Source organism: Neolamprologus multifasciatus, chromosome 17 (genome assembly GCF_963576455.1).
Source record: "Neolamprologus multifasciatus chromosome 17, fNeoMul1.2, whole genome shotgun sequence".
NCBI classification, from domain to species: Eukaryota; Metazoa; Chordata; class Actinopteri; order Cichliformes; family Cichlidae; genus Neolamprologus; species Neolamprologus multifasciatus.
Window position 1 is genome coordinate 22,631,338 of NC_140455.1, and position 244,818 is coordinate 22,876,155.

The 244,818-nt window shown below is 40.2% G+C and overlaps 1 protein-coding gene across 6 annotated transcripts; it reads right to left on the reverse strand.

Moving 5' to 3' along the window:
• Positions 1-2,214: 2,214 nt before the first annotated feature.
• Positions 2,215-214,514, reverse strand: syt1a (synaptotagmin Ia). 6 transcript variants are annotated; one of them, XM_085138838.1, is made up of 11 exons: positions 214,151-214,514; positions 159,852-159,899; positions 114,930-115,010; positions 62,553-62,690; positions 44,293-44,465; positions 40,335-40,460; positions 29,884-30,051; positions 27,858-28,025; positions 24,254-24,371; positions 9,365-9,498; positions 2,215-6,360 (listed from the first exon to the last, which is right to left on the reverse strand). In XM_085138838.1, exons 4-11 carry the CDS (start codon positions 62,659-62,661, stop codon positions 6,154-6,156), a joined length of 1,203 nt encoding a protein of 400 aa, XP_084994964.1. In that variant the 5' UTR covers positions 62,662-62,690; positions 114,930-115,010; positions 159,852-159,899; positions 214,151-214,514; the 3' UTR covers positions 2,215-6,153. The 6 variants fall into 6 exon arrangements, with proteins under 6 accessions (XP_084994964.1, XP_084994959.1, XP_084994963.1 ...); XM_085138833.1 differs by having other exon boundaries at positions 62,487-62,690; positions 214,151-214,510; XM_085138837.1 differs by having other exon boundaries at positions 40,335-40,451; positions 62,487-62,690; positions 214,151-214,509.
• Positions 214,515-244,818: the final 30,304 nt, after the last annotated feature.

Consider the following 244,818-nt stretch of genomic DNA (forward strand, 5'->3'; position numbering starts at 1 on the left):
CTGCTGCTTTGAGGTCAAGCATGCATCCTACAAACACTAATCTTTCCATGTGTTGCCCCACTTCAGGCACACAAAAATCAGCCAATATTAGGATGGATTAAGAAATTTCTATATGATGCAGTAAAATTGCAGATATGATGATCTTGATGATGATTTTAACTAACTGATTTTAAGTAGAGCCATGAACATGAATGTTACGCTTAAGCATTATTTACAAGCATAACAAGCTTTACAGTGCTGTGAAAAAAGAATTTTCTATTACCCCCCTCCCCTCCTTTTTTTTTTTTTTTTGCATATTTGTAATTCTTATATGTTTGAATTCATTAACCATTTTTTTATGTTAGAGAAAGATACCCAGAGGGAATACAAAATGTAATTTTTGATTTCATTTATTGAGGGAAACAAAGCTTCTAAACCTACCTGGCCCTGTGTGAAAAAGTAATTGCCCCTCTTCTTGAATCATGAAGAGACAGTGATTATCCACAGCTTTTGGAAAACTGAATTTAATTTCACTAGCCACACTCAGGCCTGATTACTGCCAGACCTGTTGAATCAACAAATATCTTAAATAAAACCTGTGTGACAAAGTGAAACAGACTACATGACACCAAAACACATCCTGTCACAATCTAAAAACAGTTGAGAAACAAAGACATTTCTAAGGTTTTGGGACTCCAGTGAATCACGGTGAGAGCTGTTATTGACAAAAAGCGAAACTCAGAACAGTGGTGAACCTTCCCCAAATTACTCCAAGAGCTCACAAAAGACCCCAGAACAACATTACAGAACTGCAGGCCTCACTTGTCTCAGTTAAGGTCAGAGTCCACGATTCAACAATAAGACAGAAAAAATGGCATCCATGGGAGAGTTCCAAGATGAAACCCACTGCTGATCAAAAGGTACATAAAGGCTCATCTCATAGTTGCCCAAAAAAAAAAAAACATCTTGATGATCTGGGAGAGTTTTGGAAAAATATTCTGTGGACTGACGAGAAAACGGAACTTTTTGAAAGGTCTGAGTCCTGTTACATCTGCTCTAAAACTAACACAGAAGAACATCACAGCAACAGTCAGACATGGCGGTGGTAGTGTGATGGTCTGGGGCTGCTTTGATGCTGTAATTGATGAAACCATGAATTTTGATCTCTACCAGAAAATCCTGAAGGAGAATGTCCGACCATCAGTTTGTGTTCTCAAGTTGAAACACACTTTGGTTATGCAGCAGGACAACAATTTGAAAAACACCAGCAAGTCGACCTCTGAATGTCTCAGAGGCTGGAAAACCCTCTGTGATTGAATTAAAACAATTCTGCAGAGAAGAGTGGACCAAAATTCCTCCTCAGTGATCTGAAAGACTCATTGCCAGTTATCACAAACACTTGATTGCAGTTCTTTCTGCCAAGGATGGTGCAACTAGTTTTTAGGGTTAGGGAGCAATTGCTTTTCCACACAGGGAGGAAAATTAAAGGTAATAATATATTTAATCTAATAATACAACCCCAAAACTAGTGAGTGTTTGGGCTTGACTATTTCACTCAGTGTGACACGGTTTCAATAAAAAGCTGCAATAATCTGCCAGATGATGGCAAAAGGCAGGTTAACCTGAACCTGGCTGTTTCGCAGTTTCAATTTAAAATGACAGCACCGTGCTACAGTAAAAACTTCATGGGACATGTTTTACTCTCAACATCCAAATGAGCTTTATTTTACAGCAGCAGCAGTAGCAGCAGCCTGAGATCTATAAATCTCCGCTCCCCAGCATTCATTACCATCCGAGCATCACATCGATGTGACATCATATTTTAGTGGAGGACAAACTCTTGTCCCCATTATGTGGCTCTGCTGCACATAAGTAAATATTCACTAATAGAAATTGATCTGTACCCGAGGCAAAATGAAAGAAAGAAAGAAAGAAAGAATCTTTTCTTTTTGGTTTTTTTTTTTTACATCTGTGCTGGTACACAGTGGTGTTCCCCTGCGTGTCCTTCAGATGGCAGTAGTGACCTTTTTTAACAGGCTGCTGTGTCTGATTCAAAGTGCCATCATTAAAATAGGAATTTGTCATGCACGTCAAGCATGCAGACGCTTTTCTTTCTGAAGTGAACACAGTTTCTTGCATGAGCAGTGAGTCACACTCGTGGCAATCAATACCAACAGTGTCGTGACAGTTGTGCTCCGCTGCGTGCATCCCGAACGAAAACACGACATGAAAGGCTTCTGTATCAACAGGAAATAAAACATTTTTATTGATCATTTGTGTATATGAAGTTATATAACAACAGTCAGAAAGCTCCACAGAGTGAATCACTACACAAAGTGAAACAAAACTGGAAAACACCTCATCAAAAAATGAAGGTATACACAGCAAATATAACCGTCAGCAGGCTCGCCGTCACTGCGAGCGATATGGCAGGAAAAAACACCCCGAACAGTTCTACAAGATTACAGAGAAAATTTCCACACACAAAATACTCAAGCAGGCAGTTGATATACACAAAGGCAACTAGGATCTTTCTACAGCATCAGATTCTAATACTTTACACAGCTTTGTTTTTGAAAGGTCAGTGTGGCTTTTTGTCGGTGTCACTGGAGAGATTCTTCAGTTCCTTGTCACACAGAAGAGAGCTTGAATTTAGGGTGTGGGTGGTGATTACGCGTGCGCACTTTTTTTTGGTGGGGAATCGCAGTAACAGGAGCATTGCGCTGCAGCGCAGGTAATGGCTTTTGCTTTGTAGTTTCCTCCACACGCCTCACAATCCGATGGGTTTTGCAATGCTGCCCATTTACTGAATTCCCTGATACGTTCGTGCACTTGTGATATTTTCACATAATTCGGTTTGATTTACTCTCAGCTTTGACTGGATCATTCCTTTGGTGCAACCTCTCTGCATTAGTATTCATGTCAAATTGCTTGGGCCATTTTTGCAAAGAGTCCACCTTTTACTTTAATATATTTTTCTGTTATTTATATCTGAAGCTGTACTGGAATTCATGGACCTATATATGGAAAACATGTCAAATAAAAGTTCCCCCAGCTGAAGAGGGATTGGGAATACAGCTGTATTAAAGTATGCTCAGTGATATTGGAATGCTATCACAGGGGAGGTTGTTTGATTGTTTTTACCCCATAGGATTATGAAATGAATCCATAATAGCTGAAAAAATATTAAAAATATGTTCTTTTAAACAACAAAAAGTGCAAGGTACATCTAATTAATTAAAGTAATCTACACCAACACGGTCCTCACTGTACATTCAGAGTTTTCATCTCAAATAGAAAATGGGTTTTGAATCAACAGGGGAGATAAAAATAAAAATACATAAATAAAATAACTGTAATGAAAATGGATTAACGATGATGAGATATAGCATCTGGATAAAAGAACGATATTTTGCAGCTGAATAATCATTCAGGTCACTTTATATTTATTCTAGATATACATTTTCTTTGACACGATTATGTAAATATATACACGGCATTTTTAAGGGGATATCTAAATGCAGAATCTTGTTTGGTATTTAACGAAGACTCCCTGAAACTTCTGATGCTGGAACTGTGTGCAAGAAGAGAAAATGAACCTGCGGAAAAGGGAGGGAACCCTAAACAGAGGTCAGCAGGTGTCAAGCTCCAAACTATAAGCTGAATCTAAGTGTGCTGTGTCCTAACCATTTCACTGGAAAGGAGAAAACATCTCTCTGGACTCGATTCATCCTCGAAGGGTTATAATCTCTTTTCTCGGGCAACGCCACCCACGTTAACACTATGGGATGAACATACAAGTATTGCACAGTGCTCAACAAAATGCTGTGTGAAGCAACCCGCTCGCACTCGGACAAAAGCCTCCTTTTTTTCTTTTCTTTTTTTTGGCTGCGTGAAGTCAGGCGACGCCACGCGCTCTCTCTCTCGTCCTCTCTTTGCGTGTAGAAGGAAAAAATGGCATTAAACGCTACGACATCACTACAGAACAGACTGGATTCGCTACCTACTGATAAGTCTACATCTCTAAGCACACAAGGCAGTCACAGTGATACACAAAGCAGTCCTCAGAAGACTCCTATGGAATGACAAGTAGCTTTTTCATAATAGTGCTATCAACTACACAATAACATTGAAAACATTTAGAAAGTCCTCCTGAAGCTAGCATCGAGTATATGCAAGAGGTTCCTCCAAGATAAGAGACTTCATGGTTTTCATGGATTACAACTTACTCCTTTCCTAATTGGACCCGTAGTAAAGGACATAATGAACTAATAGCCTAAGCAGACCATTAACTTTTACGGTTATTTCGTGCTCCCCTGGTGTAGTCCTGTGCCAACAAGAAAACAAAACTGATGTCATTGCTGTTGGCTGAAATGTGATTTGTCATCATTGCTTTCTTTCTTTTTTCCTGTTTTTTTTTGTTGTTGTTTTGTATTTAATTAATCCAATCAAGCAGGAGGCTCTCTGGCTCCGCCCCCTGCCCCTCCCCTCCTGTAGGTGTCCTGAAATAAAGCCGGCCAACAATCATCCAAAAATGGTTTCTAAAGAAGTCAACAAGCTAGTTCAAAGACATCCAGTGCAAAATAGCAGCCACATAAAAGTTAAAATTGGCAGTAAAACATGGCTAGCTCTATTGTCACTGTGAGAAGGCAACGCAAAGCAAAGACTGCGATTCAGGGCACCACTGCAGCCAAAGACATTGTTCCCAATAAACCAAAGCTACAACCACTAGCAAGTGGGAGTGTGCATGAAGAGAGGGTCTCTACATAAAGTCACCTCCCCGTAAATGGCAGTGTTTAGACTAAACTCGCTTCACCTCTGTCAATGTCACATTGACACAAAGTTTAAACATTACTCTTGATTTCTTTTTTTTTTGTCCTCTCCTCTGATTGAAGGCAAGGGGATCCTATCAGAAGAGCCTCCCCTGGTGTCAGTAGATCCCCCCCCCTCCCTCCCATCCCAGCGTTTAGTAAAGATTGTAAAAAAAAACATGCACTTTACTAAAAATAGTCAAGACGCTGAATTAATCTAAAAAATAGTCCTCTTAAAACCAGAGCCCAGAGTGCAACCCCCCCCCCCCTTTTTTTTTTTTTAAACTCCCTCACAAATGCCGGACCCCAGCCTAAACGCGATACACCTCCAGCAACGACAAGGCTGTTTAAAGTAAGCAGTTAACAAAATATTGTTAAACGAGTTTAAGGACACAATGGCTACAGCTTGGTGCTTTTTTCCACATGGGGGTTGTTTCTAAAGGGGTGTTTCTTGGAGGCAATCACTTCCATTGTTGGAAAAGAAAACTAACCTTTAACTTGAGGACCTATTTCAGATGGAACTGCCAAACAAGGAAAAAATGAAATGCTAAGTGGTAACAAGTGTGCCTCAAGCTAAAACATGTAGGTCCTCGGATTGAGAAATAGGTACAAAAAGTCATAAGAAATCATGTGCTTGTATAATTTCCAGCAGCATAATTTATCCTACAGAACCATAGTAGTTAATGGCCTTGTATTTTGGAGTTTTGTGTGGATATATTCATCCGTTTGTCTTTTCTGTAATGATCCTTTGCTTAACTTAAAGTCCTTTACAATGTGAATATATTTCCACTAGCATCTTGCAGGTTGGAATTCTTTTTTTTCTGGAATGCAATAAGGTAATAAGGTAGAATTTTTAAATCCTGGGATATATAATATTGGCTTTCCTCTATATCTGCATTTACATAATTTAAAATAGAACATCTTATTAAAAACATCAAGATATACACAGATTAGGAAACGGGTAACAACATACAAACACATAAACTAGAAATCATTTATGTCTGCATACTTATATATACAACTGTGGTACAATAAATTCTTTCAGTCATGCGCTATCTATACAGATCATATTGCTTAAAAGAAGGGGGCATTTGGTCTGGGCGGTTAAGGGCTTGGAGATGGAATCAAAAACTGCTGAATCAAAGCGAGAACCTGATAGAAAAAAGCAGAGAACAGATGTTGCAGGACACTTCAACAATTAGGACTGTGTGTGAACTTAGGAGTGATGAATCTGGGAGAGGTCGACGGGCGGGGGAGGGGGTAAAGTGGGACAGGGAGTTACATGGATGGACCCATATATCACTGAGGTATTTACACATACTGGCTAAAGAGTACTACAAGGCAGGTACTGAAAGAGCCCTGCCTATTTCTTGACGGACAGCTGAGCATCCACCTCCTCCTCAGGCTTCAGCACGTGCCACTGGGCGATGGGTCTCCTGGGGTTGGCCAGCATGTCGGACCAGTGGCGCAGCTCCGTCCCCGAGCTGTTGAGGCCCACAAAGACCTTGCCGATAGCATCGTTCTTGCCGATCTTGTCATAGTCCAGAACAGTTATAACAACTTGCACTTTCTGCAGAGGGGGAAAGAGAGGAAGAAAGAATGAGACAAAAAAAGAGTGTAAACGCCATCTACTAATGTTTGCTTCAATTAATGTCTTTTTTCGTTAGCCAAAATTAACATTCATTAGATCTATACCTTGTTAAACAAGCTAATGAGTCATTATCACTGACCAGCAACCCTCCAGTTTTACCTTCTCATCATTCTGCCTTCTATGCATGATTTCCATTCTGGACTCAGTTGCTATGTCTAAGTCTAATTTAGTGATTAAGTGATTAATAAAAGAGGATAACAACAGGTCATTAAAAGAAGGTGGGGCTTTAGAACATGGCTGTTTGCTACTGAAAAGTTGCTATCGTACAAACTTTACAAACCAACAGCTGTTGTCGTGGAGTGCTGCTGCCATTTTTCTTATACAGTCTATGGTTTTGTCTTAGAATTGAAAGGCCCGAGTCTTGTTAGGCAAACACGATTTAAAGGTCAGTTTTTAATTCTGTGCTTTTTATTTGTTTCAAAAATTGATTCACATTCATTTTCTAATAACTTTTAGCTTCAACTTCAAAACTTCAAAAACACCAAATACAATCTGAAGAAAGACAATTACATGTCATATAATGTGTTATGATCAGGGACAAAGATTTTGATGCTTCTTTACTGATATGATCATCTCTGTGAGGTTTTCTCTTGTGCTTTGTGTTTTTGAGCAGTACTTTACATATTTGACTTCTGATACAGTAGGTGTTTCTTGTTCTTTGTGGTAGGGTAGATTAATGTACGTATTAGAGTATTAAGCGCCAACAGTTCCTCATTATTTCTCTAAATGGTATAGTAATGCAGGGAATGAGGTGCTCCTTGAGACATTAGTGTTGATTAACAGTAACAAACACTCCCGATCAAGCTTGGCTTATATTCAGTGCCAAGCACAGCAAAATGTGTGATTACTCAGAGGTCTGAGACTCAGCTTCACTGTGTGTTTATTCAAAGGGACGCTGCAAAGAGGAGTGACCCGGGCGTCAATCTCTTGCAGAGAATATGAATTAGTGCACAAAGCGTCCTGATTAAGTTTCGATCCACTGGCAGACTGAGATGGAACTACCGCCACCTGCATGAGCTCTGAGCCGCTGTTCTAAAAGAGCATGTCTAATACGCCATGTAATGAAATACTGAATAAGGCTCCCAGATGGCCAGTTGGGGTTAGTGGGTTTTTAAAGGGACACTTCAGCTTTAAATTGGTCATTAAAACACGGCTTTCTTTAAAGGAAAATTAGCAGACCTTCGTGTTATTCATCACTGACCAGCAAGTACTGTTTTTTCTTGCTGTGACTGATTTGCCAATAATAATCATATTAGTGACAACCATTTAAACAACAGCTCAGCAGTTTTCGAAACAAGCTTAATAGCTTTCATGGAATGAAATAGGAAGATTGAATACAAGAAAAAAAATAATGTCATGAACATTTATAACATTTATTTGTCTTTTAATTCACTTTACCATCTCCAGCTGTTCAGAAGCCAGAATTTGAAATATATTTTTATACGTTTTTTCTTTTCCAGTTTAACACAAACACATAAGTGACTGTTTTTTCCCCTATTTGTGCAGTTCTATGCTCAAGTCAAATATAGAAAGGTTAAAAAAACTGCACTTAATTTGCAAACAAGCTAGAGTTTGATGTCAAATGGGCTCATAAGGAGAGCATGTGTACATCTCAAATGGTGTCTGGACAGCTAATTGCGTGTGGGCTAAGGACGCTGCGAAATAACACGAGTCAATAACTAACCTTCTGTTTTTGTTACAAGATAGTCCAATTAAAGCACTGCTTGTAATTCCCACGCAATCTCTGAGACAATTAAAATCTATCGATTATTTACTTAGAAAGTCCCTGGGTCAGGTTGGCGTCAAAGCGGAGCCAACACTTTGCCTCTGCTGATAAAACTCCTTAATTTGCAGACTTCTATATGTCTGTGTAATTTAAGAATTGTGCTTGAGAACTTGATTAGCAAATTAAACTGTACTGGTGGAAACAGAACGTGTCTAATTAAGAGTCTTCTCAGTTCTGAGTGTCTTCATTTAAAATCAGATGCAATACAGCCAGAGGCCTAAAGAGCTGTCAGTGATGCCAGGCTTCTTTAAACAGATCATTAGTTTAGCATTTAGCTCTTAGATAGCTGGACTTTAACTGTTTTTCTACGATCGAATTAAGTCTTTTAAGTGCGTTTAATTCTCTTGTTGCTTTTACTGCTCAATAAATCTAATCAATGACAATGTTTGCGTTTGACCAATTATTTAATAATCAACCTGGTTCTTGTTGATGAGATGAGAAATGTAAATTTAGCCAACATACTGGCATCAGCAGCACTAAATAAGGCCATGTTTGGATGGGGTTGATTGGGATCAGCGGTGTTTAAATTAAATCTGAGGCACGCTGTACCAAACCTGTGATTTTTGAAATGTGTCAGCCTTAATCAATTTGACTTAATTACTGTATTGCCTGAAGAGATAATCTTGTTTGTTGCTATCCCTTTCTGGCAGAGGTTATTTATCCTTTATCCTTTTTTTTTCCCATAATGTCCTGGAAAAGCATCTGTGCTTCTTTTTCTTCTCGAATCACAGCTACAGCATCTATTTTTCTATTGCTCTAATTATTGCAGCATACTCGGTTAAATGTAAATAATGATGCTGATGAATGCTAATCATTGTGCTATATGCTACAAACAGCACCAAGATCCATGCTACGGGCAAGAACAAAGTGCAGACAATCACATCCATAGAGCAATTGGCTTGTCAAATTGCAAAACTCAGCTGATTTTAAGTGAAGCGCCTCTCATTATTCTGTTATGATGAAAAGCCTCTAAACTGATCATTTGGTAAATGAGCTCCCACTTAACAATGGCTTATATGCAACCAAATGTTTGCTGGTTTTTATAGTTCAGTTGTACCCAATGATATAGCACTCTGCCCCGTAGAAAGCATGATTTCAGAGTTTTGCGAATGTTTTGCAAACAGATGAAAAATGTACCTGGATTTGTTCAAATGGGACTTCAAAGCTAAAGGACTCGTTATAGTAAGGGTTGAGGGTGTTCTTCTTGATTGTCGTCTTCTTCTTCTTCAGCCTCTTACCATTTTGCATCAGGTGGATTTTCACATATGGATCTAAAAAAAAGAAAAAGTTATGTTACAAATTGTTCTCAAGATTAGAATCCAGTCATGATCGCTTCAGTCAAAGAACATTGTTATTTCTTCTGCAGCAATTTATATTTGGCAATGCGACTCAGTTCTGGGACTTCCCCATCCTTCCATGTGCACAAAAAGTCCAAGTTTTAGAGAACAACATAGAAGGGAGAAGGCAACGATGTCAACAGACTTGACATTGATTAAATCTGAAACAGAAGTGGGTTGCAAAGCAGCTTGCAGTGGCTACATGGATTCTTGCTTTATAGCCACCTGTTGACTCCATGGGCCAGATTCACAAATGCATTGTACCAGCAGAAACTGGGTTTTAGCGTAAGAAAAAAAAGTGCTCTCAGTGACAAGACTACATGTGAGAGATGGGAACTCAGGTGGTGGGAACTAAATCACATGCACAAACTGATTTACTGATGTTCGAAATGCACATTTTAATGCAAATTTCATCAATATTTAACACTGAAAAATGTCCTATTTTTTGTGCTTAAATTGTGAAATAAACGAATTGCTTCTAAACAGCACAGCTTTTGAGTTTGGGTCCAGTGAGCTGGACTGGATTTCGCAAACTTAGAGAACTCTTACATAATGTTTAGCCCATTCTATCTTCTTGTTACATCTGATTTTATTCATGATTTCCAGGTCCAAATGCTCCTTCGGTTCACAAGAATGAACACATGCTGAGGCGCCACTGACAGTGAAAAGGAATCCAATTTATCTCAGCTTCAATAAAACAATCAGTGTAGCTATTCTCCCAGCTGTTAACAACCTCAGCAAACTTTAGCAAAGTTGGCGATCATCAAAGGTTTGATTGTTTATATCTAACTATGCATGCTGTTCTGACTTATTTATAGAAAAAAAAACCACATACAGCATTGTATAACTTTGGAATCATAAACAGGAAACTAAAAAGTAAACAATGACATTTGGAGCACTGATAAAGTTGAGCTAGTTGGCCCATAATGATCTGCTATCTTGTAGCTAGCTAATGAGCTATGGTAAATCTAATGTAGACATGTTAGCATAGGGAAAATTCTTAATAAATGGTCTTATTGGCAGCTATGAAACATTTTTTTATTGTAGACTTAATGTCCACACTGAATCTTCGTCAGACCAAGAGTGATTCTTTTGTAAAGGATTCGGGAGACAGACACTATCTCTACTTTTAAGATTAGGCTTAAAACTTTCCTTTTTGCTAAAGCATATAGTTAGGGCTGGACCAGGTGACCTTGAATCCTCCCTTAGTTATGCTGCAATAGACGTAGGCTGCCGGGGATTCCCATGATGCATTGAGTTTTTCCTTTCCAGTCACCTTTCTCATTCACTATATGTTAATAGACCTCTCTGCATTGAATCATATCTGTTCTTAATCTCTGTCTCTCTTCCACAGCATGTCTTTATCTTGTTTTCCTTCTCCCACCCCAACCGGTCGCAGCAGATGGCCCCGCCCCTCCCTGAGCCTGGTTCTGCAGGAGGTTTCTTCCTGTTAAAAGGGAGTTTTTCCTTCCCACTGTCGCCAAAGTGCTTGCTCATAGGGGGTCATATGATTGTTGGGCTTTTCTCTGTATCTACTGTACAATATAAAGCGCCTTGAGGTGACCTTTGTTGTGATTTGGCACTATATAAATAAAATTGAATTGAATTGAATTGAATTAAAGCTTTAATCTTTGTGACATCCAGGACACCATGAGCCCATAGGCTGTTTGTGTACACTGTAGCCGGAGGCCTTAAAAACAACAAAAAAGTTAAAAGCCAGCAAAATGCCCTGCAGAGCTCAGGGTGATCATTGTTTGTGTGCTTGTTATTATGAGACATCCCTTTAAAATAAATCTAGTCATTTGATCCATTCAGAATACAAAAATACTGATATAGTTCACCATCAGAGTCCAATGTGTTTATATCACTCAGTTAACCTTCCCCTTTCAAGAGCCCCATTGTCATCTGTCCAAATGCCACCTCAAGTGGCACCCAAATGGTCTGCTTTGCCCGTCCTCATCTGGCAATCAGGTGGAGTGTGTGTCTGAAAATATCAAACCACCCACCGCTTTCATTTATGATGTGATGCCACTTGTCCTAATTTGTTTATGTTCTCCACATAGCTATTAAGACCAAACTGGAAAAGAGGAGAGTTTGTATCTTTCTTTGGGCATGTGCTGCAACTGACACGATGGCAGGAAGCCTTTTGAATTGTCAGATAAGTATCAGGGTTTTTTGGTTTAACTGACAGATTAAAAGGACAGAATGAGGCTCCTGAATTCAACATTAAAGAGCTTCATGAGCCCAAACTACGAGCAGCCAAAGACTGCAATCACTTCCATTGTAATGGAATATGGTTTCAATGGTTATATAATATGGTTCAAATATGGTTAGTATTTAATCTTTCTGTACAGGTTAGCCTAGGTAAGTTCAGAAAAAAATAGAAACATAGAGAAATGCAGTCATTTACACCTCTTAGGGCAACAATCTGTTCAGTAATACTCTGATAGCAGCAAGTCAGCAAGTCAGCTGTTGAAGGTACCCAAAAACATTCTGCACTTACTGTTAGAAATAATGCTATATTACATCACGCTGTATGCAGTGACCAGCCAGATTTTTGTAATTACGGCATTTACCAACAAAGCCATTTAAATATATAATTGGGGCTGTATGGGTTTACTTAAATCTCCATCCATCCATCCATTTTCTTCCGCTTATCCGGGGCCGGGTCGCGGGGGCAGCAGCCCAAGCAGAGAAGCCCAGACCTCCCTCTCCCCAGCCACCTCCACCAGATTGTCCGGGGGAACACGAAGGCGTTCCCAGGCCAGCCGAGAGATATAATCTCTCCAGCGTGTCCTGGGTCTGCCGCGGGGCCTCCTCCCGGTGGGACATGCCCAGAACACCTCACCCAGGAGGCATCCTTGTCAGATGCCCGAACCACCTCAACTGGCTCCTTTCGATGTGGAGGAGCAGCGGCTCTACTCTGAGCCCCTCTCGAATTTCCGCCGCTTGTATCCGCAATCTCGTTCTTTCGGTCACTACCCACAGCTCGTGACCATAGGTTAGGGTAGGGATGTAGATTGACCGGTAAATTGAGAGCTTTGCTTTTACACTTAGCTCTCTCTTCACCACAACAGAGCGGTACAGCGTCCGCATCGCTGTGGCTGCTGCACCAATCCGTCTGGCGATCTCCCGCTCCCTTCTCCCGTCACTCGCGAACAAAACCCTGAGATACTTAAACTCCTCCACTTGGGGCAGGAACTCGTCCCTGACCCGGAGTGGGCACTCCACCCTTTTCCGGCTGAAGACCATGGCCTCAGATTTGGAGGTGCTGATCCTCATTCCCACCGCTCCACAAATAGGTTTTAAGAAAGCCTTAAAACAAGCTCATGACACCAATAAAAAGTGGCTGGCATCTTCTGTAATGGAAACCTTGTGAAATTTGACACCCAGTTGTTTCCAAGGAACCTGTGAGGTGATTTTTTTGTTGTTGTTATTAAGAAGGCAGGCTTAGCGCTACGGGAATAAAAAAAAAAGCTGGTATAAACTTTTTCAAAAGCAGTCGCTGCAAGCAAACATTTGGGTTTATTCTTTTTTGAAGGAATAAACTCTGAAAGTACTCCGACTTTCATCTCCAAAGCCTCTTTTTTTTTTTTTTACAGCCTTTTGAAACTAATAAGTTTTGCTGAGGGGTGTCTACTAAACGCTGGTGAAGAAACTCACTGAAATCTTCTGCTTTTCTCCCTGACCTTTGTAAATGCTCTCAGTCTCATGTTTCAAATCTTATTGAATACAACTTGAAGTTAAATGTACATTTTATTGTTCTTCAGACTGGGTCTACTTTGTAAACTGACCAGTTGCTATCCTCTAAGAGCGCTGTGTCAATCAGTTGCTCATTGGAGGCTGTACAACACCAACTGGAAAACTGGTAAAACAATCCATAAATGTATAAGTTCATAGGCCGCATCTAATTACATCTGTAGTTCTTATCATTAAATTAATATGTTGCTTACACACACTGTGAGACAATTTTTCTGTTGGGTATCCTGAAAACAACCTGCTAGGAGCACTTTGGCAATGCAGCATTAATTAACATGGAAATGTCAGGTAAACCTTTCACAGTTTGTGTTAATCACAAATTCACTCCTGAAGTTACACGATTATGCCACTAAGCTCACCTAAATTAATATCTTGAGCTGTATCGCCTAGAATGCCAAGTTGATGTTAGTGCAGCAGATGGGGGAGGGGTCACATGAGATACTGAAATCAAAGATTTTTATATTTTTTCCTTTACAGAGATAGTTTTTATCATTTTCCTTAAGAAATCAATAACTATTCCTTTACTTTCATTTGTTTTTTTAACTGAATGGATTTCATGCTTTAGGATTTTAGTGAAATTCTCATGATGTTTTAAACATTTATGCAAAACGTCAACAAATCTCAAACTTTTTCTTGCAGCTACAGACGAATTACAGTGAAAAGGTTAGATTTGTGTGTTAACTTACTGCTACTGTTCGTGACGTGAAAAATGTAGAGCAGATTGTTGAAAATTGTGGTTACACATGGGAAGGCGGCTTAATGACGTTAAATGTTCTCCGATCTCGGCGCACGAGGAGGGGGAAAAAAAAAGACCACTTAGAGTCATTTATCACTTAAGACAACAGGCTCCTTGAAAAACACATGAAAAACAAATAAGCACGATAATCTCTGAGATGCAAATGAGGCAGGCTTTTGCTTGAGGATAACAACATCATCCTCCAGCTACTGAACCCTAGAGCTGTGCATTGGCATGAATAAGTAGTAAGAGCCTGAACTGGAGCCTATAATTAGTTGTTGAAACACCACTTGATCTGATAATCTGGATTCATCTCTGGGTCCCATATGCACAAAGTCTTTATAATGCTTTAGGATTTCTCATGAGAGAGCAGCCCTAAAAAAAGCAAAAATTAAAAGAAAAAAAAAAAGTTAAAACTTTATGATTTTTCACAGTAGCACGAACTGAACACGCTTAGCTCTCTTAATCTTTTATCCAATTTAGGGGGATGAGGATCTGACTGTCCATGGCAGCTGACATGAATATAGAGAGAAAACAGCGCAAACAGAGTGAGAGGGAGAAAAGCAGCAGAATAAATAGATGGCAGAGACATGAGTGAAATGGTAACAGGCTTCTAATGGAGTGGGTGTCCATTATTACTCCCCTGCTGAGAAGAGCTGGAGTGCCGGGATGAGAAAAACAGCGAGGGAGGGCTGTGCGCAGGAAATAAATACTGCTTCCAACGTATCTCATAAAGAGGATACACAGCCTCCATATATCTCAAACAACAGTATATGTCCCTTTGAATATTCTTATGAATGAAATCAGAGCTTCACTAACAGAACTAACACAACAAAGCTTCAGGTTGCTACAAGTAACTTGGCAGAACTGCCATTTTGATCCCTTTAGATTTTCTGTGGAAGTTCCTTTTTCTCCCTTTTCTTACCCCAACTCAGCTTCAGTACACAGACTCCTCTGTTATTAAGTTCACAGGTCCAAAGAAGGTCAAAGATAAAAGCTTAGTAATGGCATAGACCGTGTAGAATGAATATAAGTGAGATGTCAGATTCCAGAGTTCAAAATCCATCTCTAGTTGACTTTTCGATCTTTCCAGCTCACTCATAATAACCTTCTAAAATGGGTCTTATATATATAGACTTGATTGCTATATACACTGTGCTTAGCTACCCGAGCCAAAAGCCACTTTCTTCCAAAGCTGATCATCGTTCTTATATTGCAGGAAACAGAAAGTCTTGGTAGATAAGCGTTATAAGAAAAAACAAAAACCTATTGTTTTTGTCAGAGAAAGATTGACGATGCTATTTCATATAATGACGGCTCCATTTGATCACTGTGACATTAACTACTGTTTTATGCCTAGAGTTCTTCTTATGTAGCACAACCTGCTTTATGGCTCATACTATTCTTATTGACTGTTAGCGAACAGTCAATAATACTATCTAATATTGCATACAGCTGTGTATATTAAAATAATGGTACTACAGTGGCTGCGTGTAACTCTTATATTGGTAACTGTGGCTGAAAAGACACCACACAACAGCTGAATGGGATTATGCAAGATAACCCTTTCTCAAAAAAGAAAACACCTGTGGTGCCTCTGCAATCTAGGTGCACTTATCTCTCCAGCCAGCAGATGAGAGTTTGGCATTATTGAGTTTTGGGAGGCTCGTCGTACCTCCTATCAAGCCCATTTTACCACCTCCTCCCGGACGGATGTAATCTCTCCCATTTTATGGATGAATGGCAGTGCTTGTGATGCAAGAGCGGTTACTCACATGTGTGTACAGCACAGTGGCTCGTCTTTGCTACCCTTAGGGGTTACTCATTGGAGTCCTGGATGTCGGCCACAGTTTTATGAGGCGATGCGCTATCAGCCGTCCGTACATTTCCCACAGGAGGCGAGATGCAGGTTTATGGATAGGCAGGGAGCTCTGAGTCACATCAGCTTTAGAGTTAAGTAGCGCTACTAAAGAGGTCTTATTTTAAAAGTGGTTACTTACACATAGGATTTCAAGCTGTGAATAATTACCATCTGTGACTCATTTTGAATATTCTAGTCATCAAACCTGCAGAGATATAAAACGCACAATTCGCTCAGATGTTTCCTTTATCTTTGGGTTTGGCTGCTAAGGGTTCTGGCAGAGTTGTGCCAAATGAACACCAATACAAGCAGGGTTAAATATAGCCTGGCTGTCATCTTAGCTTTCCTCCCATCATTTTGGATTTTCCATGGTGGGTGCACCCAGGGGTGACTGTCGGTTTAGTTTTACACACTCAGCTCAGTGGTGAATCACACACGTTTCACGCATACACAAGTGTTTACAGTGAAACTGCTCTCTGGGGCGCAGGCCCACGTAAAACCACCTCCATGAAATCTGATGGAAGTCTTTTTACGATGTTGATTTTGTATTCTACTCCCTATGGAGGCTCAAAAGTGCCAAAAAAATATAATAACTGCAATTGAATGCATTAGAATTACAATAAAAAGGTAGGCTTTAATTATAGCATACAATGTAACAAATGATTATTTACCTGCTGTTTCATTTGTTGACCTTTGGATTTATTATTTTTATTTATTTACTTCACATTTCATTTTCTATTTAATTCTGTTTATTAATTTACTTATTTTTAGTTTTTGATTTATGGTGCTGTGGAAAAACTGCAGTAGACATTTATTGTGTAGGACCAGTCTCTATCAAAGACCCACGCTGCTTCTATAATGTTAAAGTGTAAGTTTTGGTGAAGCCAATCCATAACTGTTCTAGTTCTTGTATACCGTAATTGTCGGGCTATAAGCCGCTACTTTTTGCACAAGCTTTGAACCATGCGGCTTTTAGTCAGGTGCGGCTTTTCTATGGATTGTCCATGATTTTTCTGATATCGTAAGACGGTTTGTTTTGTTTGTTCCACTGTTGTACGGCACTAAGTTGCCTGGCAGAAGGGCATGTGATCAGATACACAGTATCGGGGTTCAAGAGTGGTATGTTGGTCACATGTCCATCTGCCAGGCAACATAGTGCCGTACAAGTAGCGCGAAAAACAAACTTCAAAGTAGCGCTACGAATTCAGCAGGGGGGCGTGGATGATCAGTGGCGATAAACTTGCAAAAAGCAAGTTATGCTCAACTCCACTGGTGGAATCTGACAGCGTGGAAAAGTGTGAAAACATCCATGATCACCAACGGATTTCGAAGGGCTGGACTCATTCTGAGGGTGTTCGACTCTGACACTGACAACGAGGATTTGTTTGGTTTTGAAAGTGACAACGAAGGAAAGAAGCTGAGAGTGGATGACGTAGCCATCCTGAGCCTGTTCGTATCCGACACTGGAGAGGAGGACTTTGGTGGTTTTAGTGCGCAGGAAGATGGTGGTGAATGACTGACTTTTCTTCTTGTTAAAGCCGTGTCACTGCACCTGAGCCTAAAAGGTAGTCCGAATCTATTTTTCTGGTGTGCTGTAGGTTATTGTTATGTACTACATTTGTTACTTATTTATGAAGCACAGTACATGTTTGGTACTTGTAATTACCGCTACTTGTGCATATACCTAAAAAGTTATGCAAATATGTACCCGTGACTTGTTTTTCAAAATATTAATAAAAGGGGTGTGTCTCCAAACAGCCATCTCTTTGCTGACAATTCCCTTTGTGCATATTCTCTTACATATGATAAGTCAACATTGAAACACTTGCGGCTTTTAGTCAGGTGCGGCTAATATATGTACAAAACAGGATTTTCCCCTGATTTTAGCTTGTGCGGCTAATATTCAGGTGCGCTTTGTAGTCCGGGAAATACGGTAATTTGGCATGCCTTGGCCTTTTCTCCCTGCTTCCCTTCCTTAAGAATGGCTTCTTGACAGCCACCCTTCCACTGAGACCATTTCTGATGAGACTTCAGTGAACAGTAGATGGATAAACTGAAGGGATCCTGTGTCAGGTCTTTGCTGGATTTTTTTCTGTTTCTTAAGGAGATGATTTTCAGGTACTGCTCATCTGGTGTAGATAGTTATTTTGGATTGCCATTTCTTCTGTTGTCCTCTACTTTCCCATATTCTTTAAGGACAAACAGCAGATATGCCAAGTTTTTATCTTTTTATGGTTGAATGCTTCATAGGTCAATTTTAAGTGACTGAAAATGGTCAGGTACAAACACTGGACTGACAATGAGCAAAAAAGCAACCAGCGCCCCCCAAAAAACTTCAGAAAGCCTGCAGATCTGTTGCTTGAGACTACTTTGAAAATTTACACGAAACTCTGACTTACTGGATAAAAAATATAAAGACATGAGGGGGAAGTTCAAGACTTTTTCCCTTTTCATTATCCCAATCTTTACTTTTCCGCACAACTTTTTTTTGTATTTTTAAATATTATTTATCCGCTTAATGCAAATAAGGGGGTCATCATTCAAAGTGTATAACTGGTCTACTTTGGGGCTGTTGTAAGACCGAAGCCGCTCAGCAGTCAGGAAATGGTTCTTTAAGTAACAAAATACAGATAAAAGTGAATTAGATATTAGACCTGCATTTATATTAAGCCTTTTTAATGCCTTTAATGCCAAATCACTGTCCGATTTACTTCTTACTTTTCCTTTTTTTAATTTGGAAATGGCAAAATTCATAATGTAAAAGCTTGGAAATACACTGTAACTTTTCTAGCTATTATTTCTTACATCTATAGACACAAAACATAATAAATTCTGCCTTCTCTAATCCCTTTCAAATTGCCTTCTTCTCTCAGGCCTCGTACATCATCCTAATGATCCCTCATGCCCACTACCTTGCTGAGATGACGGGAACCTTAGTCTGACCAGCCAGAGGAGCAAAACAAATAAACCTCTCCAACCCGAGAGGCTTGATAGTGCGCTGGAGCACCAGGTTGGGGCAGTGCGGCTTCATTACCGCTGACATGGTGCCTGTGTGCTTTGATAACCTCCCCCATTGCTGGCCATTACCTGGTTATATGCCACCTCACAGCCGCCTGGGATGTCTTTGAAGATACAAAGAGAGAGGACGAAACATTTTAACTGCCACTACTTCTATAAGCCCGCCGGTACTTATACTGAGTTGCTTCCAAACACTTAGCCTTTGTGTTCCCACCTCCGAGTCTGACTCACCTTTCATTTCCCTTGGAGACACTACAGTAATGTAAAAAGCTGTATTTTAAGATTTAAACAGAGTAATTTTCACAAAATAAAATGATATGTGCAGGAAATCGAAAGAGATGTTGGTGATTCAGTTAGAAGCTTTCAAAACTTTAAAATGCATCACAAGTTTCAGAGTTGTTTAAATCCTGACTGCCTGCAACTAAACGTAACGGATCTATTGTAACCATACATTGTGGGGTCGGTTAAAGTGGAAAGAGGAGTAACCTGTCTGTGACGAGGATTATTTTGAGACGACAGCTAAAGAACATGGTGCCTCGCTGCATGTTAAGCAGGAGCAATTCTGAGAGGCGCCAGAAGTCGAGCGCACTTTTAAAACTATTACTTCAAAAGTTTGTTTTTCTAAGAAACGCAGCACGGCGGTAGATTTGGGGCATGCTTCATGAGGAGCAAATCAAAAGAATTATTTCTGATTATACATTGGTTAATGATAATTCCCACATCTTCCTCTGTGAGCCATAATTAGGCATGGTAAACAGGATGACAATAGAAAAGAAGGCTGATCCCAGGCCATCAATTACTTGTCCTCCTCCTTAAGTTCTGGCTGAGCCACTCTGTGGATGGAGGCTAATTATTGTTATTAGAGACCTGCCTATTATTTCATCCATCTGCTGCACATTTAAGTCCATTCTGGGAGCAGAAAAGCAGACACTACAAACAAAAAAACAAAGCCCAAACTGCAATTTAGAGTATATTCTGGTTGTATGTAATTACAAACATGCACTGTGCCATTACAGTATGCTAATAATTCACCCTGAAACCCACAGATGAGTGCACACAGATGAAACATGCTCCAATTAAACATGACATATGGTATGTGGTGTCAAACTGTCTGGCTTTCCTGGCATTTCCCTTCACTGTAAGAGGAAACCTGGCCTTCAAATTGGAAAGATTTCACACCATTCTAATACTGGCTGGTCCGTGTGGCTGATGGCTCAAAATGTTGACAATCCCACGATGCAAATGGGCACAGGTGAGTGCTAATGCCAATATCACAAAATTGCAGCGGGGGTGTTTTGTTTTTTGTTTTTTACCAGCCAAATGGCTGCTCGCACTGGTCTGACAGATGAAAGGGAGCTCGGCGCCATTAATGTGCACACTCTTACTGTACCGCAGGTTGTTTGGGGTTATATGGATAGACTGGATAGACAAACAGAAAGCAAGTGGACCCGGGTGCTGGTGATGGCAGCTGAAAGAGTCGGAGCAGCTATTTAAAAATGTAAAAAGAAGCCACTGAAGAAAGTCAGAGGAAAAGCAGGAGGGAAAGATTCAGCTTATTGTGTGATTTCTTATTTTATGGTGTCTGTATGAGGACTGATATGATCAAAAAAATAGATAGCGCCAGGTCCAGAATAATGAAACTGTGTTTGTTTACTGCATCGGGGGAATGGATCCATGAAAACCTTCTGTCATTATTAAAATGCTCCTTATATTGGTGGATATTAGTTAAGTTGTCATGTATGTCATAAAAACACTAGGTTGCATAACACAAATGGGTCTAATAATGTCAGACTGCACCATATCAGTTATAAATAGCTTAAATTATAGTCTGATGACTGTAGATGGTGAAGCTGGTGATGCTGTGGGAATGTGCTGAATTCTGATGAAGCCTATCTTTGCTCAACAAAGCTCTAAATGGGACTTTGATATTGTTCTATCTACATCAACCATCAATCTTTTTAAATTATTCATGCTTTTACTGAGCTTTGATCATATTACAGAACACACTGCATTTCATAGTTTCGAGCATGTTTTCCTCACAAATGTCAATTTTTATCTGTAAGTGATCGCACAGTGAAAAAAGCCATCTCGGGTTGGGAGTACAGTCAGGTACACAAGTATTTGGACACCATTCTTTTTCTGTTCACTGCCAAAGTTGATATTAAATCAAACAATTATGATGTGATGTTGTGGTGCAGACTTTAGGCTTTAATTTAAGGGGGTCAATAAAACTATAGCACTTAAACCAAATAAAACCATGTTTATGCAGAGTCCCCTATTTCATTCAAGTCTGTAGTTCATAGAAAAAAGACCAGTAATGCCAGTGAGTGTGTGTTGAATCCCAGTTACTGTAAAAATAATTAATTAACAGTAGTTTCAGATTTACGTCTAATTGAGAAGTGTACCCTGATCATAATATGTTACAAATAATACTTAACTGCACCCCGAAAAATAAGAACTTACTAATAATATTTTTAAAAGGAACCCCAAAATTGCAAAGCCTCTCATTTTATTTATTCATTTTTGCACACTGATACCCATACATCAGTGAAAGTACACTACTGCATGTGGTTTAGGCACAATCTATGTTTATCCATCACACAATACAGGTTTTAGTCAAGACATCTTCTTTCTAAAACACTCAATCAAACCCAGTGAGAGTCATGAAGAATTATCTTTGGAATAACATGGAGTTCTGATGGTCTTAGTAAAAAGTAGCCAAAGATTAAATCAACATCCACACAGGATTCGCAGCAACCTGGCAGCCAGAAACCACACAGAGTCAATGACATTCAACGACTTCAAGTGATGACAGGCGAAATAACCACTGGTGACACAAAGTGGACGGGAGTTGAACTTTTCAAAGCTCCGAGACAAGCAATTGAAGAGTCTCTAGACAAAAGGGAAGAATATCGTCGACTGACGTAAGACTGGATAGTAAACACATTTGAGGATTACCCGAGCAACAGACAATCTGCTATGGACCAACCGTCAGCTGCAAAGTGATGTGTAACTAGCAAATTGATTCCAGTGTGGATGTTTCTAAACTTCTAAACTGTGGTAAGTTCTTCTAGATCGTTCAGCAATCATTCAAACTTCCTGCCAGCTATCTTGAAAAACTGGTATTATTTTAAAGGCAAAGGATGGTCACATTTATGGCATGTTACATCAAGTTAACTGATTAATAAAACCTGTCCATGACTTTATTGTGCAGCTCTTCTCCTGCACTTTAAAGTCTCATCTTTACCATTTGCAGCATGGCATGTCTGGTTTCAGAGCTGAAATGTGAAAGCAGATGCCTCTGCTATGCAACTCTGCCCACATTGCTAAATTGCCCCCAAAGGAAATATATAGTTTTACAAAATGAGATTGTGTTGTTCCACTTCATAGTGAGAAAGACATTAAAACTTTAATATTGGTCTTTATGTCCAAACGCACAGTGGATTTCAGTGTCATGGGACTCTATTAAAGATCAGTCATGTTTTTTTAGTCCCTAGATGAAACATCTGTCCTCTCTGGCTGAAAGAGACACAAAACAAGTCTGTCTGTTTTTGTGCCGTTTGTTTATGTTCCAGTCAGCTGTGGGTGGAGGACTTCCATCCCTCTCATTCAGTTACCATGACATCAGATCCTCTATTCAGACTTGACTGTATTGTGATAAATGTCAACTATTGATCTTAATCCTGTAGAGTTGGAGCTATACCACAGCAGGACAATGTTTCATTCTTTCAAGCCGTGGAATTTTTTTCATACATACTCTTTTATTCCATGCATTCATTAAGAGGAAAGGCACTGTCTTTATGAGCGTGTTACACTCAGTACTGTATTACTGTATGTGTTCTTCAATGCGTATTAGACAACTTTTTTTTTAAACATATTTTGCGAACCTACAGTTGCAGGGTTACACATGAATATTGGTAATATATTAATAAAAACATTCAAAACCAAAGGAGCAAGTGTGCAAATCAAGTCATGCCTTTTACTACGTAGTAAACAGAGCTGCAGCATGTCAAATACAATGTGTCAGATCAAAGTGCATCTCTGAGTCATAGCGATCAATTTTACAACAATGGCAGTCATTTTTCATTGCAAATGTCTGAAGAGATTGTAGCATAACTTGAAAACTGAGACCATCCATGACTCCCTCAGTTGCCTCTAACAGCATGATGAGTAACACTGACAATATGTGAAACACTTGGACTGAATTTTGAGAGATAATCCATAAGATGTTAGAGGAACTGTTAATATTGCAGAACATTAGCATTACAAGGATATTAAATTCATGGAGCGATTGCTTAATTTGTGGCATCAAATCCAACCCTCTTCGGGCTAATGTAGAAACTAAATTGGTCGTTTTCATATGAGTTTATCAGCTAATGTTAGCATTGCCAGAATAAGTCCTTCTGGACGCAAGTCTCACACACTGGATCGAATCTGGATCGTTCTTTAAAGATCCTGTCTAAATGATGGAGCCATAACTTTAATATCGGTGATCCCTGGGTCATTTAAAGCCACTACAGTAGACTCACAAGCCAAATCAAATATAAAACACTCAAAATAAGATTTTACTAAAATGTTATTCTCCTACGGCACGCTAGCACAGTTTCACAACATGATTAGCTAATCAGCTGCAGCTGCTTACTCTTTAGGGGTGAGATAACAGCCATTTTTAGCATTTTTCTTTGGATTTCTCTACTGAATCATGTCAGTGCCATTACTCTACCTTATAAGTTATCACTGATTACAGTTAGCTGGCTAATCATATCTTGTTTGCTAATGTTATCACTAGCAAAATCAATCTCAGTAGAAATGCTAGCTGGCTGATGTAATCCATGATACTGAGTTATGCATAATGTCAGACAGGACTGATTTAACCATCAGTAAATCATATAATGGCACAATGCAAAGACGTGTAATGAATATTTGATTTCTATATTTATAGCTAACGCATGGCAATAGCTATAAGATTAGCTACACATGCTTCTAGCATTGATATCTTTGTGGGATCCAAGTCAACTCTGTTGTCATTGCACTGTGAGTTATGTGAGCTATAGAAAGATGACAGCATCATTATGGGTGCCATTAACTGTGTTTCTTTTGCTACAATATAAGCAGTTTATCAGGGATATTTAGAGACATTCAAAAGATCTTTTTCACAATCAGGTATCTGTCTGTGTGCTGAAAAGAGGAAGAAAAGCTTGCGATGTTGTAGGAGAGGTGAAGTGAGTGCTGCAGTTTGTGTGTCATTACAGACAAAGGCCCTGTCAGAGGAAAAACCAGTTGGCATATGTGCACACCCTTTCAATTCTCCTCACCTGACAAGCCTCCAACATCCATTTTCTTGAGGTTTTTGGCCTCAAGGATGACCACGGTCAGCTTGCCAGCAGTGGGGACATATCGCAGAGAGAAGCAGATATCACCCAGTTTTTCTTGCTGTTGGAAAAACAGAGACATTGCAGAGTTGAGAAAAACAGCTACTTGATACAAATTTACTCCATCACATGTTCACACCATGTGAGGTTACATCAGAGAGAAAGTTGCTCATAAATTGCCCTGCAAAATGTGATGCTCAATGTCGCAAACATGTTTACTTGATTCTGCTCTCCACGAGCAGAAAGGGAAGCTTTTAACGTGCAAAGCTGCAAGTAGCAGGGTGTCTGCGCTAAAAGTCTAATGGTATTAAAGGTTAATGTACAGGATGCTGACACACCGAGTCATAAAGCTGGTTATAGTAATTACAGTCTAAATCATGATGGAGAAAGATATTTGCTTTAAGTGCACAGATTGGAAGCACTGTAGACTAAATCTAGGAGGGCTGGCACAGAAGACTCTGTGATCAGTGTGAAACTGATCCATTATCAGAAATCCTAACACAGAGCAGTGTCCGTCTGCATCAGTGTAATTAGAGTTTCTGATCTGAATAACATAAGGTGGAGAATATTAGTAGTGCTAAATCTACAAGCTGGCACAATCTACTGAAAAATTACTGCTAATGAAGCAGGGCACCTTTTAAGCATTCATATTTACAGGATAAAACTGTGCAGAACATATGGAGATCACAATAAAAAACCCCAAAATTAAAAACATTTGGAGATACTAGTTTTTCATACAAATTTGCCTTAATAAGTGGAGCATTTTCCAGTGTATTGTACTCCACTGATCAAGACAAGCTGTTAACAATGTAATCATTATGTGAGCCAGCTGTCTGCTGCCCTGACAAATAATTTCAAAATATAGGAAAGAAAAATTAGGACAAAAACACTCTTCGATTACAGTGTAATTTGTCTAAACAGAGAAACTCAGCTGTCGCAGTGTTATGCTTGAACTTGATTTCTTTAATGAAAGTCAAAATAGTTGGAATAAAAAACAAAAAGAAGACAAGAAAGTGTGAAAAGAAGAGGAGGATGCATTTAAGTTACAAAGCACACGAATCAAATCGAAAATAATTTTTTTTTGCTAGGTGGCAAACAGAAATGCAGCATGTCAAATGTAATGTTTCAGATCAAAGTGTATCTCTGAGTCACAGCTTCAGAGTCAAAGCAATCAATTGTATAACAAGCGTCCTGAAGGTTTTCAATCGTCTGCCATGGATTTGATTCCTTGTTTGCAGGAAAGCCCTGCACTGCACTTCACTGCTTCAAGCAAAGCACCATTACGACACAGGCTCATTATCTGAGACTGAAAAGAGATCAGTTCATATTCTCTCCATATCCTTAATAACACCTGAAGCAGACACAACCAATAACTCCTGCTTGGGCCGCACCTGTTTTACATCTGGTCATTTCGAAAAGAGGTTATAAATCAAAGGCAATCCAGATCCGAATATTGACTCTTCATCTTCCATCAACTTCCAATCAAGGTCTATTTCCTCATGTAGAATAGGAGTGCTGAAAATGGCTGCAGTGTGTTTTATATTGCAATGGACCCCCCCCCCCCCCCCCCTGCATTTCATTTGTCATCCACTCCCCTGACTTGTAGCTGCTTTAAAAACCACAGACTAAATAGTCTTACTTTGATGATGGGAGTCGCGTTTTAATGAACGCAAATACATTCTCCTCTTGAGGCTAGTAAAAGAAGCAGTGACAGTTAATTATGCCTGTCAAGAGCAGTGACCGAGCTCTTTAATATTTCCTTTGAACTGTAAAAGGTCAGCCGCTGCTTCTTCAATGGAAAGGGCATTTTAGGGACTCTGATACTTCATATTTGACCTTAAAAATAAAGAGGATTGTGCTACTTGTGTATAGGTGAAGAAGAAGATTTTTACCTGAAAGCAGCTTTCTTTTCTCTCTTTTTTGAATATGCTTTCAGTGCCTTCTTTGCATTACAGATACTTAAATGAGACTTATTATATTTTCCCCTTTTTTGTCACCAATCACTTCGCTAAGTACACCTCTTCAACAGCTCATTCACACAACTATCTAATCAGCCAATCACATGAAAGCCACTCATATGCATTTAGGCATGTAGATGTGGTCAAAATAACCTGCTGAAGTTCACTCTGAGCATCAGAATGATGAAGAAAGGTGATTTAAGTGTTTTTGAACATGGTTGTTGGTACCACATAGACTAGGCTGAGTATTTCAGAAACTTCGGATCTACTGGGAACTCCAGCTTACAGAGAATGGTCAGAAAAACATCCATGAGCGGTAGTTCTCTGGGACAAAATGTAGAAGAGAATACCTAGATTGCTTCAAACTGAAGGGAACAGTAACTGAAATTAACTACTTCCTACAACCAAGGTATGTAGAAGAACATCTCTGAATGCACAGGACATCTAAGCTCAAAGCAGAGGGGCTACAGCAGCAGAAGAAACACACCCATCAGCTACAGGAAACTCATGCTACAATGCACACAGGCTCACCAAACTCAGAGACTAAAATATTGGAAATACATTGCCTGGTCTGATGTCTCTCAATTTCTTATGCAACATTTTCATGTTTGGGTTAGAATGTGGGGTCAACGAAAACATGGATTCCTCTAGCCTTATATCAGCAGGTCAGGTGTAATAGTTTCTTGCCATACTTTGGACCTTTTGGTACCAACTGAGCATTGTTTGAACACCAAAACACAGAAGCCTACACAATTATTACTGCACCACCAATCCCTTTATGGCCACAGTGCACACCAAAGTGTACGTATGCTTCTTGAACATGCTGGTAAGTTCGGTGTACTCAAATGGCCTTCATAGTCACCAGATCTCAAATCTACAGCAACTGCGTGATACTATTAAGCCAATATGGTTCAAAATGTGTGAGGAATGTTTCGAGCACCTTGTTGAATCTGTGCCATACAGAATAAAGTCACCCGGGGCCCAGGGTTGAAAATCCTTCAGTATCATTTCTTTGACCAGCATTAACCATCTTACAATCATTAATCAATGTTTAACTAAGAATAAGGATTACCAAGCATCACTTCAGTGTATAAGCCTGTCAGGTAAAGCTGCGCACAAGCTCACAAAAGAAAGTAACATGATGCCCTTCAGTTTGAAAAACACCACCAACCTATTCTGCACCGTTATAATTAACCTTTAAATCAACCCGCCGTAATGCTAAAAATAGGCTTGGCAACACATGCTATATGCCATGACATTTACCATGAAAATTGAATCTCCTGGATTGGTGGCTGGGAAGTTACACGTCTGTTAATTGAAGGGGAAGTGCGGACATATGATTAAGTGACATTTCCAGAGGAGATGGATTACACCGTCGACCGCACCGCATTTGCAGTACAAGTTTAAACGGTTTGCTGAGCAAAATAAAATAATGCTTCTGATATCACTTATGCCCTTTTCATTAAAACTGCAGCTGCTAGATGTACAAATCTGTGCCTCGGCATGAGACAGATGTCACAAAGTGATTTCAAATTGAGTTTATTTCTCATTTTATGAGGTGCAATTGCAAATTTTGGCAGACGTCTTACCTCCTCCTTCTCAGCGCTCTGCAGATCCCGCCACTCCTCTGTTATGTGGCTGAAGTCCACCTTGTTCATGGGCACCTTGATGTCGCCAATGGCATCATGCTTGGAGAAGCGGTCAAAATCGTACACCGTCATCACCAGTGTCTTCCCGCCAAGCTCTACATACGGGACCTGAAGTAGAAAGAGGCAAAGCATTTATGGCTCACCCAGGTGAGGTTGATTATATCTATTCAACAATGTAAAAAGCCCAGAATCTGACATTATTTTGGGATTATACAATTCTTAAGCTTATAGTTGACTAGTTTTAGCAGAAATCTATTTTTCTTTCTTTTTTTGTAGCCTACAAGTTGCTCAGACGACTCTTTTTCAAACCAATGTGACCACATTGGTTTGAAAGAGAGTGAAAGAGAAAAGAGAAAAAAAAAGCTTTGGCATGATCTTGTATGAAGTTTAATTTTTAGATCATTGGTATGTTGTCACAAGCTCATGTGCTCAAATCTTTTCAATTGATTCGTTCTTCCTGCAGATGGGCAGTAGTGGGGAAAACCCATCTGTATAACCCCGATGTTGACAAACTCAATGCACAAATGAGTAATAGGCAGTGGTTGTGCTTTCAATTTGGCTAGATTTATATCTAATGAAAGGACAAAGTTACAAGAACCAAAATATACAGGCTGTGACCAGAGCATTCAGGTATGCAGTCTTTTTGAGCCTGTTTGAATTTGCAATAAAAATTATTTAAGGGCAGGGCAGAGAACGGAGTGAATATAGTGACAAAGCAGTTTAGCATGAGCATAAGGGGATGACTGTCATGACTCTCGAGTCCAATGTTAAAGTTGTTGCTGTATTTTTGTTGGCCAGCAGGGGGCGACTCTTCCGGTTTTAAAATTAAGGAAGTTGTGAAGAAATTAGAACTCCTCACTTAATTTTTGACCCTATTAAACGCTTTCCTTGTAACTTTATGGTATCAGTCACTAATTTTAAGTCAAATTCAATGGAACATGAACATTTTTTTATTATAGCTAAATTTAGGGAAAAAAGGCTAAAAATTGAGCTTCACGTTAATTTGCTACAGTTTTTGGTATTTTGTTTCTTCATTGTGCGGCTATCAGCTGAAGTCGGCTCTTCAGTTTTACATTTTACTTAAACCAAAACTAGCATGCTAATGACATAACAGAGATGCCTGTCTAACCAAGACAGCAAACACAGGGCAAATATGGTCAAGCCTGGTCTAAAAGAAGAGGGTGACAGTTAAAATGTTCTTCTCAATGCTTCAAAACAGTCACCAGTTTGTCTTTGTTTATATGCAATCTATGACATTTAAAAAATCTTTGAATGAAGAAGGCTATTATTTATTGTTAACCAAATAAAAATGAAAAGCATCTAACTATATCCTGATAAATTGCTGAATTATATGAAAAACAACTGACATATGACTGGATAGCGAGAGGAGTATCTTTTAATAAGACTGTCCTTGACCTTATCTCCCATAAACATCTCTTCTTTTTGACGACATCACTACTTCTTATAATCTCATTTCCTGTTTGTTTCCCCCCACGATGCATCAGAGATTCTGATTTAAGCACTACAAAAACACACACAAATAAATTCTGCATAGATATCACATCACATTATGCTTAACTTACACCAAACACCTGCGCTCTCCGCTCTTGGTTGAATAACAAAACTTTCCCCACTACTGAGCAGGAGCCACACATCCATTACAGCCGAGGCAAGGCCAGGGTGTGGCGGTGCATCTGCCTGTGTTAATCCCAATCACATTGAGCCTCAGTGTGTGTGTGTGAGTGTAACTGTGCGTGTGAGAGATATTCTGTCAGGAGCTTGTTAATGTGCCAGCTGGTTGCTGTCTCCACACCTTCCCAGCATTCAAGCCTGCATGCAAATTGGATTGTCAGTGGAAGCAAAAGATCTCCAGCAACAACAACAAAAAAAAAGCGTTTGTGATGCGCAGATGTTTCTTAAAATTCAGTGGAAGCAGATTAAATGTTGCTTTTATTGTAAGGTGCACCTTGAAGGTGAACTGCTCATTGAAGACGGGGTTGAGGGTCTTCCTGTGGACCTTGGTCTCAAATTTCTTCTTCTTGTCAGGCAGCAGGTAGACCTTTACGTATGGGTCAGATGTGCCACCCATGTCCATAGCAGGCAGCTCGGCCGCCTGAATGATCCCCACCATGAGCTGAGAAGGAAAAGGGGACAAGCAGAATCGTGAGCGAAGACCTTTCAGTGCTCATAGATCCAAATCATCATTACTTCCCCTGTCTTCCCACCAACATCCTTATAAAGAAATCATATCTTGGTTAAATTGCCTGTTCTTTGCTCTAAGATCTAGAGAAAATGTGATTTTCTATCCTTATCTTTTAATATCACCAGCATCCATTGCTTTATAATGGTGTCCTGAAGATGATTCAAATCTGAAGAGTTCTTAAAGGTCAGCAGGTGTCAGACTTGGAATAAGCGGACTGTTTTTCTTCACATACGGCTGATAATTGATAACCACAATGGGGGGCATGGGAGGCTGATTGACCTGCCAGTCAGAGCCTCTACTCAAAGGCCTCTCCAGAGGCCCAGCTAGTCAGTCAATCAACTTCCTATCAGGCACCCATCAAGCGGCAATCTGGAAGCCGACCAGGGCACTCAGCCATGGAGCTCTACAGCTGTCAGGAGCTGCATCGGTGTACTACGTGGTGCTACCACTGACGCAGTGGCAAATAAACAGTGACCTCCAGCCCAATCAGCATTAACCACCAGCATGATTTCGTTTTTGTTTTTTTTTTCTGTATAATATGCTCTACGATTTCTGACAGCAGACTCAGAGCAAAAGCTGAGTTATATTTACATGTGTGGAGACATTGAGATGGAAAACAATGAAGGAATTACTTCAAATCTAAATACATCCTGGAAAGAAGCACACTAAATCTTTAAATATAAACCTCAAAACTGGGTTTGTTGCTAAATGTTATACTTATTTAATAACTTTAATAACTTACAGTGGGGCAAAAAAGTATTTAGTCAGCCACCGATTGTGCAAGTTCCCCCACTTAAAATGATGACAGAGGTCAGTAATTTGCACCAGAGGTACACTTCAACTGTGAGAGACAGAATGTGAAAAAAAAAATCCATGAATTCACATGGTAGGATTTGTAAAGAATTTATTCGTAAATCAGGGTGGAAAATAAGTATTTGGTCAATAACAAAAATACAACTCAATACTTTGTAACATAACCTTTGTTGGCAATAACAGAGGTCAAACGTTTACTATAGGTCTTTACCAGGTTTGCACACACAGTAGCTGGTATTTTGGCCCATTCCTCTATGCAGATCTTCTCAAGAGCAGTGATGTTTTGGGGCTGTCGCCGAGCAACACGGACTTTCAACTCCCGCCACAGATTTTCTATGGGGTTGAGGTCTGGAGACTGGCTAGGCCACTCCAGGACTTTCAAATGCTTCTTACGGAGCCACTCCTTTGTTGCCCGGGCGGTGTGTTTTGGATCATTGTCATGTTGGAAGACCCAGCCTCGTTTCATCTTCAAAGTTCTCACTGATGGAAGGAGGTTTTGGCTCAAAATCTCACGATACTTGGCCCCGTTCATTCTGTCCTTAACACGGATCAGTCGTCCTGTCCCCTTGGCAGAAAAACAGCCCCATAGCATGATGTTTCCACCCCCATGCTTCACAGTAGGTATGGTGTTCTTGGGATGCAACTCAGTATTCTTCTTCCTCCAAACACGACGAGTTGAGTTTATACCAAAAAGTTCTACTTTGGTTTCATCTGACCACATGACATTCTCCCAATCCTCTGCTGTATCATCCATGTGCTCTCTGGCAAACTTCAGACGGGCCTGGACATGCACTGGCTTCAGCAGCGGAACACGTCTGGCACTGCGGGATTTGATTCCCTGCCGTTGTAGTGTGTTACTGATGGTGACCTTTGTTACTTTGGTCCCAGCTCTCTGCAGGTCATTCACCAGGTCCCCCCGTGTGGTTCTGGGATCTTTGCTCACCGTTCTCATGATCATTTTGACCCCACGGGATGAGATCTTGCGTGGAGCCCCAGATCGAGGGAGATTATCAGTGGTCTTGTATGTCTTCCATTTTCTGATGATTGCTCCCACAGTTGATTTTTTCACACCAAGCTGCTTGCCTATTGTAGATTCACTCTTCCCAGTCTGGTGCAGGTCTACAATTCTTTTCCTGGTGTCCTTCGAAAGCTCTTTGGTCTTGGCCATGGCAGAGTTTGGAGTCTGACTGGTTGAGGCTGTGGACAGGTGTCTTTTATACAGATGATGAGGTCAAACAGGTGCCATTCATACAGGTAACGAGTGGGGGACAGAAAAGCTTCTTACAGAAGACGTTACAGGTCTGTGAGAGCCAGGGATTTTCCTTGTTTGAGGTGACCAAATACTTATTTTCCACCCTGATTTACGAATAAATTCTTTACAAATCCTACCATGTGAATTCATGGATTTTTTTTTCACATTCTGTCTCTCACAGTTGAAGTGTACCTCTGGTGCAAATTACTGACCTCTGTCATCATTTTAAGTGGGGGAACTTGCACAATCGGTGGCTGACTAAATACTTTTTTGCCCCACTGTAATTACGCAAGTTGCACATTTTACATATTTTTTATATACAGATAGATAGATAGATAGATGCCCTTTTGTCTTTTGGTTACATCAAACCTTTCATCTAGATTTTATGTTTTATGTAATCACATGTATTTAGTCAAGCATGAACTTCCATCACAGGTGAAATATAGATAGGCTTTGATAAATGATTAATTGATTTTGAAGACATGTTTCCAGAAGTGCACACCCCTTTGATTTTCCTTCCTAAGCCACAGATTGATGTCTTCTTGGGCTTGAATCAGCCACATTACATAGCATAACACTGAAATTTGTTCACTTTTGAATTGTTTAAAAGATTTGGAAAAGTTTAGCAGCTCTGAAACACTTTTCTAACAGCTGTAACAACAAAGTGTTTTGAATGTCCTACACCTCTGATGCCCTCCTCCAATGCAGAACTCATATTTTAAGTTAGAAGAGCTAATTTCTCAGTCACTTTAATGGCTCATCACACTGGGGTAAGAATACATTAGCAACCTCCTTGTATCTTGGAAAAATCACTGGGTAACCAGTGATTGATTTAAAAAAAAAAACATTTCTTTGCTGTTGGAGACAGATTGCAAGAAGTTACAGTCACCAGCTCGTCACCCAGAGGTTGAGCGTGTAACACCATCATAAAACGACAGCACAGGTTGCCTGTTGGGAGTTAACCTATCTCCCAACAATCAGACTCAAACAGACTGGCGAAGATTAACAGATAACTGATGTCTTATTTATATATGAGACTAATTACAGCTTTGCAATTAATCCAGATTATACTTGTCTGTGACATGTCTTTTGGCAATAGGGGGGACTTGACTCAACTGGTTGCTAATTGGTTGTATTCTGATTATATTCCTATGTAAAAAGAAGCCGAACGCCTCTGTGCAGTTACATTGCAGTCCTGTGACAACTACGCCACTATTTCTGAATTTGTTTTTCAAATCCATAAAGTTCTGGCTAGACTCTGAATGCAAGCAGTTAAAATGAATTTCCGTGCATGCAGACAGTCACAGATTTTTCACTTTTCTCAGAACATAAATGGGCCGGCTCATACATCAAGTGAGGATGTGCAGGTCTAATGTATGTCACAGATGCAAAAATATACTTTAGCTTTAAAAACTGTCTGCTTGCCTCCACACATTATGTATGTATAACTTGATGAGAATTAACTAACTATAACTAATGATACTATTTCTCTATTTCTGCCTTAAAAACAGCTTTTACTCTACAAAATGTTTACATACCCAACAGTACAATGAGCTAAAAAGCTTCACTCTTATTTGTATTTAACGTTCTAGATACAATATTTATTCATTGATAATTCAATAAAACATGATTATTGCACAGGTTTAGGTCAGAATGACATCTGTACCATTACTTGGTCCATATTTGCATAAGGACGGTAGTAAGAGTCAAAAAGGTTAAAGCACAAATACTCACATTAACAGACATTTTACATGACAGCAGCAAACATTAAACAAATACACTGTGGAAAGTTTGGGACTGCTTTGATTGCTGTTCACCAGGTTATGCACAACATTTTCATGACATTTCCAAAAACACACCAGTTATTACTGTGACTTGGCGTCATTTACCTTAACCTAAATGGAACCATGTTGTGCACTGTAGTGCTGTGAAGCAGCACTTGGATTTTAAGTGTAGCAATTTATCCTCCCGCGCTGTCCTGCTGATTTCCACCCATCCATCAGCACAGTCAGTGGGAGACACAGCATGTCACACCATCTTTACTGGGAGAGGCACCGACGCTCGAGAAGAGATACGAGCGGGACGTGGCTGGAAATGTTGATGGGCACTTTGCTGCTTCTGCTAATTGTACCTTTTCCAATCCTGTATGACACTCCATGTCTACAGAACAGACTGACAAGAGTTGTTTTTATTTATAAAGCTCATTAAAAATCCCACTGTTTAAAACTACACCTCGAAGACAGCTACTCTGGCGTTGAAGTGATGTCTTTAAATATTTGTTTTCCCCGACTAACAAGGTATAATTAATAGTAAAAGCACTTTAAATATAGAAAAGCAGAAAATCTTGCATTATCTCTTTTGTGTCTGTAATCATGTATGCATACTACAGTTAGTGTTCTAGTTTTAAAAGGGTAAATAAAAAGTGAATCATTAATAAACAATGTTATTTTCCTTGTGGCTTTCAAGAAACATAAATACATGTCATTAGCATGCTATCACAGGAGGTTTCTTCCTGTTAAAAGGGAGATTTTCCTTCCCACTGTCGCCAAAGTGCTTGCTCATAGGGGTCATATGATTGTTGGGTTTTTCTCTTTATGTATTGTAAGGTCTACCTTACAATATAAAGCTCATTGAGGCGACTGTTGTTGTGATTTGGTGCTGTATAAATAAAATTGAATTGAATTGAATTTATGGAGAAATTTCAGAAGTTAATGGACATTTCTGGTAAATATACATTTCTCTGTATGTAGACGACAACCGATTTTCAATTTTTCCCAATATATCACAATTAATGGTGTATTAGTATGATTCCCACCAAACTGATAGCAGACTCGTGTCACTAAATCTCATTGCCGTTTTATCACCTTCTTGATGCCCCAAAGTTGCTTTGAAAACAGCAGCTGACTGTGAGTGGCTGCAGGACCTGTAAAATTCATTGCATATGGTTGTTTTCCCTAGCTTCACTGTAGCATAACAATTCTGTTTTCTCTTTGTTTACCATGCACCAACTTGCTGCACTTCTCTCAAACTTGACATTTAGATCATATGGACAAATACAGCTAACCGAGTCGCTACTTCAGGCTAGCACCAATAGCAAGTCAACCCCATCATTATAGACTTTCAGATTAAAGAAGCAAACTTAACAGCAATAAAAAACATGTTTACAGCCCAGTACAACAACAGCTGAGGTGTGTCTGGATAGTTTCTCCCTTCATAACAACTGTACAACAACTGTAAGGCTTAAAGCTTTGAGTTGTCGCCTTTTTGATTGACTGCTTTGACTGCCTCTTCAGATGCTATAACAGTCACAATTGTGTGGTGTCTCTTCAAGACAACCTAAATTAAGGGTTAGTGATGTCACAAGGATGCACCACTGCCCTCTGTTAGAGTATGGGAGAAGCGTGCTTGCATGTGAACACGTGGCCTGAGATGGACCTTAAAATTTCACCTCAATAACTCAAGGTAGAGTTACGGGTTGCAGAAACACTGCAGTTCATTTATGATAAGACAGCAGCCGTTCACCCAGGCCTTGTAAGGTTGGTGAAGAGAGTGTGTATTAAAGTACAAGCACTATAGAATTTCCAATACCAGTGTGGTCGTTGTTTTTGACTGTCCTGCTAAGTGTTTCTGCCGCCTCCTCTCAATACAACCCACGTTACTATGCACAGTAGTGAATTGCTGTTAAACCTACACTAATTTAAATCATTACATTATACATTTGGTTTTTTGGTTAGTGGTGCCTTTTGGAACATTATCTAAAAATAATTTAGCAGTTACCTCTGTGCATTGTTCCAATACAGTTTTTAAAAACAGCTTGGTAACCAAGCCTGCTAACAATTATGGCTCCAAAACACCAGCCTGATGACAGCCAAAATTTAAACATCTGACTAACCATTACACCTCTGTGATAAAGCAAAATAACAGTGGCTATGTGTTTGCACATCTGTGTGGGCTTTTCTATTTAACTATGGGACTCTAGCCCTCTCACAGCAAACGGCTGCTGGTATTAACCCCCTTTTGTTTATATGTTACTCTTCAGTCCAGTGAGCAGATGACCAGAATGGGCACTGGATGGTGATTCAGCTCTTGGCACCTTATCTTCGGAGGGTTTTGTCCCAGTGCATAATGCCTGTGCTGGGACTCCACACACATGCAAACACTTCCAAAGAAGCCCGAGACGGATTTGCCGTCCTGAAAACTAGTCCGCTAATGTGCAGTGGCTTTGTGTGTTATTTTGGAAATGAACTGCCTGGGGGGTATTCTGAAATAAATAATAAAAACCCAATAATATGAACGATTTCCTAACTGGACACAATGCCGTATGCCTGCTCTTGACCTGCAAAGAAGAGCAATGAATATGGTAATGATGTTGAAAGTAGGAATGACATTCTAATTCTCTCCCTGCTGTGCTTAGAGGGCTCTTTGTGGTTCATTTGCTGTGTATTTGCCTCATGTAGCCGTGCCGCCTCTCCCTAAATGATCTGGATCTTTTACAAAACCTTTCGTCTCATTAGTGTATAAACCCAGTGTCATCAACACCAGGGGCAGCAGCCATTTGTGGTGGTTAACAGACAGAAACAAAGCTGAGATTCTTTTTGCCACAAGGACTTGACATTAATCTGCAAGTCTTATCCCACTCAGCCTGATCTCCTTGCCTCGGTTTTGTACACAGACACACCAGTGATTCCTTCTTTTTCTTGGCAGGGTGGAACATTTACTGACAGAGTTTTAGGTCACTGGGGGACATTTGAAACACATACAATTAATTAGTTATTAGCGCTTACGGCGGTATCTTAAAGGAGAAGCAGATTTTTGAATATCTGTGACAAATTAGTCAGAGTTGTCTGTGAAGCTTACTGATGACATTTTGTTTCCGGAGGCAAACAACTCCACTGACACGGGACATTTGGGGTTCATAAACATGGCAACAGCATTGCTCACAATCCAATAAACTGACTGGCTGGTAGTAGTAGTGCGTCCCCCCAAACATAAGGCCCAGGGGCCACTGGAACAATTGTTGTTGTTTTAAGGGCATACATTATTTATTTGTAAAAATTTGTATTTTTATGTTTTAATGCTTTTCCTACTGATAAACACTTTATCAGTGTTTATTCTTTTTCTCTACAGACTTTTCTGTGAATCGACAAAAAAACACCCTTTCAAGTTAATCCCAAATATTTGTGCTCTAAGATTTATTTCATTTTCTACTGACACATTTCTTTATTATGCAGATGACATACTGCTGAAATTAGACTTCTTTCCTTATGTTGAGATATCTCAGGATTAAATGTGTGGTCAAATGTCTCTACATGGACAGAAATGAGACTTTAACTGGTCCTGCTTAAGATGATAGTAGGCTGTATGTGGTTTGACATCCCTGCTGCACATCTTTGACTCGTTATACCCAAGGCTCCAGCAGAATACAAATCTGACTGTGAAGCTAAAAAACAAAGTGAATATCATTCACTATTTAAAGCCTTTTGCCACACAAAAGGTTGATACTGGACTAAGGTGCAAAGGCCTCAAGGAAAACCTACATACTTCATGGGTAGCTTGGCAGCTAGTGTAGATATCCCCCCTGTTCACTTATCCATGCAGGGGGTGTATAAAGCAAACTCATGATAGGAGGATTGTCGTGCCTGCTGTTAGAAGTGTGCTGAATTTTTACTTACCTCCATAACAACTGTACTTATATTTCTAATTTTCATATGTATCTCCTGAAAGATTTTCTCCTGCAGAAAGGACCCTCTTCTTTCACTAACTTCATAAGTGTTACGAGAGATTATGCTCGAGTATATAAAACTTCAGTTTTAACATATTGCCACAGATATCACCACCACACCAGCCCTCTGCATGCCCTCCTTCACTACATCCATGACCCTGCCTGGAAGCTATAGCGACAAAATGATAATGGCTTAAAAATATAGCATCAATCCACGATATGATGCAAACTGTGTTTTTTCCCTATGTGACATTGGAGGTGACAATTACTACCTTCATACTTATTTCTAACCAAGACTGCCAGATGCGTTTGGGGGTGGGGATTGCCCCACCTTCACTTTACACCATTGTTCTACATTTTCTAATAAGCGATCCAATTTTCAATTATTCATGTCCACTCAGTTCAGTGCAGACATTATGAAGTCTTTTTGTGTTGTGTTGACTGTTTTTTTTTCCACTCCAAGGGCCCCTGAAATTTAACCGACTTTAATCGCCAGTCTGTCGCAGGGCTGATAAGCGGAAGCGAATGAATGAATAGATTTTTTATGCTATTAATTCAAGCAGGTCCAATAGGAACAAATTCACTGAGAGCAGTTTTGATTTTTTCTAAAATTTTACGTAATAAATTTTGTATTCAGTGATCTTAAAGTAATAAAAGAGTGGTTTTTTGTCTTGTTTTTTTGTCATTTTTGCACAAATAGATGCACTTTTGTATGAATGCTTTTACACGTTAGCATGTCACTTTTAAGAATCTGTAACTTCCCATTTCTTTATGTACATATGCGTACATAAAGAACAATGTACATATAAAAACAATCTATACATTAGAAAATTGATGTATCTCTTGATTGAAACCCCTGAGGATCACCACCTTTGTTCTTGTTCCCTGTTTTATCTGAACTCTGTGCAATAACTCTGTTTTCTGTAAATTGTGTTTATTTATTTATTTTGCACAATTAAGGGTATTTGTGTGGTAATTTGCATGATTCTGTCTGATTCTGTCTTTCTCTTCCCAACTGTGAAGAGAAAGATGGTGGTGGTGGCTTGTAGGTAGGTGGACCCATCTTTCTATGGCAAGGTTACTTTTTAAAATCCCTGCTTTCAGCCTCTTCAGACGGTAATTTTGATTTTACTTTTTGAACCCCCACCACCCACCCACTTATCAAATGAAACTGCTGCCTGCGTAACTACAAACTATCCCAAAACTAGATGCTTCTTGTGTTTGCTTTTAAAAGCAATATGCCAGTAATAACAGGAATTTCACACACAGCATTTAGCCAATAACCCATACCAGTTCTCCCAGGGCAGTTTTTTGGTACTCATTTTGATTGCCTGGCAAAAAAATAAATAATACAAACTCCTGAAGGCCACTGTGCCTCTGCACTGTGTCCCTAGTGGGGCTAAAAGTGGGTCAGATAAACTGCCGCCTCCCCTCAGGTTTTTAGCTCTGCCTGTTGTGAGTTTCACCGGCAGTGAGTCGAGCCCAGCTTTTCTCAGGTCACCGTCACAAAATGTGAAAACTGTCATCCATTCATTACGCTTGAGCTCCAGTGTGGAGCTTATTACCTGTGTAATCAAGAACCTCATAGAGACCTGTCAGCGCCTCCCGCTACATGACAGATCAACTCTGTGAAAAGCAATATTGTCCACATAATATCCCTCTTTTATGAAATGACTGCTTCTCTAACAGAAATAAGGGGCTGGTTGACTGAACACAAATAGCATCTGCACAACATAATTGTATTAGCACCATTACTGTCTTTTGTAATCTGTGAATTGATGAATATTTCACAATTTTAACACAAACAATTGTTGAATACAAACCTGAGAGAGACGTAAGATCTGGGCGAGCATTTTTTGTGAAAAAGGTAGAGGTTCCAACACCGGCGTGTAGAGGAGCATTGTGTGTTACCAGCTAATCTCTGGCTGTCAGTTCTGCTTAAAATGGGGAGTTAGCTAGCCCAGTGAGGGACAGTGTGTTCATGCACCGCATCTATTATCTGTCACACAACATCTGGCACCAGGAAGTTGATGTGCTTCCTCATTCTGCTTTTTAAAACTCAGTCGCTGGGAAAAAATACAAAAATAAAGCAGATGGATATCTGCAGGGGCTGTATTCAATCAAGTAGAAAGAAAGAAACAAATACAGAGACAAACTAAATCCCAATAGTATACTGTATCTTTACCGGGCTCGATGGCAAATGCACAAACTCGACCACCATGATATATCCCTGTGAGATTGCTCTCAAGCTTCGATGATCAAGCAACTATGAGAGGAAAATGTTGTGCAAAACCTGGTTTGGGTCCTGTTTATTCTCTGGAGAGATGCAAACTTGGACCTCAGAGGCTGGGTGTGGCCATACTTACAATGAAGGATCTTTCTCAACAACGACACACACTGAGGGAGATTTGGAGAACAGATCCTTACCGTATTCTCTGTGAAATTGTAATCCAGGGAGTACTGTAATTTGCCCAGTTTCTGGTCCTCCTTGGGCTCTGCCTCTTTCTCCGTTTCAGTCAGCCCTGTCTCCGCATCCTCCTCATCCTTCAAGGCCTGAAGGAGACACCCACCAAGAGTCAGTGTCGCCTGTTTGCCGCTGGTGCTAGCACCCTGCCAGCCATTCCCCGCCCAGGTCCTGCCACCGGACCTACTCCTGTAAAAGCTCCCACTTGTTTTATGGTATACAAGGGAGAGGGGAGGGGGGAGGGAGCAAGCACTAAAACACCATAGCAGTTAACACCAGGACATGCTGTGTGATGCACTAAAACCCCGGGCCTGGTCCCCCGATGGTGCTTTTCTATCAATCTCTGGGTTTTTCAGTCTGAAGGGGGGGAAAGATCAAATGATGGCGCCAGAAATGAGAATGGCCAGGCATTAGTGGAAGAAGAAGAAGGGTGGAGAGAAATTAGAGAGAGATGATGAAAAGAGGCAGACAGAGAGAAAGAAAGAGATGCCTCTAGAAAAGATCATAGTAAGACAATTCCCTTGATGTTATTTCAGGCAGATCAAGTCTCTGGCAAAAACACATATCAACTGGGAACTGTCCGAAGTGGCAGAGAGTGAGAAGTGAAGTTGCCCTTTCCTAGACTGACACTGAGGTGAGGATAGCAGGTGGTGGCTCTGGTGATAGTGAAGGGGGTGTGGGGGGTGGAGGAGTTTGTTATAAGAACAACATGCGATTGAAGAGGCAAAGACTAGGTCTCAAGGTCATTCATTCAGCATCAAAAGTTGCCTTCCAAGAAGTCTCTTTCACTAGGCATGCAGAGCATTCTCTGTTGTACAAAACAGTGCTCTTATGTGAGTCCCCATTCCCAAAGTTTGGTTACATCCTCAAACATACAATCGCATTGTCATCATAGCCCTAAAGGTTGAATGTTACCCCCTACGCCGATGGTAGCTAGAAGCATCATGCCAGCGGTGGGTGGGTAGATGTTGGTTAAAGGGGTTGTAATGTACCTCCCTGCTCCAGTTTGTCAAGTTGTGAAAGCAAAAGGCTGAACAACACTGATTGGTTTTAAAATTTGCCACTGAGCCACCTGGTCTCTGTCTTTGGTGAGCAAATCCAGTTGGGGCCTTTTTTTTTCTTTCTTTTTTTTAAAGACAGAAAAAGAGAAGCGGGTAAAATGATTGAGGAAATAATATTCCCTAATTTAACGAAAGTGTTTCCTTTAAACCAACTTGTATGCGACTTTGCTACACCTGGGTTGACAGATGTGGTTGCAGATGCTGTGAAGCTTCCTTTTCATCACTAAGCTTCAAAAGAGCTTTTACTTGTAGAGCCTCTCAATCATTCTAGTTTGCTTGCCACCATTCGTTTGAAATGCAAATGAAAGATTCAAAAGGCAGGAGACTTTAGCTTGGCACGAGGATCAGTGTGGTTCAACCTTATCAATGCGCACCCAGTGTTTCTTTCATACATATATATGTGCATATGCAGCTTGTACACACATATATGCAGTCGATATACATGTACTGTATGCATAGTTACATATATTTGGTTCTATGGGAGTAGTAGTTGTTTTCAAGAGGCTACAAAAAAAACGTCAGAGCAGCAGGCTTAAGAAGATCCAACAGCAATTAGGAACCTACCGCCAGTGAACATCCCGAACAGTCATCAGACACAACACAGATAAGGAGGACATAGAAGGAAGAAACACAAATTAAAACAACCACACACAGGAGTTAACACACCAGAGTCTGGGCACACCAGGAGAAATGACCGCCTGCCTCGAAAGTGGCAGATTCACCAATCTCAGAGATTAGCTATTAGGGTGTCCAGTAACTGATGTCTTTTATTTTGATTAAAGCCTCTTTAGTTATAATTTTAAAAGCTGGATGGTGCAAAGACGGGAAGACTATTGGACATTAATGAAAACTCTTGTAATCTAACATGCTGCAGCGCTGCGTTGGATTGAATGACCTTGGTGGTTAATAAAGTTTTCCGCACTTCACTATTATCTAAGAAAATAAAAGACTCCTTAACATTTAAGTTATAATTAGCCCTTTTCAAAAAAGAAGTCAGTCAAATGAACTAAGAAAATAATGTCAGTGGTTTCCGTCTACGTGGGTCCGACAGCAAGGGTGTTGCAGCAAATTAAACACACTGTGTGCACAAATCCACCGAGGATGGCAGTGTAACGACACTCTGCTGGTGCAATTAGTGTGCTAACTCCATTTCAAGTGTCAGCGTGTCACCATTTTCTGTGCAGTTGAAAAGTAAGAGTTTCGACATTTGTGTATCATTTGGTGACGTCATTTCTCTGGGTGGATACCACTTCATTACACAGCAAACGTTACTCACACTCTTCAACAAGTGAGCAGGTCCTCATATGACCAAAACCATAAAAAATATTCAAAGAATGAATGAAAAGCACAAAAATTATAAGCAGGAGAAACAAAAGAGACTGAAAGGTTCTCTTAAATCTGAAGCCACCTTAAGTGACTTTAATTTCCTTTAGTAAAAAAAAAAAAAAAAAAAAAAAAAAGGCTGAATGCAACTCTTTGGCTGCAATAAACACATGACACACAGAAAATATATGTGGTACAGTAGCAGCTCTTGCACCAAAAAATGCAACTTACTGAGAGCTATTCACTGTTATTAGTCACGTAACTGCTGCACAGTCCTGGATGGCAAAACACTGGAAAATCCAAAGAACTGCAGCATAAAATGTCTATATTCCATTAGTTTCAAGCCACAAATAGTTGCTAAAAACAGTGGCAATGGTTTAAATCTATCGTAAGGAGAGTCCATTTCCTTAGACTGCCGTGTTTAGATTTTTGATGTAGAGGGGCAAACTGTTCTGCTGTTCGAAGGCTGGTTTATACTCAGTTGTGAACACAGCTGGAGACGCAACGGGTAGTCATTACTACCTTAACTGTTTTACTTCTTTCGAGTCAGCTTAAAGGCTGTTTACTTAGGCACAGGTGTAGCTGTTAAATACTTCTCAGGTAAATTCACACGAATTTATGTAACAGGGCCCTGGTGGACTTGCTGGACGTAAAAAAAAATAGCTTGAGAGGTGAAAAACACTGTGTCATTGTAGAGTCTTTACCTCACGATATAAAGCACCGTGAGCTCTCCGATGTTGTCATTATTATTATTATTATTGAAAGAATAGAATTGAATTTATTGCTTCATTGGCAAAACAATAGTGAGTGTTACTAAACCAGGTCATAATATATACACGTAATCCCTATGGCCTCCGTTTCAGACAGTTTTCTTCTACTCTTAGCTCTGTATAGTGCTAAAGACAGGAAGGGGATGTCAGGAACACATCCCTAACTGTGAACATTGGTTAAAGAAGGATTATTCTTAAATGTAAATCATGCCAAGCTATGGTAGTAGAGCTCAAGATTAAAATATATCACTGGAAATTTAGCGTACTATGTTTAAAAGGCACAACCTGCTGGACAAGAAGGATTGAATGTGGTTGGAATCCGTGTTATACTGTTAGCTTTTCTAGCCACTGTAAACAAACTGAGTCACTCCTGCATCCAATTAAAAAAAATAACAACTTATATTTGGGTGGAAACAGCTAGAAGACAGCAGGGAAAAAAGTTTTGTTTTGCCATCCAGGTGGGCGTTACTATGATACTATGATGTTACGTGGAAACTATGTATATAGTTGAAAATGTTCTCCTAACAAATCAATTTGGTGAACTAATTCGTAATCATACAGAATCAGATTTCCTAAAATTGTAAGAAAAATATATATATATTTTTTAAACACAGCAAAAAACATGAAACAGTAAACATTACTGGATTTATTCGTTTCAAACAGGATTTATGAATCAAATATTTTGGCATTAAGCTTCCTATTCAATTAGGATTGTAGGGATGGTAATTTTTCAGAATTTTAATAACAAAAGTTAAAAAAGTCGTTACCTCGGTTTTGGCCCCATCTATGACGTCCTTCATGTTGATGGCATTTTTGCCCTTGTCTTTGCCCTTCTTTTTGTTTTTCTTCTTGAATATCCATTTTTTGCAGACACAGAAGCAGCAAGCTAACACCAGGATGATGGCCACAAAGGCAATCGAGACGATGGCCCACGATGGCACTGTGAGAAGGACAAACAACAAAGAGATGTTCAGAAGTAGGAGTGAATCTTGGAGGCAAGTGAAAAACATTTCAGTGAACACTCTGAACCAAAGACCTGAAAAGTAGAGATTGTACCAAATTACAGGTGAGATAAAAGCAGGAAAAGCGTGTGTGACTACAGAGTTGGTACAACAGATGAGCACTAAGTCCATCAAAAAGTGTCAAGACTCCTAAAGATCGGACCTGACTGAACGGCTTCAGCCAATTTAGTGGAAGTAACAGATGTTGGCATTTTCCACTTGCCATTTAAACAAAAGATTCTCAGACAGCTGACACTTTCACGGTAATCACCGGCAACACAGAACTTGCTTTGGAGCGAGAGCTGTGGTGAATTGGCAGGGTGTGCCGGAGAGGCATTAGCAGAGGTGTGACCATGACAATCCCCTGATGCAGTAAAACCAAACGGGTTCCAGGGGTGGCGAGGGGTTTGCTTTCACATTGTTCTCATGCTCTAAGCTTTCATATTACCTTCAAAAAATTTAATTAATCTTTTGTGTTTGGATTTAAGGCTTTGGGTTTCTTTTAAATTTTTCCCAGAAACACTGCAGGTTTAGACAGAAACTTTCCTCCAAGGGAAACCTGCTGAGCCTAATCTCAGCAGTTACATTAAACCTGAACATTTTTAAGATGAAAGGCTGGAGAATAGCTTTTTGGACCAGGCTGTCTTCCTTTTTAATTTAAAGTTGTTTAAATTTAGTTTAATATAGCATTTTTCTAAGTCTATTCCACTGTGAAAACAGTATAATAGTCCATCAATGGTTCCATTGACCATAATGTTTGTACCAGCAGGAATAATAAAGTTTATTTTATTACATATGCCATTGCTTGCTTGATTCTTTTTTTGCACAATTTGGGATTTTTATCCTGATATTAGATTGAGACATTGAGAAAAGTTTATCCGAATCAAATTCTTAATTGTAATTTAGAGACACAAACAGGGCTGACGACACACCAGAGGAACGTCTTATTTACTGCCTCTGTGCTGAATTAAATAAAACAATAACAGCTCAGTGTTAGTGTTAATTGTTTTAAGAAGTAAATTAACTTTAAACCAGAAGCTGATCCATAAAGTTAAAGCAGTTGTTCATCCTCCCACAGGTAACCTCTACTGTAACATCTGTTTATGTAAACGTGCTACCTAAAATGTCCCTATAGAAATAACACATTGAATAGGAATAATTCTCAATTTTGCTGCTTTTGTTTTTCATATTTTTTATATAGTTGATGCTGCTTTGAATCTTGTTAGTGTGAAAATACAAAAACATAACAAAAAGTAGCCAATTAGTGTAAAAAACATGATGATTTTCCACGTTTTTGAGTCAGCAACCACCACTGTTCTGTTCAGATCAAATGTTAGCACTAGACAAAAACAAAAACAGCATGATAATATTACATGCATCATAAAAAAAGTAGTGAAGTAAAAACACTGTTTTGGAGAAGAAAGACAAAAGACCAAGAAATGCTATTTTTTGTATCTAATCACTGAGATTTAACGTCGTTTATGAGGCTGTTTCCACCACTTGAGCCGCTCTGATCCTCAGTGGTGCTTCTGGATGGTTCATCAAGACTATTTTGAAAGTTTCATGTTGGGCAAAGTATTTAAAATAATACTTTTATGTCACACTTCCATGAGCACTTCTTGGCAGTTACTAGTTTAATCACTAATTAGTGATTAAATATCGCCTAGATCTGATTATGGCAGCAGAATTAGAGTAAAATAACAAAAGAAAACCCGCAGGAGAAACAACAGAAACTTAATTAATTTAGTGCCACCTAATGAACTTTATGCAAGTTAAAAGTTTGGAATCGAGAGTTTCGAGTTTGTCCTTACTGCCCTTAAAACTCCCTTTGAAAAAGTGATTTCTTCACAGCACACTTGCAGCTACTGTTGTTCAGTTATGATAAAAACTGTTCCTAACACGACAAAAAACAAAACAAAATGCACTTTCACTGAGGTGACATACGAGTTGTTACTTTTCACTCCACCATATGCTACTGGCCTGCACTATAAGCCTGACTGGAGAAATTGGACAAGCAGCAATCAACACTGTCACACTGTCAGACACTCGGCTCAACAGCACAGTGACAGCCAGCTGCAAACACGTTGACACCTATCTCAACTATAGCCAGCAGTCAGCTGGCGCTGCCTGGTGCGGACACACAGGGATACAGTGTACACCACACAAACATAACGATTGAAGGAGAAGTGGGCGGGTTTTAAGCACCGGAGGGACAGCAGCCCAGATGCAATGAAAATAATGAGAGGCCTCACAACAGACTTCCCTGTTCAGCTGTCACAATCACTGCTCCTTGACTCTACTCAGCAGATACCAAACACCTGGCAGCCCACTCCTCATTTTAACACTGAGCAATAACAAACTGTTTAAGGAGCATATTTTCTGTGTTAATTCAGGCCGGCCACAAAGCCAAGCTCAGCTGCAATCAGGACAGATGGGCTCTTTACAACAAATGTAGTTGCTACACATCTGTAAGCTGCTTTGCAACCCACTCCCACTTAACCTCTGACCTAAGTCATATCTGTTGTCACTGATGCCCGCTCTGTTCTTGCTGCTGTTCTCCATACCTTAAGCGTTCAACACCACCAAGAGGTCACAAAACCCATCCATACAACCAAATATAAGAAAGGAATTTGGGGGGGGGCGCACCAGACAGATATAATACTTGCCATTCTCTTAAATCCTACAAAATAATAGATAACATCAGTCAGCCCTTTGAAGACTTTATCTGGAAAAACTTCAGAATGACCCATCAAAACGGAAAAGCCTATTACAAACTCTCTCTGGGGTTTTGCTCACCAACATTCAGCTGCAGTTCCTTTGCTGAGGTCCAAGGGGGAGGGGGGGAGAAAGGGAGAGAGGAGGGAAAGAAATCGATTCTTTTGACAAAATCAATAAGCACTCTCCTCCAAGGAAAAACGGTGAGTGATGCTCTAAAATAACTTTGGGATCTACAGCTTTGGCCTTGCCTTGGAGCAGCGTGGTAATAGAGGTGAAACTGGATAGGCCTCGTTTACAATGAGCCAAATAAAACCAGGAGTATTTCCTTTACAAACTTGACACCGTGCACAGAATAAACTCTTGAGCCGGGAAGTGTTCGCTTTCTCACTCAAGACACACAAGGATGTTTTTCTATTGGGAATTTGTCAGTCTTGTTATATTTATGAAGCAAGAAGATTCAAAGGAATTAATTACACATCACTCGTGAAGAGAGCATACTCTGAAAACCACACCCAGTTGAGGGGCCCACAATACCCAACTATGGGCAGTAACCATGGGTGAGCTGGCCGACTGGGAGGAGTGGGATACTTCCCCGTGACCTGGGGGGTAGCATTGTGGCACGCTGTGAAGAATCAATGGATCGCACAGAATCCACGCATCACGCACAGCTCACTTGGCCACAGACTGTGTCCTCTCACTGTGGTCTCCACACAAGTGCACAAGCTAAAGACATCTCTCCCTCTCTGTAAGGAAAGTAACGCGAAGCAGGAAATATCAGAGACGTTGATAAGATAAAAAGAAATGATGAAAGCGGGAGGGAGAGAATGAAAATTAGTGCAAGTTACGAGTTTAAAATAGGAGCTAAAACACTGTTTGGCTGTTCCACATTCTTGCAGCTCATGACTCTTTCAGTGAACATGTCCATGAATTTTTCTGGCTGGTAAGTGTGAACTCGCTGTATCTTAGTCACTGTTTAAAAAGTCTAGTTTATTTCTATTGCTCCTCTCTCTTTATATATGTGTATGTGCAATGACTGGTGTGAGTTTAAATGGTGCATCCACAACCACTGCAAACGTAATGTTGTTATATATACATATGCATATAATATCCCAACAATTTATCTTTTTTGTATTGCTTATGCACAGTTAGGGTACTTTCCTCTTCCTTATAATGTTATTAGTGTAATTTACAAAAATGTGACTAATAGCCCAGCCCCAATTATTGTTTGAATCGACCCCTTAAGCCTTTATCTTTACCCTAACCATATCAGGGGATTACTTTATCTTCTTAGTATATTGATCATAGCATTTGTATGTATATACCAATCACACAGCAATCATCCTGCGTTCACTTTTCTCTTAACTGTACTATATTAAGGGCTTAAAGTGTAAGTAACTTAAGCCATTTGGCACTACTCAATGGTAAAAAGTGCACATTGTAGCATTTTTAATCTAGTGAGTGCTGTTTAATAATTCTCCGATTACACCTGAATAAATGATTTGTTTACCCCTAAAAATTTAACATTCATATTACATTTCTTCCAAAACACACCTTTGTAATGACTGCCTAATTGGAAAAGCTGGACCAGCGGCATTTATGTTTCATGATATGCTGCATGATTAAATCTCAAGAGAAATACAGTACAGTGCAACGGTTTTGAGCAATACTTTGCCTCCAAGGAGCCAGATTTTCCTGTAATTTTTAAAAGTGGTCTTGAGGAATAGTTCTCCACGCTTTCTTAAGTTCAGACTGAATTTCTTGTTTTCATTCAGTTCCTTGTACTTTACCTTTGTCAAAAGAAAGGTTTTTGTGTGTTTTGTTTGGTTGTTAAGACCCTTAAATGATTCATAGATCATTGTTAAGCTTAAAAAAGCCACCTAACTAAAGGGATGAACCAGTGTTGTGTATACATGTAACAGACACAGACAAGAAACTGGAAGAAGATATGCCAAATTAATGGAACTGGGCTGAAAAAAAGTGGCAACAGATCCAGATAAATTTCTGCTTCAAACTATAATCAGTGAACAATAAAACATCATCAGTCATGGACTGGTCTCCCCGGACCCTGGAACAACGCTATCCAAGCAGTGTGGGATCATCTTAATAGAGAATGGACAAAAAAGGCATCCAACATCCCAAGAAGAGCTTTGAATGTCTTTTGAGAAGCCTTCATAATGTGATTATGCCAAATATTGACTTTCAAACTGGTTAGAATTGTACACACTCACTATTTGCCTTATATACTGTATTTCTATGTATGCTTGCAGATGTTTCAATAAATCACTGCACCTATTTCCCCCTTTTTTAAGCAAAATATAAAGAAATTAAACATCTTTTGCACAGTACTATAAATTGTACCTTTATAGCAGGAGTGTGGGAACTCCAGGCCTAATGGCCCGGTGTCCTGCAGGTTTTAGATTTGTCCTTGATCCAACACAGCTCATTTAAATGGCTAAATGACCACCTCAACATTTCTCAAAGTTCTCCAGAAGTTTGGTAATGAACTAATCATTTGATTCAGGTGTGTTGACCCAGGGTGATATCTAAAACCTGCAGGACACCGACCCTTGAGGCCTGGAGTTTCCCACCCATGCTCTTATTCTTATGAGAATATATAGTGGCATTTTTTAGCATCTGAACAGGTACTTCTAGCTTCTATGTATGAATGCAAACAGGAAGTAAGCTAAGGAGACAGTATTGTAATGGAAGTGTCAGAGATGTGACAAGTCTGTATTACAAGCTGGCAGATCACAACGATAACAATAACTAAAACTAAAAATGTGGATTTTTCCCCAAACGGAAGCAAGACATCCAATCTTTTTCCCCCCCAATTCCAAATGCTTATTGTCATTCTGGCATTTCATCGACACTCAAAATGCCTGATGGAATGTCATTTAGGCGCTAACAGTCCAATCAACGCATGAAACCAGCCCTTATCTTATTCATCAAGCATGCGTCTTCCAGTGAAAGGCACTTCTGTGTTCCTTAATTAAAGGAACCTGAGTCCCAGAAAGCAATAAAAGCATTTCCTAATTAACTACATTGTGTGAGTGTCTTTTCTCAAGAGAGAAATAGAGCGAGAAAGTGAAAGGGAGAGAGCAAGAGGGAGTGTTGCCAGCACACGCACTTCAACACTTCAACTCCCAACACTTATCTCTCGTTCCGCCATGCGACATGGCATGGAAAATGGAGTTTCTCTAATGGGTGGGTTGTGCATGATGAGATCCATGTTTGCTGTTCCTGAAGGCTGAAATCACTTTTCTGCTCCGTCAACAGAACAGCATGCCGGTAAAGCAGAGCCCTAAACAGTGAGACACCTTCAAAGTACTTTAGACACTGAGTCATGTAGTTCATCTTTGTACATCTGCCTTCACATCTCTAATCATTAACCAGATGAAAATGAAGATATGCAGATTGTGAATTTTGTTACATTTTTGAGATTTGTTTAATACAATCAAAGGGCTCTGAGTGACAGATCTACATCCTGCTAGAAGAGTGAAACATAATCTGGTACAAAACTTGAGCTCAAAATATTCTGATGATTTCTCTGACACATTACCATGCTGGGTTTTAAGAAGATATTATTAGAGATCATTTTTTCGCAGTGAAATGAAGTCAAAGAGCAATAACCTCAACATAAAAGGAAAAACTCATGCTTCACTGGCTGACATTTACACACACTGTAGGTGTTCTAAAACTGACTCCATAGAAAGGAGTATAAACTACAGCAGGACTGTGAGTCATTCTTGACAGTATGTGGTGGTTTGCTACAGTGAATAGCAACAATAGAGCCTCATGAGAAAAGAAAAATGCATATCAACTTTCTGTAAATGCCTTTAGCTAATGCATTCTAACTGTATGTTTTAGGGCTTGAGTGCTTTTTCTTATTTTCTTTCATGTGCATTTGCATATACTGTAAACATAGCCACAGTTTCAAATGTAAATGTCAGCGTATGCACAAGTAATTCCTGTAAGTCAAAACTTCCAGACAGGCTCTGTATGATATCGGTTAAAATGAATGTCCCCAGTTTGGTCACACTGGCACAGAAGCCCCACCCACCTTCTGTTCAAACCTGTTGCTTATGAAGGAGAGCCAATTAGAAGAAAAGCGACTAAAAGGAGCAGAAGAAGCAGAAGAAGCAGTCTGCATATGAACTGAGGAACTGTGCCGTCCAGTGTGTGATTTTGAATCATGAAAAACTATTGTAGTCAGTCTACAGATAAAGACAATTTAAGGTTAATGGACTGATTCTTAAATATTTTTTTCTATGCTGCCTGTGCATTCAAGGCACAGGATCTCCTTTAATGTTGTGTTTCAATAGTGCTAGTCCTATCAGAGCCATGGCTACAAAAAGTAAATGTACGTTTTGAAAGTGACACAAAAGCATATCAAACTAAAGAAGTTGTTCAAAATAAAAAAATAGAAAAAAACAAAACAAAACAACAAGAAAAAACAGGGGAGAGAAACAAAGGCAGACAAATAACAAATCAGTATTTAAAAAGCACTTTTCACAGATGTGTAGTTTTAAACCACTGCACAATCAAAATAAAAATGAGCAGTAATCACAACAAAATAATATAAAATTAAAATGCAGTCAATAGCAATACAAAACTATCATCACAAATCTCAACAAAAGCTTCGTTAAAAAGAAACAGTAATGTAAAATATATTTTTGATGAGAGTCAAAGCTAAGAAAAGAATCAAATATTACACCAAGATCATGAATGCTTTATATAACAGATGAACAGAAGGAAGCAAACGTTTGATATTTGGATCTAGTTCAGGAGGAGCGATAATCGTCATCTCAGTCTTGTTGGAATTTAACACAAGATAATTATTGGATAAACAGTCATCTAGGTTGGACAGATGGTGAGGTCTAAAACTATTATACAGTCGATCATCATCGGCATAAAAATGATAAGAAATGTTATTAAAAGATCAAGTGCTACCAAGTGAAGGAAGAATGTAGAAAGAAAATAATACAGGACCTAGGACTAAAACTTGCAGAACCCCACAGGTTATGAAAGTAGGGTCCATAGACTATGTGCTATTTGTATGTATGAGGAACTGTAAGGAGGCAAAGTATAGGCTGAGACCATTAGGCCGAAGTAAACACTCAAGTCAGTGCTTGTGATTACACCAGAAGTTCTCCACATCACCTAAAAATATGCAATATTTTTTGGAGTCCACATCAAGGTCCACAGAGCAGATGAGAATGATGGGAAGTTATATTATGTTAAATCAGTTAAATTATGGAGCATCCAGTCAATTTCCAAAATAATATTGTGAAGACTAAACTAAAGGAGGGAACAAAACCTCATCAGAGATACTACATTAAAATCCAGTAATGTTACTAAACCAGTGGATTCTCCATGGAGAAACAAAGAACCCAACGACATACAAAAAAATTAATTAACAAAATAAAATAGGAAGTGACTAGAGACTAACATGAGTGGAAGACAGATACAAGGAAGAAGGCACAGCGGTGAACAGAAGACAAAGAAAAAACATCAGAAACACAGGAACAGAAACTACAGACACTGACCATGAAAGTTTGAGAATAATTAAAAATTATTAAGAATTATTATTTATTACAACTTGTTTTGTTTTTCAAATTATAGATGCCATTTATATATGCAATACATTAATACACGGCTTATTACCAAAATTTTGTTTACGCTCATCTTTTGTTTGAAATTCTTAAGTTCATGCACATGATCTGCTGTATGTACAGAAAATAAATCCATAAATATAAATACATTCATTAGATTAGACTATGCAATTTTGGGAGAATTTACAGTGGGACTGTTGCTACTGGCAGGCTCGGTCTGCAGTTTTTCTTTGGTGCAGCTAAAAAGTTAAAGGTAAAGAGGCTGACTAACAAAGTTGAAGAAAGATGGCTCATAAACACAAGTGTACAGTACTGTACCTGCAATAGCAGCTATCATGTACCTAATGGAATTGATCTAAATGATAGTGAGAATTTCTGTCATACAACTGTTCTTATTGAAAGTTCAGTCACCCTCACGTTTCCTTTGCTGTAGTAAAGATGTTTGCTATGATGTCTCTGTTCTGACTCATTCTATAATTAAAAGGGCTTCTGTTGAATTCATCTCTTTGGTCCTTGGAAATACAAAGCACTTTACATTAGAGAGAGAAGCTTCACAAATGTACAGAGCTGGAGCGATAGATTTAAAAGGGTGGGGTGTGTATGCCAGTTTTATATTGCATCTGTGTTATAGCCACACTAATCCAATAAGACAGGACCCTGTTGGTCAATTAACCTTGGTATTATATCTTGTTATACCTACGAGTCCATGCCCTTTTCCCCGCTGTGGCTCGTTTAAGGAAACAATACATCTGCAGCAGGGAGCATCATCCAGCGTTCTGCAACAATGACTCCCTATGCAATAGGTGGAAGCTGATTAAAATGAACCCTGCACTCAGAGTACCTTTATATGCGATTTAATATAAAATCAGCAAGTCTACATCTTTGTAATTTGGTCAAATTAGGAAATGCTTTTCTTTCCTGCCTTTTATTCAGTTTTCTACAAGAAAATTCTGATCCACTAACATAAAACAAGCATTGATGGGTGCCAGACTCTATCATTGTTTACTCTTCAGAATTATTTGATGACTCTAGATGTCTTTGGCTTTCCTTATTTCTGCCAAACCCCAGAACAAGCTGAACCCCACCAGTTGGCAGGATTGGTCCCTCAGGTATCTTATGAAACTATTTTTGAAGGTTGTCATATTGTCAGCACATATCCTGATATCAAAGATATAGCGAAGCCATATGCTTACATTCGCCAGCACACACAATAACACGATAAGCCCAGGCACGAGAGTGAGAGTCGCATATCAGCTTACATAATGAAACAGGAGCTACTTTGCTAAACAGGTCAGAAAACAGTTGAAACAACAAATCTGTTTCACCATTTGAGGGAAGAACAGATGAAATCAGGAACAATCAGAACAAGAGGGAAGACATGCTAGCTGCTTTTGATGTGATGAAGGTGGTGATGAATCACATTTTCTTTAACATCCAATGGATTGCAGGGTGCATGTGCCCTGTTTTCCTGGTGAACACCTGGCACCAGGATGCACTATGGGAAGACGTCAAGCCAGCAGAGGCGGTACGACACTCTGGGCAATATTTTTCTCGGAAACCTTGGGTCCTTCCATCCACGTGGATGTTACTTTGACGTGTACCACCTACCTAAGCTGTTTCACAGACCACGGACACCTTTTCATGGAAAGGTTATTCACTCATGGGTGGGGTGTTCTTTGTGCCCTTCCACAAAGCAAAATGGTTCAGGAATTGTTTGAGAAGCACAACAAGGAGTTTGAGGTGTTGACTTGGGCACCAAAGATCTCAATCCAATCAAGCATCTGTGGGATGTGCTGGACAAACACGTTTGGTCTATGGAGACCCAACTTACAGGACTTAAAGCATCTGTTGCTAACATCTTGATGCTAGATACCACAGCACAACTTCAAATGTCTAGTGGAGCCTTTACGGGTCAGGACTGCTTTGGCAGCAAAAGAAAGACCAACACAATATTAGGCAAGTGGTCTTGATGTGACACCTGATCAATTCAGATTTTGTTAGGATTCAGTAACTTCGAGAACATGTCCAATGCTATTAATTCTGTATTATATTCTCATCAAAATGGCATTGGAGCTGTGGTTACTGAGTGCTACTAAAATAAAAAAATCACCATTTGAGTGAGGGTTTGTGAATGTTTAATTGTCTTTCATAACAACAAAGTTTCAGCACAGTGACTCATAAAATACATTTGAGCTCTAAATGTTGCCCTCATCACTACCTTGATCTCTCGGGGTAATGATGCAGAAACTTTCTCAGATATGTGCATATGTGAGAATACAAAGAATCTATTTCCCAGACAGCTGATGTTCTCAGAGAAAGAGGCTGCTGGTGGTTGAGCACTGATCAGGCTGTCGTTGGACCAGTCCCTGATGGTGTCTCGTGATGGGCAAACTTTTGTAAAGCAAGGGCAGAGAGTAGGCAGCGAGGATTGTTGCCAGAGCAGTAGGGAGGCAGAGATGAATAGCTCCGCTGATCCCCCACCGTAATCCCCTTTAATAAACTCTGCTGTCTGTTGAATGTGAGCCGCCACGGAGTCAAAGAAGTTGAGACAGTTTAAAACATTTTCTTTAGCCTCCTATCAGATTACAGCATCATGTATTTCAGTCTTGTAGTCTTTTAGCTGCAGCCATGAGCTTTATGACACTTTTCTCTATTAGGCTCAAACATAGAGACAAAGTTGTGCTATCACAGAAGGCTTTTAGTCAAAGAGTCAGCTCAAGAGAGTGCACAAGCTCTTCAGTTCAACACAGTTGTATTTACACAGCGCCTATTTACAGCATCAGTCACCTTAAGTTACTTTTTACTGAAAAATAAAGACACTAAAATATTATATTATTCTTATGGGAACCAGGGAAATGTTAAATAAGACATCTTGATTTTTTTGTACCTGCTTAAGATTGTTCCCATTTTGTCCTGATTGATGTTGTGAGCTGATTGTTCTGTCACATTTGGAGTACTGCCCAATTATTTGATCATGTGCTGCTGAAAACATCTACAAAAAACATCATCTTGTGTAGCACAAGCAGCCAGGGTAGTTCAAATGGATGCTAATGTTTTGAATATGCATAAACAGCGATTCTGGGTTACTGCGAATGATAAGTAATGGGAAGTCCTCTGCTGTTCATGAGCACTGTTTAGGTGAAAGTTACACTTGGCCTTTGGAAACAGTTCAGCCATGAACAATAATAATAATATCAAAATCTAATAATAGAATCCTAATAACTAAACATGTAAATCCCTTCTTAAGTTGGCAGTCCATTTAACCCCGTAATACCAAGTGTATCATACTTAAAACGCGAGTCCCCCCCCCCCCCCAGATTTCTACATCATCACTGTGATTTTTTAAAATCGTTAACGTCTCATACGACATGTCAGTGCTGCTTCTGTCCTGCATTGCTGTGTGTGTTTCAATGCCCCCACCAACCACCTGTAAGCTCCAGGGAAATACTTAGTTACCACCAGTGTTGGTCAAGTTACTTGAAAAAAGTAATCAGTAGCTAATTACTGATTACTTCCCCCAAAAAGTAATCCCGTTACTTTACTGATTACTTATTTTCAAAAGTAATTAATTACTTAGTTACTTTTAAAAAACACGATTTACAACCTGAATAGGTGATAAAGCGATAGATCTTTCAGCCCAATTCTACTTTTTCTGCATAATCCATCATAGTCAAAGGAGCTTGCAAAGAAAAGCGTCTGGACTTCTTTAAGTTACTTGAAGACGTTTCACCTCTCATCCGAGAAGCTTCTTCAGTTCTAAGGTCAAATGGTGGAGAGTCCCAGATATAAACCTAGTGGGAGTGTCCCCCCACAGAGGGACAAAAGGACCCCCTGATGATCCTCTAATCGCCTGAGCCAAGGTGTGGAACTGGGTGTGGGTCCCAATCAGCCAGAGTTTCGGGTGAGTTCATTGTGAAACCTGGCCCCACCTTATCATGCGAATTCCTGAGGTCAGATGGCCCCGGATGTGAGTGGGCGTTAAGGCGTCTGGGAAGGGATCTCAAAACTGGATTATAGATGGCAGAGAGTTGGTGTCGTAAACCACCGCCTCTGTTCAAAGATGGTCGCTCACAGTGGACATAGATGGCTTCTTTCACTCCTCTTTCAAACCATCTGTCCTCTCTGTCCAAAATGTGAACATTGGCATCCTCGAAAGAGTGTCCTTTATCCTTAAGATGCAGATGGACAGCTGAGTCTTGTCCTGTGGAGGTGGCTCTTCTGTGTTGTGCCATGCGCTTGTGAAGTGGCTGTTTGGTCTCTCCAATGTAGAGGTCTGGGCATTCCTCGCTGCACTGTACGGCATACACCACATTGTTAAGTCTGTGTTTTGGCGTTTTGTCTTTCGGGTGAACCAGTTTTTGTCTGAGTGTGTTGCTGGGTCTGAAGTACACCGGGATGTCATGCTTGGAGAAAACCCTCCTGAGTTTCTCTGATACACCGGCTACATAGGGGATGACAATGTTGTTGCGTCTGTCCTTCTTATCCTCCCTCGCTGGTGTCTGATCTTCTTTTCTGTGCCTCTTTGCTGACTTTAAGAATGCCCATTTAGGATAGCCGCACGTTTTGAGTGCTTCCTTTACATGTGTGTGTTCCTTCTTTTTCCCTTCAGGCTTAGAGGGAACATGTTCTGCCCGGTGGTGTAGGGTCCTAATTACTCCAAGTTTGTGTTCCAGAGGGTGATGGGAGTCAAACAGGAGGTACTGGTCCGTGTGTGTGGGCTTCCGGTAAACTTCGATGTTGAGGTTGCTATTCTCTTCAATGTGCACAGCGCAGTACAGGAAAGGCAAACAGTCATCCTTTGTGTCTTCCCTGGTGAACTTGATGTTTTTATCCACAGCGTTGATGTGCGCAGTGAAGGATTCCACTTCTTGTGTCTTGATCTTGACCCAGGTGTCGTCTACATATCTGTACCAGTGGCTGGGCACTCTTCCTTTGAAAGAGAGGTGAAACGTCTTCAAGTAACTTAAAGAAGTCCAGACGCTTTTCTTTGCAAGCTCCTTTGACTACGATGACCTGGATGACTGAGAACCTTCACAGACATAATCCATCATACAAAATGTAATCAAATGGAAAAGTCTCTTTTTAAAACTTATTTTATTAGTTTTAATCTTTTAACTTCATGCATCAAGCAAAAATGTAATTAAATGTAACATTCTCTGACTGGAATGTCAGAGAATACATTAAATTCAATACAAATACATTAAATTCTACCATTATTAAGAAAAAGCACGTACCAACTTTTTCAAATGTTTGTTAAAAAAGAGCAATAATCAATATTTAAAACTAACTGACATTTTAAACATTCAGTTTACCTCCACTAGTTCCAATTTTCTGATGCATTAATATACAAAAAAATATGTTTCACAAGTGTATTTCCAAGATTTTTAAGCCCGTCCTCAACATAAGAATCTCCCTCTGGGCTATCACGGTCAGTTTTAACACCCTTACATTCATGTGTGTTCTTAGATTTGTGTCTGACGTCTTTAGAACAGAGAGTGTGTTTACTCTAGGCTTGGATTGCTCACAAGTATCAACATCATTTTTGAACGACTCAGTGTCATGTATTTACTCAAGTAATGCCATGGCGGAGGTTTATCCAGGATAACGCTGTCACTGTGTGAGCACTAAGCAACACCCAACTTTTGGGCCTTAACACAAAGGCCAATTGTGTGGTGGTGGCGGCGGCCTGACGAATGGGTACACTTGCACATCAGTCTGGATGAAAGGGAAAGGGGGCGGGCTTGTCAATAGGGGTTGAAAAAGGCATTGATAAACAATACATATGTCTTCTTCATTTATTGAATTTAAGTGTAAAATAAACAGCTAATAATAAAAAAGATGAAAAAGTAATTAAGCTACTTGATTCAAAAAAAAAAAAATACCAGCAGCAGGTAAAGTTTAATCAGATGTTTGCCACTCTACTTTATTATTCATTTGTCATGGTATTTAGTATGTTTATCCAGGAAAAATAAACGTTGTGGCAGGATTTGAATCTTTTCTTGGTTTTACATTGTATTTTATTGCTTCTTCTTCTTCTTCTTCTTATCAAACAAAACAACCAATCTGAAGACAGACTACAGAGTTAGCAGATTAATTAAGTAACAATAAATACATTGAAACAATATTATCTTAAAACATGCTGTAAATATCTTTTAAGAAAATTGCTTAAATTCACAAACATTTACAAAGATTTTGCTTAAAGAGATGGGCCAAGACAATATTGTTGCCACAGAGAATTCAACATCTTCGGCCAGTGAGACCATTATTACCACGTGACCACCTTTATTAAAAGCATGCAGGTCTTACACTGGGCTATAATCCCCAAAGAAGATCTTCTGAAGCCACAGTACTGAGGCTGTGCTGAGCACGCAGCAAGCCGGCTTTCTCCAGACAGTATCGATATTCCACAGAGAGAGAAAAATACCCTCACTGCTTTTGACTGAGGGGATGAGGTGAGAAAAAGCAGCAGTAAGACCCTGGTCTGATTTTGGTGAACTTTTCATTTTGCCTGAGGTAAACCAAAGTTGGTATAATTTACTTCTTCAAAGTACAAAATTTAAAAATGATATGAATACGAGTTATCTGCTCCACAACCTAATGAGACATGAGGAAGCTGTCAGGCTTCAGTTGTGTTGGAACTGCAGTGGGTTTCGGTGACAGACGTTTAAAGCCGAGCCAGGGGAGATATAAACCTCAGCCAATTGCAACACTGAATATCGTTGATCCCAATCATTCACCCACCGCACCACAAATGTGTTTTCATTTTGCATCAGCGTCTTGTTTAAGCCCACATGGAGCTAAATCCTCTGTAGTTTTAGCCATGAGAAATATTTGAATATAAATTATAGCTTTTATTATTTTTTCACACAAATATGCTGCCTTTAACAAATAAATGTTCCTCCGTAGAAGGTGACATTTTTCATGCACTATTAAATCTCTGCAATGTGGGAATATGACTACTCCCGTTTGTGTCGGTGGTGACGAAGCAGGGCTTCTCTTCTAAAGAACAGGATATTACTTCCACATGAGCCCGTGGATATGTCTATATATAGATTTCTTCTGAATGCAAACACAATCAGAGAATGAAACACAATGATAACTGCTTCCCTAAAACTTTATGCTCCAAAATTTTCCAGGAAAAAATGAAAAAGAAAACACATTTAAATGTAAAAGAAGAGGTTTGGTGATAAAAGAAGAAGAGAAGGAGGTATTACATAGAAAGAAATAGAGTTCTGACTGAATGCTCTACTGAGGCAGAAAAGCAGAAACTCTAACCGCAAATAATAAAGGCTGCTACGCATAATTTGGTGATGCATCGTGTCAAACGCTTGAATTATTGTTGCCAGATGTTTATTCCACTCTTCAAATTTGATTACGCCTTTCTACTTTTTGGGCAATTCAGTGTTAAATGTTAAATGCTGTTGTTAGTAATTTGACTCAGAAGCGCCACAAAAACAAATGAATAAGTAAATAATCAGACCGCCTGGTTCACTTGAAGTTGTCGTCAAGGTCATCGGTGACACTGGCTGCTTTTTGTGCGTCACCAGCAAATGCTCACTCACAACCACTGCTGAATCACTTTTTAGTCATGCTTACAGCACAGTCTTACTGAATGCACTCAGATGTTTGTATTTTAAACAATAAAAGTCATTATAGGTGCGAAAACAGAATTTTACTTTTTGTGTTTTATACTATATTATTGATACAGATTGCCGTTAGGACAATTTGTTACTTCTTATGGCATCTGTCATTTCTGACAGAAATTGCGCATCGCATGTAGGAGTCAGTAATTCTAACAGTAGGAGTATTTGAGTAATCTATCCATTAAATCCAGTGCTTTAAGATACATTTAGTGTCACAACACAGAACTTCGTTTTTCGCTGATTGACGGTTGTTTAATTGCCCATTTAAAATCTTGTGTTATAGTTGAAAAATATTTCCAAAAAGAAAACTTTCACTGACGTTTGCAACGTCATGAGGTGCGACCATCTGCTTGATGTCCTTAATGAACATCTGCTGAAATTTCCAACAGGTGGAAGCCTGTTTACAACATTTCTTTTTTTTTTTGTTTTGTTTTTGGACATCCTTTTAGTAGTTACAACAGAACTGCTGAAATGATCTACCATGCTGTACAAAATGCAAACTAAGGTAAGGTTGTACTTGCAACCTTACACTTGTTTTAGTGGTGGGTTTTCAGGCTTTTCTAGTTAAGGTTTATTCTTATTTACAGGTAGGTGTTTTAGTGATATCACTGGCAAGTAATAGTAATCTATGAGGATGACCTCTGGAGTACCTCAGGGGTCTGTCCTCAGACCTTTTCTGTTCTGTTTGTACCTGTTAGCCCTGAAGCATGACATCCACAGTGATACTGTGAGTTTTCACTCGTATGTGGATGACAGAAAGTATCTCTTTGACAGTCCTGAACTTAATGCACTGAACGACTGAATCCAAGATTTTAAATGGTTGGTGCCACAGAATTTCCTGCAGATAAATGTGGATAAGATGATGATAATCGTTATGTGGCTTGATGCATTTATCAGACTCACTACAACAGACCCGAGGTCCTCATCTTTAATGTTGGGTCAATATTTTAAAAAAACAAACAAAAGAAAACTCAGCATCATTTGTGATAACGACTTCAGCCTGAATAAGCAGGTCAATTCAGTTGCTCAGTCTTGGAAACTTTGATTCATAATTTTATACAAAAGAACGTTTACCTCTTTTAAAGATATATGCATGTATATTTTGATGAGCTTGCTGTCATCTTTCAAGTCCATCTTAAAGACATGCGGACGGTTGTGGCTCAAGAGGGTAGAGTGGGCTGTCTATCAACTGAAAGGTTGCGAGTTCGACGACTGACTCCTCCATACTACATGTTGAAGTGTCCTTGAGGAAGATGCTTAACCCTGAGATGCTCCTGATGCGTCCATCACAGTGTGAGTCAATGAATATTAGGTTGAAAAGGGGGAAAAACACTTATATGAATATGTGTAAATTAGTGAATGAGGCTTTGAGTGTTTAAACTTGAGTAAAAAAAATTGCTATGCAAATACTATTTACATATTTTTACAATTAGTCCTTTTCTGTCCCTCTACTTTGAGTTATTTCTATGTTATCATTTTTTTTGTGATCATTTTTATTTAAGTTAAATATATATTTGCTTTTAATAAAGTTGTTTTCCATTTTAAATTTCAAACATTCCTCACTTTAATCTCCAGTGTTCCTATAGCTCATTTTAATCTCTTTTTAATGTTGAGAAACATTGTAACTCTGATTTTGAAAGTTGCTATATAAATAAAGTTTATATTTATTATTATATGACACAAATGGCGCCTTTGCATGTCTGCAAACCCCTCGTACAAAATCAGAAGTTTAAGGTTTGTATTAAAATGACATTGTGATGTATGACATCAGAAAGGTTCCAAGAAACCCCAAGAAATGTAGCAGTTATCACCAATAACACCTTATAAAAGCATCTTATAAGGGCTAAGACTGTTTTAAAATGGGTAATTCTGTATAATTAACACCAGAAACCAGAGATATATTAAATAAAACAACACAAAATACACTTGATGCTTTAGCTCTCAAGTTGTCCCACTGCCAGACTGGAGAAAAGAAAGACACACTCACATGGAATTTTGTTCAGCTCATTCATGAACTTGTCCTTCAGCTTGGAGAAGGCTTCATCCTTCTCACCTGTGCCCGGGCCGGCCATGTTGGTGGTGTTGGAGCCAGCCGTGGAGGAGGAGGCTGTGGTGGGCGCGGGGGCGGCCGCCGCCAGTGCTTCCCTTCGACTTTCATTCATTGTGGCGATGCTGGGCAGCCAGGCAGATGCTGGACACGAGGAGAAAAAGAAAGAGGAAGCAGAATCAGTTAGATTTTTTTCTCTTTTGCTGCTGTGACAGATGCATGTCAGAGGCAGTGTGCACGCCTTGTCAGATGACTGAGTTGACGCAGATCGTGTGAGCAGCTGCCGGCTCAGCCTGAGTAAACATCAGCTGGGGTCCAGGATGAATTGGCCAGCAGTCTGAATTCAGAACAAAGCCACTCAGTCACTGCTTAAACCCCAGATTAACATCACAGAGCGAAGATAAAATTATTATTTATTACTCTCATGCGGTAAAGACTGTGAATCTCAGCTCTGCTGGCCCCATCAGAAACTGTGCTTTCACAGGAAAACTGGAAATGTGCTACGAGTTCAATCTTACACCAAGCTCTTTGTACACAACAGGTGTATTTACTTTACACACAGGTGTTTTGCGAACGGACAGAAGGCAGCGCTGTGTCTCTAAGGTTAACTGCAGCTTTGTGTGTGTGTGCAAATCCATGTACTTGCACATGTGCTGTGTAACTTCTGAACAACAGCTGGCACATGTATTAATAAGACACTAAAAACTCTACGATATTATAAATACCACAATTATAACATCGAAGTGCTGAACCTGCCACTCTTTTTGCTCGTCTAAATAACATTTAAAATGGGAGTTGCAAAAATTCAACTGCACATAATATACAAAGACACCCAACAACAATAAAACAAACATGCCTTCCCCATCATATTCTTTGACTTAGCGACAAAAGACAAAAGACTGAGCGAGTGCAGTAGAAACATTCATTATGGGAAGCCTCCCAGGAGCCAAGGCTGACTGCAGCACAACTAAGGGATGGCTCATGGCCACCTGATCCAAAGTCAGCTGTATGCTTTGTCAAACTTTGTTTTACGTAGGAATAATGGCTCTTCAGCATACTGGTGTCATTTATAATGAATAATAAAATGTGTAAGAAAAGTAATGAAATGTGTCTTGTTTGTTTAACATGGCTTTTTTGTCCACTTTATTTGAGTTGTACCACTAATCTGCTGAACATCTTTCTCAGACAACATCAGACTTATATATTGGTATATTTGACAAAACTGAATGGGCAGAGTTTGTGCAAAGCTGATTTGACACGGCAAAAAGTAATGTTTAAAGATGCTGCGATAAACAAATGAAATATTTCGAAAGTGTTCCTTTTGATAATCAGGATTACTGAATTTTCTGAAACAAAGGGAAAAGAAACCCGAATAAAGCAAAATAGATAAACAGAAAAAAGTGGTATCTGCCACTTAACAACCAAGAATTTCACAATTAGTGGATCCCTGAATAAAAAACTGGTTTGATAGGCATAATCTCAAACAGGAATGTTCGTTTTACTACATAAGTGATTGTTAGTGTGTGTGCACATCTTTGTTTTTCTGGTGATGTGTTGTATCCTGATGGGAACTATTTATTGTCTGCTCCCACAGTGCAGGTTGTAATTTGGCTTTGTCACCAAAGCACTCCATGAGGATAATGGCATACTAAAGAAAACCACTCCACAGAAAAGATTGATGGCCTTATTTTCGTTCTTTGCCACAGTCACTGCTTGTTATGCTCACATTTTCCATTTACAGTGCTGTTTCATATAAGGGCACTGCACTAGTTCTGACAGACAGGCTGTTAAAGGTTTCGATGTAACTGAAAAAATCTCAATGTAAGCATTCAGTATTGTCTTTAATGATATTCATCTCTTAAACTGAAAGAGCTGAAAACAGAACTTGGTGCCAATTCACCCTAATGCAATCTTTACAACAGCGACAGAAAGAAAGCTTTAGCAAAGTGATTTCCAAGTTATTATTTTACAAATGTATAAAATTTGGTTTATAAAGGCAGGTAGGACGTTTGCATTTAAATTGCGGATGCAAAGTGTCTTCTAAGTATTTGTCATTTTCTGAGGGAGTAACTAAATTTTGCCACTTTAAGCTTCATTTGGGTGTGAGTAAGAAGAAAGGAACCTGTTTCATTACTTTGGGATTATTTAAGCAGTTGATCTGCTTCACTATCACATCCTGATAAGAGAAACCTATTATCTACTGATTCTCTTCTTTTTCTTAACTCTGAGTGTAGTTGGAAGGGCAGGATTGATTATTTCCCACTCTGTGTTTTTTTGAGTTTTCACAAGTCTGGCTTCACTGTTTTAAAATCTACTTTACTACTGCTACTATTGAGACCGACAGTAGTGACAACCACCTTTTTTTTGGTAATAAAGTACAGTCATCTAAACAAAATCATCCAGCCATCAAATACACCAAGTATCATTCTTGTGGAATAAATAACTTGCAGTTAAGATGCAATCTGTTGCCTGACAACTGGAACCAAGAGGCAATGAGGCTTTAAATGTGGGTGAATATTTTATCTCAGTTTGCAAACAGTGGAGCTCTCATTTCAGTCCAAAAGCTATCAAATGTACTTTTCTTTTCTTTTAATAAAATTCTCAGTGCCGTCAGACGAGTTTCTTAACTGAAGCTGAGTCTTCATTTTGAGTGTTTCACTCTGTTCAACTGCAAGTTGAATCAAATATCTTATCGGTCAATTGTGTGGGAGAAACCCAAAGCATTTAACTTTGGGGTCCTGCAGACACCCAAACCAAGCAAGACAGGCTTTTCACACACACAATCATCCCAGGGGGTTGCAGAGAATGGCCCTAAAGAAAAAAGGAAAAAAAAAAGAAAACATCTAGTAGGTGGCAGAAACACCATGTTCGTGCCAGAGGTCAGTAAAGAACGACCAGGCTAGTTTGAGCTGATTGAAAGGAAACGGTAGCTCACATAACCACTTGCTACAAGCATGGACCACAGGAAAAGCAACTCTAAACACACAACACAGATGAAACAGATGGCCTACAGCAGTAAGACGACACCGGGTGTCTGTCCAGTCACCTAAAAATAGGAAACTGGGGCTACAGTATGCACAGGCTCACCAAAATTAGATGTCAGGAGATGTGAAATATCCAAGCTGTTGTCTTAAATCTTGCTTTCTGCCAGAACAGGGTAAAGGGAAAGCGCAGGTTCTGATTAACAACAAGAAATTCACAAATTTATCGAGCCAGGAATCAAAGCTGCTTTAAATCCATTTGTACCAGCTGCCACAGCCTAAGACTATGTCTTTCTCCTTTTGATCGTTGTGCACCATTGTCTAGCTCAGTAAGACAACTCATGTCAGAAAGCTCAGATTAGTTTCTTAAACATAACATAGTTATTAGTTCATAATGCTCAAGTTGCCTCCGCAGTCACTAGATCACAATCCTTTGGGATGTTGTAGAAAAGGTTTGCAACAGAAGGACGTTTCCCACAAATCCTCAGCAACCGTCAAATGCTATCATGCAAATACAGAAGCAAAAGCTTGCTGAACCTAAGCCGCAAAGAAGCGAGGCAGTTCGGCGTGAGGTGTAACTAATAAAGTGAGTGTTGACTCTAAATACATTTAACCTGTCTGATGTTTCAAGAGGATAAAGACTATGTATAGGGCCGGTATAAGATAAACAAAGATTATCCTGAACTGAGATGCAAAGTGACGTTAGTCCAAGAATAAAACCGTAGAGCTAGAAATGAGCACGAAAAGTCGCTCTGGATTTTCTGAGAGTGGAATGCAATTTGTTTTTCTTTATTAGAAGATGTATATATCTAATACAAACCAGTCAGTTGGCAGAAATCTGACTAAAAGCAGTCAACAAGTCAACAATGACCTGAACAATGACCTGTCATTAAACCAGCATACTGCTTTCAAACGGGGTTACATAGTAGGTGTGAGAGAATAAAAAAATCAGAAGGCTACGCTCCTATTTCTGACAAGAACAAAAACACATCATCAAAAATAAGAAACTGTATAAGGAATTAGTCAGAGTAAATAACTACTCACTAGCAGCTAACACATACTGCCAGACGGTCCAAATAGCACTTGCTACTATAGCACTGTTCCCCAGCTTCTGAACTCCAGTGCTGATGAGTGATTGGAGTTGGCTCCTAAGGAGAAAAGGAGGGTAGCACCTGAGTCAGGGAGAGAGAGCAGTAAGGCAGAGCCTTACACAGTATGCCTGCAAGGGCCCTAAGACTAAAATCTACTTTTATTTTAAAACCACTAAATCTGCCACTAAGGAAATGAAGCGGAGAACAATGAAAGCTCAGGCAGCGGCAAGCCCCATGGTGGCCAGCTTGTTTGGCCAGTAGCGCCGCAACCAGCTGGGACAATTAACATCAGAGCAACCGTCGTTCAGCAGGCTGAGCTGATTGGTAGTAAGAATCCAATACGCCGTTGGTTTGGCACAGAGGTAGAGTCTGTGAGTGAGACGACGGGTGTTTGAAACATTCTTGGAAAAATAAACTAGGGGAAAAAATACCTGCTGACTACTACAGTGCTTTGGGCTCACCCAGGATTACAACTGGTGGTGTTCACCAAAAGTAGCCAATGAGGGATCTTATTATGGGGCTAGCTTGCCAGAAGTATTGGGATGGGTTGCTGTTCAAAGTAAGGAGAGATATGAGGGAATAGCAAAGAAGGTCTGCCTTTTGGGGGATAGTAAAAATAAAAAACAGGGCAAGTGTCACTGATTACAGGGCTCTGTCCTGAAATACAACTGTTATATAGTGAAATAACAGGGCATCTGATTGCATAAAGTATCTCTGACCAATTATATAATAGATTTTTTTTGTTTTGTTTATAATGGGGTGAGTGCTGCTGATAACAGTGGTTAGGTAGATATGCTAACAGGAGTGAGTGGCTGATAACAGAAAGGTTTTTGGCTGCTAACTGAACATTGATAAAAAATGTTCTGTTGTTTATTTAAAAAAATAAACTTATATTGAGCTTGTAAGCTAACAGCCACTGTTTGTCACATCCCGTCTGCAGTGATTGTTTGTCAGGGGTTTTAAATTAATAGCCTCCATGTTTGTATTGGATTTTTATACTTTAAAGTCTTCAAAATAGCTGTGGCTAGAAGTCCTGCGTATATTGCAAGGGTTATTTGAAGGTTTAAACATGTAGATATTGTGCTTGTAAAGGAATTAACACCAAGTTCACCTAAACAGGGTGGGTGTCTGAACTGTTCTTTTCATCAGTCCCTGAAGTTTGAATTGTACTGCCTTTTCCACCACTAGGTCCACATCCTCAATTAAGTTAAACAACCTTTATTGAAGGATTAGGGTGGATGGAGTAAGTAAAGAGGAAATAGTGTAATTCGAAGAAGGCCAATGGGAACATGGATTTTAGTGTGTGTGTGTAACAATATTTGAAACGGAGAGTGAGGCAAAAAATCTCAGGCTGATCATCTTTTGTTTTCTGAGTAGATGGTTCATTAAAAAGGAAGAAATTCAGATCAAATTGTCTGGCCCACTTGAGATCAAATTAGGTATGTGCCCATGAACTAAAATGAGTTCAACACCTCTGCTCTACATTTAAGTAATAGCTAGAGATGGTTGCTATTTATTTTCACCTCGTCTTCTTTGATAAAACAGCAGGTACTTGAATTTGCTTCAATTGTATTTCAAAGTCATCAAGTGGATCTTTTAGGGTTTAATCTTCAAACGCGATGTTGACAACTCTGTCAACAGGTGGCATAAGAGCAATGGCTGCAAGGCTAACACACCTTTAATTGGGTCTGGTTGGTTTAATTAAGCTCAAACCCCCTTTATTCTCAATGAATATGAATAAAAAAGCACCTGTACTTTGTTAGCGCGGTGTTGCGTTCACAATAACTACATGTTTGCCAGCTGCTGGTTCCCAACACACTGCAAAAAGCATGATATCACTGCACTCTCCAGCTCTGTTTTTAACACTTGACTAACACGTCTTTAACAGCATCTTTCTCTATCATCAGATATTTTTGAGAGGTGTCATGAGGCCAGCTGCTGCAGAAAAAAAAACAAAAAATAGAGTGACTAGTAAAAGATAATCTGCAATCAAAGCAAGAACAAGATTCATATCAGATCTTTTAATTTCAGTAAAATGTGACAATGAGCCTTAAAAAGACCCTCAAAACAAAACAAAAAACCAGCCATTGGTTACCTCCGCCCTCTCAACGTCCCCCTTGGTTACACGCCGCCTACACATGTCCATGTTCGCTCAGCCTCCCTTTGGTCTCTCTTTGAAATGTTGCAAGGTGAATGTGGGGGCTGATCCGCTGAGATGCCTGCTTGGCAATGACACAGATACTTCAACGCAGGCGAGGACTTTTAGGGAGAACAATGACGAGTGCGTGTGGGAGGCTTCTATCGAAAAAGACCTGACCATGGCCTGAGAAGAACATAGGCTTCCACTCAGTGTTTCTAAGTGAGCTCTATGGCTCATGTGTGAGACAGCAAAACATGCATGATGTACCACCATGATTGTACAGGGATGTGTAATTCAGGGAGATTTACTTTAGTCCTTTGTCAGCCGTGGAATATATAATAACCATAAAAAGCTGTAAAAGTGCCACGTAGATCACTTTTACCTTAACCTTGTAGCTTCATTCAGAGATCCCCGCTACAGTGTCAGAGAGAGCCATTTCAGGCATCAGCCTTTGACATAACTCAAAATATATTTGTTGCACTGCAGCCAACAGGAATCGTTAGCACTGATTCTGGTAAAGAGTAACTACGCTACTGAAGTTTTAGTTTAGTTAGCCTCTGTCTACTGCAACTTCCAACGAAATCTCTGGATTTGAAAAAGTGAAAAGGCAACACAGGTTTGAAAAGAAAGATAATTAAGAAAAGGGGATTCTAAACAATCCTGTTTCTCTGTGAACTCCATGAGACATTCGTAATTTTGTTATCTGTAGGATCGAATAAGCAGACGTCTTGCTAAGGGGTGTTTTTGACTTTTTATTTTGACAAATTTTATGGTGTTCATAATTTATTGCAACAACAGGAGGAAATTAAGGGGGAAGGCTTGGGTAGAGTGGAGGGAGTACCCTCCTCAGTGCATCATTGTCAATATAGATTATCTTGATTTCTTTTACTTTGCAAAGGTGAACTTCAGTAAATCCATGGGTGAAATACTGTTGGCATGCAAAGTTGGCAGATCCTGAGTTAAATTTGTTCAACTCAAAGAAGATTTATTTAGACGACTACCAGTGATAAGTGTGGGTATTGTTGATTGACATTGACTGGGTATTAAAGACATTAGCGGGATACCTAGCGACCAACTGTCAGCGACGAATCAATGCAAGATGAGCAAATCTCTTCTTGTGTGGACAAGGCTTTACGCTTCTGATTATAAAGGCAGGAGGTCTGCCATAATTAAAACCTTTTGAACTTGCCGAGTTTCCAAACTTTTTGGTCAAAGACAGTTTTGTTTGGTATTGATTTCTGATTTCTCACGTACCCCCCTCTGGGTCCCCCTTTTCCCCACTCCATTTTAAAAATTCTAGCCTAAGTAAGTATTCAACTCAATAAATAAATGACTTGTAAAACATAATTGCCTAGTAGCTCCACAAAGTGGTGTTTTCCCCCCTTTTTGTTGTGTTGAGCTAGATTGACCCATTGCTTGTGAGTGGTAGTTCCTCAGAGACCTGACATTGTATCTCAGCGCTGAGTACACCGGAGGAAATCTCCCTTTCGGTGTCAAATCTCTTGCTAGCTCTTCTTCAACACCACCACAAGTCCGGCATCATTTATTTTGAAATATTATTCCCACCTGAGGATTAAAAAAACCCTTCATAATCTGATCTTTTTGTCTAGATTCATAACAAAAATCATTCTAAATAGATGATATTTAGCGCATCTAGTAAGTAATTCCTATGAAGTCCAACCTAGCAGGAGTGCTGCTGCAAATTTTAGGGAAAAGTAGCAAGAGTGCTCATTCAGACATGAAGCTGAACATTCAAATGTCATCAGATTCATGAAAAGAGGTGTACGCCTGACAGGGTCCTTTTCTTAGGTAATAATAATTACCCTGAGGTATTTGGCAGACAGTAGGTGCAAATTTTTATGTAAATGATGCCATTATAATTAATTAGAAACCTTTCAAATATTCAGAAAGAGACACGCATCCGAATGAAATAACGCTCCAAGCTTTGATTTTACACGATTTTCTGTCGGCTCTTGTGAGAGTGATGCTTCTCAGTCCAAAATGTCACATGAAAAGTTGACCAAATACGAGCAGTGCGTGTGGAGGACCACCCATGGCGTCTGTTATGCCTCTAACATCAGCCCTCACATCGCGAGCAGAAGTGAAACATTAATTCAGCTCATATTTGTGTCTTAATGACTTCCTGCCCATTCAAGCATAAGATGACAACTTCCGTATTATCTCCAGTGCTTCACAGCAGGAGGTCCAAGCGAAACCCAGTCTCATTTAGAGTGGAAACGAGCTTATTTATCTTTACAGAGAACCAGAGAGTGTTGACCTTTTTCCTTCTCAGAGGGCTGTCATCGCGATGTAATCAAACTGTAGCTCCATTTCAACGCAAAGTTGATGTCCGTCCCGTCGCTATTACATCTCGCTCGGTAAACAGCATTAAATTAATGTTCATGTTTTTGATCAAAATGGCTGTACTTTCCTTTTACAGTCACACTGCAGCTTGTCCTTTCCAACCCAGTGATGACGTGTAAATCTTTCCATCCTGTAAGCTGTGGTGAAAGCAAGCCGAAAGAGCTAATTCAAATTCAAGGAGAGAAAAAAGAAACACTTAGGAGATACTACCGTAGCAATTGCTCTAACCTTTTCTCAACTTTATCTGTCACTCCCACCAGGACACAATACGTTGCTTGTTTTTTTTCTTCTTCTTTTTTTTTTTGACTCAGCCATCTCTTTAGAGGTGTACCGCTCAGGTGTAAAACCCCAACCCAATTACAGGGCCGCCAGATGGACCAGCAGGTCCCCAACCACAGTTGTGATGCTGGCACACTGCTCCCTCCTATCACCTCTCTCTCTCTCTCCTTTGCTAACTGGGTCAGCTCCCTTACTCCCCAACTTCCTCTATCATCCCTGCCATCTTCTTCATCATGCGTTCATGTTCTCCTTCTTCTCTTAAAGCCTGCACTAATGGATTCCTGCCTCCTTAAGATGGATTATAATAAACAATTAACATAACATAACATAAAAAAAAGATCAAAGGCAAAATGAAGATGATGGAACGGATTACTAACAAACACAGTGACTACAGAGATGTTTGCGAGCCCTTCTTGAGAAGATTTGGGCAGCATGTTGGTGTCATGTGGAATGGTCTGCTCCCCACTGGGTCTAGCTTTGGCAAGTTTCCTCACTGTGCTGGGTGTTACAGCTCATGCTGTTTAAGGGAAGTGAAAAACCAGCCAAACTCAGGTCTAATGGTGCCATCTGATTCGATATTATTCACAGTTCACACAGAAAAGTACAGAACAGTACAGAGAGCACGGCGCACAGTCTTTTTGTCGATATTATGATTCAGTCCTCAAAGTAAATTGTCTGAGAATCGGCAGATATTGATGTGCCTGTTGCTCTATGACAGCATAATTTATATAAATTTAATACGTGAGTGCAGAAATGATTGCTGTTGTCTTGATAAATACAATACGTGCATTATGTAACTTATAATACAGAATTAACAAGCCTCACATCTCAACCTGAATGTTTTTTAAACTAAAGAATGGGTCATACAGGCCTAGAGGTTTGTGATCAACCCCCGCAAGCCAGGGAAAAATGTGTATTGTTGGTCGGCAAATGGTTTTTGTCGCTGGGTAATATCAGTTGCAAAGAGGCATGTGAGTGCTATTCCTCCTTGCGATTGCTTTGATCAGTTAGTTAGAAGTGCTATGTTCTCTGTAAACGCTGAATCCTCACCAAGCAGAAAATGTGTAACCCAAACTGGAAATGGAGATCATTCGCCTTCAAAGTAAAAGCCCCACCTTTTGTCGTGTGTTGGTTGTAGCAATAAGACAGCCTTTACTTTGACTGCAGACACTTTCTCAAGTTTCACTCGTGTTGGTGAGTATTTGCGCACAAGTTGGCATCTTCAGGCAAACTACAGGCGACCACAGCTATCTGCTAGCAACCAAAGGAGTCACAACACTACAGCAAGTCATTAACATTTTCTATTAGGAGAACATTTTTGTAGTTTGTAGCCAATAGCAGCAGCCAATAATTTGCTCTTATTTAACATAAACTTTACATCAGCTAAATACTCGAAGCCTTTATGATGAAGATTTGAAAAGCTTTTCGAAAAATATCTTCCTTTTCATAATCATATATTATATTTCTTTAGTTTCTTGGTACAAATGGAGGTATAAATATAATAAAAGAAAAACAAAATAAACAAACTGTTTGCATAATCATTATTTTAAACATTGTAATCGGCTCTGAATTTCACAATCACAGAGACTGCACAACTTTTAATTTGGATTTATTTTATAACAATGTTAATGAAATCATATTATATGGCTTCACTAAGCGTGGCAGTCTTAGTCATTTACCAGTGAACGGTTGTTTGGAGGTTTCAAACCAGTCACAGATTTGATTAAAAAGCATGGGAATTCCTGCTGTTCAAAGCAATCCTCAGGACGACACTCAGCGACTGCTTTACAGATCTGAATAAACTAATAATCATAGCAAGGACACTTGTTTTGATCCAAAGGGAGTGCCAACTGTGTAATTACAATAAATGACACAGGGGAAAAAAAATCAAATTAAAGCTTGTGTTTGCATGCATAATAAATTGCTGCATCAACCAATTAAGACCATTATTTTGAGCTGGGGAGATATTTAGCAAATTAAGTTTTTAAGCAATTCAAAGCTTTAAAGTAGGGATGCATGATTGTGAAATTGTAAGGTTGATAACAATGGTTAAACTAATTTTGCCAATGGCGATACTGATGGTTGTTTCACTTAGTTTTGTGGTTCATTTAGGCCTTCAACACACTTCAAATGGACACGGATTCAGTTTGCGATTTGAATTGCAGATAGAAGGATGCAAAACTGATGGGAAAGGAAAGCCATTAGTGCCACTAGTGAAGGTCTTCTTGTGTCAATAGGACTGTAGCAACAAGAAGGACATGGAGAATGTCGGCAAACGGATCCGTACAGCCTTGCTTCAAAGATTAAATTTTATGATCCTGCTGTTATGACTCATTATTGAATGAATTAATTTTTTTCTCTTGACATCAGTATTATTTAGCATTTAGCAATGCAAGGTCTCGAATTAGTCATCAATGCCATGTTGGTAAATGGCTGTAAGGCTTGAAAGTATTTTTAAAGAATAGTTAAAACTTTACCTTGGTTACTTAAGTAACCTTGCTCAGGGCGAAGACAAACTACTTTTCATAAAAATATATCAATAACTTCTTAAAAGCAAAAAGAAAGTGCTACACTTTACTTCTAAAGTTTCTTCAGTCATATAAGAGATATTTTGTTTATTAAAGTCTGAAACTTTGTTTATAAAATCGATATATCGATGATGTCCAACACGTGGCAAAATGAAATCTTGATTTTTATTTATTTTTATTTAACAGGCATAATGACTAAAATGAGACTCTGTGCAATTCAGAAATGCGTCACTACATTTTCTTCAGTTCAGCACACTCTGCGGCACATGTAGCAGAGCAGCATGCAGTCGACAGAAGTTACTTAACCACTGTCTTCACTGTAGATTGTTTCCTTGTTTCTGCAATATATATATATTGGGAAGTTATCCACGCCCACAGCTGTCTTACTGATAAACATCATGTACTCATGCTCAACACTTCTCTTTGATAATGCTAGCAAAGCAGCTAGCCAGCTGCGTTATTAATGCTACAGCCACAATGTTGAAAACAGCAGTTGATGACAACCAAAATCATTGTGTCCCTGTGCAATTATGATGTAATCTAGTTGCCTTTGAAATGTTTGCTTCAAAAACACAGATTCACATTAAACAGAAATTTGGATAAACAACTTACATTCAGAGAATATCCAGAACCTCGTAGCTTTAGAAACAGAAATGAATCCACGAGATGGTTTACTGCAAAATCACATAGGTGTTCGGCAACCTTGCTTTGATGCAGAATATAACCAGGATATAACCAGGTGGCTCAGATTGATTGCAAGGTGTCAGCAATCTGTTTGTGTTTATAAATTCGTCAGCAATTATTTGCAAACCTTCTCCAATCTGTCTGAGAGTTACTGCAGTTAGTCCAAGTCATAACACAGCAGACTGAAAGCTAGAAATAAATGAACAATAATCCCGTCTTTTCCTGTGACAGCCTCCATACCACTTCTTCTCAGTTCTCTTATTACATTAGCTTGCTAGAGACTTGGGTAGTTACTATTGGCCACTGTATAAATACTGGAATTGTAACTCTTTTTACTTAAAATGGCGATCAGCTCTTCTGCTTATATCTGCTGCTGCCTGGTCAGTATATTTGGTCGGTATTTCTTAAACGGTTCCTTATTGACAACCAGCCAGTTCAATTCACAGTTAAGGAAGAAAGACCTTCGGGACATTATAACCAGGAGCTGGCTTGCTTTTTGCATATAAATGTTTCTACTCAGTCTATTCATTCCAGTAGAAAATTAACATTTCATGCATACAATTTCAAAGTCTCAAACTCCCACTGTGCTGCCTATTTCTCTCAGTCTATATTCACTCGCCATCAAAGAAAATCACAAAGAAAAATCAAGGGCTGTAAAAAAAAAAAAGTGTCATTACTGTTTCACAAGAACAAAAAAAAATCCCTCAGTCTTATGGAGTGGCAATAACACGTCAAATATCAAAGTACTTCAGCCAATAAACAACCAAGAACTTAAAAATTAAAACTTAAGAAGCAGCACCACACTGATATTTGCATGTACAAAAACCTAGCAGCCCACCTTAACATTGGTAAAGTGGATAAGTTAGTGAACTGGCACGTTAATTACTGGCTGTCAGTCAAGTATCCACTACCATCTGCCAGGTGCTCATTTATTATAGGATAGTATTTCCAGACAGTCACACATATGCACACTGGGTGGGAGGGGTCTTTTCTGTATATAATCGGTCATGTAAATGATTGTCGGGTGAGCTGCCTGCAGTGAGCAGAGATAAGATGAGGTTGAGAAGGCCCGGTGGCCACATCCCCTTGTCCAGGGCAGCCTCTTTACTCACCTGAAGCCAATCTCAGGGGGTAATGGAACTGGAAAAAGTTATTAACCCTGCTTTGCAGCCAGGGTTGGACAGCTCTATTAAGCCAGTGCACAAAGATTTCCCCATTTTCAATTACTGCCTCCAAAGCGCTAAAGGAAAGTTAGAAAAAGCAGCCTTGTTGTCTGCAAAAGAGAAGGACTCTGGGGTCCCAGATCTGAGCAGCTCTTATCATTTGCTCTTGTTCTTTATGTTGTGAACGTACGGCACACTCCCTGAGTTGTTGGACGATATGTTCGGTCTACTTATATGACAAACATTGCAACGAGGTACACTCCTGGTAAATGGGTCTGCCAGCCAGGGGCTAAATGAGAGGCCTGGGACTTAAGAGCAGAGTAACGGGTTGTAAAACCCAGAAGGATGTTGGATTTAGGTCCTGATACCAGACTAGAATTATGGTCCACTGATTTAAATCAAGGCTCAGCCAATTAAAAATGCAAACAGTAATTTTACAAAAGCCTTCAAACTAATCAAAGAGATTATGGTGCCCATTAATAGAGGAGAGTTCTTTTCAGATTTAAAAAAATGTCTGTTGTGGTTAAATGTCCTTCACCTGCAAAGATCTGCTGCTTTTACCTGCAACACGTTGGAATTACAGGCGAATGCTATGGAGACACAATGTGATTACATGAACTTTTTAATTTGCTTTAACTTTCATTTACAAGACAGTACTTGATTAACTCCAATCTGCTGGGCTGCTAAAAGGTTTGATAAACTCGAACAACCACGTCCACCGAGTAACTGACTGGAAGAGCTTGCATACACTCCTCGATTAATAAATGGTGTCTGAAGTAGTGACAGTAAAAGTTTTATTTCAACACATAGCCTCCGTTTGTGGAGCACATGGACATTGCAAGTTACTCTTGTACTGTTGGGGATTTTTGCTGGTCCACTCTGTCACTGCCCCCGCATTTACTAGACAAACTAGAGGGATCAGATGTAGGGCAGACACGGTTTGAAGGAGCTTGAAAACCCCCTTCCTACCTTTAGCAACCCTTAGCCCCGGTTGCGTGCTTCGTTGGCTCCAAGTCTGGAGAAGGGAGCACGGAGGTGGTCGAGGACCGGGGCTAATACAGAGGTGCCTGGGGAGTTATGTCTGTTGGAATCAGTTTGATGTAGGAAGCGAGGCCAGGGGCCATGGTGCGACTACTGGTAGGTGAGTCATACGGATAAAGGGAAGGCCATTTGTTCAGCTGCTGCCTACCTCCAGGGTTACGCTACAGGGAAATCTGCCCAGCAACCACTAGCTGTGTGACAGGCTGGGAGAGGCAGGAATTCAGAGTTTTAAGAAGCCAGACTGGACTTCGAAGAACAGCAAAGATTTGCTCCAAAGGGTTAGAGAGAGAGTATTGGGTATTATATGTTATACTGCCGTCTTTCCTAATGACAATATATGTCCTTATAATAACCACTCTTCACATTATTAAAAGGATACAGATGGATCTCTCTGGATTAAAAAGAAAAATGTGTCTGTCTTGAGAGGCTTGGCTTATTGTGTGTACTTATTCAAAAGTACACACTGAATCAACAGAACAGTTCTCTTTCATTGTTTTCGAAAGGTGGGGTTGTACACCTAATCTCCTAATGGTTAAGTGTTTTTTAAATATGTTTATTTATGTAGATTGGTGTTAAGATGTGCATAGACTATGGCCACACATGAAAACTGGTTAATATAAGAAACATAAGACTCTTTGGCCTTCCACTAGAAGAAGAAATGCTTTATTAATTATGCAGTGAAATTCATTCTCACAGTTTAACCCATCTTTAATATTTGCAGCAGGGGGTATTTACTAGGGAAAAAAAATCGAAGTCAGTGCTTTGGTCAAGGGCAATATGGAGAATTATTGGTAGGAAAACAGCTCCCAGTGGAACAGGGCAACCTTGGCAAGCCTTGAACCCTCCTGCCGTGAGGCAAATATGCTAACAACCAAATGCTGTGGTGTCACTGAGTAACTGGTTGCTTAACCAGTTGTAATGGGGAATGGACATGAGCTTTTGACATGTACACTGTATGTTTAAGACATTTCCTCATTCAACTCTCAGTAAACACATCATTTTTAAATGCATGATGCTCAAAGGAGATCTGTGCTAGTGGCATTATGATCCTGGAGATTTTTAAATGCTATCCATGCTATTCAAAATCAGTAAACTATAACATATAAATCATGAACCTTCATTTCAAACCATTTTCCTATCTAAACAGGTTTTTAACAAAGTGTTGAACAAATACAGAGAATTTAAAGTTGTTTACTGTAACAAAGGTTGGTGGTTTGATTGCTGGCTCCCCGAGTCTGCAAGCTGAAGTATCTTTGGACAAGATCTTGAACCCTAAGTTTGAGTGTGTTTGTGTGTGCGAATCTTAGACGAGGTTCTACGCACGTATATGAATGCATGTGATCGGGTGAAGGAAGGCTGTAGTTAAAAGTGCTATGAAGAACCTAGAGTAACAATATAATCATTAAACCACAAGAAGATCACATCACAATACAAGAAAATGGGAAAAAGCAGGAGGTTTGTCATTAAGGAGCAATTAATTTAATAGAGTTAATTAACTTCTGTTTACTCTTCCCTCACTCATTTGAGACGTCATCAAGTGACACTGGCAAGAGTCACTACCAGATACACTGGAAAACTGCATGCTTCAGTGTATCAATTACACCTCACAAGAGGGAACGACTATTTTTTATCCCCCACCGCTCTTTTGTGCCAGTTCTCGTTTTATTTTGATCCCAAATTTCCCCGTTTTTGACATCTTCATTTTTGTGATTAGACAGATTAGACTGCTCAGCTCTTAGCTCAGAGTAGGAACGACTCACAACAAATGCTCCCTGGCTTTGACTTTACTTAGCTTCCACCCTCCAGCTTCAAATTTTTCTTCTTCCTTTCGCTCTCTTTCATGCCTCTGCCTTTAACACCCTGCCTGTCATCAGGGCTCAGTCACACATACAACAAATGACAGTTTATTAAGGAAAATAATCAGGGGACTATGACATGAAGTCACCCAAAAAATCATGTCAGTGCTGAGAGTTATCACTTTAAGTCCCCACATTTTAAATAATGTTCATCGCAACAGTCTTGATTTCCATACATCATGGCTTCTTAGTAGTTTCTGTGGTTACAGATAGCCAATAGAGCTGCTGCGCTTCCTTATTTGTCACTGCTGCCTTTTTCCATGTCACAAAAGGCACCTTTCCAAAGGTGTTACTGTTGTTCTCAAACAGACATCCCTTGAAGGGTTCTTTCCAAACTGACCTTTTAAATTCTGTTTGGAGTGCGGCTTACTGATGACAGAGCTGTGGATTAGCTGAAACAAGAAATGGTGAAGCAGCCGGTGAGTAAGAGGTGAACAGGAGCTGTCTCATCTGATTTGTCACTTGGGGAAAAAAAAAGATCAAATTCAAATGTGAATGAGGAGGTATTTCAGCTAAATTGTGTGTTAAAGCGAAGCTGGTAGACTCAAAGTTTTGCCTCAGCGCCAGGATTTTTCTTTTTTAATTTGCTCTGACATCTTCAGGGAAAATAAAAATCTGAACTGCCTTATCTTATCTGGTGCTTTGATGAAAACCGATCTCATGTGCCACTTTCAACTTTGACATTTTGAGCCAACAGGCTAAATTACACACTATCCAAGGCCAGTGCGTGCTCCATGAAGCGGGTGAATTCTGGGTCGCCAAATATCAGAATTCTGTTGATTGATGGAATAAATCAGGCCGTCTTCTTCACATGCACCCACGTCTTGAATCTAATTGACACTTTCAACAGATTGGTGGTCTGATTCCACGTTTGAGTCACAGGATGTCTAAACCCCCCCTGCTTGTTAATAGACACATAATCACGCGCGCACTGACAAAAAGTGACAGGTTCCTAATCTGATAAAGGTGTCACAGAGTGATGTGAGAGTGTGATTAGAAGGTGACAAATACTTCAACTTCAGAAATAACAGCCCAAGTGTCACCGATCTACCAACTCAAACAGATGTGAGCCGATCACAGCAGCACACTGGAGGAGAATAAAAAGTGATTCGGATGATTACGATACCGCACTTCATTTCCTAGTATTCACAGGAGCGTTTTCACTCTTCACTTAATTTATGTATCTCCTCATGGTGTCGTTTTCCATGCATTCTTATCTTTTCTCTCGCTCCCTTTCTGCCCATTAGAAAGCCTTTTCCCCCCACTGGGCATCCTTTCATACGCCTACAGCCTCTCACAACATTTCCACCCACACACTTTGTTTGAAAAACAGCACACTTGCCAATGTCTAACTAGCTCAATAATTGTCAGAAAATTATAATTAAGCTCTGTCACCCAATGAACACCGAGCAAACCCTCTTTAAGGGTTAGCTAGAAGGCCTCAAAAATAAAAGATGCTATAATTTTCTGTGATTTCTTCCATTGAACTGGAGTGAGCTGTCAGATCTCACTGATGTTATCATTTAACACAACAGCCCCGTTAAATCATACTCCACAGTGCCAGGTTGGATTGAAAAGTGAGACTGAACTCATTGACAGTGGTGGCACCTTGACAGATTACATTGTGAGGGTGACACTGAAATAAACAGGACTTGTGACCAACACTCTTTCAGCTTACCGTTCGAGCCATCAGCTGTCTCTGACAAGCACAGGTTTTGATTTCCTCATATGGGAGAAGCTCTCTCATTTGCAAATATGCAGTTATCACCGTGCCACTCAATTGGGACAGCGTAAGAGGCCAGGAGGAAGGAAGCGAGGAGAGACAGATGTATTTCTGTCTGCTGCTTTATATCTAATCGTAGCTCAATTGTGGTAAAGCACAGCTTTTATTGGGTTTAACCAGCAGAAACCTACACATGTCACAGACTTGGCAAATAAGCCGGTTACTTTTGTTAAGATTGCTGCACCTGTGAGCATCACGCCTGTAGATTGGGATCAGATGCAGTCATATCAAGGAATCGGGTTGAAATCGCTCCTGAATAATAAAGACTACAGCCATGATGGTATATGATGGGTAAAGTTAGGATATCATGTTCGCTGCTTGCAAGCTTACACAGGTGTGTGCTGCAAACGACTTTTGCAGCATGCACGCATGATGTGTTTAAAAAAAAACACGTCTGATCCACTGAGCAGAGGTTTTAAATAATTTGTAAATGTAAAATAATTCTCTGAAAGCTTCTTCTCATCTCTAGGTAGCATAACTGGCAGCACTTCAAACTCTCAGCTCGGCAACAACCATCTTACCGTTCTTGACACTTGGAGACAGATTCATGACCACGATGAGCCCAGCGTTGGCAGGCAGGGCTCCGAACCAAAACAGCTGTTGCAATGGTACCTCCAGGCAACAACAGAAAACCCCTCCACCTCCCACAGCCCACAAGATAATTATCACTGCTGGCTCTGGCCAAGCCAGTGCACCCCATCTCCCCACCATTCATACTGCCACGTCCAAGTAACGCTTCAGTAGATTTTGGGAACATCGTGGTCCTGTGATTAAAATAAATGAGGTCTATGGGGATTGTGTGTTATTTGAAAACAAGCGCGTCTGTTATAAATTTGGTTATAATTTGCGCTGATCCGTGTAAACTCTTGTTCTTGCCGTCCTGGGAGCTCTCCGTGGTGCTGAAGAGGCGTGCAGTGCTTTACCCAAATAACGGTTTTGGTTACACGAGCAGAAAAGCCGCTCAGGAGACACAATCTCTATGGCTCAGTATAACCAAACACAGAACAAAAGTTGGAATTATTATTTGATTTTATTCATTTTTTGTCTGGATATGAACAATATCATTGCCATAAAGGAAGGAATAATAAAAAGGTTAGGGTTATAACTCACTGAAGGTCTGTTAAAGGCTCTAATATACATTTTCTGATGAAATGATTCAAGTACTGAGCTTGTGGGCTCTCTCCAATCAGATGTTACGTCATTTGCTCCAAAAATTATTCTGCAATGTCTAAATCAAGACGACAATGGTGGAGTTTTCCAACACCTACAGGGTCCTTTATGAGTTAGCTAGTTTCTCATTAGTAAACTCTCAATAAAATAACCATTCAAGACTAATTTAATATTTAATAAAAGAAATTAAACTTAAAATAAACTTTCTAAGAAGTACCAACACAAAAAAATAACATCATAAAAGCAGCAGTCTTAGATGCAGAAGAGGAATGGTCTGATATATGTACAAGACTACATTTTTGCTCATATGACTCAACTTCTTTTACCTTTTTCTTATTTTATAAGATGATTCATCTACCATACATACTGCCAAGGGTCCCTGAGAAGCTTTGAAAGTGCATCTCTCTTTACATTGCTTGTTTCCATTATCAGTATCAGGGCTAGTTTGGGGGTCGAGTGGTCGACTGCTTGATCGACATGCTTGAATCCGGCCACATTCTCAGAGCAAGGTTGCCGTTGATGTCATAAAGAGAAAAACTCCACTTCAAAGGCCTTCAAGGAATTTTTCTTTTTTGTATGTAAGCGGGAGTGATTACCTATAAAAAACGCCTCCATGTTTTCATAACATTGGACAGATCCACTTTATTTAAAGTTTCCATTTATCTGACTGATTTACATCAGGCGTAGGGGTTTAGAAATCGGCTTCCCAACATTTCCAGTGCAAACCTATGCAAGAATTTCAAGGCAAACAAAAGGACACCATCCACAGACAGCAAGCTACGGTGTCTATTTCTGCATATTCTCCCAGTGTTAATGCTTACAGCTTTTAAGCGTTAAGAAAGCTAACATATCAGAACCGATATATTTCAATATGTTTGGTCTGAGATTGGTTTTAGGATGGCAGGTACATCCTGCAGAAGCTTCAACAGTGAGACAGAGGTGAATATGAACCTGCTGCTCTAATCAAAACAGAAAAATGGGATCAAGAGATGGGAATTGTAAGATTTCATCAACAGTTGTTGGCCTGGATTTAACAGGTAATAATAACTGTATTATTCTGTTATTGACCCCCAGACTGCTTTCTTTGTGAAGCAACTATTTGGTTCTAACTATTCAAGACCATTTTCGATGGCTGACTGCAATGCTTTTGAGTACTTAACCAAATAATCTACAGCATCAGGGCTCGCAAAATTTCAAAATCCCTGGTAGCCCTTCGGGCAGGGACTCTTCAGTTTTTTGTAGCCCAAAATAAATTTAAGTAGCCCGAATAAAAAAAAGAGCAATTTTTTGATTGATGTTTTGTTTCCTGTTTTGTTTCCTTTACAATATTATACATTAAAGTATAATATTGTTGAAACACAAATTACAACATTGTATAAAAATTACAATCATCAACTCAAATACTTGGTTCTAATTGAACAGAAATTTCTATGAACTTGTAAGAACTGTGTAGAACATGAATCAGTCTGTGTCAGATCCTGAATTTGAAATTTCCACTGAAGTCACGGGTAAGAGGTAAGTGGAACCAAGATCTAGGCCATTTGCTTTTTGAAGTTTGCAAAGACTGCTAAATTTTGCCAGTGGTAGTTCACTCTTTGCAACATAGTACGCTGTTCTAAACAGATTTTTTAGGTTTATTTTTAGTATGTTATTTGCAATTGGTGTTTGTTCTGGGAAAGCTATTGCAGACTGAGCAATAATGCATTTCTTGCATTTCTCATGGGTTCTAATGGGGGCTTTTCTTAAAATTACTGGTCCCAGTAACAAAGGCGCTTGTCAACTCAGAAATCGAGGGAAAACCAACAACACACCCGGCAGAACATTATGTTATTTACACGGGTGCACATAAGTGGTCCGCATGTGCGCATTTGCTGTCAAAATAAAAGACGCGCACCAGATAAGAAGTTGCAGCGCGCGTTTGCATCCATATAAAAGGCACTGTTTTTGTCCGCTAGAGTGGGATTTTCACGGCACATTCTGCACCACATCTCTGTGCGTTCATCATTTGTTTGAAGCCAGCTCACCTGCGAACCACTTATGTGCAGCCCTGGTTATTTAGCTTGTTATATTGCAGCCACAGAAATTCTTTTGTCCATGAAACCATAAAGCTGCACTTTCTTTTTGCCTTATAGTCTGATTTGCCATAACTTTTCCGTTTTGTGGTAAGCTTTTCTTTGGCTGTCACTTCTTCACCCTGACCTGTCTTATTTGGCTGAGCAGAACTAAAATATATATCCTGCTGCTTTTACATGCACTCACATAACGCTCAGCGATTCTCTGCGCGATCAACCTCTCACATGTTTAAGCTTGCTGCGGGAGATTTCACTTGTCATGTTTGATAGTAAGCTAACGATTGATAAGATGATGTCAGAGGAATTGGTGCGCAAATTATCGTCACTCACCAATCAGTACTGTCGCTCTCTATACACAGTTTGCACGATTGCAAAGTGAAAGCAAAAAACAAGCGCAAATTCAAACGCGATTTCAATATGTCACATATTGACAGTGGCTCACCGATGCCAATGACATAATTACCCAGCTACATTTCCGAAAGAATGCAAAAGCATTGATATATAAATTTCCTTCCTATGACAGCCCGACGGGCAGGGCAGAGATAGATTTTGGTAGCCCGACTGGAAAAATTGCTAGCCCCGGGACGTTGGGCTAGCAATTTTGCGAGCCCTGAGCACTCAGTATATGTAGCTCAGGTCTCCTTATACAGCACATTCAAATTAGCCAGTGTAAACCCCCTGAGGTGTATTTTGTTTTGAAGAAAGTTCTTCTACACAAAGCATTAAAATGAACTAACAATGAACGCAAATAAGAATTGATGAAAGAAAAACAATTAAAAATAAATGCACAATTGAATTAATTGGATTGGGATTGGGATTATATACACTTGATTTGACTTTAATTAAAACATGGTATCTTCTCTGCTAAAACACAGCCAGTACTTGTTACTTTCACTTGAATTCTGAGCTTCATTTTTATCATTCACATTTCATGCAGCTGTCTTTCACTTCTTGGCTCCCACCAGCTCAGTTACGTGACACTTGAGATAATTTCGGCCTCAGAGGAAGTAATCTCCAATCTGTGTACTTTTCAGAGAACTGCATCTGACACACCACTCTGTCAGAGCGGATCAAGCACAGACCCGACACCCCATACACATCCAGTTTCACTCGAAGTCTTAATTCCAAGTGGGTTGCTGAAATCTCCCCCTATATAAACCTCTCTGTCATGGCTTCTTATGAGTCACTGAGTCTTCTGGCTTCAACGATCCCCGCCCCAATTATAACACTTTTTTCTTTTTTTTACAACAACAAAAAAAAGAAAAACAAAAAAACAAGCGAAAAGACACCACATGGATTCAAATGTGATGTTTGCTCATTCAGATGCAGAGCAAAAGCTTTCACGGATGACTAAAGCCGTGAGATGACTAACAGATGCTGCGAACACTTGAGCCTTTTGTCTACCTTTTCATATTCACAGCAGAACTAGCAGCCACACTGCAAAAGTCAACATGTTTTGATTAAAACGGGGAAATAAGAATAAAATTTTTAGCACACGATTATTAGTGTGTGCAGAGTTTAACAGGAACGATGGTGACAAAATGCTTTTCCCATGTGCTTTAGCTCTCGGAACAAAACTGTGCCTACATCGGCGCTTCCTACACACGGACCACTTGCTGTTCCCCTTCTCTAGAAATCCACTGCAAGCTGGTGACCACTTTAAGAAGAGCATGCACACACAGCTGAGCTGGTCATAAAGCCTGCAGTTCTATATAGCAGAGCTGGAGACTGTATAAGTATGTACTATTAAGTAATTTATGTTAAATAAAAACAAAACAAAACCCTGGTATGTGCAAAGGCATGCTGCCCTCCCCCTTACTCAGTAAACTGAATGCATACCACTCAAGTGACTTTCATTGACTAGAATCCAGTAAATATAACATTTTACATTGTACTCGTGTAATATAATTAGAAATGTGGTGTAATCAAGTTACGTTTGGTCAGCTACAGCTACAAATACAACCTAATTCACCAGGAAACCAAAATCACACCAGCAGTCACTTTGAGTTGCTTCATATTGTAAAGCAAAGACGCTACAACAGAAACTCCAGCAATGAGGTGATCTCACATGAGTAGGTATTTAGGAAGGAAAAACTCCCTTTTAACAGATAGAAACAGAAGCAGGGAGGGGCAGCCATCTGCCGTGACCATTCAGGAGGGGTGAGGGGAAAGAAAAAACAAAAAGGAACTGGGAGGGACTTGAGGAACCAAAGTAGACCTGCAATATGTTTAGATGTTTAACTTATTGGTGTATATAATAACCAATTTTCCCAGAAATACCACAATGGCACAATTGGTTACTATACAGCTTGTTTATGTGTTCATACTGCATGTTCTTAAACAATGACTGTGATGCAACTGGAGTCATGACCCAGATATCAGCTGGTTAGACCGAAAGTCCTAAAATATTATCTTTCGCAAGGTTGTAGGAATAATATAACCATTACTCTGCTCTGCATTATGAAAAGAGTAAGCAGTATTACGTTTCCTTTTCCTCTTTCTCTTGGATTTCACTTTTGGCAGGCTGGAGGGGGAAAAAAAGTTCTGTCAATATTACTTCATTTAGTTGTAAACTTAAAGAGGAAAAAATGGATGAAAAACAAGATCAAACAAGATCATGAAGGTGTGTCTCCCATGATGACCGTAAGACTCTAGAAATGGAATTCCTATTGATCCGAGGGCGATTTAACAGTTCAGTGATGAGGATGTGGGGCTGGAGCAGAGAGTGCCCCCTGAGGGATAAAAACAGAGCTGCAGACAGAGAATGGCACGACTGAGGGAGTGTAATGAAAACCTAAGGAAGGAGGAAGCCAGCACTGCTTTTTCTCTCCTGTGTTCAGGTCAGATCACACAAGGCTGACACTGGACTTGTTCTGAGGCAGAGGGCAGTACCGGGAAGTGGCTCGGTCAGTGAAACATGCCTCTGAGAGCAATTAGGAGGCCAATTACTTTCTTCTTATGGAGGATGGAATGTCAAGGCTTGCCAGCACCAGCGTGGAATCCTTTATGACATCCCTCCCCAGCAGTAACCCGTTGTGATGCCTTTCACTTGCCCTATTCTGGCTAGAAAGCAGAGCGCCTCAGCGAGCCAGTTGGATGAACTCAACAACTTCATGATGAAGGGGTTTAGAGGGATGCTGATCTAAAATGTAAGGAACAAAAAAACTTTAAAGGGGCTAATATTATAATCCTTATACACTGAGTTTCAAATAGTTCTTTTTACTCTTGGCTCTGTATTATGTTATTTGGAGTAGATGTGTTTCATGTGGTCATTTTCAGGCGCAAAGCTTGGCCTGTAAGAGCTCGACAACCACTCACCTGCAGTTTGAGTCTTTTGTTTGTGAAGGGCTGCCAATTAGAGGAGAGTAAGCCTAAAGGGAGGGGGACTGGAGCTTATCTATTTAAACTGAGAACTAAAATAATATATAATTAACTAAGTAAGGATTATTTTGCAGTGTGTGTATGTATCTTGCAAAGTTACTCCGGCACACTCCAAGAATAAAAATACAGAGCCAGAAATCAGCATCACAGGCCCTCTTTAGCTGTGTACCACCCTCTCTGTTATGCCCTGTCTTATTTAAAAATGTAGATTTTTTTTGGATACTTAAATTAGCTATGCATGAGTGCCATTTAGTAATTTAAGTAAAGAGAAGTGACAACCTGTGCCCAGACAGAGCTGCTGTGATAATTCTTATTTTTGGTAAACAGCAGGAGATTTGAGAGGTGGAGCTGGATTGGAGGGACACGTTCCCAGCGAAACGTCTCAGGAGAGAGCCAGTTTGGCACGAACAGAATGCCAGTCGGCCTCCACCCGGCGCCGGCAAACAGTTGTGTCATTCAATTGCGGCCCAATCCGATCAGGCAGAGAAGAGGCCGACCGACTGCCGCCACACAGAGCCAAACTCTCTGGTCCAGTTGAGGTCAAAGCACACAAAAGCAGGCTGTCCAAATCCTCACTGCTGTTCCCCATCTGACAGCACTAATGCTGCTACACAAGGGGCTGAGAAGAGCCGGCGTTTTAAAAAGATCTCATGAACACAGACCACTATGAATAAATCATAAAAATACTCACATAGAAATGTGACATTTGGGGAGCTACTCTCTTTTTTCTTTTTGTCTTGTTCAGAATCCACTGGCATATATATAAATTATGAAGTAACACCAGCTGCCAGTTTGCACAGCTGAGAACAGAGAGGTTCTTTTCCAAAGGTAACACCATCCAATTTTCTAGGTCTGGTAATTATTAAAGTTATACCAGACCTGGACATTTGCAGGGAGTCTGAATCCAATCAAGTCATTAAATGAATACAGTGAGAACTTCTTCATAATAACACACATATGAAAGTCCCCAGAGCTTATTTAAATATCCCCAGAGTCTATTCTTCATGTTAAACACTTGGAAGAAAGCACTACTACAGGACTAGACTTTTGAAAACTGCAGTCAAGTCAGGCGATCATCAGGTTTGATGAAGAAAATCTATCTCAAGAGACCTTCATGTGCCATGTAGGTGTTCTAAGTGTACAATCCTGCTGCTTATAGACTATTTTATATACAACACTACTGCACTGTGTGCTTTAAAAAATGTCCATCTCACCTTGCCTTAGTTTCTTTGTTACACAAGCGATGGCATCACTTTCCTTGTGCATTATCTCTTATCTCATACAGCAGATATGCTTCTACTGGCTTGTGTTATCTAAAACCCTTTGAGGTTTACTGTGCTCTAAATCTACCACGCTTGTTTGGATTCACTCAGGAGCGCCATCAGAGGAAGAAAATAACTGATCCAAATTTTCTGTGACAAAAATAATGAATATGTATTATGTTTACGGATGGTTACTGAGAATCAGTATTAAACAGTTTCAGGTTCCAGATTACACAAATTCAAACAAGCAACTAGTGCTGTCAACGGTATTTCTGCATTAATTTTCTCGAACCTACTCAACAAACTCCTAACCACTCTCTATTAGCGATGAAGATGCTGGTGCTTAATCATCATTAGATAAGTCAGAACATTCAAAAGTGTGGCCTTGCTTTTAAAAAAATGAACTATATTAAATGCAATATACTTAATGTAATAATGTACTTCAGCAATCTATAAATCCCAAGCAGCGTGGTGTGTTTGATGTCTTGAGTGCAGCGTACCGGCTCTAACGCTGCTGGGGTTTGTTTTGAAAATAAGGCCACAGTTCAATTTTCTTAAAGATCAGTTTTGAGAGAATTATATAAAATGTTCCCAATTGGTGTTGATACTGCCTCAGCAGTGGAGAGCAGTCAGACAACAGCGTTTAATAGTGTTTTGGTGCAGGGATAGCTCAGTAGGTAGAGTGGTTGCCCCATGATCGGAAGGTCAAGGGTTCGAATCCACTGAACGGCTCCCCTGAGGTACCCTGAGCAAGGTACTGTCCCTACACACTGCTCCCCGGACGCCTGCTTATTGGCTGCCCACTGCTTCACTGAGTGAATGGGTCAAATGCAGAGAAAGTAATTTCCCCACGGCGATCAATAAAGTATACATCATTATTATTATTATTATTAACATGGCAGATGGTTTTGCCCAGCAAAAATGCCTGTGCAGGCCCATAGTGGGTAGCTGTGGGTGAAACCCCACACTTAATCCACACTCACAGCAGTTTTGACGTTTGGGACCCTATATGGGTTTTTAAAAACCGGTGTGTGACCCATATACACTAGCTCATTGCAATTTTCCTCTTTTGGGCCTTAAAGAGGGAATTCTGTGGGCACCCCACAGTGTGGTACCCAGATGAGCCCTATATTTCTCATCGGTACTGAGGCTCACAGTGGGCTGCCAACTGTTTGCCTCTCCTAGCAAAAAGAGTTCAGTTTTTCATTGTGTATATTTTCATGTGGCATTAGTCCAAGAAGGGGAAATGCATTCATGGCCTGATAAATGTTTATGATGCTTGACCAAAAGCTTGCAGGGAGATATTATTGCATTGGGTCTGCTCCACTTGACAGCTCCCAAGGAGTACCCGGTGTTGTCGATTTCAAGAGCTTTGCTGCATAACATAAGAGACTGTTGCATCTATGTGTTTACTGAGACATGGCTCCGTTTTGAATAACATGATCCAGCCTGAGGGACTATCACTGCAAAGCCAACAATCAAGCCAACACTAAACAAATCATGGTGCTAAGGCACTCTGGGTCTTCCCGGCTCCACTGACCATATATTGAAATCAAATGGTTGTGAAGATGAGGTTCCTGGAAGTGAATATTTGCACCCATAACTGCATCCTAGACTTCCTGATGCCAGTCGGTGCAGGCAGCCACAATTCCTGCCCAAACCCACTGAGCAAAGGTTTACTTTAGGGCTGCGTTCTGAGTCCCTTGCTCTCCATCCTGCAGACAGTTGTGGGTCTCATCAGCCAAAGTGAATCATAAGAGGAAGGTAAAGCAGCTAGCAGCATGGTGCAAAAAGCAAACTCTTCCTGAATGTGGCCAAAGGAGCACCACCATCTGCTGAACATGGGGGCAGGAGTCCAACAGCAGCTCCACCCCCTCCAGAGGCTGAAGGAGTTCTCACTTACTGTACACGATGCCACACGGTCATTGCAAGATCATTGCTGACCTACTTCCATCAGTGCTGGAGATTTTCAACCAGCACTGAATCCACAGAGGATCCAGCATCATAGGGCCACTGCCACACTCTTCCCATGGACTGCTTAATGACTCCAATCTCTCTCTTTCCAACCCCGACAACTAGAAATAACTTGTATATTATCATTCATAGCTGTTTCATTTACAGCATGATAATAAAATATGGCTGGAAGTATCAATAAGAGTGTCAGTTGGTTTGAGTAATAATATCAGTATCCACATTTGTTGCTTTTACTGTTATGTACCGATGGTGCTTACAACCCCCCCCCCCCCCCCCTCCAAAAAAAGGTCCACTCTAACCATTAAAAACTCTATAAGTACACTGAAACTACTTTTAACTGCACCAAAACCATGCTGGAGGTTCATGAAATCAGTGAATCGTAACAATAAGAATAAAGAGCACTATTATGCTCCCGAGAAGCACCCTTGTTATTAGAGCCTGGGTGAACATCAATTTTACACTATTTGTAGCCAAGCTATTTCTCAAAAACGAGGAAGAGAAAATCAAGGAAACAGCCCCCCTGCCATGGTCTGAATCCCAATCCTCTTCTGTCCTTCTCCTCCTTCTCCTCTTCTCTGTGTGCAGCCGGATGAAGCAGAGCTTATTACCTCAGCTGTCTCTGTGATTAGACCTACCCTACTCCACCAGAGGGACCCAGATACTGTAAGCGTGGGCCCCAGCTAAGCCAGTGTGACCTTGGAGTGAGGTGCAGCTCCCAGGGAGCCCGCAGAATGAACAATATGAGGCGGGGCGGGAGCCGAGCATACAAACATTCCATTATCATCCATAATGTGGGCTCTCTGCTGTGCCTATCCAAAACCTTAGAGCTCTACCATCTTCTTTCATTTTATCCTGCCAGGGAGGGGGAATCACTCCCTGTGCAATTTGGCCTAAGAGGAAGAAACCAGAGTACACGAATAAAGGGACTGGTTTGCTCCAGGCACAGCTGAAATTGGTCTATTACACCGCTCCATTTGAAATCAATGTAGGAGGGAGTGGCAGGGCCAAGCGCTCAGGGTTTTCTGTTTTGGCTTTCTTCTGTCTCTCGTCTTTGTTGTCTGACATTTTGGGCAATATAGGTTACAGGAAATACTGTGATCTCCAGGTATAAAGTAAAAGTAAAAAAGAAACGTTTCCAGCTATAAAGGTAGAGAAATCAATCACAGTCTCAGGGCCATCCCACTTCAGCTGACATCTTTCTACACATCTAATCGGCAAATCTAATGTATGGCACCCTATTTAAACTTCTTTATCAAGCACACAGCTGCTGCACAGCTGCAAACCCCTCTGTTCTATGGTTTGATCTTGCCGCCATCAAATAGTTTTTGACTGTAAGTAGTTCTGACGGGAAAAAGAACTTCAACTTCTGGATGAGCCAGCATCACATCCTTGTTATTACAGCCTCTTTAAGAACTTCAAGATTGTCCTTTTCGGCCATGTAGAACAAAATCCCCCAATCAGCTGTACGGCTATTCATTTCAACAAGTTAAGTGGAAATGTGAATGGTTTCTTATTAGTTCAAATTGAATATACGACACTGTAGCAGACATTACATTCAGTTCCTACCTAACCATGATTATAGAGATGGATCACCTCCTATGCTGAGCTAAAATACAATTTGTTATCGCCTCATAAACACTGCAGCTGGTGTAGAAGAGCACTGATCTAGCACTTTTTTTAAAAACTTCTTTCCACTCACTGAACCTCAACAGAGAAACTGTCATAAATAGCAAATCAGAGACGTCAATCGACCTCTATCTAAGTGAACAAAATGGCACATAAGTGGACTGATTCGTGTCCCCTGTTTTCCATCAGTGATGTGTGAGTGGATAAGGTGAAGCAGGATTAGTTGCAGAATGGTTTTATACAAATAAATGCAGACTTTAAAGCATTATCTATGCACAAAAGACTTTTAACCGATGAGACATAAGCAAGGCTCGGCACAAACTATCTCTGTTAATGCTGAGGACCATACAATCAGGCAGCATTGTCGCTGGAGTGGGACCCTCTCCTGCATGATCATTAGGCAAATAGAGATGCAGGGTTGGAGAGCAGGCAGGCTTACTTCTCTTCATTGTACAGATTTAGAAGGAAAAAAAAGAGTGGCATGCTATATTATCTTTGCTGCTGTGTAATCATCTTTGAAACGCTCTCCCTTGAATTATTGAAATATATGTGAATGACAGTTCATGCTGCAGTAGGAGAAAAGTTGTATTAACCAAAAACCACATCAGGAAGGGCGAGACTAATAAATCTTTTCCAGTTTCAAACTGCTTAAAGGCAGTAACCTTGAGCAAACAGAACAGTGCAAGACCGAGGTCAAAGCCCTAACTTCGAGAAGTTGTCTACTAAAATTATAGGGGCCATTCTCTATAATGACTGCTCCGAGGTAAACAGAATTAATCAAGATTACTGGACAGGATAGCTTGAAGGTGGCTCGCTGTAGGGAGACAGAAAGGCTGAGACTCAGCATTAGTCGTGAGCTTAGATAAATAGGTGATTTATAGGAGCCATTAATAGTGAGGGGCAGCCCACACATCTCATTACACAAGTTAGATTGTTTATAGCTGGTAAAGAAGCTGTGCCTTCACTGCTATGAAAGAAGATATTCAATCATAAGGTACACTTGATATAAAAAGGTCAAACTGATGCAAAACACTTAAAATAATTCAAAGAGAAAATGAGGAAATCTTGCAAGTTGGGTGGGATTTCATCATCTTATGACTTGGCTTAAGGCGAACAGTCTCAAAATACCCACCCCCATGTTTGATCATGTTTATTGTATTCAGCCATCTGCAGCTGATAACCCTTGACTGAACAAGCTGTTAGTTATCCCACGAGGGAGTGTGGAGAAATAGCCACACTTGTTTAGAAATGACTTTCCTGTAAGAAGCCAGTACTGCAGGCGATCTACAAAACTCCACGGGACAAGAGGGTGAAAGTCAAAAACCTGCTCAGATTCCAGACATGATATCTTTATTTCTTTTAATTAGATGTAGAAACAGCTTATGAGGTGACAAAGATCCCAAGGCACTGTTTCTCGCTGTCACTTTGTTTTCCTGGCGGTGACATTTAAGGCACAGGAAAACAACGGTAAACTTACAATCTGAGCTAAATCTTACCTGCCTGACTCTATCCTGTGGAGAAAATATACAGTACGAGCGCTAAGCTGATTCATCGATTAAAAAAAGAAAGAAAAAAGAGAGAGAACACCCAAGAGGGAAACAGCACTACCACGTTTGTCGCTGCCGCCGCCGTTCAACACTGGCCCAACGCATTCCTGTGACATTTAGGGGAATTAGGTGGTGTTAGGAAAAATGACAACCGCTTTGTCTCCGTTAAAGAGCTTAGTCGAGACAGAGTTTTGTTTAGCTCTCATATGATGCTTTGAAACACAAAGGAGGTGGCACTTGAGTGCACCACTTGTCAAGGTGAAAATTTGTTGCCGTAACTCGGTGCTACAGAGTCTTTCAGTTTAGGGAAGTGACACTAGCATGAAAAGACAGACAGCGTGGCTTTATTTGTTTTTACATGACACTAAAATCAAACTTCAGGAAACAATAGTGAAAATGTGGATGTTTTAATGAATATCCTAAGTTAATGAAACAAACATCTGAATATTATAAGCAGGGATTCTTTTAGAAACAGTGTACATATTAAGATATCTTGGTCACTGGATTGCAAGACCTGATTTCTTGAATTTCTGTCTAATTGGACCTCGTTCAGCATCCTCCAGTCTTCCAGATGTCTCACGGCTCCTCCATAAATCTCCTTCTAAATTCTCCAGATTTTTCATGCGAATGAGGGTGTGTGAGTGGGTGTTTGCCCTATTCTGACCTTCAGCTGTGGGCCAACAGTCCAGACCAATCATGCAAAGAGAAAACCAACTGCCAGCCCTGTTTGGGCTGCTGTCAGGTGTTGACAACCTGCATAAACATCGAGTGAAGAGCGTGGCTCACCTGAGGGGCAAAAGCCAGGATGAATGATCTGACGAGTCACTCAAATGAAAACAAGTTCACTTAGGCTAAATCTGTCCAATGAAGCAGGAAGTGTACGTCCACAGTGGTTCCACCAATGAGATAGAAGTGATGGGTAGTGCTGTGGGTGGGGCTAGATATTCTTATGGCTTCAAAATACACTAAACTACTCCTGTAGCTTATAAAACATTTGTGAGGTCTAGTTTTTTGTTATGCCACCTGTAATTTACATTTAAAGCTCTCTGGTGGGTTTCTTGCATTAATCTTAAGGATATTTGGCAGCACATCTTGGATATTTCTCCATCCTTCCATGTGCATGCATGCAAAGCCTGAGGCAGACCATGCTACAACAAACATGACTTTGATCAAATCAGACACAATATCAAGAGGAGGAACTGGGTCAGAGACGGGTTGCAAAGCAGCTTGCAGAAGCAAGAACAATCATCAGCTGATAAAGGACAATATTAAAATCAAGTCTACTGGCTTAACTTGACTCCATGGCTTCAAGGTTTTTCACAACTTTCTGTGCTTCTAATTCATTAAAAGAAAGCACCAAAGGAAAATCGACATCACTGATATAACCACTGTTTATTTCACTGATCTATCATTATTGTCAGTTGTTTTCCATCGACGAGATGAGTTTCGAAGTGAGAAGTATCCAATCAGAAGTATTCGCCTGGTGCAGTAAGGTTAGATGCACCCATTTGATCTGCCCCTGGGTAACAGTAATCTTGGACCCCTGTATTTGTGTTTGATGTCAAGGAAAATAAGATGCTTTGTAGCTATTTGCAGCTTGAACCGATAAACACTAAACAAAATGTTACAACTTATATTTAAGTCAACTGAATTAACTTTACATTTAATCCGCTGTGATGATAAACATGATGATATTCAATCAACTAAAACTAGATTAAAAATAAAAGAATTTAGATGCTTAAACTTGAGTTGTTTTAGTCAAAGGAATATGACTGAAAGTAAATACAAATTTGCTGTCAAAATTGACCCTGGATGTAACAAGAAAGTGAAAAAAAAATGTCAAAAAATTAGGTAGCTACTTATGGCTGCTTACTTATTCAAAAGGGGTGCTCAAAGCAGGTACTTGGCTCAGATGCACTTCCTGACACAACCCCAAAATGATTTGTGTCTCCTCCTACAATCGAGGCAGGGATCTTTTGCTTGTTAAAAAAATGTCTAAACAATTACAATATGGAGCCACTTCTGTCAAATAAGGTAACACAAATTAGTTGCTTTTATACACGCGGTCCAGTGGTGCAAATATGCACAGTCAACCCACTACAAAAAGCCCATCCTGTGTCCTTAATCCACCTATTTTATTTGAATATGCTTGTTTATCACCTTGGGACTCCTCATATTTATTATGTGATGCCTCAAGGTTTCTTAAAGTATAATATGTGTACTTTCCATAGAAAAGCTGTGAAAACTCTGACCTTCCTTCCATCCATTTTTATGTAAATCAATTGTATCCCCTGTAAAGAGAAAGCCTATTTGGGATGATTGACACAAATATGATTGGTCTATTACCCTATCAGTCATGCTATTAAGGTCTGCCATTATGAATCAGGCTTGATAGTTTGTGATTGGACACAAATGCACGTTGGGCTCATTAGATTTTACTGTCCCCAGCAGATCCAAATCAATGAACTCCGCTCTCTTAAAAGACTACGACTGATGTGACCTTTGGGGGTCAGTGTGATCCCAACTTCCCCTTAAATCGCTCGCAATCGATTATTAACAGAGAAAGGCGAGTTTACCTGTTATTAAACAGTTTGGATCCTTACACACTTTCACTGCTTACTCACACAGCTGCAAGGATGAATTATTTAACAAGGCAAGCTATAGTGAATTGTAGATAATGTAGAGCTTCAGGGCTTTATGTACATAACCAAAGACAATCCTGGGCATCCTAGTCTATCGTGTAATTATGCATGCAGATGCTGATTTTCCTCAAGGGGGAACATTGTGTGCCTGGCCTCTCTCTCCTGCCCCCTTAGAGATATGACAACACAAGAGGAAAAACCCACACACACCTACAGCGACACACAGTACACCAGAGAAGGACTGTTGCCCTCCAGGCATCTCTCTGTCAGTACACAGAAAAACTTCATTACGGTGAAACAAATGTACCCTCAGCAGCAAATCTCTTCTCTTTCACAAAGGTCTGGGCCGGATTGAATGATACAAAAAACGGACAATGCTGCTTAGTCCACCAGTGGTTCTGGATGAGACCCTTGATGTGTGTTGAAAGCCCAGACAAGCTCTAAAACTCATTTGGTCTGTAAAATGTGCTTTTGATGGTTTCCCTGAGAAACCGTGCACGACTCGCAGAGCGGGTGTGTATTTTCTCAGAAGCGTTTTGCCATGCCTGACATGATCCTATTTTGAATGGTCCGCTGTGGTAATAAGGTCATTTGTCTTGTGCAAAGGAGAGAGGTTCTATAGTTGTCATACCCTGAGCTGGAGATAAATGTGAAAGGGCTAATTCTGTGCCTGTGAAAAGAATTCATGCAGTAAGCCCTTTGTTCTCTCACTAACAGCGCGAGATAAAAAAAAAGAAGAAACAACTCAGTGACTGGAAATAAGAAAGGATGCAATTAAAACCACACTGGATGTCTTTCATTCACTTACTTATTAATCACGTTAATAACAATACAAATCTTTTTCGATTATCCTATTCTAAATTATAATCAAATTTAAAGCCCACGTTCTTTTGTGTATTGTGTCATCCTGCCCTCTTCACATTGTCTGTTTTGTATTTGCTGTCATGATGCCGTTATAATGCTGGTTTTTCTTCGTCTCCTTCTTAAAAAATGAGGCACGTTTTAGGGTAGTTTCAAAACTAACCTATTGGTCACCACTAAGGGCATTTACACACTCACACTAGGCAATCCAGAGAGTGCATTTGACTCCTAAAGTCCAGCTCAACTGCTTCCCCAATTTGCGCACAAAATCCACAAGATCATTAATGTCACTGTGGTCTGCAAGAAAGCTTTTCAAAAGCTAGAGAAAGACAGCCACGCATGAGCGAGGAAGTTAGATGGTGAGATAAAGTGACCCATGCCTAGGCCCAGATTGTTAAGTACAGTGTGAACGCAGGCCAGTAGAAGACTGGGAAGGGGAGGGAAGCAAAGTGCCATTAACTGATTTACAAGCTTTTCAGTATGACTGGATTTTATCACAGATATCTAACTTCAGAAAGGTTAACACCTACAAAAACTACAAAATGTATAAATCCACTATGCACTTTGCTAGGTTTAAGTGAAATAAAAGTAGAACATACAATAAATCAGGGTGTGCTTTACAGTGTGGCTCCTTCATTACTGACAGTTTGCTAATATGAGAGCATCCAGGCAGCAGATCCACCTTTTGCTCTTAATGTGTTGCATTTTAACTACTATTTATTGACTATAAACACTGATTCTTCCATGAAAATCGATTCTGTATTGTATTGTTTGTCCTTGTTTATGGTTAAATCCATCTGTGAAATATCATCCACAGTTTTTAAACATATTAAAACTGCTAAAAAAGTTTATAAAATAATAAATAAGAAAAACGAGGTTTGCTGTGATCGTGCAGGAAGTGTTAGTGTGTGCGTCTCCTTTCACTAGCAGGAATGTCCCACACAAAAAAAGAATCGTGCTGTGCAAGACACCAAGCTTTATGTTAAAATGGTGCGTGTTGCACCTCCGGGTGTACTCGTCCTGCTTCATCTTGTTTTAGTGATGGGATATGTGGTCGAGTACATGCTGTCCACACAAAGCATGCAACAAATGTGCTTCATGTCCTTCCACATCCTCCACTTTGAAAAGTGAAAGGCAGACGAGTCGATAACACTGTCCTTTTTACAAGTGCACGAGTTAGAAACAAAACGGGTTGTTCAGGCACTGCTTCTAATAAGTCCTCTATCATTCCCTTGCCATACTGTGGCTTTATGATCTACTCCGCTGCTGTAGTTATGAATAGATCCACCGAGGTCTGACCCTGCAGGCTGGCTCAGGTACAAAGCGTTTCTTCACACCGTGTGTTTATCTCCAAAAAGTCGAATTCCTCGGCGCGGTTTTCGTGTAATAATTTGCTTGGATCAAGCAGGAATGAGTGTTTTCACAGCTATAGTGGGAATCCGATTATCATACGGGGATCACGGTCGTCATGGAAACCAAGGATGGTGCACGGTGTTAAGCCGTCCCTTACACATCCGAGAACACTGGGAATTAGTGTGAAAATTCAGCTCCCTTAAAATAAAAGATGTGACAAATTCCGTCTTTCATAATAATAAGCGCATTCTCCGGCAGCTTAGCATTTTATTTGTGTTTATAGGCTCCATGGGTGGTAGGAGCACAATGTGCACTTTCTGGAGGCATTCCTCTGCCACCGTACGTTGCCACGATTTATGCATTCAATTAAACAAAGCATGAAATGTCAGAGCAGCATGTGTAAACTTTAAATTGGCTTCGAATGTGTTGAGGATAAAGGGCTGATACAGGTTATATACTCTTAACTTTCAGGTAACCACCTGACAGACTTGACAGTGCCATTAAAACCATTTGAAATGAGACGCTGAGACATTGAAACTTGCTGACCTGGTGCTTGATTTTGAACAAACTCAAACTTTTTCTATCAAAATAAGGCCTGTCTAAGGCTAACTCTTTTTTTCACTCACGCCCTGTTATTTCCCTCAATCAGACTCTCTTAAGCCACATAAGAGTTTCAACAGTTGTGTCAGTTGTTCCAGAAACCTGGAGAAACAATAGCTACTAAAAAAAATTCTTTCTCTGCTTTTTGTTCTTTCAGCTACTCCTGATCATCTGCCTCCATCACCCCCCATACTTAGCATCCTACATTGCCACGCCAGTCCTCTGGATTCATTCATACAGATACTTTGTTGAAATTGCCAGAAACCCAAACAAAACAAGCAATAAGAGGCTCTAATGTAAGTGTCCTGTTATCTTCTTTCATTACACCCTTGAATCTTTTCTGTGGTCTCCCTTGTTTCCTCCTCCCTAGAAGCTCCAAATTCAGCATCCTCTGTCCAGTATATCCACTCTTCCGTGCCCCAAACCATCTCAGCCTTCCCTTTCTTGCCTATCTTTGTCTCCAATTTTTGGGGGAGCCCCAGAGAAGTAGTGGTTATGGATTGAGCCTCCCAGGAGAGAGAGAGCAAAGATCAAGAAAAGCAGTGACCTAAAGATAAGCAAACATATAAAATAAATTTGTCCCACTACTCACATGACTTTGGAGTTTTTGTGTGCTATTAATTGTAACCCATAAAGGCCGGAGCCTGACATATTTAGTCCAAATGTCAGTTTTTAAAAACTTTTCAAACATCAAAAGCTCTGAGAGACTCAAAATTGAATCAGCAGCAAAAGCAGAAAGAAGCATTCTGCCATAATTCAATCAGTGGACATTGGTTAAGTAGATAAGGCCTGGAAAGTCTGACATTTTCATTATGCCGGATGAGGCAGATGAAGGCTGAAATCTTTTTTTTGTTTTTTGTGAGGGACATCATAAAGAGGGAGGGAGGAGGAGGGGGAGCGCAGGTGGATGGAGAGGCATCCAAAAAGATGGAGACAATGCTGTGAGGAGGAGATAAATGAAGCTGGAGTGGCTTGGCCACGTCAGGAGAGGACAGCCATCTGTGAGCTCATGCTGCAAAAAAAGCTTATCTTATTACCACCTCTCCTGAACAGTGAAAACTTCTCCCCCCCACCACCACCTCTCTCTCTCTGTCTCGCTCTCTGTCTTCCACTTTTCATGTCCTTGCCTTCTGCATTTCTGTGACAAAACAGTGTAATAATAATCCAGTGTGGCTTGAGACTTAATTAGAGCCTGTCATAGCTTTAATTTACACTAGTTTATAAATGCAGATGGCAGTCCTGTTCATTACCCTCTCAAGACATTCTTGGTTCATAAATTGAAATTAACAGCCTTTGCCTGGAAATGATCTACTTTGGATTTCCACACTGTGCCATCAGAGGTTTTAATTATGACTTTGGTAAAAAAATAAATAAATCAATTATGCATGCAGCCACCCATCAGCAGTAAGACAGAAAAATCACAACACGATGAGCGACTGAGAATGTCCGGGTCATCGTTACAGTGCGTTGCTGAGTGGTGTCGTGTGGCGCATGACCGCAACTCAGGGTCGACCCTGAACTCTCAACCCCGCCGCCCGCCCCTGCATCTCTGCTTTGGGGTCACAAACAGTTCCCGACACACTCCCGGGTAAAGACAACAACAAGCCACAATATACCCGCAACACACAACAAAAGACATGACTCCGAGCGCTGTCACCACTAATCATGCCGAGACAAAAGAGGATGCAGCTCAGATGCTGTGCGAGGGGTGTAATAATGTGTAGACAGACATGATAGGATATTTTCTGGGTGCTCGGGGACAAGAAGACAGCGCCGTTAAAAGGGATCAATGCGGGGATCAATAAAGTGGTGCGTAGTGAGCATTAAAAGCAAAGAGGAGCTAGACAGTTTAAAAGCCAGATGACCTGACAAGGAAGGTCCTTGACCAGAAGAAGTGACGGGCCTCTCTTACAATCACAGAGCCGTTATCCTCTGCAGTGTTTCATTTCAGTGCTGAGCAGTTTACTTCCAATTCTGAGCAACGTTTCATGGGAGGACAGATGAAGGAAAGCTGAAATGTGTGTATATATATATGCATATGAATTCGCCAGGACCACTCACAGCACTGCAAGGCTAGATTCCCTCCTTAGTGCCAGTCAAGCTTACTAGAGCGTGATGGGGGCTGGATTGATTGACGGACTAAAGGGGAAAAGGCAAAGAGAGCTTGCAGGAGAAAACCCGAGGTCAGACACTGTCACAGATCTGACTGGTGCATCCAGGAAAAAAGTGCCTGGAGGGCGTAATTCAGCTCACTTAAAGCTCTTAATACTTCATCTCCAGCGTTTTCCAGCCCCAGTCCAGTCAGGGCAAAAGTATTAAGAATAACATTGCATTTGGTCTCCAATTACAAAGCCATTGTAAACATTGACCTCCACTTTTTTTTAAAGTTGCCAATGTCTTTGTTGTATTACTTTTTGACTGTATCACATTTTCAAAATAAATTTAAAGAATGTAGTTGAATGTAATCAGTAGGGATGGGTAGGTTCTGTCATAAACGGTAGTAACCAGACCGAAAAGCAGCGCACATTTCGGTGCTTTATTTCGGTGCTTTATTTCGGTGCTTTATTTCGGTGCTTTTTTTTTTTCCTGAGCTGTGATACGCTTTAGATTCTAGCCAATCATTTTACATTTCCGAGGATAGTAGGCGGGTCCAGGTACGTACGTTCTTTTAGAGCAGAGCTACAGATTAAAGATGCCCAAGGTGAAGCGATCAAAAGTCTGGCTGTACTTCACAGCAAAATATGCAAACTCAACAGCCTGCAACAAGTGCTTTAAGGTGATGCTGTGATACTGTCAAAGAAGGTAACACCTCAAATCTGATGAAACACCTGGCGACGCATAGCGTTTTTTTTTTAAAAAAGCCAAGGAATGCGCCTTATTTGATAGCTTGCTGCGAGACCTCACACCGTGCACATCTACTGCGGGTGTGGTGCCTGTTATCGGACCCGGAGTTTGCAACATCCCCCAAAAACCCGAAGAGTAGAGTCCTGGCCCCAACCCCATCCAGTGTAGCAGAAATGATGACAGATGATGATGGCAGCAGCAGCCGTTCTTCTCTGCGTGAGTAGCTTAATGTTGTTCGTGTGTAATTTACGTTGAGTAGGCTAACCACGTTATTACATTAATGCATGTAAGGTGAACTAGCAAACATCATCATAGCTACATGCGGCTGTCTTCTTGTTTGATGGCAGATACTCCCTTCACCCTGGCCAAAAAGGCTGAAATGACCAAAGAAAAAGTGGAAAACAGTTAAACATGAGAGGTTTTTGGACAAAGTTTGTGTTTTTTCCATTGATTATGCACTGCTTCCAGCCAAGAATGATGCCATATATGCCCTATAGCTGCAGAAAAGGCTAACATTGTTATCTTTTTACAAAAAAACAGCTGAACATGAGAGGTTTTTGGACCAATTTTGTGTTTTCCATTCTTTAAGCACCGGTTTGGGCACCGTTTAAGCACCGGCACCGTTTCAAAAGTACCAGTATGGCACCGGTATCGGATAAAACCTAAACGATACCCATCCCTAGTAATCAGTACTGAGTACCTTGTAGCAATTTCCATTTAGTGGACTGACACCTTTGGACAGTAAACACAATCACAATTTGTGTTACTGTGACAGAAGAAAATGAATATTTAAACCTGTTACATACCAGTTACGCTACTAATACCTGGCAGAAATACCTTGGATTCCATTAAATAAACCACTGGTTTACCATTCTATGTTTGATAAAGAAGGAGAAACAGTTTTCAGACAAAAACATACGGAGAAACTGTACAATATAAACACATGTGCATTTGATTCACGCATATAAAAAACACTTCAGGTTTAAACTTGTGGCCCTGACATGTATGTCTGTAGAATTATATACATATATTTGAGCCTGTACTGACGTTGATGTTGGTGTTTTAGAGCTAATTGTCTTTTCCCCCCAAAAAGTCCCTAAAAGGTTTAAACAAGACCAAATATCAAGGGTAAAAGAAGCCATGTCTGCCACATGACCACAAACCAGAAACTTCAACCTTGCTGGGAGGATTTTTAGTGTGTGAATAATTTTTTTTCTTTAATGCAAATGCAAATATTTTATAAGTAATGCATGAGTTAACATCTCCATTTTTAGGATCTATACCCCACTACTGCTGCACATTAGCCAGCAGAATTATGTTGAAAGCACAGATAAACATCACCCAGGGACACTGGTGCATGCTACTGACTGCCCCATGTCAGCCTCTGACTGATATTACAGATATTCAATGCATGTAAGTAAACGGTGCACCACTGCATCGAATTATAAAAAGAAAGAAAGAAACATATATTTTAGCACTAAATGAAATCCCAGTGACTTTAAATAACATGACAGAATAGCCGAGATCCATGTCTCCAAATATATACAATAACCCACATAAAGCTGAATAGAGATGCTTTAAATAGCATGCTGTGAGATGATGCAACAAAATGCAAAATACCTGAAAATGCAAAACACAGTTTGCGGCGACAGACAGTTACCAAATTATTAATATGCTTTACCCAAGTAAAACACGCTATCTTAGCCCCTGCACTCACTCCCTAAAAACATCTTGGTCCTGAGGGTGAACTCTGACCATGCCGTGACTATTGATGGGACAGTAAATCAGCGAGGAGTATTGACTGAATGTCACACTAAGGCCACCATAATCCAACAGCTCATTCTCTGCATGAACTACGCTCTCACTGTGCATTCTGGGTAATTTTTTTTTCTCCTCTTGGGGGTTGATCATATCAAGAGCCAAAGTGGTTATTTATACTGACAGTTATGAGACAGAGAGAGACGGAGAGGGATGTCTGCGTTTGTTGGAGAGAGAAAGGCTCGAGTTACACAATCATTAGGATACTTTTTAAATGTGTGTTTCAGTGATGATAAAAAAATATATATAATCTGTTTGACTGCTATTCAATCCCAGGTGGTTTCAGGTAACAAACTTTACTGTGGAGCGGTGGATTTTGTTGATCTGGCTTAAGATGTTTACAAGCACATGTTCCTCCCAAAAATTCAGTCACGACTTTTGGCAGCAGGTGAAAGTGATGACAGATGAATAATGCATAGGCTCATTGTGCTGTAGTTAATGACCGTGATCACACATTGCCATGTCACCTCTACCTTCTCAACTCATCTGAGAGCAGGTGATATGTGTGAAAGTATTCTTGTCTAAGTTAAACATTTCACTTGTGTTTCTCTGATCCCAGTAATTCATAATGATGTGAACTGCGTGTGTGTGTGATGGTGGAGGGTGCGGTAGCTCTTCAGAGGAAGTGCAAAGCCACTGATTGCATTTAGCTGCCTTTTCTGCCACTCCTCATCAAACGAATGCAAGAAAATGTGAATTTATACTCGCACAGGAGCCTCCAGCGTGAGCCACTTCTGTACTTCTCCCTGCCACAGAAAAGGAGAGGAGGGAAAAAAAAACCTCTGAAAGCTTTGAAATGCATTTCAAGCTGCTTTTTTCCCTCCCTCGGCCTCGCAATCATGACCACATGAATCAAAATTGTGCGCATGAATACAGTGTTCATTTGCGGCGGTGTGTATTCATGCCAGTGCGCTGCAACTGCAAGCACTGCAAGACACATCTGTAATGGGATCTGTTTCCTCCATAGTGGGCCGCCTCGATGGGCCAGCTGATAGTACATTTCCAGGCGGCTATCTAAGATCAATGATGACCCTCCATTTACCACAGCCTGCTCTCCTTCAGCCCCGATGCATTAAAGGACAGAGTCGGGAGGAAATGCCAGATGTGCAGATAACCCCCTCCTGGCTTTTCTCTTTCTGTGACAGCCTTTTAACATGATAGATCCACTAATTTCTGAAAAACAGGATTGACTGGAAGGTCAAAGAGAGAAGGTGACACTACTGACCTCAGAAGAGAGGCTAAATAGAAATCCAATTTTTTTTTTAACCACTTACATACAGGCTCGGTTTTGTCATTGTATTTTCACTGGCTTGCAGGTTAAGACTTGGATCAAAACTAATCAACATAAGCAAACTCTTCTTCCCTTCTGACCTTCAATGCAAACTCTGTTTGCCAGCGACCAAGCTGCTCTCAGTGTCAAAAGACTCCACCTCCAACCTAAAGAAACATCTGGAAGTAAATTCCTTTTTAAAAGCTAACGTTAGCCTACCGCAACTACCTTGTTTTAGTTGTGGTAGCTACCAGGGTTATGTGCCACTTCAGTATCTTCGATGTAATATAGCTGTGTGATTTATTACTATTACCGAAGGTTATAGTTCATAGACTGCAGACTGTTAGACTTGATGGATAGAATTAACAACCTGCTAACTGCAAATAATCATGTGCAGTTCTGAACCTAGTCTATAAACTAACCTCAGCTAATGCCAGCTAACAATGTTAGCTCAGTGGCGAGTAGCCTTCAGTAACAGTAATAAATCACACAGCAATAGTACATTCATGTAGTTGTAAAAAGCACGACAATATATTAAGTAATCCAAAGTATTCAGAATATGTTACTCACATTGAGTAACTTAACGGAATATATAACAAACTACATTTTGGGCCATGGAACACATTTTAAAAGTAACCTTCCCAACACTGTTTATTTATAACAGTTGTCTTCATTTCCTTGCCATGAAAGGAGGTTAACTAAACACAAAAAAACAACACAGACAGAAAAAAAAGATCTGTATCAACACTGCCTTTCGGTCAAATTAATATTTCATGCATCAGTATCAGCGGCGGCCCAAAATTTGCAAAAGACCACAGTATTTACAAAGACTTTCTATGTACATGTTCATCCTCTGGGCTTGGGCAGTTTATTTATAATTCAAAATAATCTATAAATCCTTCACATCTGACCTCAGATGTAAGATTTACTCAGTCTATGCCCTGTTTCTAATCCATTAATTCAGGCTTTTAAAAGTTTCCATCACTGATTCGAGTTCATATAAAACCACATGTTACATGTAAAAACTTTCCGTTTTCTTCTATTTACTAAAAGTAACAGTGAAAATACAGACATGTATTTTTTCTGTGTGAGCGATGGTCATAGAACTCATGGCTGTACACGCTCGCACAACGTTGCTTAAAAAGCTTCCCGACTATGACACAAAGATAGTGATAATTAACACAGCGAAGAAAAAAAAGCGTTTTCCCTCATTTCACATTCTGTCAAACACAAAACAAGCTCATGCTTAGTGCTTTAACTACTGAAAACCAGTGGATTGTTGCTATGCAACACTTAAATATGTTCGAGGTGCTACTCTCCCTTTACCTTTCACTAACCTGTACTCTGAGCGCTGAAAAAAAGAAAAAGAAAACTGCACTTTCTTTGTGCTGTCAGGCTTGGCCCTTTCCTCTCTGTAAATGCAGGTCTGTGGCGAATATGGAGCCTTCTGTGGAGTCAGAGATCTAGTGATAAAAAACGGCTCCTTTTTTCCACTCAGCTCGTAGCAGACAGCATGCTGATTTACATAGTGCAGTGACAAGGACGACAGCTGCTGCCGTGTTCCGAGATGGAAAATATATCTCCGCTCCTTTCACATCACAACCCTTCCTTTTTCCCTTTCTACACTTTAACCCCAGTTCACATCAGCTCTGTATTTATATCGCCCACTTCCTGTCGTTGGTGTTTCTGTTGCTCGACACCACAGTTTCCAGGTTAACGGTGAGATTAACGGGAGAGCAGCAAAACGACCCAAGCACAGAAGAGAAGGGTGGAACGAAAACAAATGTAAGATGCATTAAATACAGCATGAAAAGGAGGAACTGGGTTCCCAAGTGGCTTGCAGGATGTAGCAAATATGCAGCAGCCTAAACTGAATGCCCTGTTTGTCACTTTGCTAATAGAAGGTATAGAGGTGTATCAAGTGAAATGACACTATGCTTGATTTTCAATTCAATTCAATTCAATTCAATTTTATTTATATAGCGCCAAATCACAACAAATGTCGCCTCAAGGCGCTTCATAGATACAGAGAAAAGCCCAACAATCATATGACCCCCTATGAGCAAGCACTTTGGCGACAGTGGGAAGGAAAAACTCCCTTTTAACAGGAAGAAACCTCCGGCAGAACCAGGCTCAGGGAGGGGCAGCCATCTGCTGCGACCGGTTGGGGTGAGAGAAGGAAGACAGGATAAAAGACATGCTGTGGAAGAGAGACAGAGATTAATAACAGATACGATTCAATACAGAGAGGTCTGTTAACACATAGTGAGTGAGAAAGGTGACTGGAAAGGAAAAACTCAATGCATCATGGGAATCCCCCGGCAGCCTACATCTATTGCAGCATAACTAAGGGAGGATTCAGGGTCACCTGGTCCAGCCCTAACTATATGCTTTAGCAAAAAGGAAAGTTTTAAGCCTAATCTTAAAAGTAGAGATAGTGTCTGTCTCCCGAATCCAAACTGGAAGCTGGTTCCACAGAAGAGGGGCCTGAAAACTGAAGGCTCTCCCTCCCATTCTACTTTTAAATACTCTAGGAACAACAAGTAGGCCTGCAGAGCGGGAGCGAAGTGCTCTAATAGGGTGATATGGTACTACAAGGTCATTAAGATAAGATGGGGCCTGATTATTTAAGACCTTGTATGTGAGGAGCAAGATTTTGAATTCAATTCTGGATTTAACAGGAAGCCAATGAAGGGAAGCCAAAACAGGAGAAATATGCTCTCTCTTTCTAGTCCCTGTCAGTACTCTTGCTGCAGCATTTTGGATTAACTGAAGGCTTTTCAGTGAGTTTTTTGGACATCCTGATAATAATGAATTGCAGTAGTCCAGCCTGGAAGTAATAAATGCATGAACTAGTTTTTCAGCGTCACTCTGAGACAGGATATTTCTAATTTTAGAGATGTTGCGCAAATGGAAGAACGCAGTCTTACATATTTGTTTAATATGTGCGTTGAAGGACATATCCTGGTCAAAAATGACTCCAAGGTTCCTCACAGTGTTACTGGAGGCCAAGGTAATGCCATCCAGAGTAAGAATCTGGTTAGATACCATATTTCTAAGCTTTTCAGCGCCGAGTACAATGACCTCAGTTTTATCTGAGTTAAGAAGCAGAAAATTAGTGGCCATCCAAGTCTTTATGACTTTAAGACATTCCTGCAGTTTAACTAATTGGTGTGTGTTATCTGGCTTCATGGACAGATAGAGCTGGGTGTCATCTGCATAGCAGTGAAAATGTATGCTATGTCTTCTAATGATGCTGCCTAGGGGAAGCATGTATAATGTAAACAGAATTGGTCCTAGCACCGAACCCTGTGGAACTCCATAATTAACCTCAGTGTGTGAAGAGGACTCTCCATTTACATGCACAAATTGGAGTCTATTAGATAGATATGATACAAACCACTGCAGTGCAATACCTGTAATACCTACAGCATGTTCTAATCGCTCTAATAGGATATTATGGTCAACAGTATCGAATGCTGCACTAAGGTCAAGAAGGACAAGCACAGAGATGAGTCCACTGTCAGAGGCCATAAGAAGATCATTTGTAACCTTCACTAAAGCTGTTTCTGTGCTGTGATGAGCTCTGAAACCTGACTGAAACTCTTCAAATAAACCATTCCTCTGCAGATGATCTGTTAGCTGTTTGACAACTACTCTTTCAAGGATTTTTGATATGAAAGGAAGGTTGGAGATTGGCCTATAATTAGCTAAGACTGCTGGGTCTAGAGATGGCTTTTTGAGTAAAGGTTTAACTGCAGCCACCTTGAAGGCCTGTGGTACATAGCCGATTATTAGAGATAGGTTGATCATATATAAGATCGAAGAATTAATCAATGGCAGGACTTCTTTGAGCAGTTTTGTAGGAATGGGGTCTAAAAGACACGTTGATGGTTTGGAGGAAGTAATTATTGAAGTTAACTCAGAAAGATCGATTGGAAAAAAAGAGTCTAACTTAACATCAATGGAACTAAGAGTAGCTGTAGATAATATTACATCTGTGGGATGATTATTGGTAATTTTTTCTCTAATGATAAAAATTTTATTTGTGAAGAAGTTCATGAAGTCATCACTAGTTAACGTTAAAGGGATGGTTGGCTCAAAAGAGCTCTGACTTTTTGTCAGCCTGGCTACAGTGCTGAAGAGAAACCTGGGGTTGTTCTTATTTTCTTCAATCAGTGATGAGTAGTAAGCTGTTCTGGCTTTGCGGAGGGCTTTCTTATAAAGCAACAAACTATTTCTCCAGGCTAAATGATGATCCTCTAAATTTGTGACACGCCATTTCCTCTCCAGATTACGAGTCATCTGCTTTAGGGTACGTGTTTGAGAATTATACCACGGGGTCAGGTACTTCTGATTAGAGACCTTAGTTTTCATTGGAGCTACAGTATCCAGAGTCGTACGTAGTGAGGAGGTGAAATTATTAACAAGATAATCGACCTCTGTTGGGGTAGCGTTCAGATAGCTGCTCTGCTCTGTGTTGGTACAGGGCATTGACGATGATAACAGTGGCTGGATTATATTCTTAAACTTAGTTACAGCGCTTTCAGAAAGACATCTACTTTGATAAAGTCCACTCTCCACTGCTGCGTAATCAATTATTGTAAATGTAAATGTCATCAAGAAATGATCAGACAGGAGAGGGTTTTCAGGAAACACTGTTAAATGTTCAGTTTCTATGCCATATGTTAAAACAAGATCTAGAGTGTGATTAAAGTGGTGGGTGGGTTCTTTTACATTTTGAGAGAAACCAATTGAGTCTAACAACAGATTAAATGCCATGTTGAGGCTGTCATTTTTAGCATCAACATGGATGTTAAAATCACCCACAATAATTATTTTATCTGAGCTCAGAACTAAATTAGATATAAAGTCTGAGAAATCAGACAGAAACTCTGTGTAAGGCCCAGGTGGACGATAGATGATAACAAGTAAGACTGGTTTCTGAGTTTCACAGCTGGGGTGGACAATGCTAAGCATCAGGCTTTCAAATGAATTAACAGTCTGTCTTGGTCTTTCATTAATTAATAGACTGGTGTGAAAAATTGCTGCCACACCGCCCCCTCGACCTGTGCTTCGAGATTTCTGGTAGTTAGAATGACTCGGGGGTGTTAATTCATTTAAACTAACATAATCATCCTGCTGCAACCAGGTTTCTGTAAGGCAGAGTAAATCAATTTGTTGATCAATTATTAAGTCATGTACTAACAGAGACTTGGAGGAGAGAGACCTAATATTTAATAATCCACATTTCACTGTTTTACTCTTTGGTTCAGATGTGGATACTGTATTGTTCTTTCTTTGTAAATGTTTAAGTTGTTTGTTGCTGGTTTTTAGTTTGTTTTTTGTCTTTTTGGAAGCAGACACAGTCTCTATGGAGATGGGTTTTTGGGGGGGTAGCAGGAGGAGAGAAGCTGCAGAGAGGCGTGTAAGACTGCAACTCTGCTTCCTGGTCCCAACTCTGGATAGTCATGTTTTGAGGGGTTTAATAAATTTGTCGATATTTCTAGAAATGAGAGCTGCTCCATCCAAAGTGGGATGGATGCCATCTCTCCTAACAAGACCAGGTTTCCTCCAGAAGGTTTGCCAATTATCTATGAAGCCCACATCGTTTCTGGGACACCACTCAGACAGCCAGCAATTTAAGGAGAACATGCGGCTAAACATGTCACTCCTGGTCTGATTGGGGAGGGGACCAGAGAAAACTACAGAGTCCGACATTGTTTTGGTAAAGTTGCACACCGATTCAATTTTTTGGGGGTCAAGTCACGATTTTGGCAGTTGATTATAAAAACAAGATAAAAAGATTTTTGCTCCACATTTGGCTTCATTTGGATGATTAGTTTAAAATCCCTGGGTTTATTATTAGCTTTCCCAATTAGTGAACATTACAATGATGGTTCAGAAGACAGGGTGGGAGTGGAGTGGCCGGTGCTTTGCTGTCCACTGGTGATAAAAACAGCCTTAGGTCAAAGACTGGGAGGCTTTTATTGTTTCTCTCAGGGGGAGTGTTGGTGATGGGTGCTGGCTATCATCTGTTCTTGGAGGACATGCAGCAGTGCACATAATCAATGTCATGCTGAGCCAGTGTACGTGTATCGGTGTGGGCGTGAGCACATGTGGGAGCAAAATGCACGCCCTCTGATAGGCTAAGTCCACCGGCCTCTGTGGATCAGACGATTGAGTGCACTAAGATCCCATCTAACAGAAATAACTCATTTTCATGTCTGATTTCACACCCTCTCGCTGTGTTCACTGTTATCACACAGAAGATGTAAAACACGTTTAATTAATTCACGAAACTGTGTGATTTGCATTTTACAGTGGCAGAATATGGAGCACTGGTTATATTAAAAATATTATTATCAATGAATGTAATTAATTTTAGATAACACAATAAATCTAACTCGAGAAGCTGTGTTTTTAAAGTGCTTTGCATGCAGGTGTGTAAAACCATGCATTAAAAATCAATAAAACAGATCAATGAAGCCCTGACTGACTCATATATCACTTTTATTACAGCCGAAGCAGATTAATCAAATCACAGTGTTTTATAAAGTGAAACGAAGCATTTTGCAGTGGGAGAGGGTATTTTTTCCTGTGTACTTTACACTAGGTGTTAGATCCAGCAGAGAAATCAGCAACATAATCCAGGTACATTGGCTGATTCGAATGTAGCTTTCTGTCAAATTTAGCACAATATACACTTTTCCCCACTTTAACATAAATTTCTACTTTAAGACAACTTCTTTCTCTTTAAAAGAGTGATCAGGGGGTGCAAGGATATAAAATATCAATGGTTAATATTTAATGAATCTGTAAATATTTGTTAAATATAGCGAATGTGATAATCAATAATGTGCATATTGTATAACTGCCATGTTTTCATGAGGATAAACAGCCCATCACCTGCAGCTCCTCAAAGCCAGTGTAGTTCAAAGTTAAAGTTCAAAGGTGTGTCTAGAACCTGACCAATCAGTAGTCTGCCATTTACACTAAAAGATCCTGAAGACTTTGAAGCTATAGGAAAAAGCAAAGTATCCTCGACTCCAAGCAAACAGCGACTTGATACTTCTGTGATTTATAGTCAGTGTGGCAAAGAATCCAACACCCCATTTGTAAGCTTTGCCAGTGTTGCAGGACTTGTAATCGTTCAGCCAAACTACCTGGTTAAGTGCTAAGCACTGATGTTGATGGGCTCCAGCGACAGTCGGTACTAGTTTGTTAACGCAAATTAAGTCTAGTAAATACTCAAACACTGTTGTGTCTGCGCCTCGCCGACTGTTCCCCTGCAACCAAAACACTGAATCTGTCATTCCTCGCACTATATTATCTAATCACCACATGAATAATCTTTACAAACAAGGCAACGTCCTGCATAATTTCCCTGCTCTCACACTGTCAGCTTGTAGCACATCCCGTTTTTGGCCATCACTCTGAAAGCTCCATTTTTCTCTGACTATTGGATCTGTCCACAGGAGGTGGTGCTGAAATTTCACCCTGCGCACAGGACCACTGTCCATGGTTCTGAATCAGCACCGCACGGCCTGAGTGCAGAGGCACAGGCTCCCACAGAGAGAAAAAAATAAGAATTTTGCTGGCTGGATGAACGGATGGAGCAGCTTGGACTTTGTCTCAGCTGGGACTGTCTGTAAGTGGCAAACAAGGCAGAGTCTCAGCAGGCAGGGAGCTCCACGCCCTGTTTGCTTCAGAGCTGTCACATGTGACAGCGTCATCTACAAAGAGATGGGGAGCTGGAGGTCTGAATACATCCCTTAGATAGACAGAAAAAATGATTGTGGCTAGAGCTAGGTCGAACATTGCCTGCCTCAGTAGAATATCCTGAAAAAACAGCTGAATGTGTGACACAAAAGAAAGACAGCAGTTGCACTTTTTCAATAATCAAAAGCCTTTTCTGTTTTGTTTGGGTTTTTTTTTACATCCTGCGTGTGTTTTAAAATTCAGGCCGACACATTGAGGATGCAATTCCAGTGGGACGTTGTGTGAAAAGAACGGCTGATCCCTGGTCATGAGAGGCCAACCCCACTCCATCCTGTCTTTCCCTGGAGTAGAAAAGCCAGCCAATCAGAGAGGACGAGGCAATGAGTCACGGAGAGAGCAGACCGCATCCAGTGGACCGAAAGGAGCTGTCTGACGCTCTGGGCAGCAAAAGCGGTAACGTCCATGGATGGAGCGATCCGCTCAGGTCTCCAACACACACAAACGTACAGGAGATACATGTGATTTACAGATCGGTTGGGTTTTTTTTTCTCTAAATTTCAATTCATTTAATGTAAAAAGTAAAAAAATTCCCTCTTCCTTACCATAGTTTATGACTCTTGCTCTCTCTTTTATGAGATTTATGAGAGAGTTCATTACTCTCAGATATTACCAGCCCTCAATAACTCATGAAGCGCCCACCGTAACGTTGCAAGGTTGTGTGAAGGTCAGCATATTGCTTACTTCCACAACTCCGGCTGAGCTGTGTTAAAGCTTTGTAAAACTATAGCACAGTGCCTGACATTCAAGGCTAAACGGCCGTTTAAATAAACAAAAACACAGTGAATAGGCCATGTGAATGAGCGCCTGAGACGCTCATTAACTATTGATGCGAAGGGAGCTCTCACAGTCAGATACGTAGCACACAGCACAGGCACCTACGTGCAACACACACAGTTGTGAAATCACATGACAATGCCAACGGGTGTAATATTTCCCCCCCCAAAAAAATGGTTAAATTATTCTCAAAGTGAATTAATCTTATTAAATAGCTTCCATAAATTACTCATGATCTTACACATAAATCAAATGATAACAATGGAATGAATATGAGAGATGAGCAGGTTTTTCATGTCCTCTACTGGAAGCACAAATCCATTTTCCAATGAGCCACAAAGGCGCTGCGGATGTGAAAAGAATTTATTGGACCTTGTAGGAGAATAAAGGATTTGGAAGGTGATGGAAAATGGAGTAAAACCAAAATGTATTGGTTTTGAGCCTGAAAAGACTGGAGCTTTGTGCTGCCTTGTTCTAGCGCAAGACTGACAGACGGGCACTGTTTGAACCCCCACAATCGGCCAACTTTCACCTCTTTCATGTCTACTGTACCTCAGCTCGCGTGGAGGGAAGAATTCGAAGGAAGAGAGATCGACTAGTTCATTTCACTGGAATCCGGGATAATGAGGCCAGAGAGAGAGAGAGGAAGAGATAAGGCACGACAAAGGGGAAATGACAAACGGCGGGGTAGGCAGCACGTTGATTCGATTACAGCACAACTTCTCATTAAACGACATAGAAAGCCAGCCCTGGGTCAGGAAGCCACAATACTAAATACATAGTGGATACACCTGCTAAGAGCAGCATGTTTGTTCTCTTGGCTGTAGGGCGATAATGGTTTCCTCTGACTGTACCGCTGCCACCCTGAGACAGCCGTTGATCTGGAGCTCGGGCTAACCCTCTGTGGGAGTCTGCTTACTCCCCCTCACCCCACCCCACTCCACCCCACCACCGTCACAACTTAAAAATGTTGAAGCACACCAAACAAACATTTTGAGCAGTACCACAAGAAAAACTGTGTAGAAAGTATTTACCGACCCACTATTAGAACCACAAGCACTTTCTCCAATATTAGTCTAATCTTGGAAATATTTTTTTTGTTTTGTTTCCCTTTTTAGTAAATCCTGTCAATGTAAATCTGACGTCCTCCGACATCTGTCACCCTGGATAAGCCCTTGTCAAAAAGAAACGGCACCTCCTCCTCTTCCTCCTCCTCTTCTCTTCCTCTATACGACCTGACTCTTCCAATCACTATTACAGTACGGAGTCCTCAGAGCCATGTTTGCTGACACGCTCAAGCTCACACACACGCACACATCACAGGCAGCGTGTTCTCTCGATTTCAAGCGGGCATGCGGTATTTTTTAAAGCAGCAGAGCAAAGCGGCGCTCCCGTGCCTTTTTGACTGTAAAAACATGCCGTCTCCATCGCCACGCTGCGATTCTCCACTGTTACCTTTTTGTGAGGGGAGGAAACAAAATAAAAGACATCTCTTACCTGGCAGCACGCTGTCTACCCTGGGTCCTCTTCACAATCCCAGGAAGGGGTTCAAGTTTGCAGCGCGAGCTCGATGTGACACTTTGAAAAGAAGGGGGAAAAAAAGGAAAACCAAAATAAGTGGCTAAAAAGCAATGTCCCCCTTTATTCTTTCACACACGACGGCTCAAGAAGCACTCACAATCATACACTTGAACACCCAGTTGACAGCTCTGGCAGGCGAGCAGCTCACTGTTCCTTCCCTCCCTCTCCTTCCCTCTCTCTCTCTGTCCCTGACACTAGCCTCCTCTCTTCCCGCCCACCTACTCCAGCCCCCTCCCCCAGCTACTCTCTTTTTCCATCGGTCTCCTCACTTGCTCTTCCTCTGTCAGACAAAATGCACACATCCCCTTATTCTCTCAGCTCACTATTTTATTTTATTTTTTGACATTTCCCCCCACCCACTCACACGCTCTCCGCTCTCCGTGAAAACAAATATCAGTCGGAGGTACTATTAGATGTGCATTTCCACATGCCATCTACAAACTTATTCTTGTTTGATGGACCATTTCAAAAGATATTTTCTCTCGGAATAAGACAAAGCCAGTCATGAAAGGCTAATAACATCAGATGGTGGGATTAATGAATAATGCTAATGAGGCGTTCATACTGTATACGATTTAGAGTCCCCACTGAGAGCCATCCCTTAATTCCCCCCCTCTCAACACTCGTTCCCCATCTTGCTGTCTCACTCCATCTATCCCTTTCTCTCTTCAGGTCTCACTAGTGTATCCGATGCTGCTCACGTCCCATTCTGCAGACAGCTAGTCAAGGGCATTCCCAGAGTAAGTGTATGCAAATGCTCTGCCTCGAGGAGCTGCCTCGTGTCCCCTCGACACTCAGCCGGACCAGATGTGGCACATGGCTCTTCCAAGGAGAGGGCAGCAGATGCAAAGGCAAAGGAGAGCCAGCAACAGCAATCTTCTCAGCAGTCGTGACCTCGCTTCAGTGGACACATTGAGGCCGACGGCGCCTGAACTGATACTCTGAAATATATGAGAACCTAGGCTGACTTCCAGCTTTAGTTTGAGGGCAAAATAAGATAGAAAAGAGCCCTACACTGACTGAAATATCTGAGAATATATTTCTGATTAATATAATATATAATACTAAAATGTTACGTGTTAAATGCTTTATCCATTTCCACTTTATGGTCATTAATAATTCATTGTTTACTAAGTAGCTCATCTAAATTACACATGTACAAGCTATGCTACATTCACTGCCCTACCTCTTTGTCAAAGGTGTCAGTATTATGGTGGATAATGTTAGTTGAAGTGATCCTGGGACATGTTATATCAGACAAACTGTGCCAGTACATTTTATTGAATTGAGAAATGCGTGCCCCTGAAAAATCCTAAATCCTTACTCAGTATTTGGCAGTATGTTCTGGGGTGCTCCATTCTTCCATGTACATATTAACAGTAGAAAACTGACATAGCAGCAACCTTACCCCATACACAAAACAGATCAAGTACTGAAAAGCCCAATATATCCCTCCCTTCTCTCTTACTGTCTTCCTCCTCTCCTCTTCCTGTGTCTTCAGACTAGCACACTTTCCACCACCACCCTCTGACCAATCTGATATGGAAATCTTACTAATGATCTCCATGCTTTTGCTGGGTTTCCTTCCTGATGCAACCCTCCCCCTGGTGCTTTGGACTGGAACTAGGAGTACACTGGCTTGTGACAATGCATTACTGTACAAGTAACATTACAACCCAGACATGTGTTCACGTGTGGAATCAGTGACTAAGAGTTCCACGCCCCCCTGTTATGTTCATCTGCACTTCCATCCATAATCAGCCAGGCGCTCCTCTCCTTAACGGGTCATGTGTCATCCAATCATCCTCACTCAATAAAATCCTTGAATCCCTTTAGTGTTTCCTTGTTTTGTCTACAGATTAATAATAACACACGTGAACAGTATCCATTTTCTTCTCTACAACAGATCTGCTACATGAGCTGGGAGAGCAAAGGAAGTCTGCAGCAAACTGTAACTCTGTGAGATACAGTATGTTTCTGCAGGCTTGAACAGATGTTACATGTGTGTGCAAGTGTGTCTGTGTGTGTATGCATATGTCTATGGAGAGACCCAGTGTGTGAATAAAGTGCACAGGCTGATAAAGCACAATGAGACACATGGCAATGCTGACAGCAGCCCACACACACACACACACACACACACACACACACACACACACCCACACACACACACGCACGTGCGCGCGCATGTGAGCTAACAGACATATAGGAGGGACAGAGGCAAAGCAAACAGGGAGTATGTGTTAATGATTACCAGCTAACACCCTGCCTGGACTCAGGCACAGCTTCTCTGTACATAAGCTTTGGTTCACTGGTTCTGTGCGTTCTGTGTGCGTCTCTTGTATTGTGTAGCTGTGGGGGGATCGATTACTGGGTAAGGTGATGTGGCCGTTGCTGATTTGCGGCTCAGCAGTCTTATGGTTCGACCCTAATGAGAAGAAAGGGAAGTACATTCATGCTGGGCTGTGCAGGCCATCCTCTATGGAGAATATCTGTTGTGTAGCTCAACCTAGTGTCCTAAACACACAGCCCAGCACTTCAGAGGCCACTCACTATCGCAGCTAGGGGCTGGAAATTGTAAACCTGAAACACGTCTATGCTTATCTCCTTGCGAACGTAAACTGGCTGGAAGTAAGATAATAGTTTTGGCCAAACAATTTCCCTGAGACAGAGAATAAACATTCGGGTAAGTTTATATAATGTGTATGCAGTATAATGAGTTGTTTTAAGATTAAAAATGCCCTAAACGGGAAAAATGCAGGCAGCTGTGAAATCACTGCAGCTTAACTGAGAGTCCGGGTCCAGATTAAGGCCCTCTGTTAATGTCACTGAGCCCCAAAGGTACAGAAAGAACCACCCAGACACCGAAAGACCAAAAAGATTGAAGATTTGTAATGTCTGCACATCATATTCTGCAGGAAAGGAAAAATATTTCCTCAACTGAATTTTACTGAAACTTTACGAGTAATGGGGGAGGCTTCTATTCAAAATCCTCTAAGTTCCCTCCTTATTTAGTTTTGTTGGCATTGGTCTTACATGTACAGCTGTGAGCTGGTCGATTTGGTTTAACAGTGTCAGACGTCAACTTTGAGCCTGTTTTCTCAGAATATGAGGTTGGCAAAGTGGAGTAACTAACAATTTTGTGATTCAGAAGACCGTGATTCATGTCCAATTTGGATTTCAGTTTTTTTACATTTTGTTTTGCTGCATTTTCACTTTAGCCGTCACTTGCCAGGTATATTTAAGAATCAAAAACAGGCTTTGGTTTCTGAAAGTATTGTGGCTGGGACTAAATTATACCCCCTGAAAACAGTAACCCTGCATGCTGAAAATTTATGCTTACCCATTGGGTTTAAATGTGATGCCAAGGGGCCTTTACAAGCGTCCATATGTAAGTGCTTAGGAGCGAGAAACCTCTTTCAATATTTCCATGACCCGCTGCACCGGGGCACTGACGCCAACGGACACAATGTGTTTATCTCAGGACAAAATGGCAGTGGAGCCGAGAACTGGCTCCAAACGGCCAGTCAGAATCCAGACTCAAAACTCGTACATGTAGGTTTTCAAATCATGTGCAAGCCCTACACAGTTTCTGCACCATGTTCATACACAATATTAAAAATGAAATAAAACAAAAAAGTCAGGATCAGTGCTAGCCATTGACATTGAGATTTTATAAAAAAAGGTCAACTCCCTCCAAGCCCAGTCTAAAACAAACATTGTGTCCTCCACTCTCAAAAGAAACTTTCATTACCTCTGGTTTTGCACAGGTTGATGGAAGTCACCCACTTCAACATTTCTAAAGAAACGGGCAGGGAATATGAAGAGGAAAACTAAGAGTGAAAATCTTTCAGCCCAGGAACCCGTCATTTCAACCAAGATTGAACAAGAAAGGAAAAGCGAAGAACAGAGATCAACAGTGTGAAAGAGGAAGAAGAAGGGCGAAATGGCATTTAGAAGAAAAAGGCGGTGAAATAAAAGGAGATGGGTGAACAAAAAGGACAATTTCCTAAATGTCACGGGCATTTGAATGGTCACCTTTGGACACAGCAAATTACGGGTCTTATTCAAGCACTGGATGTGAAGCAGTTAGAAGTAGCTTTTGTAACTCATCTATACAAACCTTAATCACTAATTTGTTCTCTCTTCCATATAGCTGCCCTCAAATTTAATTGCAACGGAACAACAATGTGATGATTAAAAGTGAATACCATAAAAAATTATCCAATAATTCTTCATGTTTCACATTTTGATTGATATAATTAGAAAAATTGTTCTCCCACCAAACAACTGCAACTCTAGTTGTCTAGTAACTCTAGTTTTTGGGTGAATTGTGATCCCAAGGTTATTGTTTCAGTAGCTCAGTATCTTTGGGATAAATTAAATGCATGTAGGTATATCTGTGTATTTGTGATACATGTTTGTGGATGCATAGAGGCATTGGTACATTGCCCTGATAAGAATCATGCGGTTACATTTTGGATGAAAAACAAGGTGACCGCTGGACTTTCAGCTTGCCCACAGCCATGAATTCAATTTAAAAATCATCATTGTCTGCCCTTGGCAGCATATGGTGCTTCTTCCAACTCCCAATTTAAAGTTTCATCACAGGAAAGCATTTCTGAACTTTATGAACTGATCATTCCTCGCTGGTCTATTGGCTTCAGTTAATCCTAATTCATCCAATCACTGCACACACTTATGTGTCTCGTCACATTCAAAAGGACTACTTTTCTTAATTGTCCATCTTACTGATTTAACAATCACCCGCCTCCTCCCCCACAACTGCCCCAAGCACAAGAGGATTCAGGATACAGGCAGAGGATCCCCTAAAGAGAGCTAAACCAGCCTCAGCCACACTGCCCATGCAATTTGTGCCAAAAAACACTCTTAACACATCAAGTCAGCGCGGCTGTTTTCTTGCATCCTCCGCAAATTTTTTATTCAAAGTTGAATTTTTGGTCAAATAAAGATTAGCATCAACGGATTAACAAACTCACATTTATCTGGCCTTTGATGGCCCACCTGCACTGGCTCTGCACTGCTTTACTGGAACTGCATGCAAATGGTTTGGTTCATAACCATTTAAACAGGGTTTAAATTCCCCAGAAATCAGATTTCGCTTTGCCCAAGTGAGTGAAATTTGATAAGAACAAAAGGCAGATGTCATCAAGACATCAATACAAAAAAAGGAACCAACAAATGATTTTCTTCTTGAAATAATCATTGAATGTAATTTGGTACTAGCATGGATTTATTGAAGTGTAGCCTAAAAAGATCTGTGGTAAAGGACCTGAAGGCCACTGATAACAAATTCTTTCATATCTAATCTCATTTTCATGTGTACGTGGTCCATTATGCTAAGAAATGCTTAACGTTTCCCACAGTCACGATTTCTGTTCTGCACCTTAAATCACAAAAATGGCACCAGTGACTAACAATGACACCGACCTCTGCAGATATTTGACTCATTCTGAGGAACTGGCACAATCATATTTTTTTCCCCTTTAATGCATTCAAGTTGTACTGCTTTGACCCACCCAGACTATCCAGTGCTAATTCTCTCTGCTACTGAGGCATGCATTTCCAAATGGAGTAAAGTAGCCCTAATTACAGCTGCTGCGCTCATTTAATCTCTCTCTCTTTCTCTGTCTTTCTCGGATTCCCTCCCTCCGCCCATCTCTCTCCACCGCAGGCAGGAAGCTGCCACGAATCACTTACAGCTTTATCGTCGGATAAGTGGCTGTTCAAATATGAAGCTATTCAGAGAACTCCTTTCAGTACACACAGGTGCTTCCTTTCACCGCCACCCAGCTTCTCTCGCTCACATGCGTGCGTCAGATGCTGTACACAAACTCCCACCTACACACAGATGTACTCACGCAAACATACAGGGCACAACATTACACACAGAACACCTGCTAGGGTCAGTAGCACATGCCAGTGTCACTGATGCCACGCAGATGTTCGGCTGCCATTTGAAGGTACAAGAGGTCCAGAGAAAAAATGACAAACTGCTGTTATCCACAAATTTTCTATTTTTAAATGTCAACTACTGCAGTGAGTCTTAATGTTAAAGGAGCCATCTTTTTATGTTTGCAATAATTAGCCACCAATTATATATACTTATTCCATTAACTGCCGTTCAGAGCAGCATATGAAGGACTCTTGATTTGTTTACAACTTTTTAGACCAACACTGCTGTACTGTCCATTTATTTGGGGTTAAGAAAGTTTGTTTTTGCTCGTCTTCTTATTAAATTTCTAGTTATTATCCTGTCAAGTTAAATTGTGATGGTGTGAATTTGACGTATTGGAACATCTCTCCGGTGTCTAAAAGCCTTCTCTGAAAACAGGAACTCAGAGTATCTGTCAAAACTCCCTGCATCCTGTTATTGGAAAGTCAATCGCAATCCAAACAAACAAATCTTACGCATGGAGACTCAATTACAATGTAAAATGTTCAAAACATTTTCAATATTCAAGTAACGGGCAAAATATAAAGTTTTCATACAAATGAAAACTGCAATATGTTTAAAATTCTACCATGAAATATTGCAGTATTAACTAGTAGTTCAAATCTAGAAGGTATGATATTAAAGCTGCAAAAATCGGGATTTAAAGTGAGAGAGAACTGTCCCTAATTAATGCAGTTTCTATTAATTCTGTGCATCTTCAGCGAGGATTTTAGCATTCTCGGCTAATGGTTTACATGCTAGTTTTTTGGGTCTCGCCAGCTTTGTTTCCAGATTCATGATCCGGCTATTTTTGATTTCACAAACCAGAGAGTGAACCCACTGTAGCTTTTAGCAATGCAACAGTAAACATTTAGTGGGTGAAGAGCAAGAAGTTTATCTTGACTTGTTAGACACCGAACCAGAGTCTCAGCATCCACTGAAGTGTTGCACTTGAAGGGAACTGGACTTCTTTTCTGGTTTGTAAAGACATTTCGACTTTCTTGTTCAGTTCTAGAAACTAATGGAGAGTCCCACGTATTGGCTGTCTTTGGAAATGGCTTAGAGTTATTGACCAACCCGGTAATCGCACAACTCATTGAGGGTTACATGATCCAAGGTGTTAATCAAGGGATTAATGTCACAGGCACCAGTGGTGCATTCCATCTGAAGTCAGAACTTCCTGTTCCCCACCTGAGATTTTGAACCTGAAATGCCCCCTTAAGCCAGACAAAGTCAGAGTGCCCGACCGATCTTGACTTTACAATCCATGAAAGTATGTAATCTGTACAGCCACCATTGTGTATCTGGCTGAATAAGCCCTTCGGATAACATTAAGCGCAAAACTACAAGTGTTGTGTAGCAATGATTAAGTGAAACAAATCCTGGCATTCCTTACTTTTACAAATTTACTACTGGCATGCACTCAAATCGGGAATGACATTTCTCTCAAATTAGGAGGAACTCCGACATCCAACTTCCGAGGATGTCGGACAAGGTGTGAAACCTCCGTTATACACTGTCCTACCTTGGCATAAGGTCACATGGGTCAAGGTGCACTGGGGGGGTTGAATTGCTTGGGAAGAAATCTCTAGACTTCACTCTAAGGGGCTAATAGTTGGTGTCATAAGCCACAATCTCTGTTCAAGGCTCGTAGTTCACAGTCCACATAGACAGTCTCCTTTAATCCCCTCTCAAACCATCTGCCGTCTTAGTCAACATTAACATCCTTAAAAGAGTTTCCCTCCTTCAGGTCCAGATGTACCATGAGCACGAGCTCATCATGAGTCTTGTCACAATGAGCTGGCTGTTTTGTGTTGTGTATTGACCAATGGCTTTATTCGTACCTTGGTTCATGTGACCCTCAACGACTTACTTGATTACCTGGAGTTAAATACCTTCATCACTGAAGAGGCCTCTTGGATTAAAAGTGAAATGTCTTCACAGTCAAAAGGCAGCCTGGTCCCATTTAGAGCTGCTCGCATTTCACATAAACAAATAAGGGGTACTTTGTCATAAATACAGCAACTGAGATACAGTAAGGTGACAGCACTTTCTGCACCATCTTTTCAACATCCTTATACTGATCATCACTGTGTGTATGTGCTAAAAGAGAAATCAATTCCTTTGCTACTAAAACCAGTTCTGAAGTATGATTTCACTAACTTGGAGGATTAAGCAACCGTGTTTTGACTTTTTTCTTGAAATACAATTACAATTTTAATCTTTGTTTTGATTACAGCTGCTTTTATTGCCCTCAAGTAGCCACAAAAATAAACTTTAAACCTAAGTCTCGTTAATGGTATATCCATGTTTCTCTGAAGTGGATTGCTTTGATCTTTGTGCATCATACTGTAAAGGTAGATAACGTGTATAAAGTGGTCTTAATTTCTTTACCCCTTTGATTCTGAGCGTAGCGGTAACAGTATTAATATCTTTTCTTTGGTCTTAACAAAGAGCATGATGCACTTGAACCACTGCAGTAAGGAGCATGCTATTAATGACTTCATTGTCTGCTTTTTTTCAACCAGCCTGTGGAGTCTCTGTCTATAAATCCACCTTCTTTCTCCAGAAAGTCCTGCTAGCATGCTCAGTAGCCTTTATCTCCTCTGTTTCTCTGCTAACTCCAGTCACCAGGCGCTGCTGCTCATGGAGGTCACATCCGATTCCTCCCAGCAGTAATAATTACGACATTCTTATGGAGAGATGAGTGGCCCTTTTGACCTGCGAGTCCCCTTGACACACACACACACACGTGAGGAGAAGAGCAACGTGAGAGGAATTCACCAGGACTGATGACTAACAGACTTTAGACTGAAGACACACGAGGCAGACAGACACACCAGTGAACGTAGTACATCTTGCATAAATAAGGACACTAAGGAGCATCTGTGTGCAGACGGGAACGGTGTGTTGGGTATTTTTTTGGGAGGGCCCCTGTCTGGGACGGGATTGAGGAGTCAGCACTGTCTGTTAAAGTGCCCCGGGCCGAGTCTGTGTAGGGGACTCAGAAGGGGGATTAGTGGGGATTTAGAGAGCAGTAATTACCCTTGCCCACTGAGGGTTTGGTAATTAAATTACCTTAGCAACCCTGGTACTGCCCAGCCACACAGAACCTCCAAGGTCAGAGCGAATGAAATTTTACAATATGCAAAATTTACTTTGCATTGTCATCGCAAAATCATCTGCCGTTAAGAACTACAGCTAGTAATTGTTATGGAACCTGGTTTTCTCTATGTAGAAATAATATTTCAGGGACCTCAGTTGTAAAGCATAAAATATGCATTTATTATAAAAACACTTGGTACTTCTAGGAGAAGAGAGATGAGCGCACATATTACAGCAAGTACGGTGACTCACTTCTGAGTTTAACCTTACACAGGAAACTTTCTTTGTACCCTCTCCTATGTCTGTGTCTATTCTCCCCTTTAGATAAAGGAACACAGCAAAATGCTACACTCTCCCCCAAATAGCCAACAAGCAGCTGGGCTGTCCTTTAAGCCTCTGCAGAAGCAAAACTGAAAATGCCAAACAGAAGACAGTCAAGTCATCACTGTACAAAAAGGCTCCACTGAGCCCGAACCCGAACCTTCCACGACTTCCCAAATAGACCGACTCACTACAAATAAAGGCTCTCACACTCATGAACTAATAAATGGTTTTCACATATACATCAAACATGCAAATAGAAACTAATGTTCATCAGAATTCATTATGCTCTTTTTCAGTGTGAGATTCCTATTGTGTAAATAGGCAGAGGCTGAGCTGTGTGTGTTTGTGTGCTTGGAGAGAAGGCATACATTATGTTAAAGTATACTGTTATTATGATTAACCACAGCCATAGCAATTTGAAAGCACTACAGCATTCAAGTGGTGTGATGCACGGTTGAACGTGAGCTTTTCAAACCTGAAACTTCCATCAAGAAGCAATTACATGGTTAACTTCTACAGATAGTTGTGACATCGAGTAGATTAGCGGTTAAGTGAGAAATGAGCTGAGGTTAAAGAGCAGTGGATTTGGAGTGAGACAAACGAGAGGAAGAGAAGGAGATAAGGGAGAGAGGAATGCGTGGGAGTAGCAGCATCTCCCACGCAGGCACGATCCACCACTGAGCAACACTCGCTCGTCTCAAAGTGACATACAAACGCCAGCAACAACTCCTGAGCAGAAATGCAATCTCCCTCCACATACATGCCCATGACTCTAATATTCAGAAGCACTATATATGCTCTGCATTCAATTTACGTCAGCACATGAAGCTTAGGGCTTGCCGCTGACTTTTACTTCAGTATTTTATTTCAAAATGTGCTCAAAGCATGGGCCATAAAGCTCCTTCTTTATGGCTTCTATAGATCCAAAAAGCTGCAGGCGCATGATAACGACCTAAACCTCCAGCCCGCACTTGCAGCATAAGCATTTGTGTATGAATGTGTACTCAAGCACATGCAAGCAACATGTACACATCAAACACAGACCTACATTCATCAAAAGGAACGGAAAAAATCACTGAAATGTAACTCATTACCTGCCTTTCCCAACAGGAAACTTTGATTCTCTGTATTGAAAATGCGATCGCATGCTCTGTAATAGCTTTCTTCTGCACCTTCAGGCTTTATGATGGAGCGACCCTTATCTAAACACCCACCATTGTATTGGTAAACCAAAATAATGATCCGACTCCATTGCCAAGTGAAGGCGATAGATCAAAGTGACTGAACTAATTCAGTGACTCAGACAAAAGCTTCTGTGAAAATAAATTGCTTTGAGGAGCTGAGCTGGTTTATTCTCAGGTACATCAAACACATTAAACAAAGAATGCACAAAAACTAATCACTGATGGATTGTTTTCAATAAGAAGACTTTTTGTTAGATTATTGTTTAAGATGTTAAATAAATATAAAATGCTGTCATTTTATATTCACATCATTTGGCCCCAATCAATTTGATAAGAACCAATCATTTGGCTATTAGCAGGAGGTGGAACCGAAAGGGCTACAGTTGTGACAAACTGGCCTTTAGGAAGTGATGAAAGGAGGCATGGTAAAGGATGCCAAGATGCCCTCGTCCTCTTTTGGAGGACACGGACACTCTTTGTGTTATGTCTTGTCAACTAAATACTGAACTGTCAATGTTTCAAAGAACCACGGCTTAAGACCCAGCACTCCACAACGGTACGCGTTCTTGGACTGCTCACGCTTACCTTGTGGTAACTGTCCTTTCGATGACACCAAACACTTTTAAACAAACTTCAACAGATCATCATTGCGACAACACTGTTTTCCAATTACTGACATATTAAAATAACATTAGCGACGAGCGAGAAGAAAGTTCGGCGCCTTCAAAGTCATCAGTGTAATACTTATTATCTCCACGGGGATGCTTAGACGTTAATACATGATGTGGTTAATGGCTTAGAATAAATTTTTGATTACACTTTGAGGTCTGAAATAATGAAAAATGCAGTTCTGCTAGGGTTACATTTGCAGAAACAAAACCTTCAACTGAGCACGACTGCTTCGTATTACCTCTCTCACTCCTTATATGCTAACTGGGTGTCATGCAATGCCTACTATACTGACAAAAGTTATTAGAGTAGATATCTGTTCTGCCTTCACGCAGATAAAAGCAGTCTGGTTAGATCCGTGCCTTGTCCTGCACAATAGATAGTATAATACCCGGCATAACAACTGCTCATTAATCAGAATTGAATCTGTCTGTCAAGCACCTGTGTTTGGGATGAAAATGCAGCCTGCCACATGTCTGCTGGGACTACAGAAGATATTGTACATTAGACATTCATAATCCTAGACATGACAAGAGGATTTCTCTCTCTTTTTTTTATGTACTAGTTCCCACAGTTGCGGGGGGAAAGCAAGGGGAAATGTGGGTATTGGCAGCTCTTCAGAAACCAGTCGATCAACACTCGTGTCACATAACCGTTACCTTCCACTGCAGCTTGCTGGAACATGTAAAGGACAGCTGGTGCCAGATACCCTGTATAGCTACTGATGGGTGTGATGCTATCAACTTGGCAGAATTAGACCGTCTCACAAGGCAATAATTACAACAAGAGATCTTAATCTCAACCTTGTGAATGAAAGGGAAAAAAATGAGTGTGTGTGTGTTCATCTGTGATGAAAATTGCCCATTGGCATAGGCCCTGTGGAGTCACAACCCCCTACCAGTGATCCCACCTACAGCAGTCACCTTGACAGCGCCCTTCACAGCCCTCGGTACATTGCATGTATTTACAGTGTAGAACTAGCAGTTCTGATTATTCAGTTCACAGTGTTGGGAAAGTTACAGATTACAGAATACATGCCCCAAAATGTATTTTGTAACATATTCCGTTACATTACTCAATGAGAGTAACGTATTCTGAATACTTTGGATTACTTAATATATTGTCGTGCCTTTTACAACTACATGAATGTACTATTGCTGTGTGATTTATTACTATTAATGAAGGCTACTCGTCATACCAATACACACTAGATGTTTAAATCTTAAAATAAAATGAGTAACAGTAGGGTGGACATTAGGTAAGGCTGCACTTTTTGCAGCGATCTCGTTTAGAAAACTATTCCACGGGTATATAAAACAGGTCTGCAGCTCCGAACGGCAGTAAAGGGACCTCTGGCTAATACGTCGGGTTCCCTGACGGGCTCGTAGCCGGAAACTAGCTTTACTTTGTTTTCGGGTCAACTTTGCTAGCGAGAGACAGAGAGAGGCGTTGAAAGGCTGCTCCAACGGAACTTATTGTTTCAGAGGAAAACACGAACACGGTGTACAGTCGAGTCTTAATATCTCACTTACAACTGGGCTCATCAGGCACTCTTTTAAACTGCAGTGGTTATAATTATATTTACTTGCTTCCAGCTCCCGTTTCTGCTCGGTCATTTTTTGAATAATAATTTTTAAAAATATTTCTTCACGTCATTATGCAGCCGCAAGTAGAGGTGACATGGGCCGCAAGATTGAGACACAGGCATTAGAGCCTCTTAATGCGTGTTTTGTTTGCATTTCCACCAGCGTGGAATTATCAAAAATAGAGAGGGCATAGCCGAACATATGAAACAGGAAAAGACCGCCATGTAATCCATTTATTTCAACAAAGTAACTGTATTCTGAATGCCACCTAATTAAACTGTAACTGTAACGGAATACAGTTACTCATATTTTGTATTTTAAATATGTAACGGCGGTACATGTATTCCGTTATTCCCCAACACTGTCAGTTCATGATCTTATGACTGTGGGGCTCCTAAAATATACATTCAGACATGTACCTTTCCCACAGCTGCTGCACATCTGCAATCCACATTGCAACCCACCCCCAACCAGTGTTGGGAAGGTTACTTTTAAAATGTATCCCATTACAGAATACAAAATACATGCCCCAAAATGTATTCTGTAACGTATTCCGTTACGTTACTCAATGAGAGTAACGTATTCTGAATACTTTAGATTACCCAATATATTATCATACTGTTTACAACTACATGAATGTACTATTGCTGTGATTTATTACTGTTACTGAAGGTCCGCGGCTCCGAACCGTAGTAAAGGGACCTCTGGCTAATACGGTGGGTCCTGTGTCGGGCTCGTAGCCGAAAACTAGCTTTACTTTGTTGTCTGGGTCAACTTTGCTAGCAGAGACAGAGAGAGGCATTGAAAGGCTGCTCCAACAGAACTTATTGTTTTCGGAGGAAAACACGAACACGGTGTACAGTAATAGTTTACTTACAACTGGGCTCGTCAGGCACTCTTCTTGGCTGCAGTGGTTATTATTATATTTACATGCTTCCAGCTCCCGTTTTTGCTCGATGACAGCTCATACTTTTCCTTTTTCTCCCTCCCTCGCTCACAGACACATAACGTGTATGGCAGTCCATTCTCCCTGCAGCACGGACTACACTGCCCATGATGCTACATTCTTTAGAGCTATACCTGTAGCATTCTGCCTGTTAGCTTAGCACAACAACAACAAAAAGGCCTCTCTCACCAGGAAACACGCAGAGAGAGAGCAGCACCCTGTAACCATGGCAACCGTAACGCTGCCGCCTGGAACAACAGAACGTAGCTGTCAAATAAAACCCAAACAGTCCTGACCCGCCACAATATGAAACAGGGAAGTACCGCCGTGTAATCCATTTATTTCAACAAAGTAACTGTATTCTAAATACCACCTTTTTAAACGGTAACTGTAACGGAATACAGTTACTCATATTTTGTATTTTAAATACATAACGGCGGTACATGTATTCCGTTACTCCCCAACACTGCCCCCAACCTAGCCCCTCCTGTATCCAATTTAATGCCATACTATCTGACTAAATCAGTATAACATCTGAGAATAACTATTCCCTTTTGACTGTAATATTTTTCACACAGGACTAATATAACTAATATTTTATAGGACCCCATAAATCAATTCTGCTGCTGTGTGAATTAGAGCAGTAAAATTAAGAGAGAGGAAAAACAAAACTAATCACACCAAAAAGTAAAATCCGGCTGAAATTACTACCCTTGATTGGCACAATTTTTCATCAACACCGATCTTTCTTAATCAAAACACAGTAGACAATTTGCACTGGAATTATTTGACAAATTACGCACATGCTGTACAGACAAGGGGTTCTCGAGTGATTACGATGACAGATGGTTTCAACAAATATGACAAATCACTGGACATCAGTGCAGAAATTAGACCTGTGCAGTGAAAGCTGGTTTCTGAAAAAAACAATAGTGAAAGATGGAAGAAAAGGAAGGTGCATACTGTAACATTTAGTGTGTTTCACTCTATTCTCTGTTAGCTTCAGATCCGTATTTATTCTCTGGCTAAATGACAAGCCTGGAGGCAGAACACTGGGACTTTCAGTTTAACCCTAATCTGCCCTAATGGACGCTGGTGAATTGTATTGTTTTAGCAATGAAAATTGAGGCCCTGCTTAGAATCACAAAAAGAGAGAGTGGAGAAGCACCCCTTTTGGTCCATCTGAACTACACGCTTCTCACTTTTTCTCCCTCTCGTTCTTCCTTTATCTCTCCATGGACTGCTCTCTGCCACTTTGGATATGTCATGGGCAATAAGGATGAAAAATTGGGCCGCTCTTTGGGTCTGCAGCCGGCATGCCGGCTCCATCCTTCCACCTTCACATGCCTGGAGGAGGCTGAGCTCCACGCTCCCAAAACAAAATAGGATTTAACAAGGCCAGAATCACTCACAATGCCTCAGTAAATAGCCACTGAACCCTGCCTGAACCATCACTTGCAGCTGAATACAGACTTTAACATAGAAGTGTGGAGTAGGTGGATAGAGCTTGACAGTACACAGAGTAGAGCGGTGCTTTGAATCCACCATAAAATACAAATGTAACAGGTTTTTATCAAAAATCATCCATCAAAGTCAGCATGAGTCAAGTCTGCTTTGCCCTAATGGAAGAACTCTGAAAGCTCTTTTCCGTTCTCTTTCAACACACATTTCAATTAAAATCCATCTTTTTATTTTGTACTCAAACTTTTTATTTCACTCTGGACGATAATCACTTAGCCATTTATGTTAGAACAAAAACAGGACTGCAAAATTATACACACTAAAATAGAACCGCTTAATAATTGTAAAAACCCCAGAAGTTTAAATTACTGATTCAAAGCAATTTGTAATTAAAAACGCGTAAAAAAAATTTGTGTCTGGCAAATGAGGGGATTATTTTCTGTGCTGATATGGACTCATTACCAATTTGCGTGGAAACGTTTTTTTCCACACTGCTCGCTATATCAATTCAGAGTCTGATTGTCCAAAATCTATTATTCAGACTGTTTATTGATGGAAAAAGTTCTTTACTTACAAATGAGTCAAATAAACCTGAAATATCTGGTATGCCTGGCAAACACTGGGTTAGAGCCCCTTTTACCTTTAGAACTGCAGCTTCAGTTTCCTGTTATTAGCCACGAGTGACACAGTGTGGGCTTCTGCTCCTGTAGCTCCTGTAGGTCAGCAAACCAAAACCTTTTAGTGGTCCCCCACACTCATTTTGAAACCCAAGGGGACTGATCTTTCCAAGCTGTTGCACCCAGATTGTGGAATGCACTTCCCCTATTTCTACGGGGTTTGGACTCAGTGGGGACCTTCAAAAAGCAGCTAAAGACATTTTTATTTCAAAAAGCTTTTAATTAGACCAGGGTTTTTATGGTGTATTTTATGACTGTATTATGTTTTTACCTTGTAAAGCACTTTGTGATATATGTATATGAAAGGTGCTATATAAATAAAGTTTACTTACTTACTTAGGTCATCTGCTTCACAGTTTGACCTGTTGTGTATTTAGAGATGCTATTCTGCATGCCTTGGTTGTAACGATTAATTATTTGACTTACTGTCTCTTTCCTATGAGCTCAGAGCATTCACCTCTGACCCCTGGCACCATGCAAAGCATTTTCACCCAGAAAACTGTTGCGCACTGGATATTTTCTAATTTTTCAGACCAAAATCTATAAATTCTGGAGATGGTTGTGTAGGAAGACCCCAGGAGATCAGCAGTTTCTGCAATATTCACACCACCAACAACCATGCCACATTCAAAATGGCTTAAATAACCTCTGTTTCCTATTCGGATACTCACTTTACAATTCAGCATGGCATCTTAACCATGTATACAAGCCTAAAAACACATAGTTGCTGACATAAGATTGGCTGGCTTGCTTTTAAACAGGTATACTTAAAAAAAAACAGTGGATTGTGAGTGCATGCTTACATCAATATAATTCATAATATCTATAATCCATACTGAAATGTCTTGTATTGTCTGAAGGACAGTCCAAAATACTGGTGCCATTTTTCTGGTTAACACTTCACCTTAATGATTTTAAACATTAAAACTGTCCCCAGATCAGCATGCTTGAAATAGTCATTAACAGCTCCAGGTGGCTAACTAGCATGAGGGACATGCACACATGGCTAATTAGCACATCATAACATAATGCCCAACTAATATTATTCATCCTATATTTACACACCAGCTGTTAACACCAACACAAAACATGGCCTGTATTGTAATTTGATGACAAAGCTTGGCTTTGGCTAATATACCAATAGTGTCCACGCAGTTAGCAACAGCAACGAAGGAATCCCCGTGTTTACCAGCCGCGGCTTCCACATAATCCTCCCAGTTTGTCTGTGTTTACATTCATACACTCGGTTGCTGTACTTAACTTTCACAAAAGATTTGACGGTCCTTTCATTTCTAATAATATCATATTGAGAGCTGAACAGCGCTGGAGGCCGGTCAGACACAGTGATGGTATTTCACATACGGGAAGGCAGAACCTAGAGCATGGATGCTTGTGCTGTTAATTCAGTCTGTATTTATTAGTTTATTTATTTTTACATACACTCATATGCTAAAAAGAAGATACAAGCAGCCACATCTTGTTATTAAATATAAAGATTAGTCCAAAGCTAATCTTTCAGCTCTATTTAGGATTAAACTGCTTTGTGAAAACAAAATGCTGAATTAGGTTGGAGACGTTACTGAAGTCACTTGGAAGAAAGTACTGAAATTCTTGAAATCCCTGCAGCTGCTGGGCAGTCATTTTGAAACATTATCTGAATTAACATTAATTTGAGTGTTAACCAGAAAACGCATGCATAAGATTAGAAAATTTAAATAAGGATAAAAAAGAACATTTTTCCTCCTGGAAATTGTACTTCGACAAGCGTCTTTGTTGTTGCAGAATTTTCCCTCAGTTCAGGATTTCTTTTAAGTGCAGAGCTTCTCTTAAAACACCTTGCTGTGCCTTTACAATCACACACTAATGAGGAATTAAATTACATTTTATTGAAAAACGAAAAAACTGAACAATCCAAGCATGTGGCTTTAACACATTTTCATATGAATGATGAAGTGGGTCTGTGTTTATGTGGAACAACAAAGTCTCACATTTTTCTCATGTATGCACAACGACGAGAAAGAATGAATCATTCTTTCTTTTGAGGATGTGGCTCGTACAGTGACAGGTGGATGTATATTGTTGTCCATTTGTGATCACACACCCCTCTGAAATCAATACGACGTATTCTGCCCATACGTACTAGACCCATAAATAATGCATTGTCGCAGTGTGAAGATATGTGGACGTCTACGCTTGGCAGAGAAAAATCTGCATAAGTGACAGCTCGCTGGTTCTTCCTTCTCGGCATCAAAAACAGTGGGTGCATCTATAAATTAGTCCTGCATGCAGCAGAGTGTCATCCAAGGTCATATTTCTATTCATATATTCACAGCCTTTTTTTTTTTTTACTTCACACTATACTTTCTGTTTTGGGAATGTTCCAGTCTTATAAGTTTGAATCGAGTTGCTATTACAGTTAACTAAGCGGCTTAAGCGATCGTATTTGTAAATAACTTTCCAAACACATTCTGTTTTCTTTTTATCCGAGCAGATTGTGTTGACACATTGTTTTCCATCACCGTGCCTACCATCTGAAGCATACATTATTATTATTATTATTATTATTATTATTATTAATTATATTTATTCTAATATTCACAATTTCCCATTGAGCTGTCATTTCAATTGCTTTGTATTTAGAGCCCACCTAATAAAATTTAAGGTTGTAAGGCAGTGTAGCAAACATGTTAATGACTCTAAGGAAAAGAATGATATTCCCCAGGGGCCGATACATTTTATGGTTCATTAAATCTACTTAATGACATGTAAAACATGAGCAACATAATATTCACCATCCCAGAGCAATAACACAACCATAAAGCAGGTTCAAATCTATGTTAAATGGCCACTGCGGGGAAGACTGACATGTTAAATTCATAAATATGAAATCAGATGAAAAGTGGCAAAATTATAGAGGTGCGTTTCCAGGATTTTTGAAAATTGTGGTAACCTGTGGGGGATCAAGAACCAGTCAGAGAGAGACTTTTCTGTCAACTAAATATCATCCAATACAATTATCAATAAGCAATATAAACCCGGGGACGCACATATCACCTTTTTTTAGTGTTCATACCTAAATAGTAAAACAGACACAGTTGAGAACTCTGGGGTCTTTGCTAGTCTTGTGTTAGCATGCTATATGAGTCATGTGTTGGAGAGTGTGAACCTAAATACAGACTTACTAAACAAAACATAACTTTTTATTCGACCGGTTTGCAGTCCAAAGAAAATGTAAAGCTCACAGGGAAAGAGCAAAACTACATTGAAAAAAAAGCAGGGAAGATGTCTATGAACCCCAAAGAAAGCACATGAAGCACATGAAGGAAGGTAACAGACAGTCTCACAAAGGACAAAGGGTAACAGAGGCTATAAACTCTCACAGACACAATGAGGACAAATCAAGGGAATGAGACACAGCTGAGGAACAAAGCATGGCTGAACTATCTTCTTGATGCATTCTCAATCATCCAGGAAAATAAATCTCCAAAAGATGAACAGAATCAACTTTTGGAGACATGGCTGAACTAACCAAGAAAATGAGACAAGGAAGTAAATATAAGGCACACAAGACTGATGGCTATCAAAATAAAACAGAAAGCTAACACACTTAAACAGACACGAGGACTTGACAAGACACAGGATGCTGGGGAACTAGAAAAGCTTAACCAAGTTGTTATAACAACTTGAAGACAACAAACACAAATGACAAAGGATCCTGGACAATATACACGAGGCATTAACATATAACAAAGAATGCCTAATGACAATAAAAATACAGACACTTAAAACATAAAACTCTATTCACAAACAGAAACAAGGTTACAGAAGAAGCAGTAACAAGAGAATCCCAAAATATAATCATAAGAAAAGCAACCGATAGCAAATAACACAAAACCCCCAAATCACTGACAACATCTGAGGTCCATGACAGTCTGAGCAAAGAGCCAGTGTTGTGTCAGTCTGTTCTGGATACAGTCTGCACCTTACCGTAGCTTGCCTCCACCAGTGTGTGAATGTGAGAGTGAATGAATAGTGGCATTGTAAAGCGCTTTGGGTGCCTTGAAAAGCGCTGTATAAATCCAATCCATTATTATTATATTATTTACCGTTGTGCTCGTTTCCCTTTGTGCAATAAAAATAAACGTAATGTTCCCATCGCCACCTCTCAAAAGCTGTAGACCACTCCACCATTGTCCACCTCATACACATGAATCAAAATCAACTGACTGCAGTGCAAGTTTCCAGGGAAAAAAAGGCAATGCAGTATTTTTGTTTACTGCGCGGCGTGGAGCTCTTACTGTGTGACGTAAATGACTGTAACTGCAAATGTGATTACTGAATTTATCAGAGTAGCTCATTACATCACTGCATTGCTAAAGAATGTTACATTTACACACACCACTCGTCATGTGTAACACATACACATTATTTTTGATATTTTTTATATATTTTCAGTAATGACTGAAACACTGCTGAGTGGTAGAAAAAAAATAAAGGCGTTAGGCAATGGTAAGTAGAAGAACAAAACCTTAAGAAGCAATAATGAGGACAGCAGTGCATTTCCCAAAAGCTCAACAAAGTCTGGTAGAGAGTCTCTTTAAATTCCTTCACACTTTAAAGAAACTCAAAAGAAAGACCTGGTTTGGAAAAATGACTGCAAAACAGTATTATGTATTTATATTTGTACTGTGGTGCTAACAGTTAGCCCAAGCTCCCACTACAGCACTTCCAGGAAGCCCACTGAACAGATATCTTCAATCATAATTTGTTTGGCTTCATCATTGGCTATTGTGTAGCTTGTTGTTTGATAGGCTACATGAGGTGATAAAATGTAAAAACTTTAATAAGTCCTGTTAGTTAGCATTGTTGGTACCTTTGGAAAAGATGAGACCGCTCTCTTCTAAAACAATTGCTGAGAAAAAATAAACTGCAGTTACCAAGACAAACACAACGCACCTGCTTTGCATTGAAAACTTGCAATAATCCGACTTGACAATGGGCTCAGTGAAGCGTATCCTGAAACTACATGCAGATAAATAAGTCTTTCGTCTGCCTCTGTTTATTGTTTATCCAGCTGAGTCATCTGTGCACACGGATGTTGAGGTGACAGCTATTCGTTATCGACGGACCGTTTTCACACACAATTGGCCGTATTCAGCGAATGGCCAGTGGGGACGAGCGATGTGTTGGATAACCAGTACAGAGAGCAGCTGGGGATCTCCTCCCAGCAGATGCTGCCTGTTGCAGAGGTGTGGGAAGATTTCCAATACAGCCCTGGAGGGGGATAATGTCGAGGTCAGAATGTCATCTACACTCACTGTTGTACTTTTGTCTTGGGAAGATAAAAACACAATCTTTTAAATGCGATACATTTAACCCATTTCAGTACTACAATAAATACTCATTTGATACATTTATTCAGTGAACTACTATGATGTCATATAGTAAAAAGAAAATCAAAGAATAAACAGACAGATTGACATATTAAGTCATATGGATCGAATTAGCCGATTTATCCCTTTATGTGATATATCAGGAATGAACAGATTTGAATGTTTCTTCAAGCAAACAACCGCTGAGTCACCACTGAGGGTTAAAATACAGTCCACATGATTTCATCCTCAACACAGTCATCGCTACACACATTTTAACAAGTGTTAAAATCAGGTGCAGCGTCTACGCAGCCATGAAAAAGAGGATTTGTGAGTAAGTAAGCAGTAAGCTGGCTGGGTTGCTGACATCTAAAGATTACATGCCTTGTTCCATTTAAAGTGTTTCGAAATAATAATCTGGATCACAGATTTACACCTAGAAGGTCCTGGGTTTAAATCCACCGTCTCGCTGGGGGCTTTCTGGGTGGAGTTTGCGTGTTCTTCCCGTGTCTGAGTGGGTTCTCTCTGGCTCTCTCCCACAGTCCAAAGACTTCCATGTAAGGCAACTGTAGACTGTAAATTCACAGGTGTGAATGTAAGTGAGAATGGTTGTTTGTGTCTGTGTTAGCCCTGTAATAGACTGGGGACCTGTCCACGGTGTACCCTGCCTGTGACAGCTGGGATAGGCTCTAGCCCAACTGTAACCCTGAATTGGATAAGTGGAAGAAAATGGATGGATACTGGGACTGCACCTATTGTATCTCTTTGACATTGTGCATCTAATGCAGTTTTCAGCCTTTGGACAGCCTTAAATCATATTGTGATCATTTCATAAATGGGGCATTTAGTGTGGACAGGGTGTTTAATTTTGAAAATGGACCTGATATGACTTCTGTCCAGCTTGATCCTGCTTTTATAAAAAACTAGAGAATGGACAGTTATTTCTGAGACTTCAGTGGTTCCAGCTGGAACAGGAAGCAGCCGCTCCCATTACACTGCTCCAGGGAAACTGAAGCTGGGCTTTTTCATGTATCGTGATAAAGTAACCCCTAGTTACAGAACTATTGGTAGTCAAATATAAAAACTGAAGCTCTGACAATGTATTCAGAGGGGTTAATTTGTTCTCAATGAAAGGATGCATTCACTGAGGTGAGCTCAGTCCCATCACATGATTGGAAGAAGACACAGAAAACTTACAAACATACAGTCATGACAGTGTCTGAAAAGGTACCAAAAATATAATAATTAATAATAATTAATATCCCGTTACCAAAAATTACTGAAATCCTAGCCGGCCAAACAGTGGCTCGCCTTTTCTGAGTGTCCAAGTTTTAAGAGCTTAGATAAAAGATACATCATCAGTGCTACTAAAGAGCTGCAGAGGGACAGAATAACCAAATTATTTTTTATGACTCATGACTTTATGACTTTTTATGACTCATGCTTATTTAGGTAAGGCTATCAGCGCTGCAGCACATTAAAATGATGAGAGGCAGAAGCTTGGACCTAGAAACAGTCCAATCAGATTGTTAATTAACAAAGAGCTAACATAACCGGACAGTTAAATAATAATATAGTGATTCGTATCTCAAATTTGGTGTCATGGTTAAATTCCAAACCAAGCTAAGATTCCACATGTAATCCAGATGTGGTCGGGGAAATCAATCAGCATCCATGTTCTAAAGCCAGAAAACTAGCAGGAAAAATATTCATTGAGCACAGGAGGAGATGAGACTAACAGCATCACTCTGTACTGTAGTTGTGTGAATGTGGTATGACTGCTGATGATTGCCATTCATTCTCCCTCTCATACTGTGAAAAGTGTGTTTACCCGCCAACTGATGCACAGATTAAAAGCCATTACCTCTACTTGGCGAAAGTATAAAGGAAAGGTATTTCAGGGGACCTGGATTCATTCACATTTCAATGCATCTGTCCGGCCTCATCTGAATGCAATATGACTAAAGTAAAAAGGTAAATAAATGCTGTTTTGCATATAAAAGATATTCTAACTATACAAGAGTGTGGTAAAAGTTCATAACAGATTAGACTATATTTTGATGTTAATAAGAGCTGCTCAGGAACATTTAATGCAATAAAACAAATCGTCAGCAATGTGAAGGGAATTTTTAAAAGAATTCTCATGTCACTGAATTTTAATTCACCAACCAGCTTGTTTTTTGTGCACGCGTTAACATGCGTCAGCTCGTTTCATTTTTCCTGATCTGTTAGTTGTGGCGCTCTCACACGCTTTCCAGCTGTTCTCACATGTAAAACACATACAGAGCGAGCAGGCTGTGGTGAGAGCAAGTGTTATTACAGTCATGTGCACGAGTCAGTGATGCGTCATCACTTGAAATGCACCGCTAAATATGCATGGATAACAAATAGCACCATCAGAACACAATGAGCATGTCATGATGATATTAGCTGCTAGAAACTGAGTATTTGCCTTTGTGCCTTTCAGCAGCCATCTGCACAAGTTCTTTTGTGAAGCTTCGTAGAGCACAGCTCCGGGTTCCTGCTGGGTTTTCACATTTTCTCCTCCAATCCTTCTGCTCATCAGTTTTTTTTGTTTGTTTTTTAAAAATAATTTAGTACTAAATTCTGGGATTCATAATACGAAAGGAGGAGATGTTTGCCTATATGTGACTATAGCTCTCATCGCCATCTTCCGCACATAAATCAGACATATTTCACAATTTTCATTCATTGCCTTTGTGTACTTGAAAAGAACCATAGATAGGGAAGACCAACAAGCAAGTATGCAGCCCCGTCCTATAACACATTCCCAAATAAGCAACTGATATCGTCAACAAAAAAGTAATTTCTTCTCTCACAGCATATATACAGTAGCAAGAGTAAAATGTCAATGTTTAACATCCTGTGCAGTAGCTTATGTAACAATATGATGAGAAGGCAAAGACAGAATCTTCAGATCTGAGTAGACTGAGAACCAGTCAAGGGGGGATAGGAGATACTCGACAGGTGAGATATTACCACAGTAATCTACACTGAGAGGGTGAGCTGTAGAGCAAGCTGACCTTGAAGAGGTTAACCTGCCAATCAAAAGAGTGTTTCTCCTCTCTGACAGGCAGTGAGGCAGAAAAGCAAAGACCCAGATATGTCAGCTGGGCCCAGATGTATAAATGATGTTGAGACAAAAAAAGATTGTGCGCCACTTTTCTGACTGAACTTGGTGTGATTTAAAACACCAGGGGAAGTGCTGCCACCTTTTTGTTTTACATATACCTGTAGCACTAAACACAACTGAAGCAGATGGATTTGTTGCTTTAGTTTTAGAGGTACTTGGGCAAAAGTCAGAGCATTGTAGAAATAAACTCTCATCAAAAACAATGTTTAAGACAAAAGGTAAGGACTCAAGTAGGTAGAGTTGAAAGCACAGGCTGAACTCATTGTTGTGACATCTGTCTGTGAAATGTGCAATATGAATATACTTTTGCTTACTTTCACTTTGCTGGTGATGGCTCAATAGCATTTAGTGTCAAAAAAGCACAAGCATAGGAAGTGGAATAGAGCCATAACTGAAAACCTATGCTGTCTCTTAAATCATATGCCTTTGTACATAAACCTGCTATTCTCAAACATCCTTTTACATCAACTCATGCCACTTAATGCACAGGAAAGAATGTTTTTTAAAGGTATACAATTATTCATCAATTGTTGCCATTTGGGTACATAGTGGAAGAGGAGGGACCATTGCCAGATGGAAGAGGATACATCAACTACAAAATAACAATACCAGTAACAGGGTTTTTTTTTTTTAGTAATATTGGTACATGGGTTGCAACATTGCTTGGTGATTCTGGGTGGTAAATAATTGTGGCCCCGCCCTCAGTTGGGCAGTGGGGGTGTATGGCAGGGGTGTGGTCTCTGGCTCCCCTGCATTGGAGGGGTGGTGCAGCGGGCTCGAGGGCAATGCAAGGGTGACTGACAGGGCAGCTGCTGCCACTCAGTAATCAACCTCTCCCTATTTCAGTGACATAGTGGCTCAAGAGAGGAGCTGAGTGTGGAGTGGAGAAGCAACTGAAAGGCTGACCATCCAACGTAAAGAAATAGAAATGACGTACTGTGCAAATGAAACACGACAAAACTGCTACCTGAGGCTGTGTGGGGTCCATTCATCTCACAATGATCTTCTGTAATGTAAAAGAAATTGGTAAAAGGCACATGGTCAGATGCTACCCTATTCAAGTGTAGTGTAGTGTACTTGAGGATGTATCAGAATTGAGGCAGAGTGCTGGGCTTTCCCTGCTCGGTCAACTCAAAATGTCTTGTTCATAAAAAGAGTTTAATTTTTATTGGCTACTGAGAACCATCAATAACAAGTAAATTTCATTACCATACATTACCATTAGTGGGATCATATCAGGGCAAGCAAGGCTAGCAGTGCTTGTCTAGCAAAATATAAAAACAGTGTCTTTAAACAAACCTTTCATCTCGACTCTGATTACACTGGATGCAGACTTGGACTGCCATTGCTGCTGGATTTAAGCATCGAATATGAGAGGATTGGGACCACATAAACATGCTAGCTGCAAGAGCAACATTGACGTAGCATACAGAGAATTGACCTTGAAGCATGTATAATTCGTAGTATTTTATGTCTCATTAATGTGCCTGAAATCAATCATACCCACTAGACTAGAACAGAATACATGAATACATGTACCACAAAACTGTACATGTATGAGATATTGAAATATCTTCAAAATTAGAATGACTTTCTTTGACTGAATGAGGGAGTTGTTTACTCCTCCAAAATGAAGGTATTGGCAGCGATTCCCTAACATGTCTCACAGCAACCCTTCTCCACTGTGCATTACATCTACAGTACATAAGGCAATTCTCTATGTGCATGGGTCTCCACCAGGCTCACCATCTGCTCTAAAAGGCGTTGGTCAAATTTCACAGCTAATGTATAATATGTCTCAAAGTGTTGAAAAGCTGCTTTTACTGCACATGAAATTTTAACATTAATATAACAAAATATTTCTGAAGGCCAAATCTTTTCAGAGGAGCTTTTGCAGGTTGTGAGGAATAGACTGTTGTGAAATACAGTGTCTGACACTTATATGATCTCAAGCCTCTGCATGCTGTTCCATTTTATTTTCATTTCTTGAGATCCTTGTGCTGTCTCTTTGCCACATGTGGTCTTTCACCCTTTGCTGTCACCCAGAAGCATTGTTCTGCTGCCCGTAATAAGGTTTTAGTCTGCGATGCACTCGGTTTGCTGAAAAATATTGAGTGACAGTGAACTTTAAATCTTACGAGGTGTAGAGACTGACACCAACAGTGGAACAAATGAGAAAAAAAGGACTCAGAGCAAAGTGGAAGCTTAGGACTGACCTGTATGTGTCTATGTTTTGTTTTCTATTATTATTTTTGCAGTTTCACCCCCCCCCCCCAAAACAACAACAACAACAACAACAACAAAACAAAAACAAAACACTGCTTCTATTCCCACAAGACTCTTACCCCCTACCTGCTATCATAACACATCACCCAGCGTTCATCACACCAAAGAGTTTCAATCAAGTCTTGGGTGGAGACATACTGCATTTGGGTGAAATGCCTACTTGCAGCTGTGCTATTGTTGGATGAGGTACTGTGTTGTGACACAAATGCAGTTCTCTCCTGCTTTTGATGGCAGCTCACTGGGAGAGTAATTATGAACCACAGAGATCACATTGAATGGTAAACTCGTCTCATGTGGAGGCAATCATTTTAAAACAGTCAGAAGGTAGTTTTTACAGACAGGTAAGTAATAAGAGTACACTTCTGTTTAAACATCATCAGGCTAAAGGTCACTTTAAATCCATTCATCCATTTCTTCCACTTATCCAATTGAGAGCTATGGGGGGGCTAGAGCCTGTGCCAGCTGTCACAGGGCGAGTGATTAAACATTTTTAACACATATTCAAAAGTAATTAGATGTTTTGTTTTTTTGTTGTGTTTGTTTGTTTTTTGTGGGGGGGGGGGGGGGGGGGGGGTTGCATTTGTGTTTTCAGATTCTCCCACAGTTTTTGTGATGCAGCTTTGTGGGTCACCTTTCATCTCCAGCAGCATCACACAGATTCTGTGTGCACACATGCCCAGCTGCAAGGCCCCCTCCAACCTGCCTCCTTTAAAAGACGTGGAAGCATGATCACAATACCTCCGGCATGGGCCTTTATCCCCGTGGCAGTGTGCTGTCCAGCACAGACACTGCACTCTAAGCAAACAACATTTCCTTGATGAACAGAGGCAGGCTTGTTTACTCCTTGTGTCAAGGTACTTTCAGGGTGACTCTGTCAGTTAGGAGAAGGAAGTTTGAAGATGATATGTAGCTCTCAAGTATCTGATGTGAACAGAAGAACACAGCAAACTCAGCTCTCAAATAATCACTGCTTCTCAGGTTCCTGTGAAGCGGTGGCGGGTTGAGGGGGGGGGTGACAAAAAGTTATTAAGAACTCTCTGTTCTTTTGTCATCTGTAATGTTATATGTGTATTATTATCTCCAAATCACTGACTTTAAAATACCTGAATCAGTTGGCCATATGCAGTCCATGAAGATGTCGTTCAGTGAAAGTCTATATCTTTCCTGTATCCTACAAATGCAGATGTAGTTATAACATTACTTTTATAATTTCTATTGTCTGAAGTGGTACCAATAAAAGTCACAAGGAGGAGTTCAGGGTAGATGGTTGGGCATAACTACAAGGAAAATGCTTTCTTTATATGTTACATTATGCTTTTCTGTAGTGAACATCTATAAGCACAGCTGTTCAAACCTTCTGTTTACAAGAGGCAGTCAATAAGAAGAAAGCTTGCTTAAAGAAAGAGGAAGACAAAAAAGCTTGCTTTAAGACGGCGAGTGAATGGAAGGGCTGCACCAAGCTCCAGTGTAAGATAAATAAGGATTATTTTTAGAAATGTGAGTCACACAAAGTCACTGTAGTATGGTCTAAAAAATACAGAGCTGAAAATGAGCATAATAGATCCTTTCTTAGCAGTAAACACTAAAACCAACAATATTTTTCCTTGAGTGGCAATTGAATACTTTTCTGTACCCGGTCTGGTCAACTCAAGCACTGAAAATATGTAATAGTGTTTTGGTAGTCACAAATCTTTAGTTTCTCTCTTTTCTTTTTTTTTAAATAACACCACAACCCAGCTGGGAACTGTACTTTCAAGCAAACATTATTAAAATGTGAGGAAACAGTGGTTTCCAGGTACCCTTTCGCAGCATGGATTAATACATAACCCTGTGCGACATGATGGCTTTAATAATGTAGCAGCTTATCTGTGTGTCATTTGCAAAGAGAAATAAGTGCTTTCAGGCTTGGGCTTGTTTTTTTTATGGATTAACTAATTGCATAGGTGACAAATTGCAGGGGGCAAATTAAAGAACAAAAACAACATACATTTCCTTATTAACGTGTTCGGACACCGTTCACCCGAGAGCAGCTTGATTTTTAATGTGTGGAACTCGAGCCATTTGAAGGATGTTCCCTCATTTGGTCTGTTGATGATGGTGGTGGAGAAATCTAATATTTAATTGGATAATTAGCAGCAATAGAGCCACATGTCAAACACAGACGTTCTGCTGCTCCTCCACACAATCAAGTCAAAGGTTCAAGTCGAGTTGCTTTTATTTAATACTGCAGTGTCATTCAACAATGTTTTTTCTCAACCCAGTGAATATTCCCATATGTTAGCATCAAACTATGCTCGATGAAGCAATGTTTATAGTGTCACTACAGTTCTACTAATCACCCTGTATAGACACTGCTTATGGACTAAACTAGTTCAGGTCACACGTGATCATGATGGTTGTTGACATGTGTCTAGTCTGTTGTGTAATTGCTAGAGCAACAGAGATAGTTGCGCACTTGGCCGCCATTTGGGAGTAGGCTCCATCTTGAAAAAGGATGAAAGATTCCTATCTCATTCTCTGTCATTCCCCACCCTCCTTTATCCAGCTACTGGAGGCAATGCTCTTATAACTAGCTTAGCTGAGATGACTGTTACTCACACGGATGCTGAGGGTATCACACAGTGCCTCAGGTTTTATGTGATCTTCTGTATCTTCCGTACTGTGGACAGACACGGAGATTCGGGATAAACAAGACTTGTGCCACTTCACTCAAGATATGCACCGGCTTTGCAGGGGTAGAGAAAACTCCTCATGACGCATCAAGAGATAAAGGCATGCCCTTATAAGAAGACCCAGCTGTGAGCTATGGAAAAAAAGAAAATCAGTTTTTGACCCAGTTTTTTGTTTTTGTTTGGAGCTTTTTTGCATCTTTGAATGAATGAATGCAACTGGCAGAAATAAAATCAATCTGTTCCCTAGAGTATGGAATTATTTTAGTTATCAAAAAGTACTTCACTTATATATAGACATGTGTTCATGCTAACATACATATGTAAAAAAAGATGCTTGTTATTGCCATCAAAGGTGAAACGTGTTGCCCTGTGAAGCTCACTGTCTCAACTAATGGATTTCTCTTAAAAATAAGAAAGTAAAACTGTTTTAACATATATTTTATTTAAACTGTTTTTTTAGTAGCTTTCTGCTGTGCTCCGCCTCTAATTCTCTAGCCAATTGTTATGATTGGCTGGTTTGAAGAAGTATGCAGACTGGATGGATAGCAGCCTGTTAACCTCTAGCTGACAGCCACCTCGCACCCAAAGAGCCAGATCAGGATCACCTCTTACTGGGGTATATTGCCATGGTAACTTCTGCTGCGAAACTAACTTCCTCCAGAGCAGGTTTTGCTCAATATTAGAGACCAACAGGTAGGAAATCACCAACCAGCTTTCTGGAAAATAGTGTCAGTAGTAGGAGGGTCTGAAGTTTTTTAATGTGTTCTCTAATGAGCATCAGTATTTAATATAGCTTCTTATATGCTACTTTTTTCTTGATTTTATGGTTTTTCCTGTTGGCTGCTAATATTTTTTCCGATTTCATTATATATGCCTTAATATATGATCGTAAGATGAACTGTTGTGCTCATAAACTTTATACCAAATTTCCATGTAGAGTAAGCGAACTGTTGAACTGTTTTTACATGTATTCTTTACTCTCAGACAAATAAACACAGCAAGCTGAAAAAACAACAATGAAACTGTCTTTTAATAATTAATTTAATAAAATATTTGGTTATATTCTTTCAGATTCATGTCTCAGTGATAGCTTTTTGGTTTTTAATATGCCTGCACAGTGCTTTTCCTCTCAAACACATACACATACCACCTTGTCTGCAGCAGTGTGTTTTAGGAGTGACGGGTGGCACCTCATGTTACGTCTAGGCTAAACCCAGTCTGGCACGGACCACTATCTCTAACCTTGTTTGTGGCCTTGGTGTTATTCACTGGAATTATTTTAAACATCTAATTAACTGTAGTGCCGTTAATTGCATTAGCAGACTATCCAAGAAGTGTTACTTAGTCCTAAGTAGTAGCATTAGCTTGCTAGTGTTAACTGATGGCATCAAATTATGGTCATTTCTGGCTTAAAAGAAAACATGTTGGCAGTCAAAAGGCATATGTTTAAGGTTCAAACACAAACCAACAGGTGATGCCGTTGTGGCTACAACCATCTTTTATATCCAGTCTATGGTTACAATTCTTAGGAAGAAATTGAGGACATGTGCAGACTGAATGCAGAGCAGAGAGGGCGTGCACCTACAAAACAATCAGAATGAATTGTTTACATGCTTGACATTTTTTAAAAATATATATATTCCACCCCTTTAAACTGGTTAAATTTCAACTGGCTGACAGGTGACTGCGGTGATTACATTACACATATTTATTCTATCTGGGCTTTCAAAATGATTACAATAGGAATACTAGGCCTGTGATATCTAAAAATCTAATGTTTGCTGCCCTTATATATGTATTCTAGTGCCAGTGGATTAAATGTACTGTAGATGTGATGATCATTTCTTATTTGACCCTAATAAATGTCCCTATATGGAAGTAACGTCCAAACCATGTCTAATCTAATTTTCTTTAGGTCTGTCATAGCAGAATGTAAATCCTAACGTGTGAGCAGGTGCTCACTGTATGAACTGCGTTCATGTTTATGTGCCAGGGAGGGCAGGCAAGCTAAACTAGGCCAGAGGGGGGTCGTCTCCATGGTGACAACAGCAGCAGTAGAGCTACATGCACCTGTGTAATGCCAGCTACTAGCAGGGTTTTTGCAGTGTTATGAGAAAACGAATGGTTAAATTCATTAGAGCATATATTACAAAAATGCTGTGTTCATTCGTCCTCCTTTCCTGACATTTTTTCTTTCAAAATGTGTAAAAGGTGGTAATCTTTTCCTTATTTCTAAAAACCACCTTCAGAATAGGAAAAGAAAGCACACGACTATTACAGAGCATCTCTCATTTTCTGTGTGGGTAGTTATTATCATTACATTTGATATGTTTGCTGCGCTTGTAATCATATCAAATTATACAAACAGCTGGATGACCTTCTTTATAAGTGAGAATGATCTTGGCAGATGGTCCTTGGAAGAAGAAAAAATCTCAGTTAAATGACTGGAGCTATTTTAGTAGAAGAACTAAAGATCCCATGTGTTTTGTTTCTTAAATATCAAAAAAGCTCATTTTCCAATGAATTAGCTCATTCATAGGACATAAAAGACTAAATTCACCACTGCACTTTATTTCTATTCTTCAGTCCTTGGGGAGGTTTAGTGGGAGATCATGGTTTGGGTGCATTTAAATGTGACATGTGAAGCACACTGCCATAACCCAGAGAGGGCACCTTGTACATAAGGCAGTCTTTGAATCACTGCAAATGAGAACAGACCGATAGTCAAAGTATATCCTTAAGAGGTTATAATGGTGCCTTTCTGGTGGATTCGGATTACATTCATGTATTCATTCCTGGCCACAAAATGATGCCAAATGCATGGCATCATAAAAAGCTTGCCACCATAGTTTCTTTAATGCATCTCTCCAGCATGGGCTTCCTAGTACATGATCAAAGCTTGTCCAGGTCTTTAAAAAGCTTGATTCCAAGGGCAGATGCAACCATTGACTTCAGCACTACTCCTTTGCCGTTAAGAACCCAACTGCCCTTTCATTTGGTACTGCCAGCTCACGGCTATTTACCAAGAACAGATGCCCTGAAACACGCCTGCTGCTTTTTCATCTGTAAATGCAAGTGGCCTAGGTGTGCACAAAAAGCTGAAAAAATTATAAATGCTGTACTTTTCCTTATTTTTGAGGCTATTTGAAAACAGGAACGCTTCAGTGGGGTAAAGAAAAAAAAATTTTGGTGATCCAGAGAGCGCACCAGCCTGAAAGGGAAAGAATACAGCATCGAGCTGACCCCTGCTGTGACAATTACTCCAATGGGACACATGGATGCTGTGGTGCTTTTATGCTGTGGACTTAAAAGCTCTCTGGAATTTGTTTTGCTTCTTCCTAAGATGCTCACATCATATGTAAGCTTTACATCATTTTGAACCTGTCTGTACAACAATTACGGTGCATCTGTCACAATTTTTTTGAACTACTGCATTTACTGAAGTGCAATTTCTGGGTGCACTTTCATTCTTTTCTGACATTTCTGTGGTTGGCAAACATAATCTACGTGATATTTGAGATTTAATAAAACTTCTTCAGTTTTTCAAATAATAACATAATGCATTTTTGGGGTTTAGAGTTACAAAATTCCTCAGCTTATTTGTCTAACAAAGCAGCTTGTGAGGCAGAGCGCTTATTCTTGGAGGTGTGAAAAACCTGACGTAGTTTTCAGAAATAACTGCGGTCTTAGGAGGCGTTTTGTTACCTAGCAACGTGACTGCAAACCTACTTTGACGCAGCGCTAATGATTAAGTTACACATTAAACAGAATTTGAAACGTACTACCACCAGACTTGCAGCCGAGGACAGAGCAACACAACTTTAATGGAGAAAAAAAAAAGGTGTTTGTTTCGTCCTCGATGGGAAGAACAATCGCCTAAGGTACCGCTTGTTGCCCTCCCTGAAATATTGGAGGGAGGAATTAAAAATCCTCTCTGTGGAAGTGTTAATGAAGTCATGCAGGCAGAAGGTTCACCGGTGTTTGAACACAACAAACAGACACCCAGAATTATACTCCAATGTTCAATTTATAGCCGACTGTGAGCCAGCGCAGCATTAAACAAGCATCTGGGTGTTTTGGCTCATGCTGCCGTGAGCTAGGCGGAGAAATCCCTCTTCCTTTGTGAGGCTAAGCAGAAATGCAACCACATCTGAGGCCACCTCATCGAATGTGAAAAGGAAAAATAAGTAAAGTTTAATTGTGTTCTAATAGTTCTAATGTACTGGGGGGGGGGGGGGGGGGGGGGTTCAGGTTCTCCTACTCCAGCAGTAAGAACAGGCCTCATCAACCTGAATAAAAGGTTTCTTGTATTGTGGAGAGTGCAAAGACTCATGGGAAATTTACACTTACTTTGGTACAGTTGTTTAACTAACACAAATATCTAAACAGCAACTCAATGCATTTAGGCTTACGGACATGGCCAAGATGACTTGCTGAAACTGAACATCAGGAAGGGAAAGAAAGGTGATTTGTGTGACTTCTAATGCGACATGGTTGTCGATGCCAGATGGGTTGGTCTGACTATTTTAGAAACTGCTGATCTACTGGGATTTTGTACCCCAACACACTCCACAGTCACCACAAGTAAACAGAGCAACTCTAGACGAAAGCTGAAAGGAAGATTCTGATCATAGATGTGCAGCCGATGAATCTGCACCACCAATTTCCAGCACCTCGTTGAATCTGAATAAAAGGTTTCAGCAGTTCCGAAGGTAAAGGGTACCAACCCAGTACTAGCACAGTGTACCTAGTAAAACTGGTGAGCATACATTCAAGCTCAAACCTATTTCGACTCAAGTGTCAGCTGAAAGCATTTTCATGTGGTTTGGAGTGTTTGTGTGGCCAGAAAGAGTGTTAAGATTTAGCTGAGTGCTAAGGTTTTAGTGCTACCTCTCTTCTAACCACATGAAATAAGGGATTGGGTAATACATACATGGCCGATGATCAGAAAATATTCTGCATGGAAAAAAATGTGTTTTTATAGGATTTTTATTCTTTATTTTGAATTTATTGCCAGTAATTAATGTTTGAATAGCATCATCAAAGAGAATCTGTACTTTAGGATGAAATTAATTAAAAAAAAAAATGCCATCCAGCAGTACCAAACTACCAAATTAATTTGCACCCTATCTGATACTCCTTATGATACTGTAATAAAGTGAAGGAACTTAAGTCAGACCATGTGGTTTGCAGAGAACATGGAGAATATGAAAAAGTGTCAGCCAAAATTACAAATCCATGTCTAAGGCAAACATGCTGCAAACATTGATTGTCACTAGTCTTACTAATCCATCTGAGAGTTTGTGGCCACAGGCTCTAATAAGCAAAGTCACGAGCTGAACAGGCATCATCAGTGTGATTGAGTTCACCCCTGTGGTCTGTTTAAATATTTCCCTGCCAGATTAAGTTTGCTAAAGTAAACACAATTACGTTAGCCTCTGCGTATGTCATTATTGGAGGTGAGGCACAGGGATGGGCATGGGCCACAGTGGCACTGAGAGGCTACTAAATTGCTCCTGAGTCAGGCTATCAATCCACTGGATGTTCAATTCAAAGAAGCCTGCAGGCAGACCAACTGAGAAGGCCAAATGTCTGCTTTGCTTAAAGTCCAGATGCACTACTTTGGCTTAAACTGAGCAGAGTGAAAGAACAGAGAGCTAAACTTAAAAGTAAAAAACAAACACCAAGTAAGCAAATGAAAAGATGCATAAAAATGACAATTAGATCAGGAACACCACAACAAACTAAAAAGAAAAACAATATGCATTTATCTTGGGTTTTGATACCATTTTAAACCTGAAACTGGCACATTTCCTCATATATTGGATTAGGTTCACTCTTCAAACTTATATTACACTGACGCAATTGCAGCACAGAGTAGCAGGTGGAAAAACGTACTATAAGTGTTTGTTTCTCAGGGAAACAGTTGTGAGTGGGAGAATCTGAATGAACTTTACTGAAAGTCTGATGCATTTTAGTACATATAGGAAAACTCAGTGAGAATGAACTGTGAGGAAATCTATTTGCATTATGCTGCATCTCCCGTGTATTCTGTCTGATTTCATATGGGTTGGGAAAGACTCCAGCCTTTCATGGAGTTGCACCTCAATGAAAAACAAATTGGAAACCACACCATGTTTAAGGGCTTCATTTGTGCTTGTTTGTTACAAATGTGCAGCAGGAACCGCATTTTGCTACTCTTTGAATATCTACCAAGCAGTAGCTTAATCCCTGAGCTGAAAAGCAGCTCTGCCCACACTCCCCAAGGAGTGGAGTGATGGATTAAACCCACAGACCGTACCTCACACCTACACCGGCCCACTCAATCTGTTTTAAGTTTACCCCAGTTTCAGATGTTTCGGCGTCCCTGTGGTGTTAACACAAAAACAAATGTTGCTTAATATTGACATCCACTCAGTTTGAAAGTGCCTCGGGCTCAGGCATTGTGATGAGTCACCAGAAGCTGATCTCAGAGCAGTTTGAGAAGCTTACCTGCCCTAGATATTTCACATATCTGAGGAACAAATTCGAATGCAGCAGCTTTGATCTTGTTAATATGATGCTCGCCGTGGTTTCTGCCACTTTTAGTGCTGGAGTCAATTTCCCACTTCCTGCCAGCAATCAGTGGACTAGGCCAGGACAATGGCTCCTTCTGTCTCTTTCCTTCTCTCTTTGTTTCTTCACAGTTTCAATCATCAAGTAATAATATCACATTCATAGCTAGGTTTGGTGTTTTTGCAAGTGCAGAAAATTTACTTTAGAAACTATCAACAGTTTGTCATAGCAGGAGGGTTTACTCTGTCAAACTTTTGCGTTTTGTTCCATATGAGCCATTTAGGGCTTCTAAACAACTTACGAGCCGCTTGTTAGCTTGTCGTCCCACAGTGTTTGGATTCAAAGAGCCAGTTAAAGAAAAAGACACCACAGAGAAAAAGCTGGAAACGAGCACTGTTTTTTGGGTATTTGGGTGTGTGTGGGGCGGTGATTAAAGATTTCTGCCCATTTTTCATTTTGTTCTGCCGCACAACTTCTAGCTTAACTTGTTGCTTTTCATTCATCTTTCATCCTCATCATCACTAAACATTCTTTAGCTGTAGCTTTTGTGCTACAGTCACTTTTGGCAAAACAGTGTTTGGAGTCGATGGCATGACTTTGAAATGGTCACTTCAAAGATGAGGATCAGGTCTGTGACTTCCTCCACTCAGTTACTGTCTTCAAAGCAACTTTGAACTTTACTTAAAAATCTGGGCATGGAAGCACAGAAGTGGGCCCAAGCACTTTTTCGTCTTTGCTTGTTGCAGATGATGTTATTCTGTTGGCTTCATCAGGCGGTGACATCCAGCTTTCCCGGCGCTTCTCAGCCGAGCATGTAGCATAAGAATCAGCACCTCCAAGTCCGAGACAATGATTCTCGTCTGGAAAAGGTTGGAGTGCTTACTATGAGTCAGGGACAAGTTACTTTTCGAGGTGGAGAATTTTAATTATCTCAGAGTCTTGTTCACAAGTGAGGGAAGAGAGGAGACTGACAGACAGATCGGTTTGTAACCGAAAAAAACGAGGTCACAGACATCAAGTGGTGGAAACGAGTTTTGTTTATAGTTTAGCTGGCCTCCCTTAGAGATAGGGTGAGGAGCTCAATCATTCAAGAAGGAGTCTTAATAGAACCGCTGCTCCTCTACATCAAAAATTAACCGTTGAGGTAGTTCAGGCCTCTGACTGGATGCCTCCTGAACACCTTCTGGGTGAGATATTCCATATATCTCCTGAAAGGAGGAACCCCCAGGACAGACCCAGGACAACCTGGAGAAAGTACTGTATATCTCTTGCCTGCCTTGGGAACCTCCCTTGTCCCCCCAGATGAGTTGGAAGAGATGGCTGGGCCGAGGGAATGCTGGGATTCTCTGGTCAGACTGCTGCCCTAGCGACCCGAACCGTAGAAAATGGCTGGACGGACAGGCGGACAGACTTTGGTGAAGATAAAGAGGTATTTTTATGTCATCAGTGTACCTGTTGTGATCTGGAGCACAGACACTGATTTCTTGAACACAAGTTCAAATCAAAAACAATGTGAATGTGATGGCAGTGGTGTGTCACTGTGTGTGTTAGCCTTCCTATATTTGGTCCCTGCGAGTTATCCGACACCACGAAGCTATCTTTCACGAGACAAACTCAAGGCGTAAGAAAACCTTCCTTCAATTTCGCACACACTGGGAGTTGGCGGTGCCCTTTCACACTGTTGCATTTCTATTCCTGTACAGACTTGAGGAGAAAATTTAGAAGTTGAAGTTTTCCAACACACCTGTGCAAACCGGGGGTGGTAGACTCAATCTGTCCTCCAACCGGTGATATGCCCACTCTGTTAGCGTCACCAAAGCTAGATGTCAGTTTCAGTAGTGGATTATTTATACGTTATCTGTACTTTATCTAAGTACTTCAATCAATTTGGCTTAAAAAAATAACCAAATTAATCCAATCAAATGTTCCACTTTAAATATATTCAATTTTAAATGACTTAATTTAATTCAATTACGAAAACTATTTTACCCTCCTGTTCAGTTAAGTCAGCACAGCAGTTAAATGTCTTATTATCACATTTTTCCTATTTTAGTGGTTCCCATTATCAAAGCAAAGACTTGCTGCACTGCAAGGCCTGTGAGCAGCTGAAATTCATCCAGTTTTATTAGAGTGCAGCTGGGCTTCTTACTGCTAAACATGTATGCAAATTTTCTGAAACTTAACTAATGAATTTGACAGCCATCCAAAGAAACCAGAAGTGCCTTCAACAGCTCAGCTCACACACTATCGTTCCTCTCTCAAGGGGGAGAAGAGGAAACAGGGTCGGTCTTTTGTATTTGTCATATCTCCTCCAGCCCATGGTGACCGCAATGTGTCTCAAACGCTTTGGCTCACAAAGGACAGATCGACACCAAGGAGCCAGGGGAATGAGAGCATTGTGGGAAATGGCTTCCCTGTGGCCATTTTGAACATGCCAGGCCATCTTTCCACATGTGCTGTCTTCTCTTAAGCTTATCCAAGGGGGATTTGTCCCCCCCTCTCTCCCCAAATAAGGATCATAGAGCTGCATTGACAAGCTATCCTATCTGATGGTTACTAAAAATACTATGTGGCACCTTCAAGCCACTGAAGAACACAAAAAGCACATTTCTTTAGAGAATATATTTAATCTTTATGGGCCATGTGAAAATATAGTTTAAATATATGAAAGGGGACATGCTATACTAATTTTCAGCTCCATATTTGTATTCTTGGACTGTACTAGAGTAGGCAGTTTGCCTCCCACCAGGGAGGAAGCAACCTGCAAGGTCAATGCAAGGCAAATGCTACACATTCACCTTGCAGTAAAAGGTCCGGAGGTTGACGGTGATGAAGGCTCATCCTCTGAGCAACCAGCTGATTGTGAAATGAGAAAAAAATTCATGCAATCACAAACACAAAAAGAAGGTGGCCCATCTATTTTCACTTTAGTGTGATTGAGCAATATCAACTGTCTTCTGATTGGCTGACACTAGAAAACAGAAGGTCTAAACAACAGGTGGGTGGGGCTGTGCACTCAGAGGTAGAGCTGTGTGCCTGAGACGATCACATTAATAACATACAGCCTTTGTTGTGTTGAATATTCCCAGTTCTGGATGTTACCTGAAACTCAGCTATTTGATAACGATGCCGACGCAAATTTGATTCAATGAGCAAGGCAGGAAATGAAATAGCAGCAAGATTAAAATGGAGAACAAGGACTTGCTGTCTGCCCCTCTGAAAAGAAAACACTGCTGAATACTAAGCTTGACAGTGGAGAAGAAGGATTGAATTTTGTGCCGGCAATGACAAGTTTAAAAAGTGAATGAGAATGTGACTGATAGAGGTTTAGTCGGGGAAATATCACACACTTACAAAGCTAGCAATAGTTAGAAATTGTTATTGAGACAAGTTTCAACTCTTTTTCCCTTTAAATTCAATAACATCCCAATTCCTCAATTGTTTGTACTTGGTTTGACCTATAGTGTAAGTTTTAAAAAATCATGTTGCTACCAAAAAAGGATTAGTTTTCAATGATGCTTCACATTTTAATGGGCAACCTATCTGCCAGCTTATCTTTGGATCTTTTTTTAACAAATAAGGTTAAACCTAAATGAGATTTCCCAAGAGATTACCATTATCTTTATCACCATCTTTATAATCAAGCCGGTACCATGCACATCACTTTAATATGGTGGGATATGCAAAAAGCAATTATGTCAGCCTCGCTATTATTAAGATTCCATTTTAATCTCAGTAACAGGAGTAATAGTGTCTGCAACCATGCTAGCAGTTCTAAGTGCTGCTTTGAGCTAAATGCTCACTTCAGCATGTTAACAAGCTCACAACTGATATTTGCTGATATTTATGAAGTACTATGAAGTACTATATTTACTGTGCTCACTATACTTACTATTTAAAAATAAAAAATAACAACTGAGGTCAAGGAAATGTCATAATATTCCCCCCCCAAAACTAACAGTGTTTTCTTACCAATTTGAAAATGTGGTAGATGTGTCTCCAGCGGATTTGTTTAAATCTACAGTAGGCCATAATCTAGAAAAGTCTTGGCATATGAACGCGCTTCACATATTTTTTAAAATGCTTAGGCTACGTTCACACTGCAGGCGAAAGCGCATCAAATCCGACTTTGACCCTATGCGACTCATATCCGATCATGGTATGACAGTGTGAACGGCACAAATCCGATGGTCATGTTGCATTAAATCCGTCTTTTATGTCACTGACACAAGACAGACGCCAATTATCAGCGCCGGAGAAGACATCGCGAACGTTTCCTGGCCATCCAGTGTAGATAGTGAAACTGTTGGGAAGACAACGTTGGAGAAACGTGAACATTTTATTTGTATTGTATAATCTACAGATTCTGACAGAAATCTGCAACTATCCTTTGAAGCACCGCTCCTCTAAAACAGCAATAAGGATAATTATTAGGCCATATGTAAATAACTAAATAACTTTATAACTTAAAGCAAAATTGGGAAACGTAAACTCCAAAACAAGTCTTTATATTAACGGCCATCAGTCAAACAATACTGTTTGGTCTGAGTCTAAACAGAGCACATTGTGTGTGACGTCTTCTTTTGCGCATGCAGGCCGCTTTGAGGGTTCACGCTAGAGCACGTTTGCTGTCACGTTTTATTTGTAGTGTGAACAAGCAGACAAGAAAAATTGGATTTGATCAAAAAATCTAAATTGAGCATTAAGACCTGCAGTGTGAACGTAGCCTTAGTTGCCTTGACTTCAGATTTCACACAGTACTCGATCACCACTCTCCAAAATCAAATTCCTCTGCTTAACTAATTGTAAAGACTTTTTTCTCCCTCTTCGTGCTACTTCATACACCTTAACTGATGCAGTCAGATACCTGTGATTGGATTGGTCAGTCTATAATCACAGGTTAGACTTTCTAAAGTGCACAGAAGAAGAAGAATTTAATTCATTTTCAATGAGACTGGACAACTGAACTAGTCTATGTCGATTGTCACCTTTTCAATTGCATAATTTCTGTGGTTTTAATTTGCAAATGTCAGTAGTTTACCTCCTTAACTTCAACTAAATCAAAGAGAAGAATGATCAGCTGACTTGGGATACCTCTTGTTTCTTTGGTGCACTGATTTTAATACACTTGCCAACGCTAGATCAGAGATTGCTTGAAATAAATTGCTGAAAGGAAGATGAATGTTTTGTCCAGCAATATCATAAACATGCAGACTACTTGAGCTTTAAGTTGCATTTAGTTTACTACAATATAAATATGTCCTTAGTAGGGACATTCCAAGCAATTAATTTACAGACTTATCTGAACAAATAGTTCAAAAAGTTAGACAACAGCCAGTCAAAATAGATTGTTAAAGACCGTCTATTGATCCTGAAAATATGCAGAACTTAACTGGACGTAGCGTTTTCAGTGGAGAAACGTTTCGTCACTCATCCAAGTGACCTCTTCAGTCTCAGCTGACTGCAGGTTTCCCCACCCTTATAAACAGTACAGTTTCATGACTGAAACTAACACCACTGGATAACGATGGGCGGCGAGGTCAGGTTTTTGATCATCAACATTCAAATTGTCATGACCATTGACCAAAGTCCACTAATCAATGGCACCATTCGTAGAGAGTTGGGGAATGGCTGCAATCACAGCATTGTAAGATCCTGAAAGATGTACCCTTAGGCCCCCTCCTCGATTCAGAGATGGTCGTTCCCTTTTCACGTAAATGGCGTCCTTGACTCCGCGCTCCATCCAGATCAACAGAATCAGGTTTTTGAGATTTTCCTAAATGGATGATTGAGCATGCATCAAGACTTGACTGAGAAAGTTCAGGTTGTGTTTTGTCACATATAAACTTTTAAGCTTGTTAGAATTGTATTGTATTTACGTGTATGTAAATCAGTAAATCATTGCACCCATTTTATATTTTCCTAGTAAAATATAAAGAGTTGAGTGGTGACTCAAGACTTTTGCACAGTACTGTAAGTGCATCCGCAAACTGTAAATAAAAACAACTGCAAATTACATAAATGTGACTCGTCTTTGGCTTACATGATTACCGTGCATCTACAAAGTGCTTCTGCTATTTTCCAAAACATCGCACTTTTAGCAGTTAGATGAGGGGAGGTGAACACATCAGCCACTTATTAGTTGTTAAAGTAATGTGAAATTTAAAATGGCTCAGCACACTGTTCTCTGCTTTCTGCGCACTGAAAATGCCAGGAGGTTATACAGCCTTCTCAGTCAAACACTATAAAATATCTGCAAAATACTACACCAACAAAAACTGCTGTGAAAACACCACCAAATTACTAAATGGAAAAAAACTTTTCCTTTTTTAACAATCCCAAAGATGTTCACTTTAAGCGAAGAAACAATGAATCACCTCTGAAACACTACACTTTAACTTTGGAAGCCATTAAGGCTCGTCTTTTGTCATATGGGTAATTTGTCGAACACATTTCTGGTCATGTTGTTTTTATTTTGAAGCACAGTGAACCTGTGTGTTAGCCGTTTCAGTGGCTGACGAACATTAAATGAGTTTAAAAGGGGAATAAGTGTGCTCATCTTTCTGTTACCCTCCGGCAAAACGTAGAGCCTGGGTAGACTAGGATTTAACCCAATCATATGGCATGAAGAATGATTAATATGCTTGCTAATGTGAGACGGCTTAAACATCTCTGGATGTGAGATCAGGTAAACAGCAGTGAACACCGGCAACTGGAGGTGGGAAGTGCACAGTCCATCAATCATGGTTGACAGCTGGGACAGACGCAGGAACTATCATCATCATCATCATCAGATAGGAGTGGGTGCTACACTGCTTCAAATCACAGTGCTAATTAGTGCTATCTGCAAATGTACACTTATGTACAGAGAAACTCAAGAGAATTATTCTGAATTATTCTGCATTAACTAATGTTTAGCAAGTCCAAATAAACTGTTTTACACTTCTTTTGAGCTCAATACTGAGCACAGCACTCCTTTTAATTTGCTACAGTTAGAACTGATGCTTTCATAGTGGAGGTAATGTAACATCTTGAGTGGCTACTAGCAACAAAGCAGGAATGATGACTTCAAACCAAAAAGCCAAAAGCAGAGACAGTAGTCAGGACTATCTATTAATATACAGTAGTATTCTCTCAGGTATGAGAAGAGAGCAGAAAAAGTAATAAACCCTCACCACTCAAATTATGAATGTCCTTGATTATTCAGATTATTCCAGCCTCAGCAGGAGACCAGCCTCCACTTCTTGAAAGCCACACAATTTGAACTAGAACAGATTACCACTTGCCTTTTCCTAATTGGAGGCATACACAGTGTGTACTGGGCTACCTACACATCAAACCTACAGGAGCTGCCATAGAAGCTCCCAGCACAAAGTTTTTGTGCTGATGTTTGGAGTTTCACCGCTACTGAGTTTTACGCCAGGCTTATTATAGTTGAGGAAAATTAAACTACAAACTAAAACTGGATGAGAAAAAACATTTAAGTTTACTAAAATAAAAATAAAAACAAATGAAGCCTAACTACAATGATTTTGCCAACTTGGAAAACTAACAAAATAAAAACAGAGGAAATATCATTAGATTGGAAGAAGTCTCACCCAGTCACCTGATGCAATCTTTAAAGTGACCCATTCTTTCACAGCTATGTGTAAAGGCACACTGCAAGGCTATCTGCTTGATTTTACACACTCCATATGGTATCCATATAGTATATTGGCATTTGTGTAATTAATCTCACTGCCTGAAGGGAAGATAAACTTAAATTTTTGGCCTGCTGTCATAGCAACATGAAGTAGTCACAAAAGAAAAACACTATTTCTTTGTGTTTATAGAGATAATTTGGCACCACAACTTTTGAAGTAGTGTATTTCATAAGAAAGCACATTTCAGGTCTGCAGCAGATATTCAGTACAAACCGAGCAGAGAGACACAATAGTGTTATTGCCTAAACCTAAAAAAGTATTTTCTGTTTAAACCTAACAAATGAGTTTCTATATTCTAATCATAACTAGGTCATTTTAAATGTCACCAAGTAAAGTATTTTTTTAGTTATTGACATATTGAAAAACAATACAAATGTGTGATGTTTAGGACTTGAACTGCGAAGCAGCAAAATTATTCACTCGGCAAAAAATAGCACTTGAAAATCTAGTGTCCGGAGGCACAAACCAGTCGATTACAAGTCGTGACTATTTTCAAACTGTTGGGAGACTGTGTTGTTATTTTAAGTGCAATAAGCAATTCTCTCTGCACTGTTCATGTTTGCTATTCATAGACAGGCTTTATGTACCTTTGTTGACCCCAGTGTGTCGGTTTCTAAGATTCAATCCCAAAGCAGTTCTGCTTGATTGAATTGCTTGAAATATTTATCCAAACATTCAAGTAAAAGTCCGGCCCACTAAATAACGAATAAACAGAAAACACAAAAGCGAGTGGCGCTCATCCACCTGACTGGATGGCCACTCCGGTCCTTCTGATCACAGCTGACTTCACTTCATTGAATTAACACACAGTTTTCTGGGCTACAGGCTCAGGGGCCATGTTGGAGCCTCACTGGTGAATATTAGATTGCACGCCTCCAGATCTCATTAAAGGAGGCAACAGGACAATGTCTGCATCTCAAATGAGACCAGAGGCCATCAAGCATTCTGGCTCCCTGTTGGATTTACTGATTTGATTGATACTGTGTGCGTGCATCAGAGAATAACAGAGGGCAAGATGTCATTTTTGGTAAATATAATTAAGGCATTTTTATAAACTACACAATTGGTGGAAAATTGGAATTTGGGAGTGTATAGCATGGGGTAAAGGGCGTACACTAAAGGCCCTGTCCATTTTCCATACAGGTCAAATGACAGATCTGATGAAAAGCCTATTGGCCTGACACTTACAGTATCTTCAGTCAAAGACGTTCCTTCCTGTCTTCCTCTTCCAGCTCACTGAAAAACAAATTTCACAGTGTCATTATAAAACAAAAATCTGCACTAACCGGAGATATGTAATCTGTGCTGACAAATACAGGGTAAGAGTAAAACCAATGTTTTTTAAATGGCTTGGGTAATCCCACCAGTGTGTGTTTTTTTTTTTTAAATGTAATGAAATGGGCCAAATGAAGGCATATAACTGAGGCTTCCCTGAAAATTAAATTAGTGGGTCACTGTAGGATTTTTTTAATAAAGATGTCCAGTATTAGCCACAGAGTATTACATAAAGTTTTAAATAAAAACTACTTGTGCCCGAAGGCGGAGGTTTTATGGTGGTTAATTGCTAGTAGCCGCTAATTAATGTAGTTCATACTGTTAAATCTTTCAGTGTCCACTATTAACTTCAGTGAATAAGCTTAGAGATGGTATGTTATGTCAGGCAATACGAGGAAATTAAAATACATGCTTTCAAATCCATCCTAACCACACTGTAGGACAGGGGTGGGCAATTCCAGGCCCCGAGGGCCGGTGTCCCTGCAGGTTTTAGATGTGTCCTTGAGCCAACACAGCTGATTCAAATGGCTAAATTAGCTCCTCAACGGCTGTGTCCCAATTCAGGGTCTGCACGCTTGAAGTACGCATTTTAAGTGCGATTACGTCACCGCCACGCAACGACGGCTGTCCCAATTCGAAGTGTACTTCAAATGCATACTCCAAATGCGCCGTCGATTTCCCCAAATATCAAGCGTGGTCTGGTGCACGCTTCGTGGTCTCATATATCCCACAATTCATAGCGCGGCGGTGGGTGTGGATAATTTTGCCGCAAAATACGGCCACAGTCCTGTGGTCTTCAGCCTCAGATACTCATCTAATCAAAGTGATGTCATGACAAAAATGAATGACCAACAAAACATTTTTTCTCCTTCATTTATGTCACACAATGCTGTATGAGACGTTTCTCGCGGTTAGTATCATGGTTGCTAGGCAACCTGAACAGCGCGACGAAGGCTAGACCATCCCATTTCACAAGCCTCTCACTTCCGCACTTCTCGTACTTATAGTACGCACCGTACGTAGTACGCGTAGTGCGCGTACTTCAAGCGTGCAGACCCTGAATTGGGACACAGCCAACATGTCCTGAAGTTCTCGCCTGGTAACTAACTAATCATGTGATTCAGGTGTGTTGACCCAAGGTGAGATCTAAAACCTGCAGGACACCGGCCCTCGAGGCCTAGAATTGCCCACCCCTGCTGTAGGACAAAGACAAGCTTTTTCCTCTTTCACTAAATGTTGTATATGTATAAACATAACAAACACACCTTTTTGTCAAACAGTATTTATATTTAAATTAACAGAAAGACATAAGAGCTGCAGATGACTCAACAAAATTTAGTAAACATGGCTTGTAAACTTTCATTTTTAGCAGATTAGACCAGAGCTTATCCTGAATACGATGCTTTTAAATTATTATTATAATACCTCTAATTTCCTCCTACAGCAGTTTCCATTCTAAAATAAATGTATTACGTTTGTTCATCCCAATTCTCATTTTGTCCTTTAGTTCCATAAGAAATAATAATTTTGAACTCAATTAGCTTGGGTTTCAATCGTTTTTTTTTTTTTTTCAAATATTGTGAAAATGATTTGTATCTTAACCTCAAACCTCTGTTTTGAAATGTTAATACATCTTACTATAATTGGTGACAGGCATCGGTGGTCTCATTTACAGGAAGCAGATGGCACATTGTGTAGCAGTGCAGCAGTAGCAAACAACACATGCTGGTACCCTTAAATAGGTTCAAAGGACAAACAAGCAATAGAAATCGTAACAAAAAGAAACCATAACTATTCATACCTGTCCCTACAGTTCTCAAAAATGAGAGTCTGACTACACTGGATACTCGTCACTGGATCTTTGAGGCTCATAATAAAAAGAGATGAGAGGAACATGTTTATACAACAGGTGCTTGTGTTTGATCCAGCCAAACATGCAAAACCAACACGGTATGTCAAACAAGAGGATAACTTGAGATTGTAGGAGGTACTTCCATGTGATACGCAGCCACTTGGTTATGTAGGTGGTCTCAATTTAATCCTTTTAATTTCATTTTCCAGAACCCCCACAAGCCCAGAACGTACAAGATCAAAGCTGTACTGTACGCTGGCGTCATAGTGCTTCCTAACTGGCCCTGCAAGGATGGTGCTATTAAAGAGAAACTTGGGGATTGTTTTTTTTTTTTTCAGTCAGGGAGCAGCGACCCTTAAGAAAGTTGAAGCATTGCCTAAAGGAAACATTCGTTTTGTACAAGGGTGGCAATATTGCACCATATCCAAAGGTGTAAAAACTCCATGCCATTAACAGGACTGGTAGAAAAAAATAACAGCCTGGTCTGGTGGCAAAATGTGGAAGCACCTTCAGCATTTCTTGCAGTTTCTTCCTTTGGCTTTTTTTTTTCAATTTGGAAATAGACATGTCCAATAAAGCAAATCTACATGTTGAATGTTATCACCTTCAGAAACTTTCAGAGATTATGTTGAATGTAATGAAGTAATCTTTGTGAATGTAAAACAAGCTGCCAAATATATCTGAGTTAAGTAACTGGTACATATCAGCCACTAATTAGCAGCTGATATTTACCAGTAGACAGCAGGAGGGCTTTGAAAGCCAACTCTGTGCTTTTACTGAAAAGGTGTTTCATGAATGTGTAACAGACATGTGGGCTTGAAAAACACCTACTGGGATACTTGGTCCCAAAATAGACTTCAAATGCCCGGGGAAACCAGTCAGCCTCACTGGCATTAGCATCCAGTAATCTAGGTGGAGAGGGCCTAAAGAAATGTCTATTTTTTTTTTTTATAGTGGAGAGGTCAAGAATAGGCCCTTTACAGTGAGTAATGTGCCTGAGGGTTCTGCTGCCAAATGTTAACAAAGAATGCGTAATTAATATCACTTAAACCATATCCTATCAAGTCCATGTCCTAATAATCAACAAAGACAACTGCAGTTATAATCATTACCACAAAAGAAACTGATACAACAGAAATAAACAAGTGTAGCAGATAAGCTATGAATCAAGAAGACTTGATACATGTCACCAAAATGATTGGCTGAGTTTCTAAAGTACAGCGAGTAATGGCAGCCCTCTTGAAGCTAAAACAAATTTGGCATGATGGGACCTTTCATGTTTCATTATCCTAAAGGAAAAAAAAAATCCTAAACTTCAGATCTGTGTGTTTTAGTCTATTTCACAGCTTTCAAAGCTATTGCACCATCACAGCTAACCCAACTTTCATTCTGTGCTCTCTATTCAAAGGACCCATCTCATGTTGTCCTGCCGCCACACTAATATCCACAGCAAACACCCATCCTGGGAGTCTGCTGGAGGGGAGTTCAAACATTTTTATCATGGCAGTTTCACTGCTTGTCTGTGGCCAAAGCCTTGTGTCAAAGTGTCAGTGTCTTGATGTTACGTATATCCTCAACATTGGCAAAAAGCAATGCTGTCCGAAGAGTGTAGGAGTCCATTTAGAGTATATAGATGGTATTCTTCAGAAATTGCTCATGTTGGTGTCAGTTTCAGTAAACATCAGTGTTATTAGAACTGGAGACCAGTGCTGACATTTTCAAGCAAATTTATGCTAATTTCCTGGGGTTTTCCCCACACAGCTGGATCTGGAGTTTACAGAAAAACAGGAAAATATCCAGTGGGCGCACATTTCTCTGGGTGAAAATGCCTTGTTGATCCATGACCAGACTGATGGAGACTACATAGGAAGCTAATGAGAGAGGAAAAGCAGCTCAAATGAGCAAGCCAAGGTATGCAGAAGATGATCTCTGAAAGCACAACATCCTGGACCTTGAAACAGATAGTCTACAGCAGCAGAAGACCACACTGGGTGCCACTTCTGTCAGCCGAAATTGAGGCTTTTGTCACGGTGGGGATCGCTGGTGTGTTTGAGGTGTGGACCAAAAATGCAGACACGGGAGAAAAGTATAACAGAAAGCGAGCCGTTTATTTGGGCTGATGTCAAAACAAAAAATTAAGGCAAGGCAAACTGGAGAAAAACTAACCTGAAACCTAAACTGGCCAAAACGAAAACATGTTACATGAACATGGCCTCAACAGGAACATGAAAAACTATAACATGACATACACAGATAAGCAGATAAGCTTATCTGTGCTTAATGAACGTGAACAGGCGCTTGAGGAGAGCCAAAACTCACGGAAACATGCAGCCAGACAAACAGACAACCCAACACTGAATAAAGGACTTAAATACACAGAAGGCTAATGAGAGTATGGGGAACAGGTGGGAATACAGCTGGGAAAAATCACACCTAACAAGACAAGGGGAAGCCAAACGAGACCCACTGCACACAGGACAGGGCCTTTCACAATAAAACAGGAAACGGCATTGAACGTACCCATGACAACACAAGCTTGACATAGAGACATGAAATACCTGAGGAGACATGGAACACATGTAGAGACTAAAGAACTGGCATAACAGAAAGTAAAACACAGAGGATGGCTCCACACCATCACACCACCAATCAACTGATTGGTATGTGTAATGGTGGCCCATGTCTATCCCTTTATGACCAGTGTATAACCATTTCCTGATGGTTGTTTCCTGCTTGATAACAAACCATGTCACTAAACTCAAATAATATCAACATGGTTTCTTGAACATGACAATGAGTTCAGTGCAGCTAAATGTCTTCCATAGATCTGTACCATGGATGTAAATCCGCAACAACTGTGTGATGCTATCACGTCTATATGGACCAGAATCACTAAGCATAGTTTCCAGGACCTAGTTGAATTTAAGCACCAAAAAGTAAAGCAGTTTTGATGTCAAGCCGGAGTTTGACCTGGTTTTAATGAATTGGGTGATGAGTGTATATTTACGAGTGTATTCTAGACCACAGAATAATGTAAAACTGAGCCAGGGATGACCTGAAACCATCCAAATATCCTAAATAAAGAGACAGACCTCTTAAGTTAAATACCTTTAATCTAACTCGAGTAATTTAACAATGCTATTCCTCAAAGTGAGCGAGCAATACAGGCCCTCTGGATGTAAGCTAGTTTTCATAGCTACTAAAATAAATACATAAACCAACCAGAAACTCTTAGGACTAGTCTAACCGCACAGATGAATATTGGAAATAAAATGTGTTTCCTGTGTTCCTCAATTTAGGCAACCTGCATATTTTGTTTTTGCAGAAATAGAATGAATCATTTCAAGCCTTCATACCCAACCACTACCAACCCATACAACAATGCATTTGATTCATAAAGTATTCTGATTACTCCACTTTCTGCTAAACTGTGGTCAGTGTGTTCCATTTAAAAATGTCAATATATATTTTCATCATTTTTGCCAGTGTAGACTTGATAACTACAATGACCAAATGAAAATATGCCCCCATACATTTTTCAAGACGTATTAAAAATGTTGAAATTTACACGCGAAAAAGAATTTATTCTGTCAATGATGTAAAACTTCAAACATTCAGACATTTGAGCCTCGTTTCTTCCTTGGCAGCAATTACAGCTCAGAGGAACTTTATCGAATTCTTCCCAGCAGACCCTCTCAAGCTCCATCAGATTGGATATAAACCGTATGTCAACTGCGATTCTTCAGGCCTCTCCACAGATGTCCTGTGGGGTTTAACTCTGAGCTTTTTATGGGCCTACTCAAGGACAGTCAGAGACTTGTCTTCCAGCTACATTGTTGAGAAGAAAGGCATCTTGCCCTAAGCTGAGACTTTACACACTGTGGATAAGTCTGGCCTTTTCTTCAAGGGTGTTTCTATTTTGACTGCAGTGATCCTTCCTAGTTGTCTTCCACACTTATGCTTCCCAGTAGGGATGGTATTAGCCAGATGAACAGTGCCTGATGTAGGCTAGACACAGAGCTTGGAGTTCTGTCCAGAGAATTGCATCTTTGCCTCTTCAGATGATAGACCAGAGTCCCTTAAAAGTAATTTGACAAATTCAAAGTAGGCTTTAATATGCCTTTTACTCAAAAGTGGCTTCTATCTACCTGCTCTTATGTGCAAATTCCATGAAATTTGGCACAGGTTGCAGAAACATTAAGGCTAATTAAAGCACACACAGTGCGGTGCACATGACTATAACTAGGAAACCCACTGCAAAAGACGTAAATACTTCCACAAATGAGGACTTTTTACATTTAAATATATTTGCAGATCTTTGTAAAGCCTCATTTTCACTTAGTCGTTATGGATTTGTTAAGAAGGGCAATTCATCTATTTAAAGGGAAACATTTTTCTTGGTAAAACATACACATGGCTTTCATTATTAACAGTTAAGACTATCTGGGGTCCATATAGTAGGGGAGTTCAAAGTACAGTACAATGCCAGGCAAGAGGCATAATCACCGAATTATTTTGCATGACTACTACATCCAGGTTTTCTGAGATTCAAACATCTGTAGTTGAGATCAACAGCTGGCCATCCCACTGCACATTTATCTGGTTACTCTGGACAACACATTAAATATTTCTCAGTGCAACACCAGAGAATACTTCAATATCCCTATGCAATAGGAGCAGCAGTCTCATAAAAAACACACACACACACACACAATCACACCATATTAAATCTAGGCTCATATTAGTGTTTAGATCTGAACATCTATTTAATAAGAAACCGGACGGACAAATGCTTAAGGAACAATGCCTACTTCTTTGTTTAGCTGAAGGGACACAAAGCCAATATCCTGTATGGAGATATTACTCCTGAGAAACAGGAGGCTTTGCCATTCTCCAAATCAAGCTCTCTGTGCAGTTTGAAGGATGGATGGGGCAGGTTCGATTGTTTCTCTGAAGTTGGTCATTTCCTTCCCACTAGACTGGCAGCCTTGAGAACAACCAGCTTCGAGAACCACTTGAATTTGGCTCAAAGAATCTGGCAGACGTGCAGCAATGAGGCTGTTAGCAAGCAGTGAAAAGATGAATACACTTCTATCTTGCCAAAACCTTTGCACGGGGGCACTTGTATTTTTACGGGATGTAATGGGACCGCCGTATGACTCTGTCTGGTACACCCGGGTTTTTTCAGCTGTTTGCATACTGATGCCTTGTTTTCTGTTTAGAGTGGCATCTGGAGTTTACACCTCCTCTCTTCTCCAGTAAGATTAATTATGCAAACTAGGACACAATGTTTTTGTTTGTGGTGATGTTCTTGTTATGGATAGTGAGGTAAAAAGCACAATTTTGCCAACATGCAATGTGGGTACGCAAAGACATCTAAAACGGCCATAGATTATCCTGGATTATCCAATAATACAGGCTTTTGGTGCCTTTTACAAGCAGAACGGAGGTTACTGTGAAATAAATAAAAAAAACAGGATTTTTTAGTGTTAATGAACAGACACAATTGTAGCTCTCACTAAAGTATTTATCAATTAAGGCTGAAAACAGATATCTCGAGCAGTGAAGGTCACTGCACTCAGCTGCTGCTGGATATTATTATGTGTATGATTTTAATGGATTTTCATAAACAGGTATCTAAAAAGCAAATTAGCATATTCAATTAATCTTTGCATTCCTATCAAGGCTTTTTTCACTCTGTGGTGTTAGTGTTTATGTTTCATCTCTTTTGACACTCAAAAACGGCCCCGTCAGGCTCACTGCCGCACATCCATTCTACTCCGCCTGTGTCTGTTGATGCTGTGGAAGAATAATTAAATGTTTTGTTTGCTTTGTTTTCTTTCCTTTTTTGTGTAAAGGAGAAAGGATGGGTCTCTGCTGTCAGTTATTGTATGATCTGGTGCTCCAGCCAGGCCGGGCCTGTCAGTCAACATTTCTCTCTCTTGACATGAAAACATTTGATAATCTACAGCTACAGATGCCAGAGAGGAGTCTAAAAAAATTTAAATAACCTGGTATGCCTTGCCTGCTAATTACACTGCCTGAGATTTCTCTTTGCCATCACGCAAAATCGCATGACATCTAACAATGAATTGCATTTTTGCCAATTTACGAAGCTGGGAAAAAAAACAACAAAAAAAAAAAATAACAGTGAAAACTAAACTAAAAGTACAGTCTGTATGCTAGAAAAACATGAATATGTGATTGGATTATATATGCAACAGGCGTGCCTAGTGTCGCCCATCTGTGGCTCTGGTGTGATTGTGTTAAAAGGAGAACATAAGCTGATGAAACAAGACTTGCTGCTTTGATTATAGAAATAAATTAAACATATGTTTACACTTTGAACCACTACAGGCTTGTTAATGCTCAGTTGTAGGTGTAGGTGGAACACTGTCAATATAGAAAACTCTAAATCTCCAAGTAGCCAAACCTCAAGTGCTATTTGATCCTCTTTGATCAGTAAAACAAAACAGACTTACTTAGCAGCACTATTATATATAAAAAGCTTCCCCCGAGACATCAGAGCCAGCAAACAGCTGTAACCTTGGAGCCAACAGACAGCCTCCTGACTGGACAATGTTAAAATGTGAGGACTCAGAAGTACATTTATTAAGGACTGGGTAAATAAAGGGAAATATTTTTGTCTTGCATTAATGAAATGATCGTCTGGTTGAGTGCCACAAAGAACTTCAGTACCTGGGCAGAAAATGCCCTTGAAGCTGGCACTCAAATCAGACAGCATAATAACATTCAGATGGTCTCCCTGCATGATGATGACACAGCACTTGCAATCCCTGCGTCTCCTGTGCTTTGCCCTTGAATGATAAAGTCCTTACCCTTTGCATTTGCATCATGTTTTTCCACATTATATAAAGGGATGGGGGTTCAGCCACCTGATACACCTGACTCTTTCCCAGTACACGAGTTGAAATGAGTTGAGAGGTAAGCAGACTTTGCATAAGTTGATGTGTTATTAGAGGAGACAACCATGACCATTTTGTGGCATGCTGCCAGCCTCACTGGTAACCTCTCTTCTAAGAATGGACCCAGTTTGAGGCACACATCCATCAAACGCTGTTTTATTTGGAGCAGAACCTCTTCAGCCAAGCCGTTCAAGGCAATGCTCTTAGGATTAAACCTAGATGAATAACAAAATTCTGTAAGAGACAACTTGTCTTTGTGCATTAGAAAGATGCATTACTGTCTGAGATACACAATCTTAAGAGACAAACCGGTTTGCCAACGCACAGTTTTATAGGTTCACAGAAAACAAGCCAATCTAGAAAGTAAATCAGACACTCTCTGAAATCCCCCTCTTGTCTGCTTACAGTTGATCAGGACTCAATCCTCTCATGTAACACACCGAATGACAGCACGCCGTCTGCACTCTGGATGATACTACAATCAAACTGCATTATCTGGCTTCTACAGGTGTAAAGCAAATGTGGATTATTTGCCAATAAGGCTAATTTGAGTCCCATTTGGCTCATCTCACAGATCTCTGTGGCGATCATGATGACAGGGTCTCCTCCACTTTTCAATCTTTGTTAAAAGGGATAATACAAGGTATAATTTCAGTCATTACAATTCTGGGAAGAATACCAGTGTCACATATTTTAATTATAAATACATACAACCAACTATTGTGTCCACCCCTCAGGACACCATCACCTGGTGTGAGTGCACATGCACAGTCATTACAGGGTGAAAAAAAAAAACCCACAGTTCTGTCCAGGATATATTTATATCAGCGTGTTATTGTTGCAGGCAAAGACATGTGGGGTGAGGTGTTATGCATGTATAGGTATGTGTGTATATTGTCAGCTTCATGTCCAGCGTGAGTTCTTCCCATCATCCATGTTACTGCATCAAAGACATGGCACTGGGGCTTCAAGATGGTGGCTAATTTAGAATGCAACATAATTAAATCTTGGCAGAGGAGAACAAGCTTTCTGATGTTAATGTGAAAACGGGCATTGTTAGTGCATGCAGATGGCACATGAATAGCTTGTTAAGAAGAAAAGAAAAAGATCTCAGCGAGTAGCAGTCTTTTTTTTGCCAATGCTGACTTTACTAGCCCTGTTTTAACTGTTGCTAGGAAACACTCATTAGCGTGCTCGACTGATGGAGTCGAAGAGAGGGACGGGACGTATGAACTCAAAGTTAGACTTTAGCTAAGAGGCAATTATCTCTCTTCAGGCACAGCGTAGAAATGATTGCTAAAGGCTGACATAAAACACTGATAACACAAACTTTACATCAGATGTTTAATGCAGCAATCATGCTGATGTAATATGATATTATATGCACTACATACACTTTTTATAGTGCATGTATATTCTGTTTAAGTCATATTAAAACATTTTAAGTCATAATTTAAATTAACTTGAATCTCAGCTACAAGAGTCTTTTATCTAAAGCAGCTCTTTATTATGGCCATGTTTTTATTTCTAATTACCTCTGCCAGATATAAGCAATCGTGTTATTAAGTATCATCCTGATGCACCCCCCATCTTTGCTTTAAAACTATACTAAGATGACCATTGACTCACGATAAATCAAAAAATTAGGGAAATTTGTAACAATTGTTCGAAATGTAACAATCCTTATTTAAAGAGAGCATCAATGGAAATGAAGCTACCCACTGCGCCCATGGTGTCACAGCTTTGCTAAGCTAACACAAAATATATGAACAAAATTACTTGGTCACACCTGTTAATCTTTTAATTTGGGTATTTTCAGTCCCATTGCAGTATCCCATTGTGTGGTACTTCGATAGGATTCCACTATTACAAGTTAGTTTGCGAAATTTCTTCCCCTGCAGATATTACATGTAAGCGCTATTATTGCAGAAGAGTCACATCAACTCGTGGCAGACGAGTGACGTTACAGAGCAGGGTCGCTGAGTGATGAAGTGCATAGTGCATAAACGTTGCCAGTGCCCTGATAACTGTAGACCTCCAAACATCCTCTGCATTAAGTTCAGAACAGGAACAGGAGCTTCACAGAATCAGCAGGTTCATTGTTTTTCTGTGGCTGAGCAGCATTGTAATGCGCAGGTAGCCCCGTACTTTTGTCCAATATAGAGCAAAATGTAAATGAAACAGAACAAGGACAAATGGGTGATAAACATGCGAGAACATAAGTTCTAATCATGGCATTACTATCAATACAGTATCTTTCTCCACCAATGAAAACATATTCAATACTGATTTTAACAGAGACACCAGTTATACATTTACTGTAGAGAAGCAGACTGCTATAATACAAAACCTTTTTTCCAGTAAAGCAAAAGTAAAAGTCTATGCCTCTGACTTAAACCTTACCATGCATTTTAGCTCCATAGCTTCATTCTGGTCAATCTATTTCTAGTTAGAAGTAAAATCTTTGCCTGTGCTTTAAATGCTGACTGTCAAAGAAAATTCCAGAGTTAGAAAAAAACAAGGCTTCACACCATTGACACCAAAACCTGGAGTTTTCCTTCCGAGGTTTCAGATGGGAGTCTCCAACTGGGAGTTTATGATAAGCACAACTCATTCGCACTCAAAATAGACTAACACACATGCACTAGATCTTATTTAAATATAATACACTTGCAGTGATGCTTAGATATTCTTTCATTTTGAGAGCAGAGGGAAGAAAATAGCCAATAATCCTTAAAGCGTATGTTTGCCCTTGCTACTGTGGGTGCATGTGTTTGATCTCAGACACATATCCTGGGCCAGTTCATTAGTTTCACATTGAGTGGTAGGTATTCTGCAGTTAAGAGAGTGGAAGAAATCCAATTTTGTGCTGGACCTTCTCACCAATTCTTTCTTTAGGAATCTTTGAGGTGGATCATCTAATGAGCTTCCATGAAATTTGTTTCCACACCAGACAATATGCCTCAACATTTATTTCACCTCTCCGTCATGCACATGCCTGAAAAGCTGTTGAAATCTGCTCAGTAGAACTTTTCTTCCTTTAACTAAAAAAATAACACACACAAAGGAATATGCACTCCATATTTTATATGCATTTTCCATCAATGCCATATTGTGTTGATGTCAAGCGTATCAAATCCACTCTTTCCTCCCGCTAAACTTGATTAACTGAACACTTGAAAGTGAATAATGCAAAACAGACTGTTGAGCTTTTCATACTAAAACAGCAGGCTTATTGTCGCTGAGGTTGATCTCTGTGGCCCTGAGTAACCTACATGCTTTTTTGGCCCTCTGTCAGAATTTAAATGGATAAACAAAGGTCCTTTTGTATGTCAGGACATTGGGACAAAACCACACAGCCACACACACGCACATAAACTGCATCATCCAGCAGCCACATAGACTTTTTTTAATCAAGTTTGTTTGATGAGAGCATGGTTTGACTGGGACATAAAGCTGGCAGCAAAGGACGGGAGAATTGAATTAGTCTCGCTGTAGACAATACAGTAAACCTCTGCAGAGATTTGTTCCTCAGAAAGCACTGACCATTTTCCATCCTGAGCATTGTAGATGGAGATTAAAGTTTACTGTTGTGAGCAAAATATGGGACTTTTCAAAATAAAATCACCTGTCAGTGTACATATACACATAAAAAATTATCGTAAGAGGTTGTCCTTATATAATTTAGAGTAAAGAAAGAGAGAGAGACAGCAACTGATTTGGTGCTGCCTGGCAGTTACTCTGATTACCATCTCCACCTCACCCAAGTCATTCGGAGCGCCATCCAACCTGTAAATCAATGTAAATCAATTTGCATTTGCCCTTAACGACTGCATAACTGTTTCACTGCATTACTGCATATGTTATAAAACACAGTTTTCACCATCAGCTAAAAACAAAGGGCTAGATGTCTGCAAGAAAGCATACAGACTGGCTGGGATTATTTCTTGGGTGAAGACTATAGTAAAGACAACATAAGCGATTCTTATTTTCACAGCAGGGACATTGAAATGATGAAAAGGGCAAACACTCGCCACACTATGACCGTATTTTAGACTTTTGTGTAGTATTTCTTCAAGCGTAATAGCAGTTAAATGTGACAAACCTATTTCCTTTTCCATATGGAGATCCGGGTGAAACCAGCGGGGTGCATTCAGATTCTGGCTGTGGCCCATCACAAAGGCAAACTCAGTATTCTGTGAGTCAAGCTATTTGGACCTTTTATGACCTTTTATGTTTCATCAAGAACCAGAGCACAATGCTGGGCAGATCAAAATAGACAAAATGGTAAGTGTTCCTGACAGCTTCATCCATTCACTTTCTTTTTTAAAGAAAGATAAAAATGGTCACGCAAATACAGTTATAGTTTAATGGGACACAATCACAGTTAGCACAGCATAGTTTTAGAAGTTTTAAAAGGTCAGTTCTGTGAGCTTGCAGGTCACCAGCCTTTCTCGAGCTGATGAAAATGGCATACTCCCACAAAAAATTCAATGTATATATGTACACTACTGCTTAAGTAGTTTTTTTTTTTTTAATTTTAGAATTATACAAATATCTCTGACTGTGTGGTTGTTTCTTAAATTGAAGCCTCCTATGCAACCGAACTTGAACAAGGCGCTTGGCACACTGGTACTTAGCTTCAGATATGATGATACTACACATTATGATGTCATTATGCTGCTCAGTAATTATGTAGCAATGAGCTAAAATGACCTGTTTTAATGGCTATAATGTCTAATTTATATCCACAAAACTTCAGTTACAGTATGCATGATGTACTGTATCAAGACACCTTCAGGTTGCCTAGCTACCACCTAGCACCAGCCAAAAAGGGCCCGTTTGTAGTATGTATGGACCTAAAACATCATATCAATCAAAGCATTGCATTGTTTTCATTTCATCACTTTTCAACAGCACGAACAGGACAAACATTACTATGCCACGGGGATGGACAGGTAATATTAATGGTAGGAGAGGAAACACATTTGGCTAGCTGACTGTCTTGAGCATCAGTTCCCATTGATTTTGAGCTGATATAAAACAACATTTCTACAGAGACCTCTCTCTGCGTTTGCTCAAAGAAAAAAAGCATGTGCACATTTACTAACTACTCTCTAAAAGTGAAAGTTTTTTTCCCATTTTCTTTTAGAAAATTCCTGTAAATACCCCTCATTTCTCAGCACAAGAATGCTTTTTTCCTGAGAAGGGTATTTCTGAATGCAGGCTTATATCCACCTGCTTGTCCACCTGCTTGGATTTGCCAATTCATAAAAGACCTATGATTAATTATTCAATTTTTCACTAATTGTGTTTTAGAAAACTTCTGCTCAATTTCATGTTATATCATGTGTAAATAAGGACTTTTCCAGATACTAAACTTTCTAAAAGTACGTTTGAGAGTAGTGTGGTTACAGCCGGAACAATCAATCATCTGACGCACCAAAATAACAAAGTAAAGAGAAAGATGCAGTACATCTGATGACCGAAGCCCTCTTCGTCCCTCTATGACGCAGCTCAGGTCTTCCTAATCAGTTGTTTTTATTCTGGCAGAAGGGACTGTACCTCCCCTGCTTGTGTCCATTATCCATAATTAGCAGAGAAGAGGGCTGCAGATGAGACAGAGAGGCTACATTAGTGCAGCTTCTCTGTTTTAATTTGAGCAGACTTGAATAAGTATTAAGTAACAAACCTTTAGATTTTTTTAAGCATCGACATTTATGAGGGCTGTGAATTATGAGCCACATGCTGCTTTTGCTACAAATTAAATGCTAATTTGACCTATAGACTTGATCAAGAATGTATTATCGCAGTGCCTCTGAATGCAACAGATTCTGAACTTAAATATCAAAAGAACAAAATAACATTGCAGATAATCAAACCAGTAAAATAAAGAGGAGAGTATCCAGCACAGTTAAGTTCAACCTCTGATGGCACACTAATTAGCTACTGAGTCGATAGTTTTGCTAAACATCAATAGTCTTATTGTGGATAGTGACATCCGGAGACATCAAATCAGCTGTGTGGTTCCTGAAAGCTTTAACAGCTTGAATATGCTTCACTCAGGGGTGCGGACTGTTTTTCATTATAAACTCACATAGGGTTTCAGGCTTCGATATGAATTTGAGCTTCAAGTTGCAGCAAGCTAGGGCAGTGTAGAATCTATTTTTCAAGAGGGACACTGAGTGTAAGTGATTGCTTTAGAGGAATACTCCAGCAGTTCTTACAGAGAGAGATGAGTAGATTTGTGTATTCTGCACATTCATAGTAGAGGTCTACACAAGCCTTAATCCAGGATTGAATTGCTATCATGTCTATTCACATTACTGCAGGTGAAAAATGTGTTTTGGGGGAAAGATGCATACCAAGAACTGTGAAGTGGAGAGAGGAAAAAAAACATTTGCATCACTCCCTCTGTCACTTTATCATTAATGTATCATGCTTCTGCATGGATCTGACATGGATCTGTTTGAGTCAAAGACAACTTTGCTGTAGGTATATAATTCACTGCTTTTAAAAACAGTATTCATGAATGCATGGTTTAGCTCAGTGGTTTTCAAACTTTTCGTGCAAAAGCACAAGCAAGAATTTAAAGCCACACCTGTACACATATCTGCAGAAATAAGCCTTGAAGCCATTCCAGATGACAGAAAAGACCATTTAGACTGTAAAGACTAAAAGAATAAGACTGTGCTGGAAATGAGCTTCTTCTAAAAGGTGACTGGATTCTTACTGGAGGAAATGGAGGAGTTTAGTGTAGAACTCCACATTGATGAGATGGTTCGGACATCTGCTTAGGATGCTTCTCAGATTCCTGTAAGATAAGAAGGTAGCATGTACTCTGGGGAAAAACCAGGAGACCACAGAAGGATTATCTCTCTCAGCTGGGTTGGAAACGCCTTAGTGTTCCCCCAGATGAGGTGGAGAACGTAGCGGGGGAAAGAGAGGGGTCTGGGCCTCTTTGCTTAGACTGCTGCCCCCTAATCCTGAACCCAGAAAGCAGCAGAAAAATGTGTACGGATGATCATAACACCTACACTTCTATCTTTGCAAAGAGCTCCACTATCTTCTAACTTCCACACCTTTATCAGGCACAGGCTGTCTATGGCTCCTGCATTATTTCACAGTAGGAAACTGAACACATCCATTGAACACACCAATCATGCTTAAACTTCAACATCCCTGATCCAGCTGAAGCTTTTTTCTTTAGGTACTAGCTTTGTGTCATTTTTTTCCTCTGTAGTAATTTTAAATTTCATTCATTACTTTTTATGCAGTCACACTAATATTTGCTTGTTACAAATTCCCAAAGTACTTGCCTCAGAGGACACAATCGGGACACTATACACAATTTTCCTTCTGCGTTTGTTTTAACCAGTGAGAACCTTCTGTTGTCAGTTCTGAGACAACATTAACCTAGTTTGGTTAAAAAAGTTCTCAAAAATCCAGCAACTGCCTTTTTAATGATGTTGATACAAATGCAGGACTTCTAAGATCGTATGTGTGGTCAGTAAGATCATCTAATCAATTTCTAAACTATTTGATCATATGCAGGTTTAAATTCATAATGCGACATTTGAAAAATGACATAAGCATGCTTAAGGGTCAAAGTCAGTCACTAATCTGTCTAGTGCATCTCTATCTGGAGTACTAAGGCTAATCTTGTTCTGAAAACTCTTGGCTGCTCTTTGCAGCCACCTTTGATTTCTCCTCCTTTGTGCCTTTGAGTCCAGCGTTTGAGTCCAGTGATACTGTATGAGGTACCGAGTCTCCTCAGGAACACCGTGATAGTAACAGTTCACTCACATAACAAAGGGTATAAAGTAAATCTTTACTTCTTGGTTTGTTAACACAGACATTTCTTTCAATGTTCTCAGAATATATAGTTTTCAATGATAACTGTAATAAATATACCACAGTATCATATTTATGCAGACAAATGCAGTCTTTAATAAAGAGCATATACATTTAAATTGAGTTGGCCAACAGAAAGACTATATGAGAAGATTTTCGTGGATAAATATATACATCTTCATTTTTAAATCAACATTGCTTTTATTTTTGTAGGTTCAACTTTAGCTTTTATCGTGCATATAATGAATGTCCGTCGATATTTTATTCCTGGATGTCCATTTTCTCCTTTTAATTAAAAAATAATGTCCAAAGGAAATGCCAAAATGAGGACTGTAATTTCCTAGTGCCACACTACATTCATTATCAGTGCTTGGTAAACAAAGCCTTCCATTGTTGCCATGCTCAGCCTCAGCCCACAACTTGAAAACTGATCCTATTCTATTTGCATTTCAGCATATTATGAGAAGCAATTACCAACACTATAACAGCCCTCTCTCGTAAAATTATGTATTGATTACTAATTAGTGCCTAATGAAAATGCAACCAGCCATTGTTCAGGAAGTTAAATTACTGTTCTGATTATGTGTTCTGCATATGTATTTAGACAATCTTATTTTGAAAGGTGGTAAACTCTCTGGGAATGGGAAGGGGAGCGCTTACGATTGGCTCTGGTAGTTTTCTGCTCCAGTTCCAGGGGAGATGAGTGTTATATAAGGTGGTCTGTTGCATCATGTGAACAAGTCTGTGCTGGACAGAACTGCTGCCAGACCATAAAAGGGTGGCATTCATAGACACTGTATAAGACATATAAGGGCGATTTTCCTGATGTTGACACATATTTTACATAAATCTCTGCTGTCTGAAAGCATTTCTCTGAAACACAGTCTCCCAGGGAATTATGCTCCATTTAGGCAATTCGATTACAGGCTGCATCTCATATTTTCTGATTGAAATTAATTATACACACACACCTACACACAGCAACACACAGTATATTATGTATATTTATTACACTAATATTGTAACTTTTTTCTTTAAACAAAAAAAAAAACAAAAAAACCCACACACACCCTAAAAGAACAAATACACCCATAAAAATTTCCATTGAGTTCAAATAATTTGGTTATAATTTACAGCAGGATTGTTCCATTTGTTGTAGCTGGATGTGCTTCACGATAAAATGGATCTGATAGGTAAACAAATAAAATAACATTAATCTCTGTGGTAATTCAAGTCCAAACAAGGCAACATTAAATGAAAACTCAGAGGAAGCCCTCCTGAGAAGCATTTTGAGTCAAGAGAGGACCTGCTACCCCTGCATGGCAGCTCCTACTGAGCTAGTGTTCCCCTTCAAATTGCATGCAAATCCAATTTATGTTGGCCACATCAAGTTCGCGCCAACCTCCCAGGATATTTGCTTCTCAAGACTGTGCTATTACACCAGTGTGAAGGGGGACGGAAGGTGGTGAATGTGAGGAGATGACTGCAAAGGAGCACCATGTGCCCAGATTAATATTCATCAGTTTATTCTGGAAACATTGTGGAAAATCACAAATCACAATTTGTATGTACTATGCAGGCTATATGCTAAATGCTATATACGTGACGTGTGCAAAAATGCCACAAACTACTTCATCTTGGACATAAATTTAAATTACACCTGCAGTTGCATGCATTTATAAAGTAATTAAACTTTATTTAATGGCTGTTTAGGTGCTACAGTCAGTGTAGACTCACACATGCCTAACTTATACCTGAAAATGGTTTTTGAACACACGTTTTATTTCCTGTTACGGCCTGTTAACAGTTAACAATTAGTCCAGTTTGACCCTGGACTAATTGATTAGATGCAACGAAAGGACAAATCTGACCAAGCACAAAATAAGCCTTAGAAAAACCAACCAAACAGGATCAGTCCAGAGGCGACTGATTAGCTTTCATAATCTAAAAAGCAAGTAAATGATTTAAAGATTCTACAAGATGTATAACAATAACGTTTTAACGTTCACAAGTCATCAGATCAGAGTCATCAGATGAAAGTGAAATCACACTCCCTGGATGTGTGTTACGCTCCAAGCCTCTCTGTTCTGTGTGTCCCTACCTTTAATACTGTTGCCCGTCCTTAAGAGAACAGGCTGCGTTCACACTGAAAACTTCATGGCCCAAATCTGATTCATTGCTCAGGTGGCGGCCGAGGGGCTGTTTTGTCTGTTTGACTGCACGAAAGAACAACAATAAAGATATCACGTGTATTATGACGTTGTACTGAAGTGAACAGTTACCTTTTCAGTCTGGCTTTTTGTGAAATGGTCCGTTTGGTCACATAGGCCACTCCTAGGTTAGGTTTTAATAAAAAAAGTTGCTGCACTTCTTATTTAACAAAACTTTTTCCAGGTGTCAAGTTTGTGATCAGCATTTTGAAATGTAGCCCAGTCTGCCTGTATTGGGGTGAAAAAAATACCTCAACCACAGAGTACAAGGCAGTCAAGAACTCAATTATACAACAACAACAATAAATGAGCCAGATTTCCATTTGTATTCTGATAATAATCTAACAAAATGGACAACATGAAGTAAATCTTATCAAAACTATCTTTTCTTTTATCATACTTTTTGACATGAAGGGGAGGAGGCATGTTGTACTGAAGTGTGATAAATGGTGACAACAAAATAGCCGAAAATAAAAGAAAAGGTCCAAGGTTGAAACAATGACCATTGAGGCATTTCTGGTGGAGTTGAGATGATCGATACTGTGACAAAGCTGGAAGTCAGACCAACAGGCTAGACTGAAATAGGTTCAAAAGAGTGTTGTCATGGGCTTCTGTCGAACCAATCACACAGGAGAAGCCTGTACTGGATGTTCTGCCAAGCTCTCAAAGAGGTTGTTGAAATAGTTTTGAAAGCTAAACCATAAAATTCCTAAATGTTGCTGTTGCTTTGGCTGTTAGCTAGAGGGCTCAGCTCTTCAGTAACGTCCCCTCACTGCCACTGGGATCTAATTCCAACAACAGTCATATGAGAATAGAGATTCTGCGACAAAGATCTTTATTTAACAGTCAGCATTCATCTTAGCATGCCTGGATGCTACCTTCATTCACATAACTAGCTGGACTGGAGTAGTAACTGACAATGTTTCATAGGTTTCCTTTCAGACTGTCAATGCACTGGCTTCAAAGCAGCCTCATAAGGGAAACTTTCTTTTTTTTTAGTGCAGTTGACTTGAACAGATGGATTGCAAGGTAAGAAGAGAAAAGGGTCAGAGACTGTTTGCAATTTAATCTGATATAGTGATTAACGACAAAATATATGTACGATAAAGGCTTATTTCAGGGTTGCTAACAAGCTTAAATTCCACTTCAAAGTTTGAGTTTGGTAGCATGGTTTGATCATGATTTCTTTTAGAGACTCTGATCAGCTGGTTGCCTTGCACACTGCTAAATCAAGCGATGGTTTATGTACAGTGTGCCAAACAATAACTATCATAAAACCTTTTTAAAATCTACAAATTGTTTTTTATTCACAACTAGGGCTTATATGTAGACTTATATTACCTTTCACAGTTGCTGATGCAGACTTTCATCCACACCTCTGCTAACCTTGAAACCACACCTGAGGTGCAAAATGATTAAAATGATATACTTCTCCTTTGGTGCCTTTACAACAGTTGTTGTCAGAGGCCACAGACACGCCAAGCTCAGGGGACACCGTAGACAGGCAGAAAGCGAAAGACACCAGTACGAAGAGAAAGCGAGGAAGAGAGAGAGAAGGAGACAGGCGATGGGGCAGAGCCAAGATTCATCCTGCCTTTGCAGCCGCCAGATGAGCACCCACCTGATCACCACTCCTGGGGGGTCACCGAGCAACTCGTAACAGCTGGCAGTGCCACGTTTATTACCTATACATTAATCCTAGGCAACAGGAATTATCATCCATCCACTGACAGGTGGTAGAATACTGTAACACTGTTACAGTAAGGAACAGGGTGGAAGAAAAACAGAAAACTATGCCAATGGAGGAAAGAGGACCTGTCACACTTAGTAAAGAACCACTGAAGGTATGCCGCCATCTTGAGTCAGTGTAAGTGCCATGGCTTGCTATGAGTCACGTTTATATTTAGATTGGGGAGGAAGAGGAGCAACCAGGCGAATAATGCACATCACCTTCCCCGGTGGAAGCATTTGGCTGTGTGGGAGCGAGAAAGGGAATATTTGTCTGTGTGAGTGTGCGCATGTGATCCACTGTCTGACCTAGAAAAGCAATTGCACCAATCAGAAGATTCATGGCAGTTGGGCAACACATTCCACAGTATAAATAACTTGCCGTGTGCCAGTTGCATGCATAATTACAAAGCAGCGGAGCAGAAGCAAGCAGCCTAAAAATATTAAGCCATGGTGCGCTCTCTCTCTCTCTCTCCTGCCTCTCGCTCGTTATCTTAAACATTGCTTGGACATTGTATGCTCCTGTACAGCAGGGGGGGCTACAGTATCTTTGTCATCATTTAACACATATTGAGCTACAATTATGGCTGAAGATTAAGGACTCTAATTAACTGTCTGCATAGGCAAGGATGGTAGATATGGTGTTTTTCTCCAAAAACTCAAGGGGAGTTTGCAACCATCAGTACCAAAACAGCCTATCTGCACTGCAAAATCTGCTGATGTGTGTCATCAGCATCAGCTATAGTTTCTTATTAGATGTATGTGGTTATATTTTTTATAGTTCATTCTATTTAGGGATAATAAAAGCATCAAAAAATTTGAGGATTCTGAATTTTTTAAAGCAAACAGACGTTCTCCTTAACTAAATAACAATTCTGCTGATTCTAGGTCTAAATAACTGACCCACTGGATTTTGACAACATACAGTAGATACGGGCATCACATTGAGATAGAGCCTAAAGAGAACAGGGTGAGTGCTAATGAAAACAGGGCACTGTAAGACAATCACGTCAGAGGTAATTCATCTGTTTTCTGTGGTCCTGTAATAGTGTATATTCACCCAGAGGGATGTAATAGCTGTTTCAAACAGAAAACGAATAAATGAAGCCTGGGTGTCCCATATAATTCTAAGGTAGTGATCAATGCATAGATATATTTAAAATAAGTTTAATTTGAATAAGTTCTGCTGAGTTCAGGAGGTAGAGAGAGAACGTGACTGGAGGTCAATGGGGATTTTTTGGGAGAAGATAAACTGCAGGTAATATGGCAGGCAGCATAGGTTTCTTTGACCTTTTACTGCTTGTTTCTGGAGCCAAAAGAGGGGCAGGGGGCTGGGTGGAGGAAGCTCTTGCCTGTAGTGAACTGGAAGCACTTCAGAGCTGTGTCATCTCCACCCCCTGTGCCAAACATCCCCTCTTTCTCACAGGAGTCATACAGACGTCACAGAACACTGTGAGGGCTATAAGATGCTGACAGGTCTGGACAGCCAACATGACAATTACTAGTGACTACTCAACCCTCCCCATTATGAAAGTCCCTGTGCTGGGAACTGGCATAGCCTTTAGTTTAGCATTTTGGCATCGACATTTTGGAGTTTTTTGCAACCAGACAATAAGACCGTTTTGACAAGAGGTGGAAGATACTAAGGAATTAGTATTAGGGTAGCATGGCTTCTGTGAGATGTAATGAGTGCATCTCACAGACACAGATACTGATAAGTATCAATTAACAAGTAAAAATGGAATAAAGTTGTAGAACTTCACTCATTAAAACTGCAGCGCATCGTCTTGGGCGGCATCAGCACTGATGCAGACACTGGTCTGTTGTGGTGCAAAGAGAGCTCAGTGTAAAAAGTGAAACTGTCAATCTACCCTTCGATCTATGTTCCTACCCTCACCTATGGTCGTGAGCTTTGGGTAGTGAGCAAAAGAATAAGATCACAGATACAAGCGGCGGAAATTAGTTTCCTCCGAAGGGTGGCTGGGCTCAGCTTTAGAGATAGAGTGAGGACATCAGCCAACAAGGAAGGGCTCAGAGAGGAGCTGCTACTCCCCTCCACATTGAAATATCTCAGTTGAGGTGGTGTGGGCACCGGACCAGAGCTCCTGGCCACCTGCTAAGTGAGCTACTAGGTGATGCATGTCCCACCAAGAGGAATCCCGGGATACACTGAAGAGAGAATGTCTCTTGCTGGCCTGGGAACAACTTGGTGTACCCCTGCAAGTGCTAGAGGCAAATGATTGATAGATAACTGTCAAATAACTGTACTACAGTGGTCCCTCGCTATAACGCGGTTCACTTTTCGCGACCTCGCTGTTTCGCGGATTTCTTTGTGTGCAATTTTACATGTGGGGTTTTTTTGGTTTTTTTTTTACAGCACATTGTGTTCTGCGTCCTGATCGGCTGTAGACCACTGTCAATCAATCTCCTCCACGCTGTGTCTCCTGTAAAGTACAGAATTCAGCTGAAGCTGAACGCAGGCTAGCAGTGTGACTCTGATGTGTTGTCGTAAGTAAGTAAAATTTTATTTGTATAGCACCTTTCAAGATAAAAATCACAACACGCTTCACAGAAAAGCTAAAACATAAAAACAGAAATCAACCAAAAGCAAGTTTAAAAAGATGAGTTTTTAGCTGTTTTTTAAATGAAACCACTGAGTCCACAGATCTCAGGGTCAAAGGAAGGGAGTTCCAGAGTCCGGGGGCTACAGTTACAAACGCTCTTTCATTTTCAGTCTCGTATGATAGACAACCAAGAAGCCCTGATCACATGACCTCGGGGACCTGCTGGGGATGTAAGGATGTAAAAGATCTCTGATATAGGTTGGTGTTTGTCCATGCAGAGCCCTGAATGTCAAAGTCAAAATCTATTCTGAATTTTATGGGGAGCCAGTGCAACTGCATCAGCAGAGGTGTAACGTGAGAGGATTAAGACGACTTGGTCAGAAGCTTTGCAGCAGCATTCTGAACAACTTGCAGATGATCCACAGAGGCTTTACAAAAACAAGTGAACAAAGAATTACAATAATCCAAACGAGATGAGACAAATGTATGGATGACCATTTCTAATTCTGAGCATGATACAATGGGACTCAGCTTAGCAATATTTTTTAAATGAAAAAAAAAAAAACAGGAGCGAACCAATGATTTAACATGAGCGTCCAAAGTCAGAGCTGAGTCAAAGGTTATACCAAGGTTCCTAAAAGAAGGTTTGGCAAATGTAGCGAGAGGTCCTACGTTTTCCATAACCACAGGTACCATTTTTTTAGGAGCACAAATGACTTCAGTTTTCTCCTCATTTAGTTGAAGAAAGTTATCAGCCATCCAACCTCTAATGGAATCCATGCACCTATGTAAAATGTGTAGTTTGGAAACATCTTGGGACTTAAAAGAGATCATCTGCATAGCAGTGATAAAAATTTGTCTTTAAAAGTGCTCAATAAGTGCTGAAGAGGGAGTACTGTATGTTTGTAAGTTTTCTCCCCAACAAACACAACAATGTCGACGAAACGTTATGCACCATTTTTCTTGTTTCCTCCACTTCCGTGCCATTGAGTCATTAATGTTGAATTCTCTCGCAGCTGCTCTATTCCCACGTTCTGGACTTGAAAACAGGGTTTGATCTTTGGTTTCATTATGTAATATCGGACTTATTTTTCTACAAAGGTTTGAACTTTGAGAGTGTTTAAACAAGAGAGAAAAGTGTGAAAATGTTCATGCCTGTCTGAGAAAAGTGTATAAAGTGTGTAGTGAGGGGCTTTACAGCCTTAACATATCTATAATAATTGTAAAAAATAAAGTTGGCTACTTCACAGATTTCACCTATCGTGGGTTATTTTTAGAACGTAACTCCTGCGATAAACGAGGGACTGCTGTATTTCCTACTTTTAGTTTTCGATTTAATCATTCAAGCTCTGCCCGACTTTCAGATTGGCTTGTTGTGTTCATTGCGTTTCAAACATGTGTTGCCAACAGGGGATCTAGAGGTAACAAACACTCATATTATAGTTGAAGAAGCGTGTTTCTCATGTCTCTTACTTTTTAAATTTTCATTTATCAGCAAATATCCAATATAGTTGCCACTGAAAACTAGACTGTATCAGTCATGGTACATTCACATAAATAGCTGTCTAGTATAAGCAAAATGTATTTAACATTTTTTGTGCTTCACTGCCATTTCATTAAATTGGGAGGACATCCAGTTGATCAATTTTAGAATCAGTTAAGTAATACAACTGACAAAATGTCATTGTTATACAGCTATAACTTACTCTGTGTTTACAGTTTTGACTTCCCAGAAGTTAATAACAGTCATATGTGCAAGTTTTCAGATGTCACTGACTAAATGTTGACATGACTTTTTCTGTTCCTCACAAAACATGTCAAATTTCTTTCTATGTCCCATCTGTTTATTAATTATTATAATGCATCTAAGCCTGCCCTTATATTTGCATTGACACCTGTGCCCTTTTCAATTATTAATAGTCTGGATATCCATGAGTTTGTCAGCGGTATGCCGTCTGGTGAATATTATATTATGTGTCAAGGGGTCTAGTTATAACACAATAAACAAACCATGACTGCAGCTTTTGCCAGTTAGATATGAAAATGGGTTGTGTTAAATATCTAATCCCACCACTTAGGAATTGCAGCATTTTAAGTGTTTATGTTCTATTAAAGCCTAAAACCTCACATATTTTCTAGTATTCTGCTGTAAAAACTACTGCTGCAAACTCAAAGAGGGTTACAAAGATGAAAGCATGACTGTCTTTGGTGCTCATTAAGGTTTTTGAAACACTCAAATAGACTTGAACACTGGAAGAATTAGGTTTTCATCTTTTCTGCTAAAAGCCTGAGTTAAGCGACTGCATAGTTTTCTTGTCCAAGGACTGTCTGAGTAAAATTGGGAATACATTTAGACAAATTAGCTAGGTAGTGAAGTCTGCGCTGAAGCTTTTTAATAGAATTTTACACCAATAATAAAGCACAAATTTCTGAATTTTGTGAAGCTTTCAACATAATGAAAGCCTTTGAACAGTGAAGGCATCTTGTCATAAGGGCACTGGAAGCCAAAAAGCAATCCATTATATAGCAAAGGTATGAAGAGTACATTACGAACTATGAGGTATTTTAAAACTAGCAGACACACATCTAAACATTATTTGCATACCTTATAAATACAAGGAAGCATTGGGCACTGCTATAAAAGAGTTTCAGTACAGTTTCTGTGGAGCTGTTGGTAGGCTAGCAAATACTCTAGCTGTATGTGGTCAGTGTGCACTGACTCGTACAACCATACATGCTCTGGTTGCAAAGTTTAATGAGGCAGATAAGCCCAAATCTGATGTTTTATCCAGTTCAATAGCAGACTTTTGAGATGGCAGCATTACTGCTTTGCACATCCATTAGACAGGCTGATAGGTGACTTTCAGCACCAGAACCTAATCTGTGATGAAACTACAGGTGTTATCAGGATGAGTAAAAGCCACAATAGAAGAAAAAAACCCATTAATGATTGGTGGGATGAACCCATATTGATGCGAGTCTGTCACTGTTTCACTAAATGTTAAGCTTTGCTTAAAGGCCACAGACAATGGAGTGGATAGTAATGTAGCTGCCAGTTTAGTTGGAGTAAACACTTGAATGCAGTTTAAAAGCTCCCTGCAATGATTGCTGTTCAAAAAACATTGCCTGTTTGGCGGGAGAGGTTCTTGAAATTACGATTATGGCCCCTGTTTTTTAAAACAGACGCACATTAACAGATTCATGTCTTGCAAATATCCTGATCTCTTTCAATCTGCCGTTAACTTGTTTTAAATGTCTGTTGTTATTAAAATAATAGGAGGTTAATGCTCCCTTCACATATGTGTCTGGGCTTCAAGCTTTGTAAATAGTATCAATCCATATCCATTTTAGCAGCATATAAGCCCTCTGGTTTCCCATCCCATATATTGATGAGAGGAGATGAGGTCTGCACATTGACTTTCATCAAGGCCGATTAGCCCAACAGTTTCAGACACTCTGGATGTACTGGTTCCCATTCTAGGAATACTAAGCTATATTAGGCATGGTTATTTAGCCCTGGCTTCTGTTTGCGAGCACGCCTGCTTGTTGCTCAATACAGGGTATTAGCTCTAAGTGAAGGAAATGGATGCTGACAGACTGCACACACACAGGGTGGAGTGTTGTTCTGCCATATTGATACATTTCCAAAACCACACTGTTTCGCTGTCCTTTGTGATTTCAGCTCTTTAGAGTAACACAAACAAGGAGCAAAACAAAATACAAATAGTTGGTTATCATCTACAGCAAAAGGAAGCAAACCCCTTTACTGCACAGTTCACTGTGTGATTGTAAATGCACTGAACAGACAAAACTAAAGTTAAGCTTCACTTTTGTAAGTGTTGAGAGATGTAAGTTTGCAAAATATGACAAATCTTATAAAAACTCTGAGATTGTGAACATAATTACCATGTATAAAACAGTAATTAGGGGGTTTAGACGTGTTTTTGACTGAATTGGCATTTCAGTGAATCTTTGTTTACAAAAAAAGTCTTTTAAGCTGAAAATGCACTAAAACTGTTTCAAGAAGATTTTTCTGGTAAGTTAACAAAGTCATGTTTATGTTGAAGTTTCTTTAAAACTGAAAGTATTTTTTCAAATTTTGGTCAGAACGCATCAAGTAAACCTTTGTTTGGAGGTATTAAAAGCACAGCCACAATGTTGGAAACCCTGGAAATATACTCCTTCACTTTTAAGACCTGGAAGCTAATGTGGAAGTGCTTTTTACAATATGCATTGTTCCTAATTCGGGCACCATGGTTACAAAAAGATCTTTGGATATGAAGAACAGCCAGGAGAAAACAGCCCACAAACTCTTGAACTGTGAACTAAATTATGGCCCCAGTTACATTCAAAAAGAAGGCTTAAGTGCATTTAATGTATGACTGGCATGAGTGGGCAGTGTCCCTCATTTCACATCTAGCTACACCAGCCAGTGGGAGATATCACAATCTTTTATATGAAATCTGCGAGTTAAAGTCTAAGGATGGATGATGGATGGAAACTATTATTTTTCATGTTTTTTCTCATCACCTTTTAAAAGACCACTGTTTTCAAGTAGTAAGTTATGTGCTTTGGCCAAGTCATGCTGTGTCTAAGACACTAGAGAGTTAAGGCCTTCTATGAGGATAATACAGGAATTATCCATTATTAAGTTTTAAATCCACAGGGACTTCTTTGCAACAATTTTCTTCCTTAGCTTGTTATTCATGTGTGATTACCTTTCAGCTATTTCTGGCACAGTGTAAATACACATTAGATCTTCTCCCCTCAATATGCTTCTGTTTCCAGCAACGTATACTCTAACCTGCTTGAAGTCGCCATCCCTTTACATATGAGAGGCTTGTTTTTGTTTTTTTCACTTCCTTTAAGGTGACCTTGAACGCTTAACAACATGTGCAGCATGGGTTGAGTGCTTCCCTTCATGAACATGAAAGGACTGAATGTAAGAGATTAATGATATCTTATTGTATTTATTTTGGGATTATTATCACATCATGACTCTAAACTCCCAAGAATCTCGCACACTCACTCCAGGTCAGCAAACTGGCTCCAGACACAACCTTCCACTCAAAGACGATATTCAAAAGGGAGAAATTTCATTTCACCAAATCAAAATGTACCTGCTGTGATAGCATTTTGTGCCGAGCAGCTACCTTAAAATAACTTCTGATTCAAGGGACAAGTGAGCCTGCCAGGAAGAGGAGAATGCTGTTAAATTCATGTTGAGAGAGTAGCCTTTGCTGCTCATCTTTCTGTGGCACACCACACTCCAGCCAAGTATGCACCATCCAAATAAACAACAGCACGTCAGCTCTCTGCAGCCCATCAGTCTCTGTTCATCCCCGAGAGTCCCGTGAGCAGATAAAAAGCTAATCAAACCCTCCACCATGTAATTTATCACTGGCTGTTCATAAACACCCCATCTTCCATTCCTTCCCTTTGTCCCTTTTGGCAGCACCTCCATTTCTCTGACAAGTGAGGCCTAATGGTGGTGACAGGCCAACAAATCAAGTTTATCTCTAAAAAGTTATTGGGCCCATTAAGATATTGAAATCCATATAGTATTTTAATGTCAAAAGATGTTGGATTTGCAGTTCTTGACTGCCACATGTAGTAAAATTTATAATCAATTAAATAATAGCAATTCCCATTCCTTGTGTTTTCACTATTTTCAACTGAACGCCATCGTTAGGCCCATTTTCACAGAGCTGCCGTCTCTAAATGAGGAGGAGCTGCACAGAGACACGATAAAAATCACTCACTCCCTCGTGAGCTGCTGTCCCACTTCAGTGAGTCTGTCAACAATCTGCCAAATTTGTCTTTTTCTGATACCTGCTATACATCTTTGCGCACAATCCCTCCACCTTCCCTGGAGAATCCCCGAAGGATTAAAAAAAGCGCTAAAGCCTATAATAAGTTCGACTTTGAAATGAAGTTTACATCAGGAGATCTAAAGCATTTGTGATAACTAAAAGGTTGACTAAAGGTTGATTATAAGTCAGTATATGGATGTCCAGATGTAATGATGAATGCCTCAATCTGTTTTATGATTCCTTTATATTTTTTTGACCATCCAAGAAAAGAACTTGCAAATCACTTATTTTGAAAGATCAGTTGGTGCTAACCAGTCCCCGCAAATTAACCCAAGAAATTCAAGACTTTTTCAAAGCTCTGTATCACAAAACAAGCAATTATTATTATTTTTAAGTTATTATCTTTTAATTCAGCTCAAGTTATTTAGAGGTATTTTAACCTATGTATGAACTATGTATGAAAAACCAAACATGTACTGCTGATTTCATCTAACCAAGAGCAAACCCCCTGCTGATGGTTATATTCCTGTTCATCAACTAACTGATTAAACTATTAATTATGGCAGAGATGTTTGAGAAACCCAACCCCATCTAAAGGTGTTAAATACTACCACTCTTTCACATATCTTCTAATTTTTCAAAAACTGTCCTTTGGTGTCCTTTGATGCACTCACAATGGCAATATTGTACACCTAGCATTACTGGTCCCGTTTTCAGGAGCTTTGAACGCCATGTTGGTAGACGGGAGAGTTCACAGAGTAAATCAGAAGTCCGTCAAGCTAGAAGACCGCCATAGGAATTCTGTTTGAAAACTGTGCTTTGAACCTTTAGTTTCTTTGTTTTCACTTGCCTTTTGCTTGACAATATTAACCCTGCATGTTGGCAAATGATGCCTACCCAGTTAGGTTAAATGTGATTGTAAGAAGGAACTGTAGGCCTGTCTTACTATTTTTAGCAGCTTTGACTAAATGACAGTATTTCATGTCCTGTCAATGAGAAGGGGTTGGTTTTAAGTTAGTTGATATCTATAAAACATTTTTTATTATGGAATTGCGACAGAATTCAGAAATGCACTTAAGTAACATTTGCTAAGCCAAAGTTTGCTAAACGCCTGCTGTTCTGTCAGATGCTACTAGTTTCTACAAACTAATCTGGAACCATATACCTTGGATCCATGCACTCAATTCATCCTTAGACTGCTCTTGTTCTCGTATGTACCAGGTGAACTGTACAACCTCACTGTCTGGATGCATGCAACACATAAAGCCTTGCTAATACTGAGAAATATGTTAGAGGCAAGAATTCCAAAGAACAAGGCGCAACACTATTTTTACATTTTGATGAAAAAGAAATCATTACTATTGATGTAATTGCAGCGCATGCTGAGGATAAAAGGGTCCAGTCCATTATTGCAGTTGCCTTTATTGAAGGTTGCCACTACAAGAGTGGCGAGAGCCCATTACTGCAACTGAATGAATTACGAATATGCCACGCATTCAAATTGATAGGGCAAAAGGTGGCTGATGCCAGTGAGTCACTCTGATTTTGTATTTACGCCTAATGAATATTTGCGGAACCATGGCTGCTAACCCACGAGTAGACTCAATAAAGGGGGGGAGGAAAATCATTTTATGGCGAATTAAAGGAAGACGGGACACTTTATGTTTTGGCCATAGCAGAGTGCTTGCCTGATGCGATGGCATTTCATGGTGTGTTGTCTTTGCTCAATTTTCAAATCCTCCGACGCCCTCCAAAAGAACTCATCACTGCAGCGGAAGCTTTTGATCTTTTGTCAGGACCATCTCTTGGATTTTCAAACTTTTATCTGCAGGCCTGTTATAGAAATACAATTACTTTATGGAACAAAGAGTTTTTTAACTAAGCAGCGCTTTCTTTGGTCTCTACACTGTATTCTGTATTGGAAATTTAATTAATTTACAAAGAGCAGTGTCATTTCATTGAAAGGTGTAATTCATCCTTTGTGGTTAGATCAAGTCACACTAATCTACATATACTGGCTGCCGAAATCCCCTCTGTGAGCACAACCTGCTTATTTGTGGCAAACATGGGGGGCCTCATATCCACAGACAACCAACTAGATGCTAGTTCTGCAAAATTTAGGACACCTTTTGACATTCATTCATTCATGAAAGCTGAAGATATCTACTTGTGGTGGAACAGTCCAATATGTTTATTGTTTTTGCTTCATTGGCTTCCTTCACTCTGCTGAGATCTTCAATAAGTGGAAAAGGCAGTGAACAGATAGTGACAGGGTTGTCTTTCTCTGGGGGGATACACTTCAAACACATGCCATGAAATTCTGCCAGTGTCTGTCCGTCTGTGTGTGACAACATGGAAATTTTGACATTTCTGAGCCCTTAGAATTCAGCATTAAGCTACGGGGCCTTTGAGACACATCCTCTATGAAGGGGAATTGATCTTTATATTTGCCACCTCTTCAAAGAATTAGAAGACCATTATAAAGATATTTTTAACAAAATATGACTATATTCTAAAAATGCCAGCTGTAGAATATCCACAGCCACACCTGGTATATTAGTTAGATTTGGTAGCAAGGATTTATACTGCTGAGGTTGCTTTAGGTCTAAGGCTTGTTTTAGAGGCTAGTTCTTCATGTGGATATCAAAAATATTAAGCAAAGGCATAAAAAGTGAATAAATGAAGCAAGTAAAAGATAGAAGGCAACATACACAAGCTGTGCATGAAATTTGTCAAAAAGCATGTCCTCGTGTTCCTCTAGCTTAGATAGTCTAGACAGATTTTTATTAACTTCTAAAGGATAATTACTCATTTTCTCCAGAAAAATCAACCGTTTTAAATCACAGGATGGAGGCTTTCTGGTTTAATGCCACTGATAACAGTTTGCTACAGAAACTAATGAAATTAAAAATCTGGCTTACTTAATTTTTTTCTAAGAATATGGAGGAAAAAAATCCTAGTTTCAGGTACTCTGGTGTCCATTTTTGTAAGATTTTTGTGAGAAAAGTTTGGGTGGTCTGTAATAACGTTAGCTGAATTTTTAAATTACCTTACCTTATGCATATGTATGAATGAATGAATCATTTTTCATTTTACAATGGGCAACGCCCTGTAGCATCAATCATCCACTTGTCCTTTATTCCTCTGCTGCTGCTATGAGGAGAAATGGTTCTAGAGGTGTCAAAGTCAATAAGAACTACAATTCAACATATATGATACAGAGATAATTATTAAAGAGTTGGGACTTATTTGTAGCTTGTTCAAAGCTATAATTAGTGAGGCTACATCAGGTTGATTCTGCTCTGTCAGTAATGATGAGCTGATATTCCATTATTGGATTAGCAACAATAATTGAATTTTCTTCTATACTTCAGTAATATAGCGGTCATCAATGTGCTGGGTCTCAGTATAGAAAAAACCAATGCTCATGATGATATTTGATAGACAGTAAAATCAATTAACTGAGGAAATAATCTGCATATTATTCAACATTGTTGTAGTCCTAATTAATTATGAAACATATGGCACGTCTGCCTCACCTCTGCCATAAAGATGAAAAAGGCTAACAAAACTAGCCAAAAATGTGCCGTGTTGATGGCAGCTTTGGAATATCAACCTTAGTAGCTGTATTGTTCTTATCCCTTTTGTTTCCCCACACACTGCAGGCATTACTTCGTATTTTATTACAATAAACCACAAAGTGGGCTTCAATTTCAGATATATCTCACGATGTCCCTCATCTCACAGACCAAGCTGTGTGACTTTTGAATAAACTTTGCATTACACACACAGACCCCAAAACACTCATCAATTTCAAATCATTCTGTTCCGCCATTTAAACAACGCCATGTCTTTGATCTTGGTGCAATTTCCCCCTGGTCTAAAACTTTCTGGTCCTTTCATCTGAGCAGAGCCTGAACGAGGAACGCTGTCTGGAAACAGGTGTTCTGGCTGTTTGATGTTAGCCTGCGGTGGTCCAGCAGGTTTGGAAACATGAAGCAATCATGACCCCATTCTGGAGACCCACAACGCAGTCGCCGTCCCCTCCCACCTCCTTTCTGATGAAGCAGCCAGGTGCCAAAAATACACACAGCTGTGCTGAATAAAACATCTGACACACTGACTCCCTGACTGATGGTGGGACAGAAGGAGCTACCCTGGGGACGGAAAGGTCTGGGACTTACCGCACCCACGCACTCAACTCGTTACACAAGTTAACAGGAAAGTTTCTGTGAAGTTGGCTGCTGAGACAAGGAAAAGGCTAAACTGCTACTCCAGCTGAGGGTGGGAGCTGTCCTGTAGGATGTGATACTGAATCTGGCTGCTTCTTCCAGGAGAATCAGATATTTATAACACAGCAATGTACACTAGATGAGCAGGAAAGTGTCTTGTTTGCCTAAGGGCAGAAATGTGACACAGGCGCTCTTGGAAGCATCTAAATTTCCCCCCGATATTCAGTGGATTTCAGTTTTTGGATGGTCCACTTGAGGACAATCAGACACTTGTCCTGAAGGCATCCAGGTAATTGCGCTATAGATTATGTCATCGCTGTACTGAAGATGACCTGACAGCCCCAGTTTTAGGTCCACTCTACAGATAAGAGTCTTTAAGGTTTTTTTGGCATACTCTAAGCGAGCTGAGACCTATTTAACACAAAAATCATACAAGAATTAATCTGGTCATTCAGTGTGAATTCAGGCATCTGAGTAATTCCAAGGAAAAAGCAAAGTCTGGTGATATGATAGCAGATACTCCTGTACAGTAACCAGGCTGTGGCCGAGATGGACATTGCCTTCTCACATTACTTTTTCAGCTTTGTGCAGATACCTGACTAGAATCCATAATTCTCTCAGATTTCTATTCAGAATTCCTTTGTTTCCCATCTACATATAACGTCTGTGGTGTAGAACTCGACATTTGCCCCTTACACAAGTGTGGCTTCCATCCAGTCACTATCATAAAAGTGTGCTGAGTGCTTCTGAAGTGGTTGTTCTTCTGGAAAAGTCTATTTCTGTAGAAAATTTTGTTACTGTAACAACAACTCAGTCAATCACTGCAGTCACAGAAGACAATTCAAAATGACTCAAAATGTGCTAATGGGACAACTTGAAGTGTAAGGTTATTTTTCAACCATGCCCCAATACAAACCTTTGCACAGTTTTAATGTGAAGGCGTGCAATTTCACTTCATTGCTTGCGGTTCGTCTTGACACGCACAGATGTGCACCTTTCTTTGCTATGTCTAACCAATTCAATTTGCCACAGGTGGCCTCCAATCAAGCTCTGGATACATCTCGTTGATAATTAAAGCAGACAGGATGCACCTGAGCACAATCTGGAGACTCAAGGCAAAGGGTGTGAGAGACTGTAGCAAGTGATTTCTTTAGAGATTTCTAAAACTTCTAAAGCATTTTATCATCACCTTCCTCTTTCACTCACAGATGATAAATGAATGCAGGGAGGAGGAGCTCAATCATGTAATTTTGAAGCATGGCTCTATATCGCCAATAGCATCATCCCACCATGTCATTAACGAGCAGCAAACCACATACTTGTGACACGCACTTCCTCTTAGTGACAGATACAATTTCTGGACTTGCGGAGGTCAGCCTCGTAGGAGGTGAGAAACCGGCCTGTTTCCGAAAAGGCTAAAACGGAACAACAAACAACTACACACAGATGCCCTAAGCATCCAGATATTTTTATCAACAGTCAAGCAGCCATTTTGATCCACATGCTGGCACAGCACCAAAGACCAAGAGTGTTTAGCTACGTATCGACTGAACATTTAAAAGACTAGTTTACTGGCTGTATCAGATTACGAGAGCCGCTGCCCCTTTAAGCCTCTGAACAGCAACAAATCCTTTTTTTAAAATAAAAAAAAATACCATCACAAGAGAAGTGTGAAGGATTTGAAACAAGCGTTGGAAAAGCATTATCGGGATTCAAATCTCATGCGTAATCAGGCAGAACCAGAGTTGATCCAACTTCTTTAGTTTCCGCCATTAAAGAAAGTCTTCGGTGCTCGTTAGGCATGGCATCAAGCTCGCAAACTATTAAATGAAGGTGAAATGATTGTTGATTAAAGCAGGTCAGTGCAGAGAACAGTTCAGCCTCTGTGGAAGAATTTTAAAATGATGTTAAATGAATAAACGCATGCTTTGGGGGGAAGATGATCTAACAAACCTCTTTGTGTACGCCTCTAGAGAAAGGATTACACAGAGAGAGAGAGACTGATGGGCAGAGTAAGAGGTAACACGGAGACGATAGGAAGATAGGAGGTGAACAGAGGGTAAACAGTGAGGCAGTCAGTGTGTAGTGACCCTAAAGCTTGAGATGGAGTCGTGAGTCACAGACTGTTTACCGTACACAAAGAGAGACAATGAGACAACACAGTGGGACAGCATTATTTACTGGCACACTTGGGAGACGGAGTCCATCAGAAGCTGCTGATTTCCAGTAAGGAGGACAGAAAAAAGAGGATTTCTAAAGACGGACATATTTTTCTGGGAGTACAGCAAACAGCTTTGATCACAGTGCACTGCTGAGAGGACACGATGGTGTGCAGGCAATTAAGCCAATCACTAACTTAACAGCCAGCTTGACAGGATGCAATTCTTGGATTTTAAGCTTCCTCAAATGTGATCGGTGCCATTTCCAATTAATTTTTAACTGCTTGACTAGCCAGGAGTGATTTGCTAATCAAAGTGCAGTATCTTGATTTTGCTTTTTTTAAAATTAGAACACAATTTGTGTTAGCGAAATTGAAATCCAAGTGCACCAGTGTGGAACTGAGTCCAATTAAGAGATATTATGGGGTCTTTAGAGATAAATGCACCAACTGCAGTGCAGGTTTTACTTGTGAGATAGTTAATCAATGCTTAAACTTTCAGTAATAGGACAGTGAGGGAGGTCAGGGTTCATGAGCATGTTTCAGAATTTTCTCACTTGCTTGCTTATCTGGTTCTTGGGCATTTACAGATGAACAGATGAAAGCATTGTCGTGAGACTGTTACGCAACACTGACTTGGCGCTCGGTGGTCACTCAACATCATGTCTGATTCTCCAGAGGGACGGCCAGATTTCAGGTTACAGCAGTATCTAGTGGCTGTGACGCCTCATTGCACTTGTTACTCCCAAATCAGAATAGCAAACAGTCGGTTGATCACAATGGCCTTAGCAGCTCCAGCTTACTCAGGCAGTAGTGTTTATGGTTCCATGAAACTAAGTTTTCTATTGATTGAAAGCGAGCACACATGGAAACAACAGGCACACTGCCTGTGCAAGAAAATATGCCCGTTCTTGTCTGGTGCTCAAGCCCCACAGGGGCTCTTAGAAGGGTTGGTCAGGCAGAGGAGGAGGATGGGCTCCGGAGTTATTGATTGAAGCTTCTCATAATCTGTGAACAGGTCCAGAGTTTCTGCAGCGCTGAGCTCGGCAAGGATGTCAGTGATGCTCCAAGTCTGACATTGAATTTGCCCTTCCTGCTGCCACCGAGTGGGTTTAGCACCTTTTCAGAGAAACCATTACATTACTAAAACAGCTCATAATTGTTCGAAAAATAGTAATTTGTGCAAGTATTCCGAAAGTAGTAACGTATGTCTTAAAAATAGTCCACAGTATTGACCAGCATGGCTGAAAACAGCACTACAAGTAAAAACACTTGATTTTTCTACAGATAGAAATGGAGCAAAGTTGTTGTTGTTGTTTTTTTACAAATTCCACATTAATTGTCAAGCTTTTCCTTTTCCAGTTCAGTCTTTTTGCTACTCAGTGCTTGTATGTTATCAGATCTTCTCAAAGAAAGTCAGCATGCTGAGCTTGTTAAAAGACCATTGAGCTATTTTTTTCTTTCAGCCAAAGTTCTTACTACTATCCTGCAACTGATGCCTTTGCTCTAATGGTGTTTTTGATTTTCTTGGGTTACAGCAGGCATCTCTTTAATCTTTTGCATTGCTACTGGCATCAAGTATACAGTCCAGTCAATAACACCATGTCCACACAGAGCGGGCGGCGTGTTTGCAGAGCCTCAGTTGCTCCAGCACTCCATCTGTGTCTACACAGGATGTGTTCAGACACAGTATTACACTGTAGGTCGCCCACACTGTAAAAGCGCATAGAGTTTAGCACACAGTCACTATTATGCACGAATCGCTCAAAAACAGTAGACATGCCAAACCCCCATGTCCCCCAAGAACCCCATGACAGATGAGCTGGTATGCTTTGGGTCATAAGTTTTCCTTTTTTTCAATCTTCTCTTGAGATGATTTCCAATATTGAATATATTAGAAGAAAATGTAAACATAATTATAAGAAATATCCCCTAGGCCTGTTGTACGTACTTGATTTACGTTTTTCAGTCTGGATATTCTTGCCTTATTTTCAGCTTTATCACTTGAATGCTCACCTCTTTAACCATCATATCAACTGACAACACCATGTCAGTCTTAAAGCCATCTCACAACTCTCTCAAGTCTGAGCCACATGTCAGCTGAACCATCACTGAAAAAAAATCCTTAACTTTCTCTGATTCAACGCAATGAAGGTGAAACAAATTACATTTTTGCTGTTTAATGCAAAATGTGCAAATGCAAACGATTAATTAGCATGCTTTCAATAATATGATTTAAAACCTCAATACATCTATTGTTTTTATTTTTACTGATCTATTTTTTGTAATTAAGCAACATTTAGGCTGAAAATATTAAGCTGGGGCACATGTCCATGATCTATCCCACATCCGCCTTGAGAAAAATACCTCCACTGATTGGGCTTCTAACTGGAATACTTGTTGTTAATGGTGGCAGTCTTGCACAGTTTGTTTTGCAATGCACAATGCATGCATAATCCACATTTGGAAGTGGCTGCCTCTTCATTAACAACGTTTAAGAAATGAATGTGAGGAAATCCATCATTATCACAACTCGCAATCACCAAACCCTACAGCGGGTGCAAACTCCTAATCTCAGGCAATTTGCATATGCAATTAGCGTAAGCTTCAAGGAAAGGATGTGATTGACAGCACGGCAATGTTTTGCCTAGTTGATCTGATTGAACCCAATTTCAAGAGTAACCATGGTCCCCTGTTTTGCACCGTTGTGTCTCCCTGGCCATTTTAAGATACTACAAGCAGATGAAAGGTTACAGTGGTGTTTAAAAGCATTACAACTTGGACCTTTTTCCAACAACGGTGTCCAAGAGACAGAGTACATTCACTATTTTACCTTGACACACTCAAAGTTGTGCTTCAGTTGTATGCCTGTTTTTAGGACAGCTTTGAAGGTTTAATGCAATGCTAAAAAACAAAGTAAAATCCTTCTGCCAGCTTTATATAATTTTAAGTGGAGGCGTAGACAGACAGAAAGAGGAAGCCTTCTGTTTTCCCTCTCCCTTTTTTACCACCCTCCTCAACATTATTAATCTGGCTCCAGGGTCAAAATCAGTGGCAAGAATATAACTGAAAGGTAAAGGTTTGCGCTGAATCTCTCACTATGCATATGGGACATGATGGGACAGCCATGTTTCATTATAAATTCAAGGCCAATCTGTTCCTAGGGAGGGAAAGCAGGATGTCAAGGTAATGAGTTAATTTAGGAGATAAGGAACAGCAAATGTAATCTCTGAAATATCACCAGCAGCAAAATAGCTCCTTGGGCCTCGAGTCCATCATATCAAACAGAGGGTAAAAAATGTTACTAATTATCATGATAGTCTTTGCTCAAGGTACTCTACGGAACTGTAAATAAGGATAATCAGCCTAACAGTATATGGTGAAGTTACCCTGAGGACTCACTGTGAAGATCCCATTTAACACTGATCTGAATAATGGAGTAGGTTTTCTTTCAAAGTAGCATCTCACAGTGGCTTGTCACCGTGCTCTCCGCTCCCCAGATGCTGTTTTCATTGAATGCAATCACTGAAGACTTCACTTTTATTTAATTTCTAACAGCAACAGACCTGTAGCTGTTAGGACATCTATGCTCTAAACCTCTACATGAACAAACAGCTGAGGTTAAATATGCGACTAAGGAATTAGGGCAAACAAATGAGTCTTTAACATCCTAATCTAACAAACTGCAAGCGAAAGCATAAAGGTAGGTATTTGATCCCCAAGAAAAGCAAGACAGTTAAATGTTTCTTGTAGTTGGTCACCAGGTTTTGCACGTTTCTCCTGAGGCCCATTTTGGCCCATTCCTCTATGGAAACTCTTTAAATTCTTCAAGTTTCTTAGTTGCTGCTTGGCAACTTGATGCCAAGTCCTGTCCTGTACCGCCCCAAAGCACAATGTGTCCACCTCCATGCTTGACTGTGGCATTCAGCATTTCTCTTCCTCCAAACACCGCAGGTCAAATTGTCAAAGGTTGATTTTGGTTTCATCTGATCACAGAACTTTCTCCTAAGCCTTCTTTGAAACCTTTAGATGTTCACTAGCAAACACAAGACATGCATGTACATGTGCAGGGGGCCCTTGTGGGTGCTGCGAGCTCAATTCGCCCCCTTTCTTATTACCATTCGCGTCGCATTGGGCAAGATCTTAATTGGAGCTCAATACCAAGGGTGACTGGCTTGAAAATTAAAAACTGTCATCAGACACCCAGGATACAAGCGACGCTGTAAGCATAAAAACAGTCTTATGTCTCTCAATGATATGCAAATCTATTTATAACTTTTATGTATGTGTTTTTTTCTGGATCATTGGTTGATATTTTGTCTCTCTCCACAAAAATGAACCCTAAAAATTTTAGACTGTTTATTTGTAAGCAAACTTACAAACTGAATAAAAACACACTGAGCAACAACGTATAATATACTACAACAAAAGTGCACACATTGAATGCTTTGCTGGTTAAATATTCATGAATTCTCAAGTAGGGAGCCCATTAAATTAGCAAAATAAACAACCAGCAATGGACTCTGCCAATCACTGATAGCTGATATATTAACCCTATTTTTGAATGCCTCCATTTAAGTACGGGAGTCAAACAGCTTAAGAGAGAATACAATCTTTTCAGCTACTATCACAGACCCCAGACTACCCAGTACAACAACATTATATCAGATTTAACTAGATGCCTAGTTATTATCCCCAAGTGGGCCGGACTGGCCCCATGGTGCTGTGTTAATGAGTGTTTTTTCGTCTGACTGGGTGGACATGTTTGGAAGAAAGGCCTTCGTCTTGCCCCGAGACACTTGGCTCCGACAGTGAACTCTGCACAGAACGGACCTATAGGCCTCTACAGTGCCTCATCCTTCATGGGATCTCCAAACATGCTAGACTGCTCCATTTTTCAAGGATGAGGGGATTGGTAGCTGGTAGGGTAAACAAGGGGGGGTTTGAAATTGAAACCATTTACTGTTATATCTCTCAATCTTTTGCACAAGTCTTTTGCTGGTGGTGTTATTATTCTGCCAGCTGACTCTAGCTGTGCCTGTTTGTGGCAAACTCAAGCAAAACCATTCTTGTAGTTGAGGGTTAAATTGTATGCAATATGATTTTTGAAGAGTTGCTAAAAAGGGGGCCACTTCACCCTGGAGCAGGGACAGCGGTGCAGACGAGAGCAGCTTATGACGATAAGATGGATCGCAGAACAATGTACGACTCTCGCACATGTCAGCTACAGTATGGTGCTAATCGAAGAGGAAGAGCACGGGGGAGGCGGCTGGCATGACAATCTACAGCAGGCAGGAGACTTGGTTGCCATGGTGACAAACAAGGATGTTTGCATCAGAGGCAAATCTCAGCAGTCAGCAGCGGAGGGCACGCATACCATTCGACTAACAGTAATGGAGACTCATCGGGGCCAGGGATGAGAAAAGGTGGGGTGAAAGGGAGGACTGCCTTTTCCTTATCACTTGGTGTTCCCTTGCAATTTCTTCTCCACAGCAGGTCAGATCCACACACACATGCACATCCACACTGCAGGAGGGGGGTCCCTCTCTAACGGAGAACCAGGGAGTCACCGGTTCAACAGCCAATGACATCCACTGCATTGCTGTGTTAGAGAGACGAATGAAATCATCTTCACAGCTGGGTCACTTGACAAAATTAAGGCTGTAATGTTGATTATGTGCCTGTGCATTTATTCGGTTTAATCCATCCACGGTGAATTTAATGAGCATGCAATGACCTTGATTGGTAGCAAAATCCTACAGCAATGTGACTCACTCCGGTGGGCTGCTCTGGAGTGCAAATATACACTCAGCTCACAGAGCAATGGAAGAGGTAATAAGTTGAATATGAGTGACAACTACTCATACTTCCCAACAGATGTTGAAATTATTGTGACACATTTTAAACCCACCAAGGTCATTTGTGTCACAGGCAAGGCGGTGCGGGGTGACACTGATTTTAATTGCTTGCTTGCTTGCTTTATCCCATCACGGCACTGTGTTTTACACACACTGTTGGGTGTCGTATTGCTTTATGACTAATGCATCCTCCAAGGGCGCCCAGAAGCAGCGAGTTAACTGTAGCAGAGGCAGGAGGCAACTTACTGGGATATAATTTGATCTGCTTCCCCTCGTCTATCTGACATATTCCGAGGACACCGACAGAGGCTGGAGAATTGCGAGCTTGTACAAGCTGTAAAAACACAATTAACCTTTTCTGCCTTATACAAGACTCAGTTTGTGTTGATGCCTGATTTGTAAATGTGTCATTTTGCTCAAATTGATGCATTTGCCTTTGTAATACTCAGTTCACGTTACTTAATTTCCCTCCCTGAAAAAAGCAGCTGTTTTACTGCTGTAAACTCATGAATGGAAGATGGACTGAAGAATGGACACTGGTAATTTGAATTCTAGGCTCGTCTCTCCGTTGATGGGTAACTCTTGATACAGAGTGGCTAAATCATCCCAAGAGATAAATAGAACACCTCTGATCATTTTATGCCAAAAAACAATGGAACAATGAGAGCCAAAAAGTTACACAATGAATAGCAGCTGGTTTGGTTATTACTGACATAAACCTTGAGGTGGGGTAGCACTTCCTTCTTTAGGGTTTGGTGTGAATGTGCATTTCATGTAAGCACAGGACAGATTGGTTTTTAAAAGCATGCCTTATTACATTTATGAAACACTCAACATGTGCTCCAGGGCCTCTTTTTATGCCGCGTGCCCTTCAGTAATAATTCAAATATGCTTTCACCGGGCACAGGGGATGTTTCGTCTACTATGTACAGGGGCTCAGGAGGACTGACATGGAGCACACAGGGCAAGGCTCGTGTCCCTCAGCAGTCCCACACACCCACATGGTATTAATCTCTAATAACTTCCCCACACAGCGCCTTCGGGCAGTGGCAGGAGAAATGCTACGGGAAGATGATGCGTTCCACCAGCGCTAAGTATGAATCAGGATATTAAAAAGTTGTAGGAGGGCAAAAGCAATTTCCTCCTAAAGGGGATTTTAAAATTACAGCGCTGAGACTGGAGGTAAGTCCTACCACCAAATCATTCTCTTTTTCTTGCCCCTCCCCTCCATCACACCATCGCCACACATGTGCACCAAAGATAACGTCTGTCAATGAATAGCTTTCTAACAGACAGTCATGACAAAGCCATGAAATACAGCCTTCATAAATGCACAGTTGTTAATTCAAGGGCACGACTGGCTGTGACGGATGTACATGAGCAGTCCCGGCATTATGGGCAGTGACGTCACCATGCCCCATCGGATGCGTTACTGATATAAAGTCATGAAATTTGCTAACGATTGAGATAAAAGTCAGTAACACACAAGCTCAAGCTAATGATTTGGCTAATAGCCTCTTGAGCAATAGAAGTGACTTTTCACGCTCCATTGTAGAATTTTAGATTCTAGTGGATTTCTACGTTTGGGTTTCTGTCTAAGCTCGCTTTGCATTTTTGGATGTTTGCTTATTTTCAGAAGGTAACGCCATTGTGTTGTGGTTAATACTTTCCCTTAAAATCTGAAAACGACACACAAATCCTGGAAAGGTTACATCTGGTGTAAATGTGTTACACCTGCCAAATATGGTGACCACTTGTGAATCAGAGAGCAACCCATAGAAGCTTTATTCTTGCTTATTTTTCATGTGCTCTGTTAGCCACGATGACTGCTTGCTTATTTCATATGTTTTAATTTGCTAATTTTCCAGAGCCTCCTGGTCCCTATCCCTCCTATCCCTCCTATCCCCCCTTTACACAGTTCCCTGCTCTTGTTCTTATGTGTAAAAATTGTTGTCTTCTTTGTAACATTTGTCAGATCTTCTATTGTTTCTCCCAATGTTCACCTTGCTAGTTTGTGAAACTTTGCTCCAGCTTTTTTGATATCTGGCTCAGAACTTGATTTTTTAGAGACTGGCATTTATCCTGATGTTTCTGAAGTGGATGGACATGCAAGTCAAACCATATACTGACTTACAGCTGAAAAGCGGTCTTTCATGAACTTATGCAGCTGTAGTTTTAAAACATGAGCTCAGTTAAATATTGCAAAAAGGAATTTTAAGTGTCCTTGAATTTGTTATATTATCTTCAAAGGTAATGTAACGGCTTATTGAGACTATATATGGAACTGCTTCTTGCGGTACCATCTTTAATGTCAATTAAATAGGCTTCCTATAGTGTATCTCAGTTTATAACCTTTGTTTTATTGCAAATGAAACTGTGAATATATGTGAAAGTCTCTGTTATAAAAACAGAAATGTGAAACAATCCAAATCATAGTCAAGAGACCCTGGTGCAGTGAGCCTCGTCACACTCTGGCGCAAACAAACCTGACAGAGATCCTGTAAATTTTTTAAATTAGTTTAATTTATTGTATTTACCCAAGGTTTTCCTTGGTGAAACAAAACTGAATGAAGTCATTGTGACATTAGTGCATTTCAGCTTCTCCGAAGTCATTCACTTAGTGTATTTAATTAAGCACATTCTGCAAACTGAGGCAGCAATATCCAAAACAGACCTTTTTTTCAAACTGGCTTCATTAGACACTATTCAGGCTGTGGTGTTCATCCTTTCTGATTCACTGCAATTCAGTTCCAATTGTCTTGACTGTGTTTCAGTTGATTATTATAAATTTAAATGCCAAATACAGCTGGAAGATTGGTGGCATTGCTCTGGATTGCGCACAAGTGAGAAGAGCTTTACTAGCTTCCTTTTGGGAGGAAAGTAGGTATTCTTTTTTTTTTTTTTTTTTTTTTTCTTTTTTTTTTTTGCCTGTCCCATTTGGTTCTTTAGCCGTCAGAATTGTTGTCTGAAGACCAACAAGGATACCCAATGGATTTATTTTGCCAAATGGATCATCATGGCATTGCCGTATTGGTCCATTTGATCGACCTTTGTTTTTATTATTTATTTTATTTTCAGTTGTTACAGACGGGACAGACATGAGTGAGGGATAGGAAAGGGAGAAAGAAAGAGGAAGGAAAAGAAAAACAGAAGGGGAGAGGGACAGTGAGAAAAGGGGGGAAGAAAAAATATCTCCGGGATCACCTGTTGAGAGAAAAAGAATAGAAAACAAGCAAAAAAAAAAACAAAACAAAGCAACATACTATACACAACACCATCGCATTAATCTAGCTAAGTGTAAACAGCAGTAAATACTAAATATTGAATGTTGTTGTGCAGCACAGACAGCGCACAATGTGCTTTGAAGTAGCAGCCAAGAAAGGTGTGATTTAAGTCTACGAACAGTGAACACCCATGTGCACACCTGTGTGGATCGGCGCGCTTGTATTCAAATGGTTTCCCCATGTAATGGTCTGCTAGAGGATGTAGAGAGCCATAGCCCTGTCCCCCAGGGCATGAAGCAGGCATGGAGGAGATCCAGGCCCCAGACATCCAGAGGCCCCAGAGTGCAAGAGCCCAAGGAGGACCACCGGAGGGGCATCCGTGCCACCTTCATGGGAAGGGCTGAGGATCCCCAGACGAGGGGTCACCCAGTAGCCACCGGGCAGAAGCTAGAGGGGGCTGCACCGGCGTGCCCGCCGGCTCCGCCGGCAGCCAGCTGTGCCAGAGTGAACCGAGCCGCAGGCACAGAGGCCGGAGGCCCGAGGGCCCCCCGCGCCCCGGAAGAGGCCTGACCGAGCAGCAGGCGCCAGGCCCCGCCAAGTAGCCACCGGGAGTGAGCTGGCACATGACCTGAGCGCCCAGCCCCGGACACCAAGAACCAACAATGCACCGACCCCTGAGGGCATCAGTCACCGGCAGGGAGTGTGGTGAGGGGAGATAGGCCTCCACACTTTGGAGGGCCTGGGAGTTCCCAGAGAGGTGGAGTCTAAGACCCGACCTGACATATAGACACAGACAAACAGGCACACACAGACACAGACATGCATTCCCACCCTCATGCACACATATACAAACACTCAGCACTCACCCAACGTAGGAATAAACCCGGACATGTAAATGGACATGTACACACAATCACACTCCCCAAACATACTCTATACCCCGGGTCCAGGTATCCTCACCCCCAGAGATGGAAACGGCACCCAGACCCAAGAGATGTTACCCTTCCCTCCGGGGTGGAGGCAAGCAGACCGCCCCAGGCTCCGCGGCAGCAGGGAGGCCAATCGGACAGCCAGCATCTCTTCCCAGCCCCCCCCGCCCCGATGGCTAGCAGAGAACGGGGGTGTGTTAAGACCCCATACCTCCCTCCTCCCGCTCAAGTGTAGTGTTGCTGCGTGTTGCTCTAAAGTGTATTTAAAACAAGGGAGAGCATGGTGCTGCTGCCAGAGAGCAGCAGGTGTTAGCACGGCCCCTCCCGAGAACCCTCAATGTCTACATGGATTTAAAATTGAGAGGTGGGCACCGGCGCCAGAGGTAGGTTTGAATACACAGACCGTCTACTGGACACCGTTAACGTGCCCACCCTCAAGGCCCTATATATATATATATATATATATATATATATATATACACACATACATACATATATATATATATTAGGGGTGCAACGATACTCGTATCGATATCGAACCGTTCGATACAGTGCTTTCGGTTCGGTACGCATATGTATCGAACGATACAACATTTTTAATTTATTTTATCAACTTTCCTTCTGACGATGCTGTCTGTGTTGAGCGCTCAGTGGATCTGCGCTCGACAGTGCAGCCTAGGCGGAGTAGTCGAACACAGATTCACTGAGCGCAGGGCAAGCTAGCGAGACAGAAGCTAGGCTAGTTGCAACATGGCAAATTGAACCTCCCCCACCCTCATTCAGATCTGGCGTTTGGAACTATTTTGGTTTTCATGTGATGTATGACCCTGAAGGTAAGCGCGTCATGGACAAAAGTAAAACAGTATGTTGGATGTGCCAGCAATGCTCAATTGGTGGGAACTAGTGTGTTAGCGCAGTTAGCTCGTTAATGTGTTGACGTCTTCCAGCCCCACTCATGAGGTGATCCGCGGTAGCTCGTTAACGGAGATTTGCCGTGTTGTGACGTTAATGTCATTTCAGATTAACGCTGACAGCACTAGTGGGAACACAACCAATATGACTGCACATTTACTCCGACATCATCCTAGTGCAAAGACAAGTGGAAGCAGACAAAAACAAGCAGGCATGCTACAAACTTTACCCGAGTCATTTAGACAGCCGTTAGCACATGATTCTCCTTATGGGGACCTGATATGTTTAATATGCTGCTGAGAATATAGCCCAGGAGAAGCGTATAGTATAGCTTTTATTTTGGAAAGAGACATTTCTCCATAATAAACTCTCTTTTCCAAAGATGAGTGATTCCTCAATCAGATACAGGGCTCGCAAAATCGCTAGCCCGACGTCCTGGGGCTTTTTTCCAGTCGGGCTACCAAAATCTATCTCTGCCCTGCCCGTCGGCCTATCGTAGGAAGGAAAACTATATGTCAATGCTTTTGCATTCTTTCGGAAATGTAGCTGGGTAATTATGTCATTGGCATCGGCCACTGTCAATATGTGACATACTGAAATTGCGTTTGAATTTGCGCTTGTTTTTTGCTTTCACTTTGCAATCGCGTGAACTGTGTATAGAAAGCGACAGTACTGATTGGTGAGTGATGATAATTTGCGCACCAATTCCTCTGACATCGTCTTATCAATCGTTAGCTTACTATGCAAACATGACAAGTGAAATCTCCCGCAGCTTAAACATGTGAGAGGTTGATCGCGCAGAGAATCGCTGAGCGTTATGTGAGTGCGTGTGTAAAAGCAGCAGGATATATATTTTAGTTCTGCTGAGCCAAATAAGACAGGTCAGGGTGAAGAAGTGACAGCCAAAGAAAAGCTAACCACAAAACGGAAAGGTTATGACAAATCAGACTATAAGGAAAAAAGAAAGTGCAGCTTTATGGTTTCATGGACAAAAGAATTTCTGTGGCTGCAATATGACGAGCTAAATAACCAGGGCTGCACATAAGTGGTCCGCAGGTGCGCATTCGCTGTCAAAATAAAAACCGGCACAAGATAAGAAGTTGCAACGCGTGTTTGCATACATAAGATTTTCAGGAGGAGGACAGACATTTGTTTAGAACTCTTAAAGATGTCGAAGAAGCTCCTTTAAGCAATTACTGTGATGTTCCTCCACCTCCAAAGAAATGTCAGAAGGAGTCCGAACCACAAAAGAAGCGCGTATTCTCGGAAAAGTGGTTGCAGGAGGTGAGCTGGCTTCAAACAAATGATGAACGCACAGAGATGTGGTGCAGAATGTGCCGTGAAAATTTAATAAATGACAAATTAATAAAAAGGCATGAACATTTTTTTTGTATCGAAAAAATATCGAACCGTGACACCAAAGTATCGAACCGAACCGAACCGTGAATTTTGTGTATCGTTGCACCCCTAATATATATATATATATATATATATATATATATATATATATATATATATATACACACATACACACATACACACATATATATATATATATATATATATATACACACATACATACATATATATATATATATATATATATATATACATATACACATATATATATATATATATATATATATATATATATATATGTGTGTGTGTGTGTGTTATGAGAGTGTAAGTAATGTGGATGTCTAAGTTGTGAGATAAAATTGAGGCACAGGTGGCCAGAAGAGGACAGAGGGGGGGGAATGTCTCCCCTGCACCCTGGTGACACACCCGCACCCCAAAGCCCTACCTGTGTGGGTGGGTGTGGTGGAGCGGGAAGAGGGAGGCAGCCGGGGATGGGGAGGAAAAGAAGGGAGGGGAGGGTGTCCCTCCCTAGGGCCAGCTCCCCCGCTGACCCCAATATGCACCCCCGTCCTCTGGTATCCACCAAGGCAAGGGAGCCCAGGCCCATCCAGACCGGGGCCTACGGCAGCAGCACCGCCAAGCCCCACAGGACCCGGGGCAGCCCACCCCACCCCACCGCAGAGGAAACTGTACCCACCCCAACATTCAATCATCTTCCAGACTACACAAGACACAGACACCCAGGTTAAGTTTATTCTCCACCTCTCCTATGTCTCTCCCCCACCTGCAGAGTGGACTCCTGCAAAGATGGAACAACCTCCCTGCCAGTTCAAGAGCCCCCCGGTTAGGCCGATGCACAAGAGGCCCCCTGCGCCAGGGCTGAGCCCCCGTGCACCCACCCGCCCACAACCTCGGCGACACACCGACGAGGACCGAAGCCCCCAAGGCCCAGCCAGAGCCCCAGCACGGAGGCGAAGCACCCCCGAACCCCAAACCCCCACGCCCGCCCCGGATCCACTCAGGGGCAGCCAGGCCACCAGGCCAGTAACCTACGTCCGCCAGCACAGACCATCCTCCAGCCCCGCTGCACGCGGCCACGAGGAGAACAACCTCTGAGAGCGACCAGAGCCACTAATCAGGTTATGAACACAACCCCCGGGTTAAGCCCTCCAGGGATAACGTCTCTAGGGGTCCTCCAGGTGCCCTAAGCCCATCCCAACCTCCACATCAACCACAATAGCCAAGGCGGGACCAAACCACGACCCCCCACCCCCGCTAGGTGATGGAGCCGATCAAAGGAGCCCAGAGGGATTGATCTAATGTGGTGGCAGAGGCTATATCGAGACTAATGTGATCTATTAGATAGTTTCTATATTGGCTAGAATTAAGATTATTTTTATTTTTCCAGTTCATGAGGACCGTTTTCTTGGCGATGCATAGGGCAATAAAAACCATGTGGACTGTATTAATTTCTGTAGTGACATCATCCAAATTTCCCAACAAGCATACTAAAGGGGAGGTTGGAATTTTACATTTCAGACACTTTGATAAGTCCTCACATATCTCGTGCCAAAACTTCTGCACTGGTGGACAGAACCAAAGAGCGTGGATGTAACTGTCTGGTGTATTGCCTTGACAGTGTGAGCAGTTGTTGGCGGATGTAAAGCCCATCTTAAACATTCGATGACCTGTATAGTGCACTCTATGCAGTATTTTGTATTGTATTAATTGCAGATTGGGATTTTTAATCAATTTAAAGGTTTTTAAGCAAATCTGAGACCAGACGTTTTGGTCTAAGCTGACTGATAAATCTGCTTCCCACTTTGCAATAGGAAGGGATATTGATTCATCTATTTTAGAAAGTGTTCTGTATATTTTAGATAATAGTTTGGGGGATTTAAGAGTAAGAAATTGAACCACACTTGGTGGTGTTTGTAATTCAACTTGACTGAGGTTAAATTTCTTTTTTACTATGGATTTAATTTGTTGATATTCTAAAAATCTTTTCTTGTTGATCCCATATTGTGTAAAGTAGGTATTCAATCATGGTAATTTAGCAGCTTTACACCATGTGACATACACTATCAAATCAGCAACAAGTTATAAAAAATCTACTTTATGACAGAGAGAAGAAGATCTCTTGTGATTCTTGTTTAAGTGTGTCATTGTACCACAAAACAAAATTCCAGTAATTAGGAAGCACCTAGCTGTGAGGGTTCACATGGACAGCAGACACATAAATTAGAGCTGGTGGCTGATGGTCATGATGACGCAGGGCTTAAAATTGTGATGGCTAAAATTGGCACAACTCAAAAGAGCCGAAAGATTCTCATATAGTACAGCTTGAAACATCATGTAGTTCAGTCTGTGTGTGCTTTTTAAGCACAATGTTGATGCTACAGATTGTAACTGGATTGTGTTTTTAAGCATACATATGAGTCTGTTTAGATCTGTCAATAAAATGTGTATGAGTATGTGTGTGTTTGTGAGACCGTGTGTGGATTGATCCTGTAATCTGAGTCTTATCTCGGTGGGTCCACCGAGATCAAGCAGTCCTGAGTCCTCTACACTCTGTCAAACACAGAGCTTCAAATGAGGACTTAAGACCAAGCTAATTAGCCTATTAGTGTCAGGTCTTTACAGCGATGCTGATACCAGTTAGGCAAGCAAGAGAAACTATGACAATGACCTTTAGTCTCTCATTACTGTACACACAACACAATTCAGGGTTGTATTCGAAAAACATCTCGTAAAGTGACAAACTCAGGGAGCTGATGTTGATGAACTTACAGGATAACTCACGCATTTAACACTTAGATGTGACGTCCTGATTTGTCTCCATCAGGTTCACTCAAACTAAAACACTGCTTTACCGCTTTGATTTAAATCCGACTTGTTTTGGCTTGAACGCCTGCAGGGAAATATTGGTGCTGAAAAATGCAGCAAAAAAGAAAACCATTGAAAAGCATTGCTTTGTCATTAACTGCTGAATGTGCAATAAATTATCATTTTTAACAGACTTTTACACCAGCAGGTGCCTAAAATTATCAGCAGAATGTGATGAAATAGCAGCAAACATCTATGTATAGTGTTGCAAGGTCACAATACTTCAATCTACACACCGTTTTGTAAAGTCACTTTGTCGCTGAAGAGACGAAAGCAGTCTAAGTCTGCCTCAGTCCATCTTGTGGGGGTGATGTTGCACTGCTCACACATTGTGGTTTTGTGGGCACTTGACCTCTAACCAGGTGGATTTAACTTCTACGCCATTTGGGATATCTGACAAACCAGGATCAAATAAATGAACAACCACTCCACAGTCACACAGGATAGTGGTTACAACAGATTGATGGCAGTCGCTGTAAAGTTGATCAACTGCACAGTCACACAGGTCTAGAGACTGGTCTGTGACCCCCTGGCAACCACAGGCCGCTAGAGAAAAATGTGTTTTCACTGATTGGTTGGCAAAAACATCCTCATGATAGGTTTGGTCACTAGCAGATTGTTGCATAGTTTGAAAAGAACATACCAATTTGTCTGCAAATTCCTATTGCTAGTGAAACTGAAAAGTAGGAAACAAAATGGACACAAAGACCTGTTGCCCTCAAAGTAAAAGTTGCACTTAAAAACATGTTGGTTGCAATGCTGTGGCACATCTTAGACTTTAACTTTGAGATAAGTCGGCACCTTCCATTCAAACTACAGACGACTGCGCCAATCTGTTATAGAAACCAAAACAAGGAAGAAGGAAGGTTTTGGTCTAGCATCCTCTCTGCAACCAAATTCAGAAACCTCCAGGAAACATTCCTCAACCATTCAGGAAATACATGTTTTTCCCTCACAATTAGTGGTTGCATCATGTCCAATATAGTGGAAAACACTCGAGTAACGTATGCATGATGGCACAAAGGAAGTCTCTTAGCAGGTGTGATGAATTCAGTTCTGCTCAATGTTTATAATCTTATTGTTGTGGCCATCCACAACAGTCCCAGTTTCTCAATTTAACTGCTCACTGCTGCTCTATATTATAAAGTCCTATCTCTTGTCTACAGCACAAAAATCAAATAACAACCAACCTGCCTGACAATCTGTTGAAGAAACAGGCTTACATGAATTTGAAGCAGGAAGTTACCATTAATATGCATGAACTGAAAACATGGTTAATTTGCAAAGCAACAGAGAAAAAATATATTTTGAACAGTGATGCCACACTGTGACACTAACAGGTGGTGCTTTGCACTTTAGTTTCACGAAGAGAACAAATGATGCAGAAAACTGTGTGTTTGTTGGGTTTTATACTTGATGGCAGAAGTAGGATGAACTTTGTTAAAATTTGTAGACTGATTTCTCTCAGGCTGAATATACTAAGAACTGTTGAACTTCATTATCCATCATCTTAAATAAGAAGCAATATACAACTCTTTTATCAGTTTTGTAGCAGGGGCACTGTAAAGGAGATGGGACTAGATTGTGATGAATAGTCAATCAATAATCAGCCCCAAAGAATGTAATTATTGCAGGAAAAAAGTGCAATACATTACCAGACTTTTTTCCCCTAAGATATCTGGTATCAGTGATGGTGATGAATGTGATCAAAGGATGATTATAGGGATGTCCTTGGAGAGTGGGAACACTACTTATGAGGCATCCACCAGCATGACTCAGCCTCTGTGGTGACACTGTTACTGTTCTGTGCACATCCCAGTTCATAGGCACCCAAACCAAATGGCCACACAAAGTCAGATCCTAAGTGATATTCTATTTATATTTTCCATTTTGTGTTGTTCCAAACATAAACGAACAAATAGCTTCACCGTACTGTCCTCGTGGCTCTACTTCCTTTCCATACAACTTCTAATAACCTTATGAGTGAGAGCCACTTTCCACGTGCAAAGTAATGCTGGCAGATGCCCTTCCATCCTGACAGTTTCTGGCTTTTGAAAAGTTCACTCCAGATAACTCAGCCAAGACAAAAGGTTAGAGCTGCTTGGACATCAGGCTTGGGACTTTGGGTCTGTACTTCTCATTAATAGCCCCTTAACAAGCCTGATAATACATGACAACACCTCAGGCAACAGATAACTGGCCACTTGATTAGATTCTAAAGCCAAAAGGAGAAGAATTCATGACTATACCCTGCTTGTGACTTAAATTCATATGGCAGTGCTTCCAAAAAGTTTTGGCTCCAGGTTCTTAAAGGCCAAGGTTTTGCAAAAAAAGCTACCCTGAGCTATCAGTCCACACAGCATCCATTAGTGCATGGCTTCAGCCTGTCTGATTCAGTTAGTAATTATGAAATGGAGCATCTGCAGAAGCTCCATGAGAGTATGTAAACATAGGCTCTTCCTTGGGGAATTAGATCAGGGGTCATTTAGATTTAGGTGAGAAAAGCAAAGAGTGCTGTTTCACTCGCGCTTTCCCCGTCACCTAGTAACAGTTTGACACACGGGAGCTACCTAGTGTATATGCCCAAACCAGTACAGCTAAACAGCAACAGCTGAGCAACCCCTCTTCTCTCTCCCTCTGGCTGATTATGCCTCCTGAGATATTAGGTAATCTGGGAGCAGGCAAGAGGTGACAGGCCACTTCTTTTTTAATGACTTGTCAGCGAAGGCGCGCTAACAATCACCATGGATATGGTTGACATGTTTGCTGAGCGACAGCAGCCGTCCATTACATGTGCACTGTGCGGTAGCCAATCGGCACTCTATCAGTAAACCCGTGGGAGGTGATAAGCCTTTACAGCAACGGGGGTTCCCACTAATAATGATACCAGATAAGGACAATATCGACGAGGAACTGGAATGACATTTTAAAATTGTATCTGTTCACTAAATAGACTCTTAAGCTAAAAAGACTGCAACTTTAAACAGCTATTTATTGCCACAAGTTTATAGGATAAATTATCGGCAGGAAGTGTAGTCAGAACCAAATCGAAGTATTCGAAAAGTCAAGCTGAAGCGCTTGTCTTGTTCCATATTCAAATGGCATTACAGCTCATTTCTGAATCAATACCCTGCCTGTCTTTATTTCTGCTCAAGATAAATCTATCATGACTCAAAGATGGAGAATAGTGAAGTAAAAAAAAATTAATGATAGGGCACCAGGGCTGCAGCCTGCCTATTTTATCTGATGGAGCGAGGTGAACAAACGGAGGGATTAGCTTCCATGGGATGAAAGCAGCTGCTCGTCTTCCGTCTCCATTCCCCTCCCCTCCTTTCCCTCTCCTCTCCATCTGCCCACACATCCACGCTGTGGTCTCCCCTCGCAACAAAAGACGTGTTCTATATGTTGCTATCACTAGCTGCACTCCACCCTGCACCTACAGCAGTTTCCGAGCAAGCACAAAAAACCTTTCAGTGCACATGGCAACGAAAGACGCGCCAAAAACGGTGTTAATAAGAAGGCTTGGGAGTGAAGTGTACTTCCCCTGTGACACCCTCAAAACACCCACCCTTCTTGATTATGTCACCTAGAAACAGATACATCACACACATCCACCCCACTATGAGAAGACACTACAAAACAAACAAGAGACGCCCCGATTCTTTGCAACTTCTGAAGTAGCCCAAAGCAGAAACGTGCTCTCTTACCTGGCAAAAACAACACACCTTCAGCTCCAAATCTGCTCGCCCTGTCGAGGAGGCGCTCATCTGTAGTAGGAGTAGGAGGTCTTGAAGAAAAAGTGTGTGTGCTGTGTGTGTGTTTGTGTGAGTGTGATGCTGGAAGAGAGGAAGAGGGAGAGAGGGAAAGTGAGAGGTGGAGCCTAGCTGAGAGGAGAGAAAGAGGGCTGGATGATGACTCCGTCTGCCGTCTACATAGCCAGTCTTGTGGGAGCAGTGTGGATGGCGCTAGAATGTCTTCTGTTCAAACACAACAGGCAGATGCACTTAATTCACGGCTTGGAGAAAAAGCCTGGGGCAGAGAGTGGAGGGTGGGAGGAGGTGTGAGAAGACAGGAGAGACTCTGGGCTGTTTAAGCCAGCATCATCACACGGTGGTTCCTAGGAATCCCTCCAGTAAGAAGGACACTGCATCACTGAGTCCTTGGCTGTGATTGGTTGGGTGGTGGGGAGACGTCAAGTATGGTGGGCAATGCTGCGCAACCTTAGCTGACCCTTTCAACACATATTAACATGTCTTGTCTGTGTTTTTCACCATTCGGGGCATATGTCACCTCCAAGGTCACTTAAAAAAAAAGAAAGAAAGAAAAGAAAAAGACTCCCCTAGGATCTTGGGAATGTTGGGAGACCGTCTATGTGTATACGTGTGTTTGTCAGTACACAGTAAGTCATGACCTGCCCTTGCACATGAGCAAACGCACACACAAATACACACATCCAACAAGAACTTGAAAGGAGGATGATTTCCCCAGAGGAAGGCTGAGCCTTTCAGGAGAAGAGCCACACAAACACCTGCAAGGACAGTCTTTCATTAGAGTGATTGAACATGTTGTCAATCCAACCTCAAAAGCAATGAAGAGGTAAGATTAGACCGATCTTTTAACCTGACAAGTTACATCATAATGTATTTTTTCTCATTGTTACAGGTAATTAAACTTTGTGTTGTTTACCAATAATAAATTTAATATATTATTAATGTGATGTATAAATTGTCTATTTTCAAAATTGTAAATGTAAACGTGCATCAAATTGTTTTTAAACTTCAAAAATAAATGCTAATCTATAACAAATATTTGGATGGCTATTATAAAGCAGGTTAGACAATGATCACTTGCAGTCGGTTTCTGTTTTCTAAGCGACTTTGATCTGCCAATTCAACAACAAAACGACAGTGGATTCAGTCTATCAGTGTCCTAATGGTTTGTGATTCAATATGGGGAAAACTGGCAATTATATGCAATATTGTTGTGATAATATAGCGATTAACCGTGATGAATTTGTCAGATTCACAAATCAGTTCCATATATACTCTATATACACAGAAATTCACATTAACTATTCAGTTCAACTGTATTTATATAGCACCAAACCACAACAACAGCTGCCTCAAGGTGCTTTATAGTGTAAGATAAAGATAATACAGGAAAAAACAACAACAATCAAACAACCCCCTATGAGCAAGCAGTTGGCAACAGTGGGAAGGGAAAACTCCCTTTTAACATCAAGCAACCTCCAGAAGAACCAGGCTGAGTGAGAGGCAGCCATTTATTGCAACTGGAGGTCAAAGAAGAAAGACAGAACAAAGGACACGCTGCGGAAGAGAGGCAGAGATTATAACTTATTACCTTCTTAAACTTACTTATTATAAGGGAACTGCGATTGTTTGGATGGGGTTGCCTTCCATGAGGCAAACTTTGCAATCGTGATGGAAAAGTGGTCAACCACAGAGTGTTGCATGCTCAACCTCTTGATGACTAGATAATCAGTAAACGTACTTGCAATCAGTCGCGCATAGAAAAAAATTCACCAGCCAGCAACCAATTTTTTACTAGTCACAAAGAGGCTGCTGACCTACTTTTACTGTGACTGAACCATAATGGAACATCAGTTTCAAAATCACAATCCATTATGTGGATTATTAACAAACACATAATTACAAATTGTATGTGTACCAGTATAGTCAAAATATCATGTATCAAGTATGTATCTACATAATACATTTTATAAAATTCATTAAATGTGTGCAATTTGTAATAGATGGACTATTGACAAACAGAAATTTAACAGTCAATCGAAAAATAACTATTTACCTATGTTTAATTAAGTATTAATTTGCCATTTTTCAATAACTGTTGTTTTTTTTAAGTGTTACCAAATTTAAATTAGAAATCTTGCAACTATTAATATTAAAATAAACAGTCATTCAACACTAAGCGCTTCATAAAAGCTTCAAATTCAAAAGGGAAAATGCATGTGTCGTGACATACTAGCAAAATAAATCATGACTATGGAAAGGGGCTGATAACAACATTTTTGGCTGCCTCAGGCAGAAAATGAGGTTTTCCATCAGATGCAAGCCTTGAATAAAAGTGTCCACCTGCACTCAAAGGTTAGACAGAAACTGATGCTACAGAATGAATAGAGCTCTCTGTCTTATGGTTTCCAGTAAAAATATAAAACCAGTCCAAAGGTGGTGCTTAGGTAGAGCTATAAGTGCTCTTATGTACATAACATATTGTAAAAACATCTCAGACGTGAATTAAGCTGTCATCAGCTGGGACCTCGGATTACACAGGTTCAATTTACTGGAAATTGTTTTTATATGTGTGAGTGTTTAAGTTGTTCAGGTGGCTGCATGATTCTTCAAGTACTAAACGCAAGTTCATCTGAAGTCCTTGTACCGTAGACGCAACGATGACTGAAACAGATTGTCAGCCCCTCACAGGGCTTTACATAGCAGGTGACCTGACCCAGATTATTCCACACCCTCGCCTGATATCAGCTTAGATAGACTACAAAGGATAAGTCAATACAGATAAAGGATGCATGGATGGATGGAAGAGAAAATGATTTTCTAAAAATAGAATTTAAAATGAGCAAGATGTCAGTCCAGCACTGGAAAAAACAAATTACAAAGCATGAGTTCACTTAGTTTAACTACTTAATCTGTGTATTTGAAACTGCTATGACAGTCCGGTCATATATGATTATGATCATATTAACACATAGCAAATTAACGCTAAATCTACGATCGATTTTCATCTGATGTAACTGTTCTCAAAGGCTGTTCTCAAAAATTATGCGAAAGACAAATGCAAAGCACGACCACTTTGTTAGATGACTAGTTCAAGCTTATATGAAGGGGACAGCGGCAGTGGTTATTTTATGTTTTTCTTTGACATGCTTGACAATTAAATGAATAATTTTAGATATATCAGTCAAACAGCATTAATTCAGTGTCTGAATGAAATATGATCACAAAGTTGTTCTGTGCTCCAAAATTATGGCCAAAAGGTTGTTTGTTTCTTTAGCAGAGCACTATGATCTCACAGTGCTCACAGACTAATAATTCAATGTTATCACTCAAACGTTTTATCTTGCTAAATGTTTTAGTGAACGTTTGTCAGACTTGGTGGAGTCTTTTTTGTTCCAATGAGCTTGAACTTTGACCACCGATGTGAAATCAGTTCGTCCCTAATTCTACATGAACACTCATTCCAAGTAACCAGAAACCCACTGAATGTGTTCCTGGATATCGTGTTCAGAAGTTGAGTCATGACCTCAAAAAAAAAAAAGAGGAAAGAAAAGAGGGGAAAAGGTGTTTTGTAACATCCCAGTGACCTTGTCACCAAATTTGTAATCAGTTAATTTTTTATTCCCAGTAAACATTTGTGCAAAATCTGAACAAATTCTCCCGTAGCTTTATTCATGGTCTTGAATAGATTTCACATTTATTGGTGTATTGGTATGCAGTTTGGATTCTGGAATCTAAATTTTACAAAACTAAAAAAAAAACAAAACCCAATAACTATTGTCACTCGGCTGCTTTTATGGTTCCTCAGCTGTGGAAAGACTTGCTCAAGAATGTCACGCATGCTTTCCTTTGTGTTTGTGTGTGATTCTTTATTTTGTTTGGGGTTTTATTACATCTCTGTTAAAAAAAACAAACTCATTTATAGGGCTTTTTGAAGTTCAGAGGGTTTAGAGTCAATTTTTTTATTTTATTTGTATCTTTATCTTTATCTATTATTACTAATACTACTAAAATTGTCTGGTGAATGATTTCTCCAGGGGAACAAATTCATGTTACGAGCAATTAAGAGCTTTTTAGTGATAGGAATATGTGGTTCTTTACCCCCATCCCCACCCCAACCGGTAAAGTCCCCTGTCCTTGTATTTTCCTAGACAAGGCTCTGGCCGTGAGATGTGCTGTGATTACTGGTTTTAATGGCAGTTTGTCTTGAAATGAAGGAGCTTGTTGGTTCTGGGGGGGCTCTACTGGCACACTTACATTGTCAACAGCAGGAACACCAGCTGCATCCTCCCTGGTCCTGTTCAGAAATAGCCTGGCCCCAGTTGTAGCCCTGGCCTTGTACCAGCCAACAGCCCCCACTAGACAGGCGGCAGGCCGCGCTCCAGCAGTGTGGCTCAGAGTCTTCCTATTCTAGAGGACAGAGGTGTCTCTGAGGCCTGGAAACAAGAGGGCAGCAAACATTTCCGACTCTTTGCTCTACATGCAGTGTCCTCTGTCACAAAGCGTTTCATCTAATGGGCTCAGAGCAAAATCAAAGTGACAATATTAATCATGTGATGCGGAAAATAATTAGAGGGGCTATAAAGGACTGAGTTAGTCCTTTCCCCCATGTCCCAACATACAGCAGATAAGTCATTAACGCTTGGCTCAGTGAGTGTTGAAGGGGGTACAGGATGCATTTTGTAATGTGGTCATTAGGAGCTAATTACTTTACAGAAATCTGACATTTATCAACAATTACAACACAGGTGTCTCAAAACTAGGGCTGCCACAAACGATTATTTTGATAGTCGACTAGTCACCGATTATTTTTGCGATTAGTCAACTAATCAGATCGTGCATCTACTGGACGTAAAATGTACAGCTTATTGCACCAGCATGCATCTGACTTATATAACTGTCATTAGCTAAGTGGTTAAGGTATGTGCTAACTAAAAATAAAGACAAGATGATAGATTATTAAATTTAAATGAAATTTGCAGATTGTTTCGGTGAAGTTTAATAAACTCAGCCGTCTGCTCCTTGCTATCTAAAATATAACAGGACACCGGAGTATATTCTCGAGCATCTCACACTTCTGATAATCAGTTGTCTGCTTGACGTTTATTCAGCTGTGTAAAAACTATATCTTTAATCTCAGCCAAACCGATTTACTCAGGAACAAATAAAATACTGAAAAAAGCCAAACAATAAAATTTTTAAGTTAAGTAAGTGACTTATATATCATGTTTAACCTGAGTAGCGAAAGACAGCGGTGGGTTTGAAAACGATTTGCCGGGAGTCCGGTGTTCTCACGGGCTCTAGTGAGCCTTGCCCCCGGCTAGCTATCGAGCTAGTGGGTAACAGACGTCTCCGAAAACGTCGGAGCGCTTTTGAAAATATGTGGTGTCTTGATAAACAGAGCAGATATTTGAGGTTTACACAGCTACATTCTCGCCTGAAAATATGTTAAACGTTTATTTTGTGACCAGAAAGAATAATAAGAGTAACATTAAAACTAACTAGCTGCTGCCATTGTTGGAAACTGAGCAGGGCCGCGCTATGAATTCTGGGACACGGCTTCTTCTTCTTCGGGGTTTAACGGCAGCTGGCATCTTTGTACATGCAGTGCTGCCATCTTCTGTTTCAGTCCGTTATTACACTCTTAAATCCTACTGCTTATTCCTGCATCTTTTGGGATCTTAAATGACACGTCGACTATTAAATTAGTCGTCGACGATTTTGATAGTCGACGTAATTGTGACTAGTCGACTAATCGTGGCAGCCCTACTCAAAACACATCCTTAGCCTTACTTTATTATTTTATCTTCTCTCTAACTTGTAGAAACTGTTAACACACTTCAAAAGGGGTTATTTAATTAACATTTTTAAGTGTCAGGGCTCCTCAGTAAAATACTAAAAAAAAATGTCTGGAGATACCCATGCTTATTATTAAGTCAAAAAACACTGAAGCAGAAAAAGTCCTGTTGTCAGTTTCTCCCAGTCCATCTTATTCCCTTATTAAAAAAATGTCACAACGCTAGTGATTGTTTTCATTCTCCCGACACGGCCGGTTGTTGATATGCAGTAGTCTTCAGAGGCATTAGTCATCCACACCTGGCTGTGTTGATCAAAACCCTGCTATGGTCAAATCAGCACTCTATCAGTGTGTGATTCATATAGGAGAGGCTTGCCCTGCCCCGTCTGTCTGCATGCTAGCATGGCACCCCAGGAAGCCTGGTGTTTCTCTTGTTTACAGATCGACAGCATCTCTGGGAGAAGCCGGGCGACAGCCTGTGACAGACTGATGGATGAGGAGACACTCATGCGCCACTGTGTCATCCCTGCACTCTCCACCCACTCTCCACTCACACTCGCCTACCAGAGGCGAGGATAGAGGAGTGCATTTGTTAATGCATGCAGATCGAGATTAAAGTTGCACCTTTTCCACCAAACCATGCAGAGAGGGGCATGATGGGTAAATAGTGGGCGGCTGTCAGGTTGCCTGATTGTTAACAGCCACATGACAGGGATAGATCCACTGCAAATGACAATGCTTGGGAATAGAGAGGCCAGATGAAATGGGTGACAAGCAGAGGTGACAGGACACAAGGGCACCCAATGAATCTGCATAGAAATGAGAAAGCTCCTCCAGAAATTACATCTCAAAATCTCCTTGCAAAAAAAAAAAAAAAAGAAAGAAAAAAAGAAAAGTTGCTATTCAGAGACGGAGAAAGCTGATTTTCAAGTGTGGCATTGCAGGTACTAGGGCTGTTCGATATAACGATATATATCGGATGACGATATAAAAACATCTATTGTTTCATTTTATGCTATCGTTTGCTTCGTGGTGTCGCAAAATAAACTGTTTACGGCAATATTTTTTCATCGTTTTGATGGTCACTGTAGAGGCTATATTAATTTCTTAAAGTTCTCTCTTTCTCTTATATGTAATATAACCACACTACTGACGGACAAGCGCCTGTTTTATGCGTTGTGGTTAGCAACAACGGTAACACCATTGCGTGTCCGCTTGTTTATTTTCCACATAAACCTTTCACAATAAAGCTCAAGATCCTGTTGAGACTTTTCAAAATAAACTGAATCACGTGAAAAAGTATGCAGAGTATTTATGGATGAGAAGCAAAAAAGAGCCGTTGGGTGCTAAAAAATAAACCTTAGACTCAAACGTTAGAACAGCATCGGTTAAAACACTCCAGGTACACGACGCCCAGCTAGAAACACTTCAGCTACCCGAGATTCACAGAATTTACAGAAAATGTTAAATTTTTGTGATTTGTATCGTTATCGGGACGATAGATGTTTTATATCGGGATATGAGATTTCGGTCATATCGCAAAGCCCTAGCAGGTACTGTACATATTTTAACCGATTCCTTTAGATCTAGCCCTCATGATGTGGGAAATTCCTGCAAGCAATTACAGCAATCTAATCATATTCATCCCAAGTTTCAGCAGCCCAGAATGATGGGCCATAAGCATTTCCAACATCATCCGACCTAAAGAAAACCCTTGCTATGTTCTCTCTTCGTCTTTTCTGCAAGGCTTCATAAAGTCTTGCTAGCATGCACAGAGAAGTTCAAACAAAGCCCCCAACAATCAGACAAACGACTATGAGCAAGCAACAGTGGCAATAGTGGGAAGGAAAGAACTCCTTTGTAACAGGAAGAAGCCTCGTGCGGAACTAGGTTCAGGGATGGACAGCCATGGGAACAATTACTAACAATTACTAACAATTAAATGCAAAAGTGGTGTATAAACACACTAACAGTTAAAAAAAAAAAAAAAAAAAAGAGGTGAGTGAAGAAGAAAAGTGCATCACGGGAGGATCCCCAGCAGCCTGAGTCTATTGCAGCTTAACTTAGGGATGTTTCAGGGTCAGCTGATCCAATCTGGGAGCTGGTCCCATAGGAGAGGAACCCGATAGCCAAAAGCTCCCTAGACTGGCAAAGCAATAGTCCAAAACACAGGCTCAGAATATACAGCATTGTTGGGCTCAAACTTACAGTGCAGTTTGTAAAATACAGAATCCTGATCTAGATGTGAAAACAGTCAGAAAAAGAGCAAAGTGGAAAGGAAAAGAAGTGAAAGCAATGGCACTAAAAGAAGAAGAGCAGAAATTACAGCAATTTTGCATTTGTGGGAGAATGACAATTCATTTAAGTTAGTAACAGTACATCGTAGGCTGTGAAATCTGAAATCCAAGCCCTGAGGAATAATGGTCATCGACTCACCAATTGCTGAAGCATAATAAGCCACTAAATACCAAGATGATTACAGGATAATCTTTGCCTAAAAAATAAAGAGACCACTGAGAACACTTGAATAAACAAACTAATTAAGATGCTTCTCAACAGTGTTATGTTCAATATTTAATTATAATTTTACTTGCTATTGAATAATTTGGAATTAACTGGACTTAATATACTTTCGGAGAAGACAGGCAGCGTAATAAGCCTGTTGAAATTCAAATAAATTAAACTCTCAGACACGACTGCCAATTTCTCAGATCTGTAAAGCAAATAAACAGCTTTAAGTGATGTTTTGTATGCTGTTGGTTGAACTAATCCTGTTTATATTTTTATCTACCCTTCCATCACTTAAAACCTCAAACCTTAAATTGAGAGAAACTGTGGCAATTAGAGGACCACTGACTCATGTTCAATATGGGAAAACACCATTATTTTCAAAGTAAGGCTTTCAATAACGCCTTCAATGATTCTCAATCACTGCCACAGTTTTCTCCATGGTGTGGAACCAGCTATATTGACGTTTACTTTCAGAATTTTGCATTTCGGAGACACACATGAAAGGATGCTGGAGGTTTGATTTGTTATTTGAGGAAACAAAACCAACAGGTGCTGTTAAAGTCATGTAGAAGTTGTCGCCGGGGCATGATTCACATCAAGTATTTCTTAGCTGAATAGACTTTATTAATAATTAAAGACACTTGCATTCACTAGATGTAATGAGCATGATGTGGATTTGACTGTGAAACCAAAGAATATTACACAATACATTGAGCACACCAGGTTTATCCACATTTTTAATCTGATCGAAACAAAAGTTTACAAAACTGACATCAAGTTTTATTCAGTGACACTACAAAGTAGCTGCTGAGACTATAATCTCATCAGGGAAGTCTTTGGTGAGTGTTGTGGATCAAGGGTCTTTTTGTCCTGCTGATAGCTACTGAGAAAAAATCTTAAGCTATCAAGAGGAAAATGGGAAATAGATGCTGTGATTTATTGAAACATCTGCAAAAATACATAGAAATACAGAATATAAGGCAAAATAGAGTTTGTAAAATTCTCCTGAGTTTGAAAGTCAATATTTAATATAGCTTCTTGAAGGACATTCAAAGCTCTTCTTTGGATGTTGGCTGCCTTTGTTTGATTCTCTTTTAAGCTGATCTCAAACTGCGTGAGTAATGTTGAGATCTAAGCTCTGGTAAATCCAATCTAAGAGTGATTGTTTTCCATTGTGTTTTCTTCTATCCAGGCATGCTTTTACTGCACTGTGCAGTGTGTTTGGGATCACTGTCACTGAAACTGCAAGGTGGCTCAAAATGTGATGGTAATTTTCTGCATTTTGACAAGATCTCCAACACCACTGGCTGAAACGCAAACCATGACTAAGCTCCCACCGTGTTTTACAGATGGCTGTAGACACTGACTGTTGTGCCTCTACCCTGACCTTCCCCACATATGTTGATGACAATTTGAACCAAAAATTTCAAATTTTGATTTGTTCCTCAACAACCGTTCTCTTTTATTTACGCTATGCTGTTTGGCATACCTCAATTCATTATGACAGGCTTCTTGACAACAACTCAGGTTGTCAAGAATTGAGGCCAGGAATTTGTTTAGGCTTGCCACCACTCACTTTGGCAACAAGCTGTGTAGACGCAACACTGGTCTGCCTGTTTTATATTTGAATGATTCATGGGTCAGTGCTAAGTGGCTTAAGAAAATATTCCTCTGAAAACTGACTACAATGACTGCCAAAGCAGCTAATGTCTAAAGAAAAAAGACTTTAAAAGACATTCAGAAAGTTTAATGAGCTGTTAGTCGAGTTCACTTGTCTCCTTGGAAATCAAACATAAAGAAACGAGGGGTGGTTCTAGACATGTATAGTACTATACACTATATGAGTAACGAAGATATCCTTTGTTGTCTTACAACTACAATAGCACTTTTGTTACTCAATAATCAACAAACAATCCTACAGTGTTTCCCACCTCTGAATCTCCTATCGCTTTCTATTGTTGTGGTAAAATTGAGTTCTGTTCGACAAGCTCGAAGCGGAGACATGGTGAGGCAATTCTCCAAATACAATGAGCACATCAGTGACTAAATGGAAAGCAGTGATAGGATCTAGGCTGTTACGTAAACACAGAGCAGCAAATATCCTTACAAGACACTATATTCTATGGCACAGCCGTGCATACGCTCTGTCACAAGCATATTCTAACTAGTTTTAAAAGAGAGTCTTCCAAGTTTTAAATATAAAAATGTTTATCGGTGAAATCAGTTAATTGTATACGGCTATTGGAGAAATGTCCTTCATTTCATCCTTCACTGCAGCAACTTTGATCGTCTCTGGAGTTAGGTGAGCTTCCTCCTTTTATCAGTGCACCCAGGCCTCCAACCAGTGTTATCACCCAACTTGCCCTAAAGATGCTTAAGCCAGTCATGCATTAACACCTCCACAGCAACATATGATAACACCTGTGATTGCACGATCATACATCAAGCAGTCTGTCATTTTCAGGTGTTTGATAAATGATACATGCCTGCCTGAGAGCACGGAGTCTTCTTGTAGCAGCCGAGATGGCTGCGTGCCTACCTCCTTGTGAGAGGGCAGCCAGTCATATGGCGCCTAAAGGTAATGTATAAAATGACTGTTACACTGCAATGCTATGCTGTGCTGTGCTAAGGTTCACTCCCATGTGAAGTGACTTTTCATGCATCTTTGCACACCCAAGAGCTACATGTTACGCATGTTGCATAGCTAACACTGTTCAAACTACAGAAATTTGTGGTATATCTGTGATACACAAGGTGATCAAGATCTACACTGCACGTGGTCCTTTGGTAAAGGGTATGATTGTCTATGTGTAAAAGGTTTAAACAAACACCTTTCTTTTGCACTGTTTTCAAAAAGCTGTAAATAACAACAGAAACAAAAACTATTACTATTATATTTGTGATCAAAAATAGCTTAAGAAAGCTATGAAGAAGTTTAAGAAGTTTAAAAAAAGAAGATAAAGACATTTTGTTGAGTATGTGAATTTTAGATCAATCTTAGATATTGCTCAGTGTAAAAACAGATGCAGAGTCTAGACAATAAAACATATTTTTATGTAATAATCTATTTTGCTTTACTTATTGTTAATTAAGGGGTGTTGTTAGAATTGTAATAACAAAAAGGTTAAAATTACCTTCATGAACTTCGAATTAAATACCGCCCTCTGTCCAGTTCTATCTACACTTAATCGTCAGTTTCCATGAAATTCAAGCTTTTCTTTCCCATTTTTTCCCCACTGAGAATGCATAACTAACTCCTAAGCATACGCAACTTAAAAAACAAAAAAATATATTTTTGCAGAAAACAAAATTTGGAATCACAAAGGGTCAGTGCATATTTCTGCAAATTTCAGAAGACACACTGCCCACCAGCTGTGCCCACAAATTTACTACCAACGCCTATATTATCCAAGCAAAGGACTGGGAAAGCAAAAATACTGCTAAATACAGAATACAGACAAGCACCACTGTGCCAGTCCCAGATCCCTTATTACTGCATAGATTTCATGTTTATTTGCTCAACCTCAGGCCACATTACACCGTCGCTTCTCCACATAATATAATATTCAGGTGACCAACTCTTGAACCTCCCTTCATTCTTCCAGGTCAGTGCACCACACTGTCCTGGTGAATTCACAACATGGTTGCATGCATCCAACTCTACAAAGAGACAAACAGCTCTTTACCTCCAGGTCAAGGTCCTGCTCTTATCCGAGCATCTCTCCCTCCTGCTACCCTATCAAAAAATATCTTAAATGTACTCTGCTCGACTCGAGTTCATCTAGCTGCAGAGTGAACCAGGCTCCCCTACACCTCTGAATCCTCAAATCTACGACCAATCCTTTCTAAAGCTAGTTGATTAGGTGAGCTACAGGCAGTTTGCTTCAGGATCAGATTTTGTAGAAATTTTTTTTTTTTTTAGTTTTTTTCAGTTTTTAAGTTCTCAAAACAGTTATAAATATTTGCATATCCAACACCTGCTTGCTTAAACTGCTGAAAAAGAAATTAATCTGTCATTACTTTTTCATGCAGATATCTTTTAACTTAAACATGTTTTTGTTCGTCAAATGGTCGGTTAAGTTGTTTTTTAAATTTTTAGCCAATGAAAGCAGGACTTAAAAGTCTGTTTACTGCTTTTGTCTTCTATCTGTCCTTTCCCAAGTCAATTAGAAGAGAAGTCTGCCAATAGGAGCGGATGCAGAGCCATGCATACCTGACAGATACCAAGCAGTGGCTGTGCTGAGCAAATTATACTGTCAGGAGCTTCACTGATATTGCGTAGTTTCAAGGCCAAGTTATTAAATCCTCCTCTCTGTTGCACTGCAGCTATTGCTTCACTGGTGATTTACTATCATGTCGTTTCTCTCCAGTAGGCCTATTCTTAGTCTGGGTATCATCCACACCACGCGTGGAGAGAGGGTTATTTTTAGCAAGGCAGTCACATGATGTGAGTGCAAGTGGAGTCTCACAGCTGTAGGCTACTGGTACAACATGCTATGCATCCACAGATCCATGCTTGGAACAAATGAATCCCATCCTGTGGATCTCAAGAAGTTTTAATATTAATGTTAACTTTAATGTTGCTCTGAACAAAAAACAATGAGGCTGTATAGTCATGACTTCAGCCAAAAAAACAAACAAAAAAAAACAAACCAGTTTTTTAAAATGCATTCAAACAATGCCTGAGTTTTACATTTGATATTATTTATTTTCCAGATAACCTGAATGCCAAAATATTAGACACAGTTTAACCTTGTGCTTATTGTAAGCAAATATCATATACATAATAACAAGTAGATGTAATGTACCCTCTCTTATGTGTCAGAATTTGTCAAAAATAACATGAAAGCATGTGACCAGCCTGCCTTGAAATAACACTTTAGGGTGCTGGTGTTATTGGAGTACGGGATATAGTCTTAGCATATTTGGGCCACTTAGTGCCATTTGAGCATCATTTAAACAACACAGCCTTCCTGAGTATTGTTGCTAACCATTACATCGCTTTATGATCAAGGTGTACTCATCTTCCGATCAATGATAAAGTTCAAATCATTTTAAAGTGGTCCCTTGAACATGGTATCATTTCAAAGGGCTGCTACAGTCATCTGCAACTATGTGACGATATCGTGTAAATATCGTCCAAAATCTCTGAAGAATGTTTCCAGCATTTTGTTGAATCTATGGCACAAAGAATGGGCAGTATGCTTATGTTATGTTGTAGATTATATTGAAAAAAGAAAACCCACAGTAGTCAGTCACAATATTATGCAGCCATACAGTCCACAGACCTCGTTGTGCTCAGTAACTTTAATTGTGGAACAACCCACATGCTTGCTTGAGTCATTGTGAAATAATCGCAAAGAAAAAAAGGTTAATGTAATTACAGATTCTTCAAAAGTAAGAGGAAACCTTCTGTAAACTATGAATTAGCACAGTCTGTAAGCTTGTAGATCACTTGAAGGTGGTTGAATAATTCATTCATTCATACTGCCATTTAAGCACCAAATGTATGCAATAGTTGAGTAGCAGGTGATAAGTGCACTGAAACAAAATACTTTGGCCTGATCAACAATTTTCCCGAGTATACTTCACTTCACTGAGAAACTTTAAAAAAGAGTAGCTGCTTGTTGTCACGTTATTATGAAGTATCAGTCTACATGTAATGTCTTAGTTCACATAAAGATTAGAGAGCTTTATTACAAAGCAGCTCCATCCACACCAGTAGGGGTCAGAGTTGATCTCAAGCCCAGAACAATTAATCACAGGATGGGTAAGAAGAAATGACAGGAGAGACTGACACCCTGTGATTTTCTAGAACCGTATTATCTATAATTTAGCTCATTAAATAACAAAGAGACTTCTATCATCACTGAGACGTACTCATTTAGCCACATTTTCTGCCACTTTCTGAAGTAAAGGAAGGTTTGTCATGCATTCACACTTGATACAGCTGGTGCTTCTGCACTGTAATTTTCTCTGATCGTCAACAGTTATCAGTCTTGGTCAACAGAGATCGCTCATCCTAACTCCCACACCTCAGAGAAAATAGTCTGGCTCAATATTTCAGAGAGCTGCAGTGAATGAAAAGAGGTGGACACGCAAACACGGGCTAGGCTTAGAGAAAGAGTCATCATCCAGCTGAAAGGCTGTAATCAAAAACTTTTAGAAAAAGTTTTCTGGCAAAATACAACAACAGCAGCCAGGTGCAAACAAATAGGAGGTCTGGTGTTGTGAGAATCACACTTCAATAAATGCTGTAGTCGATGTACTCGGATGTTTATGCAAATATTTCTCCCCTTCATAGCCAGAGTAAATGTCAGTAAATGGAAATGGTGCACAGCTACGAGTGGTCAACTACTGCAAGGGTGTACTGACTGGCACTGACTTCTTTATTACAAAAAATTATATAGCAAATGCTTGTTTTATATGATTTACTTATAAAAGTCACAACCTTTGCATTTTTCTCACACAACATAATTGTACGAATTTAACTCAACAAGCAAACATGGGGTGAAACACAAGTCTTTTGTAACATATTTTTTTGGCCTATTTCTTTTATATATATGGTCACTTATGACTGGATGCTCACCGATATAAGACACTTAAGACTGATATCGATGCAAATATTTGGCAGATATATCTACCCCACCAATTTCAGACAGCTGCACGCTCCTTTTGTCATTTTTATAGCTCTGTTTTCTGCAGTCTTACTCAATTAATGGCATTAATTCAACCACAACAGAAGCTATAGTACCTGATTTTCTTAGAAACTTCAGCACAAATTGCAGGCTGCCATCATGACAAAATTAACTGTGACAGACTGGCTGGTTTAACAGGTCTGAAGACTCTGAGGTTAGTGTAAGGGAAGTTGGTGAGATTGCTCTGGGAGTTCTGGTAGTGTTGTGGTATTTCTGATGTCTCCTGGCAGCAGGGTGCCTCAAGAAGGTTTCATAGGGATGGCCATAAGGGGGCCACTAAAAATAGGTAAATATTAAAACCTAATGAGATACTGAAATCCATAATAATCAGTTTTAATTGATTAATTGACTGAGTGGAAGTCTCAACTATCACTGGTTCTTCCTCTCTCATGTGCTCACGTTTACTAATGTTATTACCAAAATAGGACCGTCTTGCCAGGGCGGTGGCAAAGAAAACTGCGAAGGAGTGAAAAACATAAACAGAGAAACACAATGAAAAACATATTATAATGTATTAGTAGAAGCAGAATGCGTTCATCAAGTTTAATGACACATTCTTTCTAGTATATTAACTGACGAGTCAAAGCGTCCACGAGAGTTTGCCAGATGTGCAGGTACTAGAATAATTTTCTGCTACACTAAACACAGATACACGAGTGAACAAATGAACATCATAAACAGTGCATAAGATATCGATGTCACTGTGATATATGGATATTTACAATGTGCATATTTACAACTGTATATATGTGGTACACGCAGAGAGAATTGTAGCCGCTGTTATAAAAGTGTGCAAATACCCGTCTTATAATGCAGAGGCAAAGCATGAGACAAACAGGAGAGACATTATCCTCAAATCCAGAACTGGAGCAATAAACTCACCACACAGCAGAATAGTTGACTGTGAGCTCAGAATATGCTCAACATATTTCCATTACTTTTGCAATTTTCAATAAGGGTCTTGCTTTAAAACTAGCTGCGCAAAACTGACTCTTGACCAGTTATGCTGGTTACCACGCCTGCTGCAGAACTAAACTACTGGGAACAGAAACTAAGCTTGCACTCCAATAACAACAAACAATGTAGATGTTTACATCAAATTATATGAATTTGTGTAACTTATAGCTGAAGTATATCAGTAGAATTCAGCTGAGGGGGCACAATGACTTTGTTGGGTTTGCCTGGACCCCCGAAGCCCGTCAATAACATCGATGCTGTTATATAACTTGAAGCCTTAATTCAGTTTAAGCAGGTGACTTAAATAAAACTTCACCATAGCATAGCTCTGAGGGGGGACATTAACTATACAAACCAAAACCATTTGCAGGGGTAGCTGTGGCTCAGGAGGCAGAGCAGGTCACCTACCAATCGACAGGTTGGTGTTTTGATTGCAGTCTGCTCCAGTGGCAAGATACAACTTACGTTTTGGATTTTTTGTTTTGTTTTGTTTTACACCCACTATGGCCTAGAGACTGCTGGGCAACCATTGGGGAAAAAAATGTATAGGAAAATTTTTATTCCTTGACCAGTTACAAGTGGCTGTCACTGTCAGTGAAACAGGCCTAAATATCAGCCAATGACTCCCTGGCAATAGATGGTCACTGGGGAAAAGTGTGTATTCCAGGACTTGAGTCTGCCAGGGGGTCACTGACAGGTCTTTAGGGCTGTGTGTAAAATCTATTGTAAAATGCATTTGTCACTTAGTCTTCTTTACAACATATAATCATAAGTCTAATGCGGTGCATAGAATAGTGCTCTATTCTTAAAACCCATGACACGCAAAAGCCTACATTAACAACATGCACCATTAAATTCAGTTTTCTATTAGGAAACAATTTCTCCTCATGCTTTAGATGGGAAGGGACATTACCAGACCTTTTTCATTTCGGACATTATGTGTTAGGCTTTTTGGAGAACAGCCTCAGCTCTCCAACTCATTTACTACTGAAATAAAACACATCGCATTTTAGTCAATTTTCAATGGATAGACCCTGAACCATTACTTTCAAAAATTACAGTCATACAAAAAGGAAATTAGTTTAGCAAAGCCACAAGGTGAATGGGAAATTGCTGTAAAATGAACTCTGAAGCTCTCAGGTTACGAAATGTCTTTACTTAAGGAAACAAGGATGTGTTATTTAGACAACCATTAAAAAGGTGGAAATTACAGCCTTCAAGTGGTGCCGAGCAAGCATGTTTAATTCTTATTCGCACAAAGAAGACAAAACCATCTGGGGGCCACCCTTAAACATTACGTTAGATTTAAATTAAACTATTAAATCCGTTGGTGAACAATCATTAAATGGAGAGGCTAGGAGAAAGACATTATGTGTCACTGTCTTACACTGCTAACAGCAACAGCTAATGTTGGTGTCCTTACTTCATTTAAACTGGAGCTTTTTATTAAAGTTATGCATATTTTTCAATTTTTCTTACTTATATCTAGCTATAAGCATTTTTGCCCACACATGTAGGAGCAGTGGCATGTGGGAAGTTTTGACAGTCCCGCCCCATTCTTATTCCCCTGCACCACACCTGTTGGCCAAGGTGTTGTATGTATCAGTTGAATGCAATAATTAGTGCCTATTTTTTTTTCTAAAGATAGAACAATTAGAAATTCATGGGAATTTGTGTTTATATCCTTAATAAATAAATGACATGTTGTTTTTAGAGACTGATTCTTGTAGTTGTGTGATTCATTTCCTGTTTATTTGGCTAAGAACTGTGCAAACCAATAAGTCTAAGACTCCTGGTTCTGTTCCTCAGTTGTTGGTCAAATGATAACAAAACAGGTGGTTTTGGCCATTCAAAGATTGTGTATTATAAAAGTTGCAGAATTACGATTTTAAGGTGCCTCTAAGTTCAAATAAAGCAAGTGGTTTTACTTTTATTATAATAACTGCATGCAACACATCCTCCTAGCATTATGTAAACAAGCAAATTATAACTGACTCCTATTAAGATATTTTTTACAGCTTTGAGGTTGAAACTATTGTGATGGTTTACGTCAAATGTCAGGAACAAGTGTGCAACAATTCTCTGTGCTTTTCACCTAAATACATTTGCATAGACAGTTGCCAACAAAATCCAAACAAGTGTTTTAAAACCAAGAGAAAATTGACATTCTCAGTTTTAGCTGTAAGTAGCCTAGTCTGACTATTCCTCCGACATAAATCACCAATCATTGCCACAGTATGGCCCAGTCAGAGTAGGAGGGCTGATTGCAGCTCATCAGCCTGTCAGCTGGAAGCGCAGCCTGAACAGAGCAAATGGTCGAGTGGCTTTCCCCGCTGCCACGTTTTCCTCACTTGACTGCAAATCAAACGGCTGTTGTTTTAGCCTTGAGATCAGTTAAGTTGTAGAATAGATGAGAAAAGGTGGATTGTTCAGCACATCTCCCTCTGTTTATATCCTCCATTTCAATGTGGGGAGAGAAGCTAAGAGAGGCTTCTCATTTAAAAAGCAGCTGAGGCAAATGTGATCTGTGAGGACCCACTGTGGCGCATCACATCCCCTTCTATCCTGCTATCCTGCTATCCTGGAGATGAGCTTATCATACAGATTTCATGTCTGAGAACACAACAGATGCATCTTTCAGCATCCTCTACAATCCTCTGACTGCTCAAAGTAGTCTCTCAATTAAATCTACAGTAAAAAAGGCGCTCTACTCCTTTATCCAGGTAAATACTTTTTCTCTGAGTATTGAGTTAAATGAATATCCTGTGACTGCACTAGCTGTAAAGGTGGGAATAAATTCAGAGAACTGACATTTATTAGTAACATGAAAATCTTTCAAAGAACGCTATTCTATTTACATTTTAAAGACGATAAGAGTCGTTAGACCCGACGTTTAAAATTTAACAAGCTTTGTTCCACATTCATACACCCCCAACCCCATGCCAGTTCTTAACCAGCAGTTAACCAAGAGCTGGAATATAATTTCCACACATCGATTACTCCAGATGCAAATAAAGCGCCATGTTACTAGCAAATATCACATTATGTCTCTCAATTACGAGCGTTTTAATTAGGGGACAGTAAATTTGTTTTGAGAAGGCACAGATGCACATCAGTTCCAAATGTTTCCTAGTTCTTTTCATTGCTTGCCTTGCTGGCTAAATAAAAACCAGCTCAAGCAGACTGCCTCCCACGCGAGTCTGTATCATTTTAAAGGCACTTCAGAAGCAGCGATTTTGAAAATTACAGTGTTTGCGAGTCTGGTGAGAAGCAATTGGTGAGATGTACTTTGGGGAATGTTAAACCTAAACTGAGAGAGAAAATAGAAGGAAAGAAAGCGAAAGCACACAGATGATATGAGGTCATCTGTGTTTGTGTGCATTATTATTATTTTTTTTAAAAAAAAGCTATTGAAAGAAAGTTAAGAAAGAAAGCGAAAAGCGAAGCACAGTTAGATTGTTACAATTCACACCCAGAAGGTTATAGACTGGCAAACAACAGAGACACGGATTATTTAAAGCAAAACTAGAAAATCCATTCTTTTTCTGGCTATTTCAGGTTGTGGAAGGACTGGAGTTCCTCACAGCGCTAACACACAGAGACACGTACTTTCACATTCATACCTATGGTCAATTTAGAATCACCACTTAACCTAACAAGCATGTCTTTATGTTGTGGGAGGAAACCCAGGCAAGAACAGGGAGAACATTGAATCACACATACATTTACAGAAAAGCCTTAGCCTACCAGGAGGTTTCAGCGAGGCTCACTCATGCTTTGAGAATATGTAGATGTATATGCAGAAATGACACCAGGCAAACACCAAGCTCTGAGCAACACTGATGTGACAATAAACAGAACCCCTGGGGTAGAGTAGGGGTGCACAGAATACTATATGAAAAGCTAGAACTGAGCAGGCATCAGCACCAACTATGTACTCATAGCATTACAAATGTATGTTTCATCTGCTCTGAGGATGAGAGGAGTACCTGTGAATGTGTAGTGGGTCTAATGCATTGTGTAACAGGAAAGACGCTTACTGGGAGCACTTTTCCTGTTGGGGTTTTTTTCCCGTCACCAACACATGCCAATTTTTGTTCACTGTTTGAAAGTGACTAAAAGCTACCACCAAAAAGCTAGCACCAGCACTGATCTTTTTCTGTTGATTTTTATGGCACTGCTGAAAATACTGACGCTAGTGGCTATGGGTTGGCTTATGGTGAAAAATATGATAATTGCAGCTGAACCTGTAGATTTTTCATTTTATATTAAAACCAAGAAAAACATTCAGTTCTTAAACATGTTCTGTCAAAACATGGGCTGATTTTATATATTTATATTCCAGGTCTCCAAAAAAAAAAAACGGTTTGAAAATACATAAAAAGCTCAAGGTTGTGTTTTGTTGTCTTTGTGCTCAGAATTTAGCAACTTGATGAGGATTCATCTCATAAATTATGGCACGCTACTCTCCACTTCGAGACTGGCAATACTAGTCCTGTATTTACTTGGCATTGTATTGCAAACATTGCAGTGTTGCACACCATTAGTTAATGCAGACAGACAGCCTTTGTAGCGAGCAACAAAGTCTGCATTTGGAGGCTGGAGATGTTCTCTGTGCAGTAAGTTCACTCACCAAAGGAGCATAAAGAAGCATCAACCAGAAAAAAATGTTATGTTACTGTATTTAATTAATGACCAATAAAAACAAAACAAAAAAAAATTTCCGAGCTAACTTATTAGCTTGTTAGGTAATTAGCATATTGTTTTGTGATCTTAGTTTCTGATTTTAGCTGCAGCAGAAAACTTTCAGTAATAAAATCATACCTCCACTAGCTAGTCCTTAGGTTAAGCTAATCTTGTTAAGCTAGTTCTTAGCAGCAACAAAAAAAAAACAGCAAATACATTCTTATTTTTCATGAAGCCACGTCAAAGTAACATTCATAGGCAAACATGCTAGCTAAATACCGCATACAGTTAATAATACCTAGTAGGCTGAGTAGTGGCAGAATGGGAAAGAGAGGTTATTTAAGTGACTAAGTTGCATGGTTATTGCTGCTGATATGCTGGGATTTTCCTGCACAACCCTCTCTAGAATTCACAAAGAAAAAAAAAAGAAAGAAAAGAAAATGTCCAACGAGCAGCAGTTTTCTGGGTGGGAATTGGTGAGAATCTTTAAGCTAATAGGAAAGTAACAGTAATTCCAAAAACCCAAACAAAAAAGAGCACTCACTTACGAGCAAGATATGGACAACAGCATCTCTGAACACGCAAAGTATCAACTTTTGAAGTAGACTGACTTCCTCAACAGAAGACCTCACTAGATGTCACTTCTGTAGACTTAAGACACTACAGTTAGCGCAGGACACCAAAACAAGATAACAGAAGACTGAAATCTTTCCTATTCAGCTGAGTCTTGATTTCTCGTGCAACATATGGATGGTATATTCTGAATTTGCTATAAACAACATGAAACCATCAATTCATCCTGCCTTGAATCAATAGTTCAGGCTGGTAGTGATGGCAAAAGGGTGTAGTGCAGCGGTCCCCAACCCCCGGGCCTTGGACCGGTACCGGTCCGTGAGTCGTTTGGTACCGGGCCGCGAGAGTTGAGGCTCAGGTGTGAAATGTATAGTTTTCAGGGTTTTTATCGGTTTTCAGCGTTATTTTGTTATCGTTTTTATCGTTTACTCAGTTTTCCTTGGTCTTTTCACGTGTGTTATGAATAAATTTTCTTTTTTTCGGTACCGGTACTAGTTTTATTTTGTTGTATTTATCCGCGACACCTTAAAGGCCGGTCCATGAAAATATTGTCGGACATAAACCGGTCCGTGGCGCAAAAAAGGTTGGGGAGCGCTGGTGTAGTGGATATTTTCTTGAAGAAGTTGGGGCCTTTATTATCAACTGAGCATTGCTTAAAGACCAGAGCCTTCCTGAGTATGGTTGCTGATCACATCAATCCCTTTATGACAACAGAGTACCCAAGTTTTGTTGCCTGCCTCTAGCAGGATATGTGCCGAACCTCAGATTATCTCAGACTGGTTTCTTGAACACAACAGTAATTTCCACTGTATTCAACTAGCCTCCACAGTCGCCAGTTCTCAGTCCAATAGGGCACCTTCGAGATGGAGTGGAATGAGAGATTCACATCATCCATGTGTAGCCAACAAATCTGCAGCAACTTTGCGATGCTGTCATGCCAATATGGACGAAATCTCTGAGAAATGTTTCCTGCACCTTGCTGACTCTCTGCCACAAAGAATTAAGGCAAAACGGGGTCCAATCCTAGCCAAGTGTTTACAAGGTATTTGCAGTGATTTTTAACAAAAGAAAAAAACAGGTGTAATTAATTATTTGGCAGATCTCCACCAACAAAAAAATATATATTTTCCAATTACTGCAACTGACAGTGCAATAAGTTCTTTAATTGACACAACTGATATAAAAGACAATGAAATCATGCTTAAGTTTGTTACGGCTTGCCAGAGATATTTTCTCTTTCTCAAATTATTATTATCTCTGTGATGAAAGCCTTGTTAAATCTTATATCTGCTCCTATACTTTAATTTTATCTAAAAGGGTCGGCTTTGGATTTTGACAAATTATATGAGACCAGTGGCACGCCTAAAGCTCTGATTAGCAACTTTCTGGTCAGTCAGATCTGGAAATGCTACAAGTCCCTGAACTGAGCTCAGACCTCACACCATCCCAGCACGTATTATTCAACTTCACATTTCTTACCAATAACCACTGATCAAAGCCAACAGGTGCAATGCAGGTGGTGAAGTGGTTGAGTGGTGATGTAGTGCATGTTACAACTAAATAATGTCCACAACAAAGGCCTTGTGGGGCTCTCGCTGTCTTTTATCTGGCAGAGGCGAGATATAAAGAGAGAGAACATGCGGTAGAGCATCATTACAAGTCCATCTACACTCTTTATCTAATCACTAATGGCTTTGGAGAGGAGTTTCAAAACCATCAGCACTGCTGTTTCACAATGTGTCCCACAGTATCTCCCTTACTGCCGGCCATTATGTAAATTAAAACACAAAATATGCTATTCCCGTCCATTCTTGCGCCATCTCTGAGCCTTACTTTCCATATGTCACAGTTGCCACAGTCAAGATGACCTTTTTTTCTGGTGATGGATGCCAACGTTACAGTCATCTCTTGTGGACTGGCAGAGATATTAACATCTGATGTGACAGCCAGATTTCCAGGTTATTAAGAAAACATCAAGAGACTGTCAAGGTGACACCCCAATATCTGAAAAAAAACCCCCCAATGTTAATGCCCAAACTGTCACACAATAAAACAGGCAGCAGCGAGATGATAACATTGGCAAAATTACTGAGCGGACTGTCGTGTTTCTTTGTGAATTAAAGGTCAATACTTCAGGCTTTCCTGAGGGTCACTTCCCACCAGCCAGTTACAGCATTTCCCGCATTTATACCATCGTGCTCCAAGTGGATGATTCCTGCCATTGTACCATCATGGGTAACTCCACGTGGAGAATGACCTTTTCAGCCATGTGTCACCTGCCCCTGATGCTTTCGGTGGCCCTGTCAGCATAGCGTGCCTGAATGTCAGTGTCGTAATGCTCCGGTGAAGCAACTAGAGCTCAGAAAATGCAGGAAAAATGGAATAGGGATCATAGCAAAACATCAGACTCATGCAGTCACGCACACAGTCTGAGATACACGTTTGAATATTTTGTTCGTTGGACGTTGGCAGGTGGTTAAAGAAGGCATTTAAACAGTTGGTATTGAAGCTGTGTAAGGAAAGAGTTGGCAGCACTGAATGGAAGGAAGCTTCAGCAGCCGTAACACATGACATCAGCAAGCTGCACAGTGTTTGTTTATCAAATGATAGAGCATTTTTGAGCTTATATTAATATCACTTTGAGTCATGGAAGAAGCATCAACTCTCAGTTATGTGAGGGTGGAATCAAAATAACAAATTTTGTATTTCTATATATGCATTTCCATAAATACAAGGGACAGTTTACCTCAAAATCAAATGTACATTTGATAACTGTATTTTCCGCACTATACGGTGCACTTAAAATCCTTTCATTTTCTGAAAAATCGACAGTGCACCTTATGTATGAATTCTGGTTGTGTTTACTGACCTCGAACCAATCTTATGTGGTACACGGCACTCAAAGATCTCTCAAAAAACATTTTAGTACGACTTTGGTAAGCTACGAAGCCGCACCGCTTGATGGATTGTCAGAACATTACAGCTACTGTAGTCAGGAGCCTCGGGGAGTAATCTGGGTCCAAAACTCCGTACGCTTCAGGTCCCAAAGTCAAATGAACACTGAGGCATCAATGAGGGTTAAAAACTGTCTAAATTCTTTCATCTTTAATAAAATGATCAGCATTGCTGCTTTACTGGGTGTAACAATTAAGTTTACAGAATTTATTAAATTTAACGGAGGTAGAGGTTAGCAGGAAGTTAGCTCGCTAGTTTCCACCTAAAGATGATATACCATGTTCTGACTGAGAGATTTCTAAATAAAAAATGAAAACGTACAGCTCTGCTGTCACTTCCAACATAAATGAAGACAGAAAGCTAAACAGCAGTGACTTTTGTAGGGTTACTGAAGTTGGGCTACCTGGTATATAATGATGTGCTACGTGATCGCTAGCGACACAGCTATGGTTAGCATGACATAAACACAGTGGAGGATGAACGCTAACTTTTTACCACTCGATGAAAGTTAATGGAAGGGTTCGGGATGGTTAGTGACAAGGTTGCTGTAAACGGATCATACTTCAGTCAGGAGAACAACAGAGATAATCCATCCACAATACGAGGTTAGTCATTAATATAATGCAACAACACAGGAATAGAGCAGCTGCAAAAGAATTCAACATTAATAAATCAATGGTACGGAAGTGGAGGAAGCAAGAAGAATGAGTTGAGTAAAGTTTGACTTATCTAACTGTTTTGTTTCTCCTAATGCGCCTTATAATGTGGTGCGCCTTATGGTCTGAAAAATACGGTACATTTTGTAATGCTACTGTATAGATAGGTATATCTATCCATGTAGATTGGTGCACAGTGTAATATGTCCTGTTATAGACTGCATTCAAGACAATTTTAGAACCTAGTAACAATCAAATGACTTTTACGGTTTTTAATGTCCTGATACAGAAAACCTTCAAATTGAAAAGCAGTCATGTTTGGGGTTTGGGGTAGTTGGACTAAAAGAAACGTGTTCAAAATGAAGACAAATCTTTGAGCAACAAGTCATCTGGGAATGTTTGTAGGCACAGAAGGTTTAAACACTCCAGCACAGAGTGCCTTTTGCTAGAGACAAATGAAACCTAACTTAGATAATTGCCTTGTTAAGGCTTCCTGTGAAGTCGCCTCCCTAGTGAGCTGCCATGGGAATAGTCATGCATACTGTATGAACCTTGCACTCCTCCTACTCAGAGATACACCACCTGTGAGCTGTCTGTCTCGGCACGTATTCCATATATATATATATATATATATATATATATATATTATATATATATGGCGTCAAGCTGTGGGCAGTGATAGCTTATGGGTGAATGGAAGGACAAAGAGGATGGCTACATTTTAATGGTTGAGAGTAAGTGTAGATGACAGATGGGTGATTAGTGTATGTGTCTGTCTAATCCATCTGCACAGAGTCAATTCATTCTCTGTTTACATATTGCAAGATGGCACGGAGGTGAAACTCCGGTTACTTTGGCTTCTACGCAGTGATTGGAAAGATTCTTTTTGATTCTCAGACAACTCAGTTAATGACACTCATGTGCGTGTTTGTGTGTCTTTCCGTGGGGAGAGCTCAGAAAGAGACTCTGCTCAGGGCTGAACATGCACCTCTGCCTCTCCCCTGCTGACTTGGTAGTGCTGATGATGAGGGGGGAGAGGGGAGAGGAGGGGATGAGCATGTTTGTGCGTGCACTGTTGTTTTTGCACGCATCCCAAGGCGGGTCCCCCTCCCCTTAAATCACGCAACCAACACGAGCAGAACTTCTCAGAGGGAGGCCAGTGCTGTCATGGTAACAGCGTAGAGTGACCTTCAGAGGCTGTTGATGCTCCCCAGAGCCGCCTCCTATTCTGCTTGGCACGGACTTTGTGAGTCATCAGCAACATTCAAATTCACATGCTCTCCGTCTCTCTGGAGGTTTGGGCTTATTAAAATGGATGAGCAAATGGGGGAAAATGATGGAAATGGCAACAACTAAACTAATGGCAGTTTAAAGTTGTGCTACCCGATGACCAAAAACAAGTCTACCAAAACAAAGATCTGTCAAAAATGAGACGGTAGCACATTTGAGATTAAAGGATGTTAAGCTCTGCCAGTTATCCAGCAGTATTTACATACATTATCAGGCTGCTGTGTAACTTCAATTACATTTCTGTTATTATTTATTAGGAAGGAACTCATAGTCTCAAAGGTGGAGACTGAAATTACACTTTTCCACCTTAAGTGACTACACTTTTCCACCTCGGTGCAGGATTCCCACACTAACCTCTTCCAAGCCAATATATTCAAAAGATGTTCCACCAGGAGGGCCAGTCACCAAGGATCATTGAGCACATAAGCCTTTAGAAAAGCACACAAGACAGCCATGATAGGCTGCCTTCCTATATCACACACTGGCTGGGAACACTGCCACCCACTGGAGGAGAACAAGAAGTGAGGCATGGTGGAAGACTATCTTCTGGATGGCTGATTTGGCTTCAGGAGGCTGTTTTTTTATTGTGTAGTTCATATAAATGATGCATTCAAATAATAAAGCATTGATAATGTTTCTAGGAACCATTAAGGAGTGTGTGGGTGGCAAATGTAGAGCAGCACTTTATATAATAATTTATCTGGAAGTTACTACATTGGCATTTTGTGTTCAGTGTGATGGTTTATGTTATTTCTATGTGGATGTTAGTTTTCAGGACCAGGAGGTGTGCTTGTTGGTCAAAGAGAGACAGAGATCTTCACAGGATTTCTTTAAGAAGGTTGTGACAACCACAAAAAAAAAAAAAGGAAATGGAAAAGAAAGGGAAAAAAACTTGAATAGGCAATACACATGTCATATCCCGTTGCTATGGCAACCCCCATGGCCAGGAAGATATCCCTGAAGCCGATGACTTAATTCCCAAAGGAGAAATAAGCCACTCAAGTCATTCTCAGCCTCTGCTCAGAGCGGTCTCGTCAATTCACGTGTTGGTAAGTGTTTATGCACCTGCTGGAAGGTGCCCGTGCTAATCAGCTTGATATCTGGGAAACTACATTTTCTCTCTTTTTTCTTTTTTCTCTGCCTCTATGTGCTGAAGGCTCAAGGTGATAATGTGATTTATTTCCCCTCGGACCAAGGAAAAAAGAATTTGGTGTTCTTTATGTAAATGGTTCACTCTTTTACTTCTGATTGCAGCACACATGGATGGAAACTGTTTGGCCTGTGGAAATGTTCCATCGTTTAAAAGCCAGTACAATTACCAACAGCTTTTAGTTCAGCAGGTCACATAATTTGGAAAGTTCAAATATGTAAAACGCAATAACATCACTCTCTTTATGCTGACACACATAAAAAGAAACTTTCAATGTGACAACCGGAGACCACGTGTCAACGAAATGTGACAGCTTGCAATAGTCACAGGAGCTGACAAAGCAGACTTTAGTTAAACCAGAGACTTTATGAGACAAAGATATGGGACTGAAGGAATTCTTAACTGCCATCTATGAAAGAATTCAGCAACAGTCAAATTAGTAGTAGAAGTATATCCCGGCTTTATAAAAACCTGATTCTGGGGCAAAGTCAGTTAACATTTTTAGCATTTTTCAATAAGACTAGGCAGATAACTCCATACATGAAGTTTTTAGGTCACCAGTTAATTAGCATTGCTTTGGACATGGGCTTCAAAATAAGTGCCCAGATAAATTACCAAGAGAGCTGCCAAGTAGTGAGGCTCGCTTTCAAATGGACTTTAAACTAATTTCAACCTTAAAGTTTCATCTCAGCCTCTGTCTCCATCTCAGCTTATACCTAGCATCCTCTCCTGTCAGACTAATCATCTGCATGTTCCCCTTCACTACATCAATATATCCACTATCCATCCTCCTCACATGTGTAAACCCCTGTTAAATTACCTTTCTATCTCTAGGAAACATAGAAGACGGTTGCTGCACAACCAGAGCAACCAGCTGTCTGCTACTAACAGATGGACAATGAATGAAATGCCTCATATATGGATGGGGAAAATTTCTCCTGAGGTTCACCCATGCTTACTTTAAAGTATTCGCTACAAAACAGGCTGCCTGGGTGCAAGTTTATCTCACTGGTTGACCAGGCAACTATATGCCAAAATACCAGTCTGATCTGTGGTTGTTTGCTGTGTGTCTTCCCCTCTTTCCTTCCTACCCTTCACTGCTTCACTCAACTACCAAATAACGTCAAAAAGTCGAAAATAAATCTTACATAAGTTATGTATCATGACTATCCACACAAAATCAGTGACCAGAAGTATGTACTATAAGAAATATATATATAAATTACTACTCTGTTAATCAGAACTTACATTTAATCGCTTGGGGCTTTGCTAATGTATCCATGGTTAGTAGCTGTGGACTAAAAGAAAGATGGATATTACATACACCAATCATCGTGGCAGGTCAACTGATATCAGATATTCAATAACAAGTAAGTTGTAGTTAACTATATTCAGATTACTTTGTTCCATAAAGACAGTAGTTCAGGAAGAAACACCAATGTTAAAGCCAACTGAACAGCGCTGCACTGATGTATAAGGAGAGAAGTGTAGGACAGAAGATGAGACAAAATTATAGAAGGCAAACCAACTGAAATGTAAGCTGAGAGAGCAAAGGACAAGGCAGAATATGGCTTTGTAGTGCCATCTCAAAAAGACATCTGTTTTTAGCATAATGGGCTTCGAGGGGTAGACAGAAGTCATTTTGGTAAGAGACTGATTTAGATGACGGCTGCAGTGATAAAATAGGCCGCACGGATTGGGTTGGACAGTGTTCAGATATGCTTTATAGCAGCTGATAATGTAATTGGTGCCGGAAAAAGTAAAAATAATTTGTCAAAATGTAATACAACGACCTGAATATAGAATATAGCTATTCAATAGTAATATAGCTGATAATATATTGCATTATAATAATAGTGTTATATAATTATTTCACGCTAATAACATAATCATTTTCTTAATTTCTGATTACTCTAATTGCCCCACATTATTCAGCTGGGCCCACTCTATTGGTTGAAAAAAATCTATTATGGTGACTCATCGACAGAAAAAAAAAAATCTAATTTGTCCTCTACTAGGACAACATTTCCTCAGATAATTAAAGACTAAAATAAAACATCCAAAGCAATGTAATTTTTCAAGGCCTGATGAGCTAAATTATGCCATTTGGTAAATGTCATGCCTTTGGACTGTCATTAGTTGATTTCTTTGCATTTGTGAACTGTGTTTGTATCTCATTGACTTTTTACAGGGCATTTCAACAAAGGGCATCTCCACATGCACTCCAGGTATTAGGAGACGTGCATGCGAGGCGTCTGAATTTTAGTTCTTGCAGCTTTCCTGCTATTTGCCGTGCCGCGTGACTTCAAAGACGTGCTTTCACAGAGGCGTGATGGTGAAACCGGCTTGAAAGGGGCAGTGAGAGACTGTGCCTTCAGCTGGAAGTGCAGACTGACATTAGATTTGGACGGACAGTCTGGATGCAATAATTTCAACAAGGACACTTCAATTTGAATACTGGCTTTAAGGTGTCACCACAGACATCACTTAGTTTGGAGATAATGAGGTGTAAAAGGTGCATGGGTAGGCACAAGTCACTTTCAGGCTGCTGGTTGAGAAAATGGGCTGCTGTGATAAAGCGGACTAGGAGGAATAGCAAGAGGAAATTGCAAAAATATGTCCTGTATCATTTTAGCCGTCCGTTCTCACTTTTTTCTGGCATCCTGACCCCTGCCATCCTCTGTGCGGATGAGTGCTTCCTTACACTATGACGCTGGAGATTGAGGAGATTGGCCAGAGAACCCAGAGCATGAAACCAACTGATAATGAAATATGGCTGGGTTTCTTCAAGAACAAGATAAGGCCTGCTTCTCATCTCTGCCCCCGCTATCAGCCTCTCACGATCTAATGCGATCCGTGGAAGAGGACGTGCCTATTCAAAGCCGTACATACAATACAAGCACATGAACGTATGATTATTAACATGATACATGGAAAGTTGCATCCAAAGTTGTGAATCTAAAAACACAATTCAAGCCAGCTGTCATTTCAACAATGTGAATCAATGTGAATCATTGTCTTTTGGTTGATTAACCTGTAACTTATGTCAGTGCTACCATTCCAACGCCCTTAAAAAGACTTTATGCATCTTTAAAATAAAAGTGGTACCTTTTGTGGACAGTGTTACAGCAGATACAGTTTGCTTAACAGTGTGAGTCATGCAGCATCTGACCAAATGGCAGTATATACTGCACTGGAATGAAGAACATGTTCCATAACCAGTAGAGCTGGGGTTCCCATAGTTTCTATGACCAAGGGTGGATTTAGAAAGCTGGCAATGGTAATTTCTGGACATTAGAGTCAAAACTGATAATGTGTTTCTCTATTTGAAT

Bases quoted from the DNA above. Each gene is read 5' to 3' on its own strand.
- syt1a (XM_085138836.1), bottom strand. From the start codon at position 62,661: ATGAATGAAAGTCGAAGGGAAGCACTGGCGGCGGCCGCCCCCGCGCCC. The intron at 40,461-44,292 runs GTAACGACTTTT...TGTCTCCTTCAG, and splicing joins TAGATGGGGCCAAAACCGAG to GCCTTGAAGGATGAGGAGGA. The intron at 6,361-9,364 runs GTACATTTTTCA...CCCCCTCTGCAG, and splicing joins TCCCATTTGAACAAATCCAG to AAAGTGCAAGTTGTTATAAC.